This window comes from Dipodomys spectabilis, unplaced genomic scaffold (assembly GCF_019054845.1).
Source record: "Dipodomys spectabilis isolate Male_0828 unplaced genomic scaffold, ASM1905484v1 ptg000163l, whole genome shotgun sequence".
Classification (NCBI taxonomy): domain Eukaryota; kingdom Metazoa; phylum Chordata; class Mammalia; order Rodentia; family Heteromyidae; genus Dipodomys; species Dipodomys spectabilis.
The window spans coordinates 10,405,001-10,625,297 of record NW_024870840.1 but is presented as its reverse complement, the minus strand read 5'-3'; the positions used below and the strand labels follow the sequence as shown (position 1 = coordinate 10,625,297).

Here is a 220,297-nt window from a genome sequence, read left to right as displayed (position 1 = left end):
CCTGAACTCTGGGCCTGGGCGCAGTCTCTCAGCTCTTCAGCTCAAGGCTAGCACTCTACCACTTGAGCCACAGCACCATTTCCGGCTTTTTCTGCTTATGTGGTGCTGAGGAATCGAACCCAGAGCCTCATGCACGCAAGGCAAGCGCTCTACCACTGAGCCACCTTCCCAGCCCCTGGACTTCATTTTCCCAACACCTTTTGTTGAAAAACTTATCTTTTTTCCAATATATTTTTTGACTCTTTTGCCAAAACTCAGATGACTCTTCTAGTGAGTCCCATTGGCCTTCGTGTCTATTGTGTCAGAGACCAAGCTGATTTTGAGACTATGACTCAGTATTATATAGCTTGATATCTGGAATTGGGAGACAGCCAACACTGCTTGTTTTGTTTGGGTTGCTTTGGCTATTCAGGGCTGTGTGTGTGTGTGTGTGTGTGTGTTCTTGCAGAATGGCCATCATCAAGAACACAAACAAAATACTGGTGAGGATGGAGGGGGAAAAGAAATCCTAATGTACTGTTGATAAGTGCAATCACTATGGAAGTCAACATGAGAGATTTCTCAAAAAATTAAAAGCAGAACTACTCCATGATCCAGTGAAAATGGAATGAGAAAACATGATGACATTGGAATGGAAAAGAATAGGTAGGGATGGGAGAATGATGGAGGGGTTGATGCCTTGTACACATAAATGGACATGTTAAACTGAAGCCCCTTACACTGTCCAAAAAGAAACGCACTCATTACTTGGCTTATGAATGGGTAACGTCTCTCTATATCACCTTTATAATAATAAAAAAATTTTTAATTAAAAACTTGAACCAACCATCCTGTACAATTATTTGACGGTAACAATAAAAAAGCATACCTTACATACTTCCAAGATACAATGGCATACAGTAAACATTTCCATTCCAAAAGGGAAGAACAGAAACAGAAAGAACTGGATCAACGCAAGACTAAAACCCAATAGAGCAAACATTAAGCCTTCAGAAGCCCTGCCCAGCACCTGAGACGTGAGCTCCAAAGGGCTTGGGCTAGCTCTGCTCACTTCCTGAAGGCTCCCTCCACTGGCATTCCTCATTCTTGGCATCTCTAGCTTCCCAGGATTTCTACCGCAGCTCCAGGTTCACTTTGGCAGGTTCACACATCTTCCTGTAGGGGCTACCCACAGAGACTCCTACGCTGGAGTCCCAGGCTTTCCTTTGACATCTCAGTAGCAGCTCCATATTCCTGTAACTCTTACATTCTGCCTGCTTCAAAAACCAGCACTGCATGGATGATGCCAGGTCTGCTGTAAGAACAAATGGAAAAGAGCCCACTCGAACCACAATTCCCGCAGCCTCCAAGGGCCTCAAAGACTAAGCACATCATCTCAACCTCCCTGAAAATCGGATGCTTTACACCACCCAATTCACCAAAGACTGTCCTCTTCTTGTCCCAAGCCCCCAACTGCAGCAGTATAAAGAATTATCTTTGTTCTGCTAACTCCTGTATCCCCCTGATCTACACCAAGGCCAAGTCCACACCAGATCTCCATGTTTATTGAATAAACAAAAAGAATGAATGAATAAGTAAATTCTATTTTTACAGGATCTTCCCCATGCCAGCCTCAGAAGGTGGCAACCGTCACAGGCATACAATGAAACACATGAAGAATTTCAACTGATCTACATACCGCTGACAAAACCTAGACAGAACCAGGCACTGGTGGCTGATGCTTGTAATCCTTCTCAGGAGGCTGAGATCTGAGGATCTCGGATGGAAGCCAGCCCAGGCAGGAAGGTCCGTGAGACTCATCTCCAATAAGCTACTCAGAAAAGGCCAGAAGTGGCACTGTGGCTCAAGCGGCAGAGAGCTAGCCTTGAGTAAAGGGAGACTGGGAAGGTGATTTAGTGGTAAAGTGCTTGCCTAGCATGCATTGAGCCCTGGGTTCAATTCCTCAGTACCACATATCAGAAAAACCAGAAGTGGCGCTGTGGCTCAAGTGGTAGAGTGTACCCTTGAGCAAAAGAAGCTCAGGCACAGCGCTCAGGCCCTGAGTTCTAGCCCCATGACTGGAAAAAAAATAAAACAGAAACCTAGATGGAAATGTTGGTGGATTTAGCTTGAATCTTTCTCATCAGGCTTTTAAAAAACAAAAGACAAGCAAAGAGTGTGAAACAATCCAAAAATGTTGCTTACAAACATCTGGGAATTTTATTTTTATAAATTTTTTAAAATTCATGTTTTAAAATGTATTTCAAGGTAAATAAAATCATGTTACATTATAAATACAAAACTAACGATTTTCAAAACATACAAGACACATACAATGAGAAAGCATCTTTACATATACAAGGTCCAATGTAATGTCGCATACAAAAAAGAAAGTAGAGAAAATGCTTTACAAAGCTCATTGGTATCAGGTGTGATGGCACGCACATGTAATCTCCACATTTATGAGGTTGAAGCAGGAGGATCATGAGTTCAAAGCCAGCCTGGGAAACAAATCAAGACTTTGTCTCAGGAAAGAAGGGGGGGAAAAGCAGCAACGGCAGTTCCCCTGCAAGCTACAAGCAAAGCTCCCTCCATCAGTCCGGTGATATGTCTTCTTTCCTTGGGCTGCCTCATCATCATTACTTTTCTTTTAAGACAAAGCCCACCCAAGACTTTTTAAAAGATGATGTCTGTTGCTATTTTACCAGTCAGGTGGTTTTTAATTCCAAAAGTCAATGCTTTTATTCTGAGTGATCGAGTAGATGAACCCTAAACACTAAAGGAAAACAAGATTTTTGACTTGGCTAGCTGAGTGAAGCAGTTTTTACAGAAATCTGTTTGTAGGGGCTGGGAAGGTGGCTCAGTGGTAGAGTAATTGGCTTGCATGCATGAGGCCCTGGGTTCAATTCCTCAGCACCACATAAACAGAAAAAGCCGGAAGTGGCGCTGTGGCTCAAGTGGTAGAGCGTTAGCCTTGAGCTGAAGAGCTGAGGGACAGCACCCAGGCCCAGATTTCAGGCCCCACAACCAGCAACAACAACAACAACAACAACAAAAAATAGAAATATTTGTATAAAATTAAGATTTCCATGATCACATGTGCATAAATCACAGCCTGTAAATTAGTTCCTCAACCTATCAAAACAAAACCAAAACACTTTCTTAACAATATGAAAGATCTTACTCACTGCATTCCCAGTTGCTGCTACACAGGAATAGCTAAACTACTGATTCCCCACTGTATCTACTAATGTGCACCAACAACAGAAATGGGGTCACTGCTTATCTACTATTAATACTAATACTTATTTATTAGTTCTTATTGCAGAAACAAGAATCTCTGCATCTTGATTTTATATGAAAACCACATATATTATTCATTTATCTCTAGTATCCTTAACATTTCAGAAAAATATCTAAATTTAAACTTCAATTAAAGTTCCTAATCAGGAAATGAAAAAATAACTGGTGATGATACTGATGAGCTTTTTCTTTGCCGAAGCCATCTTGCCCAGCGATGTGGCAGTCTGAGACATGAGGGTCAAAGTTCAAGGCCAACATAGGTAATGCAGTAAGACCCCATTTCCAAGAAAAAAAAAAGCTATCATTCCTAATTAACCCTGAAGGGAAGAGGGAGAAGAGGAAAAAGGACAGGGAAAAAGAGGGAAGTAAACAAGACAGGGCGCAGAACAAAACAGATTGTTCAGAAGATTAAAGTTAACATCGCCCAGAGTCACAATGACTTCTGGAGCTGCACCAAAAAAAAAAAAAAAAAGAGAGAGTTCTCTTGAAATTCACTAAGAGAACAACACTGACAATAACACTTATCAAAAAGTAAATAGAATTAGAAGGGAACAATGTTTTACCATTTCACATTTCTTAGAAAGTCATTATTAAGATGTATGATTAAAATTGACCCTTCCCAATTATTCTGACTAATATTTAACTATGGAGTGACTGCTCCATTAAAAAAAAAAAAAAAAAATCACGAACAGTGACTCATGCCTGTAATCTCAGCTACTTAGGAAATGGAGACAGGAGAATTGACATTTTGAGGCCAGATAAAACTCCATCTTAAAAACAAACTAGCCGGGTGTTGGTAGCTGTAATCCTAGCTACTCAAGAGGCTAAGATCTGAGGGTTATAGTTTGAGGTCAGCCTAGCCAGAAAGTCGTCCTGAGACTCATCTTCAATTAACCACTAAAAATGGAAGTGGTACTGTGGCTCAAAGTGGTAAAGCACTAGCCTTGAGCAAAAGAGCGCAGGGACAGTGCCCAGGTCCTGGGTTCAAGCTCCATGACCAACAAAAAATAAAATAAAATACTAAAAACAGCCAGATACAGGTGGCTCACGCCTATAATACTAGCTACTCAGGAGGCTGAGGTCTGAGGATTGCTGCTCCTAGCCCAGGCAGGAAAGACTCTTTCTTACCCAATAAACTACTCAGAAAAAGCTGGAAGTGATGCTGTGGCTTGAGTGATAAGAGCACTAGCCTTGAGCACAAGAGAGGCTCAGGGATAGCGCCCACCCTAAATTCAAGCCCCAGGACCAGCAAAAAACAAAAATGAAACAAATAAACAAACAAAAAAAAGAAAAACAAAAAGGACTAAGAATGTAGCTCAAGTAGTTAAAAAAAAAAGTTAAAAAGGAAAAAGTGATGAAGAAAAATTAAAGTTCAGCTGAGTAAGAAGCAAACAATCAGCCAGGCTCCACCACACCTGTGAGCCTAGTGCTCAGTAAGCCAAGATCTGAGCATGATGGTTCAAAGCCAGCCCAAAACGGGAAAGTCTATGAGCCCCCTATCTCTAACCACCAAAAAGCAGACATGAAGCTGTGGCTCAAGTAGCAGAACACTAGTCTTGAGTGAAAAAGTTAAGGAGTAGCACCCAGGCCCTGAGTTCAAGCTCTAGTACCAGCCCAAGAAAGAGAGAGAGTAAGAAAGAAAAGGGAGGGAGGGAGAGAGGGACAAAGGGAGAGAAGAAGGGAGGGAGAGAGGAAGGAAGGAAGGAAGGAAGGAAGGAAGGAAGGAAGGAAGGAAGGAAGGAAGGAAGGAAGGAAGGAAGGAAGGAAGGAAGGAAGGAAGGAAGGAAGGAAGGAAGGATTAGAGGAGAATAGTGCCCAACTCAGGTACTGACAACTAAAATCTAGGTATGGCACAGGGCTGCCAGGAACTCCAGGGAAGCCTCTGTACACATAATTTTGGCTTCATAGAAAGAGCTGCTAAAATCCAATGTTCACTTACTGAGTTAATTAAAGGAAATGTTGAAGACTGTGTACCCAGACTTTAACAGTTTCAGAAAAATTTAAGGAGTACAAATAAGCTCCAAGATTGTATTTGGGAGAACTAGCATTATCTTACATTGGGGTAACACTGTTCCCTCGAGCACAGCCTACACAATGATATAAAATATAGATTCCCTTCGACTTATTCTAATTATGTCAACCAATTTGAATGCATCAAGAAAATTTACCAACAGTATAACAAGGCCCATATTTACATTTTCATTTGCATCTTAAGGACAAGTAGTTAATGAAGATGATGAATATAAAAACCAAGATTAAAGGTCTGTCCACTTGGGGAAAAGCTACATTAATAGTACTCACCCAACCATAAACAGTTGTAATGAATGCAATACTGGAAAACAATTCACAGTTTTTAAAAAGTTGATATACAGTTTCATTATTTTTTTCCAATTCAACATTAAGGAAGTCAACTATATTAATGCCTAATCATTTTACTCTAAAATCTGTAAAATATATAAAATTCCAAGATTATCAACAGTCACGTATGTTTTGAAGTCAGGGGACACATGTATTTTCTTAAGATTAGTTCCATTTGTGTAGAAGGTCTGAGAGGATTCTCCGGTAACAACATTCCACCACTGTTCAAGAAAAGAAAATTCTCATTAGACTAAAGATTATACTGCATGATAATTTGTAGTTTGTCCTATCACCTCCCCATTCCTAAATGCAAGGAAAGCAGGAAAAAAAATAACCTTTACATTTACTGAAGACTTTATCAATCTAATCGGTTTTTGTTGATTAACTCTCCTGAAAACTTCACAGCAAGGCTGCATCCAATGCCACCTGCAAGGCATGCTGGGAGCTACAGGCACCAGACCACATAGAGTTCACTATGGAGGGGCTTGGCTGACCTCTAGCATCTGCAAATCTCAGTGGCTGGACAGACAAGCACTTCTCTCCTCATATTGGTGCCTCTACAGACCATGAACGTTTTCTGACAGACATTTGGCATCCAGTCTGTGGGACAGCGTGCTTTACTGAACAGTCACCAGACATAATGGTAAAGTCCATGACCTGGTTTGTTTAAGCAACAGTCTACACATTTATTTATTACATAAACGCAGAACACCTCAAATGAAGCAGGTGCTCCCACCAAGTCTTCCCTTTTCCTCACCATTATGATTATAACATTTATGTCAATTTGACATTAAAAAAGCTCATATAAAGCTCACCAATGAATCTCACAGCTAAAATGAAGGCAAGAAACAATACATTAATATTTTTTAAAAGCCTCATGTTCAAAAGGAGTGCTTTGAACTGAGTGTCACTGGCCTTTACGACCATGATACAGCCTAGCGCTCTGCCTTGCTCATGTGCCTGGGTTGACTATTCCTGTTCACTCTTAGGAATATGTGAAATATCACTCAGGCAAAAGTTTAGTGATATTATTTTCTCATTTGTAAATAAGAGAAATTTTGAAAGGTTACTGGGGGGGGGGGGGCAGGGGGGGGCTGGTGGTTAGAGACCTTCCCATCCAGGCTGGCTTTGATCTCATCCTCCTGAGTGGCTTGGATTACAGGCATAATCAATTAGAACCCACCGGAAGTTAAGAACTTTTTTGGCTACTGGATACCTACTTTATCTTTCTGGCATTCAATTTATAATGCTGGACTCTAAAGTAAACAGACTCCAAAGGCCTAATTTCTTGGTCACTATAGCAGCTGTTCCTTTTTACTTCTAATTCGTTCCATGCTTTTGGATGATCTCATTAGCATGCCGGGTGAACGCAGTCTTGGCTGTAACATAATTAGCTTAACCATGCTGGTAATCAAACCAGAAGGCAAAGGCAGCCTGATTTGTCACTTAAATATACAGACTAAATATAAGGCAATAGTTTCTCCTAGCTTTCAGATACAGCCTCTACAGTACCCAGATGTAATCTGCTACTTTACTTCAAGTCACTGATCTTTATAACATCTTAGAAGTCAGACTAACAATTATGTGCCAGTGTTCTATGTAGCCCAGAGAATCAAATGACATGGTCTTGAGAAACCTGGTGTCAACGCTGAGCAGTTAAGTTTTTCAGCAGCTAATATAGCTGAAGACTCGGATTCCCACACAAACAATAATGTCAGAGCCAAGTAAGAGCTAGCATTTATCTTTACACAGTGGCACTCATGGCTCAGCAGCTCTAGACTGCATAAAAATGTGTTCAAAAGGTGTAGGTTAATGCAATATTAACATAATTGTATCTCCAATGCAACCTAAAAAGGGGCAGCCAAAAAGCAGTCTCTTTCATCATATAAGCCAGATTTTTATGCTGAATAAAATTTCAATAATGTGGGGACCAATTAACCAAAAACTTCATTCACTACACAGTTTTCAGCAAGAAATGGCAGTTTCATGACATTTTATGGATCTATTTTCTTTTATAATATTATAAATGAAGTTTAATATAGATTCTAAAGCCTTGTGGTTTATTTTAAATGAGAAAGCTTACAGGATGGCCACATGGTCAGCATAATATATAGTATCAACTTATGGCCCTCTTACAAATGAACTGCTTTTCAAAAGATACTCCTCTATGTTCCTTCCGCTCTCCTCATACACACATCTCAGACTCTCCTACAATTACATACATACATACATACAAACAAAAATATATACACACAAACACACCTACACATACATACACACACACACACACACACACACACACACACACACACACACACACACACTATACTTGGGGAAATTATTTGCCACCTGCGTCCTGTAGACAGTGCACTGCCATTGGGCAGCTATGCACACAGAAGCATCTCAGCACACAGTGGACACTAAACACAGTTTTACTAAATGGACAAATAAATGCATGCACCAAAAAAACAAAAAAGGACCTTGAAACATCAATACACTTCTTGGCCTCCGTTCTCACTAGTAAGTCTACAGAAAGCAACTTGCTAGAGAAAATTGAGAGGGAAGGGAATCTGGGTGTGAGTGCTGGCCCCTTACTAAGTTTGTCCTTTTAGCCAATTGCCAACATTCACAACTTATCAGCCTGCTCAGGGTAACCAAAGGATAATGAAATTTACAGGTCACAAAGCTGGCTAGTGAAATTATGGGAGTAAAGCATTCAATAACCAGAGCGCAATATGCTGTGGTTATTATTAATAATTGAAGGAAGAAAATTTCACAAATACTTTTTAAAGAATATTGACCAGAACATTAAAGAGAAACACGAAAAATAAAATTAAATTAGCCAAGTGCCAGTGGTTCACATCTGTACACCTAGCTACTCAGGAGGCTGAGATCTGAGGATAGCAGTCCAAAGCCACACAGGTCTGGAGATTCATCTCCAATTAACCAACAGAAAAGCAGAAGTGGTGCTGTGGCTCAAAGTGGTAGTGTTAGCCTTGAGAACTCAGGGACAGGGCCCAAGCTCCAAGTTCAAGCTGCATGACTATCCAAAAATAATGACATTAAAAAAAAATTAAATTACTAGCCATTCTGATCATGTACATTCTTATAGGTACATGAGCTCCGGGTTGAGAATAGCACAAACCCGCCAAGAGATCTGGGGAAAGTGGCTTTCACACCTGTCTCATCCTTACAAACGGGGAACAGCAACTGCCCTTTGTTCTGCTGAGTTACAGGAAGTCCTACTGAGAAACGGGAAGTGAAACCAGCTTGGAAAATATGATACAGACTGTTCTTTCTTTCCTAGGCCTTGAGTAACTCTTACCTTAATATATCCTCCAGCAGAGACAAGCATTTTGCTATCTGGAGAAAAGCAAAGGTCGGTCACCCAGCCCCCATGGGTAGCAGCTGCTTCTTCTACAGAAATCGGAGCACATAAATGAAGAAGCTCACCGTTTGAAACATTCCATATCTACATAAACATGATACAAAATTTGTTAACAGGGTTACCCAGCTTCTCTGGTTTTAATATAGAGAGATAATTCTAAGCACGTATTTTCTAAAATTATTTTACTAGACATCTAAACATCCGATGACTTGCAGATTCTATGTCAGACAAGCAAGAGATATATAAGAGAATAAGAAAAATAGAAGTACACATAGCTCCATAGTGAAACCCATCATTTGCAAATAAACGTCTCCCCACAAAAATCAAGTGAACAAACGGGAAAAACTCAGAAAGAATTCAGTAAAAAACAAGATGTAACTCATATACACAAACACAACAGCTTTCCTACATTCTGAATAACCAAATAGAAAAACAATTTTTTCTTTCAGAATATGTACCAAAAAAAAATTTTAAATAACACTCAAGATTTTGAGTGGTTTTTTTTTTTTCCTGTAGGGGCCTCTGAAAAATGAAGCACTGCCGCATGACTGCAAAGGAGCCTTCTCACTGGAAGACGGGGACTCGGCCCACCGTGGCTCGGCCACTTCAGCTAGCACTGCATTTATGTCACCAGGACGGAGACAGCTGGCTCTCAGTCCTCAAGGAGAACTTCATCTTCCTAGAATAAGACCTGAGTTCCTGCAAAATACCTACTCTCCTATTCCTCTGTGCTACATACCTAATTCCTTGAATTTTATATTCTGTTTAAAAACAAAAACAAAACAAAAAAATACCTCATGGATATTGGTCATCAAAACAGATATCTAATGTCCCAACTTTTTTCCATGTATGTCCAATTCTTATAATATCACCAAACTATCTGACTGTTTTGCCATTATTTCTGCTCTTCCGGTGTACAGTATTGTCCATACTGCACTACATTTCCACAGACACAGGTGAGAGCAGTCTCCCACACCTCCCAGAAAGACTTTTGCCAAATAAAATTGTCATGGCTTACATTATATTTAAAGCACTGCAGGATGATAAAAACTGACCTATCATGTAGACTGCAGTTTAGTGAGGAGCCTTTCCATGCTCACACAATGAGGGAAAGGGAGCTTTTGAACTACTAACAGACAATCCAAAGAGGATTTGCAATAAACTACATGTTGCCCAATGAGTGCTAAAGCTCTTTTTTTTTTTTTGGCGGGGGAGGGGGGAGGATGAAAAACAGCATAATCTGCAACTCATTTATAACCTAGACAATGATTTGCAAATTTACTTTCCTGAAATTCTGACACTAAAAACAACCTTTGTGTCGCATCCAAAAATTAAGATGAATCATTCTCAACTAAGAGCAGAGAACCAACTGCAAATAACTAGGGCACTTGTTCTTCACATACATAAGGAAATGCCTTAGTCTAACTCTAAAATGAATCCTTTCCTGCAGTGGAAGGTAGCTATGAATACAGTATGCAAAAGAAACAAAGCAAAGAACGTTTCACCTAACCAAAACCCTAGGACCAATGCTGCCCTGCCCCATTACTGTGGTCCCCAATATGATGAAGCGTGCATGAGAAACAGTGCTCATGTCAGCATACACCCTACCCTGATTTCTCCATTGTCATCACCGGTAGCCAGCAAGGTACTGTCCACAGAGAAGGTAGAGCAGCGCACACAGGCATCGTGGCCCTTCAACTCATGAAGAGGTGAGAGGTGTTCAAAACTCCAAATCTGGAAGGCAATTAGGATTGCTTAGGAATGGTCAATATACTCAAAATAAGCCTGCCAAAGTGCTATCCACCCATTCAATTCAATCACATGCAAGTTCTAGCTAACATTTGACAGCGCATAAATTTTCATGAGATGCCCAAGCTCTAACCTATGTTAAATTTCCAAGTTTCTCTTTAAAATCAGGTGAAAAACGAAAGTCACACCTTCTTGATCTTCACACTCAGGAAGAACAACACAGAATCAGTTAAAAACAATCTGAAGAAGAAAAACACACCTGAGGCTAAGTCCTGGTTCCATTCTTAGCTAGCTCCTAGTGACCTAGCATAAGGTTCTCTAGCATTTTCTTCATCTGTAAAATGAGGGCAACAGTATCCATGGTATAAAAATTAAACTAGGTTAAAGGAGGGTAAAAAAGAGCATGTGGCAAGTGCTCTTCAAAGGCTGGTCCCTATACTGCCCTGCTATTGGGATCAAAATGCTGCCCTTTTCCTTCCACTGTTCTCTCTGTGGTTCCCTAACCACTGAACAAGTACCAGTGGAAACTACCAGGCACTGTGAACCAAGAGCTTGTGAAACTAGAAACAGTATCTTTCCTTTATATTTTAATAAGAAAGATAGCTCGAGAACAGTTAGTAAACATTTACATAAATATATCTGCCAACAAATATAAATAAAATACAATGGAAACACTGAATGTAGAACAGCTAACTGCCTGATGGTCAAGAAATGCTTCACTAAAAAAAAGCAGATATCAAGCCGGACACTGGTGGCTCACACCTGTACCCTTAGCTACTCAGGAGGCTGAGATCTGAGGATCATGGTTCAAAGCCAGCCCAGCAGAAAAGGCCGTGAAACTCTTGTCTCCGATAAACCACCAGAAAACCAGAAGTGGTGCTGTGGCTCAAGTGGTAGAGTGCTCGCCTTGAGTTGAAGAGCTGAGGGACAGCACCAGACCCAGAGTTCAAACCCCATGACCAACAACAACAACAATAACAAAAAAGCATATTATCAAATGTAAATCTAAAAAGAATGGCTTATAATACTTCCAGGTAAACACACACACACACAAAAGGAAAGGTTGTGTCAAACCAGAGTTAACAATATGCACAAAAAGATGAAGACAAGGAGTAGGCAAGTACAAAGGAAACAATGCGATGAAAAGAGATGGTGGTGAACTAAGGAGTTCATCAATAAGCCAACAAGTAACAGATGATTCAACAGAGGGTTGGTCATTGGTAAGGGAAGATCCAATAGGGGAAGGGCAGATCAGAGGTAGGATATAAGGACAAGGCAACCAAGTAGGAAGAAGAGCATTGTCTTAAGGGTTGAGGACAAGGAGCTGAATATAGACACACAGAGGAATAAATATAAGAACACAAAAGACAGGAAAGTGCCTAACAAAATCTGAGTGCCATTTAGAAAGACAGGTAGGTAATGAAGCCATGAACAATGGAGAAAAAGAGAGCAAATTATTCAATGTCCTCAATGAAGTAGCATGACTCAGTGATTTTTCAAAGGCATCAACTTGTATCAATCAAATAAAACTCAAATATAGGTTTGTAATTAAATTCTTTTCAGTGAAGCCAGGTGCTGGTGACTCACGCCTATAATCCTAGTTACTCAGGAGGCTGAGATCTGAGGATTGTGATTCAAAGCCAGCCCAGGCAGTAAAGTCTGTGAGACTCTTATCACCAATTAACCACCAAAAAACTGGAAGTGATGCTGTGGCTCAAAGTGGTAGAGCACTAGCCTTGAATGAAAGGGCTCAGGAACATTGCAAAGTCCATGAGTTCAGGACCCCCTCCCCCCCCAAAAAAAATTCCTTTCAATGATTTTTATTGCAACAAAACAAAGTAGAGGGTCTGTAAGATTAGTTATAGATAAAAGGTAATCCAAAGGAAAAAATTTAAAGTCTTTAGTGTTACTCATTTAATCAATGTGACATTAAGCAAGTGCCAATGTGCAACCTCAAAAAGCTTATGTCCTAAGACAACTCATATAAACTTGTCTAGCTTCAATTTTTGCATCTGTATAATAGGGACAGTGGCAGCTATGGTGTAAAGATTAGTAAGATTATAGGGTATGAAATTCTTAGAATAAGGCAAGTACTCTTTATAGGTTAGCCACTATCCTATCCTATGAGCCCAAATATGTAAACAGAAACTTAGTTTTTTATACATAACTAGCATTCAAATATATAAGCAATACTACAGTTTTATGCATAGTTATTACAATTGAATGACTTACCTTTGCAGACTTATCGGCAGAGGTAGAAGAAAACTTGGTAGTATCAGAAGAAACATCACAAGAAAGTACTGTACCCTGGTGACACACAAAGTCCTTTTCTATTCTACCAGTGATAATATTCCATACCTTAAAAGGAAAAAAGAATGCTTAGAAGTTTATACTTTTGCTGGGTGCTGGTGGCTCACATCTATAACCTTCCTCTACTCAAGTGGCTGAGATTGAAGTGTCACAGTTCAAAGCCATCCAGGGCAGAAAAGTCCACGAAACTAGTAAGTCTAATTAACTAGTAAAGAAGTCAGGTTAGAGGCCTGGGCTCAAGTGTAGAGTGATAGCTATGAGCAGGTAAACAGAGAAAGAGTGCAAGGCCCTGAATTGATGGCTCCATGATGGCAAAGAGATTGATATATTCAGAAACATTTTGTATTAAAGCATGTGATTAACTACAAAATAGATCTATAAAAACGGTTTTATTTAGCACAGCCAAGATTGTTTGGCTCCTCTGGTCTTCTTACTTTAGTATCTCTTATATACGATTTTAGTATAAATGTTGATGAACATATAAAAAAGGCTTGACTTAAATAACTCCTCTGTGGGCTGGGAAGGTGGCTCAGTGGTAGAATGCTTGCCTTGCATGCCTGAGGCCCTGGGTTCGATTCCTCAGCACCACATAAGCAAAAAGAAAAAACCTGGAAGTGGCACTGTGGCTCAAGTGGTACAGCACTAGCCTTGAGCTGAAGAGCTGAGGGACAGCGCCCAGGCCCAGAGTTCAGGCCCCACGACCGGACCCAAAAAAAAAAAAAAAAAAAACTCCGCTGTATATCACTTTTATAATAACAAAAAATACAAATTTACAAAATATGAAAAATTTAAAAAGTTATGTGAAGATAAGGAAACACAGGCAGAATAAATTTTTTAACTTAATTACTATCTACGTGCTTGTTGCTATTTCAATATCAGACTATTTTTTCTTTCTCATTCTAGGCTTTTTTTTATTTTTTGTAAAGGTGATATACAAAGGGGTTGCAGTTACAGATCAATTTTCTTAAAAAGACAAATCTGAGATTCAAATTACCTTTACTGTTCCATCAAATGACCAAGAAAGCAATCTTGAATTTGTTAAAAGTCGGAAGTCTTTCACTGTTTCTTGGTGGGCTTGCAGAAAGACATATTCCTCTGACTGCCAATTCCAAACCTGAATACCAAAGAAATAAATCCATTACAACCTTTCCCCAACAATATCCTACTGGAAAGGGAAAGCCCACACTCTCTTGATATGAAGTCATCCTCATGGCATTTCAGAGAAGAGTAACAAAGAAAATGGTATCCACATTTTAAAATGACAAAATAAGATGGGGTTAATTAACTTGACTAGAAGCAAAATGAAATACTTTTCCTCCTAAATAAAATTTGTTTTCTTCGGTTGCTTATTGAACAATTAATTTTACCAGAAGAGAAAAGCTACAATAAGCGAGTGATCTCACCATATGATTAAATCTTCCAGAGAAAATTATCCCAAACACACAGTCACTGTTTTCTGAACCTACAAGATAGGCAAGTGTGCAGATTCTGGCTCCACTGAAGCTGGTCCAGGAGTGTAAGGCAGCCAAAGTGCTTAAAACCAGGTCACAGAATTTCCAAGCTTCACAGGCACAGGTCTTAGCTAGCTCCTAATGCAATCCTCAAAAATCACATACTAAAGCTACCAGCACAATCATGCTTATTGCAGCATAGTTTACCAACTCAGATGTCCCTCAGTAGACGAACAGATCAAGAAAATGTGGTATAGTGGGCACCAGTGGCTCATGCTTGAAATCCTAGCTATTCAGGAAGCTGAGATCTAAGGATCAAGGTTCAAAGCCAGCCTGGGCAGGAAAGTCAGTGAGACTATTATCTCCAATAAACCACTCAGAAACCCAGAAGTGGTGCTATGGCTCAAGTGGTAGAGCATTAGCCTTGAGCTGAAGAGCTGAGGTACAGAGTCCAGGCCCAGAGTTCAAGCCCCACTACCAAAAAAAAAAAAAAAGGTGGGGGGCTGGGGGTTTAGCCCAGCAGAAGGGCGCGCGCAAGGCCCTAGATTCGGTTCTCAGCCCTGGAAAAAAAAAATGGTGTACACACACACACACACACACACACACACAGAGTTCTATGCTTCCATCAAAAGAATTAAATTGTCCCATTTATAAGGACATGAAAAGACCTGGAAAAAAATTATATTAAGCAAAGCAAGCATGGCCCAAAGAAATGCAGATTGCATGGTTTCCCTCATTTGTAATAACTAGATCATGTCCATGACATTCTTAGCAGAGGATCACAATAGCCCAATCTCTAGGTGCACATGACCATAAATAATGAAGCATATCACAATGAACTTCAGTAATTGGAAACAAGAGGTTTCTATAATATACTGTTTGCAATTATTTCTTTTTTTCTTTCCTTCTCTTTTTTTTTTGTATTTGGTTTTATTGTGTGTTTCGTTTTTTTCCTTTGTTTTGTTTGCTGTACCCTTTGTCTTGTATGTAACACTCATGTGATCCGCAGAAGGAAAAGGGAACCACAAAAACACCAGGACAAAGATGAACTAATGCAACAATAATACTCAGCAGACACTAAGTTGGGATGAACTTTACAACTTGGAAGGCAGGGGAGTGGGGAGGGGAAAGCGGGAGAAAATGAAAAACAGTGTCCAAAAAGAAATGTACTCATCACCTTACTTATGTAACTGTAACCCCTCTGTCCATCACCTTTACAATAAATAAGGAAAAGAAATCACAGAATAATAGGGCATTATTTTTCACATCAAACTTCAGAAGAGATCCAGCCATAACAGGAGAAGGAAAAAGTGAAATAATGCCAGCAACTGGCACAAAATAAACACATGAGCATATCTGAGGCACAGCAGTGAACAGAAGGGACATTGTAAGCCACATCCATGTACAGAACATCTTTTCCTCACTAAATCAGTGCATCTGTATTCAGAATCTTGATAATTCCTGACTTCAAACTAACCTACTTAATAAACATTAATTATTCACCTATGCGTGAATCAAACAAGAATCTATCAGAAAGAAACCCAAGAGTCAAGCCAGATGTAGTTCATACTTGTTAATTCCAGCACTTGGGATGTGAAGGAAGAAAGATTGCAAGTTCAAACCAAGGCTCAACTACATAATGAATTCCATGCTAATTTGGTAACATAACAAGTCTCTGTCTCAAAGAAAGTAAATAAAGCAAAAACAAAAGAGAAAATCAAAAGAAATGAGGCAGCAAAAAAAGTAAATAAAAATTCTAGATAGAAAGTTCTATGGAATTGAAAAAAGCAATTCCTAGGACAGGCATAGTAGTTCAAGTCTATAATCACAGCTTCTTGGGAGGCAGAGTAGGAGGAACACAGTCCAAAGCTGGTCTTCAAAAAGCAGAAGAACCACTGGACTCTGGTGGCTCACGCCTGTAACCCTAGCTACTCAGGAGGCTGAGATCTGAGAATCACAGTTCAAAGCCAGCCCAGGCAGGAAAGTCTGTGAGACTCTTATCTCCAATAAACCACTAGAAAACTGTAAGTGGCACTGTGGCTCAAGTGGTAGAGCACTTGCCTTGAGCTGAAGAGCCCAGGACAGCGCCCAAGCCCAAAGTTCAAGCCCCATGACCAACCAAGAATAAAGCAGACAACCCTATCTGAAACAAAACAAAATATGCCCTAAATGCAAAGGACTGAGGGTGTGGTTTAAGTAACAGTACTTGCCTAGGGATCTGAGGCCCTGAGTTCAAACCTCAATACCATCAAAAAAAAAAAAAAAAGCATTCCAAGTAAAAGCATAATTCACAAACTGAGAGGCAGTTTTTTATGCTTTGCACCACAGCAGAGAAGACAGGTGCACACCACACCCAGATTTTTTTTTTTTCTGTTGAGATGAGGATTCTCACAAACTTACTTTTTCTTTTATGGCCCAGGCTGACCTAGAACCACAATCCTCCCAATTGATGGCTCATAAGTAAGTAGGATTACAGGCCTGAGCCACCAGTACCAAGCTGAAAGGGGCTTTTCAAATATGGGGTATGAAAGTACAAGAAAACATGAAAAGATTATAGGGACTTACTTATAGCTCAATCTAGCTAAAAAATAGGACAAACAGAAAAAACAGCAGAGAAAAAAAAAGACTGGAAAGGTATTAAAAGAAACAGCCTAAGAGCTGAAAAGCTTATAAACCATGTGCAAATGACCATACAAGATGATGCTAAGTGAAATGAATGCCAAGATATGGCACAAGAGGTCTGTCTTTATTGTTATTGTTTTAAATGTACCATGTGATTTTATTTTTTGTTGTTGTGGTTGTTTCCTTTGTATGTTCTTTCCCCTATGGCATATTCCCCGTTCTCAATGTACTTGATTTTGATACCCTGCATCTTATATATGTGTATGTCTAATCTGGGGAGGGGAAGGAGAATAACAAAACACTGAAAACAAGGACCCAGGGTGAACATTGCAACAAGAATACCCACAGGACAGTATGTTGAAAACAAACTTTGCAATTTTGAATGGTGGGGGGGTGGTAGGGAAAGAATAGTGGGACAACACCAAGGAAGGGCAGGGGTAACAATGATCAACAAGATGTGCTCATTGCCTTACTCATGTAACTATAACCCCTCTGTACAGCATCTTAACAATAAAATAAAATTTTAAAAAATTTCATTAGCAGGGCTGGGAAGGTGGCTCAGTGGTAGAGCGCTTGCCTTGCATGCATGAGGCCCTGGGTTCAATTCCTCAGCACTACATAAACAAAAAGAAAAAAGCCAGAAGTGGCGCTGTGGCTCAAGTGGTAGAGCGCTAGTCTTGAGCTGAAGAGCTGAGGGACAGCGCCCAGGCCCAGAGTTTAGGCCCCATGACCGGACCTGCCCCCCCCCCCCAAAAAAAAAGAAAAAAAAAATTTCATTAGCTCCACACCTGTGGCTCACGCCTATAATCCTAGCTACTCAATAGGCTGAGATCTGAGGATGACAGTTCAAAGCTAGCCCAGGCAGGAAAGTCCATGAAACTCTTATCTCCAATTAACCACTAGAAAACTGGAAGTGGCGCTGTGGCTCAAGCAGTAGAGCACTTGCCTTGAGATGAAGAGCACAGGGACAGCACCTAAGCCCAGAGTTCAAGCCCCAGGACTGACAAAAAAAAAAAAAAAAAAAATTTCACTATGCCATTTACATAATGAATAAAATACAATTGGTAAACTCAAAAAAATAAAAGAAGAAGAAAAGGAACAGCCTAGGGCTGGGAAGGTGGCTCAGTGGTAGAGCGCTTGCCTTGCATGCCTGAGGCCCTGGGTTCGATTCCTCAGCACCACATAAGCAAAAAGAAAAAAGCCGGAAGTGGCGCTGTGGCTCAAGTGCTAGAGCGCGAGCCTTGAGCTGAAGAGCTGAGGGACAGCGCCCAGGCCCAGAGTTCAGGCCCCACGACCGGACCCAAAAAAAAAAAAAAATTGAAAGGAACAGCCTGGAGGAGCCAACAAGGTGTAAATAGACAAGTCCAGAAGAATAAAAACATAAGGGAAATTCACACACACAATTAGTAATATTCAGATTAGTAATATTCTGGTATAGTTTTTTGACTGGTGAAAGTAAAATAATAAAAAGATCTTTTTGTGTATGAGGCTTGAACTCAGTGCCTAGCCCCCATCCCTGAGCCTTTTTTGCTCAAGGCTAGCATTGTACCACATGAGCCACAGCCTCACTTCTGGTTTTTTGGTGGTTAGTTGGAGCTAAGAGTCTCATGGACATTCTGGCCCAGGCTAGCTTTGAGCCTTGATCCTTAGATCACAGCTTCCTGAGTTGCTAGGATTATAGGCGTGAGTCACCAACATTTGGCCAAAAATCTTTTTTTTCAATTAACTTATTTTTTTAATTTAAAATGTTTTATTATCTTTAATCATTTTTCAAAGGAGCTTAAACTTAGTATAGAAATGTGAGTACAATGCTCCTTGATCAATGACACCCCTTCCATCATTCTCTCCAAACTACACTCATCCCTTCAAGTTACCTTGTTAAAACATTAAAAATGGATGAAGTATTCTGAGCAGAATAGAAAAAGAAGATAAAACCCAACATATTTCTAAAAATAATATTTTTCTAAAAATATTTCTAGAAATTATTCTCCTGGTAGCTGAGAATATTTTCAAGCAGGTCATAAAAATCTTATGAGTTTAACTTCATATAGTATACAATGTCTCAACAGAATTTCATCAGATGAAGTTCAGTTTTATCCATTTCAAAGACATATGGAGAAGAAAAAAATGTGACTATTCCACTGAGTTTCACAGCTAATAAAGGAGCATCATGGGAGCCTACAAAAGAAGTTGCTGTACAGAAGCCAAATTTCATTTCAGTCATATTCCTTCACAGGACTCAAAAAGATAAAAACACCTTTTTTCCAAAACAGCTTTTAAAAGCATACTTAATTACTGCCATTGTAAGAAATATATATACTAAGTAAAAGCTGAGCAAGAATCTGAGGCCCTAAATTTAAGCCCTGGATTGGGGGCAGGGGAGTGATAGCACTTTATAAGCATGCCAAATGAAGGTAAGTATCAAAAGAAACATCTGGGGCTGGGAATGTGGCTTTGTGGTGAAGTGCTTGCCTAGCAGGCATGAAGCCCTGGGTTCCATTCCTCAGTATCACATACACAGAAAAAAAGTGGTGCTGTGGCTCAAGTGGTAGAGGGTTAGCTAGCCTTGAGCAAATGAGGTTTAGGGACAGTGCCCAGGGCCTGAGTTCAAGCTCCAGGACTGGCACAAAAAGAAAAAATCTAAAAGCTAAAAGTGGTGTTTCTGAAAAAATAAGAAATGGGAGAAAGATCTGTTTTGTTTTGTTTTTAATAACAAGCTTTGTAATACTGTTTGCATTTTGAAGTGTGTATATCAGAACTTCAACAAAAAATCAAGTGAACTGGGCATAGTGGCTGATTCTGACAGCCTAACTACTTGGGAGAGGAAGAGGAGGAGGATGGTTTGAGGCCAACTGGGGCAAGAATGTCATCAGATGGCCATCAACCAATAAAAGCCAGGTATGGTGATGCATCTATCATTACAGCTAGGCAAGTAGTATAAGCTGAAGGATCACAATCCAGGCTAGGCTGGGTATACACATAAAACACCATTCCAAAAAAATGTCAAAAGTAAGAAGAGCTAGGAGAGTGGCTCAAGGGAGGGACAGTCTGCCTAGCTAGTGTTAAGACTCTGAATTTAAACCTCAGTATTGCCCCCCCCCCCAAAAAAAAAGGAAGGAGGGAAGGGGAAAAGAAAGAGAGAGGGCTGGGAAGGTGGCTCAGTGGTAGAGTGCTTGTCTTGCATGCATGAGGCCCTGGGTTCGATTCCTCAGCACCACATAAGAAAAACCGGAAGTGGTGCTGTGGCTCAAGTGGTAGAGCGCTAGCCTTGAGCTAAAGAGCTGAGGGACAGCACCCAGGCCCAGAGTTCAGGCCCCACAACCGGACCCAAAAAAAAAAAAAAGAAAAAGAAAAGAAAAAAGAAAGAGAGAAAAGGGGAGGAGCAAGAGGAGATGGAGGGGAAGGAGAAGGGGAAATGGAGGGAAGGAAGGAGAGAAGGAAGGAAGGCGGGCAGGCAGGCAGGGGCAGGGGCGGGCAGGCAGGCAATTAAATGAATTTTAAAAGACTAAGTTTACGACCTCCTTCATTATGGCAAATTATTTTTTTCTCAGATTTTATCCCTGTAATAAGTGTTACTATTAAAAGAGAATGAAATTTTTCAAATTAGATTAATGTAAAAAGAAAATACATAAATATGGCAACAAATACATTTATTAATGCAAATACAAGGAAGGCAAGAGAATTTAAATGAATCCTTGATTTTCACATTGTCTGCCATCCACCCCACCTTCCCACACACACACAAATATGCAACACGAATGTGTTTCCTCTAAGCTGGTGTACATTATCTAAATGTGTATCCAAAATAGTATATTTAAGAGGTACGTCAATTTTAGGCACAATCAGGTGTTCTATTGCAAGAGAAGTCTCCTTGCATTCCTTTCTACAATAGTACCTAGGTTAGCAATGCATCTGCCCGCTTACCTGAATTACAGAATCATCAGAACTTGAAATAAGGGCCTTCTCATCAGCTGTGAACTGGATGTGCCGTAGTGCTTTCTTGCGCTCCATTCTGGATTGGAACACTCTTCTGTTCAGAAGTTCTAAAATCTTCAAAGTAGAAAAACCACAGAAAATATTAATGCAAAGAAATTCAATAATGTCTAAGTATTAAAAGCAAACATTATCAAACAGAAACGGCATGGAATTTCCATCTCTTATTGTCTTTAATTTAAATACACACTAATATGTGTGTATACACACATAGATACATGTATACACATATGCACATATCTGAAAATCAAGCATTTTCTGGAAGGGCTAGATGGCAGAGCAGGAACCAATGATCAGTCCTTCTGAATATTCAACTACGCAATTCATCAAACAAGTGGCAATCTGGGCTTAGCCTCCTAAAAGAAAATGACATTTGTGATGGATAAGAAAGAAAAAAAGAAATAATCCTGGATGAGACAAGCAAGCTCTTCAAAAGTCAACACAGGGAAAAGCAAGATAAAGGATGATGAGGAACACAGGTGTGGGAATAAAAATATATAAGAAAGTGGGAGGACAATACGATGGCAAGATTTAGGGAGCTAAGCCGGGTACCGGTGGCTCAAGCCTGTAATCCTAGCTACTCAGGAGGCTGACATCTGAGGACTGCAGTTCAAAGCCAGCCCGGGCAGGAAAGTCCGTGAAATTCTTATCTCCAATTAACCACCAGAAAATCAGAAGTGGTGCTGTGGCTCAAGTGGTAGAGCACTTGCCTTTAGCTGAAGAGTACAGGGACAGTGCCCAGGCCCAGAGTTCAAGCCCCGTGGCCGACCAAAAAAAAAAAAAAGATTTAGGAGGGCTGAAGATGAATATGCCAAACTGAGATTGAAAAATAACACAAATTTTAAAAAAGACAATCAACAACAAGTTGGAGAGAGACTCGACAAATGGGACTAACTTAAAATAAAAAGCTTCTGCACAGCTAAATCTATCGCAACCAAGCTAGAAAGACAACCAACTAATTGGGAAAAAATATTTACCAGCAATATATCAGACAAGGGGTTAACATCCTGTATATACAGGGAACTCAAGAAACTAATCCCTCCCAAACCTAACAAACCAATTACTAAATGGGCAAGGGAACTAAAGAGGGACTTCTCAAATGAAGAAATAAAAATGGCAAAGAAACACATGAGGAAATGTTCATCATCCCTGGTGGTGAAGGAAATGCAAATAAAGACAACCCTGAGATACCACCTTACCACAGTCAGAATGTCCCACATCCACAAATCAGCCAACGACAAATGCTGGAGGGGATGTGGAGAAAGAGGAACCCTATTACACTGCTGGCGGGAATGTACACTCATACAACTACTTTGGAAAGCAGTCTGGAGGGTCCTTAGAAAGCTAAAGATTGACCTCCCTTACGACCCAGTCATACCACTTCTAGGCACCTACCATGAACAACAGGAACCAATATACAAGGACACGTGCATGTTTATTGCAGCACTGTTCACAATAGCTAGGATATGGAAACAACCCAGATGCCCCACCACAGATGAATGGATCCAAAAATTGTGGTATCTATATACAATGGAATATTATGCAGCCATTAGAAATGACAAAATAATGGCATTTGCAGGGAAATGGATGGAGCTAGAAGGAATCATGTTGAGCGAGGTAAGCCAAGAGCGAAGAGACAAACGGTACATGGTCTACCTGATAAGTGGATGCTAAATCCAAAATGTTAGGTGATACGACAAAACTAACAGGACTTAAAAAACAAAGAACTCCCACTCATCTGGTCGAACCACTACTAAATATCCCCATGCTGCTGATCGCATGTATGGTGTATAACATGTGAACACCGTTATACGTTACAGACTGTGATAGACAATTTGCTCCAGGAAAGTTAGAATGAACTTGTGACTTTAAATGAGCATCATTATTCCACAATACTGTGAAATTCCGGAAATTATGCAATCACTTAATCACAATCAAAAAAAAAAAAAAAAGAACCTCGGGGAAGGTAGGGAGGTAGGAGATGGTAGGGGGAAAACAATGGAGGGGGTAACAATGTTCAAGAGTAAGTGTACTCATTACCTCACTCATGTAACTGTAACCCTATGTATAGTATCTTTACAATATAAAAAAAAATCTTTATAAAAAAATTAAAAAAAATTCATGCAAAAAAAAAAAAAAAGACAATCAAAATGCTTTTAAATGAACTCGTACCACAAAGAGTAAACATGCTTCTTTGCCCAAATTAAAATGTATTTAAGAACACTTAAGGAAAATATAGATGATACAGTAACAAAAGATTCCAGAAGTTTAAACCTAAGCCACATGTCTGAAAAAAAGCAAAGGGGAAATTAGCAAGCAAAGGGGAAATTCTGTGAATGGGAGTATTCCTAAATGAACAGATGGACTGTTTCAATCCCTCAGGGCAAGGCAGAGTAGTATAATATTGAAAACATAGGCTTGGAGACCTGGGCTGGAATATTAGATCTGCATACCAAAAAGTTGTAGAAATTAAGAGTTTAGGTATCTGTGAAACAAGATTAATAATAGCTAATTTCCAGGATGTAGTAAGACTTCAATGAAAGCATCTGGCTCAATTACACAGCCAAGTGTATGGGTATCTTGGTTAACCCATATGAAATCTTTTTTTCTTCTTTTTTTTAATGTGTCAGTCTGGGGCTCAATCTCAAGGCCTGTGTGCTACCTTTAAGCTTTTTAGCTTAAGGCTAGAAGCTACTACTTGAGTCACAGCTCCACTTCCAGCTTTTTAGTGAAAAATTAAAGCTAAGTATCTCATACTTTCCTGCCTGAGCTGATTTCAAATGTGTGATCTTCAAATCTCAGCCTCTTGAGCAGCTAATGATGATAGGTGGGGGCAAACTAATTTCCATTTTATAGGTGAAAAATAGATTATAATTAGCTAGGCACTGGTGGCTCATGTCTGTAATCCTAGCTACTCAGGGAGCTAAGATCTTAGGGTCAAGGTTCAAAACTAGCATAGGCAAGAAAGTCTATGAGATTCTCATCTCCAATAAACTACCAGAAAGCTGGAAGTAGAGCTATGGCTCAAGTACTATAGCACCATCCTTGAGGGATAATGTTACTACTACTGGACAGTATCCAGACTCTGAGTTCAAGCCCCACTACTAGCAAATTTTAAAAAAGAAGAAAGAAAAGGGGCTGGGAAGGTGGCTCAGTGGTAGAGTACTTGCCTTGCAGGCAAGAGGCCCTGGTCCGATTCCTCAGCACCACATAAGCAGAAAAAGCCAGAAGTGGCACTGTGGCTCATGTGGTAGAGCGCTAGCCTTGAGCTGAAGAGCTGAGTAACAGTGCCCAGGCCCAGAGTTCAAGCCCCATGACCGACAAAAAAAAAAGGAAGAAAGAAAAAGGGAAAAGCACAACAAAGCAACAACAACAAAAACAATGTGGTGCTGAGTTGGTGCCAAGGTACAGGAAAAGGGAAGCAAAAACCCTTTCAAAGTAATAATGCACAACACTCTGAGAGATGAGCCTGCAAAGGAAGACAAAGGTCTACGTGTGAATGTATAATCGTCCTCACTCAACAAACAACCATAACATACCTTCTCAGAAAATCACCCATCTTGTTAATAAATTTTTCACAATAATGAAGAAAATGTAAGCTTTTTTTTTTTTTGGGGGGGGGGGGTGTCCGGTCATGGGGCCTGAACTCTGGGCCTGGGCGCTGTCCCTCAGCTCTTCAGCTCAAGGCTAGCGCTCTACCACTTGAGCCACAGCGCCACTTCTGGTTTTTTTTCTTTTTGCTTACGTGGTGCTGAGGAATCGAACCCAGGGCCTCATGCATGCAAGGCAAGCGCTCTACCACTGAGCCACCTTCCCAGTATAACCCCTGCTTTCACTGTATTTGATGTCGGTATAATTTGTGGAGGGGAAGGGGAAAAACAAATTGTTTAAATAGGGATACAGGTGGACCCATTGCAATAATGAGATGTACAAGTCGTTATGCCGAAAATGAACTTTACAACTGTGGTGTGGAGGGGGGAGTGGGGAGGATTGGGGGGGGGGGGGAGGATGGGAAAGGAAGGGAAGGGGAAACAAAGGAGGAGGCTACAATGCTTGATAAGAAATGTACTCATTATCTTGCCCATGTAATGGTAACCCCTCTGTACAGTATTTTCACAATTAAAAAAAAAAGATTCCTCAACAGCTGTAATAAATAAATAAATAAATAAATAAGAGACTAACAGTGGAACAATTTACTAGGGGATTCTTAAATTTATACAGTCTAATATAAATATAAAATGTTATGCATTGAATAAAATCTAGAACCAAATAAAATTAAATTGTTGCATTGAAAAAAAAATGTAAGCTCCTAACTCTGAATTCAAGCCACAATAATCATAGAAAAGTCATAGCAGCATTGGCATCACTTGCCTCCTTTTCTGAACGTAAGCATTTACTCTTCAGGGGGAGACTGGACTGAAGAATATCTGCATGATTCCTAATAAAAAATGAGCCACAGTAAAATAAATGTGGCTAGTGTTATGATTAATAAATATATAATGATTAATATAACACTATAAATACATGATAAATAACTTTCAAAGTCTAGATAAGAAAAAGTGAGGTGTATTAAAATGTGAGGCATTGTTCTAATAAAAAATCACCTTTTGATTTTGTAAAAAAAGAAAAAGTGAGTAAAATTAACGTTCTTTTTTTTTTTTGTCGGTCATGGGTCTTGAACTCTGGGCCTGGGCGCTGTCCCTCAGCCCTTCAGCTCAAGGCGAGCGCTCTACCACTTGAGCTACAGCGCCACTTCCAGTTTTCTGGTGGTTTACTGGAGATAGGAGTCTCACAGTCTCTCCTGCCCGGGCTGGCTTTGAACCACGATCCTCAGATCTCAGCCTCCTGAGTAGCTAGGATTACAGGCGTGAGCCACCAGCGCCCTTAAGACTCTTATCTCCAATAAACCACTCAGTAAACTGGAAGTAGTGCTATGGCTCAAGTGGTAGAGAGCTAGCCTTGAGCTAAAGAGCTGAGGGACAGCACCCAGGCCCAGAGTTCAAGCCCCACAACTGACACACACACGAAAAAACAAAACAAGAAGAAGGAAGAAAGAAAGAAATTATACAGCTGGGGGAGAAACTGCAAGAGAGCGACATTGTCCAAAAAGAAATGTACTCGTTACATGACTTATATAACTATAACTTATCCTCTCTATATTACCTTTCTAATAACAATTAAAAAAAAAAAAGAAACTATACAGCAAGGCAAAAATATGCTTTTGTTATGCATTTTGAATGTGATGAAGACAATACTTTTATCCAAAGTGAGATTTTTATCATACTATTTTTTTTAACTTTAACTTTGTTTCTCTTATTTGGGCTTTTTAGATAAGAATTTCAGGTGGTGAACAGATGTACTTTTAACACCAAAGATAGAAAAGCAAGGACTGGTGGAACAGGCAAGCAAGGGCGGCCCTACATACTCAACAAGGCTTAATGGTACCAAAATGGAAACCACTTACACTTCACACAGCTGAGCTTCTAAGGAGGTGGAAAAAAATGCTTTTGTATTTAAGTAGAAGATAAGAAAACAACTAGGTAGAACTGGACGCCAGTGGCTCATGCCTGTAATCCTAGCTATTCAGGAGGCTGAGATCTGAGGATCACGGTTCAAAGCCAGCTAGGGCAGGAAACTCTGTGAAACTCTTATCTCCAATAAACCACTAGAAAACTCGAAGTGGTGCTGTGGCTCAAGTGGTACAGCGCTCACCTTGAGCTGAAGAGTGCAGGGAAGCGCCCAGGTCCAGAGGAGTTCAAGCCCCATGACCGACAAAAAAAAAGAAAAGAAAAAAAACAACTAGGTAGAGAAGAACCAAAAAAAAAAGCATGAGAAATAGTAGTAAAGGCAATCTAAAAAATGTATAACCAGTCAGATATGATCTATAGTCTCAACGAAATAATGATGGATCATAAAAGATTTGTTTCTAATAAATGTACAATCCCACACCTATAATAAATTTTTAGTAACTACTGTACAGCTCTGAAGACTGGAAGTGAATACCTCAATGGCTCCATCTTCATCTCCGAATGCAATATACTGAAGAGTTGGACTTAAACAACAACAGCTAACTTGAGCTTCAGTCAGGTAATCAATCTGACCTGTTTTTCCATTAATGAGCTAATAAAAAAAAATAAGACACAGTCATTAGGTTTTAAGACAATTTTTTTTGTCCTTTAGAACAGAGGTTTTCCAACTGAACAAATAAAATGCAGAGAATAACCAAGAATTCCCAGGAGAACAACATAGCCCTATACTAGTTCGGCATCTGCATTTAGCACTTTATGCTTTCATTTCATTTTGTGGTTCAATTACATTTTCATAAAATAAAACAAGCTTTAAAAGGTTTAAAAAGCAGCTGCTGTACCACCACCTGAGATCCATCTGTCTGGTTGATAATCCCACAGCAAGCTCCACACCCTATTTTCCATTTCTTCACAAAGCCTATTTTTAAAAGGTTATCGTTTGTTAAAATGCACTTGTCTAATATTTTTCAAAGGTGTTGGGAAAAAGAACTAAGACAGAAATGACACAAAAACACAACTCTAAATTAAAATGAACTTTTATATTCTCCCAATCACAATAAAATTAAAATTTTTCTACTTCTGGAGAGGCATCAAAAGACCCATTAAGTGAAGTAAGCCAGACCCAAAGAAATATAGGTCCCACGGTTTCCCTCATTTGCAATAATTAGTATATGTATAGGATAATTTTATCAGATGAGCAGAAAAGCTCAAAAGCTATGTACGTATGACCACATAAGATGATGCTAAGCAAAATGAACCCTAAGATATGGACACAAGAGGTCTTTCATTGTTGCTGTTTTTAATGTACTATGTGATTTTGTTTCTTTTGTACGTTCTTACCCCTATCCCCTGTTGTCATTATACTTGATTTTGGTACCCTGCATCTTGTATATATACATTTATCTGATTTGAGGAGGGGAAGGGGAATAACAAAATGCTGAAACAAGGACACAGGATGACCCATTGCAACAATGATACCCACAAAACATTATGTTGGAAATGAGCTTTACAAGTTGGGGGTGGGGGAGTGAGGAAGGTGGAGGAGGGAAGAGATAATAGGAGAAAAAAAAAAGAATAACTAAGGACTAGGAATGTGGCTTAGTGCTTACCTAGCATGCAAGAGGCCATAGGTTTGATTCCTCAGTACCACATAAACAGAAAAGGTCAGAAGTGGTGCTGTGGCTCAAGTGGTAGAGTGCTAGTCTTGAGCAAAAGAAGCTCAGGGACAGTGCACAGGCCCTGAGTTCAAACCCCAGGACAGGCAAAAAAAAAAAGAATAAGACTAAGATTACTGAGTTCAAGCTCCACAGCTGACAAAAAAAAAAAAGTAGTTCACGGAATCATTAGCTATGACAATGTTTGTCCCTCTCAACCCTACTTCTTTCAGATAACCAGCAGGACAAGGGAGAATGTCTCACTAGCTCACATAAAAGCCACAATGACCTGCCCTTTTCCACCTTCTGTCTTTACCGTATCTCTCTGCCTCTTCTCGTCACTTAGCTCCTTATGATACCACTTCCTATATGGCTTACTACTCAGCTGCTTCTCATAGGCTGGACACCATAAAGACAGCCTCTGCATTCAGTTTCCCATAAGATTCTCCTGTTCTTCTTACAATGCTATCACCACTTCCAGGGCTTCTCTATCAGGCAGTGCCAACTACACTGGACTTCCATTCTGAAGACATTTTATTCTGCCACTAATCTAGTGATGCTGACCTGCTATTGAATGCCACTGCTCTCCGTAGGCATCTCTTGTCCCTATTACCACCACTGGGACTCCAGTCAGTAGAGATTTCCTGATGTGTCCCATTCTTTGTTTGAGGAAAGTGGGAGAGCAGACTAGATTATGGATCCTAAAACAATTTTGATATTATAACACAAACTTTTCCTTCAATAAGTATTTATAGGACAATGTGTAAGTAAATGAATGAAACATGTATCCTTCAGATATAAAGTCTAGCTCCCTCCATCTCAGTTCTGATGATTCAGACATGCCTGAATCACTACTGTGAACAAGTCTGTGGTATTCTTAAGGTTCCATATGAATCAAGGAATGAGGTCATAGATAGCAACCAGAGAGGAACAAGGCAAAGTGAGATAGCTCCCAATTTAATTCTAAATACTGGCATATTTAACCATCAGGCTTATGTCCCATCTATTTATTCAACTTTTATTCACTGAGTAGCTATTAAGACTGTATAATTATGCCTGATCCTAAGTTCAAAACTAGCAAGAAAAATTATGAGTTCAACCAAAACAATTTTCAAATTTTCTTTTTTAAATACATTTTTATTGTAAAAATACTGAACAGAGGGGTTACAGTTACATGAGTAAGGTAATGAGTACATTTCCTATCAAGCATTGTTACCTCCTCCTTTGTTTTTCCCCTACCCTCCTTTCCCTCCCACCTCCACAACTATACTTCCCCGCCCCCCCACCTCACCACTTAAATTGTAAAGTTTGTTTTTCAACATGACATCTTGTATATCTCATTGTTACAATGGGTCACCCCGTATCCCTATTTAAGAATTTTGTTTTTTCCCTTCCCCTCCCCAAGCTGGAGAAGTGTATATACAAGATGCAGGGCACCGACATCAAACCAATTATTTTCTAAAAAACAAAAACAAAAAACACTCACTTGTAGATGTTGTCTGTTGTCAACTGCAAGGATCACTGCTTCATTTTCTTGAAACAGAACATCTACTTCTTGCTTTAACACTATAGCAGAGTTCTCACATACCTTCTTTGTTTCCCAGACCTGAGTTAAAGATGAAGAAATTAAAATAACTATATAAGTCTATCCTCTGAGATAATGTAAAAACTAGTCTTAGTGTTAAAGTAAGGTAACAAACTATGATTCACAGTTAAAATGTCCATGCTACACTTTCAATTGTTAAGATTATAATTCAACAGCAAATATTTGTTAACTTCTATCAGTATAAATCAGTTAGTATTAGGAGTTATGGCCTCTATAGCTCAAATGTCGCAGCATGAATTCTAGTTCTACATAAAGCTATAACTCTGGACAGGTTACTAAACCCAACACTACTCAAAGGAAGAACCATCTGCTATTTCTCAAATTGATACCAGATAACGAACTGGCACCAGAATATAAATTAACTATTATCAACGAACAGTCTGTAACACCAGGTTTAGTGACAGAGCTCACTGTTTTCAACAAGACCTCCTTGGTCAAGGATTTATATTCTAGCTCAAGCTTGATACATTTTAGCTAGCAATGACCTTTCAGGCATTTTCCTGGCCCGTCTGTGCCTGTCTCAGCTGCACAAAGAACTATATGAAAACTAATAAATTAATACATATACAATATGCTGTACAATGTCTAATATACAATAAGCGGTAAATAAGTTTTGATCATGATTTGTACAAAACACTGTATTAGATACTACAGGCACCTGTGTTTTTGGACTCAAAGAACCATACATAATTCTAAAGTTGTGAATAAATAGGTGAACCAGTAAAGCACTGAAAGTATAGAGTAAATCAAATCAATACTTGAAGTCAGAATTTGATTAAGCACCATAAAAAATTGACATAGAATTTTATGGCATTAAGGAAAAGAGACAGTCTTGTAAATGAGGAAGGTTTGAGGGGACTGTAGGACAGTTATGTAAGGTATTCCAAACAAAAGAAGCCACTTAAGCAAAAGACTAAAAGAAGCAAGGTGTTTGAAAAAATGTAAGTGGTTCATGGAGGCTACCTGGAAAATAAGCTGAAAAACACACTGGAACCTGATAAGACCATACTATGAAGAAGCTTAGGGGCTGGGAATGTGACATAGTGGCAGAGTGCTTGCCTAGCATGCATGAAGCCCTGGGTTCAATTCCTCAGTACCACATAAACAGAAAAGGCTGAAAGTGGCATTGTGGCTCAAGGGGTAGAGGAAGCACTTTGCCTAGAGCAAAAAAAGGTCAGGGACATTGCTCAGTCCCTGAGTTCAAGCCAGAACAAAAAAAGGAGGAGGAGGAAGAAGAGGAGGAGGAGGAGGAGGAGGAGGAGGAGGAGGAGGAGGAGGAAAAGGAGGAAGAGAAGGAAGATGTGGTGGTGGTGGAGGAGAAGCAGAAGCAGCAGCAGCAGCAGCTCAGAAATATGCATTTGCTTTGGTAAACAGGAGTGGGGTAAAAAATCTGCTTAAACAAAAATGACATAATCAGGAATGTGGGTACAGCTCAATGGTAGCATGTACATGTTTAGCAGGCATAAGGCCTTGGCTTAATTTTCAGCACATATGCATGCACACAGAGACAGACATGGTGCTGGAAAAATATATTGGAAATATCACATAGGAAAACAAGAAAGGAGACCTGGCAGACCCTCATATAAAAGAAGCAACAGGTGCAAGTTGTGAGGATCTGAATCTCAGGGTGGTAGGAATAGAAGAATAGAGATAAACAATAAAAAACGCAAAGGTAGAATCTATGAAAATTAGCAAGTAATTACATGTGGGAATTTGGGATACAGGAAAGAGCCAAAAAACTACTCTCAGGTATCAAATGAAATACATGTAGATTTAATCAATGGACTTTCCATAGCACCTGGCCCACAGTAACAAATGAACATGTCTGAATCCATGAGATTGTTATAAGCCACATGATCACACTTTCCCAGAATGAATATGAATCTAGCAGTTTCCTATTTTACTTTCCCAAAGACTGTCATCAGTTTCTTAATTTGTAGAAGGTTTAAATGTTTAAAATGAAAGTCACAGTATTTCTCACCCTGATTGTTTGGTCATCAGAAGATGTCAAAAAGGAGGATCCATCAGGGGAAAACATCACACCATGAACCCAACTTAAATGCCCTCTGCAATCAGCTACCTTTAAACAGGAGTCTATATTCCACAACTGTAGAATAAACAGAATATAGGAAATTAAATCATAAGCATTTGGAAAATAGCAAGAATGACCCAGCAATACTACTTGCACAAACACAGCCCCAAAGCATACTATAAACAATACAAATCACTTGTGTAGAAAATTATTTATTGTACTATTATGTTTTAATAGCAGAAGACTGTAAAGAACACAAATGACCATGTGGGAGTAGCTCAGTGGTTGTATGTATGCTTAGCAAGTATAAGGTCTTGCATTCAATCCCCACTACTCATTTATGTATGTATCATACATAAGGAAAATACCTTGGAAGCCACAAGGGAAACAACTGAATGAGCTACAGTTGATCACACAATACAATAATATGCAAAACAAAATAGGGAAAAAAAACTTGTAACTTACCTCTTAGATATACTGTTAACAAAAAGTAAACAGATAAATATATACCCTACACCTTTTATAGAAGTTGGAAATGAAAATATGTCAATATAGAGATGGATATATATGCATAGATATTTGCTTATATATGCAAAATGAAATACTGTTACCCATGAAGTAGGAAAAATGAGTGGGTAAGAAGGGATAAGGATAACTGAGTTTCCTCTGACTAGAATTTATTATAAAACTTTGATTTGGGATCATGAAAATGGTTTATCTATTTTTTAAAAACCTAAAAAATAATGAGATAAGCATAAGCAGCTTCCACATATAAACTATTTTTCATTACTTCTATCATCTAACTTTCATTTGAACTGACTGCAAAATCCTACAATAAATGAATGCACTAATGGTAGCATGTACACACTTCTCTTGTTATTTGTGCTCATTACAAATTGTCGATGTCTCCCACCAGTCTGGCTGTATTTTGTCCTGAGTTCTGCTCTACATTACTTAAATATATTCCAGTCTATTGAAGTATCATGTGTGCCTGGGCTCCTCTCATTACACTTTGAATTACAGACCTACTTTATGACTTCAGAACGAACAGACAAAACAAGTACTTCATCACATGTCCAATAGTTTTCATTCAGTGAATGCTATGGTTACAAAATAATCATATGAAATTTCCTCTGCCATATCTCTAGAGTCCATGCTGGGATATATGGAGCTAAAGGCCAGAAATGAAAATTATTACACAACTGAAAAATCTCCCTTGAGAATTCTTCTCTATTCCATCCTTGTTTTCTGAGCCTCCAAAGCCAAGTACCTACATTTCAAGAAAGAAGACAGTTCATAGAGCTAAGGATAATAGAGGGTAAGAACCTTAAAAGGGATCAAAAAAAACTGTCAAAATTCTGACAAAACCTAGAGGGGAAACACCAATCACATCTTCCTTGAGTATCTACAGGTAAATTCAAAGTGCCCTAGCAGAGCTAAAGCTTCTGGTTCAAGCTTTCTGCCCAAGAGAACACTGCCCCCCACACCCTACTTCTTCACACTGTATTGAAGGGACTGGTGTTCTTTAACTCACTTGCCTCTGCTTACAACAGAAAGGTTCTCAGCATGGAAAGCCTTCAGCCTACTTGTACTTCTGTCCCTAAGAATTAGGAGGAAGAGCCTACAGAGTTTACTACCAACTCTCAATCTGTTACTTCCGCACTGAACAGCTACTCAAGGGTAAGGTTGGCAAACACTCTTAAAACCTGTTGGAATAGCACGTAACAATGAAGAAATGCTTGCAACAGCAAGTAGTCTTCTCCTGAAGGGAAGCCAGTGAACCAAGTCAGTTCTCTGCTCTGCAGATAAAGAACCAGACCCCTTTCCTCAGAAGGTCAATCTCAATCAGCCTCAAGCTACCTGCTGCTCAGATGGCCCTGAGGAACCAAGTGTGGGGAAATGTATCTATCTTTGAAGGAAAGATACAATCCATTGCCTTCTGTAAAGTTTAAATACCAGCTCCTTAGGTAGATTTATTTCAGGGCTAGTTAGATATAAACTCTAAATATAAAGTTGATTAGATAAGCACAAAGTTATAAACCAGAAATAAACTGGAGCCATTTAATTTTCTAGTGCTTGGTAATGACAGTACGATGTTAACCAATTTGAAATCTAACTTCCATCTTGAATCTGAACTCAACACTTAACTTTTTATTTTTTCTTGTGCCTGTCCTGGAACTTGAACTCAGGGCCTGAACTTTTTTGCCCAAGAACACCACTTGAATCACAGTTCCACTTTTGGCTTTTTTGCTTGGTTAATTGGAGATACGAGTCTCACAGACTTTCCTGCAGGTCTAGCTTTGAATCTCGATCCTCAGATCTCAGCCTCTGAGTGCCTAGGATTACAGAGGTGAACCAGCTCATCATTTCTTTTCTTTTCGTTTCTTTTTTTTTTTTAACTGTTATTAAAAAGTGTTGTACAGAGGGGTTCCAGTTACATAAGTCATGTAATGAGTACATTTCATTTTGAACAGTGCCCATACCTATACTGTTCAAGAGATGCTATATTTTAGCTTAGGAAACCTGTGGTCATCACACTGTTTTCCCAGCCCATGAACACTCTAGACATGCTTGGGTGAACAGCACTTTCATTTTCTGTCATACTGCTAAATCAAGTCTTCAATCACTGTTAAGATAATAAATATGGCTATACAGTTTAGTATCACAAGGCTACAGGTCATTAATATATGAAGAAAATACTGTATAATTTCTCAAGCAAGCATCTTATTCCCTATTATCCTTGGATATCTGGAGACCCAAACTTACTGAAGAAATTCAACTACTCACCTCCACACAGTACTGGGACAGGGCCACCACTGCTAAATGGTTCTGAGGGGAGAAGTCACAGTACTGAATGGTGCTATGATGGCCTGTATGGATTTTTGCCGATATACAACTGGTATGCATGTCGAAAACCTGTCAACATAAATAGAGATATATATAAAGGTAAAATATTTTAACACATAAGCCAAAGCCAATAAAAAGAAAATACTGAAAGCTGTGCACCCATGGCTCATATCTCTAACCTTAGCTACCCAGGAGGCTGACATTTGAGGATCGAGGTTTGAAGCCAGACCAGATAGGAAAGTTTATGGGATTCTTAGCTCCAATTAACCACCAAAAAGCCAGACGTAGAGCAGTGGCTCAAGTAATAAAGTGCTAGCCTTGAGCAGAAAAGCCTAGGGACAGCATCCAGGCCCTGAGTTCAAGCCCTACTACTGACTCACAGACACACAAAAAATAACAGTATTAGGAAAACTGAAAGCACACATTGACTGGCATAAGCATTTTTAATTTATCTGAGTCTATGCCATTCCTTGAGGGAAGAGTCTGTCCCCAATAGTAAACAAAATTAAAGAAACACTGGAAGGAGGAGATGAAAATAGTGATTGATTAAGATGCTTTGTACATATAAATTGACATATTTAAATGACAACCAGGAAGCTGGAACATGTTTGGTGGGAGAAGGGGGAAGTTCAAAGAGAGGGTAGACAGATGAATAGAGAGAGGGAAGGTGAAGAATGCTCATCCTCTCAATTTACCTGGTTTCATTTTCACACACATATTCAATGTACATATGTGACAATGCAACAAGGTACACTGAAGAGATGAGTGGAGCTGGGAGAGACGGGAAGAATGATGAAAAGGGTCCCACTGACCAAGATGCACTGTACTCACATGCTGATCAAACCCTTTCATATAATAATTACTTAAGGATAATAAAATAATTAATAAATTGAAATGTTAAGTTGAAGCCATTTTGTACAACTATTTATAAAGAAAATCATTTTTAAAGGATCAGCTAGAAGCAAATTGAATCTAAATTTATTTTTTTAATGCCTCAAATCAAAAATAAAATGTAAGTCCTACAAAACTACCATCATTAGCCAGGCATCAGTGGCTTGTGCCTGTAATCCTAGTTACTCAGGAGGCTGAGATCTGAGGATCATGGTTCAAAGCCAGCCTGGGCAGGGAAGTCCATGAGACTCTTATCTCCAATTAACCACCAGAAAACTGGAAGTGGAGCTTGTGGCTCAAGTGGTAGAGCGCTCGCCTTGAGCTGAAGAGCTGAGGGACAGTGCCCAGGCCCAGAGTTCAAGCCCCATGACCAACAACAACAACAACAAAACTACCATCATCACTCATAAATGGTAGTACATTATTGATAATCATAAATAAGATATAGTTCAATATACTTCTATAATATGACTCATTTGACACTTTTTTTTTTTTTTCCAGTCGTGGGTCTGAACTCGGCCTGGGCACTGTCCCTGAGCTCTTTAGCTCAAGGCTAGCGCTCTACCACTTGAGCCACAGTGCCACTTCTGGCTTTTTCTGCTTATGTGGTGCTGAGGAATCGAACCCAGGGCCTCATGCATGCAAGGCAAGCACTCTACCACTGAGCCAACTTCCCAGCCCCTGACACATATTTTATACAAAGGAAAATTCATCACAAATTTTCTCTCAAGCTGGCCTAAGAGAAAAAAAATCTTTGTGAATAAATGAATGGACTAGCCAAATTAATATACAGAGCAGTTCTACCAAATGCTTGTTTATTTAAAAAAGAAAATGAACCTTCATAAATGAAGAAGATCAAAATAATATAGAGTAAAAGCTTACTAAAATGAAATTAACTCAATCATTTCTATTTCTTTGCAGAGGTACCAAATTATTCCATTATGATTAATCATTTTCTCAATTTTGAGCCAATAAAAACCTAACTTTTTTTTTTAGTAATACACCTTCTTCAATATTTGAAAGGTTTTAATATGTTCTGCAGTTTTTTTTTCCCAAATGACAAAATGATTTAAACAGTGAAGTAGGGCTAGGACGGTGGCTCAGTGGTAGAGTGTTTGCCTTGCATGCATGAGGCCCTGGATTCGATTCCTCAGCACCACATAGGCAGGAAAAATTGGAGGTGGCACTGTGGCTCAAGTGGTAGAGCGCTAGCCTTGAGCTGAAGATTTGAAGGACAGAGCCCAGGCCTAGAGTTCAGGTCCCATGACCAACAAGACAAAACAAAACAAAACAGTGAAGTATGTATGTGCATACAGTATATTGATACAGTCTAGCTGTTTAGCACCGGGCACAATCCTCAAGAAGAAAATAAAGACTCCAAGTGGGAGCTACGAAGAGACAAAGTGGGTGGTAAAGGAGCACAGCAGTGCAGGTAACAACAAAGATCAGGAAATCATATTGGATTCTTATAAAGCAGGTGCTAAGAGGGAATGAAAAAAATCTGGCAATGTGGAATATGAAGTTATCCTCATCCTGAAGTAGCAAAAGAGAAAAGATGTAACAATAGGAAAAAACAAGCAATACTAAAGTGGGGAGAGAAACAAAGGTGAAGAAGGAAAAACCAGAGTAAGAAACTAGGATCTACATGAAATTATGATTACTGTAGAGCAGTTTTATTCCAGCATGAGAAATAGGGAGCTAGCTTATAGGTTTTTAAAATAATGAGGCATTTCCTACATATATAAATATATATAATTTATATTTTATAAATACATATAAAAGTTATATTCCTTTTTCACTAGAACAGATTTTTTTTTTTTTTTGGGTCCGGTCGTGGGGCCTGAACTCTGGGCCTGGGCGCTGTCCTGAGCTCTTCAGCTCAAGGCTAGCGCTCTACCACTTGAGCCACAGCGCCACTTCCGGTTTTTTTCTTTTTGCTTATGTGGTACTGAGGAATCGAACCCAGGGCCTCAGGCATGCAAGGCAAGCGTTCTACCACTGAGCCACCTTCCCAGCCCAGAACAGATTGTTTTTTAATCTTTAAAAAAAAAACATTTCTTGCTGGGTGCTGGTAGCTCAGCCTGTAATCCTAGCTATTCAGGAGGCTGAGATCTGAAGATTGCAGTTCAAAGCCAGCCCAAACAGGAAAGTCCCTGAAACTCCAATTAACCACCAGAAAATCAGAAGTGGTGTTGTGGCTCAACTGGTAGAGTACTAGTCTTGAGCTGAAGAGCTGAGGGACAGCGTTCAGGCCCAGAATTCAAACCCCTGACCGAAGGAAAAAAAAAAAAAAAAAACTTTCCTTAGCCAGATTCCAGTGTTCACACCTATCTACTCAGGAGGCTGAGATCTGAGGATCACCATTCAAAGCCAGCCCAAGCAGGAAAGTCTGTGAGACTCTTATCTCCAATTAACCACCAAAAACCCAGAAGGGGCTGTGGCTCAAGTGACAGAATGCTAGCCTTGAGCAAAAAAAGCTCAGGGACAGCACCCAAGCCTTGAGTTCAAGCCCCCAAGACCAAAAAAAGAAAAAATAAAATTCTTTCCCTCAAAAGCACAGGCACTGATTAAAAATCCCAAAACTGTAAGGAATGAGGGAAGCAAGCAACCCAGCAAGCTTTTCCTCAACATCACTGATCATTAGAAAATAATTAAACCACAATGAAATACCACTTCCTACATAGGATGGATATAATTTTGAAAATGGAAAATAACAAGTGTTATCAAAAACACAGTGGAGGGGAAGGGCAAAAACAAATTGTTTAAATAGGGATACAGGTGGACTCATTGCAACAATGAGACGTACAAGTCATTATGTCGAAAACTAACTTTACGGGGCTGGGAAGATGGCTCAGTGGTAGAGCGCTTGCCTTGCATGCCTGAGGCCCTGGGTTCAATTCCTCAGCACCACATAAGAAAAAAAGCTGGAAGTGCACTGTGGCTCAAGTGGTAGAGCCCTAGCCTTGAGCTGAAGAGCTGAGGGACAGCGCCCAGGCCCAGAGTTCAGGCCCCACAACCGGACCAAAAAAAAAGAAAACGAACTTTACAACTTTGGGGGGGGAGGGGAGGAGGGTTGGGGGTAAGGATGGGAAATGGGAAGAGGAAACAAAGGAGTAGCCTACAAGGCTTGATGAGAAATGTATACTCATTGTCTTGCCCATGTGATTGTAACCCCTCTGTACAGTATTTTCACAATTTAAAAAAAAATCACAGTGAATTTGGCCAGGTGCTGGTGACTCACACCTGTAATCCTAACTACTCAGGAGGCTGAGATCTGAGGATCACAGTTCAGAGCCAGCCCAGGCACAAAAGTCTGTGAGACTCTTATCTCCCATAAACCACTAGAAAACAGAAAGTGGCGCTGTGGCTCAAGCGGAGCTAGAGTACTCGCCTTGAACTGAAGAGCTGAGGGATAGAGCCCAAGCCCAGAGTTCAAGCCCCACGCCCGACAAAAAACCAAACAAAAAAACAAAAAAACAGTGGATTTGGAATCCTTATACATTGCTTGTAGGAATGTAAAATAGTTCAGGTACTATGGGGAAAGTCTAATAGTTCTTTAAAATGCTAAATACAGAATTACCACATGACCCATCAGTTCTACTCACAGGTATTAAAAACATTAAAAGCAGGAACTCAAACAGATATTTATATACCAATGTTCATTGCAGTATTATTCATAATAGCCAAAAGGTAGAAATAAGAATCCACACAAAAATGAATAAATAAAATCTGATACATACAAACACATGCCATGATAGGATACTATTCTATCGCAAAGAGAAATGCAGTTCAGATACATGCTACAACATGGATGGACCTTGAAAATTCTATGTGCAATGAAATGAAGACATAAATGGACCACTTGTATGAAATACCCAGTATATGCAAATTCATAAGTTATGTTATAGGTTACCAGGGGCTGAGGTACCAGCTCAAGGCCAGCCAGAGAAAAAAATGATGCTGGGTAAGACAAAAAAAATGAAAGGACTAGCTATAATTCTATAATCCTAGCTATAGAATAAGATCTGAGGACTGTGGTTTGAAGCCAACCCAGGCAGGAAGGTCTGCGAAACTCTTATCTCCAATTAACCTCCAGAAAAACAGAAGTGGCACTGTGCTGAAATGATAGAGCATTCACCTTGAATAAAAAAAGCTTAGGGATAGCTCTCAGGCCCTCAGTTCAATCCCCATGACCAACACACACACAGGAAAGAAAGGAAGAGAGAGAGAGAAAGAAAGAAGGAAGGAAGAAAGAAAGAAAGAGACAGAGAGAGGGAGGGAGGGAGGGAGGGAGGGAGGGAGGAAAGAGGAAGGAAGGGAAGAGGGAGAGAGAGAGAGAAAAATGGGGGGAGGAAGGAAGGAAGGAAGGAAGGAAGGAAGGAAGGAAGGAAGGAAGGAAGGAAGGAAGGAAGGAAGGAAGGAAGGAAGGAAGGACAGGAGAGGACGCTCCAGTAGTAAAACACTTGTCTAACAAGTATAAAATCTGAGTTCAATCCCTGGTGGGGGGGGGGGGGGGGGGGGGCGGGGGAAGGAGGAAGATATATTCTTCTTACTCACATTTTTCCCATACCTTTTTCATTCCTTTTTGAAAACATCACAATCTGGCTCAATTGTTAATGAGTATTTATCTCTATTAGAGTCATCCTACTATATAAAACCTTAGGGATTTAAAAGTACTTTGTAAAATCACTAAATGTATTTGAAATTAGTTCCAGAAAGAATAATGCAATGATGTAAGTCAAGCCCAGAAAGACAAATGACGCATGGTTTCTTTCATATGCAGAAGCTAGAGCTAAAATATACCAGGGCATGATAAATTATATTGGACTGTAGGCATTCACACACAGTAAGATATTCTTAGGGGAGAAAGACAAAGGCACAATAACTATGTGACTTTGATCATATAAAATAACATTTATCAAAATGAACTCCAGGAAATGAAAATTTTTTTCTTTGTTGTTATTTTTGTTTTTGTCTTGTTTGTTCATTTAAGGGGGGGGCATGGAAATGGAGGGTCAAAGGGTAAACAAATGTAGCAGTGGTATTTACTAGGAAATGAACTTTACAACTTATGGGTAGGGATGGGAGAAAAAACTGGGAGTGAGGGAAGGAGTGACATTGTCCAAAAAGAAATGTACTCTTAGCCAGGCACCAGTGGATCACACCTGAAATCCTAGCTACTCAGGAAGCTGAGATATGGAGGATTGTGGTTCAAAGCCAGCCCAGGCAGGAAAGTCTGTAAGAAACTTATCTCCAATAAACTACTCAGAAAAAGCCATAAATGCTGCTGTGGCTCAAGTGATACAGCACTAGCCTTGAACACAAAGAAGCTCAGAGGCAGCGCTCAGGCTCTGAGTTTAAGCCCCAGATATAGCAAAACAAAACAAAACCAAAAAAAAGTACTCTTTACCTAATTAATGTAACTTATAACCCCCCTTTCATCATCTTTATAATAGGAGTAAATAAATAAAAATAGAATAAAAAAATTAAAGAGTGATACAGAAAGTATTCACGTTTTAAGTAACTCGAGGAACGCTGACTCAACCTCATCAATTGTACTGCAGGACTACCCAGGTTGTTAAATGTGGCTCTTGCTGTGTACCTTTCATAGCAAAAGCAGAACAAGCTGCTTCCCTGATCTGTGAGACCTGAAAGTCTTTCACGAGCAGGCCTTCCACATCCCCTAGAGTATGCCTGAAGAACTGCATTCTGGGAATCCTGTCCCCCAGATCACACAGCTAGTATAGTGTCAGAAAACAGTGGAAAATGCAAACATTATTAGAAGTTTTCATTTTCTTTATATCAGACTAAATTTGCTGTAAATTCTAATACTTACAAGGATTCTGTTTTTTGCTGCAACCATTATCCTATCACCATCAGCAGACCACGAACAACATTTCACTATGACTTCTGTATCTTCTTGAGAATCTTCTGAATTTAGGAAGAATTGTTTCACATTAATGTTTTTCCTCTCATTTGCTGATCTCACATCCCACAGCTTCAAATTAAAAAAAAAAAGAATTTTTAACAAAAATTCTGTTTTACTCTTAACTCAGATTTAAATATCATACTCTACTTAATGAAGTCTTTTTAACCTATGCAAGATTATATGTCTTTTGAATTAAGTACTTCTGGTTCATTCAGCATCTTCCTAAAGTAAAAAATTAGAAGCACTACCCAAAATGTAGAAGACAGAATGTAAAATTAGATAAAAAGTTAACAGAGTCTCGTATGGTATGGAGGAGGGTAAGATTAGGTGTTGAGTGGGTAAGAAAGAGGAGATGAAGAGTCCATTTGCTGCTGCTGCCCTCTGCTGGGCCATGCACAAAGTGTGCTCCACATGAACAATACACACAGCTGGAAGAGTACACAGGGCCCCATCCAAGCCACATTATAACCCAGCAGAGCTGCTAGAGAATATAGTCCTTAAAACTGAAAGCAGGTATGCTGAAAGGAAGCAAGCTCCTTGTATGCTAAGTAGTGCTATGAAACTAACTGGTTTTTGAAAATGGGGTACAAAACACTCTAACTTCATTCTAAATAGACCTACTTGAATAATAAAAAAAAAAAAAAAAACAGGTCTTCATAAAGATACACCTGAGGCTGGAGTGTCCCAAAGAGAAAAACATCTTTATTCTCCCAGAACTCAATGAGTATAATAATGATAATGGCTACCATGGCCAAAGCAAGAGTTAGGCAAGGAGGAAAGAAGGGGGGAAAAACAACTTGCTTCTCAAGCTTTAACTCAGTTTCCAAAGCATAGCTCCCAGGTAAAATCTGACTTGCCCAGTCAGGTACATCATTCATTCATCTATTTATTGGCAGTACTTAACCCAGAGCATCAAGCATTCTACCACTTGAGCTACATATCCCTAAACTATTTGAATTCATTTTCTTTGTTTTTCTAGACTGGTCTTAAATTCAGATCCTCTATCTCTGCCTTGAAGGTAGCATGCACCATCCACCTGGCTTTTAATTCTTTAAATTGAGAGGAATTTTATATGTTCTATGAAACATGGAAGAAAAACTAAACTTTCTCCCTTGCAACAAATGTGGATAAACTGAATAAAGTAAGAGATCACAGAAAATAAAACAGCCCAAGGTCAGGGCTCATGCCTATAAGTCTTAGCTACTCAGGAGACTGAGATCTAAGGATCTAGGTTCAAAGCCAGCCCGAAGAGGAAAGCCTGTAAGATTCTTCTTTTTGGTTAGTCATGGAGCTTGAACTCCAGGCCAGAGTGCTGTCTCAGCTTTTGCACTCAAGGTTAGTGCTATACCATTTTGAACCAAAGCACCACTTCCTGTTTCTGGTGGTTAATTGGTTAACTGGAGATAAGAGTCATCATTTTATTGGGGGTTTTTTGTGGGGGGAAGTCCTGAGGCTTGAACTCAGGGCCTAGGGCTTGAACTCAAGGCCTGGACACTATCTCTTAGCTTCTTTTGCTCAAGGCTAGCACTCTATCACTTGAACCACAGCACCACTTCCAGCTTTTTCTGTTTATGTGGTACTGAGGAATGAAACCCAGGGCTCCATGGATGTTAAGCAAGCACTCTACCACTAAACCACATTCCCAGTCTGGAGATAAGAGTCTCAAGAACTTTCCTGCCCAAGCTAGCTTCTAGCCATAATCCTCAGATCTGTCTCCTGAGTAGCTAGGATTATAGCAGGCCCAATTAACTACCCCCCAAAAAAGCTAGAAGTAGACCTGTGGCAACAACAATAACAAAAAAGAACCTTCCTTGATACTAAAGAGAAAAACAAAACATAAATGCCTTATCACCCAGAATTCAATCATATCACCCAGAATATATGAGAAATCATACCTGTTTCCCTATCAATAGGAAAAATTAAACCACAGTACTTGGATTTAAGACAGGTAAAGAAAGCTAACAATCTAATTTCATTACACCAGCCTACATTGGACTGGACTGGACTTTAGCAACTAGCCAAGCAGTGATAAAATCTCTCATATTAAGTGATAGTATAAACTATGCCAACATTTCATTTTGTGCAGATCATTGTACTGTATCTAGAGTCCCTGTGCCCTTGTATACTTTAAATGACAATCTTTACATAAAACTCACATTTTATAAATAATTACCATCAAAGACAGATCCTTATCAATATGATGTCATACAAAATGCTTAGAAAATTACAGAGCTATTGGGGCAGAAACTAATTTTATAGTCCTCATCCTCTCAGATGGTAAAAGCTTTAGAAGATTTTGACCTCGAGATGCTATTATCTAACATTATTTTGTAGGACTTCTGCTTACTACGTGTCATGTGTCAGTGCAAACCAGAGATACTAGCATCATAGCACTGTGGGAAAGCCAACATAATCTAGGCTCTCAAGGATGTAGAAATGTCTGTCCCTGGGGCTGGGAAGGTGGCTCAGTGGTAGAGCGCTTACCTTGCATGCATGAGGCCCTGGGTTTGATGCCTCAGCACCACATAAGCAAAAAAAAGCTGGAAGTGGTGCTGTGGCTCAAGTGGTAGAGCACTAGCCTTGAGCTGAAGAGCTAAGGGACAGCGCCCAGGCTCAGAGTTCAGGCCCCACGACCGGACCCCAAAAAAAAAAAAAAAAAGAAATGTCTGTCCCTGCTGCTAGTGACACTCACACTTGAATATAGAAATCAAAACCTGTCCCAAACAAATGAAGACATTTTAAGGTTTCTCTCTAGGTTTATAGAGATCTTAGTTTAATTTGAAGTGACATAGCAAGAGTTTATCATCTTTAAATATGTTTAATAAAGGCTAAAATATGCATCGTGTGATAGAAAAAGATCCCATGGGGGAATGTGGCATCCAAGCAGACAGCTTGGAGAACACTTTGTGAAGGAGACAGCCACCTTACTCTATTCCTGCACAGTAGTCTACTTCATGCCGTCTTTTCATACAAAGAATCTTAACATCAAAAAGAGAGTGCTAGCCTTGAGCTGAAGAGCTGAGGGACAGCGCCCAGGCCCAGAGTTCAAGCCCCATGATCGACCAAAAAAAAAAGAGAGAGAGGAGGAATGTCCAAGGCTATAAGCTCTGGAATCAGTATAAAGTACAAAATGGAAAGGAAATTTAACAAAAGAGGAAAACAAAATCTGATTATAGCATAAGTTACCTGAGTTCCTTATCTGTAGCATCAGGTAAAAAGTCCTCATCTGCTCTCAAAACACCCTCTATGTGGCTGAGTGCAGCTGAATGCAGCTGTGGTCCCGGCCACTTGGGAGAGTACAGGAGAATCATTTGAATCAAGGAGTTTCAGGCCATCCTGGCCAATAATATAGTGAGACCCTGTCTCCTTAAAAGCAAAGCAAAAAAAAAAAAAAACTCTGTATAGAATTTTGTCATTTTATGGTTCATTTATTCACTTACCCTCTTCTCTCACTTGATTCTGAATAACTTCAAGAAGTTAGGTAGTACACTTTTATTTTTAGCACTGAAAACACAAATACTGGATGCTAGGGGGAAAACAATGGAGGGGGTAACAATGCTTAATAAGAAGTGTACTCATTACCTTACTCATGTAACTGTAACCCTCTGTATAGTATCTTTACAATAAAAAATAAAAAAAAAAAAAAAGAAAGAAAAGAAAGCACAAATACTGGACTAAAGGCATGGTCCAAACAATAGATACTAGCCATGAGCCTGAAACCTAAGGAAGTATATGAGGTCCTGAGTTCAAGCCCTGGTATCGATGCCAAAACAAATGAACAAACAACAAAAAAGAAAAACACTAAGCAGATGGAAAAACAAAAGTTATTAAATTCAGAGAAAAGTGTTTGAAAAAGGGGGGAAAGTTACTATATATTGCTATATTGATTAGTCACAGTGATAATAAAAAAAATTGTTCCATGATTTTTGTTATCAAAATCACAAAACAGCTGGGTATCAGGAGCTATAATCCTATTTTAGTACTATATAATCTATAAACTATATATATAGTTGGATGCATCATTCCCCCTATGGGATCTTTTTCTATCACACGATGCATATTTTAACCTTCATTAAACATACTTAAAGATGATAAACTCCCGGGCGCTGGTGGCTCATGCCTGTAATCCTAGCTACTCAGGAGGCTGAGATCTGAGGATCACGGTTCAAAGCCAGCCCGGGCAGGAGAGACCGTGAGACTCCGATCTCCAATAAACCACCAGAAAACCGGAAGTGGCGCTGTAGCTCAAGTGGTAGAGCGCTCGCCTTGAGCTGAAGAGCTGAGGGACAGCGCCCAGGCCCAGAGTTCAAGCCCCACAGCCGACAAAAAAAATAAAATAAAATAAAAAATAAAGATGATAAACTCTTGCTATGTCACTTCAAATTAAACTAAGATCTCTATAAACCTAAAGAGAAACCTTAAAAAGTCTTCATTTGTTTGGGACAGCTTTTGATTTCTATATTCAAGTGTAAATGTTACTAGCACTATAATATATAATTATATAATATTATAGTTATAGTTTATATATATTTATATACTATATAATTATAGTGTCTATAATCCTAGCTACTCAAGTCTGTCTGACTCTTACCTCCAATTAAGTACCAAAAAAAAGCCAGTAGAATTGTGGCTCAAGTGACAGCGTACTAGCCTTGAGTGAAAAAAAAAAGCTCAGGAAAAGCACCCATGCCCCTGACTGTCTTCAAGCCCTAGGACCAGCAGAAAGACAGACACACACACACACACACACACAATTCATTATCAAATCTTAAGACTTTCTATAAAATCATAACCCATTTTAATGATGCACAAAGGCTTACCTTTAATGTTCCATCAGCTGAACAACTAGCCAAAAGCTCATCATCTGGTGAAAATTTGCAGTGATTGACTGAATTTGTATGGCCAAACAAAGTATTTCGACATTCTTTTTGATTCAAATCCCAAAGCTATTTGAGAAAAATTAAAAGATAAAATAAAAAACCAGTACTGGAGCCAGGCATGATGCCATGTACATGTAGTCCCTACTTCTTGGAAGGATCACTTGAGTTCATGAATTCTCAACTGGTTCAATGGTCATTTCTAAGATTTCCCAAACCTTGGGACTACTAACTAGGCTAAAATCGTGTGTGTGTGTGTGTGTGTGTGCGTGTGCGTGTGCGCGTGTGCGTGTGTGCGTGCGTGCGTGCGTGCCAGTGAACTCTGGGCCTTGAGTTCATGAATTCTCAACTGGTCCTTGGGACTACTAACTAGGCTAAAATTGTGTGTGCGCGCGCACACACACGCCAGTGAACTCTGGGCCTCACACTCTCACTTGGCTTTTTCACTCACAGCTAGCACTCTACCATTTGAGCTATGCCTCCAGTTCCAACAATAAAAATCTTTTATTGCCTAAGAAAAGTTGTTTATAACTTGAGTGGATGAGTAGGGATGGGAGAACAATGGAAACGGTGACAAAGACCTATTCCAGTGTGTAGGTCTTGGAGCTGGAACTCAGGGTCTGGGCGCTGTCCCTGAGCTTTTTTTGCTCAAGGCTAGCACTCTACCACTTGAGCCACAGCTCCACTTCTGTCTTCTTGGTGGCTAAGTGGAGATAAGAATCTCACTGACATTCCTGCCTGGGCTGGCTTCAACCTGTGATCCTCAGATCCTCAGCCTCCTGAGTAACTGAGATTATGTAAGAGTCATTAGCCTCTGACACCGGGCAAGAACTATTTTTTGAATCATGCTACAGTTATGATACAAATAGAACTGACTCTACCTCTTTTTCCCTATCATTACATGGTTAAACTTGTGACCTTAAACAATCCAAGGATTCCATTCTACTGGTCACTGGGATTAGAAAGCAATGATCATAAGTCAAATGAGATGAATTAGCATCTTCTCTAATATTAGATTTATAGGATTGGGGAAAGGGCATGTTTCTCTAGTTCTGTAATAAGGAGCTACAAAACCCAAGAAAACCTGAGCTGAGGGTGATCACATTTCCAGTCACTCAGGATAGCATCACTGAACAACTGAGAGGGAAGGCGAACCTAGAAATGGAGAAGAACTTAGAGCCTAAGACCATAACTGAAGCATCTAGAATCAGTACGCACTAATATTATCTCTTTGTTGTTGCTGTTGTTTAAGTAAATATAGAAGTTTCTAATACTGTGACAAGAATAGCCGACCAAAAAAAAAAAAAAGAATAGGGGGAAAAAAGCCCCATCAAGGGGCTGGGGATATAGATCAGTACTACAGTATTTGCTTAGCATGAACAAAGTCCTAAATGCAATCCCTAAGCACAGGGCAGGGGAAACACAAACACCTAATTTTCAATATTCACACTTACTTTGAGGAAGAAGTCACTTGACCCAGTGGCTAAGAGAAGGTGAGTACTGCTGTTAGTGAAATGGCAGCAGTTGACTTGCTCTGAGTGCTCATCATAGGTATGTACTAGTTGCCCAGTCACGGAATTCCAAATCTAAAGAGAACAAAGAAAATAAAAGTTTATAATAATTCATGATTCTCAAAGGGATAACAGGAAGAAAGGCAAATATAAATCACTTTGTAGATGCTATCTATCTTGTTATAAAAGATTTTTTTCATCCAATATGATGCTAATCTCCGCTTTCTCAAAATACAGCAATATTCTGCTTCAAGTTTTATAGGTTACTGCGAAATCCGCACATATCTTCTCCTTAGCACAAATAGCAATGCATGATAATGCTCATTTCCCATTTGTAGTGAAAGACAGCAGTGAAGAAGTCCTATAAGAGAATCACATCATGGACTTCAGATCTGGTGAAGGCTAAAACACAACTCTACCACCTATAATCTGTGTATCCCCCATTGAGCCTGAGCTTTCCTGCATGCCAGTTCTCTCCTCTAAAAAATCGAAACACTGTACCTGTCCTACAAAACTCAACATATCAAATGAGATAATGAACATGGTGCACGTAGAACCCACGGTACCACATGGGTGGTAGAGTAATTGTTTACTAGACTGCACAAAGCCCATAAAAACAAAAGAAAGGAAGAAAAAAGTAAAGAAAGATAGTTCAATGAGGAAAAAAAAAGTTCAAAAGAAAACTAGTTAGCAGGGGCTGGGAAGGTGGCTCAGTGGTAGAGTACTTGCCTTGCATGCCTGAGGCCCTGGGTTCGATTCCTCAGCACCACATAAGCAAAAAGAAAAAAAAAAGCCGGAAGTGGCACTGTGGCTCAAGAGGTAAAGTGCTAGCCTTGAGCTGAAGAGCTGAGGGACAGCACCCAGGCCCAGAGTTCAGGCCCCACAACAGGACCCCCCCCCCCCAAAAAAAAGAAAACTAGTTAGCAGCCTTATTGTCATTATTTAATGTGAGCAAAATCAAGTGCCTTCATCTCTGAATTGGTTTTCCCCATCTGCAAAATGGGATCAATACTTATTTACTTTGCAAGTTGTAGTGAGAAACTGATAATATAACACAAATAAGCTGGTAGTATAAAACCTTTCAGTTAAAAATAATTATCATTCTGTTAATATGTAAGAAAAGCAAAAAGTCTGATACATATGACAAAATTATCTGATAAATCTCTACTAGAACTTGGACTTTTTATTTAAAAGTATTTTTTTGGGGCGGAGCACCAGTGGCTCATGCCCATAATTCTTGCTACTCAGGAGGCTGAGATCTGAGGATCGCAGTTCAAAGCTAGCCCTGCACAAAAATCCGTGGGACTCTTATCTCCAATAAACCACTCAGAAAACCGGAAGTGGTGCTGTGGCTCAAGTGGTAGAGTACTAGCCTTGAGCCGAAGAGCTGAGGGTCAGCGCCCAAGCCCAGAGTTGAAGCCCCACAACCGACAAAAAATATATACATATATTTTTGGGCTAAGAAGATAACTCAGTGGTAGAGTGTTTGCCTTTCATGCATGAGGCCCTGGGTTCAATTCCTCAGTACCACATAAGCAGAAAAAGCTGGAAGTGGCACTGTGGCTCAAGTGGCAGAGCACTACCCTTGAGCTAAAGAGCTGAGGGACAGTTCCCAGGCCCAGAGTTCAGGCCCCACAACCAACAAAAAAAAGAAAAAAAATATTTTTGAGTTAACATATCTTTCTAATGTAAGAGAATTGCACTGTAGAATTTCCATACATGCACACAGCACAGTTTGATCAAATTTATCCCCTCCACCACATTCATATTCCTTTGACCTTTTAGAGGTATTCATGTTTCCTCCCAGAGCATTCCCTCTGTTTTTGCTTTTGTAGTTGTTGTTTTTTTTGGGTTTTTTTTGGTCAGTTGTGAGGCCTGAATTCTGGGCCTGGGCACTGTCTACCAGCTCTTCAGCTTAAGGCTAGCGCTCTACCACTTGAGCCACAATGCCACTTCCAGCTTTTTCTGCTTATGTGGTAATGAGGAATTGAACCCAGGGCCTCATGCATGCAAGGCAAGCGCTCTACCACTGAACCACCTTCCCAGGCCCCCCATTCCTCTGTACCTTATCAAGAACTTATTAGAATCCCTCAGAGGTCCATAATTTATTTTTATTGTCTTTAGGTGGTTGTACAAAGAGGTTTCAATTCAACAGTCCATTTTTAAGTACAATGTATCCTGATCAACATAATCCCTCTTATGGCCCCTCATCTGTCCTAACTCACCAATCCTCTCAAGATGTGTACATTGAATATTATGGCTGCACAAAGAGTTTATTTTATTTTGAAGCTCTTGAATGAATTTTTAGCCTCTCATTTTATATTTTGACCTCTAAGAAACAGGAATTCAGTACTGTTATTCCACATAGCTCTAACTTTGAAAGTCCCCAGCACTTCAAGTATGACTCAGAGTAGAAGCTACAGAGTGAATTATTAACTGTTGGCTATAAAGCCACTGAGTCTAATATACTAAAAGCAGGTTTTCCCAAAGCCTCAGTTTTTTGGGTTTTTTTTGGTCAGTCGTGGGGCTTGAACTCTGGGCCTGGGCACTGTCCCTTAGTTCTTCAGCTCAAGGTGAGTGCTCTACAACTTTAGCCACAGCACCACTTCCAGTTTTCTAGTGGTTTACTGGAGATAAGAGTCTCACAGATTTTCCTGCCTGGGCTGGCTTTGAACTGAGATCCTCCGATCTCAGCCTCTTGAGTAGCTAGGATTACAGGCATGAGCCATTGACACCCAGTTCTATTTTATAGTCCTTTGCAAGCAACTGAAAAGTCAAGGAGAAGTCCCAAACCAACTATCTTGCCAGCCAGCAAAATTCAGTACTCTACAATTCCTTTGGGGGGAAAAAAAAAAGCCTAAAGTGAAGTCTTTTGCCCATACAGCAGTGATAAGACATCTCCCAAGACTCATACTTAGAGGTAAGACACAAGAAAAAGTAATTAATAAAGACAAAAATTGCTCTTCTTAGATTAAGACTAATTGGAGAGAGGTGACAGAACAAGAGAAGATAATGGAGGGAGACATAGAGTATGATCAAAGTACATTACACATATGTATTAAAATGTCATAATGAAAGCTAGTATTTTGGAGCCAGGCACAAGTGGCTCAAACCTGTAAGCCTTGCTACTCGGAGGATGAGATCTGAGGACTGCAGTTCGAAGCCAGTCCAGGCAGGAAAGTCTGTGAGACTCTTTATCTACAATTAACCACCAGGAAACCGTAAGTAGAACAGTGGTTCAAAGTGGTAGAACACTAGCCTTGAGCAAAAGAGTTCAGGGAAAGTGCCTAGGCCCTGAGTTCAAGCCCTATATCTAACAACAACAAAAAACAAAAAAAAAAAAAACAAAAAAAACTTTCATTTTGGACCATTATTATGTACTAAAAAAAAAAACAAGCCCGGTACTGGTGGCTCAACCCTAGCTTCTCAGGAGGCTGAGATCTGAGGATCGAGGTTCAAAGTCTGTGAAACTCTTATCTCCAATTAACCACAGAAGTGGTGCTGTGGCTCAAATGGTAGAGCGCTCACCTTGAGCTGAAAAACTAAGGGAAAGCACCCAGGCCCAGAGTTCAAGCCTCACAACTGACAACAACAACAACAAAAAAAACTGCTTTGATTGTTTCTTCATTTGTTTATACCAGTAAACTCATTTTTTACTGAACACATAAGCCAGTTCAGAAAGGCTAAAAAAGAAAAAAGTTGAGGGAAGTAGAGATAGGGAGGATCACAGTTTAAGGTTAGACAAAAAGTTAATGAGACTCTATCTCAGCAAACAAGCCAGGTACGATGGTTCACATCTATTGTATTAGCTACACAGAAGACTCTGTGTAGAAGAGCTCAGTCCAAGGTCAATTTGGACCAACATAGGAGACTATCTGAAAAATAACTAAAACAGTAAAAAGCTTAAGAGGAAGAACATCTGCCTAGTAAGTACAAAACACTGAGTTCAGACCCCAGAACCAGGACCAACAAAGAAAGAAAAAAAGTATATTTTATATCAGGAATCTGACCTCAGGCAATGATTTTGTGTAACTTTTAATCAGAAGTTATTCAAAGATTTCAACTGACATTTAATCCACAGACCGACCAGTCTATTCATTACTTTATAATTATTCTTATTTTTTTTTTGTGGTGCTGATGTCAAACTTGCACTTGCTAGCACTCTTCCACTGGGTAAATCCTCAACCCCCATTAATTTGTAATTAGTTTTACCCCCTGCCTCATAAATACCTCAGGTTGATCAATCTAAGCATTTTTGCTGGTGCTTAGAAAGAAAAAATTTTTCAGGAAATGTTAATTTACCATGAATCAAGTTATATCAGCAGGTAAGAGTCCTTCAGCCCTAATTATTTTCATCTTTTATGGAAAAAAAAATCAATGGTGATTTCAGCTCAAGAGGAAAATGTTTTCCTACCTTCACTTTTTTATCCACTGAACAGGTTGCTATAAATTTGTCATCTGTAGAAAATGCACAACAAAGCACTTCATCCTCATGAGCCTTGATTTCTAGAAGTTTCTCTCCTGTTTCAGCTTTGAACACCTGAAAAAGCAATAAATGTTTTACTATAAATCATATAATTATAAGTCATCATTCAATAAAAATTTCTTTAAAATATTTTACCCATGAGAACCATACTTGTTAAATGTTGGTGAATACCAATAAGAAGTGGCAGAACATAACTTTAGCTCCTGACACTATTATAGCAAATTATTAACACAATCAAATAAAAAGCATTTCATTCATTGTTTTCTTTCGGTAGATCAAAATCCAAAATAAGATTACCAATCAATGGGCTGGGAAGGCGGCTCAGTGGTAGAGTGCTTGCCTTGCATGCCTGATACCCTAGGTTCAATTCCTTAGCACCCCATAAGCAAAAAGAAAAAAGCCGGAAGTGGTGCTGTGGCTCAAGTGGTAGAGCACTTGCCTTGAGCTGAAGAGCTGAGAGACAGCGCCCAGGCCCAGAGTTCAGGCCCTACGACCAGACCCCAAAAAAACAAAAAACAAAAAAAGATTACCAATCAAGTACTATATAAATAAGGTATGTAATTATAACTTTGGAAAGACTAAAATTACTTTAAATATAAGAAGTTTTTGCTAATTCACTCCTATTTCCTTCTGGAGAACAAATGCAAAGAAAAATATTCATTCTTATTTTCTGAAAATAAATGAGAACTTAGAGGAAACTACTTAAAACATCTTTGAAAATAAGCTATTCCAATTCCTGTTAGCAGACTGAAATCTGTATCTAAGCCTTATATAAATAGTTACTTTACTTGATTACTTCTTTTCATCAGGGCCCTACTCACTATGATTAGGTCCTTGTATCTTTGAACAATTTCCATTTCCACATTAGCCTTAAGTGGCAAATATATGGCAGGTGACTGATTCTCAGGGTAACCAGCTCTTCTTTCTCACCTAAAAAGTTCAGAATTACAAAAATATGTAACCTTATCTTTAAAATCTCAAGAGCTGGGTGCCGGTGGCTCACACCTGTAATCCTAGCTACTCAGGAGGCTGAGATCTGAGGATCATAGTTCAATGCCAGCCCAGGCAGGAAAAGTCCATGAGACTCTTATCTCCAATAAACCACTAGAAAATCGGAAGTGGTGCTATGGCTCAAGTGGTAGAGTGCTAGCCTTGAAGAGCTCAGGACAGCACCTGGGACCAGAGTTCAAGCCCCACAACCGACCACAAAAAAATAAAATCTCTTGAGAAAGCTTTATGTTCAACAAATTTAGATTTTTCTATTTCTAAATTGCAATATTCTTAAATTTGAGGATTTAAATATATTAAATATGCAAAAGATTAGATGCATGCCTCTGAGTTTTTTCTTAAGAGAAATGTCATACCTGTAAGGTTTTATCAGCTCCACAAGAAGCTATTCTCTGACCATTCTCAGAAAAGCATGCATGGTAAACAGCATCTGTATGGGGGCGGACAACCAAGCGGGAGAGATTCTTGATGGTTTTTTTGTTTCTAAATACAAGGAAAAAAATGAACAGATATCCAATGAGAATGAACTGTTTTCTTTCAGTAATAAACTGTTTTTTATAGTGGTTATAGTCCCCAAAATACAAACTCATGAATAACATACAAATGACAGTATAAACTACAGCTAAAGAAAAAACACTATCTAGCACAAGTGACATTTTAGGAGAACAGGTACCCTGTATCAGCCTGCTGTGTGTTACAAAGTCACTAGTTGGAAAAAATTTATTTAGTCACATACATGCTGTCTTCTGTTCTCCTCTAATACAGTAATTAATGATAATGTGTGCAGATAAAACATTATATAAGCAACTTTTTAAAAAACATTCCATCATTTTTAAAATAAAGAACTATTGAAAACGAAGCTAATTTCCTAACTCAAGTTAACACTACACCCACCAGTATGATGATGTACTTTAAAACTGCTTTCTTCCACAATTATCTAGAAACAGTTAGAAAAAGATAAGCAATGTCATTTTCTTTGTATATTAATCTAAGGATTATCAACTATTCCAATACTATATTTATTATATTATTGCTGTAAGGGTAAAGGGTAAAGGAATGCATGCATACTTGAAACAGAAACAAGTATGAGAATAGTAATCTTAGCCACTCAGGAAGCTGAGATCTGAATATCGCAGTTCAAAGACAGACTGGGTAGAAAACAGCCAGGCAGAAAAATCTATGAGACTCTTACCTATAATTAATCACCTAAAAGCCAAAAGTAGACAATGGTTCAAGTAGTAGAGAGTTAGCCTTGAACAAAAAGGCTCAGAGTCAGCACCCGGGCCTTGAGTTCAAGCCCCAGGACTGGCCCGTGTGCAGACATACACACACACACACACACACACACACACACCACCACCACCAACAACAACAAACAAACAAACAAAAAAATGTGACAGGCCAAATAACACAGAAGTAAATCTTAGTTGGATCCTTCCTAGAACTTTACTAGAAGTAATATAAATTAATGTAAGAACTGGAAAACATAAGTTACTTACAAACTTAAAAAGAAACTGACTAAAATTAACTCTGGCCAGGTTTGATGGCACATGGCTGTAATACTAGCTACTCAAGTGGCTAAGATAAAAAAGACCATGTATTCAAACCTAGGTGACAAAACAAAACCTCATCACCCTTTACCCATCTACTTAATTTTCCAAATCTCAGGAAGTAATGTTTACAATGAAAAGCACATAGTAGAAGACCAAAAGGAATGAGTAACGAATGAGTGAATAAATGACTTTTTGGAAACTTATTACATTTAAGCTTTAAGTCTTTCTGCAATTAAAAAAAAAAAGTTCTACTACTGACATAAAGCATTCTTTGAGTATAGCTTGCTCAAAGGTAAGAAAAAATATATATACCTATAAATGAATAACTATTCTATTCTAGGACATTATAGCTTAAAATGCAGTTGATGCAATGGACAAAACAGAAATAAACAATACTTCATAGAAAACAAAAACTAAATTTCTGTCCATCTAATCCCTAACAAGCAGGAATTTATTCAAACTTCCACAGATTTCTAATGAATGCCAACTATGCAACCAGGCAACAGTGGCAGCAGTATCCCTAACTACTCAGGAGACTGAAATCTAAGGATGGTGGCTAGAAGACAGCCTGGGCAAGAAAGTCCCTGAGACTTGTATCTCTAGTAAACTACCAAAAAGCCAGAAGTGGAACTATGGCTCAAGCAAAACTAAGGGACAACACACCTAGGAACTGGGTTTAAGTACCAGCACACACACAAAAACAAAACAAACAAACAAAAAAGGTCTCCAAGTATAAACAGCCTTCTCCAAAGGGGAGGGGAGAGTCTTCTAGAACCACCACCTTCCCTAGAATGGAGGTCAGAGGGCAGTCTGGGCAGTGGCCAGGTACTGGCAAATCCAAAGCATCCTCTGATCTCTGCTGTCCCACATGGCTCCTAGCTGAACTGCTATGCTGCCTTCCACAAAGTTAGCCCTACAGGCCCTGGAGATGGAGTAAACTGACACCAGCAGTAGGCGCTCTCCTCCACCGCCCTCTCCAGGAGCAGAGAACAGCATCTGATGTTTCCTCTGAGAGCTCAATACTGACACATTTGTCATGACGTACCAAGTAAACGCACAGAACAAATAATGAGCCAAACACAAAACTGAAATGAGGCTGTTGGATCCTCCACCCTGCGGGCTGCAATGAGGAGGGCCAGGGGTTGGCTGTGGGCCTCGTCACTTAACCTCTCTGTCTCTGTTTGCATACTTGCAAAAGAGGTTATAAGAGGGAGCTGGGAATGTGGCTTGGTTGTACAATGCTTGCCTGGCATGCATGAAGCCCTGGGTTTGATTCTTCAGTACCACATAAACAGAAAAAGCCAGTAGTGATGCTGTGGCTCAAGTGGTGAAGTGTTATCCTTGAGCAAAAGAAGCTCAGGAACAGTGCCCAGGCCCTGAGTTGAAGCCCCAGGACAGGCAAAAATAAAAATAAATATGTTTATATATATACACACATACATATACACATATATACACATATATTTATATATATGACATATATATATATATATATATATATATATACACATACACAGAACTGGCACTGTGGCTCAAAGTGGTAGAGTGCTGGCCTTGAGCAAAAGAGCTCAGGGACAGCACCTAAGCCCTGAGTTCAAGCCCCACACCACCACCAACAAGAAAAAAATAAATGGGGCTGGGAAGGTAGTTTAGTGGTAGAGTGCTTGCCTACCATGCATGAAGCTCTGGGTTTGATTCTTCAGTACCACATAAACAGAAAAGGCCGGAAGTGCCGCTGTGGCTCAAAGTGGTAGAGTGCTAGCTAGCCTTAGGCAAAAGAAGTTCAGGAACAATACCTAGACCATGAGTTCAAGCCCCAGGACTGGCAAAAAAAAAAATTTTAGCTGCTTACTTTGTGTGTGTGTGTGTGTGTGTGTGTGTGTGTGTACGCACACTAGCCCTATGGCTTGAACTCAAGACCTAGGCATCCCTGAGTTTTTTTGCTCAAGGTTAGTACTCTACCACTTGAGCCACAGCTCTACTTCTAGCTTTTTGGTGGTTAACTGGAGATAAGAGTCTCATAGAGGGCTGGGAAGTTGGCTCAGTGGTAGAGCGCTTGCCTTGCATGCATGAGGCCCTGGGTTCGATTCCTCAGTACCACATAAGCAAAAAGAAAAAAAAGCCGGAAGTGACGGTGTGGCTTCAAGTGGTAGAGCGCTAGCCTTGAGCTGAAGAGCTGAGGGACAGCGCTTAGGCCCACAGTTCAGGCCCCATGACTGGACCCAAAAAAAAAAAATAAAAGATTAAAGAGTCTCATAGACTTTCCTGCTCAGGCTGGCTTCAGACCCTGATCCTCAGATCTCAATCTTCTGAGTAGCTAGAATTATCAGTATGAGCCACCTGCACGTAGTTGCTAAGCACTTTCTATCAACTGGTTGCTAAGCACTTTCTATCAACTCGGTACTGTTCAAACACTGTGTATACAGACATACATATACACAGGGAGTTCTTCAGTTCTCATAATAACGCTATAAAAAGGTACTCCTATTAGGCAAAACATGTTGAATAACTTTCATTTAATGATACACAATTAATAAGCAGCAGGCTGGAATCCAAATGTAGCCCAGGAAAAAATGAGCAAGATCCTATCTTAAAATCAAGCTTAGAATGGTCATTTATGTCTGTATTACTAGCTATTTGAATAGAAATAGAAGGATTAAGGTTCAAGGCTAGCCCTGAACAAAAAAAACTCAAGTCACTATCTGAAAAACAAACCAAAAACAAATAGGGCCACTGACATAGCTGAAGTGGTAGAGTACTTGCCTACTAAGCATAGGCTGTAAGTTCAAACACTAGTAAATACTCTCACAAGAAAGGACAAATTACTTTATACCATTATCTTATTTAAATCTTCAAAAAACAGTACTTACCTTAAAGAATAAGGATAGTTTTCCATTTTACATTTACGAGAGTGATCTACTACTTGTTCAAACTCACAAAGCTAGTCAAATCAGGTTTGTGCTTCTAAAGTCCATACTCTTTGCCACCATAAAATACAGTAAGCATTGCATATTAATATTTGGGATGATTTGTCAAAATGGCGTATTTCTGTGAACTGTGAAATATAATGGTTTTCTGCTATGCTAACTTCTATAGAAGTTTTCACTAAGAATGCTTGTTAAAAGTTCCAGCCCTGCTGGCCCCGGTGGCTCACCCCTGTAATCCTAGCTACTCAGGAGGCTGAGATCTGAGGATCGTGGTTCAAAGCTAGCCCGGCACAAAAGTCTGTAGGACTCTTATCTCCAATAAATCACTCAGAAAACCGAAAGTGGTGCTGTGGCTCAAGTGGTAGAGCACTAGCCTTGAGTTAAAGAGGTGAGGGACAGCGCCCAGGCCCAAGAGTTCAGGCCCCACGACCAACAAAAAAAAAAAAGAAAAGAAAAAGAAAGAAAGAAAAAAAAAGAAAAAAGAAAAAAGTTCCAGCCCTTTCCAAAGTAGTTAAATCTTCCTGCTTCCTGGAGTGAACTTATTCAGTACCTAAAAAATAATGACATAGTTAGCAATCCACTCCCTTTGATTTCCCTCATAACCTACTTACATCCACTCCAGGTAAAGCATTCCTTTATCAACCTCCTGCTTGGCCTGCAGCTTTGCTTGCTGATAAACTTCTGAAGTCTCTGGTTCACAAAGACCCAGTTGTACAATATTAGGAAATGGCTGTCGTCCAAGAAGGTGTCCATTTAAAGATAAAAACTCCTGAAAATTTTCGCAGACTGCACAATCCTGAAAATAAACTGAAATCTGTTAGAAATATAACCAAAGCCATGATCTGACATTTTTCTATTTCTGTGAGTCTTGTCATTTCAAAGACTTAAATGAAATATTCTCTGTATGAACCAAAATTTAATAGTCAACCATTAGGTAACAAATATACAGTGATCCTCTCCTTATTCTTCCTTTTTTTCCTGTGCCAGTCCTGAGGCTTGAACTCAGGGTGCAGGCACTGCCCCTGAGCTTTAGTGCTCACAGCTAGCACTCTACCACTTGAGGCACAGCACAATCCAGTTTTGGTGCTTAACTGGAGATAAGAATCTCAAACTTTATTGCCCAGGCTAGATTCCAACTGTGATCCTCAAATCTCAGCCTCCTGAGTGGCTAGGATCACAGGCATGAGGGCCTCTGGCATCTGGCCCTCTCGACTTTTATAAGGAAGGTAAAAACTTCATTATCTAACAGATTCTTACATCTTAAACACAAATACACATACACTGAAAACTTTACTCTGCCAACTTCAAACTTTAATCATACCTATAACTCCCAGCAGGCCAAAAGAAAATTAATTAAAATAATCAGGGCAATTGTCTCTATTCAACCATTCTATTATGCTCATTCCTACCATTAAATCTAGAACTGAATGTTAAAATTAGATGTGCTTTAAACATGAACTTTTAATACTAAGATATACCTTTTCATCCAGTATATGCCTGTATTCCACAAATTCATGAATCAGATGAGCTGGACCTAGGAGTTCTGTTTTTGCTTTAATCCAATCCAGAGAAAACATTAAGGTACAAAGTTCCTGACAGAAAAAAAAAAAGAGAGATAAATAGCACTGTTAAAAAGAATATGTATAAAGGGGCAGGGGGGGGGGGGGAAACAATGCTCAATAGGAAGTGTACTCATTACCTTACTCACGTAACTGTAACCCTCTGTATAGAATCTTTACAATAAAAAATTTTAAAAAAGGGCTGGGAAGTTGGCTCAGTGGTAGAGCGCTTGCCTTGCACATATGAGGCCCTGGGTTCGATTCCTCAGCACCACATAAGCAAAAAGAAAAAAGCCGGAAGTGGCGCTGTGGCTCAAGTGGTAGAGCGCTAGCCTTGAGCTGAAGAGCTGAGGGACAGCGCTCAGGCCCAGAGTTCAGGCCCCACCACCAGACCCAAAAAAATATATTAAAAAAAATATGTATAACATGAGAGAAACTTAGCAGATACTTAGAATTTAGGACAAAAAGTAAGCTGGTAAAAAAGGGATATTATCATCAGTCCCAAAATGGGCTTTACATCTTTACGGAAAATAAAGTACAGTTGAATTCAAGATTAAATATAAAACAGAAAACTTTAAAATACACTAGAAGGGCTAGGAAGGTGGCTCAGTGGTAGAGTGCTTGCCTTGCATGCATGAGGCCCTGGGTTTGATTACTCAGTACCACATAAGCAGAAAAAGCCAGAAGTGGCACTGTGGCTCAAGTGATAGAGCGCTAGCCTTGAGCTGAACAGATGAGGGACAGCGCCCAGGCTCACAGTTCAGACCCCACGACTGACAAAATAAATAAATAAAATAAAATAAATAAAATATACTAGAAGATGGGAAGAAGGTAAAGATCAGGAAGATCACAGTTCAAGACCAGCCCAGGCAAAACAGTTAGCAAGACTTCATCTCAATAAAACAAGTTGAGTGTGTCTACTATTCTAGCTATGGAGGAAGCATAAGCAGAAGGCCAGCCAAGCCAAAATAGGTGAGACTGTATCTGAAAAATAAGCTAATGCAAAAAAGGACTATCATACATATCAGAAACCTTAAAAAGATGGATTACACAGTGATTCCAATTCTACAAAATTTCCAAGGACATAATATGGACAAGTGAGAACCAGGAATACTCCTTGCAATGTCGTAAGAACAAAAGAAACTAAAACCAACCTAAATGTTCAATCAAAGTTTGGTTCAGTAAATTAGGGCACAAACATTTATTTAAATGTCATCATTGTGATATAGATTTATTAAGTGTAAATATATTTTACTAGGTGAAAAAAAATCAGGCTACAACAGTACATCATTTTTGTAATTAAGAAATAACATACCTGAGCATATAAAAGTTACTGAAAGCCTAGAGTTTTCTCAAATGTTTAGAGTAGTTGGCAAGCCTAACTGAAAATGTTATCTATGTATTGATTCAGTATTTCCTGTTAGATATCTTAATAGGTACATTAAGCTTAATATATTCAAAATGAATGGAAGTGGCTCTGTTCAAGTGGTAGAGTGTTAGCCTTGAGCACAAAGAAGCTTAGGGACAGCACCCAGGCCTTGAGTTCAAGCCCTAGGACCGGGGGAATAGATATAGATATAAGTACATACAGATATATATATATTCAAAATGAGTTCCTAACCTTCCCCTTCCCCTGATTGGGCATGAGGGAGATCTTGTTCTCCCTTAAACTTTACTATTCACTTAATGGTTCCATTCTTTCCACTGTACAAGCTTGCAGTCATCTTTGATTCTTCTCTTTGTCACAATGCACAGCAAATCCACCAGCATATCATAATTCTATCCTATAGCATCACTTTCTTCTCTTGTATACTTTGTCCTCCTGAGTACTTTACAACCTATGACCATACTACACAATTGTTTGCCTGTCTTCTCAAAGATTATAAGTCCGCTTGCTGCAGCTACTAATATACCTTCCTTAAATCACTGCAGGTAAAAACAGAAAGAAAAGAAAGAGAAAAAGGGAAAGTGAGAAATAAGTATAGAGGAGAAGGGATAGGAGAGGAGGAGAGAAAAGGGAGAAATGGAAGGGAGAGGAAAGAGGGAAAGTTTACATAAGCTACAATCCTTTTACTAATAAAACAAAGTTCTGTGCTGAGAAGTTGGCTCAGTGGTAGAGCGCTTGCCTTGCATGCCTGAGGCCCTGGGTTCAATTCCTCAGCACCACCCACAAAAAGAAAAAAGCTGGAAGTGGCGCTGTGGCTCAAGTGGTGGAGTGCTAGCCTTGAGCTGAAGAGCTGAGGGACAGTGCCCACAGAGTTCAGGCCCCACAACCGGACCCAAAAAAAACAAAAACAAAAAAACCAAAGTTCTAATATAGGACAACGTATGTTTACAAACACGACAACAAAGAAATGCATTTAAAGGTTAAAAAACATCTTCAGTAAATAGAAATGTAGAAAACAGAAAAATCTTTTCCAACATATATGAGAAAAAAGTCAGATAAGAGAATTTTCCAGTGAATCCTTACTTTGTGCATATTCGCACTGGCCATGTGAAATGCCAGAAAATTGTACCAATACATGCAGTCCTCCTGATCTGGAGAAAGAGTATGTGGCTGGTGATACCTCTGAAATTGAGTAATCATCTTCTTATGTAGATCCTGAAACCCAAATTAAACATTTCAGAGGACAGAAACAACTTTAGAACCTAAGCAGCACAGTACGTTAAGCTCCTGAAACTACTGGGTAAATACAGGAAGTCTACTCTATGAAATACTTCACAGTGAAGAAAACAGGCTAAGAAAGTTAACATTTATATATTATCAATAAGACATATCAAGCCCAAGTACTCCCTAATTTGATGGGCTGAAAAGACATAATGCATCTGTGGTTGTGTTTTTTTTTCCTTGGGGGGGGAGGGAGTCAGTTGTGAGACTTGAACTCAGGGACTGAGCGCTGTCCTTGAGTTCTTTCACTCAAAGCTAGCCCCACCACCACTTCTGGTTTTCTGATAGTTAAGTGGAGATAAGAGTCTCACAGACAGCCGGGCGCTGGTGGCTCACGCCTGTAATCCTAGCTACTCAGGAGGCTGAGATCTGAGGATCGCGGTTCAAAGCCAGCCCGGGCAGGAGAGACCGTGAGACTCCTATCTCCAATAAACCACCAGAAAACCGGAAGTGGCGCTGTAGCTCAAGTGGTAGAGCGCTCGCCTTGAGCTGAAGAGCTGAGGGACAGCGCCCAGGCCCAGAGTTCAAGCCCTACGACCGACAAAAAAAAAAAAAAAAAAGAGTCTCACAGACAGCCGGGCACTGGTGGCTCACGCCTGTAATCCTAGCTACTCAGGAGGCTGAGATCTGAGAATCGCAGTTCAAAGCCAGCCCGGGCAGGGAGACTCCTATCTCCAAAAAACCACCAGAAAACTGGAAGTGGCGCTGTAGCTCAAGTGGTACAGCACTCGCCATGAGCTGAAGAGCTGAGGGACAGCGCCCAGGCCCAGAGTTCAAGCCCCACGACCAACCAAAAAAAAAAAAGAGTCTCACAGACTTTTGTGCCTCGGCTGGCTGTCTCTGAACCATGATCCTCAGATCTCAGACTCCTGAGTACATAGGATTACAGGTGTGAGCCACCAGTGCCTGGCTTATCTGTGGTATTTTTTGACAATTATGTATAACCTCAATCTAGCCAGGAAAAAAAAATCAGAAAAAAACTAGATTAGTGAACACTGTACAAATTATTGGCCAAGATTCTTCAAAAGTGACCAGGTTGAGCTGGGGATAGAACCTAATGATAGAGCACATGGTGCTATGCATGCAGCTCTGGGTTCAATCTCTAATACCAGAAAGACAAATGTGACAAGGCCATGAAGACAAAGACTAGGGAGTTATCAGTTTTTCAGTTTTGAAGAGACAAAGGGAAATGACAACTGGGGAAAAAAGATTGTAGGAAAGCCATTAGTGGGAAAGGTGTAGAATGAACTCAAGAGTTTGTGGATTGGTTAATAAGTGTATCAACAGTGACTTTCTAAATTTGGTATATGTACTATCGTTATATAAAATATTAACATGAAAGGAAGCAAGGAAAAGGTTTATACATAGAAACTCTCTGTACTGGGGCTGGGAAGGTGGCTCAGTGGTAGAGCGCTTGCCTTGCATGCCTGAGGCCCTGGGTTCGATTCCTCAGCACCACATAAGCAAAAAGAAAAAACCCAGAAGTGGCGCTGTGGCTCAAGTGGTAGAGCGCTAGCTTTGAGCTGAAGAGCTGAGGGACAGCGCCCAGGCCCAGAGTTCAGGCCCACGACCGGATCCAAAAAAGAAAAAAGAAAAAAAAAAAAAAGAAAGAAATTCTCTGTACTATTTTGTAACTTTTCTACAAGTCTAAATTTTTTTTTTTTCCAAAATAATAAGTTAAAAAAGTACAGACAGGACTAGGAATATACTTGGTGGTAGAGTGCTTGCCTAGCATGTATGAAGCTCCAGGTTCAATTCCTCAGTGCTGTGGCTCAAGCTGTAGCGTGCTTGCGTTGAGCAAAAGAAGCTTAGGGACAGTGTCTAAGTCCTGAGTTCAAGCCCCAAGACTAGCAAAAAAAGTACAGACATAGCCGGGCACTGGTGGCTCACGCCTGTAATCCTAGCTACTCAGGAGAGATCTGAGGATCGTGGTTCAAAGCCAGCCCGGGCAAGAGAGACCGTGAGACTCCTATCTCCAATAAACCACCAGAAAACCAGAAGTGGAGCTGTAGCTCAAGTGGTAGAGCACTCGCCTTGAGCTGAAGAGCTGAGAGACAGCGCCCAGGCCCAGAGTTCAAGCCCCACGACCGACAAAAAAAAAAGTACAGACATGCTAGTACCTGAAGCTGACTGCGATTCTTTTCTGTAAGAAAATCTACTTGAAGATCATGTAAATAATAACGAAATGACTTCCCATTCCGATCACAGAATAAGAGAGATTTATTAACGAACTCTTGCAGTATGTCTTCAACCTCTTCAGTTTCCATGTCCCACAGAATGCATAATACCTAGGAAACATTTTTGGCATTTAATATCACAGAAGTACAATGAATAGGACTATGTATAAAATATTAATATGTACACAGCAAAAATAAATTTTAAAAAAGCCATTATGTTAAAACCCTACATGAGAACATCAACATTTCATAAAATGCTTAACTATCCCTAAAGGTTGAAAAAAGAAAGAGAAATTGGATACTTTTCTAGCTCCCCTAAAACAGATGAGAACTAGGTAACTCATGAGCTCCAAGCAAGCCTTTCATGGAGAATAAGAGTAGAGGGACTTCTGGACCTTCTTCAGCCTTTCATGGAGAATAAGAATAGAGGGACTTCTGGACCTTCTTCCTTCACTCAGTTCTATTGGTCTTACCCATGCATTATAACTTGAAACAATGTCCTCAGTACTATATCAAAGGTCATGTGTCCTAAGTACTCAATGTCAAGAATAGTTGGTCCATTTGTTACCTTTGTAGGCACCTTAACATCTTTCTGAAAGATGGAAAGATCTGTGTAATAATCTTTGATGTCTTCTCTGAGCATTTCAACACTTATAGACATGGCTTCATCCAGAGCCTCATAATCATATGATGAAGATTTCCTTATTCTCTTAAATTGCTTATTCTGAAGTTGCCTGAGGTAGTAATCCCAGCGATTAGGAAAATCACGTAAAAGTGCACCAATTAAAGACACCACAAGAGGAGAACCTTAAATTAAAAAAGAAAGAATTGTGTTAATATCATCTTACTTTTTAAACGCATTATCAAGAAACAACTTAAAGAATCGTTTCTAATGCATATTATTTTGTGTTGGTGTGCACCCACATACTCAAGCTGGAGCTTAAACTCAGGGCTTGGGTGCTGTTCCTCAGCTTTTTCTTTCAAGGCTGGTGCTCTATTGCTTGAGGCAAAGCTCTACTTCTGGCTTTTTGGTGGTTAACTGGAAATAAGAGTCTCATGGACATCCCTACCAAACCTGGCTTTAAATCTCAATCCTTAGATCTGAACCTCATGAGTAGCTAGAATTACATGTTTGAGCCATCAGCACCTGGCTTCAAAGTCGTGTGTGTGTGTGTGTGTGTGTGTGTGTGTTTGTGTGTGTGTGTGTGTGTGTGTGTCTCTGTGTTTGTGTGTCTGTGTGTGTCTGTTTGTGTGTGTGTGTGTGTCTATGTGCCAGTCTTGGAGCTTAAACTCAGGGCCTGAATGCTGTCTCTGAGCTTTTTTGCTCAAGGCTGGTGCTCTACCACTTGAACCACAGTACCACTTCCAGCCTTTTCTGAGCAGTTTATTGGAGATTATAGTCCCACAGAGTTTCCTGCCAGAACTTACTCTGTACCATGTTCATCAGATCTCAGCCTCTTGAGTAACTTGGATTACAAGCATGAGCCACCATGGGAAAATGCTCACAATATATAAAAAGGACGAGAGTCAAAACACTATATACAACAATAATCTAAATTTTAATTTCACTATAGACAAATTTTGTCAAAAAATGAAATCAAAAGACATATGAAAACATAAATATAAATATATATTTGACAAAATTATGCAAAGGGCTAATAGCTTCAATAGTTAGGAGTATTTAAAATGCAATTAAAATATTTATATTTTAAAAGAAAATAAGGTAAAGGATACCTTTTTTTTTTTTTTTGTCGGTTGTGGGGCTTGAACTCTGGGCCTGGGCGCTGTCCCTCAGCTCTTCAGCTCAAGGCGAGCGCTCTACCACTTGAGCTACAGTGCCACTTCCGATTTTCTGGTGGTTTATTGGAGATAAGAGTCTCACGGTCTCTCCTGCCCGGGCTGGCTTTGAACCGCGATCCTCAGATCTCAGCCTCCTGAATAGCTAGGATTACAGGCGTGAGCCACCAGGGCCTGGCTGGTAAAGGATATCTTAAAATGCAAACAACCAATAAACAAGTGTAATACTATGATACACGTATTCTGAATTTTTGTCCAAGGTTCCTAGCTCATAACTCCCTCCTCAAGGCAGCTAATAGAAACTACAGTTTATTGTAGGTGACCATCAGAAACTCAAATCCCCTATCTTTCTGTCTTGTAACTTGTCATAAAGAAATCTTCTGATTATGTTTTTTGTCAGATAATATATCAAGAACTCATTTCAGAAGGATCCCACCCCATACATATAAGAAAGGAACACTGCACACAGACTCCAAGAATCCAGGAAAAACTTGCTGAGTTTTCCCACTTTATTGGCATACTCTTTTTGTCCAATCACCTTTTTACATTGTTGTCAGTACTTCATTTGTTTCTATGCAATGGTTATGTCAATTAAAAACTCAAAAAGACAAGAGTTGGGAGAGGGTCCAAAGAGAACATATGGATGTTTCTGAAGGACATGAAAATACCACAACCCGGGGCTGAGAAGGTGGCTCAGTGGTAGAGCGCTTGCCTTGCATGCCTGAGGCCCTGGGTTCGATTCCTCAGCACCACATAAGCAGAAAAAAAAAAGCCGGAAGTGGCGCTGTGGCTCAAGTGGTAGAGCGCTAGCCTTGAGCTGAAGAGCTGAGGGACAGCGCCCAGGCCCAGAGTTCAGGCCCCACGACCAGACCCAAAAAAAAAAAAGAAAGAAAGAAAAAAAGAAATACCACAACCCTTCCCCGAAACATTCCTTATACATCTCTTCAACTGTATCCTATAGAGTATCCTTTATCATAAATGGGTAAATATGTTTCCCCAATTTCCTGATTTCTATGAACTGTCCGAGCAAATTAATTAAACCTGAGAAAGTGTTTGTGAGAAACTTGATTTATAGATGGTGGGGTCAGAAGCATAGGTAAAAACCTGAGACATGCAAATGGCATCTGAAGTTGGCATTGGAGACAGTCTTGGGGACTGAGCCCTCACCCAGTGAGACACTGGGTGATGAACAGCTGATCAACACTGCAGCACTGATGGTTTGCTTGGTGTGGGAGGAAAAATGACTACAAATCTGCTATTAGAAATGATCTGTGCGTCACACTATAGTAAAAGAAAAAAAAAGGCTCAAAGGACTTCAGCTATACTGGGTACCAGTGGCTCATGCCTATAATCCTAGCTACTCAAGAGGCTGAGATCTGAGGGTTGCAGTTCAAAGCCAGCCTGGAAATGTCCCTGTGAGCCTCTTATCTCAAATTAACTACTCGAAAATGGAAGTGGAGCTATGGCTTAAAGTAGTAGAGCGCCAGTTCTGAACAAAAGAGCTCAGGGACAGCATCCAGGCCCTGAGTTCAAACCCCACAACTGACAAAAAAAAAAAAAAAAAAGAGGACTAGGAAGGTGGCTTAGTGGTAGTGTGCTTGCCTTGCATCCAAGAGGCCCTGGGTTCAATTCCTCAGCACCACATAAGCAGAAAAAGCCAAAAGTGGTATTGTGGCTCATGTGGTAGAGCGCTCACCTTGAGCTGAAGAGCTGAGGGACAGCGCTCAGGCCCAGAGTTCAAGCCCCACAATCGACAAAAAAAAAAAAAAAAAAAAGAATCCTGAGTTTTATGTTTCCTTCTACATTTTCAGAACAAATAAAAATAAAATTTTACTTCATTAATAAAAATGCAAATTATGATGATAACATATCATTATCAAATTAGGACAGTATCTTTATAATATCCCAAACAAAAACATTTTAAAATTTTTCACTGTTTTTACTCATGTTTTCACTTCAGCATACACACTCACAGCATACTGGGGATGCATGCTAAATATTAATAAGTGAACAAATAATATAATATCCTGTATTCATTTATGGTATCAGAGAATAATCTAAAATACTAAATTAGAACTAAAGAGGATTTTTATATGCTAAATTAACACATTTATTAGCTTAATTCACAAAGAGAGAATGAGTATCCCTGTAACCCAGCTCATCATACCTTTGCACTCTTTTACTATACTATGAGCTTGTTCTGGCAAATCTGCTTTCTTCATATTAACAAAAAGGGCTAAAATTTCAAGTCCTTTTTCTTTTCCTAGGCCACTCTCCACAGGAACTACATATTTAGGACCTGCAACAAAATGGTAAGACACCGTAATAAGTAACTTGGTGTGGCAAATATTTGTATGCAGCTGAACTAAATACTTTAATACCTTAATTTACTGCCTAAGTTAGTAAGAGTATTAAAAAGTAATCCTTACCCATTACTGAGTCTGTAACACTCTTGTCTCTGGTTGTAAGTAGAATCTGACACTGATTGTCAAATGCTTTTAATACCCAAGGATCCCAAACATCGTCCAAGATCAACAGAGACCTAATTTGAAAAAGTTAAGAAAAATAATTTTTTTTGAGGGGGGGGTTGGGTCATGGGGCCTGAACTCTGGGCCTGGGCGCTGTCCCTCAGCTCTTCAGCTCAAGGCTAGCGCTCTACCACTTGAGCCACAGCGCCACTTCCGGCTTTTTTCTTTTTGTGGTGCTGAGGAATTGAACCCAGGGCCTCAGGCATGCAAGGCAAGCGCTCTACCACTGAGCTACCTTCCCAACCCCAAGAAAAATAATTTTTAAAAAACACACAGAGAGAGAATGAAGGGGAATGAGTATGGTCAAACTACTATAAGGACATGTGTGAGAATGGAACAGGAAAGCTTGTTTCTTTGCTTTTTTGTTTTTTTGCTTTTTTATTGTGAAAATACTGTACAGAAGGGTTACAATTACATGGGCAAAATAATGAGTACATTTCTTATCAAGCATTGTTGTCTTCTCCCTTTGTTTCCCCTTCCCTAAAGCTTGTTTTTTGTTGTTGTTGTTTTTGTTTTTGTCGGCCACGGGACTTGAACTCTGGGCCTGGGCGCTGTCCCTCAGCTCTTCAGCTAAAGACTAGCGCCCTACCACTTGAGCCACAGTGCCACTTTCTGCTTTTTTCTGCTTATGTGGTGCTGAGGAATTGAACCCAGGGCCTCATGCATGCAAAGCAAGCACTGAGCCAACTTCCCAGCCCATGAAGCTTGTTGAGATTAGTTTGAGAAGGGAAAATTGGAGCGATTGACAGAATCTAATCAAGGTACATTTTATGCATATGTGCACAAATCAAACTGAAACGCTCTTGTACAACTAATTGGTGCTAATAAAAAGTTGGAGGTAGAATTTATTATATAGCAAATCATTAATAAAATTTATTTGAAACACCCCATATGTGGAAGTTAGCTCTAAAATACAAAGACACGTGATTATATATGCTTACATACACAAATTGAATAAAGAATGGTATACTTAAGATAGGAGTCCAATGATGTAACTCCTCTGAGCAATTAAGGAATCCTTTGACAAAATGAATACCAGGAAGCTGAAACGTGTTCTGTTGGGACAGAGGAAGCACACACATGACAAACAGAGCGCAATAGAGGGAGCAAACTCAGCACTATATTCAATGTATGTTATGTAGGAGGGCTGGGAAGGTGGCTCAGTGGTAGAGTGCTTGCCTTGCTTGCATGAAGCCCTGGGTTCGATTCCTCAGCACCACATAAGCAGAAAAACCCAGAAGTGGCACTGTGGCTCAAGTACAGCACTCACCTTGAGCTGAAAAGCTGAGGGACAGCGCCCAGACCCAGAGTTCAGGCCCCACAACCAACCAAAAAAAAAAAAAAAACAAATCAATGTATATTATGTAGAAATTGAGCTATGTAACGTGAGGGCAGGGATAGGATGAGTAAAGATCGGGGAGAACGATGGAAGGGGTGACACCGATTAAGCTGCATTATACTCATAACCTGACTTGTAAATCTGAAACCCCTTTGTACAGCTACTTATAAAAAATAATAATGACAATGGTCTGGGAAGGTGGCTCAGTGGTAGAGCGCTTGCCTTGCATGCTCAAGGCCCTGGGTTCGATTCCTCAGCACCACATAAGCAAAAAGAAAAAAGCCGGAAGTGGCGCTGTGGCTCAAGTGGTAGAGCACTAGCCTTGAGCTGAAGAGCTGAGGGACAGCGCCCAGGCCCAGAGTTCAGGCCCCACGACCGGACCAAAAAATAAAAAATAAAAAATAATAATGACAAAGTTTTAAAAAGAAGTGCTAAAGGTTAAAGATGGAAGACTAGAAGTTTTCTCCATGAGACTGAAATGACAAACAGTTGGGATAGCAAAGAACAGATACTCTGGGGAGATAAAAAGTATCAGAAATCAAAGAAGAGGTAACAGAACAGCAAAAAGCATAGAGAAACTTGTAGGCACACAAACATACATAGGCAACACAAAATAGAGTAGGAAATAGTCTCCAGTTCTAATAGTGACAGGTTGTGGATTACACGTGACTGCAACCAGGCACATGCAGCCATGCAGCCATCCATCCAGGCAGACCTGGTGACAACAAACTAGCAGACCTAGCCATAGGAATAGCTAACAAATCTTAAATCCACTGCAGGGATTTAGTGTGACAGTGACTCCTTCTGCACAAGCATCTAGTATTTGGAAAAGAATGAATTACATCACTTTTCATCTCTCCAAATGCTATAGGTAGACACTATCTACAGAATGGCCTGTATTTTGAGACCAAGTTACTTGAGGGACTTGAAAACAAGAAACAATCAAAAGTCAGAAAGCCTGAAGATAAGCTGTCACTATGTCTGGGTGGGAGATGAAACAAAGAGGCAATAATGGAGAAAGGGAGGGTCAGACACGGACTCGTGAGAAGTTTAAGCAGCAGTACAAGTACTGTGCAGAGTACAGTGATCAGTGGCCCTGCCCTCTGTGGCAATGCAAAAGCCCTATCTATTACACATGATAGTCACTGTGGAGACTGATGGTCCAACTCCATGCCCATGGATTGCTCAGACTTCGGAGTTCCTCCCTGCCCATTATGGTAATGTAACTCTGGGTTTCTGCAGCCTCTTCCCTCCTGCCAGGTGGTTTACCACCAGAAGAGTCTGAAAACTCTGAGACCAGAGGCATAGCTCCTGCTCCTTTGGTCTTCCCCTTCCAGTGCAGACTCAGTGTCCCATTTGCTTCCCCACCTCTCCAATGGATTCAAGGGACATACCTTGGTTTAGACATTTGCTATACCTTGGCACATAAACTGAGAGGCCTTTGGAATAAGTGGGAATCTGTCTGGTCCATAGGCGACAAAGCTCACTGGGGCCAACAGGTGTTCCTGGTATATACCAAAATGGGAAATTTCTAAAGTGAATACAGTCCTGACACTGACAACACAGACTTGTCTAGCCATTCTCTCAGCTCACATACAGCACCAAACTGTACATTGAGAGCAAAGAGAAAATATAAGACTCCAGCTTCAAACCACTACTTACTTCCAGACATGACAGACAGCATTATTAGAGGAACTAAACAGATGTATAATGAGCAATAAGACTGACACAATAATAGAGTCTCCCAACAAAGAAAACCTCAGGACCAGATCAATTCACTGCAGAATTCTATCAGACCTTTAAAGAAGAGCTAATGCCAATGTTCCTGCAAGTATTGCATAAAACAGGACCAGAATTCTTCCAAACTCGTTCTATGAAGTTAGTGTTACCCTGGTACCAAAACTGAATAAAGATGTAATGAAAAGAAAGAGAAGCAGACCAATATCTTAGATGAACACGAACAGAAAAATCATCAATAAATTATTTCAGACCAAATTAATTAACACATTCAAGGGATACATTCACAAGCTTACTTCATTTCACCCATGGACATAGTCTAGGAAACACTACTAAAGTTTCTTTTCCCCCTGCTGTCATGTCTTAAGTCAGAGTCCCCTAACAAACCTGCAGAAACTCTTCCACAGAGGGCTGAGCTTTGAAACAATGGATGAGGGTCTGAGATGACACTTTAGGCAAAGGGGAACACTGATGGACGACTATGTGGTGACATGAGAGCCAAACATCAAGCACTCTAGGAGCTTTGCATTTGTTATTCATCCCTTTCTAGAGGAGGTGAATCCAGCTATAGTGCAAGAACACACAAAAGGGATGGAAGAGTTGTAAAACCAAAAGGAACTATCAATGCTCACTTAACTATAAAAAGGATGTTTATTAGTGGAAAAAAGGAACACATTAGGGAATACCACCTATGAGATTATGTTAACAGTAAGGGTGAAATTATGAAAACCTGAGACAGTAAAAGAGGCGGCTTTTTTTTTGTAACTGTTGTTGACTATGACACCTTGTATAAAACTGTAATTAAGAAACACCACAGTCAGGCTGGGAAGATGGCTCAATGGTAGAGTGCTTGCCTTGCATGCATGAGGCCCTGGGTTCGATTCCTCAACACCACATAAGCAGAAAAAGTCAGAAGTGGCGCTGTGGCTCAAGTGGTAGAGCACTAGCCTTGAGCTGAAGAGCTGAGGGACAGCACCCAGGCCCAGAGTTCAGCCCCACAACTGACAAAAAGAAAGGGAAGAAGGGAGGAAGGGAGAAAGGGAGGGAGAGAGGGACAGACCCCAGTAACCAATCACTGGTGGCTCATGCCTGTAATCCTAGCTACGCAGGAGACTGAGATCTGAGGATCACGGTTCGAAGCCAGCCCAGGTAGGAAAGGACCTGAGTGAGATTCTTATCTCCATAACCACCAGAAAACCAGAAGTGGCACTGTGGCTCAAAGTGGTAGAGTGCTAGCCCTGAGCAAAAAAAATTCTGGGACAGCACCCAAGCCCTGATGAGTTCAAGCCCCATGACTGAAAAAAAAATAAAATTTTGAAAATTTAAAAAAAGAAACACCATAGTGTGAAAGGCCACAACTATGAAGGAAGGTCCTGCTGAAGTAAGAGAAGGCTAGACCTTCATCTAGCCAAAGAGGAGAATGCATGTAATTCCTGTGGATATCTCAGTGACCTAAAAACTACAGGGGTTTGTGGGATCATTCTATCATTTGGGATTCAGATCTCTTAGGTGGGGCTGGAATCTCTGGACATGGTAGGTCCAGTTTTGAGTGTGGGTTAATCATCACATACCTATGGGTCATAAAGGTAGGGGGAAGTTCTGACAGACATGTGCAGGTAAAGAACAGTTGACACAGCAGCAGAAAAGGGGAACTTACTGTGGGGAGAGAAATGTTACAGCATGCCCAGGTTAGCAAGACTCGGAATGACTGGCAGCAGGGCAGAGCATCTTCCAGTGTCTGATGGAGCCATGCCACACTAGAGGGTCTACATGAGGTTCCTATCCACATTTGTGGGAGATAGGGGTGGCCTTCCTTATGTTCTCAAGAGCTCAACCTGCTCAGGGAAGGCTGTCCAGCTTCTTCATGGGGACTTAGTAACAGGGTTAGCCACTCAGGCTGCTTTGCTGCTTCTCAGAGTTGTGGGTCAAATTATATCCTTAACACAAGCAACAACTAAAGTGATGTCTCCCTTTTGGCTGAATGAAAACTGTAACTTAGTTGATAACAGTCCCTGGCATAATAATTATAGAGTATTTATTGAATTCCTTATTGAAAGAACAAATCTATACAACACACAGAAGAGTATATATATACAACTATAAAAACTAAGGCATTCCAACAACGGGTACTATTAAAAATCCTTCCTGCCAGGTATGGTAGCTTATATCTATAATCCTAGTTACATGGGAGGTAGAGATAAGGAGGACTGCAATTTCAGGCCAGCCAAGACAAAACATTAGGAAGGATATCATTCAAGAATTAAGCTAGGGGGAGCTGGGAAGGTGGCTCAGTGGTAGAGTGCTTGCCCTGCATGCATGAGGCCCTGGGTTCCATTCTTCAACACCACATAAGCAGAAAAAGCCGGAAGTGGCGCTGTGGCTCAAGTGGTAGAGGGCTAACCTTGAGCTGAAGAGCTGAGGGACAGTGCCTAGGCCCAGAGTTCAGGACCACAACCGACAAAAAAAAACAAACAACAAGAATTAAGCCAGGGGGCTGGGACAGTGGCTCAGTGGTAGAGTGCTTGCCTTGAATATATGAGGCCCTGGGTTCAATCCCTCAGCACCATATAAGCAAAAAAAGCCAGAAGTAGCACTGTGGCTCAAGTGGTAGAGTGCTTACCTTGAGCTGAAAAGCTGAAGGACAGTGCCCAGGGTAAGCTCAGGCCCCACGACCAACCAAAAAAAAAAAAAAAAAGAACTAAGCCAGTCTAGGTACTGGTGGCTCATACCTGTGATCCTAGTTACTCAGGAGGCTAAAATCTGAGGATCATGGTTCAAAAGCCATGAAGGAAAGGACCTGAGACTCATGTCCAAAAACCACCAGAAAATCAGAAGTGGAGCTGTGGCTCAAAGTGATAGAGTGCTAGATGCAAGCGAAAGAGCTCAGGGACAGCACCCAAGTCCCTTAACTCAAGTGACCTAAAGCAAAAAGGGCCCGGGGCCTGGCTCAAGTGGCAGAATGCTTGCTTAGCATGTCTGAGGAGCTCAGTTTATTCTCCAGTGTTGGGGGAAAAAAAAACAACTGTCTTAGAAATTTTAAGTACGTAATACATTATGGGACTGAAGATGTAGCTCACTGTTAAAGAGTACTTGATCACCATGTGCTAGGCCTGAGGTGCTATGTCTGACATTCAATTCCTACTATAATAAAAAATAAATAACCTTCTAACAATGTGGCTCAGTGGTAGAACACTTCCTAACACATATAAAGTTATAGGTTTGAGCCCCAGGACCATAAGAAATAAAAATCCTTCCTCAAGGATGGCCAATAGACACATGAAGAAATGCTCAACCTCCCTAGCCATAAAAGAAATGCAAATCAAAACAACATTGAGATACACCTCACTCCAATTAGAATGGCTAAAATCAAGAACCCTAGTAACAACAGATGCTGCAGGGGATGTGGACAGAAGGGAATTGTTGGTGGGAGTATAAACTTGTTCAACCACTTTGGAAAGCAGTATGGAGGTTCCTCAAAAGACTCCACATGGAGCTCCCCTATGACCCAGCAATCCCACTTTTGGGTATTTACCCAAATGATCACAAAGAAGGACACACTAAAGCTACCAGCACGACTATGTTTATTGCAGCATTATTTACCATAGCTAAGATATGGAACCAAACCAGATGCCCCTCAGTAGATGAATGGATAAAGAAAATGTAGTATATACACAATGGAATTCTATGCCTCCATCAGAAAGAATGAAATGGAGCTGGGAAGGTGGCTCAGTGGTAGAGCGCTTGCCTTGCATGCTCGAGGCCCTGGGTTTGATTCCACAGTACCACATAAGCAAAAAGAAAAAAGCCGGAAGTGGCGTTGTGGCTCAAGTGGTAGAGCACTAGCCTTGAGCTGAAGAGCTGAGGGACAGCGCCCAGGCCCAGAGTTCAGGCCCCATGACTGGACCCAAAAAAAAAAAAGAAAGAAAGAAATAATGACATTGCCCCACCTATCAAAATTCCAACCTCATTCTTCAAGGAAATAGAAGAGGCAATCCAAAAATTCATATGGAACAATAAAAGACCCTGAATAGAAAAATGATCCTCAACAGAAAGAACACTGCTGGAGGAATATTAATACCAAATTTCAAACTGTACTAGAAAGCCACAGTAATCAAAACAGCTTGGTACTGGCACAAGAACAGACCTCAGGACCAATGGAATAGAATTGAAAACCCAGAAATGAACCTACAGACCTATAGCCATCTAATCTTCAATAAGGGAGCTAAAAAAATAGAATGGAAGAAAGACAGCCTCTTCAGTAAATGGTGCTGGCAAACTTGGTTAACTACTTGTAGAAAACTAAAGCTAGATCCTTATATATCACCCTGCACCAGAATCAACTCCAAATGCATCAAAGACCTCAGAGTCAAAGCGGACACTCTGAAAACATTACAGGATGGAATAGGAGAAACCCTAGGTCTTGTTGGCACAGGCCGAAATTTTCTTCTTTTTTTTCTCCTTATGTGGTGCTGGGGAATCGAACCCAGGGCCTCATGCATGCAAGGCAAGTGCTCTACCACTGAGCTACCTTCCCAGCCCCCGAAATTTTCTTAATAGAGACCCAGAAACACAACAAATCAAAGGTTGGACAAATGGGATTGCATGAAATTGCAGAGCTTCTGCATGGCAAAGGACATAGCTAGCAAGATCAATAGAAAACCCACGGACTAGGAGAAGATCTTCACTAGCCATACAACGGACAAGGGTCTCATATCTCAGATATACCTGAAACTCAAAAAATTAAACCCCCCAACAACAAATCTTCAAAGAAACAACTGCCCAATAAATAAGTGGGCTAAAGACTTAAAGAGAAACTTCTCTGAAGAGGAAAGAAGGATGGCCAATAGACACATGAAGAAATGCTCAACCTCCCTAGCCATAAAAGAAATGCAAATCAAAACAACATTAAGACACCTCACTCCAGTTAGAATGGCTAAAATCAAGAACTCTAATAACAACAGATGCTGGAGGGGATGTGGACAGAAGGGAACCTTATTGCATTGCCGGTGGGAGTGTAAACTTGTTCAACCACTTTGGAAAGCAGTATGGAGGTTCCTCAAAAGACTCCACATAGAGCTCCCCTATGACCCAGCAATCCCACTTTTGGGCATTTACCCAAATGTTTACAAACAATACCACACTAAAGCTACCAGCACAACTATGTTTATTGCAGCATTATTTATTATAGCTAAGATATGGAACCAACCCAGATGCCCCTCAGTAGATGAATGGATCAAGAAAATGTGGTATATATACACAATGGAATTCTATGCCTCCATCAGAAAGAACGACATTGTCCCATTTGTTAGGAAATGGAAAGGCTTGGAAAAAATTATATTAAGTGAAGTAAGCCAGGCCCAAAGAAACATAGGTCCCATGGTTTCCCTTATTTGCAATAATTAGTATATGTTTGAGTCAAGCAGAAAAGGTCAGATAAGTTGATTTTAGGGAAATGAACCCTAAGATATGTATTCAAATGGTTTTTTTTTTTCTTTCATGAGATTGTTTCTAACACATTTATAAGATTATAAGATTATGTCCCTCCCCCACCGTGTAACCCCTTCTTTCACTGTATTTGATGTTGGTATAATTTGTGGAGGGGAAGGGAAAAAACAAATCGTTCAAATAGGGATACAGGTGGACCCATTGCAACAATGAGATGTACACGTCGTTATGTGGAAAAACGAACTTTACAACTTTGGTGGGGGGCAGGGGAGGAGGATTAGGTGGGGGATGGAGGGGAGGATTGGGAAGGGATGGGAAGGGGAAACAAAGGAGGAGGCTACAATGCTTGATAAGAAGTGTACTCATTATCTTGCCCATGTAATTGTAACCCCTCTGTACAGTATTTTCACAATTTAAAAAAAATCCTTCCTCATTCATTCTTTTACCAGTTGCTTACATTTGTTTCCTCTTTTGTTCTATGTTAACTCATTAAAAACAATGGATTCAAGTAAAAAGTTTGCATTTTCTAGTAAAGGCCACTCATCAATTATTCAGAAATAACTTACATTGCTAGGCACCAATGGATCATGCCTGTAAGCCTTGCTACTCAGCAGACTGAGATGTAAGGATCCTGGTTTGAAGCTAGCCTGGCAGAAAAGTCCACGAGACTCTTATCTCCAAATAATCACCAAAAATGGAGCTGTGGCAAATGGTAGAATACTAGCCTTAAGCAAAAAAGCTCAGGAATAGTGCCCAGGCCCTGAGTTCTTGCCTCAGGACTCGCAAAAAAAAAAAAAAAAAGAAGTAGTAAGTTATATTTCTCAGGAAAAAGAAGTAGTCCCGGAAATGGAAACAAGAGGCTTTTTTCCTTTGTTGCTGTTTTTGTTTTTGTTTTCGTTTCCATCTTGTTTGTTCATTTATCTGACTCTGGGAAGGAAAAGGGGAAGGGGGTACAGAAATGGAGATAAAAGGCTGGGCTCTGACAGCTCACAACTGTAATCCTAGCTACTCAGGAGGCTAAGATCTGAGGATCACGGTTCAAAGCCAACCCAGGCAGGAAAGTTCATGAGACTCTTATCTCCACTTAGCCACCAGAAAACCAGAAGTGGCACTGTGTGGCACAAGTGGTGGAGTACTAGCCTTGAGCTGAAGAGCTCAGGAACAGCACCCAGGCCCTGAATTCAAGCCCCACAACTGACCAAAAAAAAAAAAAAAAAAAAAGACATGGCGATAAAGGGTAAACAAAAATGCAGCAGCAGTACTTACTCGTGGGTGGGGACAGGAGGAAAAAACTGGGATAGAGTAAGGGAAGGGGTGTCCAAAAAGAAATATACTCTATCTGACTTAGGTAACTATGGCCCCTTTATAATAAGAACTGAATTTTTTTAAAAGAGAAATGGCAATTCCAAACTTAGTAACTACTTTTTTTTTAATACAAAATAAAGACTAGCAGAAAAGCAATGGTTCTTTATTGGTCCCTCTACAAAACAGCAGGAAAGGGCATAACATCTTGAGATGTCAGTAAAGACCTCACATACCAACTTCATTTGACCATCTGTACCTTGGATGCTTGTGCAACATTAGAATGCGAAGACGATCTTTAGCCTCTTCAATATTAAGTGGGAGCCTCTGGGAAAAAGACCCATCCTGATCCAACCGTGTGCAAAGATTCTGCAGTTTCATCAGAAGCCCAGACTTGTCTTGTTTTCCAATTGAAACCCAATGTACACCTCCTGGGAAACAACCTAATGAGGAAAAGAATCATAAACTTAAGGCCTTTGAACATGAGGTCTCTTTTGCATTGTTTTGCTCTTAAACCATCTTGAAATAAGCTGGGCTCTGGTGGCTCATGCCTATAATCCTATCTACTCTGGAGGCTGAGATCTGAGGATCACAGTTTGAAGTCAGCCCAGGCAGGAAAGTCCCTGAGACTCTTACCTCCAATTAATCACTAGAAAACCAGAAGAGGAGCTGTATGTAGCTTAAGTGGTAGAACGCTAACCTTGAACAAGAGCTCAAGGAAAGCATCCAGGGCCTGAGTTCAAGCCCACTACCAAAAAAAAAAAATCTTGAAATAATATTTTTATTGATATATGTATCAGGAGCCAAATATTTTAAGTCTTCCTAAACTATACTTACTCAGGCCTTTTTTGTGGGTTTTTTGTTTTGTTTTGCCCATCCTAGGGCTTGAACTCAGGGCCTGGATGCTGTCCCTGGGCCTCTTTGTGCTCATGGCTAGTGCTCTACAATTTCAGCCACAAAGCCACTTCTGGCTTTTTTGTGCAGTTTATTGGAGGTAAGAGTCTCATGGGTACTTTTCTGCCCGGGATGGCTTTGAACTGCCAGATCTCAGATCTCACATCTTAGCCTCTTGAATAGCTGGGATTACAGGTTTGAGTCACCAGTGCCAGCTACTTATTCGGTTAAAAAAAAATTAAAACCAGGTACCAATGACTCATTTCTGTAATCCTTACTACTTAGGAGGCTGAGACCTGGAGGACTGCTGTTTCAATCTAGTCTAGGCAGAAAACTGGAGAATATCTCCAATCAACCAGCCAAGTTCTGGACTGATTAAGTATTGGATCAAGGGGTAGAGTAACAGCCATGAGCAAACAAGCAAGCTGACTGAACCTAGGGCCCAAACACCAATACAGACACAATAAATAAATAAGCAAATAAATAAACATATTCACATACATAAACATAAACATCAGAATCACTCCAATCTTAACTTTTATTATGTCTTCACCTTCTTTTGATTCAAGTCATAATTATTCAAGTCATAATTATGATAAATTATTATTGAGTTATAAATGCTAAATCTAAGGGAAACTGAAGATCTGAAATCTGGATTAAAACTGAAGCATAGGGGGCTGGGAAGATGGCTCAGGGGTAGAGCGCTTGCCTTGCATGCTTGAGGCCCTGGGTTTGATTCCTCAGCACCACATAAGCAAAAAGAAAAAAAGCCGGAAGTGGTGCAGTGGTGCTGTGGCTCAAGTGGTAGAGTGCTAGCCTTGAGCTGAAGAGCTGAGGGTCAGCGCCCAGGCCCAGAGTTCAGGCTCCACGACTGGACCCAAAAAAAAAAAAAAAAACAAAAACTGAAGCATAGAAGAAAAATCTTCCAAAAGCAAAATTTCTCAATCTGTTCTTTGTCATTAATGATCACTGCACAGCACCATCTTTCAACCTCAGCACGCTTGACATTTTGAGGCAGAATAGTTCTTTGTTCTCAGAGATTGTCTCATGCATTACACAGAGGCCTCCCTGGCCTCTATCCTCCGGGGTGTCAGTAGAGTTCCCTCCTAAGGAGTACTGACAATCAAAAATACCTCTAAACATTGCCAAATGCTCCTGGGGACAAAATCATCCCAAATGAGAATAACTGATGCCCAGGAATATATAACTTACTCATTATGGTTCTTATTCTTAGTTAAATTCAAGTTAGATCTACAACTTACCAGCTATGTAATTTTTAGCAATATAACCTCAGTCACATTTGTTATATTGAAATAAAGACTATCTATTCCATTTTTTTCAGAGTTGCTGTGAGAAAATATAAAGCATGTGAAATTGCTATGCTAACTGTAAAAGGTTATAACAGAATTATTAGTGCTATGTGTCTGTATCCTATATTAAGCTTTGAACTTGTATACACTTATAAAACAGCCATTATCATTGTTGCTCTCAGCATTATTAATCAAACCATATATATCTTTCTTTTAATTTTTTACTGTTATTATAAAGGTCATGTACAAAAGGGTTACGGTTACATAAATCATGTAAAGAATGCATTTCTTTTTGGACAATGTCACTCCTTACTTCACTCTCTCCCAGACCACAATATATCTTACAATATGTATTTTTCATTTACATATATATCAGGTGCCAAAAATATAAATTCTTCATATACTACACCTGACAATTCCACATTGGTTTATACACTGAAATACATACACTAGAAGAGAACTCTACAATAAGTGAAGACAGGGCTGTCAAGTCTGGTTTGATCATTAGGGCTACTATTTCAGAAGATAGTACACAGAAGTTGTATCACTTTACCTAAAAGCTTCCGCAAGTTCCCTCAGATCTCCTTCAGTACATATCAACAGTTATGAAAAGGCAAGTTCTAATAGTGTCACTTAGCTGTGTTCTGTGTATACACATACAAATGCAAAGAAATAGGTTGAAAAGATAATCCAGTTTTCCATCCAAGATTATTTTTGGGGTGAATCTTAAAATTTAGGAGAAAGGGGATACTGACAAGTACAAAGAATGTTTTCCTTTTTTTTTTTTTGGTGCCAGCACTAAGGTTGAACTCAGTACCTCATCTCTTATTCAGCTGTTTCCATTTATGGCTGGCATTCTACCACTTGTGTCATGTCTCCAATTTCTTACTTTTTTTTAAACATAGGGTCTCATTACTATATTAAGGCTTATTTCAAACTCACAATCCTGCCAGCCTCAGTCCTGGGTGCTGAGATTGTAAACATGCACACCATGATTGCTAACATTTTAGTTTAAGCACCAATTACCTAGGTTAAAGGTTTTCCCTAACTTCAAAGCTAAAAGCTAAAATAAATAAATCAATCCAAAACACTAGAGTATTACAAGAAAAAAAATTACTAGCTTTCAAAAGACAGACAAACAGACCAAGTGACCAACTGATCTAAAAATCCCTGCCACCACAATAAAACATTTAGTTAAATACTGAAGTACTATTTACAATTTCAGAGAGAATCTAAACATCTTGACAATGGGCACAAGAGGGAGCAATTTAGCTTTGAATGAGGCTTGTGCTTATAATTTATTCAGAGAAGTTTATTTAGAGGAAAATCGCATTTATTTAGAAAAAGCAAACCTCATCCTGCTTTCATATGAGGTTTTTCTTGGTAACAACTAAAAGACTAATTGCATCTCAAAAAATCTTTGAAATAAACAGAAGCAAATAGGCAGCTGATAGTGAAAGCATCCAAGTTTTAAAATTCAGCATATGAAAAAACAATATAAATAGTTTCAAGGTATGGCAACAATTTCCATACTCTAAGAAAAACTATAACTTCCGAAAGAAAATTGAGTCACTGGGCGCTGGTGGCTCACGTCTGTAATCCTAGCTACTCAGGAGGCTGAGATCTGAGGATTGTGGTTCAAAGCCAGCCCGGGCAGGAGAGACTGTGAGACTCCTATCTCCAATAAACCACCAGAAAACCGGAAGTGGCGCTGTAGCTCAAGTGGTAGAGCGCTCGCCTTGAGCTGAGGGACAGCGCCCAGGCCCAGAGTTCAAGCCCCACAACCGACAAAAAAAAAAAAAAGAATCTCATAGAAAATTGAGTCACTTAAAAAGTAATCCTAGCACTTGGGCACTGAAGTAATATTGCAAGCTCAAAGCCAACCTGAGCTGTATATAGAATTTGAAGGCAACCTACAATATATGTGATCCTATCTCAAAAAAAAAACAAAAAATATAAGCAGAAGTAGCTAGAAACTTAATATTCTCTTATTTATATCAACCACCACCCTAAGATAACAAAAGATCTGACTTTAAGCAACGATTCTCAGATCTTAGCCTCTTGAGTAGCTAGGATTATAGGTGTGCATTATTCAGGAAGCTGAGATCTGATGATCATGTTTGAAGTCAATCCTGGTCAGTAAAGTCCATGAGACTTTTATCTCCAATTACCACCAAAAAGCCCAAAGTGGAACTGTGGCTCAAGTGGGTAGAGTGCTGGTCTTGAGAATAAAAGGGACAATGCCCTGGACCCTAAGGTCAATCACCAATACTAGCACAAAAAGGAAGAAAAAAAAAAGGGCACGGGGAAAGGGAAAGAAAAGAAATAATTTAAATTAATACAAGTTGCTACACAGGAGAATCACCCACTGAGAAAGTCATTAATGGAATTGAATTTCCAAGTACCTCTTTATTGCACTGTATGCTAAAACAAATACTCAGCTAACAAGATGGGTTAAGTCTATTCCTGCCTAAAAGGCAAGGATATAAAGTGGGTAACCTTTTGCAATCCTACAACCCCTTCAGTTGTTTTTAAGATGCAAGAGAATTAGCTTCACTCCAGCCATCTGATATCTTTGTGAACTTATTGGCCTGGCTGACCAAGTCTCACTATAACAAGTGAGGCAGAAAATAAATTCCAAATTTGCTATGCCTATGATAGGGAGAATAATGGCCCCAAAAGATGTTCACAACGTAATCCACCACACTGATAAAGTTACTTCACATGGTAAAAGGGACTTTGTATGTATATATTTGATTCAGGGTTTTTAAATGAGATTATGCTGGATTACAAAGTAAGTTTAATGTAATCATAAGGACCCTTAAAGCAAGAATTTCTGACCTCAAAAAGGATTCAGCTTACATGTCTAACATGTAAGATATCCTAGGCTGATCCCCAGCATTCTCTTTCCCCTTTTAAAAAAAAAAAAGTATAATAAAGGAAATGTGAGACAGAAGCAAAGGTGTGTGTGAGAGAGTGTGAGAGAGAAACATAGAGAAAGAAAACGGAGACAAGAGGTAGACAGAGAGAGGAGAGAAGGGGTAGTGGAATTAAAGATGCTAAGCATCACCACTGAGGGGATGATGAGTCAAGGGAATGTAGACTCCTCTAGGAAAGAGGGGTGGGGTGGGGCGCACAGGACAGAACGGCTCTTCCAAGCTGAGGGCATGGATTAAGTGATAGAACTCTTTATTTTTGCCACAAGGCCCTGAGTTCAATCTGTAATTCAGGTGATAGGAAGACAATCACAGGTCAGGAAGATTGAGTTTGAGGTAACCAGGGGCTACAAAGAAATTTTAAAATCAGCCTAGGCTACAAAATAAGACTGTCTCAAAAAAAAAAAAAAAAAAAATCTCCATAGAGCTTCCAAAAGAAACTACATTGATAACAGCTGTGTTTCTTTTTGTGTGGAAAGGTGGGAAGGTAGGTTCCAGGGCTTAAATTCAGGGCCTAAGCGCTGTCTCTGAACTTCATTTTGCTCAAGGCTAGACCTCTACCACTTGAACCATGGCTGCATTTCTGACTTTTTTGGCTGACTGGAGATAAGACTCTTAAGGACTTTTCCTGAACCACAGGCACCAGGCTTCAACATTTAGACCAAGTAAAAAATCTCCAGAATTGCAAGATAATAAATATTTTGGGTGTTTTTGTTTGTTTGTTTATTGTTTCTTTGGGCCAGTCCTGGGGTCTGAACTCAGGGTTAACACTGTACTTGAACTTTTGTACTCAAGACCAGTAATTTACCACTTTGAGCCACAGCCCCACTTCCAGCTTTTCGGCAGTTAATTGGAGATAAGTCTCACGAACTTTCCTGCCTAAGCTGGCTGTGAACCACGATCCTCAGATCTCAGCTTCCTGAGTAACTAGGATTACAAGCATAAGCCACCAGCAGTCAAATATGTTTTACACCAAATGCTAAATTTGTGGCAATTTATTATTAACAACAACAGGAAGTCAAGACAATTCTTAAAGAATTATCTCCTTAGCCAGCAACACACTGTGGTCAAAACTTACCTTCTAAGAGGGAATGATCTCGAACAGCCTCTGCAGCTAATACAGACTTTCCACAGCCTGCCATTCCATATATTGTGACCCATCCTGATTCACCATTCAATTTGGAGAGCTTCTGCTGAATTGCATTCACCAGCTTCTTCCTAGTAACAAAGACAACTGGCCTCTGCGGTACTCCACCTTCACATAGCACTGTTCTTACTGAAATCAAAACAAGCATAAAATGACTACTAAGTGATGTCACTAAAATCTCAAAGGGAAAGGTTGAGGCTTTAGGCTTAAAATTTCCAGGAAAAGAAAGAAAATGTGGATACGGTATTAACTTCAACCTTCTGATTTCTCGAAACACAGAGAACAAAAGCAAACACATATTTCAAGAATTCAACAAACGGGCTGGGAAGGTGGCTCAGTGGTAGAGCGCTTGCCTTGCATGCATGAAGCCCTGGGTTCGATTCCTCAGCAACACATAAGCAAAAAGAAAAAAAAGCAGAAGTGGGGCTGTGGCTCAAGTGGTAGAGTGCTAGCCTTGAGCTGAAGAACTGAGGAACAGCACCCAGGCCCAGAGTTCAGGCCCCACGACCGGACCAAAAAAAAAAAAAAAGAATTCAACAAAGGCACCGGTGGCTCAAACCTGTAATTCTAGCTACTCAGGAGGCTGAGACCTGAGGATCATGGTTGGAAGCCAGCCCAGTCAGGAAAGTCCATGAGACTCTTATCTTCAATTAGACTACTCAGAAAAAACTGGAAGTGGCACATGGCAAGTGGTAAAGCACTAACTCAGGGACAGAGTCCAGGCCCTGAGTTCAAGCCCCAAGACTGGCAAAAAAAAGAATACAGATTTCTAAAGATTCTTATTCTATACTATAAGCTGCATAAACACATGGAACCAGACCAGGAAATAAATAAAGCTTTTACAGACAATATTATGTCTGAAAGCTAGAGTGTACATGCTGTTATCTTAGCAATAAATAACCCACTAAATCAGAAGAAAATGTGTTTACTAAATATTTAACTTGAAATTATCACTATAATTTTTCAGTGAACCGATTACATTTACATTTACTTCAGAATATTAAACCTACTACAATTAGACACAGCTGCAACGATGCAACAGCCAGCATAATAGCAATGGGACAGAAGTCTCAAGGATACAAACCATACGAAGTTATTCCACCACTTGAGTCTTTGACACTGGAAGACGAAATAACAGGAATGCCACTATGGAGAAGGGCAGCGAGGTCTTTATATCCTTCATGTAGAAGCGCATTGTAAAATGATATGTAGGCGTAATTATCCTTTTTAAGTATCATTTTCATGAGAACAGCTGCTCGTTGAAGTTTGGTAGGCTAAAAAAATAATAAAGTAGTTTAGTATACAGTAGCAAATATGTTTGCAACATTTTTTTTTTTGTCGGTTGGTCAGTTATGGGACTTGAACTTTGGGCCTGGCACTGTCCCTGAGCTCCTCAGCTCAAGGCAAGTGCTCCTACCACTCACCACTTGAGCTACAGCACCGCTTTTGGTTTTCTGGGGGTTAATTGGAGATAAGAGTCTCAAGAAGACTTTCCTGCCCAGGCTGGCTTTGAACTACTACCCTCAGATCTCAACCTCCTGAGTAGCTAGGATTACAGGTGTGAACCACCAGCACCTAGCTTGCAACATTAATTAGTAGAGACCAATCCAAATTCTGAAATTCTAAAAGCGTTTAAGAAAGTAGATTGTTTTAGAGAGTTTTACCTGATTTTTCACTTCCTCCTCCTCTGATATTGCTAAAACTCCATCACTAATCATGTGATCCATGATGTAGGATGTCTTGATATCCTTCTCCAGAGCTTCTTTATGTTGAAGCAAACAATTTCGAGCTTTTGCATCCATCCTCCCTCCAATTCTCTCTCTGAGCTGTCAATCATGAGCTACAGGAAAAATACCAAGGTATTTGTCAGGACAAACTGCCAAGAAAACAAGGGTTTTTTTTTGTTTGTTTTGTTTTGCTTTTGTCTGCTAAAATAGAGAAGAAACATTCAAAGATGTAAACATGTGGGGGAGGGGGATTGGGAGGGAAAAAAAACTGGGAGAAAATGAGGGAAAAAGTGACACTGTTCAAAAAGAAATGTACTCATTATCTAATTTACAAAACTATAATCCCTCTGCACATCACCTTTACAATAACAAATAAATAAAACCCAGGGAAAAAAGGAAGGTGTGAGGAAACAGTCATTCTTAAATATTATTTTAAAGAGAGAGTACAAAATGGGTGTCACTCTTCTAGAAGGCCGTATAGATACGTTTAAAGTGTTTAACTATTTTCTTTAACCCAGAAATCCTGCTTCTAGGAATCTACCTTTAGGAAAGAATCACATATATAGAGAAAAAAAAAATCCACAAAGTAACTTAACAAAGCAGTGTCAAACCTGGGCACCAGTTAATTCACTGCTGTCATTTCTAGCTACATGGAAAAATCAAATAGGGATATTAATAGTTTCAGACCAGCACATGTAACACAAATTGCAAGACCCCATCTCAACAGAAAAAGCTATATGGCACCTGTCACCTTAGCTATGGTAGGAAGCATAAACAGAAGAATGGTATAGTCCAGACCAGCCCTTTCAGGTATTCTAATAAACCTTTGTTTTTCCTATTCTCTTGTTTCACTATTTTTTTTTTAACCCACCTTATTACAAAAAGACAAAAAATAATGAAGTCAGTCAGGTGGCTCACCCCTGTAATCCTAACTACTCAGGAGGCTGAGATCTGAGGATCGTGGTTCAAAGCTAGCCAGGCCAGGAAAGTCCATGAGACATCTCTATGATCCTACTCAGATCAAATCAGCTACAAGGAGATGAAATATTTGCCCCATTAAAACTACCACTGGTTCTGTTGTTCTGTCACAGAGCAGTGTGAAGAAGTCTTTTTTTCCCCTTTGCATTTATTTATTTATTTTTAAATTTTAATGTCAAGGTGATGTACAGAAGGGTTACAGTTACATGATTCAAGTAACAAGTACCTTTCCTTTTTTTTTTTTTTTGTTTTTTTTGGGGGGGCCCGGTCGTGGGGCCTGAACTCTGGGCCTGGGCGCTGTCCCTCAGTTCTTCAGCTCAAGGCTAGCGCTCTACCACTTGAGCCACAGCGCCACTTCCAGCTTTTATTCTTTTTGCTTATGTGGTGTTGAGGAATCGAACCCAGGGCCTCATGCATGCAAGGCAAGCACTTTACCACTGAGCCACCTTCCCAGCCCCGTACCTTTCCTTTTAAACAGTGTCATCTCCTCCCTTATTCTCTCCAGTTTTTTCCCCTCCTGACTTCCCTCCCCCAAAAACTTGTATAGTTCATTTCCAACACTGCTGAATTGGTTCACCCTTAGACCCACCATTTCTGTGCTTCCCCTTCCCCTCCCCAAATCAGATAAAACTTATATACAAGACAAAGGGTACAGAAATCTTCATTTAACGAGACTCGGTGGCTCCTGCTTATAATCCTAGCTATTCAAGAGTCTGGTATGTGAGGACTGTGGTTCAAAGCCAGCCCAGGGAAGAAAAGTCTCCTTGTGACTCCTATCTCAAAAACAGAAGAGTGGTAAAACACTAGCCTTGAGCACAAAAAGCCTCCAGGACAGCATCCAGACCCTGAGTTCAAGCTTCACAGCTGACAAAAATGGAGCTGTGGCTCAAGTGATAGAGTGCTAGCCTTGAGGAAAAAAGCCCAGAAACAGTGCCCACACACTGAGTTTAAGCTCCAGGACTGGTACAAAAAAAAAAAAAAAAAGGAGACACAGCAGATAGAGAAATACCAGCAAGGAGTGAGCTAAATGTGTGAAAAGAGCCAAACCAAACACAGCAATGAGTCAAAGGCAGGAGATAGGCCAGAAGGATTATGGATGTGAAAAATGAGCTCTCAAGATGTTACTGAGTGCAGGGCTGGGAAGGTGGCTCAGTGGTAGAACACTTGCCTCGAGGCATGAGGCCTGGGTTCAATTCCTCAGCACCATATAAACAGAAAAACCAGAAGTGGCTCAAGTGGTGGAACACTAGCCTTGAGCTGAAGAGCTGAGGGACAGCGCCCAGGCCTAGAGTTCAGGCCTTACAACTGACAAAAAAAATAGATGTTGCTGAGTGCAAAATTTAAACTATGGTCCAGAAAATAGACAACCAATCAGTATGGCCCACAAAAAGGGAGACAGCCAATCAGCAAAGCCCAACTACCCCCATAAAAGCCTGTCCTGAATCCTATACTAGCTCAACAGCAGGAAAGCAGTACGCTTCCCCTTTGCCTAGCTCCCCCTTTCTTTAATGACATCTTAATCTTTGTTTTTCCCCATTTAAAGTAAAATAAAGCTGGTCACTGGTGGCTCACACCTATAATCCTGGCTACACAAGCCGGGCACTGGTGGCTCACGCCTGTAATCCTAGTTACTCAGGAGGCTGAGATCTGAGGATCGCGGTTCAAAGCCAGCCCGGGCAGGAGAGACTGTGAGACTCCTATCTCCAATAAACCACCAGAAAACCGGAAGTGGCGCTGTAGCTCAAGTGGTAGAGTGCTTTGCCTTGAGCTAAAGAGCTGAGGGACAGCGCCCAGGCCCAGAATTCAAGCCCCACGACCGACAAAAAAAAAAAATCCTGGCTACACATAAGGTTGAGAACTGAGGATCATGGTTCAAAGCTAGCCCTAGCAAGAAGCCAGAAGTGGCACTGTGGTTCAAGTGGTAGAGCACCAGCCTTCATTGAAAAAAGCTCAAGGACAGCATCTAGGTCCTGAATTCAAGCCTCTGTACCAGCACACAAAACAATAATAGCTGGTTCTAGTGGCTCACCTCTGTAATCCAACTACTCAAGAGGCTGAGATCATGGGGCTGGGCAGGTGGCTCAGTGGATAGAGTGCTTGCCTTGCATGCATGAGGCCCTGGGTTCGATTCCTCAGCACCACATAAGCAGAAAAAGCCAGAAGTGGCGATCTGGATCAAGTGGTAGATCACTAGCCTTGAACTGAAGAGGTGAGGGACAGGGCCCCAGAATTCAGGCCCCACGACCGACAAAAAAAAGAGGCTGAGATCTGAAGATCACAGTTCAAAGCCAGCCCAGGTAGGAAAGTCCATGAGACTCATCTCATCTCCAGTTAACCACCAGAAAACTAAAAGTGGAGCTGTGGCCCAAAGAAGTAGAGCCTTAAAAAGGTAGTAAGTAGTAGTTCTAGGAATTGGGTGTAAGCTCCAAGTCTTTATCAGTAAACATATTTCTCACAAAGCAACAGGAAATACCATCTGATGTCATTTTTGGATTAAGCGGTGACAAAGGAAGAATAACATTTTCTACAGTCTACCATAAAATACTTTTTTTTGGGGGGGAGGGGGGGGTCTGGTCATGGGGCCTGAACTCTGGGCCTGGGCGCTGTCCCTCAGCTCTTTAGCTCAAGGCTAGCACTCTACCACTTGAGCCACAGCGCCACTTCCGGCATTTTTCCTTTTCTGCTTATGTGGTGTTGAGGAATCCAACCCAGGGCCTCACGCATGCAAGGCAAGCGCTCTACCAATGAGCCATCTTCCCAGCCCTACCATAAAATAGTTTTGCTTTTTTTTTTTGTCCTGGAGCTTGAACTCTGGGAATGGACACTATCCCTGAGCTTTTTGGCTCAAGTCTGGTGCTCTACCACTTTGAACCACAGCGGGTAGTTAACTGGAGATGAGTCTCATGGACTTTCCTGGCATAGAACCACAATCCTGGCTACTTTTTTTTTTAAGTAAAATACTTTTAAGTTTCTACCACCTTTATTTCAAATATATTTGTATAAAGCCCAGTTCAGAGCCGGGCACCAGTGGCTCATGCCTATAATCCTAGCTACTCAGGAGGCTGAGATCTGAGGAGGGGTGGTTTGAAGTCAGTCCAGGAAGGACTTATTTCTAATTAACTACCAAAAAGATAGAAGTGGAGCTGTGACTCAAGTGGCAGAGCATTAGCCTTGAGCTTAAAAGTTCAAGAACAGGGCTCAGGCACTGAGTTCAAGCCCCAGGACTGGCAAAAAACATATTTAAAGCTCTTCTATACAGGAAGCTGTAAAGAAGAAAAGGCATAGAAATAGAAAGTGAATGGCCTAAGTGCAAAACCGAAAATGAACATAAGTAACTCAGAGAACGTAGAAAAGCAGCAAAAATCACCAAGCTTCGAAAAAAATGACCGTATTTTTCAAAAGTTATCAAATACAGCACTTGAAAAAAATAGGAAAGTAGGGTATGCTTGTCAAGGTGCCCAGGACTATTATTAAACTATTTTTTTAATCTGCGTTCAAAATTAAAACGATCATATTTGGGGAAGGGGGTGTCTTAAAATACGCTTCTTGACAGTTTTGATATTGAATCTGTCCAAAAAAATAGGTTAGGTCCCACATATACACAAACAGACGCTCTTCGGGGGCGATCGGAAATTAAGTTCCCGTTTCCCCTGGTCCTATAAAACCTAAAGAAGACATTTTTCAACGTGTTTTTCAAACTTCACACGGGTTGACATACGAAAAATACGTTCTGTGTCCCATCTTCTGTAACCTCATGCAAATGAAAAAGCCAAAACTCTTAACCCTGGAGATGTTAAAAAAAACACAAAAGAAAATACAGAATCAAGGTACTACTTCCTCGTTAGTTCTTCCTGGTACAGCCAGAGGACCGTTGGAAAATACCCCCCTCACCCTGGGTCCTGGAGTCCCTGAAATCAGCCCCACCCACCCCACCGCACCCCCCCCCCCCAAAAGGAAAGAGAATGTGGCTCTGGGAGGGAAAACAAAGCCCAGAGGTGAACTCACCCAAACCTTGGAACTGAGGTCTCCCTGGGAAGAGAGCAGCCCCGCGGGGAGACACCAGGAGGCTCCAGGACGCCGAGGGCTTCCGACGGGGAGCGCGGGGCGCCGGGGACGCGGGCAGGCCGGGGTCTCCCGGGTGCCTCCCCCGGGCCTCCGCAGCCGCGCGCGCAGGAAGACCCCGCGGGACCTCCGAGGCCAGGCTCGCGGGGGCGTCCCCTCCCCAGGCCCAGCCAGCCCGCCGCCGCCCTCGGGGCGGGGGGGGGGGGGGAACCCCGCCCCTGAGGGCTCCACGGACGCCGCGCCTTCCGTCCAGCGGGAGCTGCAGCCCGGCGGGAGCCCAAGGCCACCCGGACCGCCGCCGCCGCCGCTTCAAATCCCTGGCAGAACGCGGACGGCGGGGAATCTTCACCCTCCGGTCCCTTCGTCTACGTGCAGATTCAAGCGTTCGCACCCACCAGCTACCACCTTCCCCACAGACACAAGACCGCCGGGAGGCCAGACCCACCCGCTCGGCCCGCCCAACCCAGACAGCGCGCGCCCGCCCGCCTGCGCGAGTGCAATACACACGGCCGGAGTTCCTAGGGGAGGCCGCGGCCGCCGCCCCGCGCACCCTCAATCGGGGTTCGCCCGAGCCAATGGGAAGTGCCCGGCCTTCCCAAAGGCGGGGTAGGGGCGTGGCCACGACCCAAGGCGGGGAGTAGGGGCGTGGCTAATTCCACAAGGGGCGAGCCATATTCTCCCGAGCCAATGGGAAGCACCCAACCTTCCCAAGGCAGCTGGGGAGCGTGGCTAGAAACCGCGGCCGGGGGGTTGGCTAAGGGACCTGGCGGGGTGGGGGTGGGGTTAAGACCCAGGGACGCTCCGCTTTCGCGGGGCCTGCGCACAACCGGGAACTCGGAGGTCCGCGCGTCTGCGTCAGTTACGCGAAGCAACGAGGAAGGTGGGGTCGTCGCCTTCCTCTGCCGGAGGAACTGGGCAGCGGAGGCTGGGACGGCCCGGAAAATGAGGGGGCTGGGTTCTGGGCGGCGCCGGCTCCGCAACGGGGCGAGGCTACCCGGGGAGGCGCCCGCCGCCACGTCCCGCCATCCTCGAGCCTGTGGGCCTCGGGGCCTCCAGACATGAACGAAGTGAAGAGCCGCCGGAAGCCCGGGCCCAAGGCAGCCTCGTCGGAGCCCGCGAAGCGGAGCGAGGGCGGGAAGAGCCCCGCGGCCCGGGGCGGCGGAGGCGGGGGCTGGGCGGACCCCCGGACGGGGCTGAGCCTGCTGTCGCTGGGGACCTGCCTGGGCCTGGCCTGGTAAGTGCCCCGGGGGCCTCGCGTCGCCGCCCCTGCCGGAGCCCCTGCGGGCGGGACTTCCCGCCGGCTGCCCACCCGCGACTTGCCCACCTCGGCTCCCGCCTGCGCGGCGTTGTCGACCGTTACCTCCACGTCCCACGCCTCGGGTGACCGGGACCCGCTTGCCCACCCCGCCCGCCCCTGCTGCAAACGTTTGCCGCCCCGAAAGAGTCCAGGCCACGAATGCTGTGAGGACAAAGTTTGGTAGTCTGCTCCTAATGTGGTATTTCTCTTTAGTATAACAGCTCTAACTGAGCCTCCCCAGTAGCTAGGATTACAAGCATGAGCCACCCAGGCCTGGCTAGCTCCGTATTATTAATTTTTTTTTTTGGTAAGTTAAAACGTTTGTTGTTTTAAAATAAAAAGGCTGGGAATGTGGCTTAGGGGTACAGTGCTTGCCCAGCATGCATGAAGCCCTGGGTTCGATTCCTCAGTACCATATAAACAGAAAAAGCCAGGCATGGCACTGTGGGTCAAGTGCTAACGGTGCTTGAGCAAAAAGCAGCTCAGGAGCAGTGTCTAGGCCTTGTCAAGCCCCAGGATTGAAAAAAAAGAAAAATCTTGTTACAATAAAGTGAAATGTGAATTCTTAAGGGTTTTCTTCAAAAAGAAAAAGAATTATTTTACTAGTGGTGGTTCTGTGTGATGAATCTTTCAATTTGACCTGAAAAGAATTTATGTACAGGGCTTGGGTACTGTTTGAAATAAGCCTCTCCTAGTTGGATACTGCTTTTACTTGATGGGATCCACAACACAGAAAATAACAAACTACTCAAAACTTAAAATGCATTATATTTTTAGGTCCATAAAAAAAAATAGCTTGAGGGCTGGGAAGATGGCTCAGTGGTAGAGCGCTTGCCTTGCATGCTTGAGGCCCTGGGTTTGATTCCTCAGCACCACATAAGCAAAAAGAAAAAAAGCAGAAGTGGCGCTGTGGCTCAAGTGGTAGAGCGCTAGCCTTGAGCTGAAGAGCTGATAGACAGTACCCAGGCCCAGAGTTCAGACCCCACGACCCAGACCCAAAGAAAAAAAATTGCTTCATAAGAAATGTACTCGTTATCTTGCCCATGTAATTGTAACTCCTCTGTACGATATTCTCACAATAAATATAAATAAATAAAACTTGGGCTTGGGAAGGTGGCTCAATGGCAGAGTGCTTTTTCTGCATGCATGAGGCCCTGGGTTCAATTCCTCAGCACCACATAAACAGAAAAAGCTGAAAGTAGCCCTGTGGCTCAAATGGTAGAGCACTAGCTGAAGAGCTGAGGGACAACATCCAGGCCCAGAGTTCAAGCCCCATGACCAATAATAAAACTTGCTGCCGGATAGTTGTGGTTCACACCTGTAATCCTAGCTACTCAGGAGGCTGAGATCAGAGGATCACAGTTAAAGCCAGTTAGGGGAGAAAAGGCCATGAGACTTTCTCCAATAAACCACCAGAAAACCAGAAGTGGCGCTGTGGCTCAAGTGGTAGAGCACTAGCCTTGAGCTGAAGAGCTGAGGGACAGCACCCACCCCAGAGTTCAAGCCCCACAACCGACAAGAAACAACTTGTTTTCTGTTGAAAATTACCTGAAATTTATAGATCAAAAGATAACGTTTCTCTCTAGAGCTTAATAGTAGTAGAAGAAAAGAAAGGATTAGGGGGGTTCCCACACAATTTACAGGAACTTGAGATTCACAGAAAAGAAAAATAACAAAAACAGTGTCTCACAAGATGAAAGTTTAACAAGTTTAACAGGATAAAATAGGAAAGGGGACAGGAAACATCTGCTTTTCCCACAGAACATGGAAGTGAAGAAGACCCCAAATACTGGTTCTTTTTTGGAGGGATTTTATTTTGATTTCTTGTCAGAAGACTTGATCTGGTCATGTAGAAATCCCTAATCACCTTACTGAGTTTTTAAGCATAAAGACTAAGGTTTAGGATGGGTATGTTACCCAAAACATGGCTAAATGGATCTATTATTCAAAATGATGGAATTTTGACTTTCCCCAAATACTGGGACTATAGATATAACTAGAGCTATCATTTGTGCAAGCTGCATTTTTATTTTCTGCCTCTATTCAACATCTGAAAGACTTTTTTCCTATTCTGGGACACTTGTAACAGCCTTGAAGGAAAGGGAGGATGAGGAAAGAAGAAATGATGCTCTGATTTTTCACAGTTCCTCCTCCGCCCCTCAGGTCTGTTTTAATTTCATTGCCTCATCTATACTGCCTCCATTTTCTTATTTGCTAAGTTTATTAATTACAGCCAAGGATTTATATTCATTGAAATAAATTATATCACAAGATGTTCAGTAATTTAGCTTCTGTCCTATGAAAAAAGCTTCAATAGGAACAAGACTTTTAAAGAGACTAAAACTTAGCCAGGCATCAGTGGCTCATGCCTGTAATTCTAACTACTCAGGAGGCTGAGATCTGAGGATCGAGGTTCAAAGCCAGCCCAGGCAGAAAAGCCCATAAGACTCTTTATCTCCAATAAACCAATAGAAAACTGGAAGTGACTGTGGCTTCAGCGGTAGAGGGCTTGCCTTGAACTGAAGAGCACAGGGACAGTGCCCAAGCCCAGAGTTCAAGCCCCATGACTGACCAAAAAAAGAGAGACTAAAACTTGCTAGACTTGGTAGTTCATCCCTATAATCCCAGATTTTAGGGAGCGGATATCAGGAGGATCTCAGTTCAAGACCAGCCCTAGCAAAAAGCTAGGAAGATCCCATCTCAATAAGCTGGACATGGAAGCATGCATTTGTGATCATAGCTATGTGAGGGACCAGTGATAAGCCGTAGCCTGACCCCAGACAAAAACTGGCCTCTTAACTGAAAAATAACTAAAGCAAAAAAGGGCTAGGGGCATAACTCAAGGGGTAGAACACCTTCCTAGCAAATGAAAGGCTGTGATTTTTAAGGTCCAGTTCCAAAGAGAGAAAAGAAGAGAGGGAGGTAAGTATTAGAAGGGAGAGAAAAGGAAGGAGGAAGGTAGAAAGGAAGGAAAAAGAGGGCTGGGAAGGTGGCTCAGTGGTAGAGCACTTGCCTTGCATGCTCTAAGGCCCTGGGTTCGATTCCTCAGCACCACATAAGCAAAAAGAAAAAAGCCGGAAGTGGCGCTGTGGCTCAAGTGGTAGAGCACTAACCTTGAGCTGAAGAGCTAAGGGACAGTGCCCAGGCCCAGAGTTCAGCCCCCACAACTGGACCAAAGAAAAGAAAAGAATCATCTCATATATTTTCTATTAGGGATTTTTTTTCTTTTTTTTTAATTGGTCATGGGGCTTGAACTCTGGGCTTTTACTTTATTATAGAAAGACAAAAACACATTATATTCACTAGAAAAATTTCATCTGAGCTATGTGAAATGATTTTTTTTTAACATTGAATTAAGATTAAGGCTAGAAGTATAGCTTAGTGAAAGAGCATTTGCCTAGTATGTGTTAGGCCCTGGGTTTGATGTTCAGCACTGCCTATAATTGATACTAAAATAGCTGACCCTATTCTTGCAAAATCTTTTACCATAAAAGTAGAAGTATATGGGAATGGAAGGGATGGATGGGGGAAAACAAAGGAGGAGGTAACAATGCTTGATAGGAAATTTACTCATTACCCTACTCCTGTAACTGTAACCACTCTGCACAGTATTTTTTTTTTTGCGGGGGGGTCCGGTCGTGGGGCCTGAACTCGGCCTGGGACTGTCCCTCAGCTCTTCAGCTCAAGGCTAGCGCTCTACCACTTGAGTAATAGCGCCACTTCTGGGGTTTTTTCTTTTTTGCTTATGTGGTGCTGAGGAATCGAACCCAAGGCCTCAAGCATGCAAGGCAAGCGCTCTACTACTGAGCCACCTTCCCAGCCCTCTGTACAGTATTTTTACAATAAAAATATATATGAAAAAATTGAAGTATATATACTTTGGTTGCTGTTTGTGTCAAGTATTCACAGTAATTTAAGGATTAGTTATCCTAGTTAAACATTTTCCAGATTTAAAAAAAGCAAATAGAATAATAAAAATAAATTAAAAAAAAAATGGCACGGGTGGCAGTTTTGTGATCGTAGTCACTCCCAAGGCTGAGATTTAATAATCACAGTTCAAAGCTAGCTTAGGGGGCTGGGAAGGAGGCTCAGTGGTAGAATGCTTGCCTTGCATGTATAAGACCCTGGGTTCCATTCCTCAGCACCACATAAGCAGAATAAGCCGGAAGTGGCGCTGTAGCTCAAGTGGTAGAGTGCTAGCCTTGAGCTGAAGAGCTGAGGGACAGTGCAAAGGCCCAGAGTTCAGGCCCCACGACTGGCAAAAAAAAAAAAAAAAAACTAGCTTAGGCAGATAGTCCATGAGACTCTTCATCTTCTAATTAATCACCAGAAAGCCAGAAGTAGAGCTGTGGCTCAAGTGGTGGTAGAGATCTAGCTTAAGCAAAAAGCTCAAGACAGCACCCAGGCCCTGAGTTTAAGCCCCAATACTGGCACACACACAATAAATACATAAATTTTAAATGGATATAAATTGAGCTGTAATCATCTTTTCTTTTTCTTTTCCAGGTTTGTATTCCAACAGTCAGAAAAGTTTGCAAAGGTGGAAAATCAATACCAGTTACTGAAAATAGAAAGCAATGAGTTCCAAGGACTTCAAAGTAAAATCAGTTTAATTTCAGAAAAGGTAATTTGTTGCTTAGTCTATTTGGGGAGATTTTCTATTTTAATATTTATCTAACTCTTTTCCGACTTAGAACTTCTTATGGGCATTGGTCTGACTACCAGGGACCAAGTGATTATTGGGAAACATACCCTTTTTGTTCATTATTTGTCATTAATCCTTTATTCATGTAATAAAATAAGGACTTGTGGTTGGCACCCATTGGATGTGATAGTTTTTCATCATTGTGACTAATACCTGAGAGAAACAGTTTAAAAGGACAAAGTATTTATTTTGACTGACAATTTCAGAGGTTTTATTCCAAGATGTACTGGATCATTGCTTTGGGCCTGAGGCAAAACAGAATATCTTGGCAGTATGAGCTTGTCATAAAGGCTGCTTACCTCTTGGTGGCCAGAAAGCAGAAGGAGAGGAAGGGACTAAAGACAGGTTTATCTTTACAGGACTTCTCTAACTAATAATAGGACATATCTTTTGAGTATCCTGTAAAGAAACTTCCTCCAGGGGAGCTGAGTAGGTGACTCAGTGGAAGAGTGAAGAGTACTTGCCATGCATGCATGAGGCCCTGGGTTCGATTCTTCAGCGCCACATAAGCCAGACATGGCACTGTAGGTCAAGTGGTAGAGCGCTAGCCTTGAGCTGAAGAACTAAGGGACAGCATCCAGGCCCAGAGTTCAGGCCCCATGACTGACAAAAAGAAAAGAAAGAGAAAGAAAGAAAGAAAGAAAGACAAACTTCCTCCCAGCTGGGCTTAGGTGGCTCACACCTGTAATCCTAGCTACTCAGGATGCTGAGATCTGAGAATCTAGGTTTAAAGCCAGCTAGGGAAGGAAAGTCTATGAGACTCTTATCTCCAACTAAATCACAGGAAAAAGCTGGAAGTGGTTCTGTGCTAGAGAGCTAACCTTGAACAAAAGGAGCTCAGATGCAGTGCCCAGGCCCAGACTTCAAGCCTCAGGATTGGCAAAAGAAAAGAAAAAATGAAAAGAAACTTCCTCCAATTAGGCCCATTTTCCAATACCATAATATTATGAATTTATCAAAGAATTAACCCATTGATTATGTCAGAGATCTCAATATTCAATCACTTCCTAAATGTCCTTAAGCTAGCAATCAACGTGTTTACACATGAACCTTTGGTGTCACACTTCAGGTCCAAATCATAACAATGAGTAAAGCTGTTGTAGAAATGGATAGAAAATGGAGGGTCTCCCACAAGATAAAATCTGTGGATGGAAATTAAACATTAAGCAATATCCATTACCTTTCCTTATCCTCCCTCCCTACCTCCAGCTGACCTCCTTTCTTATCCCAAATTAACCTGTCTACTATCATGTGTCTTTATTTTTTATCTAAATTCCATATATGAGGGAAAAAATGTAGTATTTGTCTAAGTCTGGCTTATTTCACTTAACATGAGGTTCACTAGTTCTATCCATTTTCCTGAAAATGACATAATTTTTGTCCTTGTTTGTTTGGGTTTTGTTTGGGTATTTTTTTTTTGGGGGGGGGGGGTGTTGGTTGGTGTGTTTTAGTGCTGGTCATAGGGCTGGAACTCAAGGCCTGAGTGCTGTCCCTGAGCTTTTTTCCTCAAGGCTGTCATCTTGCTCCTTGAGTCATAGCTCCACTTCTGACCTTTTGCTGGTTATTTGACGATCATAGTTTCATGCACTTTCCTGGCCTGGCTAGCCACGAATCCTCAGATCTCAGCCTCCTGAGTAGGATTATAGTTATGAGCTGACATCCAGCTCAATTTTGTTGTTCTCTATGGCTGAATAAAAATCCATTATAAAGACGGATGCTGGTGGAGCACACCTGTATTCCCACTACTCAGAAGGCTGAGATCTGAGGCTCACAGTTCAAAACTAGCCAGGGCAGGAAAGTCTGTAAGATTCTTTTTTTTTTTTTTTTTTTTTTGGTCATGGGCTTGAACTCTGGGCCTTGGCAATGTCCCTGAGCTCTTCAGCTCAAGGCTAGTGCTCTACCACTTGAGCCACAGCAACACTTCAGTTTTTGTGGTGGATAATTGGAGATAAGAGTCTCATGGACTTTCCTGCCCTGACTGGCTTTGAACCTCGATCCTCAGATCTCAGCCTCCTGAGTAGCTAGTATCACAGGTATGAGCCACCAGTGCCCAGCTTGTAAGATTCTTATCTCCAATTAATCACCAGAAAAACCTGTGGCTCAAAGTGATAGAGTGCTAGCCATGAGCTCAAGGACAGTGCCCGGGACCAGAATAAAAGCCCCACACCCATCAAAAAACAAACAAACCTCCATTGTGTATATAGACTGTATCTGTTGATAGGCACTTAGGCCACTGTGTAAATATAGGTGTGCAATTATTTCTATATTGTATACTTACTTCAATTCCTTCAGGTATTTACTTAGGTATATTATATACCTGGTATATGCTAGACATACCAGGATCATATGGGACTTGTAAAATTGTCTTAAGCATTTCAGAGTGGTCTTACTTTATGAGACACTGCTGTTGCACATTGTTCCCCCTATTACCTGGAACATCTATATATCTTCACTAATTTGGAGCCAAGAACTATGTTTTTTTTTACTATAATCAAGGTACTTGGGAAGTTGAGCTGGGGAGGATTACGATCTGATGACAACCCAGTGTAATTCTGTCTGATACGCTTGGATATTTTAGATGTCTTCAGAATTTGAAGTTGGCATGTGTGATAGTCCTGCTTATTTAATAGAAAAGTTATTAAGTAGAGTTGGAAATTGTTTTGTGTTGTAAATGCAGCTTGAGTCTACTGAAAAAACCCTGCAGGAAGCTACATCATCCATGTCTTTGATGACCCAGTTCAAACAAGATGTATCTGGCCTCCAAAGAGTCATGCATGATATTCGAAATAGTGAAGAGATGCTCACTCCAAAGATACAAAACCTTAATGAGGAATTCTACAGTATTACAGATTTCTGTAAGAGAAGCTTAGCAGAAATGAGTGACAATACAGACAATTTCAAATCAGAAGCAAAACATGTACATTCTCAAGTTACTGTCCAAATTAACTCAGCTGAGCAAGAAATAAAATTGCTCACTGAACGGCTAAAAGATTTGGAAGATAGCACATTACGAAATATTAGAACAGTGAAAAGGCAAGAAGAAGAAGATCTTATGCGAGTTGAGGAGCAGCTCAGCTCTGACAGAAAAGCAGTTGAGAAGTTACAAGGGGAACAGTTTTCCCTACTGGCTGGACAGGAAGATCTGTCGAATAAACTCTCCAGTTACAAACCCAAAGTAGAAGAATGCAAGACACATTTGCCAACAATTGAAAATGCTATTCGCTCTGTTCTCCGAGTCTCTCAGGATCTGATAGGAACAGAAAAGAAGATGGAAGACCTGACTCTGCAGATGTTCAATATGGAAGATGATATGCTAAAAGCAGTTTCTGAGATAATGGAGATGCAGAAAATTCTTGAAGGAATTCAGTATGATAATAGCCTATTAAAGATGCAAAATGAACTAGCTGTTCTAAAAGGAAAAGTTCATGATTTTATAACATATTCAAGCATAGGAGACAAGGGAACTTTAAAAGAACATAACATAAAAAATGAAGGAATAGGTGATGATTTTTAAGTTTCACTCCATCTTCTGATGAACCATATTACTATTTGTAAACCAATTACTTCTTAATTTTTTACTTATTTTGATGTGCCTCACATTGTTGAAAGATAAGTGAGATGTCCATACAAATGGATTAGCCACATAACCAAAACTTAACTTCTTTTTAGAAGTGGAGATGTGGCTCAAGTGGTAGAATGCCAGGCTTAAGTGAAAAATGCCAGGGGAAAACTTGAGGCCCTGAGTTCAGTCCCCAGTACTGTGGCACCATAATAAAAAGTTTTTGAATTTAGCTTTTAATGTCTAAAACTTACTTTAACTATTTTGAATAGAAATAGTTCTAAAACGTACATATCTCTACTTTTAAGGCAATATGCTGAATATTTTTAAATGTAATGTAACTATTATATTGGACCTAAATAAGAATGTCTACCTTTTTGCTAAATCACACTAGTTTGCTCTTTTTCAGGCCTATCTGTTTCTTCCTTTTTTTCTCTTTTTTTTTTTTTTTTTGGTCAGTCAGGGGACCTGAACTCTGGGCCTGGGCGCTGTCCCTCAGCTCTTCAGCTCAAGGCAAGCGCTCTACTGTTTGAGCCACAGTGCCACTTCCATCCTTTTCTGCTTATGTGGTGCTGAGGAATCGAACCCAGGCCCTCATGCATGTGAGGCAAGCGCACTCTACCACTGAGCCACCTTCCCAGCTCCTCTTTATTTTTTTAATCAGTCATGGAGCTTGAACTCAGGACCTAGTAATGTCCCTTAGTTCTTTTGCCCAAGGCTAGCACTCTGCCACTTAGAGCCACAGCTCTACTTGCAGTTTTTGAGTGTTTAATTGGAGATAAGTGTCGCATGGGGGCTTTTCTGGCTGGCTGGCTTGGGACCATGACCCTCAGATCTCAGCCTCTAAGGTGCTAAGATTACAGACTTGAGCCACCAGCACCCAGCTCCTGTGTATGTTTCTTATACTTGTCTGTCTGTCATTTGATCTTGCTGTCAGGATGGTCAATAACATTCCCGCCTCAGCTTGCTCTTCACTTTCCTGTGTTAACTCACTGCAACCTAAGGATTCAGGCAATCCAATTCATAGAAATTTGTTCTAAGCCAGGTGCCGGTGGCTCACACCTGTAATCCTAGCTACTCAGGAGGCTGAGATCTGAGGAGCACAGTTCAAAGCCAGCCCTGGCAAGGAAGTTCATGAGACTCTTTATCTCCAGTTAACCACCAGAATATCGGAAGTGGTGCTGTGGCTCAAGTGGTAGAGCATTAGCCTTGAGCTGAAGAGCTCAGGGACAGTGCCCAGCCCCAGAGTTGAAGGCCCATGACCAACAATAAAAAAAAAAAAAAAAAATTTGGTCTGAAACAAAAAAATCAAGTGCCCAAAGAGACTGAGGGCTTTCTGTGAATTAATATTTGCAGTTTCTGAAAACTGTGAATTCTGGGATACATTTTACTTATGGTTAAGGTTCTGTGTTACAGCTAGTTGTGAGAATTTTAAATATGAGTAAATACATACTTCATTAAATATGGTCTTGTCTGTGAATTATACATGCTTTGAAGTGTATACTTCTGGCATAATCAATTAGTGATTGGGGCTGGGAAGGTGGCTTAGTGGTAGAGCGCTTGCCTTGCATGCCTGAGGCCCTGGGTTCCATTCCTCAGCACCACATAAGCAAAAAGAAAAAAGCCGGAAGTGGCCCTGTGGCTCAAGTGGTAGAGCACTAGCCTTGAGCTGAAGAGCTGAGGGACAGCGCCCAGGTCCAGAGTTCAGGCCCCACGACCGGACCCAAAAAAAAAAAATAAATCAATTAGTGATTGATTTTTTGACATTGATGATTATGATTAACAGTATGTCATAGCCAGATAACCTGTAATCCTAGTTAATCAGGAGGCTGAAACTTTGAAGATCAAATTTGGAAACTAGCCCAGTCAGAAAAGTCCTCAAGCTAAACAAGTCTCCAGCTAAACAGCCAAAAAAAATCCTAGGAGGCCATGGTGGTAGTGCACCAGCAGTGACCAAAAAAGCTGAGGAAGAGTGCAGTGTGTGGAGTCAAGCTCTGGTAATGGCACCACCAAAAGAAAAAAAAAGTGTCATTCTGGGTAATAGGGAATAGAGTACTTGTCTAGCAAGCATGATGCCTTGGTTTTAATCCCCAGTACTACTACTCCCCCTCCAAGTTGTTTTTACTTGATTCTTTTTGACAGTAACCATCCTAGTTTTATAATGTAATTTCAGAGGAATTAAACACAAAGTACTTGAAAGCAATAAGTTACAAAAGATAGTTATGGTCAAGTAGTTTGTTGTTGATTTTTAGTGGTTTGTCTTGTTTTTGTTTTTGTTTTGCCAGTCTTGGGGCTTGTACTCAGGGCCAGAGCACTGTCCCTGAGCTTCTTTTGCTCAAGACTAGCACTCTACCACTTGAGCCATAGCACTACCTCTGGCTTTTTCTATTTATGTATTACTGAGGAATAGAACCCAGGACTTCATGCATGCTAGGGAAACACTGTACCACTAAGCTACATTCCCAGCCATGTTTTTTTGTTTTGCCGATCCTGGAGCTTGACTTAGGGACCCTGGCAATGTCTCTGAGCTTCTTTTTGCCCAAGGCTAGCATTCTACCACTTAAGCCACAGCAGCACTTCTGTCTTTCTCTATTTATGTGGTACTGAGGAATTGAACCCAGAGCTAGTGCATGCTAGGCAAGCACTCTATCACTAAGCCACATTCCCCAGTCTCTCTAGTAGTTTTACTGTACAAATTCTTAGGGTTCTGGATTAGATTTAGGAAGTAGCCTTGGTAGAAGCCATCAGTTGTTTAAAAAAAATGAAACAAAACAAAAACTGAGAAGTATGTTTCTATTAGTATCATAGCATTAATTTCTTGAATCCTAATATTAAATAGTTTGACTTCTAAATGAGTTCTTATCTGTGTATATGAACAAACTGTATTTGTTTGCTTTTGTTTAAATCACAATGAAATAGATTATAAATTAATTAGCTGGAATATTGTTTTTTCAGCCTCCATCCTGTCAAACAAATTTATCTCTAATTTTGTACTTTTTTGTGGATTTCCAGGTTTGATACACTTCATTGTAAACTTTTATATACCATAGTAATAGTAACTAAAAATAAATGGAAACCAAATGGGCATCATGGTCTATAATGATGCAAGTACTTCTGCAAATATTTCATAAGGAAACTATTGAAATTTGTGTTTCTGAGTGTTCCTTTATGAAGATTTTTCTATTTGAAAAACTAGAGGGTCAATCATAGTGACACAGCTACTCAAAAGATAGGAATAGGGCTGGTAAAGTGGCTCAGTGGTAGAGTGCTTGCCTTGCATGCTTGAAGCCCTGGGTTCCATTCCTCAGCACCACATAAACAGAAAAAGCTGTAAGTGGTGCTGTGGGTCAAGTGGTAGAGCACTTGCCTTGAGCTGAAGGGATGAGGGACAGCATCAGGCCTAGAGTTCAGGCCCCACGACCAACCAAAAAAAGAAAAGATAGGGAGAGAAGGATCTCAGAGCAAGGCCATTTAGGCTAAATGTCAAGGAGACTGTCTCTTAAAAGAAACCAGGGCAGGGCGCTGGTGGCTCGCGCCTGTAATCCTAGCTACTCAGGAGGCTGAGATCTGAGGATCACAGTTCAAAGCCAGCCCAGGCAGAAAAGTCTGTGAGACTCTTATCTCCATTTAACCACTAGAAAACCAGAAGTGGCGCTGTGGCTCAAGCAGTGGAGCACTCACCTTGAGCTGAAGAGCACAGGGACAGCGCCCAAGCCCAGAGTTAAAGCCCCATGACCGACCAAAAAAAAAAAAAAAACCAAGGTGCCACACCTGTGATCCTAGCTACTCAGGAGATTGAGACCTGGAGGATCTAGGTTTCAAGTCAACTTAAGCAAAAAAAGTCCCCAAGAGTATCTAACTGGGTGCCAGTGGCTCACACCTGTAATTCTAGCTACTCAGGAGGCTGAGATCTGAGGATTGCAGTTTAAAGCCAGCCCGGGCAGGAAAGTGTGAGACTCTTATCATCAATAAACCACCAGAAAACCGGAGGTGGTGCTGTGGCTCAAGTGGTAGAGTGCTTGCTTGGAGCTGAAGAGCTTAGGGACAGTACCTAGGCCCAGAGTTCCAGCCCCACAACCAACCAAAAACAAACAAACAAAGTGGCCGGCGCTGGTGGCTCATCCCTGTAATCCTAGCTACTCAGGAGGCTGAGATCTGAGGATCACCATTCAAAGCCAGCCTGGGCAGGAAAGACCATGAGACTCCTATCTCCAATAAACCACCAGAAAACCAGAAATGGCGATGTAGCTCAAGTGGTAGAGCACTCGCCTTGAGCTGAAGAGCTGAGGGACAGTGCCCAAGCCCAGAGTTCAAGCCCCATAACCAGCAAAAAAAAAAAAAGTATCTCTAGTTAGTAGCAAAATGCTAGTCTGGAGACATGGCTCAAGTAAAGTGCCAGTTTTGAGCAAGAGCATGAGGTCTTGAATCTGGAACAATAACAACAAAAAAAAGGTGGGTGAGGAGATGGCCGGGTATGATTCAAATACTAAAGCGTCTGCCTACCCAGGAGAGTTGCACATTTGAGAGCAGCTTGGCTGGACTACATAGCGTGAACCCATCTCAAAAAATGCTGAGTGCTTGCCTAGAATGTGTTGACTCCCTAGGTTCAAATTCCCCTTATAGACACAACATATACAAGATTGGCCTGAAGTCCTAGCTACTCAGGAGACTGCGATCTGAGGATTACAGTTTGAAGTCAGCCCAGGCAGGAGGAAACTCCATGAGGCTCTTACTTCCAATAAACTAGTCAAAAAGCAGGCTGGGAAGGTGGCTCAGTGGTAGAGCGCTTGCCTTGCATGCCTGAGGCCCTGGGTTCGATTCCTCAGCACCACATAAGCAAAAAGAAAAAACCCGGAAGTGGCGCTGTGGCTCAAGTGGTAGAGTGCTAGCCTTAAGCTGAAGAGCTAAAGGACAACACCCAGGCCCAGAGTTCAGGCACCACGACCGGACCAAAAAAAAAAAAAAAAAAACTAGTCAAAAAGCTGAAAGTGGTGCTGTGGCCCAAGTGGAAGAACTCTTTCCTTGAGCAAAAAAAGCTCAGAGATAGCGCCTAGACCCTGAGTTCAACCTCAGGACCAGCAGAAAAAAAAAAAAAAGATTGAAGGAAACTGAGAGAGCAGTAGTGGAGAACAAGCCCTGGCCTGTAATCTTCTAATCTCACTATATGTTCATGGCCACTGTACTTGAGGGCTTAATTTTTTTTTTTTTTTGGTCGGTCATGGGGCCTGAACTCTGGGCCTGGGCGCTATCCCTCAGCTCTTCAGCTAAAGGCTAACGCTCTACCACTTGAGCCACAGCACCACTTCCAGCTTTTTTCTGCTTATGGTGCTGAGGAATCGAACCCAGGGCCTCATGCATGCAAGGCAAGCACTCTACCACTGAGCTACCTTCCCAGCCCGAGGGCTTAATTTTTAAATAAAAGAATTTCATCAAATTTCTTACATTCCATTTGGCTTTATTTTAAATGGCACTGATGCAATAAAATTTCTAGATCATTTAGTAAATGTTAAGATCCTTTAGCAAAATTTTGGAAAGCAGATTGGTCCTAGACTTTTCCCTGAACCATGTTGCTGTGCTTCTTAGATAGCCAGACAATATTTAAAAGTACGGGACAACACTTAAGTTTAGTACCTTTCATGCATGATAGGTATTTTGTAAATATACTGTTGGATTTTTTTTTTTTTAGCTGCTCCTAGATTCTCCAACTCTTCTATCCATCCTAGGCAAATCATTTTTTAAATAATTCAGTTCAACAATATATAGGGATAAGATCTAGCTCAGCAGTAGAATGCCTGTCTAGCATATGCAAGACCCTAGTTTAAACCTTTAGCACTGAAAAAGAAAAAAAAAAACAGGGGCTGGGAAGATGGCTCAGTGGTAGAGCACTTGCCTTGCATGCCTGAGGCCCTGGGTTCGATTCCTCAGCACCACATAAGCAAAAAGAAAGAAAAAAGCCGGAAGTGGCGGTGTGGCTCAAGTGGTAGAGTGCTAGCCTTGAGCTGAAGAGCTGAGGGACAGCGCCCAGGCCCAGAGTTCAGGCCCCACGACCGGACCCAAAAAAACATATGGAAGGATTTTTAACATTTTCTGGACTGCTAGTGCACTGTGTTCAGTGTCTGTTTTAAAAAAATCTGTGTTAAGTTACCTTTATAAAGGTACTAGGTAAAACAAACCAGCATCTTCTTAATGATCTGATTCTTCTAAGAATAAGCTAAGCCCTTTCTGAAAAAAAAAATTTTTTTTTTTTGGTCAGTCATGGGGCTTGAACTCTGGGCCTGAGTCCTGTCCCTGAACTCTTCAACTCAAGGCTAGTGCTCTACCACTTGAGCTACAGCACCACTTCCATTTTTCTGGTGGTTTATTGGAGATAAGAGTTTCATGGATTTTCCTGCCCTGATTGGCTTTGAACCAAGATCCTCAGATCTCAGCCTCCTGAGTAGCTAGGATTACAGGCGTGAGCTACCGGCCCCAGCTTCTGAAATATCTTGAGTAATAAGATTAAGCTATATAAACTCTTACCAAAGTAGATGCATAGATGCATTAGTAAATGAGAACCTACTAATGAAATAGATGAACATAAGCCATCTACCTATTCCTTTTACCCTTGGGAGACTGTTTTAACAGATACACTGTATTACAAAACTTTCTATTTAAAAATAAAACATGGTTTTGCAACTACTTGATTTCCTTCCTGTTTGTGGCTTTCCTTTAGCATCATACTCAGCATAGCATTTTTGCAAAAACTACTAAGAAAAATCCTAACACCTATTTTTTAATACAAAAATAAATGCTGGGGCAAAGAGGGAATTATTACCTTGAACACACTTTTGAACTGTCCCATTTCCACAGTAAATTGTAATTCTTTGCAACTGTATGGGTGCTTATTTTAAAACAGGCCATAAAATAACATTGGGGGGGGAGGGGCTGGGAAGGTGGCTCAGTGGTAGAGCGCTTGCCTTGCATGCCTGAGGCCCTGGGTTCAATTCCCCAGCACCACATAAGCAAAAAGAAAAAAGCTGGAAGTGGCACTATGGCTCAAGTGGTAGAGCGCTAGCCTTGAGCTGAAGAGCTGAGGGACAGCGCCCAGGCCCGGAGTTCAGGCCCCATGACTGGACCCAAAAAATAAAATAAAATAAATAATATTCTGGGGGCTAGGAATGTGGCTTAGTGGTAGAGTGCTTGCCTAGCAATGCATGAAGCCCTGGGTTCGATTCCTCAGTACCACATAAACAGAAAAAGCCAGAAGTGGTGCTGTGGCTCAAGTGGCAGAGTGCTAGCCTTGAGCAAATGAAGCTCAGAGACAGTTCCCAGGCCCTGAGTTCAAGCCCAGGACAGGCAATAATAATATTAATATTCTGAGCTGGGTACTAGTGGCTCACACTTGTAATCCTAGCTACTCAGGAAGCTGAGATCTGGAAAATCTAGGATCCAAGCCAAGGCAGGAAAGTTCATGAAACTCTTAACTAACCAACAAAAAAGCTTGGATGTTGGTGTGATTTAAGTGGTAAGAGTGCCTGCCTAAAACGTACAAGGTCCTGAATTCAATCTCCAGAATTGGAGGAGCAGGGGAAGCAACCTAAAGACATACATAATTATTTAGAAAAGTCTTCATGTTTTTAGATCGAAGTGCACATCTTACAGTGTGAAAATGTTTTTAGCCTATTTAACTTTTTCTTCCAAAGCATTAACAATGTATTTCTAGCACTTTGTACTTCTTTACTTTTCTTTATACTTATGTCACAGGGCTTGTTAATCTTCTGATTGAAGCTAAATTACTTTATTTGACTTTTCCCATTTCTGTTTTATTTTCACCCTTGCATTGTGTTTATGAGACCTACCCATCATTTTGACCAGCACTTTAATTTTCCTTTTCCTCATTTTTATTAACTGTTGGCATAGTGCATTTTGCAAATATTCTAAGTACAGGAGAATATCCAACTTCCCCAAGTGAAAAATAGCAGAGAAACAACCCATGGAATGGGAGAAAATATTTGCCAACTTTATATCTGGGTTCCATTCCCCAGTACCACATACGCAGGAAAAAGCCAGAACAGGACTGTGGCTCAAGTGGTAGAGTGCTAGCCTTGAGCAAAAGATATTCAGGGATAGTGCCCAGGCCCTGAGTTCAAGCCCCAGGACTGGCAAAAAAAAAATGCTAGTCTGGTCAGGTGCTGTGGCTTAAGCCTGTAATCCTAGCTACTCAGGAGGCTGAGATCTGAGGATCACAGTTCAAAGCCAGCCCAGGCAGGAAAGTCTGTGAGACACTTCTAATTAACCACCAGAAAACCTGAAGTGGCACCTGTGGCTCTAAGTGGTAGAGCGCTAGCCTTGAGCAAAAAATTCAGGACAGTGCCCAGGCCCTGAGTTCAAGCCCCACAACCAACCAAAAGAAAAAAAATTAAAACAATATAAAATAAAAATGCAGCTTTGGAGATGAAGCTAAGGCAGGAGGATCACTGAGTTCAGGAGTTTATGGCCAGGGGTAGCAACAGAGCAAAACCTACGACAAAACAAAATGTGAAAGTTGGGGAGAAAGAGAGCACCGGATTCATGTGTTCTTTCAAGGAAAATAAAATACAGCAAAGCTCATCTGGAGATTTACTGTGTGTGTGTGTGTGTGTGTGTGTGTGTGTGTGTGTGTGTGTGTGTGTGTGTGTGTGTGTGTGTGTGTGTGTGTGTGTGTGCATGCTCATCTGGAGATTTTGTGTGTATGTGTGTGTGTTGGTCCTGGGGCTTGAACTCAGAGCCTGGGCAGTCAGTCCTTGAGCTTTATTGCTCAAGGCCATTACTCTACCACTTGCCACAGCTCCACTTCCAGATTTTTGGTGGTTGATGAGAGTCTCACAGACTTTTCTGTCCAGGCTGGCTTTGAACTATAGTACTCAGATCTCAGCCTCCTGAGTAGCTTGGATTTACAGGTGTGAGCCGCTAATACCCGGTGGGACTCATTCTTCCCTTCTCTAGCAACTGCGAAAACCTATCTGTGTTGCAGTGCATTTTGTTTCTTTACAAAGAATCCATATTACAGAAATAATAAGAAAATATAATTTCCATAAAACATCTTATAAAATTTCCCACGTTTTCCTTATCATTAGTAATATGCTTAAATTGTACAAAAGGCTCTGTAATTTTTTAAATTGCTTTTTGTAATGTTGGGGATCAAACTCAGGGCCTTGCACGTGCTAGGCAAGTACTGTACCACTGAGCTACATTGCTTTTCTTAGTCCTGGAGCATGAACAGAGGGCCTGGGCATTGCCCCTGAGCTTTTTTGCTCAAGGCTAGCACTCTTCCACTTGAGCCACAGCTCTACTTATGGCTTTTTGATGGTAAATTGTAGGTAAGAGTCTCATGAACTTTCCCTCCTGGGCTGGTTTCAGACGGTGATCCTCAGACCTCAGTCCTGAGTAGCTAGGATTACAGGTGTGAGCCACTGGCACCTAGCAGGCTCTTACTTTTGAACCATCTTTTGCCAAAGAACAGTGAAGTTGTAGTAATAATTTAAAATAACATAAAATTTAAGTTGAAATTTTAAGTGTTATGCTTTTAATGAATTTAATCATTGTGGTTTTTTTCCTTGTAGTATAAGAAATGTGAAGCTCTCATGGAACAACTGAAATCTTTTCAAATAATTGCTGATCTACAGCATCTACAAGAGGAAATTAATGTGGTGAAAACTTGGACTAACAGGATAACCGAAAAACAGGATATACTGAATAACAATCTGACAACTCTTTCTCAAGATATTACAAAAGTAGACCAAAGTACAAGGTCCCTGGCAAAAGAGGTTGGTGTCAAAATCACAACTGTAAAAACAGATTTAAGACGTATTTCAGGTTTAGTAACAGATGTAACAACTTTAACAGATTCTGTGAATGAACTAGAGGATAAAATAGAAAAAGTAGAAAAAAATACAGTGAAAAACATAGGTGATCTTCTTTCAAGTAGCATTGACAGAACCACAGCACTCAGAAAGACAGCATCTGAAAATTCACAAAAAATTCACTCCATCAAAAAGACACTAACTGAGCTCACAAGTGATTTCAACAAACACACAGATAGGTTTTTAAGCTTAGAAAGTGACAGAGCCAAAGTTCTAAAGACAGTGACTTTTGCAAATGATCTAAAACCAAAGATTCATAGTCTAAAGAAGGACTATTCTCGTTTGGAACCCTTGATAAATGATTTAACACTACGCATTGGAAGATTGGGCACTGACTTATTACAACGAGAAAAAGAAATTGCTTTTTTAAATGAAAAAATATCTAATTTAACCATAGTTCAAGCTGAAATTAAGGATATTAAAGATGAAATATCACATATTTCAGATATGGGTTAGCTTGACATTTAGACTTAGGTATTTTTTTCAATGAAATCTTTGTTATGAAAAGACTAATAATCAGGTATTTGGGAATGAATACCATTTTCTACTTGATTCTCTGTTGTTCAATAATAAAATTTTTCAAACAGGCTAAATATTGGATTTTATGAAGTATGCTGAATCCATCCTCCTAGTATGCATTTATCTGTATCTTAAATACATACATACACAGAATCTGCTATCACTGGGCAATCTAAATGATCTGTATCTTAAATACATACATACACAGAATCTGCTATCACTGGGCAATCTAAATGATCTGTATCTTAAATACATACATACACAGAATCTGCTATCACTGGGCAATCTACATGAGACAGAAACCAAATCCCTACGTGCTTGACTGCCAGTAAGCTACACTTGTGTTTGAGACACTGAAGAACTGAAGAACTTCCCCCCAAGAGAAGATTAGAATTCTGTACCCAATTAGAAACTAGAAAGATCACTAGCAAGGAGCTGCAGAAAAAGAATTAGGTTAGTCTTTCTGGATCCTTCATGGCTTTAGCAAACAGGGAATGATACAGAAATGTCTTAGTCTGACCTGCTATTATTATAGATACCAAAAATAGGATGGTTAATAAACAGCTGGAATTTATTTATTGTTCTAGATGGTAGGAAGTCTTTCTGGTTCACACTGTCTATGTCCTTACATGGCAGTTCTTTTATAAGGAAGGGCACGAGGTCTCCTCCTTCATGACTTACCTTCCAAATAGCCTAATATTATCACATTGATTACTAGGCTTCAACATCTAGAGATACAGATTATGACAAGTAGGTTACCTAAAAATTAGGGTTGGGAAAAGGACATCTTGAGCAGTTTTTTTTTTGTTTTGTTTTGTTTTTTTGGGGGGTCCAGTCCTGGGGCCTGAACTCTGGGCCTGGGCACTGTCCTTCAGCTCTTCAGCGCTCTACCACTTAAGCCACAGTGCCACTTCCGGCTTTTTTCTTTTTGCTTATGTGGTGCTGAGGAATCGAACCCAGGGCCTCATGTGTGCAAGGCAAGTGCTCTCCACTGAGCCACCTTCCGAGCCCATCTTGAGCAGTCTTGAGTCTGAGTCACAGACAAGATAGGTCTCAAAAAGAGGTTCTGGGAGGGGGGACCAAGATGGCGACGGGGCAGTAGGGAAACGCCACAGCTCTCTCCAACCAAAAAGAGAGTTCGAGTTCCAACCCTTAATCTCCCCAAGAGACCGACAACAACAAAAAGACGAACACTCAGAGAAAAACCAGAGGCGGAAAATAACAAAAAAAGAAAGAGAGGAAAAGAAGAATTTCAGAACAGAGAAGAGCGAAGACCCCTCCCACAACCTTTACTGGCCGCGCGGCAGTGCGCCAAGCCGCCGGCCAGCCGGCCCGGCGGGTGCTGCCGGAGCCACAGAGACACAGGGGGCTGCTTGCAGATCACCAGGTACCGGATTGCAGAACAGCGGATCGCCAGGAACAGAGAAACCTACCAGCCGGGAGTCTCCACGAGGATCCCACCCCCACCCCTCACTCTCCACCGGAGCGGAGAGGCTCCATCCCGCCAAAGCCGCCCGGCACCAGCAGCGCGACAAAGGGACCTGTCGGCAGACCACCCGCCCAATCGCGATGGCAACTACCTGGCGGGGGCCACCCAACCCAGCCTGCAACCACCCCAACTGAACTCGGACGGCAACAACAACTGACGACCTACAGGGTGAGTACCCAACAGGGGACAGTGAATCCATCAAGGGAGACCAGAGCTGGAGGGAATCCCCAGACCCTGACCTAGACTCCCTACCCCAACACCCGGACCACAGGACCCACTAAAACTGGGAACTGTTCGAGAGCTCCACCAGCCGGTGGAGCACACTCTGCTGGCCAGGCCAGAGCAAGAGCGCCCCTGGAAGGGAGCTTAAATGCCCAAGCCAGGAACAGCGCCCCTGGGTCAAGACTACCAACAGTAGAAGAAATTTGAACTGTGTCCTCCAGGCTGCATAACCTAGATGGTATACACATTAGCACAGGCCTAACGAGCGCGCTCCAGGCTGGGGCCGGAACCAGGCCCGGGGACCGGCGCCTGAACAAAGCAAAAAGGGTCAGAAGTGGGGCTGTGGCTCAAATGGTAGGGTGCCAGCCTTGAGCTGAATAGCTGAGGGACAGCACCCAAACCTAGAGTTCAAGCCCACAACCAGCCCAAAACAAACAAACAAAAACACATCAGGAGCCCATAGCAGACTCCAGTATTTGGGAGAGTGCATCCAGAGCATCTGATCTTCCCAAGAGCACCCGCAGGAGCAAACACAAGCAGTCTAGGCTGCTCAACCCTTCCAAAGGCGGGACTTGCTACAGCAGAGAGCTGAGAATCCTAAGTAAGTCAGAATAGCAGCTGGAAATAGGCTCCCAACAGAATCCAGATCAGGCACAGACTCTCTCTACCAATACAGAATCAGCAACCAAGCAAAGACAGACACACCAAAACAAGATTGAAGAGCAGTCTCCTGAACCCCCATGCGAAAATCACAGAGAAAAATCACAAGTTTACCACTACCCAGGACAGCAAGCTCACCTCAAAAGCCAGCAGCCACGCAGGGGAGAGCCCCAGTGGGAGCAAAGCAGGAATGGAAGACAAAAACTACATCCAAGGGTTGCTGGAGGCAATGACTCAAGAAATAAAGCGAGAAATGGATCAGAAATTGAAAGAGTACAAGGATGAACTATCAAAAGATATACAGGATATCAAACAAAAGTTGGATGCAAAAATAGAAGCTGCACAAACCTCAGTAAGAAGTGAGATAAACGCCAAATTAGAGGTAATGCATACTGATCTCACCTCATTGAGAGGTGAGATCAGTACTCTGAGAACCAACATTGAATCCATAAAGGGATCCATTTCCACCATGCAAACCACAATAGAAGCCACGGTCAACAGAGTGAATGAAATGGAAGGTAGAGTGTCAGATACAAAAAACAAAATACACCAACTGGACCAAAAAGTGACAGATATGGAAAAATCACTCAAATTAAACCAAAGGGAAATTCAAGAGCAAGCAGATAATGCTAAAAAATTTAACCTTCGCATAATCGGAGTGGACGAAGGTGAGGAATTCCAGAGCAAGGGAATGCAACACCTATTTAACAAGATAGTCAATGAAAATTTTCCCCACCTCAAAAACGACCATCTTAACTACATCACAAAAGCTTATCGAACACCCAACAAGCAAGATCCCAGGAGAAACACTTCTAGGCACATAATAGTAAAAATGATGGATCTGAATAATAAGGAAACAATCCTGCATGCAGCAAAAATGAAGAAGGAGCTATACTACAACGGGAAAAAAATTAGAATCACTGCAGATCTCTCCACACAAACAATGAATGCAAGAAAAGCCTGGGAAAGCACCATACGAGCCCTGAGAGCCAATAACTGCCAACCCAGACTGATATACCCGGCAAAGCTAGCATTCACATTCGATGGAGAACTGAAAACTTTTAATAGCAAAGAAAAACTAAATGAATACATAAACATTAAGCCAGCATTACAAAGAATTCTAAGAGGGGGGACACAACCTGAAGAAAGCAACCAGGAACTGGGACCTGCCCCAAACAGGCATTACTCAAAGTCTAACTGAGCAAGCACAGGAGGAAAGGAAAGAAGAAAAACTTAGGAAAACGGAATGGCAGGGACAACAATGCATCTCTCTATACTTTCTCTGAATATAAATGGGCTGAATTCGCCAATTAAAAGAAAACGAACTGAGGACTGGATCAGAAAACAAGACCCATCCATCTATTGCCTTCAGGAGACCCACCTCTCAGCCAAACATACAAACAAACTCAGAGTGAAGGGGTGGAAAAGGATCTACCAATCAAATTCCCCCAATAAGAAAGCAGGTGTAGCTATCCTGATATCTGACAAAATAAACTTTTCATTAAAATCAGTACAGAAAGACAAGGACGGACACTACATATTAATAAAGGGAACAATCCAAGAGGAGGATATAACCATCATCAACTTATATGCCCCAAATATCGGTGCACTCAGATATGTTAAACAAATGCTCTCAAACTTACAGAATAAAATAGATCCCAATACGATAATACTAGGAGACTTTAACACGCCACTCTCACCAAAGGACAGGTCTACCAACCAGAGGATTGGCAAAGAAGCTACCGAATTAAGTGAGGCCATACTTCAAGCGGAATTAACTGACATCTACCGAGTATTTCACCCTAAAACAACACAGTACACATTCTTCTCAGCAGCTCATGGAACTTTCTCCAAAATAGACCATATCATAGTTCATGCAAGGAACTTAAGCAAATACAAAGGGATCGACATAATCCCCTGTATCCTATCTGACCACAGTGGAATCAAGCTAGCTCTCAATAACAAAGCATACCGCAGAAATTTCTCTAATACATGGAAATTGAACAGCACACTCCTTAACAAGGCCTGGGTAACAGAAGAGATCAGAGAAGAAATAAAGCATTTCCTACAACTCAATGAAAATGAAAACACCTCACAAAGAAACTTGTGGGAAACAGCAAAAGCAGTCCTGAGGGGCAAATTTATTGCCCTCAGTGCCCACATCTAGAGAATGGAGACAGACCAAGTAAATAATCTCATGTTGCAACTAAAACAGCTAGAAAAACAAGAAAAAATGAGACCTAAAGCTACTAGACGAAGCCAGATAACCAAATTGAGAGCAGAGATTAACCAATTAGAAAATCAGAAAACCATAACCAAAATAAACCAAACAAAAAGCTGGTTCTTTGAAAAAATAAACAAAATTGATGGCCCGTTGGCAAGATTAATTAAAAAAAGAAGAGAGGAAACCCATATTAATAGGATTAGGGATGCCACGGGAAACATCACAACACGTACCCAAGATATCCAAACAATTCTAACAGACTACTTTCAAAAGCTATACTCTCTAAAGGAAGAAAATCTGGCGGAAATGGATGCATTTTTAGAGAAATACAAGTTACCCAAACTGAGCAAAGAAGAAGTTAACCAATTAAATAAGCCAATATCCTATAATGAGATACAGGAAGCTATCAAAAGTCTTCCAACAAAAAAAAGCCCAGGACCAGATGGATTCACAGCAGAATTCTATAAGACCTTTAAAGAAGAACTAATACCCATACTCCTCAAGCTCTTCAGAGAAACAGAGAAGGAGGGAGCTATCCCAAACTCATTCTACGAAGCCAATATCACACTCATCCCCAAACCAGGCAAAGACCCAACCAAAAAGGAGAATTACAGGCCAATCTCCTTGATGAACACAGATGCAAAGATCCTTAACAAGATTCTAGCTAACAGAATCCAGAAACACATTAAAAAAATAATACACTATGATCAGGTAGGCTTCATCCCAGAGACACGGATGGTTTAACATACGTAAGTCAATAAATGTAATCCAGCATATCAACAGAGCCAAGGTCAAGAATCACATGATTATCGCCACAGATGCAGAAAAGGCCTTTGATAAAATTCAACATTCATTCATGCTAAAAGCTCTGGAGAAAATAGGAATAGAAGGAACATTTCTAAAAACAATAAAAGCCATTTATGACAGACCAATAGCCAATATTATACTTAATGGGGAAAAGCTACAACCAATCCTCCTAAAAACAGGAACAAGGCAAGGATGTCCACTGTCTCCACTCCTCTTCAACATAGTCCTAGAACCCTTAGCCAGGGCAATAAGGCAAGAAAAAGACATTAAAGGGATCCGCATAGGGAAAGAAGAAGTTAAACTATCCCTTTTTGCAGACGACATGATACTATACCTCCACGATCCCAAAAACTCCATCCCCAAACTTTTAGAAATCATAAGTCACTTCGGCAAAATAGCAGGATACAAAATAAACCCACAAAAATCAGTTGCCTTCCTATACACTGATAACGCACAGGAAGAGAGGGAAATAAAGGGAGCAACCCCATTCACAATAACCTCCCAAAAAATAAAATATTTAGGAATTAACCTAACCAAAGATGTAAAAGAACTATTTAATAAGAACTATAAAAAGTTAAGAAAGAAATTGCAGAAGACACTAGGAAATGGAAAGACCTCCCATGCTCCTGGATAGGCCGACTTAATATAGTAAAGATGGTGATACTTCCAAAACTAATATACAAATTCAATGCAATTCCTATTAAAATCCCAATGACGTACATCACTGAACTACAGAAAACAGTCCAAAAATTTATATGGAACAACAAAAGACCTAGAATAGCCAAAACAATTCTAGGGGATAAAGACAATATGGGAGGGCTATCCATGCCGAACTTCAAACTCTACTACAGAGCTATAATCACAAAGACAGCATGGTACTGGCACAAAAACAGACCCGAAGACCAATGGAACAGAATAGAAGATCCAGATATAAATCCACAGGCCTACAGCCAGCTGATATTCGACAAGGAGCCAAAGACATACAATGGAAGAAACACAGCCTCTTCAACCGCTGGTGCTGGGAAAACTGGGCAGCCACATGCAGAAAACTAAAAGTGGACCCCAGCCTATCACCATGCACCAACATCAACTCAAAATGGATTAAAGACCTTAACATTAAACCTGAATCTCTAAAACTACTACAGGACAGAGTAGGAGAGACACTTGAACTAATAGGCACAGGAAGGAACTTCCTGAACCGAGTCCCAGGGTCACAACAAGTTGGAGAGAGACTCGACAAATGGGACTACCTTAAAATAAAAAGCTTCTGCACAGCTAAATCTATCACAACTAAGCTAGAAAGACAACCAACTAATTGGGAAAAAATATTTACCAGCAATATATCAGACAAGGGGTTAACATCCTGTATATACAGGGAACTCAAGAAACTAATCCCTCCCAAACCTAACAAACCAATTACTAAATGGGCAAGGGAACTAAAGAGGGACTTCTCAAATGAAGAAATAAAAATGGCAAAGAAACACATGAGGAAATGTTCATCATCCCTGGTGGTGAAGGAAATGCAAATAAAGACAACCCTGAGATACCACCTTACCCCAGTCAGAATGTCCCACATCCACAAATCAGCCAACGACAAATGCTGGAGGGGATGTGGAGAAAGAGGAACCCTATTACACTGCTGGTGGGAATGTACACTTATACAACCACTTTGGAAAGCAGTCTGGAGGGTCCTTAGAAAGCTAAAGATTGACCTCCCTTACGACCCAGTCATACCACTTCTAGGCACCTACCCTGAACAACAGGAACCAATATACAAGGACACGTGCACCTCCATGTTTATTGCAGCACTGTTCGCAATAGCTAGGATATGGAAACAACCTAGGTGCCCCACCACAGATGAATGGATCCAAAAATTGTGGTATCTATACACAATGGAATATTATGCAGCCATTAGAAATGACAAAATAATGGCATTTGCAGGGAAATGGATGGAGCTAGAAGGAATCATGTTGAGCGAGGTAAGCCAAGAACGAAGAGACAAACGGTACATGGTCTCCCTGATAAGTGGATGCTAAATCCAAAAGGTTAGGTGAAACGACAAAACTAACAGGACTTAAGAAACAAAGAACTCCCGCTCATCTGGTTGAACCACTACTAAATATCCCCATGCTGCTGATCACAAATATGGTATATAACATGTGAACACTGTTATATATTACAGACTGTGGTAGACAATTTGCTCCAGGGAAGTTAGAATGAACTGTGACTTTGAAATTATGTAATCATTTAATCACAATCAAAAAAAAAAAAGAACCTCGGGGAAGGGAAGGAGGGAGGGGATGATAGGGGGAAAACAATGGAGGGGGTAACAATGTTCAAGAGGAAGTGTACTCATAACCTCACTCATGTAACTGTAACCCTCTGTATAGTAGCTTTACAATAAAAAAAAAAAAAAAAAGAGGTTCTGCCACAAGGCAGATGTGTCGCTATAAACAGCCAAAGTACTGGAGGAGATTCTAACATTTAATATAGCAATTGCAGTTATAAATACAAATTAATCATCATAGAAAGTAGATCAATGGAACCGGGCACTGGTGGCTTAGGCCTGTAATCCTACTCAGGAGGATCAGATCTAAGGACTGTGGTTCAAAGCCAGCATAGGCAGAAAAATCCGTGAAACTTTTATCTCCAATAAACTACTCAGGAAAAGCTGTGGCTCAAGTGGTAAAGCACTAACCTTGAGCACAAAGAGGCTCAGGGACAGCACCCAGGCTGAGTTCAAGACTGGCCAAAAGCCGGGCACCAGTGGTTCACGCCTATAATCCTAACTACTCAGGAGGCTGAGATCTGAGGATTGCCATTCAAAGCCAGCCCAGGCAGAAAAGTCCGTGAGACTCTTATCTCCAATAAACCACTAGAAAACCGGAAGTGGCCCTGTGGCTCAAGCAGTAGAGCACTCTCTTTGAGCTGAAGAGTGCAGGGACAGCGCCCAAGCTCAGAGTACAAGCCCCACAACCAAAAAAAAAAAAAGACTGGCCAAGAAACAAAAAATAGCACAGTGCTTGCCTAGCATGCATTAAGCCCTGGGTTTGATTCCTCAGTACCACATAAACAGAAATAGCCAGAAGTGGTGCTGTGTGACTCAAGTGGTAGAGTGCTAGCCTTGAGCACAGAATGGTTCAAGGACAGTGCCCAGGCCCTGAGTTCAAGCTCCAGGACTGGCAAAAAAAAAAAAAAGTAGATCAATAGTCTATTCTCCAGAGAGATAGAACAATAACAGATCTGTGTTCAGGAATTGCTTTATATGATTATAGAGGTCAGGAACTACCACAATCCAAGTTGGAACATTAAAGTCAATTGTGTAATTCAGTCTGAATAAAACTAAAAAACTCCATGGCATGAATTCCAAACTAAGTCTGAAAGCCCAAGAACCAGAAGCACTGATGTTCCAGAGAACGGGTGTTCCACCTCAAGCAAATTTATCCTTCAAGACTTGTACTGTCAGTCCCCTCATGGATTAGGGGGTGCCTGTGAATATTGTGTGCCAATGGAAATAAATGCTAGTTTCTAGAAACATTCTCAGACACATTAGCTGTTTTACCAGGCATCTCTTAGGCTCAATCAAGTTGACACATAAAATGCCAATTAATTGCATGTTTATACCGTCCCTGGTGATAGACATGGATAGATTATACACACACATTTTGAGGTTAAGAATGATTATTGATGATGTGGTGGTTTCATGAGTATCAACTCATAAAATCATGTTAAGTATGTTCAGTAATACATACAGTATTTAAGGTGTTATCATCTAGCCTAAAATAAATAACCTACACAGAAAATAATGGCTTGAGTCAGGTGGTAGTGGCTCAGGCCTATAATCCTAGTTACTAAGGAAGCTGAGATCTAAGGATTGTGGTTCAAAGCCAGCCCAGGCAGGAAAGTCCATGAGATTCTTATTTCCAATTAACCACCAGGAAATTGGAAGTGATGCTGTGGATCAAAGTGGTGATATGCTAGTAGCCTTGAGTGAAAAAGCTCAGAGACAGCACCCAGGCATTGAGTTTAAGCCTTACAACTGACAAAAATAAAACAATGCTGTAGAATCATCTTGAATCATCTGCATATTTCTGGAATATCTGTGAAGCTGGGCACAGGAGATTCATGTCTGTAATTATAGCTATTTAAGAGGCTGAGATTTGAGGATCGAAGTTTGAAGCCAGCCCAGGCAGGAAACTCTGACTCATCTCCAATAAATTACTCAAAAAAGCCAGAAGTGGCACTGAGTCTCAAGTGGTAACAATGCTTGCCGTGAGTAAAAAATCCCCAGGAATAGTACCCAGGCCCTTAGTTCAAGCCCCAGGACTGGCAAAAAATTAAAAAAAAAAAAAAAAAAGTCAAAACTGTGCAGTGATCAGTAACAGGTCATCACCCAGTAAAAGTTGAGTTTTAACTTTTTTTGGTCGGTTGTATGGTTTATAATCTGGGCCTGGGCGCTGTCCCTGCACTCTTCAGCTCAAGGAGAGCACTCTACTGCTTGAGCCACAGCACCATTTCTAGTTTTCTAGTGGTTTATTGGAGATAAGTCTCATGGAGTTTCCTGCCTGGGCTGGCTTTGAACTGTGATCCTCATATCTCAACCTCCTGAGTAGCTAGGGTTACAGTCATGAGCCACCTGCGCCCAGCAGTTTTAACCTTTTTTAACTGTCATGGAACTTAGAATGACACTGCCTCTCACATTGTCTCCCATCTGCAAACCTTGCAATAAACTGCATCCCACAAAGAAAGCCAAACAATTTTGTACATCCAAAGAATTTTTGCCAGTCCTAGGGGCTTGAATTCAGGGCCTGGGCACTATCCCTGAGCTTCTTTTGCTCAAGGCAGGCACTCTTACCACTTGAGCCACAGCGCCACTTCTGGCCTTTTCTGGTTATGTGACGCTGAGGAATCAAACCCAGGGCTTCATGCATTCTCAGCCCTGTTCATCAAATTCTTGTTCATAGTGTATCTTGAGTAGGAGACACATTTCCAAGGCTATTTCATTCAATACAGGAAGACTACATTTAAGTGACTTTTGCATGTGTGGGACTTCAGTCTGTTAACACACAAAAAAAATCTTTGGATTAGCTTCATTCTTGGAAAGACTCAAGTTTGGTTCACTTTTGTACTTAGAACCCTTCTTTCTGGAACACAGATAAAGATGGTAATATGGAACTAAAGCCACCTGGCTTCTAATTTTTTTTTTTTTTAATCCGTTGTGGGGCTTGAACTCAGAGCCTGGGTGCTATCTCTGAGCTTTCTGCTCAAGGCTATCACTCTACCACTTTGAACCACAGCGTCACTCCTAATTTTCTAGTGGTTAACTGGAGATAAGAGTCTCATGGACTTTCCTGCTGGGGCTTGGATCTCAGCCTCCTGGGTAGCTAGGCTTACAGGTGTGAGCCACCAGCACCAAGCTGGGTTGTTTTTTTTTATTTGTGGATCATGGGGCCTGAACTCTGGACCTGGGCACTGTCCCTCAGCTCCTCAACTCACAGTGAGCGCTCTACCATTTGAGCCACAGTACCACTTCCAGCCTTTTCTGCTTATATGGTGCTGAGGAATCAAACCCAGGGCCTCATGCATGCAAGGAAAGCACTTTATCACTGAGCCACCTTCCCAGCCCTAGGTTTAATTAAAGCTAGTTTTTATAGTAACCATAAACTCAGACCAAAAAAAAAAAAAAAATCACGAACAGATTAGTTTATTTCAGCAGTAAATTTGAAACTCTTGCCTTAGCTAGCAAGGGTACTACATAATTTTATCAGGAATAGATAATTTCCTACACTGTCAATATATAAAAGTTCCTTTGCACTTTCTTGAACACTGATCAACAAGCAGATTCAGTCCGTATTGCTTTGATCTATCTACTGGGTTAGCCCAAGCTTCTTCTTCAGAGACTCTGGCATCTCAGGAGGAGGAGGGCGAGGGAGCCTGAAGTAGACCTTCACGGAGTCATAGATGAACCATTGTAGTGCAGTCAGAGTACCAATCATGATGATACGGGCGAAGAGTCCCTTCCACACACCTGATTCAGATAAAAATACGAATGAAATAAATGCAATACACTCAAGTATTCTTTCTTTAGACAGAAAAAGTCTATCTCACCTTTAAAGCCAAGTCTCTGGAGGACCTGAGTAGCACTGCTACCCTTCTCTTTATTCAGCACAGATACCACAGAATCAGCAGGGTGAGAGACAATTGCACAGAAGACTCCAGCTGAAAAAGTCAAGATTAATGATTCCAGGTGGCTAAAATATTCACATTGTAGTTAACAACCCTTTTCATGTATCTTTTTTTTTTTTGGTCTGGTCATGAGGCCTGAACTCTGGGCTTGGGTGTTGTCTCTCAGCTCTTCAACTCAAAGCTAGTGCTCTACCACTTGAGCCACAGCACCACTTCTGGCTTTTTTCTTTTTGCTTATGTGGTGCTGAGGAATGGAACCCAGAGCCTCAGGCATGCAAGGCAAGTGCTCTACCATGAGCCACCTTCCCAGCCCCCTTTACATTTTACATGTATCTTAATCAACTTTAGTTTTAAGTCAGAGATCCCATAATCCCAGCTACACAGGAAGACTGCTTGAGCCTAGGAATTTGAGGTCAGCCTGGGCAAGAGAAAAAAAACTATCTCAAAGGAAAAAAATATAGAGGCAAGACTATAGGCAAGACACAGAATACTCTGTGTAAAATTAGGCAGTTTTAGTCATTTTGTATTAAAATTTGGCCATAGCCAGACACTGATGGCTCACAACTACAATCCCAGCTATTAAAGAGGCCAAGATCAATGACAGTGTTTGGAAGGCATAAAGTCCCTGATACTTTTATCTCCAATTAACCACCATGGCATCGAGGCTCAGAAGTGGTAGAGCACTAACCTTGAGCAAAACAGCTCAGGGACAGCACCCAGACCCTGAGTTCAAGCCCAGGACCGAAGACTTTACAACCTAATTACAAAGCATTCATGAATCCAGGTCCTATGTTATGGGAAATTGTATCTCACCAGTAGAAGCCAATGTAAATATTTGTCCCAAATTCTAGACAAGTGTGTCTAAACAATTCTTACCTATGTAACCTGCCACAAATGTTACAACCAGCTGTTCGGCTTTTGTACATTCACTTCGGGGCTTAGGAACCACAAACTTGTACAATGCTTCAACAGTACGTTCAAAGCAGGCAAATTTCATCATGGTGTATGGTATCTGCCTCATCCACAGAGGAGCAACTCCCTTGTAGAACCTAGGGTATCAGATGACTTGATTACACAGTTGCAGCTATTAAACTAGCAAAGACCTATCATTAATGGAAATGTCCGCACACCAGTCGAGTCCTGAGAGTAGAGGATGACAGCATGTCATTTCTATCAGAACGTTAGACTAACATGCAGGTATATTCATCTCACATGCCAATGACTCAAGCACCTTTGACTGTACAACCAAAAAGTTGCTGGATGTTTCTTTGACTGGAACTACAAGAAACAGAAGTTCACAAGTAGAACTCAGATCAAGATTCATCCACAAAGGTGGATCTAAGGAAGCATGTTGTGGCCTAGCTACATCCCCCCTTTTTTGCCAGTACTGAGGCTTGAACTCAGGGCCTGGGCACTGTTCCTGAGCTTTTTTTGCTCAAAGCTAGCACTCTACCACTTGAGCCACAGTGCCACTTCTGGCTTTTTCTGTGTATGTGGTACTGACGAATTAAACCCAGGGCTTCATATATGCTAGCTAAGGCAAGCACTCTACTACTAAGCCACATTCCCAGCCCTACATGCAAATTTTGAACTGTGAACAGATTTGTACAAGAGTTCTAATAAGTCCTCCTTTAAAATCAACTAACAAAGGTTTAGACCAAATATCAAGTCTTTGCAAAATGACAAATACTTTACTAAGAAATAGAAGTTCCTTAGGAGATTATCTTCAGGAAAAGGTTTACTTACGCCTTTATGCCTTCTTCTTTATACATTTTTGGAGCTGCATCCCTCAAAGTGTTGGCATAACCTGGTTGGGTTTGAATTCGAACCTTAGCAGCTTCCATAGGAGCCAGAGCAATGTCAGCAAAGAATTCAGCACTGGCAGAAGAAGCCAAATAGAGTGATGTTCGCCAGAGATAGGTGTTCTCCTAAAAAGCAAAGTAAATCACTTCCAATTGTCTGTTTCAGTTTAACTTTGACAATTCCATATAACAACTACAATTCACACATTTTTTAATCTGCCTCAGTCTTCTAAGTGCTGAGATTAAGTGTACAGCACCACACTGGTTTGTTTCATATCACACAATCAATGTATAACTGATGTTTCTCTTATGCTCATAGGTCATTGAAACTATTACCTCCAATTAATTACCAGAAAACCAGATGTGGCATTGTGGCTCAAAGTGGTAGAGCATGGGCCTTGAGCACAAAACCTCAGGGACAGTGCCCAGGCCAAGTTCAAACCCCATGACCCACCAAAAAAAACACCAAAACCTTTTAGCACTTTAAATCACATACCTCACCAAGCATGTTGCTATACAAGACTTTGAAGACTTCATAAAAGCCAAACTTGCACAGCCCTTGCATAGAGTAGCCAATGAAAGTTGGAGCCCATCCTTTAGCCAAACCACGAACACCATCCTCTTTAAGTGTGACTGAGAATCCATTAAATATGCCCTTGTACTTCTGTGGGTCCACCTTTATTTGAAAGAAGGAAAAGAATTAATAAAATGCAAAGATCTAACCCCCTCCTACATATTTGATTTCATTTTTTCCTTTTGTTCCTACAATAGATTTCAGTCACTATACAAAGGTAAATACAAGTGATAGTATCAGCTTGGTATCTATGATTATTTTAAAATGGAAACATTTTGTTCCTCAAGGTCTGGCTTTGAATCAAAGAATCTAGAAAAGGTAGATGAAATGGTAAAACCCAAGAAAAAATGCAAAATAAAATTGACTCATAACTCTCAATACTTAAAAAAAAAAAAAAAACCTAGTTTTAAAACTACTGTCTAAATAATAGAGAAGTTTGGATTCTTGGTATATGAATCCATTTAGGAAATTTTATAACTTTATAAGGTATATAAAAGCAAGAAGTTATCTTTTGATTTAAGCTAAAATTGCTTTGAGAGACGAGTAAATTTTAGCAAAGATATAATTCATATTAATGAAGGGGCTTATCTATTTCTGTCAGTACTAAAAGGGCTGGTATACATACATCACCTTCCTCTCTCTTTCTCCTAATATTTCACCTTCCTTTCTCTTTTAGGTAAGGAGACTTTTAATCCTGTTTGGGACAAATAAATTTTCAATGTTTGATTATTCTTCAATAATCCTAATTAAAAGATATTCAAATAAGAAAACTCTTACATAAATATTATACAAGAGGCCATGCCTATAGTATTTTCATACAAGGACACTAAAAGCATTTTAACAAATCCACATGTAGGGCTGGGAATGTGACTGAGTAGTAGAATGCTTGCTTAGCATGCATGAAACAGGAAGCCCTGGGTTCGCTTCTTCAGTACCACAGAAACAGGAAAAGCTGGAAGTGTCGCTGTGGCTCAAGTAGTAAGAGTGCTAGCTTTGAGCAAAAAAGAGCTCAGGACAGTGCCCAGGCACCGTGTTCACGCCCCAGGACTGACCAAAAATTTTACATGCATTCTTTGCCTTGGTCTTATCAATATATAGGAACAGAATGTGACTTGACATAGCCCACAGACTGATTACACCCATGTGTAATCAAGTGAACTGCTTATAAAATGACTTTCTGGGCTTTGTAAAGAACTAGTAGGCATTCAAGGAGAAACTTTGGCCAGGACTGAACACCAGTAGCCAAAAGCCATTTTCAACCAGAGTCTGAGAGCAAATATCATTTTCTAAGAGACATTTCTAGCTGGGCACAGGTGGCTCACACCTGTAATCTTAGTTACTCAGGATGTCGAGATCTGAGAATCACAGTTCAAAAGCCAGCTCAGACAGGAAAGCCCATGAGACTCTTATCTCCAATTAACCACCAGAAAACCAGAAGTGGCACTGTGGGTCAAGTGGTAGAGGCTTGCCTTGAGCTGAAGAGCTGAGGGACAGTGCCCAGGCCCAGAGTTCAAGCACTATGCCTGACCAAAAAAAAAAACAAAAACATTTCTTAAATTTAAAACATTAGCCAAAGCACCCGTGGCTCATACCTATAATACTAGCAGGAAAGTCCTTGATTCTTTTTTGTTTTTGTTTTTTTTTTGGTGTGGTGGGGTTGGAGGGTACTTGAACTCAGTTCTGGGACTGTCCCTGAGCTTTTTTTGCTCAAGGCTAGCACTTCTGGCCTTTACTGTTTATGTGGTACTGAGGAATGGAATCCAGGGTATATGCATGCTAGGCAAACACTCTAATCACTAAGCCACATTCCCAGCCTCTTCTTGAGACTCATATCCTATCAACTAACCCAAAAAAACTAGAATTGGGGCTGGGAAGGTGGCTCAGTGGTAGAGTGCATGCCTTGCATGCCAGAGGCCCTGGGTTCGATTCCTTAGCACCACATAAGCAAAGAGAAAAAAGCCGGAAGTGGCGCTGTGGCTCAAGTGGTAGAGCACTAGCCTTGAGCTGAAGAACTGAGGGACAGCGCCCAGGCCCAGAGTTCAGGCCCCACGACCGGACCCAAAAAAAAAAACAACAAAAAACAAAAAACAAAAACTGGAATTGGAGCTGTGGCTCAAATAGTAGAATGCTAGCCTAGGCCCTGAGTTCAAGCCCCAGAGCCAGCACCAAAAAATAAAGACCACAAGTTAAAGAAATTATAGTCTAGTTTCCTAATGAAGTTTCTAGCAGTCTTCAACTTCATTTATGAAACCCATTAAGATTTAGAATTAAATCACATGAAAAATGTTCAACATTGCCATAGAATACAAACCTGCATACGGCATTTCACTAAATCCAGGGGAACCACAGCAGTGTGTGTCAGCCCACAACTTAAGACCCCACCAAAGCCACAAAGTGCATAAAACTTCATGGAGCCATATTCACAACTGTACTCTGTAATAAGACAAAGACACACCATGCATTTTAGTTCAAAACTCATGTTACTGGTCATCAACTTACCTCTTGGATAGTTAGGTTTCCACACAGCTTGTTAGTAGATGTCTACATCTTACAACAGCCATGCTTCGACAATATACTTTAATCCAGCATGCAAAACAAACCTGCATTCTGCATTTAACCAGATCTAGAGGAACCAATGCTGTATGAGTGGTGCCACAGCTAATAATTCCTCCAAGTCCACAAAGGATAAAGAATCTGCCAGATCCATATTCACAGCTATACTGCTCTGTTTGATTGAAAGAAAGAAAGCAAGTAAGTATTTCTTCAGAAATGATAAAGGCATGGGAATGAAAGAAAATTCCCTGTAAAATAGCACTACCCCAACGGAGTCATCTACAGATGAGTGGAAAGATGATTTCCCCTCTAGTAATTTGCTGTGAAAATCAGATCATTTAAAATTAGGATTCTATGTTCGTGGGATGTCTCTTATTTTGTGATGTTAAAAAAAAGTTATCTACTGTAATAGCCTCTTCAATTAAAACAAAAAACAGCTGACAGGAACATGCTTCAGAATACAAATCAGATTCAGAAGAGCATTCTACATGTAAAAACCTTGCCAAGTTCAAGTTTGCTCCTACTAACCCAATACTATCTCCACTTGAGAACTTTTGTAACATAAACCTAGATATGCACAATTCCTGCAAATTTACATTCAATAACTTAAGTGTTACGCTTTAACTTTAGTTAGAATAATAATGTGAGGACTTTTAAATCCACACTAAGGCATAACACAGCACAAGAATGGAAAAAGACAAAAACCCACCAAACTTTTAGCTTTTCCATTTTACAGGCACAATGTAGGCTAACATTCTCCCAACTGCCACAATTTCAGGTTTCTCTGAATGTATGCACCACTGGGATTTAAAACATGAAGCTGAATTAGGCCCAAACGATGTCCCATCAATTATGTCCTTTCTAGAATTTCTCTGGGCCACAAGTAGATACAAGAGATCTCGGTTCTCTCAGACGACTTAGTGGAATTTATCTTACTAACATGAGCTAATATAAAACTTGCTAACTATGAGTCAGGGAAGTTATTTGTAAGGGGGAAAAAAATTACCCTGGTAAATCGAAGGGCAGAGAACTGTGGGTGACCAATGTCTAAAAAGATTACCCAGTAGTACCGACAGACCAGCAAGGCTCTTGGTGCTGGAGACAGTAAGCTAGTTACGGCCTCTCAGCCTGCCTCCATTCCCTCGGGGACGTGGAGGTCACCGGGTGACGCCAGGCCTAGGCCTTTCCACGCCCTTGAGGGAGGTCCACCGATCGGACACCGGCTCGGGACCTAGAGGCTGACAGCCGGCCATCAACAGGAGCCGGCTCCGGGGGCAGCGGGCGGGCGCGTCCTTCCCCGTCCTCCAGGCCTCCGAGGCCGAGCGGGCACCTCGGGCCTGGACGATGGCGTGGAGGGAAGGGCGGGCACCGCAGGAGCTGGTGGCTGGTGACCCGGGCCGGGTCAGGGTCTGAGCTCACCTTCCACCGCGGCGGCCGCCAGGCTGCGGGAACGTCTGGGCGGGCCCGGGGGCCCCGCCGGGCTGCTGCGCGGGCCATCGGACACCAGCTGCAGGTGCGGCGCGTGGAAGGGGTTCGCCCGCGCCAAGTGCGCCACGGACGAGAACATCTTCCTAGGGGAGGGGAGGGGAGAGCACGGTTAAGGGCAGAGGCAGGGCGCCCGTCGGTGGCACCGGCGCCGCGAGCCCCGACAGCGGCCTTCTTTTTCCCGCCTCCGCGCGCCCTTGAGGAGGTCACGGCGCTTTCCCGAGGGAGCTCCGCACCCGACCGGGCCTACAGCCAAAGCTGCGGTCCCACAGGGGCTCCGCTGCCCACACCCACGGCGGGGAAGGCCGGGCCACACTCACTCCCTAAGATGGCGAACACCCTACCGCTCCCTCGGAAAGGCTGCGGCTCACAGAGGCCGAATGTCCTCCGGGCCCTCAGATCCGTGCCCTTCGCGCGTCGTCAGCGTGACGCGCTCCGAGCGTCACTGCGGCACGCACCGGCTATTGGTGGAGAGGAACGCGGAGGCCCCTGGCGTCATCGCGTCCTCCTAGCAACCCTGTCCCCGCCCCCTGCCCGCCTCAACTCTTCCGGTCCAGCTAGTGCGCAGGAGGGTTCGTACTGCGCAGGCGCGCATTCTCAGCCGGCTTTTCTTCTTCTTTTTGGAAGTGGTGTGGCATTTGTGATCTCGACCCGTTTCCCCGTTCCTTTCACCTTCACGAGTCTCTCTGGGGCATCCGTTCTTGACGTTTAAGTGGTTCTCCACACACAGCAGTCACTTTAACAGAAACAACAGATGAGCAACACTTGGTCTTAGGACAAGAGTTCTGCCATGATAGTACCTTTCTTAAAAGCCCACCTGATGACACTAAGTGAGCTGTCCACCAGACTTAAGGAAAATAACAGGAAGTTTACAGCAAGAGCTCTTAAAATCTACAGGGGAGGGGGGTGGCTGGGAAGGGATGTGAAGGGTAAACCAAAGGAGGAGGCTGCAATGCTTGGTAAGAAATGTATGCATTATCCTGCCCATGTAATTGTAACCCCTCTGTACAGTATGTTCTCAAATAAAATAAAATAAAATTAAAAAAAAAATCTACAGCACACACACACAGCTTTCTGACTCATCACGACACTCTACATGGTACATTAAAACGTTCAGTAAATGGCTGGGAGACCGTGGCTAGGGCCTGTAATACTAGCTACTCAGGAGGTTGAGATCTGAGGATCGCAGTTTGAAGCCAGCCCTGGCAGAAAAGGTCCATAAGACTTGGGCTGGGAAGGTGGCTCAGTGGTACAGCGCTTGCCTTGCATGCTTGAGGCCCTGGGTTCAATTCCTCAGCACGACATCAGCAAAAAGAAAAAAGCCGGAAGTGGTGCTGTGGCTCAGGTGGTAGAGAGCTAGCCTTGAGCTGAAGAGCTGAGGGACAGCTCCCAGGCCCAGGGTTCAGGCCCACTACCGGACCCAAAAAAAAAAAAAAAAGGACTCATAGCTGCTATTATAAAGTACCGCAAAAGTCAGAAGTAGAGCTGGGGCTCAAATGGTAGCGTCCTAGTCCTGAGCAAAAAAAAAAAGAAAAGCACGCGGGGCAGCGCCTGGGCCCTGAATTCAAGCCACAGGACTGGCACACAAGAAAAAAAGCAGTCAGTAAGTACTTAACACCGGTGGGCACAGAAATGCTCTAGAGTGAAAGTGAATGACAGCGGTGTGTGTGTGTGTGTGTGTGTGTGTGTGAGAGAGAGAGAGAGAGAGAGAGAGAGAGAGAGAGAGAGAGATTTAGGAAATCTCTTATAAAGGGGGCTAGTTTATTTGGAGACAGTTTAGTAGGGGCTCAAACCTATTTAACATTTTTTTTTCTCTGCCAGTCCTTGGACTTGAACTCAAGGCCTGAGCATTGTCCCTGAGCTTCTATTGTTCTACCACTCAGCCACAGCCCCACATCTGGCTGCTTGTTTTTTGTCTTTATTTGGGGGGCGAGGGGCGTAGAGGGAGGTAGTTTATTGGACAGAATAGTTTCATGGACTTTTTACTTTCCTGCCTGGGCTGGCTTTGAACTATAATCCTCAGGTCTTGGCCTCCTGAGTACCTAGATTATAGGTATTAGTCACTGGCCCCCAGCTCTGATTATAATTTTTGCTTTTTGACATTTTTCCAGCTCTTCTTTAAGTGATTTGATGCAATTTGTTTTCCCTGCTAGAGCAACTGATGCCCTTCACGTTAGTGCTACAAGTGCACCTGGTCATGACTCAGGATTTGATGGAGGAAGTTTACAGGGAGCTGGAAGAACAGATTACCCAGCTCCTACCCTGTGTCAAAAAGGTGACCTTCATAGAGTAAAAGCTTCAGCTTCACTTCTGCTTTCCCAGTGCTACACACGTGACTCTTATAGTTAACCCCAACTCAGAACCACGCAGAGAAAGAACTTCTGGGGAATGTAGTTCCAGTACAGGTACACTTGAACAATAGGAAAGCACTACAGACCATCCTTTCATACTTTGTCAACTGGGACTCAACACACACCTCTTTAAATCATACTAATTTCCAAATAAAGACAACAGTAAAAATCATATACCTAACACAAAGCAGCTATTCCTTCTACAATTGTAAATATACTAACTTTCACAAAAGAAGGATACAAATCCTTTCATCTATTTTTGGATGATGTCCATTCTAGCTGAATCACAGTCCTTTTATAGACCATAACACAGGCACCAGGGGCTCACTCCTATAATCCTACCTACTCAGGAGGTTAAGATCTGAGGATCGCTGTTCAAAGCCAGCCCAGGCAGGAAAGTCCACGAGACTCTTATCTCCAATTAGCCACCAGAAGTAGTGGTGTGGCTCAAGTGGCTTCAGCTCAAGCTGAAGAGCTGAAGGACAGTGCCCAGGCCCAGAGTTCAAGCCCCACAACCAAGCAAAAATAAATAAATAATATATATTATATATATATATATATAGAGAGAGAGAGAGAAGAGCAAATACTAGTAACATCATATGTCCAATGGTAAGAGAATAAGAAAAGTTGATGAATATATGCAAAAATGTATTCATATTGAGGAAGTATTGTGTCACTTATGAGTAGGAGGAGCTAGATAGCAACTTTATCTTCTGAAAGGGTCAAGTCAGCAGGCCTCATACCACACAGAGAGGTGACCAAAGTCCCTAGGGACTTTGGAAAGTTGATTAGCTTTGAAATGAGATGAAGTAAGAGGGCTAGTTCTACTCAGTGAAAATATACTGTTTCTGAAGGTACTTACAGCTTGTATGGAGAAACAAAGCATTCACTGCAGGATATCTGGTCCTAAGGAACATGCTGATTTTTCTAAATCCATCAATTCAAATTTTCTGGACCTGTGTGTATGTATACAATCATTCGTGTGTGGCATGCAGATACTCAGGCCAGGCCTCTCACTTGGATTTTTTTCCCCTCAAGGCTGGTGCTCTACCACTAGAGTCATATTTCTGGCTTTTTGTGGATTAATTGGAGATTAAGGTCTTTCAGACTTTCCCCCCCAAACTGGCTTGGAACCGCCATGCTCAGATCTCAGCTTCCTGAGTAGCTAGGATTATAGATGTGAGCCATTGACACCCGGCTTAATTCTTCCAGATTTATTAGTTGGTATTCTGCTCTGAGTTCCTTCCTTCCTCCCCATTCATTTAGTTCATTATTATCAGTATAATTAATAGATCTCAGTTATAATTTAATACTAACAACAACATATTTATATTATCCAAGACTTGGCAAAGGAGAACTCCTTTAATTTGATCCTTACTTTTTGGACAAGACAGTATGGTTTTTAAAGCACTTTCTTATTTTCTGGCATGGTAAAATGGTCACCTTACACTTTTTTCTACCTTGTGACTTAGAATCAGTTAGTTCTTAATGAGCTCTGATTCATTTTTGTTTGTTTCTTGTAACAATATTGAGGCTTGATATCAGGGCTTGGGTGCCATCCCTTAGATTTTTTTTTTTAACTTTTTTTTTTGGGGGGGGGTCTGGTTGTGGGGCCTGAACTCTGGGCCTAGGCACTGTCCCTCAGCTCTTTAGCTCAAGGCTAGCACTCTACCACTTGAGCCACAGCGCCATCTCCGGTTTTTTTCTTTTTTCTTATGTGGTGCTGAGGAATCGAACCCAGGGCCTCAGGCATGCAAGGCAAGCACTCTACCACTGAGCCATCTTCCCAGCCCCCATCCCTTAGATTTTTTTTTTGCTTAGGGCTGATGTTCTACCATTTGAGCCACAGCTCCATTTCTAGCTTTGTTGGCAGTTAATTGGAGATTAGAGTTTCACGGACTTTCCTGTCTGGGCTGACTTCAAACCTTGATCCTCAGATCTCAGCCTCCTAAGTAGCTAAGATTACTAGTGAGAGCCACTGGCGCCCAGCCCCTAAGCAATTTTGCTCAAGGCTCTACCACTTTGAGCCATGGCTCCACTTTTGGTTTTTGAGTAGTTAATTGGAGATAAGAGTCTCACAGTGATTTTTTTGCTGGGAATAGCTTTGAACTGTCATCCTCAGATCTCAGCCTCCTGATTAGCTAGAATTACAGATGTGAGCCACCAGGACACAGTGATTGTACTTTTCATGTTTTAGTCCTAGAACTAGTTACTTCTCCATGTGACCTTGGTAATGCTTTTCAGGGGAATAGTATTTAGAAACTAAAACCTAAGCACCCCTTAACCTTGTAAGGCAGTCCACTTGATTGAATCTAACTTCCTTTAGTCATTCTGAACCAACAGACTTAAATTAGGGCTCACTTGCTCAAGCTGAGCAGGCACTGAACGGCTCTACATTCTGTAAGATGATAGTGATGGGACTCTGTAATCTCAAAATGTGTAAGCCCACTCCCCAAATCCTCAGGTGACAAGCACCTGAGTTCCATGAAACAGGCCAAAACTGGCTGAGCCTGGGACTTGCTCAAAACCATAGGTTCCCAGATCCAGGCCTGTGTAATCAACTTCAGGCCAAGACAACAAACTTAAAAAGTGCATACCATCCAGGCACCTTCAACCCTATTTCCATCTGGGACTCACCTTAAGTCCCTCTACCCCTACCCCATTACACCTCCTGTCTCCTGACTCTCCTCAGGTCATCCTGGTGTCCCTCTTTAAAGTTTATCTAGTTTGTTGAGGTCGATGTCTTTGTCAGCCTTTGTTTTTCTCACCTTTCAAACCCTTCCTTTTCTGTAACTGGTAGATTCTACCAGGGCCAGTTTTTTTTTTTTTTTTTTTTTTTTTGTCGGCCGTGGGGCTTGAACTCTGGGCCTGGGCGCTGTCCCTCAGCTCTTCAGCTCAAGGCGAGCGCTCTACCACTTGAGCTACACCGCCACTTCCGGTTTTCTGGTGGTTTATTGGAGATAGGAGTCTCACGGTCTCTCCTGCCCGGGCTGGCTTTGAACCGCGATCCTCAGATCTCAGCCTCCTGAGTAGCTAGGATTACAGGCGTGAGCCACCAGCGCCAGGGCCAGTTTTACTTATCAATGGATTTTGGCATCTGTAGTGCAAGCCACAAATAGAAAGCATTCTATAAATACTTTCTGAATCATTTCATGCTATTAAGCACACCTTTGAGAAAGCTACTTGAGATACAGCCTCAGCTCAAAGTTCAAAGATCACTGCAGAGAAGTTCCAATCTCTTTCATTTCTTATAGTTACTTATCACAGTACAGACACAGAGCATAAAATAAATTTATTTCTCCACCCTTTCTATTTTACTGTTTACCTTTCTGTTTTATTGAGTTAAAATAGGACTAGTAGAAGCAACAACTTAGCCTGTAAAAGTTTTTAGTGTCTCCTTTTTCAAGGTGCCTTGTGTTTTAGATTTTCTAAATGGTTAGGAAATTACGTGTGTGTGTGTGTGTGTGTGTGTGTGTGTGTGTGTGTGTGTGGTGATAGTGTTGGAACTGGGAACTTTTTGAGTTTCTTTTTTTTTAAATTTTTTTATTTTTGGGTCCAGTCATGGGGCCTGAACTCTGGGCCTGGGCGCTGTCCCTCAGCTCTTCAGCTCAAGGCTAGTGCTCTACCACTTGAGCCACAGTGCCATTTCTGGCTTTTTCTTATGTGGTGCTGAGGAATCGAACACAGGGCCTCGGGCATGTAAGGCAAGCGCTCTACCATTGAGCCACCTTCCCAGCCCTTTTTTGAGTTTCTTAAACAAGTCCTCTTACCAGTTCTGCCAACCCAGGAAATGATTTAAATAAATGTGCTGCTTTTACTGAGGTGTTGACTGTAATGATTTCTATAAAGCCTAAGGTGCTAACTAAAAATGCATAGTTCAGTATGATATGGTGAAGGAAGTAAAGATGGAATATAACATTTGACTTGGATTGTGTAAAATGGATAATGAATGATTTTAAGATATAAATGTAAGTGTGCTGTGGATAAGACTTCCCTGGTAACTAGCTATTTCAGCTAGTAACTGTAATTGTAACTCCATAACCCTGTAACTCTGTAACTCTGCTTCTGCTGTTTTCTGAGCAATGCCAGCCCTAACCCAGCTGAACCATCACCACCCTTTGTTCTATTCCCCTGCTTCCTGCCAGCAGAACCTTGGCAGGAAATTTAAACTTACTCACCTTAAGTTTAAATTGGCTAAAACCAATACCCAACCTTCCCCTTTCCCCACCCTATCCCAAAACGCTTAAAAGCCGATGTGGGCTGGCAGTCCAGGGCTGTTTCCTGGGATCCTGCCTCCAGGTGTGATCCTGGCATGTCAGCACTTTTTGCTCAATAAAATCTTTTACATTTTCACTGCGGACTGAGTGGTCTCACTGCACCTCCCCACTACAAGTAGAGCATCTGAGGTGTATTTTCTTTGGGGAAAAAACTAGGATTAAAGTTATCCTATCACGGAGAAAGAAGAAAGAAAAGAAGCCACATTAGTTATTTGAACAAAATATTTCATATGGCAATCATTTAAGCAAGCACTAGAGATTAGAAAAGGCTCAAGGACAAGGTCACCCAGACAACCACAGACAGCAGAAGCACAGACAAGAATCTAGGCTGGGGAAAGAGGGTCTTACAATTCAACAGCAAGCAGAAGAGCCTTGTAGAAGTAGATCTAGACCTCCTCTGAGCAAGGTCTTACTGGTTGGTGCTGCTTCTCTGAAGGGACTCAGGGAGAGACTGAGTCTGGAAAAAGAAAAAGCTGGAGACTGAAAGCAACCACTGGTATCAGAGCAAAGGGGAGGATGGGGGGAGAGAGATGCAAAGAACTGGAAAAAGCAGCCAAGGTCCATCTTCCTCATCTGCTTCTTCTTTGGACCCTCTGATGGTTAGAATTTCATGTAGGCTTTGCATCATCACCGCCCTACAATAGGGGTGTGGAGAATGACTTTGGAGTTGGAACAGGGTGATTTGGGTTAGGAGTGTGGCTCAAGTGGTAGAGTGACTGCCTAGCAAGCACAAGGCCCTGAGTTCAAATTCTAGTAACACATGTGTGTGTTCATGCACACCCACAAAGACAATAACTTAATGACCAGCACAGCATTCAAGAGAAGCCCTGGTTCAAAACAATTTGCTAAATTGACACATTTAGGCCTGAATACAATGCTGCAGCTGGACCACCTGAATGCCAGAATCCATAGGAAGGATTTTGTGCATAAACTCAATTCTTTGTGTTTGCTTTGTTAAAGTCATCTTATGGCAAGATTTATAAGATATTTTCAGAGTAAATAATAAAATACCAAAAAGAATAATATATTATCTGTTATCTGTGCATTAATACATGCATAGATAGAACTTTGCCTTATTTTAGACAAATTAAAGACTATTAAAGACCACAATTACAAATTGAACACAAAACTAGAATTCTGATCTTCGACTGGATTGAACTTGGGTCTTGCATTTGTTCAATGAGCGCTCTACCATTTGTGCCCTACCACCTGCCCCCAGCAGGTTAGAAAAGCAACAAGCTGCATGCTGGTGGCTCACACCTGCAATCCAAGCTACTAAGGAGGCTAAGATCAGAGGATCACAGTTCCAAACCAGCCGAGACAGAAAAGTCTATGAACCTTTCATCTCCAGTTTAGCTAACACACACACACACACACACATACACACACACAAAACCTAGACGTGAACCTGTAGTTCAAATGGTAGAGAGTGCTAGCCTTGAGCACAAAAGCTCAGAGATAGTGCCCAGACCCTGATTCGAGCCCTAGGACCAGTACCAAGAGAAAAAAGAAAAAAATGCAGAAATCTAATACACATAGAAATATATTTTTTTTTAAAAAGTGTTCAAAAAGAAATGTACTCATTACCTGAATTATGTAACTGTAACCCCTCTGCACACCACCTTTACAACAAAAAAAAAAACAAAAAATATGCTTTGTTTTCTTTCTTCTTGGCATTACTAGTGTTTAAACCCAGAGCTTTGCCCTTATAAACATTTTGCTACATAAGCAACACTAGTCCTTTTGGCTTTAGCTTTTCAGATAGGGCTTCATGCTTTGACTCTGAACAGTATTGGACTGCCATCCTCCTACCTCAGCCTCCCTTCCAAGTGGCTGGGAGCAATCATGTAGCCACTACTTCCTGACTGCGATCTTGCTTTACAAAGCACTTGATAATTAGAAGATGAAAATTAGTAAGGGAAAGATGAATTGTTACAAAGTCAATTGAGAGATAAAGAAAAAAGGAACAAGATAGCAAAAGTAAGAAAGTTAAGCAAAATGAATAAAAGTGGGGCTGGGAAGGTGACTCAGTGGTAGAGTGCTTGCCTTGTATGCATGAGTTTCGATTCCTCAGCACCACATAAACAAAAAAAGCTGGAAGTGGCAATGTGGCTCAAGTGGTAGAGTGCTAGCTTTGAGCTAAAGAGCTGAGGGACAGTGCCCAGGCCCTGAGTTCAGGCCCACAACTGACAATAAATAAATAAATAAATAAAGTGGTTTTGTTCCTAATTGGGGTTCAATCTTTTTTTGTTGTTGGTCGTGGGGCTTGAATTCTGGGCTTGGGCGCTGTCCTGCGCTCTTCAGCTCAAGGTGAGCACACTACCGCTTGAGCCACAATGCCACTTCTGGTTTTCTAGTGGTTTATTGGAGATAAGAGTCTCACAGACTTTCCTGCCTGGGCTGGCTTTGAACCGTGATCCTCAGATCTCAGCCTCCTGAGTAGCTAGGATTACAGGCGAGAGCCACCGACACCCGGCAAGTTCAATCTTATGATTACAGCACATACTCAAACCTCATTAGGGAAAGGGATGGAAAAAGACAAAGGACAAGGGGCTTGTTTTTTTTTTTTTTTTTGTCGGTCATGGGGCTTGAACTCTGGGCCTGAGCGCTGTCCCTCAGCTCTTCAGCTCAAGGCGAGCGCTCTACCACTTGAGCTACAGCGCCACTTCCGGTTTTCTGGTGGTTTATTGGAGATAGGAGTCTCATGGTCTCTCCTGCCCGGGCTGGCTTTGAACCGCGATTCTCAGATCTCAGCCTCCTGAGTAGCTAGGATTACAGGCGTGAGCCACCGGCGCCCGGCTAAGGGGCTTGTTTTTTAAGACAAGTGACACTCATGCATCAAAACAGCAAATCTGAAAACACTTTTTTTTTTTTTTTTTGCCAGTCCTGGGGTTTGAACTCAGGGTCTGGGACTGTCTCTGAGCTTCTTTTGTTCAAGGCTAGCACTCTACCTCTTGAGCCATAGTGCCACTGGCTGCTTCTGTTTATATAGTACTAAGGAATTGAACCAGTGGTAGAGGCAAGCACTCTAACACTAAGCTACATTCCCAGCCCTGAATCACTTTGGTCCAGTTACTTCCTTTCTGGAGAATTTATTTTATACTCATCACATGTTCAAAATGATGTATGTATAAAATGATTCACTAGCATAAAATTCATTTCAGTATAAAATGATTCATAAGCACAACAGATAGAAAGGAAAATAAATATTATTAAATGGGTTTAACCGACCTTGCTAATCAAATTAGAATATGCAAAAAGCAAAAGTTAAGATTGCCTACTTCTTTTTTTTTTTTTGGTCCGTCGTGGGGCTTGAACTCTGGGCCTGGGCGCTGTCCCTCAGCTCTTCAGCTCAAGGCGAGCGCTCTACCACTTGAGCTACAGCGCCACTTCCAGTTATCTGGTGGTTTATTGGAGATAGGAGTCTCATGGTCTCTCTTGCTCGGGCTGGCTTTGAACCCCGATCCTCAGATCTCAGCTTCCTGAATAGCTAGGATTACAGGCGTGAGCCACCAGCGCCCGGCTAAGATTGCCTACTTCTTATTCATTATGCTTCTAACAGTCTACCTCTGTGGTCATTTTAGTGTAATTATGTAAACATAATAACATCTAATAATATTCCTTTTTATTTATTTATTTACTATTTATTTATTATTTATTTTTTGAAAGTATTTTTCGTTGTAAAACAGAGGGGTTACAGTTAATGAGTAAGGTAATGAGTATCTTTCCTATCGAGTGTTGTTAGCTTTCCTTTTTATTTTTGACAGTCTCACTTGTGAACCTCCTGCCTCCTAAATTCTGGGGTTACAAACATGCACCAGCTACCACACCTGGCTTTTAATGATCTAGCATGCACAAAGAACAAAAGTAACAGCAACTTGGCATGATTACTTTCAAATGGCACACTATTGACCAGGCTTTTACAGCAAGCAGACATATTAACAGCTAGCATTGCACAGCGACACCTAGCGTACCCTTTATGTAAAATCCCTCAAATTCCATTTCTGGGATGATCAGGTGCCATTTTTTACATTCTCAAGGAGACAGCCTAAGTAACATGTGTTATTGATTTATTTTTCGTAACTGGGATTTTAACTCAAAGCTTTGCAATGGCTAGGCAGGGCAGGTGATCTACCACTTGAGCCACACCTCCAGCCACATTGGTTTGTTTTAAAGACAATTATCACATGGTTTCATATGCAGAATCTTAAAAAAATTTTTTTAGTTATTATAAACAATGTAAAGAGGGGTTGCAGTTAGATAAGGCAAAAAGTGTATTTCTTTTTGGATAATGTCACCCCTTCCCTTTTTCTGTTTTTCCCTCCTTTCCCCACCCACAAGTTATATAGTTCATTTTCAATGTAGTGTCTACCGAGTACCACTGCTGTATTTGTTCACTCTTTGTCCCTCTCACATGTGGAGTCTTAAGAAAAAGACATGAAAGTAGGAGAGGGACTATTTGGTAACAGACCAAAAGGAGAAGAGGTGAATATGATCACAGTACAACAGATATATATGCATATGAAAATGTCAGAAAACCTGCCAGGTGCTGGTGGCTCATGCCTGTAATCCTAGCTACTCAGGAGGCTGAGATCCGAGGATCTCAGTTCAAAGCCAGCCGAAGCAGGAAAAGTCTGTGAGACTCTTATCTCCAAGAAACCACTCGAAAACCGGAAGTGGCACTGTGGCTCAAGTGGTAGAATGCTAGCCTTGAGCTGAAGAGCTCAGGGACAGCGCCCAGGCCCAGAATTCAAGCCCCACAACCGACCAAAAAAAAAAGAAAGTCACAAAACCATTACTGGTCTAATTAACATATGTTAATAAAAGCACTATAAAGTAGTCCTAAGAGGAGAAAAGTATAGGTATCTGCTGCACAACTGAATACAGCCAACACTACTATATTATACAATTAAGATGATAATACAAAATACTGCATTCTTTTCAAAGAATGTTATATTCTTTTTTAAAAAATTATTTTTTTGTTGGTTATTTTTGGGGGGCTTGAACTCTGAGCCTGCTAAGTAGCTAGGATTACAGGCATGAGCCACGGGCGCCTAACTAAGATGCTATATTCTTTCATGAAATATGTAAAATATTCAAATGCATTAACAATATCAAATAACCACTCATTTACCTATAAGATTTCAATATATCTTTTTTTTTTCACGTCAGATGGGTAGTGTGCCCACGTTGTAACAAGGTTTAGAGGGAGGCACATATCACGCAAGCTCGTGAGAACCCAATCATCACGCTTATGAACCGGAAAAGGATCGAGATTTCAATCTATCTTGGTAACAGGATGAAGCACTAATTGTAAGATACATTTATTATTGTTGTTGTTGTTTCCCAGTCCTGGTGCTTGAACTCAGGGCCTGGGCAATGTCTGAGCTTCTTTTGCTCAAGGCTAGCACTCTACCACTCAAGCCACAGCAACACTTCTGGCTTTTTCTGTTTATGTGGTACTGAGGAATCAAATTCAGGGCTTCCTAACAGACTATTTAGGGAAGCAGTCTGCCACTAAGCCACATTCCCAGCCCCATAAGATATATTTGATCTAGAGAATATGTAACTACTTGACAAAATTTCAAAATATTCATGCATAAGGATTATGAAATCTCAATATATCATAGCTTAATAACATCTTAATAAACCTTAATTATTTTAATATCTTACCAAAAGATCACATCATATGTGTGTGTGTGTGTGTGTGTGTGTCCTGGGGCTTGAACTCAGGGCCTGGGTACTGTTCCTGAGCTTCTTCGGCTTAAGGCTAGCACTCCAATCACTTGAGCCAAAGCACAACTTCTGGCCATTTTTTTTTTTTTTTTTTTTTTTGGGTCCGGTAGAGGGCCTGAACTCTGGGCCTGGGCGCTGTCCCTCAGCTCTTCAGCTCAAGGCTAATGCTCTACCACTTGAGCCACAGTGCCACTTCCGGCTTTTTTTTTTTCAGCTTATGTGGTGCTGAGGAATCGAACCCAGGGCCTCATGCATGCAAGGCAAGTGCTCTACCACTGAGCCACCTTCCCAGCCCACTTCTGGCCTTTTTTGAGTTGTTTATTGAAGATAAAAGTCTCACAGACTTTCCTGCCCAGACTGACTTCGAACCATGATCCTCAGATGTGTCTCCTGAGTAGCTCAGGATAACACACATGAACCACCAGCTCCCTGCTAAAAGATCACATCTTAATGTATGTCATTAGTTAATAAGGGCTGGATGGGGGGAAGAAAAGTGGGAGAAAAATGAGGGAAGGGTAAAAATGTTCGACAAGAAATGTACTCATTACCTTACTTATGTAATTTGTACCCCTCTGTACATCACCTTTACAATAAAATAAAATAAAAGAAGGGCTATATATTGGAAATTAAAAAACTAAAGATCAGTCATTTCTTTTTTTCTTTTTTTGGTCCGGTTGTGGGGCTGAACTCTGAGCCTGAGCTCTGTCCCTCAGCTCTTCAGCTCAAGACTAGTGCCCTACCACTTGAGCCACAACACCACTTCCAGCTTTTTTCTTTTTGCTTATGTGGTGCTGAGGAATCGAACCCAGGGCCTCAGGCATGCAAGGCAAGCGCTCTACCACTGAGCCAACTTCCCAGCCCTTTTTTCTTTTTTGATCATGGGGCTTGAACTCTGGGCCTGGGCACTGTGCCTGAGCTCTTCAGCTCAAGGTAAGCACTCTACCACTTTAGCCATAGCACCACGTCCAGCTTTTTCTGTTTATGTGGTGCTGAGGAATTGAACCCAGGGCCTCATGCATACAAGGCAAGCACTCTACCATTGAGCTACCTTCCCAGCCCCTATATTTCTATGTTCTTAAAATGTTCCTAAAATGATATCACAACGCATAGGAACATGTTAGTCAAACTAAAAAGTACATGCCATTTAGGGTTGAAATAAAACTTTAAAACTCTTCCCAGGGGACTATTTAGAAAGAGGAAGGGAACAATGTGAAGGGAGAAGGGACAGGGGAGCAAATATGAACATACCCTTTATGCATGATTGAAAATAACAGAACACCTATTGTTTAATGCAGTAATTCTAGAAACAATGCTCATGATGTGCATGTTTCCACAAGCACTCTTCTGCAAGCTGCAAGCCCTCTTCTGTACTTCTTGTACTGCTGCAAGGCTATTTTTCATCTTTCTTTCCCCTAGGGATTCTTGTCTTTGCATAAATTGTGAGCTTTCAGATTATTTGCCTGAACAGTCCTCCTAGTGTTGTGTTAATTACTATTTAAAAAACGAATACCCCAAACAAAACAAAAACAAACAACAACAACCATAAAGTAACTTCCTCTCCCCCCCACTCAAGCACGGTGGTGAGTGCTTGTAGTTGCAACTGCCAGCTTCTTGCCCAAGGCTCACTCCCAGATTCAATGTGCTCCCAGTGCCTTCTCTGTAACTGAGCTTTCACCCAAGGAAAGGCCTGGATTATGATCCTAGAGCTGACCACCTCTGGGTGAACTTCACACCTGTACCTATTGGGACTTCTTTTTCATTTGGGTCCCGGTCCTGGAGCTTGTACTCAGGACCTGGGTCACGTCCCCGCCCCATACCACCAGCACCTTCTTTTGCTCAAAGCTAGTGTTCAGTTCCACTTTCACCTTGTTAGTGGTTAACTGGAGTCTCAAGAACCTTCATGTCTGGGCTGGCTTTGAACCACAATCCTCAGACCTCAGCTTCCTCAACTAGGATTACAGGTGTGAGCCACCAGCACCCAGCCTATTGGGATTTCTGGTTATTAATGTTCAGCATTTTCCCATATGCTTTTGCTTTTTGGAAGAAATTTAAATCTCTTGATCAATGTTTCTGAGGGTCTTTACAGTGCTGACTGACTACAAACTCCAAGGCTGAAGTAATCTGGTTGCCTCAGACTCCTAAGTATCTTGGGACTTTTGGAACATACCATGAGCCCAGATCCAGCCTTTTGAGACGGGATCTCTCTGTAGTTCTGGTTGGCCTGGAACTTGCAGTGTAGCCACACTGGCCTCAAACTCATCCCCTGGCCTTCATCTCCAAGTGCTAGAGCTTCAAAGATGTGTCACCATACGGGGTTTGTTTTGTTTTGTTCTGGTATGAGGTTTTTCAGTTGCCCTTGCTGGGCGGGCATTCTACCATTTGAGCCACACCCATTTGTCACCCCTCAAGCTTTTTTTTCCGGGGTGGAGGTGGGGGTGGGGATGTGCTGTTTTGGATTCACTCTTGATTTTTCTTAGATTACAGGCTTGTACTACCACATCCTATTTGAGATGGGGGTTCACTCACATTTTGTCCAGGTTGGTGTTGAGTTGCCATCTTTTTGGTCTCTGCCCCCTGAATAGCTGAGATTACAGGCATAAGATACTGCACCTGGCAGGTCCCCTTCTTCCGCCTCCCCTCCCCCCCATTTAGCTGTGGGGCTTGAACTCAGCCTGGGCACTGTCCTTGAGTTCTACCACTTGAGCCACAGCACCACTTCCTGTTTTTGAGTGGTTAGAGGTTAAGTCTCTTGGGGACTTTTCTGCTTGGAACTGTGATCCCCATATCTCAGCCTCCTGACTAGCTAGGATTATAGGTGTGAGCCACAGGTGCCGGCTTTTTTTTTTTTCTTCCATTTTAAATCAGCCTTTTTCTTCTGGGTTGGCGGTGGGGCTTGAACTCTGTCCCTCAGCTCTTCAGCTCAAGGCTAGCGCTCTACCAATTGAGCCACAGCGCCACTTCCTGTTTTCTGGTGGTTTAGTGGAGATAAGAGTCTCACAGACTTTACTGCCTGGGCTGGCATTGAACTGCCATCCTCAAACTTCAACTTCCTGAGTAACTAGGATTACAGGTATGAGCCACCAGCACTGGGCTTTTTTGGTGCCAGTCCTGGCCTTGATCTCAGGGCCTGGGCACTGTCCTTGAGCTTCTTTTGCTCAAGGCTAGCACTCTGTCACTTGAGCCACAGCACCACTTCCTGGTTTTCCTGTTTATGTGGTACTGAGGAATCGAACCCAGGGCTTCATGCATATGAGGCAATCACTCTACCACTAAGCCACATTCCCCCCAGCCTTTTTAAGTTGTAGAATTGTGAGTCCTTCTTTTAGGAGAAGGGTTGTTACCGGGACTTGAGCTTGCACTTGTTAGGCAAGTAGTATAAAAGGTTGTACAACTATTTTCTCCAATAATAGACATTTTTTTCTATTCCAGATTGGAACAGAAGTCTTAAATTTGATGTAATTTCACTTGTCTTTTTTGCCTTGGCATTGTAGCCAACAAAACCATTGCTAAATCTGTCAGGAAGCTTCCTTCATCTTTTTCTAGTTTTATAGCTTCAGATATTAAATTTAGACCCTTAGTTCTTTTTTTTTTTTTTTTTAGGTCCGGTCGTGGGGCCTGAACTCTAGGCCTGGGCGCTGCCCCTCAGCTCTTCAGCTCAAGGCTAGCGCTCTACCACTTGAGCTACAGCGCCACTTCTGGGTTTTTTCTTTTTGCTTATGTGGTGCTGAGGAATCGAACCCAGGGCCTCAGGCATGCAAGGCAAGTGCTCTACCACTGAGCCACCTTCCCAGCCCCTAGTTCATTATTTTTTTAAGGTGAGGACCTAACTCTATTCTTCCCATGTCTATCATTTTCCACTTGTAGAAAATTAACCTCCACGACTTCCTTGGGGTCCCGGTTGAAAATCTTGACTGTGAGGGCTTATTTCCAGCCCTGGCTATTCGATTTTGACTTGGTGTACTGGAGATTTTTCCATGAGATACTTAGTCCTCCATCCTCTTCTGCCTGTGTCAGTACATTTTGACTACCATAGCTTTGAAATAAAAGTAAGACTTCCAACTGTGTTCTTTTGTTGGTGTGTGTGCATGCTCATGGACCAGGGTTTGTGCTGTACCACTCACTCAAGCCATGCCCTCAACCACCTAACTCTAAGTGTTTTGGTAATTTGGGTGAGATACTTTTTTCTTTTTTTTTGGGGGGGGGGGGGGGGGAGTCCAGCCGTGGGGCCTGAACTCCGGGCCTGGCCACTGTCCCTCAGCTCTTCAGCTCAAGGCTAGGGCTCTACCACTTGATCCACAGTGCCACTTCCGGCTTTTTTCTTTTTGCTTACGTGGTACTGAGGAATCGAGCCCGGGGCCTCATGCATGCAAGGCAAGCACTCTACCATTGAGCCACCTTCCCAGCCCTTTTTTTCCATTCTTAAAAAGAGGATTTCCTCTGTTGTCCAAGTTAGCCTCAACTTCTGATCTTCCTGCTGAACGATTAGACATGTACTATATCCAATTCCTTCTCATTCACTTGCTACATCTATCCCTCAAGCAATTTTCTTCTATTCCTGCTATAAAGCTAGGTTTCTGCTGAGTTAAACATACAAGTGAGTCACTCACAAAACATATTTTATTTACAAAGACCAGAACAAAATCAGGTTCGGCACAGGTTACTAACCCTTGATACGGGAATAGACTGGTAAAGTTTTATTACCCCCTACCCCCTCATCAGTTGTGGGGCTTGAACTCTGGATCTGGGTGCTGCCTCTGAGCTCTTCAGGTCAAAAGTGAGCGTTCTACCACTTGAGCTATAGTGCCACTTCTGGTTTTCTGGTGGTTAACTGAGGTCTCATGGACGTGCCTGAACAGGCTGGCTTCAAACCTTGATCCGTAGATCTCAACCTGCTGAGTAGCTAGGATTACAGGAATAAGCCAACGGCGCTCGGCAAGTTTTATTTTTTTATTAAGTGATTACATAAATTTCACAGTATTATGGAATAGTGATACTTAAAGTCACAAACTCATTTTAACCTTCAAGAGGCACATTGGTATTATAGTGGTCTGTAAAGCTTATGGACTCTAAAAACTGACACTATAGCTATGTTTTTAAAGTCTGGTGATATGTATAATTTTGTTTTTGAAGACAGGTTTACCTATGGAGCCCAGGCTGATACTGAACTTAGAATCATGGTACCCCAACCTGGGATTACAGGTATGTGCCACGTTTAGGTCTGGTAGTTTATTGGTCTGTGTGCTCTCATACTAGAAACAATCTAAAACCTGATATAGATGCTCAAAGCTTCAGATCTCTTTGGGAGTTGTCTACACTTCAGCATTCTGCTGTGAACAGATCATTTTCACCAAGGTCCTTTTTCAGTATTTTACTCACTGGTATCAAACAAAACTACTGACAATTCCTCTTCAAATATTCTCTCCAACTCCAACACATGCAGTGTCCAATAATATGACATTGCATTTTCCCGGTCTTTCATTGAACACTGGAACCCATTCATAGCCCTTATTCACTCTTCCCAGTTGCTGGGGGTAAATATTTAACTTTTTAAACTGTTATGGCAATCTTACAGCGCTTTGAATATACTTGATCAAGACTTCCAAGGATCTGAGAAAGGATCAGGAATTTGAAGCTGGGGCCACTGTCCTACAGGAGTGACATTGTCCAAAAAGAATTATACTTATTAGTGATGTATGGAACAGGAACCCTTTTGTATAACACTTTAATAATAAAAATTATATAAAAAATAAAAATGTCTATGGAAGATGGAAAATAAAAGGGAATATAAAAACTATATATAAGACAAGTGCCAGTGTGGGCAGAAAAGTCTGTGAGACTCTTTTATCTCCAGTTAACCACCAGAAAACTGTTAAGTAGTGCTGTGGCTCAAAGTGGCAGAGTGCTAGCTGTGAGTGAAAAAGCTTAGGTTCAGTTTCCAAGCCCAGAGTTCAAGTCCCATGACAAAAGAATAAACAAAAACAAAAAGCTATAAACGAACTGGCTCTTGGTGGCTCACACCTGTAATCCTAGCTACTCAGGAGGCTGAGATCTGAAGATCGAGGTTCAAAGCCAGCCTGGGCAGGAAAGTCCATGAGACTCTTATCTCCAATTAACTACCAGAAAACCAGAAGTGGTGTTGTGGCTCAAGCGGTAGAGTGCTAACCTTGAGCTGAAGAGTTGAGGGACAGGGCCCAGACCCAGAGTTCAAGCCAAAACAAAAACAAAAACAAAAAAACAAATAAGAAAACTTATAAATAAGGTATATAGTTCTAAAGTCCCTTCAGAGATTTTTGCAACTTGAGGCACTAGCAACATTAAAAGGAACAGAATTGCTTTAAACTATACAGAAGTGAGCCTTCTTTCTGATCATATCTACCATAGTAAATGCAACCAAATCCATAATTTCTCAGCTATAATATAAACCTTTGACCAAATTCCTCCCTGTTAATGACAGAATAAGAAAATACCTATCTTTCTTACAGGATATCACAAAGACTAATATTTGTAAAATTTATCAAGAGCATACAACATACCTAGCACATGGTTAGCACAGAATAAGCCTTGTTTCTATTGTAACTTGCTTTTAATTAACTAGTGTAAATACTACTTTGAGAATTTGCCGTATAAATAAGATCTCTCCAGGACACACAAAAGGCAGAGATCTTATAGTGCTTCCATCTTGGAATGCCACAGTGGTACCTTGGCTTAGTTTCAAAGCTAGACTAACAATCGAGGGTTACACATACGTAATAAGGACATGGAAACTGGGGTTGGGGCTGTGAAAGAAGTGGAGACTTAAGAAAAATAGTCACAGTATTATAGACAGAGACGACATGCCCTTCAAGAGTGTCCTAATGCCATTCTATAAGTACAATTGGCTATCCCCCGCTTACTTAGTAGGAACAAATGAGGACCTGCCTACAATTGGAAGTGAAACACAGAAACAGACTGAAATGATCCATAAATACCACAAGCGAAATGTTAACTAGAAACTTTTAATTTGTGTTATATGAAAAATCACTTACTGCAACAACAAAACTAGAGGTTAAAGACTCCTTTATTATTGAATTATACTGTAATGTCTACATCTACGATTAGTCAGGAAGCAATGCTTTGCATTTACATCAAGAACACATTTACTCTAATGAAATAAAACAGACACTGACAAAGGACTGAGAACATGTTTTAAAAAGTGACTACATGTTTTACCTGGTCCTATTTTGCTATTTTGGACCATACTCTTTCTATTAGAGAACTGACTTTAAATACATATTAAGTCTGATTTATCTCCTCATACTTTTAAACATTAAATGGAGTTTTTTGTTTTTTTTACAATTTCTAATTATAAACAAAAGACCGAAAACAATATGGAAGAAAAAGTTTGAACAAAGGAAGTAAGAGCAGATGGCTATGATCTAATAGCGGAGTATAACATGGCCCCTCTGTGGCTCATCTCAAAGAGACACTGTTACTCAGAGAGGTAGCACTTCAGACCAGGACTGAGCTTCCTTCCCTGTGTCTGAAGGACCAGACCCTATAAGTATTTCTTGTCTCAACTGCAAAAAATAAGTGAAAATACCTACGAAATATCTAAAAGCTAAATATCAGATGGTGCTAATTCAAATCAAATTTATATGCTGGTCTAAATATACATATTTAAGTTTTGTTTTAAAAATTATCCTCTTGTTTTGGACAATATTAAAAAATAGCTTACATTTTTAGTGTGCTGTATGGTCAGTAACTGTAAAGTTGTAACTCTAATGATTAAGTTTAAAATTTGTATGTTTTCCTTGATTCTACTGAAACTATAATTAAGACTTTACCTAATCAACATACATGAGGTAAGTTTAAGCTAAAAAAAATCACAAAGATAAAGAGTTAACCACCAGAAGACTACACAAAATCATAATGCCCACACCTCATATTCAAAGTTTACAGCTTTTAAATATCAACCACTGCTTATATGTAATTTAAAAGCAAATATTTTCTGCACCTTAAAATCAAATTATAAGAAACATGGGGAAAAATATCTTGGCAGAATTTAGTTTTGGTAACAGAAGACAATGCAACAATGAATCCAAATGGAACAAGACAGCAGTGTTTTAAGTTTCTAACTTCTAAACAAACACACCAACACACTTATTTGTCTAAAAAAATATTTTGGTAATAAATTGACAGAATAAATGTTTTGCTGTAAATAAAAAGTAAAAAATTCCAATTAGTTTATAGCTAGCCTTTTAAATCATGTACAGCCAGCTAATAGTTCTCTGAGACACCTACTGTTGCCCTAAAAGATTCCTGCTAAAATCAAACTGTTAATACGTCTTACTGAAGTAGGACTTCCATGATGCTAGAAATCATTTAGAAAGGAAGGTAGGGCTACATCACCACCATTACTATTCATAAAAGTCACAGAGGAGATTATTGCTGTGCTTTTCTTTGTCAATACCATCAAATTTTGTTGCAGTTATAAAAAGTACAACCAGGTTACCTTTTCTCTTACTGAATTTCATGTTTCACAGGTCTGTAACATTTTTTATCCAGTAGAGAATTTTAAAATAGTTTCTGTAAGCATTCCAAGAATTCAAATGTGCAGCTTCACATTGTACTATCATGTTTTGCGCCCTTGTTTTTCAAATACACCAAAGAAATGTATTTTTCCCAAAAATGAAATATGATGTCCACATTAAAAAAATAAAGCCTACAAAAAAGTTCCAGAGCTAAAAAAGATTATTCATATGGCACAATGTGATCTCCTACTAGTCCAAAGGTTTAAGTCCATTTATATATCTTGTTTACTTTTCAATGGAAAACTAAACTTATTGAGGTGAAATCACATTATTTTTAGTTCTTCAGTCAACAAGTATACACAAATGTTTTTCTATATAGTTATTAAAAATAGGAGACCAAGTTGGACGTGCCAAAGTGATACTATTCAGTTGGATGTTTTAGACTCATCACGAAGAAAATTAGAAAAGGGATTTCCTTGGTTGGTTTCCATAGCTTGATAGACCAAAAACAAAAAAACTGCCACAATAACGAACAGCAAAATTTTTATCCACATGGGAATGGAGCGTCCCTTTTTTGTCTTTTCTGATTTGACATCTGCCAAGGGAACATACTTAGGAACATATTTGGACGAGAAAGATTCTTCCATCCTGAAATCACTGAGTTCTAATGGTCGGCCTGCAGCCCCTTTTATTGGTCTGCGACAACTAGCACTGTTGAAAGTGGAAAAAAAAAGAAAAAAGAAGTTTTTAGGTAAAGTCATGATGTGATAAATAACAAAATGTCAATGCCACTACTAAGCTTCGAGTGAGAGTAGAAAACTGATTCACATAAAGCAGAGAAGTTAACCTAGTTAAAACTTCTATATATATTTTCACCTTAGAAGTAAGGTGCAGGGACTGGGAATGTGGCTTAGTGGAAGAGTGCTTGCCTAATATGCATGAAGCCCTGGGTTCAAGCTCCAGGACTGGCAGGGGAAAAAAACATTAGGTGCAGTGGTTCATGCCTATCTCAGTTAGCTGGGAGGCAGAGACGGGGAGATAAGGGTTCATTAGCCAGCTATAGCAACAAGTTAACAAGACCCTTTCTTTTTTTTTTTTGGTCAGTTGTGGGGCTTGAACTCAGGGCCTGGGAGTTGTCCCTGAGTTTTTTCACTTAAGGATAGTGTTCTACCACTGTGAGCCACTTCTGATTTTCTGGTGGTTAACTGGAGATAAGAGTCTCATGGACTTTCTTGCCCAGACTAGAAGCACCACCCTCAGATCTTAGCCTATTGTGCAACCAAGCCAGGCAGGGTTGTGCACACTAGAATTCTAGCTAAGAGATAGGAGGATCTCCAAGGTAAGAGAATCTCTTAAGCTGGAGAATTTCTATTAGAGGCTGTCTCAGGTAAAAACTAGCTAAAACAAAATAGAGCTGAGGGCTATTTTTCAAGTGGTAGAGTACTGTCTAACAAGCACCAAGGACTGAGTTCAAAACCCCAGTATCACTAAATAATAACTAATACTATTGTTTATTTTGTTGTTTTTGTTGTTCTTGCTGGTCGTGGGGCTTGAACTCAGGGCCTGGGCACTATCCCTGAGCTTTTCTGCTCAAGGCTAGTATTCTACCACTTTGAGCCACAATGCCACTTCTGGTTTTCTGATAGTTAATAGTAGATAAAGAGTCTCAGGACTTTCCTGCTCGAGCTGGCTTCGAACTGTGACCCTCAGATCTCAGCTTCCTGAATATCTAGGATTATAGGTGCCAAGTTAGTGGTGCCCAGCATTGCTAATCGTCAGAACACAAATGTTCACTAAACCTGGCTTTTAAAGATTTTTCAAAACTAATATATCTAGCTAGGCTGGGAATGTGGCTTTGTGGTAGAGTGCTTGCCTACCATGCATGAAACCCTGGCTTTGATTCCTCAGTACCATATAAATAGAAAAAGCCAGAAATGGCACTGTGGCTCAAGTGGTAGAGCGCTAGGCTTGAGCACAGAGAAGCTCAAAAACAGTGCCCAAGCCCTGAGTTCAACTCCAGGACTAGCAAAAAACAAAAACAAAAACAAAACAAAAAACAATGTATCTAGAAAGAAATAAAAATACAAGGTGCTTTTAGTTTCTCAGTTACTCAGGAGGCTGAGATCTATCTTGGTTTGAAGCCAGCCCTGGCAGAAAAGGTCCCTGCCAAGACTCTCACCTCCAATTAACCATTAAGAACAAAACCAAAAAACCAACCAACCAAACAAAAACAAACCAAAGTGGAGATGTGGCTCAAGTGTTAGTTAGCCTTGAGCACAAAGAGGCTAAGGCACAAAGAGGCTCAGGAAAGTGCCCAGGCCAAGTTCAAGCCCCACAACTGACAAAAATTTTAAAAATTAAATTTAAAAAAAAAAAAAAGGAAGGAAGGAGGGATTGTTCTTCTTACTAGATTTTTGTTTAGATTACAAAATACATGGTCTGGGTATATAACTCAGTAGTACAACACTTGTCTAGCATGAATGAGTGCCAACACTGTTCCCCTCTGCCCCACCCCCCCTGCCCCAACCACAAACCCCCAAATCTCTTATGCTTGATTCAGGTTTGAAGTACCTAATTCCTGTTGGTGTAGATGCTTCATAGGGGAACATTTCCTTAAGAATATCCCTTTCTATTCTTCTTTCTTCTGTTTTTTCTCCCACCTATTAGGAAACATACAATGTAAGTTAAAATTTAGTAAAAACATGCCACAATTAAAACAATTCTACATATAAGTTTTAGAGAACAAAATGTCATTTCAATATATCCTAGCCTTTGACTGCTGTTTCCCAAATTCATGATCATCTAAGTGTCCACATGCTACCAAAGCCCCTTTCAAATTTCTTCATTATATAGGTATCTTAATCGAGTTATTAAAGGGGAAACTGACATAAACTCAGAATCCGGTAATCTAATAAGATATGTCAGTATAGATCCTCTCCCTGACTTTCTATGTTCTTCATGACTAAAACATTGAGAATATTTCTTCCTTTTATTAATTCTGCAACAAATGCTCAAACATAGAAGGTGCTTAATTATCACAAACTTTTAAATTTTAGTATACTTTAAACTAGTCAATGCACATTGCAACTCAAAATTTTTTTCTCAAAGTTTGTTTTGCCATGTAAGTTTACGTTTATGCCAAGACCAAAGTATTTTACCTGCTTTCGTAAAGATTCACTGGAGTTATAATGTACCATGCAGTTAATAGTTTAAGGATTAGTTATACAGTTAATCAATTCAAGCACCCTACAGAGACCTGTGGAAATCCCATCATTTGACCCTTTTGAGCCTCCCTTAAAGTCCAAGTAGCACTTTCAGGCTTGGATCCATGACAAACAGACAATATTACAAGTAGCACACACATGATCACTCCCTTGAAAACTAGAACTAAAGAGACACATGACAGCAAGAGGATAGTATTATTAGTACATTATAGTATATTAGTTAATTTTCACTTTCAATAGTATCTCTAAAATATTTGTGCATATATACACAGACACACACCACCCAGGTAAAGTTAAAAGTTCTGCTCCCCTCCCACTCCAAAAAAAGTCTCTTTGAAAGATCAATGATAGCATCGATCTAAGTTTTATTCATTTACTTCAGCTCTGGTCAATGGTTTCTTTGGTGTTCTTCTGGGTATGTCTGAGAATTCACTGATTGGCAGAATAGGAGCTGCATGCTTGAAATTTCCAGTCACCCTATTGACAACCTGCCAAGATTCAAATTATTCAGACTCAGAATTTACCAAACATAACAAAGATACTTATAAAAAAGAATAATCTGCTTCTGTAATGTTTGAATTTCTCTTAAATAAAAATCTATGCAGAATTGAAACACATTCAGCGGTTCACAAATGAAACCTTGAAATTCTTCAAATATTTAGTAAAAATTAGCTTCATAATAATGAGGACATTTGTGTAATGAATTAAACTTATTTGTAAACAGTGGCTATGTTGAAAAATTCTAAAACTGAATGAAAAATTCTAAGTGCAGAACAATATAAGGAAATCTGTCTAAAATGTAATGTATAGAACATGTAAAGTTGAGATTTGCCACAATTCACCACCTCCCCATTTCCAATTATGAGATAATTTACAAAAAATACCACTTTTATAGTTTGTGAAACATATTTACTAAAGATTCGTTGCTTGAAGCCATTATAGTTTCAGCTATAGGAGTACTCTCTGAAATTACTGCACCATCTATACGAAAATGTTGTGAAGTTTCCACCTGTTAGTTTGAAAACAAAACAAAAACAATGAATGCACAATAATAACTAAGACCCTACCAATCTGAAAACCCAATTCTAAGCAATAAGCCTTGCATCACCCTTTTCCTTGGAGTTCTTCTTGACCCTCTTGTAGATTCCCTAGTTAATGCCTGCAGAGGTCCGACTTTTGAAGATCCACTTGTCCATTCAGTGTCAGTTACTCCAGCTTGAGAATAGCTCTATTCAAGCATCGACACGTTAAAAAAAAAAAAAAGTCATATTCTCACATCAAACACCTTAATGGCCACATTAGCACAGAGAAGCCAGAAAGCTGGCAAATCCCAGCAGTTACAAACAATGTTATGCCCTCAAATTATTTCTAATGTATTGATGACACTGACATGTATGCATCAGAAAACAAAGGGTGGTAAAATATACTCAAAAATCCACCAATAATAGCTCATAAATTATAATAAAAACAAGGGGAAAAGCACATTAATTATCACTGGCTCCTTTTGTGACTCACTGTTGGCTATTATGTTTTAGGACTGTAGCTGGATTTCTGTCTAAACCAAGAACAGACTGTCATGATTTATATGAAAGTCATTTGTTATCACAAGTGAGTTTCCTTAAAAAAGGAAGCAAGGTGCTGGTAATGTACAACTACAATCTTACTTATTCAAGGGGCTAAGATCAAATGACCATGATTCAAAGCCAGCCTACACAGGAAAAATCTTATCTTTAATTAATCACCAAAAGGCCAAAAGTGGAGGTATAGCTCAAGTGGTAGTATGCCAGTCTTGAGACACAAAACTAAGGGATAGTGAACAGGCCATGAATTCAAGCTATAATACCAACACTGCCCTCCTTATAAATTTTGGCTGGGGGTGTATTAGTAGTAGACCACTTGCTAAATAAGAAAAATCTGTGGATTCAATCCCCAGCACCATCTAACAAACTTATGACTTAGCATACAGTAAACACTACTCTTTTCATATGGTTAAGATTATTTTAGCAACATCAATTTAAATTTAAATTACACTCAGCTACCTGAACTAAGAATTTCCCAGGTATTAAACTCTCTTTGGAAAAAAGAATCAAGATTAGGCAATAAGAAAAACCTGGCAATTATCCTTTCATGAATACACAAGCTTAATATGTCATAATTGCAATGTTACCCTAGTCTCATTATGGAAAGAGATAGGTACAAGCAATAAACAGGGTTGTCTTATAGTCAAAAGATGTGGTAGAGCATTAGATTTGAGCAAAAGAAGCTCTGGGACAGCACCCAGGCCCAGGATTCGCACCAAAAAAATTAACTAATTAAGTATGTTTATAACAAAGGGTTGTAGATGTAACTCAATGAAAGACTGCTTGCCTAGCAAGCAGCTCTGGGTTCCATCACAAGCACCATAAAGAAAAAATTAGCACGTTTTATATTCCGGTTAAAACCCATTAGACCAATGTTTCTCAATGCCAGAGTGAGATTATGTTATCACTTTTACTTTTTATGTAATATTTTACCTAGATAATTCATGGGTTTATAGCTATTACGTTTAATGCCTTTTTAAAAAAAACTCTTTTGTTTTTTTTTTTTGGTCAGTTGTGGGGCTTCAACTCTGGGCCTAGGCGCTGTCCCTCAGCTCTTCAGCTCAAGGCAAGCACTCTACCACTGGAGCTATAGCACCACTTCCAGTTTTCTGAGTGGTTTATTGGAGATAAGACTCTGATGGATGGGGCTGAGAAGGTGGCTCAGTGGTAGAGCGCTTGCCTTGCATGCATGAGGCCCTGGGTTCCATTCCTCAGCACCACATAAGCAAAAAGAAAAAAAGCTGGAAGTGGTGCTGTGGCTCAAGTGGTAGAGCACTAGCCTTGAGCTGAAGAGCTGAGGGACAGTGCTCAGGGCCAGAGTTCAGGCCCATGACCAGACCCCCCCCCCCACCAAAAAAAAGACTCTGATGGAGGAAGTGGCGCCGTGGCTCAGGCAGTTGAGCACTTGCCTTGAGTTGAAGAGCTGAGGGACAGGGGCCCAGGCTGGCTTTGAACGTGATTCCTCAGATCTCAGCCTCCAGAGTAGCTAGGATTACAGCACCAGGCTAAAAAAACTCTTATCTAGTGACAAGATTAATCATCCAGCTAACCAGGCTTATTTGGCTAGAAGTATTACTACTAAAAAATTCCACAAAGATAGTGTCCCAAATCTGATGGTATATTTATATATACTGACATTTACTTTGACTCAGTTTAAATCTCTAGGGATTCCTTCTGCTATCAATTAGGATATAGCTGATGAATATAAAATAAATATGAAAAGACAAATTTGTAAATAAATTATACTAAATGGTCAACTTCCTGATTATATGAATGGAAGAAAATAGTTGTTTTTTTTGTTGGTTGTAGGACTTGAACTCAGGGTCTGAATGATATCTCCTGAGATTTTTTGCTCAAGGCTAGTGGTCTACCACTTTGATCCACAGCTCCACTTCAGTTTTCTGGTGGTTAACTGGACATAAAAGAGTCTTTTGGCTTTCCTGTCCCAGCTGGGTTTGAACCACGATCCTAAGATCTCAGCCTCCTAACCAGCGAGGACTACAGGCATGAGTTTACTGTTTTCAATCTGGTGGGTACAGCATCATCTAGAAGGAGCTTTAAAAAAAAGGAGCTGAATACCTGAAATCCTATCTACTCAGGAGACTGATATGTAGAGGATGAGGATTCCAGGCCAGCTGAAAGGAAGCATGTTTGTGACAGGAGTTCATGAGACCCCCATATCAAAAAAAAAAAAAAAACACAAAAAAAACGGTATGCAGTGGTGCAAACCTATAAATAGGAGCATCTTGTACAAAATGCTGGTCTAGAATACCCCAGGCAAAAATGAAAGAGTATATTAAAAAAAAAAAAAAAAACAGGAATGAGAAAAATAACCTTTTAGCAACTGAGAAATCCCAAGTTCAAATCCTTGTACCACAAAAAAGCAAGCAAGCAGCTGATGGCTCATGCCTGTTAATCCTAGCTATTCAGGAGGCTGAGATCTGAGGAGCACGGTTCAAAGACAGCCCAGGCAGGAAAGTCTGTGAGACTCTTATCACCAACTAACCACTAGAAAACCAGAAGTGGTGCTGTGGTTCAAGTGGTAGAGCGCTTGCCTTGAGCTTAAAGAGCTGAGGGATAGCACGCAGACCCAGAGTTCAAGCCCCATAACTGACAAAAAGAAAAAAATAAGTAAGGAAGAAAAAAAGAAAGAAGAGAGAGAGAAATCCTTGGATTCAAGTATCTAGAGTAGCAGAATATCACATGTGAAGCCAGCCTGGGATACAGAGAAAAACTGTCTTTTTCCAAACACAAAATAAAAAAAGAACAAGAATACTTTCGACTACTGGGCTCATGCTTGTAATCCTTGCTACTTAGGAGGCTGAGATCTGAGGATCCCAGTTCAAGCCTGCCCGGGCAGGAAAATGCGAGATTCTTACCTCCAATTCATCACCAGAATATCAGAAGTGGTGCTGTGACTCAAAGCCTCAGTAGAGGGCTAGCTTTGAGTGAAGGAGCTCAGAGATAGTGCCCAGGCCCTGAATTTAAGCCCCATAACCGGAAACAAAACAAAACAAAACAAAAAAACACAAACAAAATCATAAAACGCTAGCAGAGACAGCGGAAAAGCTTGAGGAACAGCATCCAGGCCCAGAGTTCAATCCCCATGACTAGCAAAACAAAAAGAAAAACATACCCAACACACCAAATACTCTTGGGCCAATTAAAGCAGAATCTCTTCTAAAAATAAGGCCTGAACAACACTGTGGATGCACACCAGTAGTTCAGTGTGCATTACCTACAAAGCCCTACATCCAACCTCCAGCACAAGCAAGTAAAAAACCACCTAAAATAAACAAATGAATAGGTATGAGCGTAGTTAATTTTAATTGTTTCTGAGAAAATTCTAAAGCGAGGTCTGATACATCTTGTTCAAAATAATTTAACTGCAATAGACTTATCTCAAAGCTAAGTCTAAAACAAAACCAACAGCCAGGAACCCAGTGGCACTGAGATCTGAGGTATCTTAGTTCAAAGTCAGCCCAGGCAGGAAAGTCTGAGACTCTTATTTACAATCAACCAGTAAAAAGCCAGAAGTAAAGCTATGGCTCAAGAGTGCTAGCCTTGAGTGGAAAATGACAGACAAGATCACTGTGAATACAAATACTAGTACTGGCACAAATAAAATCAAATTAAATTAAATTAATATGTGAGCTGGTGGCTCACATCTATAATCCTTGCTACTCAAGAGATTGTGAGATCTGAGGATGGTGGTTTGAAGCCAGCTTAAGCAGAAAAGTCTGAGAGGCTTGTATCTTCAATTAACTAGCAAAAACCCAGAACTAGAGGTGTAGCTCAAGTGGTACGTACTGTCAGCCTTGAGTAAAAAAAAAAATTAAGGGGGGCTGGGAAGTTGGCTCAGTGGTAGAGCACTTGCCTTGCATGCCTGAAGCCCTGGGTTCGATTCCTCAGCACCACATAAGCAAAAAGAAAAAAGCCAGAAGTGGTGCTGTGGCTCAAAGTGGTAGAGCACTAGTCTTGAGCTGAGGAGCTGAGGGACAGCGCTCAGACCCAGAGTTCAGGCCCCACGACCGGACCCAAAAAAAAAAAAAAAATTAAGGGACAGTGCCATGGCTAGCCCTGAGTTCAAAACCCAGTCTGGGGAGCTGGGAATGTGGCTCAGTCGTAGAGTGCTTGCCTTGCATGCCTCAGGCCCTGGGTTCAATTCCTCAGCACCATATACGCAGAAAAAGCTGGAAGTGGTGCTGTGGCTCAAGTGGTAGAGCACTAGCCTTGAGCTGAAGAGCTGAGGGCCAGTGCCCAGGCCCAGAGTTCAGGCCCCACGACCGGACCCCAAAAACAACAACAACAAAAAACCAGTCCTGGCACACACACACACTGCATGCGTGCACACGCACACACGCGTGCGTGCACACACACACACATGTAATACTGCAATTAAAACTTATTTAATAAGATGGACCAATTATTGAGATTAACTCACTGGCATGTAAAATAAGAATGTGATTGCTGTTTTGAGGCCAAAATAAGAGTTGTAGTATCATCTATGTTAGAGCAAGATGTCTCACAGAACCTGAGCAGGATGACACACATTTGTAAAACCAGCACTTAGTGGACTAAGGCAAAAGGATCTCAAGTTTGAGGCCAGCCTGAGCTACAAACTAAGTCCATCTTAAAAAACAAAACAAAACAAAAAACCCCTAAAGTGTTCTACAGACACCAAGGAGAAACAAACCTTTTCACAGTGCCTTCTAATTAAGTTCTTGGGTAAAAGTCATTTGGGTAGCTAGATTTCAGAATGTATATAGAAACTGGGTTAGTAAGGACTATACATTCCAACCAATAAAAATACAAAATACAAATTTAAAAAAATTAAACTAGGTCATAAAAGAAAGTCAAGCCAGGCATAGTGGTACACTACTATATCCCCAGCACTCAGGAGGATAAAGCAGAAAAACCAAGAGCTAGGTGCTGGTGGCTCACATCTGCCTATAGGAAGCTGAGATCTGAGGTGTAGTTTGAAACCAACTCAGGCAGGAAAGTTGGGAAACACTTATCTCCAATAAACTGCTCAGAAAAAGCCAGAAGTGTCACTGTGGTTCAAGTAGAGTACTAGCCTTGAGCCAAAAAAGCTCAGGGACAGAACCCAGGCCAAGACTTCAAACCCCAGGATGGCAAGAAAGAAAGAAAGAAAGAAAGAAAGAAAGGAAGGAAGGAAGGAAGGAAGGAAGGAAGGAAGGAAGGAAGGAAGGAAGGAAGGAAGGAAGGAGAAAGAAAGATAAATTTGAGGTAAATCATGACTTTTTTTATGCTAACTTAAAAAAAGTAATATATTCCCCCCATAGAGAACAGTGTTTTCATCAGTGCTGCTGGAACACAAAAACCTCCAACTCATAGTATTTGAAGAAGTGGCACTGTGGCTCACAGTAGTAGAGCACTATCCTTGAGCAACAGAGCTCTGGGACAGCGCCCAGGCCCTGAGTTCAAGCCCCAGTACTAACCGGAAAAAAAAAAAAAAAAAAAAAAAGAATAAGAGTATTTGGTGACATCTAGTAAAACTATCTAGCAACTTCACATATAGAGTTCTGTAAGACAAATTGACAAAAAAAAAAAAAAAAGTAAATGCTACCTGAAAAAGACATTTTGACATAATGCTTAACTAACACACACACAAATATATATATATATATATATATATATATATATATATATATATATATATATATATTTATCCACAAAATGGCAGACTAAACAGTAGGTCCATGAAGATGGCTATAATCTCCTTAGGAGCAATTTGTAGGATATGACAGAGAAGAATGTACAAAGTAGGGTTACTTTTATAAAAGTGTAAAAGTTAAAAAGATTTTATTTATTTATTTATTTATTTTTTATTTTTGGGTCCGGTTGTGGGGCCTGAACTCTGGGTCTGGGCGCTGTCCCTCAGCTCTTCAGCTCAAGGCTAGCACTCTACCATGAGCCACAGCGCCACTTTTGGCTTTTTTCTTTTTGCTTATGTGGTGCTGAGGAATCGAACCCAGGGCCTCAGGCATGCAAGGCATGCGCTCTACCACTGAGCCACCTTCCCAGCGTTAAAAAGATTTTTTTTGGCCAGTCCAAACAGAGGCTTAAACTCTGGGCTGAGGTGCTGTTATGGAGCTTTATTTTGCCGAAGACTAGTAGTCTACCACTTGAGCCACAACGCCACTTCTGGCCTTTTCTGAGTAGTTTATTGGAGATTAGAGTCTCACAGATTTTCCTGCAGGGCTGGCTTCAAACCACAATCCTCAGATTTCATCCTCCTGAGTAGCTATGATTACAGACATGAATCACCAGTGCATGGCTTAAAAAAAAGTTTTTTTAATATGCAAAAAATGTAACTTTTCTAAATGAAAGAAAAAAATCAGCTGTATAGGAAAAAAATATCTTAAACCCATTAAGCTATAACACAAAGAAGAAATTCTATCTAGCATGATCTTATACCTAATGTTTTAAACATATCCTAATGAAGTATATCTTAAATGGAGGGGAGACCTCAAATTGCACTTAGTAACATTATCAGTAGTAATACTGTACTATTTTGAAACAAACATCATGTGATAGTTATATAAAGTATCACTGGAAGAATCAAGATACTCAGCATAAGAAAAAAAGATACCAATTCTAATACCCAAAGTTATATATCACATTTATAATTTGAAATACCATGTTTTCACAATATGCTTTTCTTTTTCCAGAGAGAAGGAAGAAAAAAAGAGAGAGAAGGGAAAGGGCAGGAGAGAACGGGAGTCAACAAGGGGGGGAGGGAGAGGACAGACTCAAGAGGGGAAGAAAGGAAGAAATCAAAAACTGAGATAATCTCAGGCTGGGGATATAGCTCAGTGGTGAGTGCTTATCTAGCATGTGTACAAAATACAACAAAAAAGTCCTGCAATGCATCATAAATCAAATATATAAAAATCAAGTATTTGAAAAAATACTTGCCAGATACTAGTGGTTCACACCTGTAATCCTAACTACTCAGGAAGCTGAGCTCTGAGATTACAATTTAGAGCAAGTCTGAGAAGGTCAGTCTCTCCAATTAACTAGCAAAAGGCCAGACTGGCTCAAGTAATAGAGTGCAAATAAGTGAGCAGAAAAAGTGACAGTACAAAGGAGGCCCTGAGTTGGAGGCCCAGTACTAGCAACACAATAAATTAATTTATTTTTCTTTTTAATAACATGGGCAATTAGTAATTAATCTATGTAGGCCACATAGTAAATTCTGGCCTAGAATTTACTATGTAGTCCAGGCTATGTTTAAACTCAAGGTTCTCTTGCCTTGGTCTATCTAATGCTGGGCTTATAGGTGTGACTATACATCATGCTTGGCTCAGGTTTAATGTTTTAATTGTAAATTTTTTTTTTTCCTTTTGGTTGTGGGGCTTGGCCTGGGTGCTGTACCTCAGCTCTTCACCTCAAGGCTAGCACTCTACCACTTGAGCCACAGCGTCACTTCTGGCTTTTTCTGTTTATGTGGTGCTGAAGAATCAAACCCAGGGCATCATGCATGCAAGGCAAGCACTCTGCCACTAAGCTACCTTCCCAGCCCCAGGCTTATTGTTTTAAAAAAATAGGTAAAACATATAATGATATGTAGGTATTACTACAATCTTGATTTTAACAATGTAATTGTAAATCAGACATTTCAGAGAGTGGAAGAATTTGAATGTTGATTAGAAAAGAATTACTTTTACTAGGAGGCATAGTGGACATAGTAAATATCTTTTAGTGCATGAAATGACATGTCAGAAGTCTGTTTGAATATAATCCAGCAAAAACAAAACAAAACAAAAAACAATTTAAAAAACAGTATAACTAGTGTGATCATCTGTTAACTACAATTTAAATCTTCCCTCTACTTTTCTTATTTTTTTGTAATTAGGCCATTATTGAATTCTGCCTATCACCTTTTAAATCTAAACTTTTCTTTTGACTACCATGCTCTTCAGCTGGGATTCTCCAATTCAAAATCCTGTTAAACCATCTTAATTCTCTCCTTTTAATCTTGTTATCTGAAGACTCTCTTCTTGGCACTAAACTATCTTGCATCCTAATCACATTCTAACCAGTTTTCTATGCTTGTCTATTTCAATATCTTACAAGATTTTCTAGTTGCTCTTCTGTAATTTCCTTACTTTTTAGCATGCTTTTATAGGTCTTTGCTAGCAATATCAAAGGCAAAAAAAAAAATCTTATAGCTCTATGTTCTCCAATCACCAAACATTTTTAATAAAATACTTCTATGCCAAGTGAAAAGTACATGCTAAAAGAAAAAAATCAAGAACATCTCCAAAATGAGATTTTAAAATGACCGAGGACTGTGAACATACCTTAGTGGTAGAACCTGGCTAGCATGCATAAGGCTCTGTTTTACCACCAAGTAACCCTTACCAAAAACAAAAACAAGAAAATGGGATAGAAAATAATTTGACAAAATTTCCAGCTAATCAGCAAAGGTAAGGAAAAAGATTTTAGGGTTGTCTGTATTATCAGCCAAACTGCTAAATTAAGACTGTTCTCAGAAAACTAGTTCATTCACACCTGTTTATTTTCCTCTTAGTTTCCTACATTTTTCTTTTGTAAAAACTACCTTATTGTATCTTCCACAACAACAACAAAAAAGGCAAATTTCCATCATAAGAAAGAAACAATTATGTAGTCTTAGGACCAAAATAGCTTCAGAGTTTTGGAAAAAACTACAGGCAAAAGTAAACAAAGGAGGTGGCTGGGAAGGTGGCTCAGTGGTAGAGTGCTTGCCTTGCATGCATGAGGCCCTGGGTTCGATTCCCCAGCACCACATAAGCAAAAAGAAAAAAAAGCCCAAGTGGTGCTGTGGCTCAAGTGGCAGAGCGCTAGCCTTGCGCTGAAGAGCTGAGGGACAGTGCCCAGGCCCAGAGTTCAGACCCCACGACCAAACCCAAAAAGAAAAAAAAAAAAGTAAACAAAGGAGCCAGATGCCAGTGGCTCACGCCTGTAATCCTAGCTACTCCGGAGGCTGAGATCTGAGGATCATGGTTCAAAGCTAGCCCAGGCAAGGAAGTCCATGAGACTCATATTTCCAATAAACTACTCAGAAAAAGCCAAAAGTGGCACTGTGGCTCAAGTGGTTAGCCTTGAGCAAAAGAAGCTCAGGGATAGTGCCCAGGACCAGACTTCAGACCCAAGCCTGGGGGAGGGGGTGGAGGGAGGAGGGAGGGAAGAATTTCTTTCACAAAGCAGCATGACCATAGCCTGGGAGAGATCCTGGGTTCAATCCTTAGCCTATATGCGTATGTCTAAGGTAGAAACGTAAATGACTAGTTTTGAACCATGCTTGGCATAGAAACACAAATGAGATATTCATGCAACACAATTTTGCAATAAATACAGGATATGCTATGGACAAATTCCATACAATTTAACAAAGAAACTAAGTTTACTGGGTAAGTTGGAAATGTGGTGTCAACTATTATTAATCAAAGGCCAAAACACAAGACATGGTGAATGTTGGTCAGATTATACCTGTACAGAGTTATAAAACTAAAGATACCTGATTATGCTCAATTCTTCTTTGCTTGAGTGTTACTGGTGTCTTCGCTCTGCCCTTTAGTGGTTCTCTCTTCTCAAGTTTGAGTTCTATTTTGGAGTCTGGAAATAACATTAGAGAAATCATTACTCTCTGAAACACTCAATTATGTTTTCCTGGTATTAATTTGGAATCCTGCTTTTAGGCACTTTAATACATAGAAGCTTGTATACTGATAATACCAAAATTATTTCTTAGCTGGGCATTGGTGGCTCATGCCTGTAATCCTAGCTACTTAGAAGGCTGAAATCTGAGGATCCTGGCTCAAAGCCAGCCCAGGCAAGAAAATCTGATACTCTTATCTCCAATTAACCACCAGGAAACCGGAAGTGGTGCTGTAGCTCAAGTGGTAGAGTGCTAGCCTTGAGCTGAAGAGTACAGGGACAGTGCCCAGGCCCAGAGTTCAAGCCCCATGACTGACACACACACACAAAAAAAAATTCTTAAAACTGTCTTACAGAAAGCCTTTTGCTATTTCATTCCATTTTCATGTGATACTAATTTTTCCTATTCCCTCCTTTTATTTAACCTAACAGCTTTAAATATAAAAGTGAATTCAGACTGCTCAAGAAGGCTTTTCATTAAATCCAATTTCTAGTTACCACTCTGGGGGAGGGAGGAGTCCATGTAATACATCTATCTCATTAAAATCTGGGTTAGGTGCTGGTTGCTCACACCTGTAATCCTAGCTGTGCAGGAGGCTGAAATCTGAGTACTGAGGTTCAAAGCCAGATTGGGAAGATAAAAATTCCAGACTTTTAATTCTCCAATAAAATAACAAAAAGCTGGAACTGGAAGTATAAAGTACTAGCAAAGTAAAGCTAAGCTAGAGTATAAGGCCGTGAGTTCAAAATATTGGCACACAAATTAAAATTTGGTATATGGGCTGGGTGACAATGGTTCAAGTCTGTAATCCTAGCTACTTAGTAAGCTGAGGTATAAGAATCATGGCCCCAGTACAAAGCCAGCCCAGGCAGGAAAGTCCTGAGACCCTTTATCTCTAATTTAACTATCAAAAAGCTGGAGGGCTGAAAGGTGGCTTAGTGGTAGAGTGTCTGCTTAGCATGCCTGAAGCCCTGGGTTTGATTCCTCAGTACCACATAAACAGAAAAAGCTGGAGAAGTGGCACTGACTCAAGTGATAGAGTGCTAGCCTTAAGCAAAAACAAACTCAGGGATAGTACCTAGGCTCTGAGTTCAAGCCTCAGGATTGGCAAAAAAAGAAAAAAAAAAGTATAGGGAAAGAGAGAAGTTTAAGAGTCAAAAAGGCCTGCGTGGCATCACGCTTTCAATAACAATGAATGGTAACTGCCAATAAGGTTAACATATAGTGATTTTCAACCAGAGCTGTAGCTCATGCTTCATGTAAGGCTTTGAGTTCAATCCCAAACACCAAAACATGAAAAAAGAGAAATAAGACCTTTTGCTATAGATACATAAGACTTGAATACAACAGAGGTAAAAAGAATTTTGTTCTCAAATACAACCAAAGGTTGTTTCTCTTCCCTTTTTTTCCATGATAAAATGTATCTGAAAATAAAAGTCATTAACCCAACAATACAAAGGTACATTTTAACATCTCCACTCTTCCTTCACCATTTAAAGATGTACAAAGATTAAAATAGTAAATTCCTGCTAATTGGAGTAGTAAACTTCTAATCCCAGCACCGGGAGGCTGAAGCAGGAGGATCCTGAGTTCAAGACCAGCCTGGAATACATACATAGTGGATTCTGTGGTAAATAAATAAAGACAGATAAATAATAAGTACATTTCTCCATTTTTTTATGGCCACTTATCATAGTGTAGGGCTAGGTGGGCTCTGGTGGTACAGTACTAGTCTAACAAGTGAGAGGCTCTAAGAAGTTCAAACTCCAGTACAACACTTAAAAAAAGAAAAAGAAAAAAGGGTCAAATCTATATAAACAAAGCTTCATTTTACATGAAGTTAATGATATGCTAAAAGGTAATTATGGTATGTTTTGATCAACTTTCCAGTCTGACAATCTACTTGCAAGTTTCCCCCCGAAAAGAAACTGAATTTTACCAGATTAATTCAAACAGTTCAATTTTCATTTAAGACTAACTTATCAACTTCATTCCCATCTCCTATCAGCCAATCAATACATCTGTTTTGTACAATTATCGTTATAAAACCTACTTTATGCTTTAACTCAGAATCTACAAATTACAAAACAAAAATTTAAATCTATTAGTCAATCAGAACTCATTAGACAAAAGAATCTGGTTACAAATTCCTCTCATAAATTTATATTCCAACAGCCAACTAAAACATGGAACAAACCACACAACAATAATTACAGCACTTTCCATAACTTCACTGGAGATGGGTGCTGGTGGCTCATGCCTTTAGTCCTAGCTACTCAGGAGGCTGAGATCTGAGGATCTTAACTTAAAACTGGCCTAGGCAGTAAAGTCTGAGACTCTTATCTCTAATTAATCACAAAAGCTCAAAGACAGCCTTCAGGCCCTGAGTTCAAGCCTCAGGGACTCCCCCACCCCCCAATAAACCCCAACACTGTAAGTTAGGTGAGTTTTAATGGTGAAGGGAAAAAGGACGCTCATTTACAAATATTAAACTTGTTTTAACTCCATAATAAAACAGACATACAACATGTTTCTGGAGACCACACAGAACTGTTCAAATTTAACCAACTTTATTGAATTTGCAGAAGCATTCTACAGGAATACATTTTTTTAAGTCACACAGAACTTAGGCACATGGACACATGTACATTTTGGAAAACACACAACAAAATTACTCCAGAAAACTGCAAAGATGGAATGTGTAGTCTAAGAACAAGGTAATGGCTAGATGAGTATCCATGGCACCATATTTGTTATGTTACTTTTCACATGCCTCTAGATAAACACCCTTACCTTACAATCAGAGAAATGAAAACAGAATATACACATTGCTTTATACAGACACTGGAAGAAAGTACGATTTCTCAGGACTTTTTTTTTAAAGAAGGTCCTTTTTACCATACAGATTGGTAAGCCATAATAATCCACAAAATACAACATACATGAAAGAAATTATATATATTAAAAGAAATCCCATCTTTCTAGTGTTTCATTTATCTGACAAAATAATGATGATGAATGAGCATGCACAATGGCAGAAGCAGAGTTCCTCAAAGTGTGGTCCAGACTAGTATGACCCATGCATGAACTGATAGCTACCCGTGCAGGAAGAGATGAGACACCTATTTGAGAAGGTACACTGAATACTGCTTTCTTATCAGTAAAAGCTTACTGCAAAAATACATCCTATCTTTGGCTTAAAACACCTCAACGTTCTTTTATTTCTTTAATTTCATTTTCTTAAAAGAATTTCTTTTGGTGCTGGGAAATGAACCCAGAGCCTCCTACATGTTAAGCATATGCTCTTACTACTGAACTACACCCATAGCTACTTAAACTCAAACAGTCTCATGCTTATCTGTATAAGAGTTATGGACTCATACTTTTGAGCTGAACTGATCTAGAATATTACAAACAATGCTGCAGACAAAAAGAACAAAAGTGTGAAAATTGCTAGAAAGTGAAAGATATTCAGAAAAAAAAAAACATTGTTTGGAATGTGCAAGTGTTTAATTCTATCCTAGGTATCAAGGGTTATTACTGTTAAAAACAGTGGAGACGTGTATTTGTTACAGGAGTTTTCTTAGTTTTAAAAAGTTAGGAGTATAGTAACAGTGAATGATTTGAGACAAATACATGATCTCTAAAGCTTAAAAGTGTTTTTCTGAGCTCTCTGCAAACCTTAAAAATAAAAAGCAATTCTATGAAATTATTTTTATATATTACTAGCTCAATCCCAAATCCAGAAAGAAAGTTTTGGCATAAAAGAGCCTAGAAAAGCTCTAAGTTCTCTAAATCAAAGGTAAGATAGATGTGTTTGTTTTTGACTATTAGTGTTTATTGCCACGCTTTTTAATTACTTTGTGTACTTCTCCTCCAAATAATGTTCCACCTTTAAAGGGGGCAACCGTCAGCTTGTTCTTAGATGCTGAATTAATTTTGCAATCCTTCAACCAAAGGTGACGGCGACCAGCAGTGGAACATCCCATGGTACAGGCAGCCATCTTCACTTCATCAAATGAAGCTTCACAAAGAAACGAGGCTGCATCGTATGTTTTGCTTAGAATGTTGAGTGCCTGGTGTGCACAACTAGGATCTGAACTAAGAATTTGTGCAGCTTGACTGATGTCTGCCTGTATAGCCTTAGCTACAAAAGCAGTGTGGGTTGCAATCCGTAATGCTGATGCTGCAGCTTCGTAAGTTTTACAGAGTGTTAGGTCCAAGTGTTTATTACAAGACTCAGTGGAGGCTGCCTGATTACCTGCTGGTGGGGTGGCTGCAGAAACAAACTCTAGGATTTCATCATCTACTTTTGGAACTGATAGTATCTGTGTTGCCTCTCTGGAAGAAATTGGATACTTGCATGCCAATGAAGGCAGCTGCTTGTCAATTTGTTGCCACTCCTCTTCAATTACTTTTAAAATAGACTCATGGAAGGGAAAGGATAGTTCTGAGGACAGTTCTATTTTATCACTCTGTGATTGCTTAGACATATCTATGCCTAAGGTAGTAAGTGAATGAGACACAACGGTTTTAGCCAAAGAAGACATCTGTTCTGATTCAGGTACGTTCTGAGATGCCATAGAGGAACCTGAATCCCCTTTCCCTACTGACTTCTCACTGAGTCTAGACAACTTTTGTGGAGGAGACATAGTTTCAGTTTCTTGAAGATCAGACTGGCCAATTTTCTTGCATATGCTTTCTATATCCAAGGTGGGTACAGAGTTAGAGGTTCCTGGCAAACTACCGACTCCACTCTGGACTAGCAGAGAATTGACATAATCTCTGATTGCCTGAGCAAGTGGTGGAGATATTACCTGTGACCTCTTTGACTCTTGTAGTACTTCTCTTTCACTGGAGAGAACTGAATGACCTGAATTATCAGACCTCTCAGGATGCAACGGCTGAATTCTACCTTTCCCTCCATGGCAAATATTTTCTACTATGTCTTTAGAGTAAGTAGTAGTGGTTTCTCGAATCACTGAAGGAGAAGCTGTAGCTGAAACCAACATGGCAGCAAGGTCAGGCTGAGAAGATGATGGAGAACTTTTTTCTAAGCATCTACCATGGCTAGATTTGGAAGAAATAACTGATCTCTCTCCAGAGGCTAATTTCTGCACCTGTCTCTTGTCAGGCAAGGTTGTGGCAACAAGAGACTCTCTAGGTGTATCTCCCTTTGAAGTATGTACTTTCTTAGCTGCCTGTGGTTCAGTCCTGCCCAAAGGAGGACGGGTGGAGATTTCAGGAAAAGAGATACCCTGAAAAAATCCACCAGAGGGAGTAGTTGGAAGTTCAGAAAAAGGAACAAAACCCCTAGTGGACTTCACTTTCTTGTGTTCTTTCTTCTTTCCTGTAGAGGCAAAAGAGGCAGGAAGTATTACTTGTGTTTGAGCTGATCTTATTCTGTGCCTCCTTGCTAAAAAAATAGTGCTGTTGAAGGAAGAGACTACATTTTACCTTCTAAGTAACCAATTCAGTAGACTGTGCCTTGAAAGGCATTGCTTACAGAGATAAAAGCAACTTGGACAAAATTAAATAGTCACTAGAATAAGTCATAAATTAAAAGTTTACAAGTAAAATAAACTTAAGGATTTTTTTTTTTTTTGTCAGTCTTGGGGCCTGAACTCTGGGCTTGGGCACTATCCCTGCGCTCTTTAGCTCAAGGTGAGCGCTCTACCGCTTGAGCCACAGCAGCACTTCCGGTTTTCTAGTGGTTTTACTGGAGATAAGAGTCTCACGGACTTTTCTGCCCAAGCTGGCTTTGAACCGTGATCCTCCGATCTCAGCCTCCTGAGTAGCTAGGATTACAGGCGTGAGCCACCAGCGCCCGGCTAAACTTACGGTTTTTAAAATGATATTTATCTTGTGTACTACTCTCAAAAATATCTAAAAACTCGTTGAAATTTTCTTACATTATAAAATATGGTCAAAATACTGTTTTAAAGTTTCTGTGAAATCAGATTTACCAAAAACATCCAACAATTTAATTGTCTATCAACAGAGCTGAAAATATCATACTACTACCATAAATTAGATTAGATATGTAACAGTAAGAACACATATTAAAAATATGAAAGTTAAATACTAATTGTGACTTATACTACTTACAGAATTTTTAAAAGCACAAAACAATAACATGTAATAATAGATGAGGAAGTACCAAAAATTAAATTGGAAAGAAAAACATCAAATTAATGACAGTAGTGGTAATGGCAAAGGACAAGAGAAGGAAACTGTTTTTACGAAAAATGAATTTGAAAAGGATTAACTGACAATTTTAGATAACAGACAATTACACATTTGTATTTTTGTTGTTTCTGAGAATTCTGAACAAAAAAACTATTTAAATTACTCGAGAGAATTAAACTAATGATATGAACAAAATTTTCATTATATCTTACTAATATTGTTGTAAACTTTACTTTGTGGCCATTGTATTTTATGAGTCTGAAAAAAAATTAGACATATTTGAGGAAGGAGATTAAATTTTACCTTCTTCATTGTCACTGTATCTGTCAGAGTCATTACTTCCATTCTGTCTTGTATTTTCTGCTGAAGAAGAGATTGTTGGAAGAGGAGTAGAAGATCTTGATTCTGGTCCTTGTTCCCTCAGTTTTAACAGCTTTTTCTCATAGAGCTTTCTGGTTGTTCCTGTTTTAAGGCAAAATTTATTTGACCATTTACATAGCTCTAGCTTAGGAAACATTACATGCTTAGTTTCATTCTATCTTTACTAAACTTAAGTGCTTTAAATATATAATGTACTCTTTTCTAAGACAGATTTTTGGGATGGGGATGTTAATGATATAATGTTCCCTTCAATATCATGTAATACACTGTAGAATGGTAAAAGTATTACTGGAAATAACCTACTGAAGAACCACATGCCATTGTTTTTTACCTTTTCTTTTTGAGGCAGGGTCTTGCTAACTTTGCCTGGGCTGGCCCTGAACTTGTAATCCTTCCAAGTAGCAGTATGTGCCACCACGCCAAGCCTATATGACTATTTTTCACACCAAGTCTTGGATTTTATATATTCTCTCAAGATACAAAGAATTATTTACCAATGTGTACACACGTGTGCGCACACACATATAATAAAATATATATAAGAAACAGATGGTACACCTGAAAAATATGATTACATCTCATGACACTAAGATTAATATTTGAGTAGCCATTTAATTATAAATAGCTCTCTTTTTTTTTTGGTCCGGTTGTGGGCCTGAACTCTGGGCCTAGGCACTGTCCCTCAGCTCTTCAGCTCAAGGCTAGCGCTCTACCACTTGAGCCACAGCGCCACTTCCGCTTTTTTTTCTTTTTGCTTATGTGGTGCTGAGGATCGAACCCAGGGCCTCAGGCATGCAAGGCAAGCGCTCTACCAGCAATACCACTGAGCCAACTTCCCAGCCCATAAATAGCTTTCTTATAGCTGCGCAACATTCTTTAGTGTCTATAAGGAGAGTAAAATCAAGAGTGGGTACTTGTCGTCACAAAAAACACATATCTAGTAGCACTATCTAAGCAGCTTTAAGATGAACGGTAGGTGATTTATTTATGTTGACATCATGTACATTTTCAAGTCTTTTTTGAATTCAGGATCTCACATGTACTAGACATGTGTCTTAGCCACATCTCCAGCCATTTTAGAATTTAAAAAAAATCAAAGATGGTATCAAATGTCCACTGGCAATGTTAATAAACTTATTTATCTGGAAGTAGTATATAAATTATAACACTATAAATCCTTGTTTGCAACTATACTTAAAACAAAACCTAGTGTATATTTAGTCTAAGTTCACTCTTTAGTTTGTTCAGGACTTCTTCAAAGCTATTATTTTACTTATTAATTTGTATGAACTGGCCAAGTATTTTAGTTCACACTTTCTTCAACTTGTCATATAAGACCCATATCCGGTCTCACCAGATAGTGGTACAATAATCATATTAAAAAGTCTCAACACAGGTAATTTTAGAGATTATCTAGTTCAATTCTCTCATTTTGATCTCCTTCAATATTAAGGAACCTCAAGTCTTTTTTTTTTGGGGGGGGTCTGGTCGTGGGTCTGAACTCTGGGCCTGGGCGCTGTCCCTCAGCTCTTCAGCTCAAGGCTAGCGCTCTACCACTTGAGCCACAGTGCCACTTCCGGCTTTTTTCTTTTTGCTTATGTAGTGCTGGGGAATTGAACCCAGGGCCTCAGGCATGCAAGGCAAGCACTCTACCACTGAGCTACCCACCTTCCCAGCCCCGGAACCTCAAGTCTTAACTGATCCTATAAACAATTCATGAAACTGGCTCTCAGGACCCAAATTCCTTTTTATTTTTTTGTCTTATCAATTGTGGGACTTGAACTCAGGGCCTGGGTTGTCCCTGAGCCTCTTCATACTCAAGGGTGGTAGTGTTCTACCACTTGAGCCACAGCTCCACTTCCGGTTTTTGAGGGGTTAATGGTTTTCTGCCTGGGTTGACTTGGAAAAGTGATTCTCAGGTCTCAGCCTCCTGAGTAGCTAGGATTACATGTGTGAGTCATCACTAGCATCCAAATTCTATGCATGGGTTGGATTTATGGCAGGCCCATCCCCCTGGGCTTCTCAAAGTGTCCCATACCAGAGCAAACTATAGCTCGTTAAACTATTACCTGTGGGCTACTGGCACCCAAATTCTAACTACTAGGCAAGAGTGGCCCCCCACCCCCAAAAAAGATTGATATTCTAACAACTTACCCACAATAGGACCAGGATTTACTCCATATTTTACAAGCTGATCCAGAAGATCTTCATTAGAGAGCTCAGTTACATCAACGTCATCTTTATCTTCTACTCTGGATTTATCAGTTTTCTTTGTGGCTTTCTGTAAATAGAGTCAGGTTATTATCTCCTCGTGAATCAAAGTGTTCATTTACTAAACACACTGTATACTCTGTATACACAATATAAGGCACAAATACACCTACAACTACATAAGTAATTTGTTTAATTTCAAGTATTGAGGGGCTTGAATTCAAGGCCTGTTAAAATTTGAACATATCTAAAGAGGTAATAAAATTCAAAAATTCAAAATCAAGCTGGACACTAGAGGATCATGCATGTATTCCTAGTTACTCAAAGAAGCTGGGACTGAAACCTGCCCATGCAGACAAATCCAAGAAACTAGAATGTCCAATTAATCCCTGGAAATGGAGTTAAAGCACCAGCCATGAGAGCAAGGCCTCCAGTTTAACCCTTAGTACTGATATAACAAACAAAATTCAAGATCATATGAAACAAAGCATAACTAATTGATTTTGGGTGGTATTACTTATTTGAGTCTCATGAGGACTTTTCTGACTAGGCTGGCTTTAAACCACAATCCTCAGCTTCCTAAGTAGCTAGGATTACAGATGTGAGCCAGCAATGCTCAGCTTAAATCTTAAGCATACTAATTCTTGAAAGAAAAGGAAATTTTGCAAACTGAAGTCAAACCTGGTTTACACATTCTCATCCCAGCCATCATAAACGCAATGTACCCTGGCATACTCTTGAAATTTGAATTAATCCAGGAAAATTTTAAACTCAGCTGGACGCTGGTGGCTCACGCCTATAATCCTAGCTACTCAGAAGGCTGAGGATAACAGTTCAAAGCCAGCTTGGACAGGAAAGTTGGAGAGACTCTTATCTCCAATTAACCACCAGAAAACCAGAAGTGGTGCTATGGCTCAAGTCTGAGAGATTTCATAGTTACTTATCACCTCAGACACAGCTTTATGTGTCAAAGAAAAATTCCAACTTAAGCGATGACAGCATTCATCAGAAAAACTATACATATTCTCTAAGTTAAATATGTGAACTCAACAAAAATGTGGGTGCTTTTTAAAGACTGGGGCAAATAACCTTACAAAGGTCTCAGTAATCCCTGAGAGAAGAGTACAGAACAAACACTAGTTGTTTAAATTAGAAAGTTGTATAAGAATAGTTTACTTTCTTTTTTGGTCGGTTGTGGGGCTTGAACTCTGGGCTTGAGTACTGTCCCTGCGCTCTTCAGCTCAAGGCGAGTGCTCTACTGCCTGAGCCACAGCACCACTTCCAGTTTTCTAGTGGTTTATTGGAAATAAAGAGTCTCATGAACTTTCCTGCCTGGGCTGGCTTTGAACCCTGATCCTCAGATCTCAGCCTCCTGAGTAACTAGGATTACAGGCATAAGCCACTAGCGCCAGGCTAATAGTTGACTTTCTAATTAATACTGGGGTAATGAAACTGGGCATTGTCTGACAATGAACTTTTTTTTTTTTGGTCATGGGGCTTGAACTCTGGGCCTGGGTGCTGTCCCTCAGCTATTCAGCTCAAGGTGAGTACTCTACCACTTGAGCCACAGTGCTACTTCCAGGCTTCTGATGGTTAACTGGAGATAAGAGTCTCACAGACATTCCTGCCTGGGCTGGCTTTGAACCACATTCCTCAGATCTCAGTCTCCTGAGTAGCTAGAATTACAGGCATGAGCCACCAGTACCTGGCACTAGTTTGTTTTTAACAAATAAAAATTTGAAACAAGGCCATGCGCCGGTGGCTCATGCCTTTAATGCTAGCCATAAAACCGTGAGCAAAAAAGTTCAGGGACAGCACCCCAGGATTCAAATTCAAGCCACAGGACAGCACAGGCACATACAAGCATACACATCTTGCTCTATTCTGATTATGAATCAGAGAGCCTGAGAATCTCCATTTTAATGTGCTGTCCAACTAATTTGAAGGCATCAATTAAGAGGGCATCAGAAAGTAAAAGCATCTTCATATTTTTATCCCAATGTATAACAGAACCTAGAATAAGAACAAGCACTTGATATTTTGTCAAATAAATGAAAATGCAATCTGGGTGGGAAAAATTAATCACTTAAAATTTTTTTCTTATTAGATATGATCTAGTCTATAGCATAACAAAAAGTGCAGTGTTTTTCTAGCATGTGTGAAGCCCTGGTTCAATTCAATCCTCCTCCATAATTAAGAACTCAGTTCTGGTGGTTCACTCACACCTGTAATCCTAGCTACTCCGGAGGCTGAGATCTGAGGATTGCAGTTCAAACAAAGCCAGCCTGGTTAGGAGTTTGTGAAACTCTTATCTTCAGTTAACCACCAAAAAGCCAGAAGTGGAGCTGTGGCTCAAGTGGTAGAGTAGTAATAAACTCAGGGACAGCACATAGGCTGAGTTCAAGCCCCAGGATGGTTATAAAAAAGCAAATAAAATTCAGCTGATCCATAGAATAAGTGGGCAAAAGAAAACCCCAAAAAGCCTCACGTAAGGTAAATCAGTTAGAATCAAAGTTCATTTACACTGGGTTGGCGCATGTGTGTTGGTCTTAGGACTTAAAACTCAGGACGTGGATGCTGTCCCTGAATCCTGGAGCTTTTGTACTCAAGAGTAGTGCTCTACCATTTTAGCCACAGCTCCACTGCTAGATTATTAGAGTCTCATGGACTTTCCTGCCCGTGCTGGCTTCAAATCACTATCCTCAGGTCTCAGCCTCTTAAGTACCTAGGGTTACAGGCATAAGCCACTGGCACCAGTTCTGATTTCTTTTATTTCTCCCATTTGTAGCACAGATGATTATCATGCATTTTTTAATCAATTAATTTTGGGACAGGACTTCTGTGTGTAACCCGGGCTGGCACAAGGTTCACAAAACACATGCCTCTGAGGGGCTGGGAAGGTGGCTCAGTGGTAGAGCGCTTGCCTTGCATGTATGAGGCCTTGGGTTCCATACCTCAGCACCATATAAACAGAAAAGGCTGTAAGTGGCTCAAATGGTAGAGCACTAGCCTTGAGCTGAAGAGCTGAGGGACAGCACCTAAGCCCAGAGTTCAAGCCCCACGACCAACCAAAAAAAGAAAAAGAAAAACCCACGTGCCTGTGAGATACTAACACCTGCATACTACAAAGTGAGGAAACTGAAGTCTAAGGCGAACTCCATAAATATGCACACTATGCTATACAGAAACATATGAACAGACATATCACTTTCACATATTTGTCCTTTCTGAAAGCTATAATACAGTAACTGCACAGTGCTACCTTGGAACTAAGTAAAGACAAAAATTTTATAAACAGGGCTGGGAAGGTGGCTCAGTGGTAGAGTGCTAGCCTTGAGCTGAAGAGCTGAGGGACAGCGCCCAGCCCCAGAGTTCAGGTCCCATGACCAGAACCCCCCCCAAAAAAAACAGTATGTGGATTAGGTGTTACTGAGCAATGGCACTTTCCATATGTAACCTAATTAAATCTTCTTTCTTTTTTTTTTTTTTTGTGCCAATCCTGGGGCTTGAACTCAGGGCCTGGGCACTGTCCCTGTGCTTCTTTTGCTCAAGGCTAGCACTCTACCACTTGAGCCACAGCGCCACTTCTGGTCTTTTGTTTATGTGGTTGGCACTCAACCACTAAGGCACATTCCCAGCCATCTTTTTCTTTTTTCTTTGGTCCGGTCGTGGGGCCTGAACTCTGGGCCTGAGCACTCTCCCTCAGCTCTTCAGCTCAAGGCTAGTGCTCTACCACTTGAGCCACAGTGCCACTTCCGGCTTTTTTTCTTTTTGCTTTTGTGGTGCTGAGGAATCAAACCCAGGGCCTCAGGCATGCAAGGCAAGCGCTCTACCACTGAGCCAACTTCCAAGCCCCTCTTTTTCTTTTTTCTTTTGCAGTTGTGGGACTTCAACTCAGGCCTGGGCGCCGTCCCTGAGCTCTTTTGCTCAAGGCTAGCACTCCACTCCTTTTGAGCTACACCTCTACCTCTGGTTTTTGGTTGGTTAGATGGAGATAAGAGTCTCACAGGGACTTTTCTGCCTTGACTGGCTTTGAATGGTGATCCTCATATCTCAGCCTCTTGAGTAGCTAGCTAGGATTACAAGCAAGAGCTACCAGCACCCAGCTCAATCCTCTATCATACCATTGGCTATTAGATTAACATTACTAACATTTCCCATCACTGTTCTGTTTCAAGTCAGTCTAAACACTTCCAATAGTTGATAATAAGGGTGGGGGATATAGCTAAGTGGTAAAATACTCAGTTCACATAGCTTGCACAGGCCTCTAGGTTTAATCTACAAGAATTCATAATGTGGGGCTGGGAAGGTGGCTCAGTGGTAGAGTACTTGCCTTGCATGCATGAGGCCCTGGATTCAATTCCTCAGCACCACATAAGCAAAAAGAAAAAAGCCAGAAGTGGCGCTGAGGCTCAAGTGGTAGAGCGCGCTAGCCTTGAGCTGAAGAGCTGAGGGACAGCACGCAGGCCCAGAGTTCAGGCCCCATGACCGGACCCAAAAAAAAAAAAGAATTCATAATGTGTCCCACAGGATGACTAATAGCTATACCTTTATGCTTTGCCACTTGCACCAAAAAGGCAGATTGCCTAACTCTGTAAATGTTTAAACTTGTGTCGGCAATGTAGATAATTTCAACCTTAAACATGGGTGGGGCTGGGAATGTGGTGGTAGAGGGCTTGCCTAGCATGTATGAAACCCTGGGGGGTTTGATTCCTTAGTACCATATAAACAGAAAAAACTAGAAGTGACACTGTAGCTCAAATGATAGAATGCTAGCCTTGAGCAAAAGAAGCTCAGGGGCAGTGCCTAGGCCCTAAGAGTTCAGGCCCCCAGAACTGGCCAAAAAAAAAAAAGGATATCAAGATACGTGAAACAAAAAGCATAAAAATAAAGCCATAAAATTAAAAAAAATTAACATGCAATTTTCCCCCATGACAGGACAGTAGAGGCAGCAGATATAGTTTTTCTCCTTTAAGATGAATATAGGGTTCATGCCTATAATACTAGCTACTCAAAGAGGCTGGGGTTCAAAGTCAGCCTAAGCAGAAATGTCCATAAGACTGGAGGTATGGGTCAAGTGGCAGAGCCCTAGATATGAGTGAAAAGGCTGAGCCAGGACACTCTACAAAGAGCTGAGTTCAAGCCCAGGTAATAGCATACACACACAAAGAAGTTCTTAACACTGGGGATGATGGCTCATTACTGTATTGCCAGCACTGGGAAAGACTGATTTGAGTTGGAGGTTAGCCCCGGCTACATAGGCAACATAGTTACAATGAAGGCCTGGGTTGTATACAGCAAGACAGTCTCAAACAAACAACAGAAAAACCCTCAAAAGCTCATTTAAATGGAACGTACACAGTATATAAACACCGATTCTTGATTCTTGGCCAAATCCATATAACATTTGTCTAAAAAGTGTTAAAAATTCACCACTTAAAAATCTTCCAGAAGCAAGCATGGTGGTAGTGGTTCACACCTGCAATAGCTGCTTGGGAGGCTGGGGTCTGAAGATCCTGGGGCAGTAAAATCCACGAGTCTCTTACCTCCAATAAACTAAAAAAAAAAAAAGCCGAAGCCGTCCAGTGGCTCACGCCTGTAATCCTAGCTACTCAGGAGGCTGAGATCTGAAGATCGAGGTTCAAGGCTAGCCTGGGCAGGAAAAGTCCATGAGACTCTTATCTCCAATTAATCACCAGAAAAGGTGCTGTGACTCAAGTGGTAGAGCACTAGCCTTGAGCTGAAGAGATTGGGGACAGTGCCCAGGCCCAGAGTTCAAGCTCCAAGTCCAACAACAAGCCAAAAGTGGAGCTGTGGCTTAAATGGTAGAACGCTAGCCTTGAGCACAAAAAGGCTCAGGGACTGCACCCAAGCCCTGAGTTCAAGGAGGGGAGGGCATTTCTGCCAAATCCCAGCACTGTTTAAAAAAAAAAAAAAAAAAAAGTGTATCTGGCATCTGCACTCTCAAACATAATTTGCTGTCTCCCAGACTGTAAAATATTGTCTTAAGAATTGTGACCATGAGAGCGCTAGCCTTGAGCTGAAGAGCTGAGGGACAGTATCCAGGCCCAGAGTTCACGCCCCACGACTGGACCAAAAAAAAATAAAAAATAAAAAAATTAAAAAAGCTAAAAAAAAAAAAGAAAAAAGAATTGTGACCATGTATTGTTTCATATCGGACTAAATGACTAAAAACATACAGTATGTAATAAAAGAACATGCAACATGCCACGCAGAACTTTATATACCAATTATGATAACTTCTTTGCAGTACTTTTCTTATGAATCAAGACATGTTTTCCTATTCCTGACTGAAATAATGAAGTGTACTCAAAGGCAGGTGCCAGGCTCAAACCATTAATCCTAGCTACTCAGGAGGCTGTGAGCTCAGTGGGAATCTTATCTCCAACTAAGAAAAAAAAAATCCTAAGCAGAGCTTTGGCTCAAGTAGTACAGCACTAGTAAATAAACTCAGGGAGTGTCCAGGCCTGAAGTTCAAGTTCCATAACCAGGACAAAAATAAAGTTTACTAAGGCTCAAGCCTAGGTACTCAGCTATTCTGAGTAGCTCTACTCAGGAGGTGAAGATCTGAGGATTTCCATTCAAAGCCAGTCCAGGCAGGAAAGTATCTGAAACTCATCTCCAATTAACACCTAGAAAATCGGAAGTGGCACTGTGGCTCAAAGTGGTAGAGTACCAACCTCGAGCAAAAGAGCTCAGTGACAGCACCCAGGGGCCTGCACCCATTGCCCCACATCAAGCCCTGCAACTGACACACACAAAAAAGTTTAGCAGACTCTTAAGTGAACATTCAAGTCATTGTATTCACACCATTTACACATTATTTAGTGTTCTACAACACTCCAGGTGAATATGACAAAGTAAAACAAGGTAACAAGAAAAAAAATGGAAGCCAGATGCCTGCAGTCTGAACTAAAAGGGAGGGGATAAAGTAGTGATCAAGAAATTGAGGGCTGGATTTGCATGCCACTGGACACCTTAGATACTACAATTGCTGGTGACTAACTAGGACCTGAAGCACATAAAGCAGCGCTCTACCATTGAGTTATACACTGAAGCCCAAAGTAGGAGCTTAAAAATGTTCATTTCTTTCAACCCCAAACTGATCTATGAGTAATAACAGATTTTTTTAAATCTTAAGAAATGAAACTATTATGGAATGAGGGCTTCAGAAATCGATCTTCAGTAAAAAGCACACATTCAGGACTCAAAATTAAGGGATAACAATCCTGAGATTTAATTTTTACATACAACCAAAAACTTTATGGTTTGGTACATTTATACTAAAGACCAATGCAGAGTTGAAAGTGTGCTGACTGAAATGGAAAATATCTCATTTTCAACCAAATCTGTACTGAAATAGGTGGAATACCTTAATCTATGGGGGAGAATAGATATGAATATGCTTTACTTTAAAAGTTTTTACTTAAGATGGCTTTTTTTTTTTTAAGATACAAAAAGGCATCAGAACAGTAAGATATGGCTGGCCTTTTATTTGTCGAACAGGTACTTATCATCCACTATTATACTCTAAACAGTTAAGATATTTAAGATTTCAGTTTCTCCATAGGGTTGTAGATTGGTGACTGAGGGCACTCTGAGCATAAATCCTCAGCACCAAAAAGAAAGGCAGCAATAATTTTGAATTATGCTAGCTGTCAGTAGCACCAACTCCAATGGCCCCACACCACACACCATCAAGTTTTAACTGTATGATCTGAATTGTGCTAATTCAACAAGCCAACAACATTGCATGTAAAATGTACGAAAAAGGGGGGAGTGGGGATAAAATAAAAATAATTCTTCGCTGGAGCCATCTGCCATTCAACTGAGATCAGACATTTCAAATTATGATTAGCGATACATCAGAATGTCAGAGACATTTTCGACTCGGAATCTTTCAAGGAAAATCAACAACAACAACAACAAAAGTGTGTGTGGGGGGAAACAAATCAAAACAAAACCTTCACCAACCCAAACGAACTGACTCGGTTTCCAGCTCTAGCTATAAGCACTACGCTGAGAACAAAGCTACCCTTCTTCAAAGACGCCTGTGGTTCGAACGGCTAGAAACCTACAACAGCAATGACGAAAAGAAAGAAACCGGAAAGATCAACGGCTCCGAACGCCCTCGGTATGCAAAACGGAGAGAGAAAGGCGGGAATTTCTTTATTTCAAATGCTGCTGATCCATCTGCCGGTCGGCCGCTGGCCTCCAGGGGGCGCGCGAGGCCCGGCAGCCGGGCTGTTTCAGTTACTAAAGCGGGAAAACGCTACAACTTAACCTATAGCGCTCGAGAGCTGATCGTGGCCCCCGCACGGAAGTCCGGGTCTGAACACCGCACCCCGGGCCGGGCGGGGGCGGGGGGGATGGGACCAGGACCGGGACGGAGAGGGTGGGGGGGGGGGGTTGAGAGGGAAAACGTTCCCCATCGGGCTCCAAAACACATCGCCCACCGTTCCCGCAAACGCACGCACCGACACCCCGCGCACCGGGACGCGGGTCTGCAGCTCCCCTCCCCGGCCGGTATCCCGGACCTCCGCGGCGGCGGCGGCGGTGGCGGCGAGCGAGTGCGCGCGCGCGCGCGCGGCCCCCAAACGCCCACCTTTTGTGGCCCGGGCCCCGGGGCCGTCCAGCCTCTTACCCTGCCGACGGTGGCGCGGCCGCGGCCCGCGGCGGCGCCGGCGCCGAGGACCGGGGTGGGCTCGCGCTCCTCGTCGCTGGAGAAGTCGGGCGGCCCCTTGCTGTTGGCGCCGCCGGCGGCCAGCGGCGGCGGCCGGTTGCGCGTCGTGAGGTGCTGCAGGTAGAGCTGCACGTACACGTCTTTGCGCTGCTCCCCGGCCGGCAGCGTCACGTTGTTGGCGACCAACTCACTCTTCAACTTGTCCTTCGTCAGGACCGACGGGTCTTCCAGGAATTCGGGCATCTCCGCGTCTGCGCGGCTCCCCGGCCCGTGCCGCCGCCGCCGCCGCGCTCACTCGCCCGCCCGCTCGCTTCCTCCGGCTCGCTCCCGGCCCGGGGCCGCACCGTCGCGTCCGGGCGTCCGCCCAGGAGGAGTTGGCGGTGAAGCCGAGCGGAAAAGTCCGTTACACACAAAAGCCGAGGCCGGGGTTCCGGCACAAAAGCCCGCCGCCGCACAACTACGGAGCAAGTGCAGCCGCAACCCGGGAGCCCGCGGGGAGCCTGGCCCACACGCGCGCACGCACACACATACACACACATACACACATACACACGGGCTCGGGCAGCGCCGCGGCGCCCGCGCTCCAACAACGCGCGCCGCCATTGGCTGACGGTGGCAGGAAGCGCGCCTGTGATTGGCGGGTCGGCTCGCGCGGGGTCCATTAGCCGTGGCGCCCAAGCCAAAGGTGATAGAACACGCAGTTTCAAAGCCGCTCAGGCGGGAGCCTGGGTGTCGGGCTCCGGGGTTGTGTCCGTCTCCTCCACCCTTCCCGGGCGACGCTGAGAAGAGGCAGGTCCGGCCGCTCTCGTGCGTCGTCTCCATTCCCCTGTGTAGTGATGCGTTCCACCCGAGACGGGGGTGGGGCTGGGGGTCCCTCCTTGTCTGCGCATCCCAGGCTGGGCCTTGCTCCCTCCCTGGACACCGGGTCGGGTAACGTGGGCGCCGCCCGGCCTCCGCCCTGTTCACCGGGGATCGGGACACGCTTCGGGCGCTCACTTTCCCCGGTTTGATTGACCTGGGGAGTGCAGGACGCCAGATTACCACCCCCTTCCCATTTCAGGTCTCCCCCCTCCCTACCCCTCCCGCATCTGCTCGTCAGTGCTTCTTTTGTTCTTAAGATTCAGGAAAAGCCAGAGTTCTGCTACTTGGGCACTTGAAAATACTCTTGACTGTGACAACATTTCGTTCTTCTATTCCCCCCCCCCATTCGCGTCTTACCCTAAAGGTGGGGTGGGGGGCACTTCTGATTGCTTCTGGACAGTTTTACTTGGGCTTCAGATCAATGCGGGCATCGCATTTTTGTAGAATGCTGTTTTTTTTTTTTTATCGATTAGATCTACTCCAAAGTACCTTCCCAAACTTGATCGAACCCAATCCTTGATAATTAAAGTGAAAAGCAATTATTGAGGGCTCGCTTCACATCTGTGAAGTGGTGCATGCAGGGTTTTTCGTTTTAGAGGAAGTGTAGTGGCATGTAATTAGATCGGGAGTTCAAATCAAGCTCGTATTACTGACGCAAAACTTGGTGGAATCTTAGAAATCTACAACAATTACCATGTCTCCCTGAAGAAGCTGCTGATGAAAAACGTCATCGGTACAAATACATGCTTCAGGAACCTAAGAAAAAAGTATGTTACTTGCGTGTATGAAAATGTCAAATGTCACAATGGAAAGCATGCTTTTGTACCGGTAATTTGTGCTAATAAACATATGTATACACGTGTATATACATCTCAAGGATGCTTTTTCTAGAAAAGGAAGAAACAGACTTGAATTTAGGGTACTAATCACTTCCCTAGATTTTTGAGTTCCAAATTATTTTTCTGGACATCTTTATATTTAAAAAAAACGTTAACTTAGTTTCTACATTACTAAGTTGAAATCAGTTTAAAACTTTTACTAAAATTTTCCTAAGAGCTTGGGAAAATATTCGAGGCAATTGTATTATTTTTTTTTTTACAAAATTTCTGTTCACATGTATTTAAGCAACAATAAGCCCAGCCATGAAAATTTGCAAATTTAAAATTGTATTTTAGTTAGCAAGTTGTTTTGCAGATTTTTATGATGGCTGGTAACTTCCCCGTTCTACAGCTTTCCAGATAAGTGTTGTTCTCTTCAGAATGGGGGAAAAGAGCTGAAAGTCCAAAGAACTATGATTTTGCAAGTGATTGGGAATCTCTGGATGTTATTCATATCTCAATTCTTTTCCAGTTATTTTTTTTCAATATAGTCTCAAATTATAGTGGACAGAGCAACAAAAGCCTTGAGATTTATCTCTGCAAAGCCATAATCTGCCTATGTTGCTCTCTTTGAATTAGCAAATTATCTTGTTACATTGTTACCTTTCTGGTTGAAGAATCTGGCAGCAGCTTGACTCTTTCAGTGTGTAAATGTTAACTGTTGCTATTCTGACAGAAGTGGTTTACAGTTCTGAGGACTATATTTTAGGAGAGGTAGGGTGTCTAGGCATTGACAGCTCCCTACTGTATGAGGACTTGTGGGCCACTAGACTCCTGGAGTGCAACTTCAGAGGAGGATGTTTCACTTGGAGAATAATATTTGACCTAGGTTTAGTGTGAGACCAATACAATACTGGAGCCTTCTTTCATCCTTGAGAGCTTCCCGAAGATATGATTTGAAATTCTGTTTTGTTTTTCCCATGGGTTTTTTTCGTACCAGAAAATTTAATCCTTAGAGACATAACTGTCTTGCATAGGATTGACTATGAACTTAAGTGTGTGTCACTTCAAACAGAGCAAAATGAATTGTAAAATTGTAAATTATGATGTCAAAACGTATGCAAACACTAATATGACCACAATAAAGTTAATACACATATCCATTGTCTCCAAAAAATGATATCAAAAGACTGAGAAGCCAAAATCTTGAAAAAAAATAGTTTTCTTTCCTTTAAACTAGTTCTGGGAATTGCAAAGAAGTCATCAAATGTGGAGGTTTTTTGTTTTTGTTTTGTCAATCATGGGGCCTGAACTCGGCCTGGGTGCTGTTCCTCAGCTCTTCAGCTCAAGGTGAGCACTCTACCACTTGAGCCACAGTGCCACTTCTAGCTTTTTCTGCTTCTGTGGTGCTGAGGAATCAAACCCAAGGCCTCATGTATGCAAGGCAAGCACTCTACCACTGAGCCACCTTCCCAGATCAAATGTAGAGTTTTTAAAATAAAGATGTTTATTATATCATCATTTATAATGGATAAAAATTAGAGAGCTAAAAATCTAACAATAAGGAACAGGTTAAGTAACTTAGGATATCTCCATATGATGCAATACTGCGTGGTCACTAAAATCATGTACTTAACATTTATTTGGGGAAATGAGACAGAGTATGGTGGTCCATGACTATAATTCCAGCACTTGAAAGTTAGAGACGGGGAACATGAATTCCATGCCATCATGGGCAAAGGTAGCAAAACTGCCCTCCCCCTCATCAAGGAAAAAAAAAAGTATGGGAAGAAGGATGGGTGCATAACTCAAGTCTTGCATGCAAGAACAAAGTGCTAGGTTCAATTTCCAGCTGAGAGAGAGGGAGAGAGGAGAAAGAAATGGGGGAAAGGGGTTGGTTCCTTTGGCTCAAACCTAGCTACTCTAGAGGCTGAGATCTGGGCACTGCAGTTCAAAACTACCTGGGGGAGAAAAATCCCTGGGAGATTCTAATCTCCAATTAACCACTCAAGAATGGGAAATGGTGCTGTGGCTAAAAGTGGTACAGCACTAGCCTTGAGCAGGAAAGTCCAGGGACAGTGCCAGGACCCTGAGTTCAAACCGTACTGAACAACAACAACACAAAGCAGGCCCTGAGTTCAAGCCCCAGACTGGCAAGAAAAAAGAAGAGGAGGGTGCATTTTAGTTCACAATTTCAGTCAATGGTTGGTCTAGCTTTATTGCCCGTGACAAGAAACATCATGGCAGAAAGTAACCAGGAAGTAGAGAGAAAGGAAAGGTTTTGGAACAAGATATACCCCTCAGAGGCATAGTATTTACTCCAACCAGGCCCTACTTCCCAATACCCCATCTAGTATGCCCTCATGAATATATTAATTCATTGATAAAGTTAGCACCCTTATGACCCAATCACCCCTCAGCAACTCTACCAGTGTTGCACCTATGAACCTTTTTATAGGAGCACTTCATGAGGAAACAATACCAAATTACTACAGGGAAAAATGTTTCTAATAGCTCCCACTGGGTAGTGGAGCATAGGTGATTCTTAGTTTTTTTTTTTTGTGTATTTTCTTTAAAAAAAATTTTAAATAGAGATTATGATATACAGAGGGATTACAATTACATGAGTCAGGTAATGAGTACATTTCCTTTCATAGTGTCTTCTATTCCCTCACTCTTCCCCAGTTCCTCCTCCCATCTCCATTTATGAGTTGTATAATTCTCATTCATCAGTGTATTTATTTTTTATTTATTTTATTTTTTTTTGTTGGTCATGAGGCTTGAACTCTGGGCCTGGGCTCTGTCCCTCAGCTCTTCAGCTCAAGGCGAGCACTCTACCACTTGTGTCACAGTGCCACTTCCAGTTTTGAGTGGTTTATTGGAGCTATGAGTCTCACGGACTTTCTTGCCTGGGCTGGCTTTGAACCATGATCCTCAGATCTTAGCCTCCTGAGTAGCTAGGATTACACAGGCATGAGCCACCAGTGCCCGGCATTTTTCTGACTTCTGTAATGAATATAAATGAATTGCCAATCAAATATTTTTCTTTCAAAATTAAGGTAAGAGCTGGCTGTGGCGGCACATACCTGTAATCCTCACTACACTGAAGGCTGGGGCAAGAGGACTGTGTATTTGTGTTGATGGCAGCCTGAACTATATAATGAGATTGTCTGAAAAAAAAAAAGTGAGAAATTGAGGAATCAGTCTTTTTTAGCTTTGCATGTTCAAAAGTTCCATTTTAGACTTTCTTTAAATTGCTTTTCATTTTTCTCATGATTCTGTATTCCCTACATATACATATATATGTATATACATATATACATATACATATACAGTGTACTCACATGTATATCTGCAGGAGGGCTGGGGGGAGGGCACAAAACTTGAGGAAAGAGGATGAAAAAGTGCAACAATGAAAAAAAAAGTGCAACAATGGAGCACAGTGGACATTGAAAGTGAACTATACAACTAAAAGGTGAAGATGAGAGGGACAGAATGAGGAAACAAAAGACACTGTAGGAAGGGAAATGTACTCCTTACCTGACTCATGTAATTGTAATCCCTCAGTACTTCACCTCTATAACAACAATAAAGTAAATCTTAAAGAAAAGTTTCCTTTTATTTGCTTGACTACATCTGTTTTAGGTAATTTATTTTTAAAATAACCTGAGATTGCAGTTCACAGCTAGCCCAGGCAGGAAAGTCTGTGAAACCTCAGGTAATCACCCAAAAGCCAGAAATGGAGCTGTGGTTCAAGTGCTAGAGCACTAGCCTTGAGCATAAAAGCTCATGGACAGTACCTAAACCCTGCGTTCAAGCCCTGGAACACACTCTCTCTCTGTCACACACACACACACACACACACACACACACACACACACACACACACACAATAAATATTAAAATAATCTCAGAAGAGAAAGATTAATCAGGAGAAATACATCCTCAAGTGTGTGTACTGTACTGATGGATAAACTCCATTGTATGAATCAATGAGCCAAGTCTTGTAGCACATTGCAATCCTGGCACTTGGAAGGTAGAGGCAGGAGGATCTTTGGTTGAGGCTAGCCTGGGTTATATAGGGAGATGTCTCAACAATAACACAAATATAAAAAAATATTGGATTTTTTTATTCTTAGTTTTTTAGTGAAATACAGCAAAACCACAGAACTATTCGGTATAAGAGTGTGAAGATCAAAGATGGATCTCTGTAGAGTCTCCATACTATGAGATGATGTAGATTAGATTAAAATGGGGTGTTAGATTTGGGGTCACTTCAAAGTTCTACTATCTGTGAGGCCCTAAATTCAAACTCTAGTATTGAAAAAAAAAAAAAGTTCTCCCAAATAAGCAAATCAGTGAGACTTTCTGAGGAACTACAAAGGCCCCAGCCTTGAGAAAGAAGTTGCAGCCTAAGAAGTGCAAGTTTATAACAGTAATAATGATAAATACACATATATATGTATGTATATGATGCACACAAGCATACACACACACATAGTGCTCTGCAGCTTAGACAATGTTTTGATATAGTTATTTGATTATCTTAACCTTTGAGGCAAGAGGTTATAAACAATCTTGTATTCAAATCAACTAGAAAGTTTGTGGCTGAGCACCACCCTAGAGGTTGCTGAAGTCTGTAGATCTGGGGTGGTGCCTGAAGTTTTGAATTTCTAACTTGTTCTCAGGATGCAGTCCAGGAAAAACTCTAGGCCAACTAGATCTGATCTGAAGCCAGATCAGATCTTGTCACAATCATAAATAACAGCTCTACGTCACCCCCTCTATTAGTTAGAATGGCACAAAGTCCTGTGTGGTTGGCTTGTTTATACCTCCAATTTTCCCTTTTCCTCTCCATCCACACCAGAGAACTAAGCAGCATTGCTGACTTCTTGTTCTGTCCTCACATGGCCTTTCTATGTACCCATATCCTTGCTGAATATATGTGTGCAAATTTCCTCTTCTAAGTGTGACACTGCAATAGCATCATTTTTTTACTTAATTATCTCTTTAAAGGTCCTGTCTCCAAATTACAATCACATTCCATGTTATTCAACCTAAGACCTTAGCTTGGACCAAGCCATGTCACCTCATTGACCTTTATTTTTATGATTTAGACAGAGCATATTGTGACACCTTAGAATGAGTTCATGATCCAAGGTAGAGTTAATGACCCTCCTTTTATCATTCCACATCACTGTTTATGCTATTTTCTTTTCTTTTCTTTTCTTTTTTTTTTATCATTCCACATCACTGTTTATGCTATTTTCTTTTTTTTTTTGGTTCGGTCGTGGGGCCTGAACTCTGGGCTTGGGCGCTGTCCCTCAGCTCTTCAGCTCAAGGCTAGCTCAAGGCTAGCTCAAGAAAAAAGCCAGCTCTTTTCTTTTTGCTTATGTGGTGCTGAAGAATTGAACCCAGGGCATGCAAGGCAAGCGCTCTACCACTGAGCCACCTTCCCAGACCCTGTTTATGCTATTTTCATAGCATTCATTCCAACATGTGTTATCCAGGGGCTTAAAATATACCTGTTTTCACTCTATGTGTCCTCATCCTCATTGTTTACAGCACAGTTACCAGGAACAACGTAGTTGGAGGGACCATAAACATCCTTCAACATGCACCATCTAATTCCAATCCACTCAAACAGAAGGGGAAGAACAAACTAAACCAAGTGTAAATACGATGTCTAGCTATATTGCTATATTAGTGTAAATCACTCGAAATTGGTACTTGATGTTTTCAAAATACCAGTAAAACTCGAGACTTTACAGAACATGTCCAATAAAAATCTGAAAATATTTCTCCAAGCCTTTGTTTTTTTCTTTTCCTTTTGCAACCAATATTTGACTCACACCTGTAAGTCTTTATTCAATATTGGGAGTGCTGGAGCTCTCACAGGTGAATGAATGAGTAAGAGATAAATGGAGGTTGTGCTTGGCACTGCTTGCACAAGTTGGTGAAACTATACAACTCCAACGGCTCCTAGGATATTCCTTTTTTGTGTGTTTATTGAACATTGAAATGGGGGGGATGTGCACTTGGTTTGAAGCTGGTGATCTCTGGTATTTCCTAATTTTCAGATATAGCGCCTACTTGCATGGAAGACTACGGTGGGCTGATAGGCCCGAATGCACAACAGTAACTATGCACATTAATGCCACAAAACGACTAACTTCACAAGGTGAACAGCACAGACATCAGCCTCTGGCGCTTTTGTATGTTTATATGTGCAAGCGCCATCTTTGTGAAAAGTAAGTCTTGCTACGATAACTGTTGAGAGAAAAAGCTGTTTCTTATTTTCGAGAAATGGCGGGAACATAACACAGCTGATACTCCGTGCTCATCTTCAAGAGAAAACAGCTATGACCCCGACGTGATTCGAACACGCAGCCTTCTGATCTGGAGTCAGACGCGCTACCGTTGCGCCACGAGGTCCTGCTGGGCTATGGCTCGCGCGGTTTCTTAGAACTGCGCTCACGCGGCGTATCTCGCCGGCGAACCCCGCCTTTCCCTCCATCCCCTCCCCACCCTCGACTCCAAGGCCGCCAGAGCCGAGGACGGACTCCCTCAGGGGCCGACTGCTCCTGACAGCTGGCTCTCTACGGGGACGGAGACGCCACGCAACCAGGGGCGGCTGGAAAGCACGGTTTCCCGTGTACCCAGGTCCCCGGGGTCAAAGGAAACCGGTCCTTCCTCTTCTTGACCAACCCACTTCCGCTCTCGTCCGCCCCGCCCCCCCTCGCCCGTTAGGGGCGGAGACGCTGGCTCCCCTCCCCCACGGAGCGCGCGCGCGGGCCCAGTTCGCGACCTCGCCTGGTAATCTGGCGGTGCGCCACTGCGCACGCGCAGACCTGTGCCAGAAGGCGGCTGGGAGCCGCCACCCAGGCCTCCCGGGGCGCTTGCTCTTAAGCCTCCTCGTTCCGGGCAGCTCACCGAGAAGCGTTTTCTCGCAGAAGGCTTTCTGAGCAAGCATTATGCTTACAGTTGTGCACTTAGCAAAAAGGCATTTCCGCGTCTTATATCTGAAGGGAGCATCGGCAAATGAAGTCACAAAGAGCGTTGTGTTCGAGAAAATTACAACCTCCCCGTCGGGGAATTGAACCCCGGTCTCCCGCGTGACAGGCGGGGATACTAACCACTATACTAACGAGGAGCTGTGAGCTTGCCCCTTTCCAGGTGCTACTTAAAGCTTGTCGTATTACTTCCAGTTTGGGTTGTCAAATGTGAATTTAATTACAAACAAAACAAAACACTTTCTTTTCTTTTCTTTTTTTTTGCGGCAAGAACAAACGATTTCGAACAAACGAAAGGAAAGAGCCCTAACATTTTTTAGCAGCGGTGAGTTATGAGACGTTAACAGAGGCTTCCCTGGGGCTTCTTCATGCTTTCCAAATGACCTCGGGTGCTGCGGGGCACTGCTGTTGCTTAATACCACCGCGATCGAGGGTGTCCGAGCTGAAGCCGAGATGGCTGAGGCGGATTTCTACTTTGATGTGGAAGTTGAAGTTCAAGGCTGTCAGGTTGCCTCAAGTCTTGTGAAATCCGCCTGCAGTCTGCAAGACATTGCCCAGGGTTTCAGGACACAGAAAGGCTGATGTGTCCTGGCAGCTACCGTCGCCCAGTGAACACTTATCTCCGAATTTCCCCTGTATTATTGTCTTTCTTGAGCTGTGTACAGTTTACTTGAAAAGTGACAGAAATAACTATGAAATTAGTTAACAATACATTGAAATAATTCCAAGTAAAGATGTGCCGTCTATGAGCACGGTGTTCCCAGAGCACGCTGTGGGATCACTGGTGTCATCCTGGAGCAGGTTTCCCAGCAGGAGCAGGAGGAACTGATTCACAAGCAAACTTCAGACTTGTATTTACAGAGCCACAGGTAAACCCTCCTGCTGACGGGATTGAACAGGGTTCATTGTAGAACTTACACTCATGGGTCTCAGTTTGCTGAGAATTCTGGTATATTTTAAAAATACATCTTACATTACATAATATGATTCATCTGATGAAAGGGCTTATTTAATGTGGAAATGAAGACATGATGATTTCTGAGCTGTGCTTTGGCACGTTCTTTACATCCTTAAATGTACCAGAAGCTCCCCCTAAACAAAACCCTCCTGTGCCCTGGAGCCCACTTTTACTCCTCACCCTCCTATCATTTTGTGGTGTATAACTAGGATGATGTCCTTTTCTAGGGAAGACTTCAAGGACTTGGCCCTGGTCTCTTAGTTGGTAGAGAGACAGAGCAAGGGAAACCAGATCTCCTGAATCATGTTTGCCCCCTGCTCCGTATAGGACACAAGAGGCTTAACCTTTCCTCCTCCAGAAGAGAGCCGGTTCTTTTCACTGAGGCTCTGGCCAGGCTGTGCCAGTGTTCAGACCTCATTGGTGACTCTCTACCTCCCTGGGAGAAACTAAGAAGCAGCCTGAGTCAGCATAGATCAAGCAGCAGGGCCATGAGCACCTGCTGTCCATCTTCCTAAAATGGAAAGGAAAAGGGAGAGTAAGGAATCCGGAGGGTAAGTGAGCTCAGAGATTCCTTACTGTCAGCATTGGGACAAAGTAAAGGTTGGGAATGTGACCGGCAGCTCAGACTCACTGCACTCTGCAGGAAAGTAGCATGATGGCAATAGGTATTTCATTGAAGGCTTCCAATCTTGCTCTGCAGAAGTAACTGTTTGCTAGCTCATCACAGCTTGCAAAATCAAGCATTTCATCCTCTCAGCCATAGGAGGGGCAAAAGGGCAAAGTGTTTTGATTTTATAGTTTCTTTATGGCCTAGAGAGAATCTTGAGCCAGATGACACTGGTAGGAAATTATGAGAGGCTGGGAATCCTTCATGCTTTGACAGTAAATCCTCAGTAGTTTCCTGCATGGGCTGGCTTCGAACTGTGATTCTTAGATCTCAGCCTCCTGAGTAGCTAGGCTTATAGGCGTGAGCCACTAGTGCCCAGCTCATATATCTTTATTGTGTGTATGCCAGTACTGGGGCTTGAACTCAGGGCCTGGGCAATGCCCCTTAGCTATTTTCCTCAAGACTGGTGTCCTCCTATTGCATCCACAGATCCACTTCTGGCGTTTTGCTGGTTAATTTGCTAGTAAGAGTCTCAAGGACTTTTCTGCTCCAGCTGGTTTTAAACCTTGATCAACAGATTCTCAGCTTCCTGAGTAGCAAGGATTACAGGTGTGAGCCACTGGCGCCTGGCTTGGACTAGGATGTTTGAAGACCTACTTTTCAGGTGGGTCTGTGATGGTTGATGAAGACCATCTTTTTAAAAAAGTGATTGTTATTGTAAAGGTGATGCAGAGGAGTTACAATTACATAAGTCAGGTAAATAGTACATTTCTTTTTGGACAATGTCAGCCTTTGATGAACTTTGAACAAAAAAGGAGGAAAGTTTTCTAGTGCTCAAGGAGAAGGGAATCACTCACATTCCTTGTGTCCTGCAACAGAAGAATGTAGACAAGATGTGAATATAGGGAGCGACAGGAAAGTTTATTAGCTAAGACATTTGGCAGAGAGGAAGAGTCCATGGCATGATGCCAACATCTCTAGCCATGTTCACGGTATGCACTGAGCATTATGTTTAAGAAGTGGAAGAATTAGGGGCAGGGGACAAAGGTCCCCGATGACTAGTCATCATCTCAGTTCTGGTTCTCCTGGATTCCAGAGACGCGGTTATCCTTGGGAGAATTAATCTGGTTCCCATGAGATGACTTCTCCAGCTTCAGGGTACACAGCCTGCTCATTATAGGTAATTATCCTTATCTGGAGGCGATCTGTTCAGTAAGCATCTGCTGTTTCTTAGAGGTGGTACTAGTGTAATGTCATAAATACTTCTTGATCAGTCTAGTCTTTTCTGGAATCCATTTTGGTGGCAGAATGATTGTGGAAAGAACAGCTAAGAACAATGACAAACCCAAAATGGCAGCAGTGATGCCAGGCAAAACAGACAACCTGTTACAAACACACTTTCGGTAGGCTGAAGGAGGGTTGTCGCTATGGTGAGAACGCAGCCCTAGCTTTTGAGAGTTGAGTACTTACTGAGATTACCTGTGTGAAATTCTTATCCCTAGGTCCTGTTCAGGGAATTGAGGTCACCTGTGAGGAAGTCTTATTTATAACCTACTCAGAGATATGGGGATATCATTCTCCATTTTAGGTCCCCTTTGCAGTTCCCTGTCCCGCATCCATCAGCATCTAAAACATCACCCTTTTACATCTATGCTGGGCTAAATTTCCTGTCCTTTGAGGAACTACAGGTTTGTCATTGTCTCAAGGTTGGTAACCTCCCTGTTTTGGTTTTCTGGTTTGCCCCTATTGCCTGGTAGCTGTGCTGGTCTGTCCCTCCTTATAGCAAGTACTGACAAAACTCATACCCCAGAGAACCAGAGGGCCCTAGGAACCCATACTTTCCTCTGGTTCTTTGGTGGTCAGTCTTCATGGAAGGACGATTCATTCTTCCTTTTTTGAATTGGGATGTAATCATTTCTATGTCTTTGGGCTTAAACTGTTTTGTCTTCTAAAGGCAAAATGAGAGGGGGAAAATCCTACTTTTATTCCTGTTTCAAATGTCTGACTCAGGGTATTCAGGTTGCTGCTGCTGTGTTAGGGGGAAAAACTGCTTGCAGCACTTTTGAAAAAAAAATTTTTTTTTGTGCCTCTGTCAGTGATGAACTTAGGTGATTAGCAAAGTTTTGCTATTAGAATTTATTGACAAGATGAAGTTGATGTCTAATAAGTGAGAAAAATACCCCAGCACAAAAGAATCCTACTTTCTAAAAAGTCGAGGAAGAAAGGTGAAAATAAAAACAATCATGTCTGTGTTAGAATGTATTGCTCTCTGTTCTTTTTTACTTTTCCGTACTTTCTAGATTTTCTTACTACGTGCATATTTTATTTTTCAACTCTGAAAAGCCAAAATAAAAGGGTAATTTTAAAAGTTACTATTACTAGGCAAAGCAAACAGCTCAAATGCGCACCTGCGATGCTCTTTTCTGTGTTGATTAATCTGTTCTGCTCTGGGTTTTCTTGTGAGCCCAAGGCTTCATTATTTTGCAGCTTTAGTTGTTTATGTCTAGTTCCCCAAGCAGGCAGGAGTGGTGAGGAATTCAATTCAGCTCCCATAACACGGGGTGTGCAGCCTGGTTCGCTGTCCCTTTGTCTCAAAGCTGTTGTGTTCCCGGTCTTTTGTTGTTCTCTGCAAGGACTTGGAGTTGAGATTTAAAGAAAAACAAAAGCTGGCCCTCCTTGCGCCCTCTGGTGTCCTAAAGAGAAATAACCAAAAAGAAGAAGAAGAAAAAAAAAACCCAACAAAGATCACAGCCATTTTCCTCCACAATGCTCCCCCAGGAAGGTAATGCCTGAAAGGAAAATGTCAGGAATTTTGGGGAAAGGAATGGAGCACCAACAGGCGAGGCAGGCTTAGCTTTTGAAGCTTTACAACATGCAATAAATACTAATTAAAAGCATGTGTGCTGTATTTTTAAAAACCCAGGGGTTGGGGGTTAGAGCTCAGTCTAGTGCTGGCCTAGTATATATAGAAGGCCCTGAGTTTGGTTTCTACCATCTGGAAAAAATAATCGGGTAATTAAATCAATTCTCAATTGGTTACTGGGTTCTAAAAGTATTAAAGTCAAGTTTTGTTCTAGAAGTAATGGCATAAGTCAATACTTAAGATTATTTGCAAATGAACTGGGTAAAAGGGAATCAAGCTAGCTTGATTTGCTGACTTCAAGCTTTGTCAGTTATAATGTGAGAGTTAATGCTCTCATGTTACCTATTTTACCCATAATATCCTTTGTCTTGTGTTTTTCATCACACTAAAAGAAAAAAAAAAAGCTCAGGGACAGTACCCTGGCTCCAAGTTTAAGCCAGGATAGTCCAATCAAAGTTCTATTCCCCTGAAAGTTTCATTAGAGAAAACAATGTTGGTTTAAGTATTTGATTGGTAGGGTTTTAGCTATATAGTTTTATTTGAATAAACCATTCCTGAACATTGACTGAAATTCAGTTTCAGAAGGTATATAAGGCTCATACTCTCTCCCATTCCCATCAGTCACAATCCTCTCAAGTGATGTCAGGATTGGCCAGGATGCTCAGAAAGGTCATGGAAAACTCTAGGTTCTTTTTCTTCTGGGTCTTTCTCTTCTTTGGAGCCTTTATCCTTGTCTTTTTCACAAATTGTCACTTCATGGTCTTGAGACTGATGCTTGCTGCTGACATCATGGCCACTTCCAAGGCTGGAGCACGAGGCAAGCGTTGCCTTAGGATTTATTCCTTTAACAGGAATGAAGCCTTCCAGAAGAATGCTGGCAGGTATTTCCCTTTTTCATCAGAGAAACATTGGGTCACAAGAAGGCTGAAATATTGATAATCCAAAGTTGTCCATCTACAATTCTAGGCTGTTTATGATCTTTTTTTTGTTGTTGTTGGTCATGAGGCCTGAACTCTGGGCCTGGGCACTGTCCCTCAGCTCTTCAGCTCAAGGCTAGTGCTCTACCACTTGAGCCACATCACTACCTCCTCTAGGCTATGTTAAGAACTGTATAATACTAGGCCAGAAAATATGTAGCCTTTACAATTTCAAATTGGAGTTGCAAGTGTTTAGAAAGTGTTTTTGACCACATCTTCCTTCTCTTTCAAATCCTTCAGAGGCATTAAAAAAATTGACTTATCTCCAATTTTCCTCACTATCTGGCATATGTATTTTCTCCAGAGCTAGCTTGGGTCCTGATTTTTTTTTTTCTGTAGTTTCCTGATGGAGTTGTTTAAGAATGGAAGGGCGGGGCTGGGAAGGTGGCTCAGTGGTAGAGCACTTGCCTTGCATGCTCGAGGCCCTGGGTTGGATTCCTCAGCACCACATAAGAAAAAAAACGGAAGTGGCGCTGTGACTCAAGTGGTAGAGCGCTAGCCTTGGGCTGAAGAGCTGAGGGACAGTGCCCAGGCCCAGAGTTCAGACCCCACGACCGGACCCCAAAAAAAAAAAGAATGGAAGGGCATTGTTTAGAAGGGCAAATGAGATGGTGGTGTGTCATCATTATTTGAAGGTCTGTTTTCCTGGTATAATTGTGTCTGTGGAGTGGATATATGATACTAGTATTCCATTTAGTACCCAGAGTGTGTCTCAATTTGGTTAAGAAATTAGGGGGTTAGGGGATGGGAAGGTGGCTCAGTGGTAGAGTGCTGGCCTTGCATGCATGAGGCCCTGGGTTCGATTGCTTAGCACCACATAAGCAGAAAAAGCTGGAAGTGGCACTTTGGCTCAAGTGGTAGAGTGCTAGCTTTGAGCTGAAGAGTTGAGGGATAGCACCCAGGCCCAGAGTTCAGGCCCCACGACCGACAAAAAAAAAAAAAGGTGGGGGGTCATTTACTGCTTCAAACATACATAAACAATACTACCTTTCACTCTGCTATGTTACTTACCCAGTAGGTGCCAGACTATCATGAAGGCAAGGGTTTGGCTTCTTTCACTCGTGTATTCTCAGAGCCCGGCTCCGAGCACACAATATGCACTTAATCAATATAAATAAATCAACACATAAATGTATTGCTTGGGATTTGGCACATTGCCACTTGAGCAACTGAATTCTGTTAGCCAGGAATATGGAGAAATGATTTTTGGGGTATACAAGTTCTGGTGCCTGCCAACACAGGCATTTTCAATTTTGAAAGACACTGTCAAGTCGTTCTCCCCAGGGGGTGAGCCAGTTTCTACTCCCACCAGCAATATGTGCAAGCATCTGTTTCTCTAACCTTCATCCGCATGGTGTTATCAAAATTTTCGTCTGTGCCAATCTGGTAGTTTAATTTGTGTTTCCTTTACTATGGAGAAGATGGAGCATATTTTCATGTTTAAAAAGCCGTATGAAATTTCTTTTCTTCAGAACTGTCTTCTTACATCCTTTGCCCATTTTTTTTTTTTTTTTGGAAAGAATTATTGGTCTTTTTCCTACCAATTTGTAGGACTGTAGATAGTTGTTTTCAATTTTTTAATTCCTTTTGGGTTTGTTGATGGTGTGGTTACTAAGCAGAACTACATAAATACATGCATACATACATATATATTTATTTATTTAGCTTGTTTTCCTTTTATAGCTTCCATGTTATGCAACATGCTTTCCCTAATCTCAGATTTCAAAATAGTTCTTCCATATTTTCCTCTTTTACTTTCAGTTTTTCAGTTTCCTCATTATAAATCTTGATTCATCTGGGCACTGTCTCTGAGCTCTTTTGCTTAAAGCTAGTAGTCTACCACTTTGAGCCACAGTACAGCTTCTGGTTTTCTGGTGGTTAATTGGAGATAAGAGTCTCACAGATTTTCCTGCCTTAGCTGGCTTTGAACCTCCATTCTCAGATCTCAGCCTCCTGAGGCTAGGATTACAGGTGGGAACTGCCAGTGCCTGGCGAGGTAGAGACTCTTAATTTGCAAATTTCAAATAACTATTTCCTATAGCATTGTCTTTATGCTTTACTTTGGGGAGAAGTATACAGATTTATCTTCTACCTTTTATTTTGAATTCTGAATTCTGTGAGCATAATTTAAACTTTCACATGCTCATTCTTACACTCAGATTATATTTGTAAAATCATTTGGTTCTTGTTTTAAGGAAACAAAACAGTCTCTTTTCTTGCTGAGAACATTATAGAATTTTTTTTTTAAGTTTTATTCTCCCTTCACGGTTTATGTTTCTTTCTGATCACTTCACTTTTCTGCCTTTGTTTATTTGGATCCCAGTGTGCATGCTAGGGTCTTCTCTTAGATGACTTGGAAATCATTGCTTGTCTGCTTCTGATTAAGACAGAGGACCCAAAACACAGTTTGCAGTTCTGAGTGTGGGTAAAGCTTGTTTATTATGGGAGCTTTGCAATAAGTACCCCTTGATTCCCTCTACTCTTACCCCTATGTCTGTATCTTCAGGTCTTCCCTCTTGAGCCAGTTAGCCCTTGGAAAGTGCTCATATTTCTTGCATGGAGACTAAAGTCTAGTATCCAGTATTTTATTTTATTTATTTTTTTGTTGGTCGTGGGGCCTGAACTCTGGGCCTGGGTCCTGTCCCTCAGCTCTTCAGCTCAAGGCTAATGCTCTATCACTTGAGCCACAGCACCATTTCTGGCTTTTTCTGCTTATGTGGTGCTGAGGAATCGAACCCAGGGACTCATGCATGCGAGGCAAGCACTCTACCACTAAGCCACCTTCCCAGCTCTAGTATCCAATAATTTAGAACCAGGTGAGGAAAGAGGGCTGAGGTCTCAGCTTTCCGTGAATATGCAGTTATTTAATACTTTGCATTTCAGCACAGTATCTACGATCTCAAGTGTTCTCCAGTTGAGGTCCAATCCAGAGCTACAGTCAAAGTCAGGAAGGTCTAGTTTACCTTCTGTAGCAAATAATCCATTGACAGCACGTCTGTGTTGAGAGAGGAACACTGGTCGATCTGCATGGAACTGAGGAAGGGGATCTTGGGGATTAACTGCTTTTTCTTTAGATATATCATCTACTTCCACCTCAAGTATTTACTTATTTATTTATTTTGGCCGGTCCTAGGGCTTGAATTCTGGGCCTGGGCAGTGCCCCTGCACTTTTGTGCTCAAGGCTAGTGCTCTACCACTTGAGCCACAGCTCCACATCTGGCTTTTTGTGGTGAATTTTTTTGTGGAGAAAAGAGTCTCTTGGATTTTTCTGCCCAGGCTGGCTTTGAACTGAGATCTCTAGATCTCAGGCATGAGCCACCAGCACCTGGCCCACTATTACCTCAAGAGGTTCATAGAGCTCTCAATTCTGAGGACCTTTGAGGATTTCAAAGTATTAATCCAATTGTCTTCAGCTTTCCTCACTGCCACTTTAGAACTGAGTTTTTGGCATCTGACATTAGTTATTCCTATATGCTTCCTAGATATAAACAGAAGAGAGACGGTTACTGAGTAGACCTCCAGCACTGCTTGCCATGTTTCTTGTATGAGCCGACCTCAAGTATCCTTACAGATTGTTGACTAGTTGACAGCCAGTAGACCAAAATCAGACAGTGTTCGGAATGCCTCACGATCGTGGAATGTCATTTAAGGGGAAGTAGTCATTGTTCAGAAGAACAGAGGTAGGGAAAGAGGATGTACTTTGTAAGAGCAAAGTATCTGATGTATCTAAACTTCTGAATTTGCCTAAGTTTCCATTTGGCTTTAGGAATAAAGTTAAGACAATAAATAAGAATTCGATTAAATTTACATTAAAGCCAGATACAGTACATTAATATTAATATTACAAAGAGCGAGGAAAGAAAATACTTCCAAAGGAAAGATTATATATTTGAAGGTTGATAGGATTTCTACTCATAAAAGAAATGGTTCTCAGCCGGTTAAAAAAAAAGTCAGTGAACCTCTCTGTAAAGTTGAGGATAGCTTATCCTAATGCTTTTGATGAATTATTAAAAGACTCAGAAAAAGCTGTATTCATTTAAAATAAATCATTAATAATAACATCAAGTGTAACTAGGGAGAAAGAACAAACAGGTATTTGTAGTTCTGTTTGAAATGTTGGTTTCTCAGATCTGTAGGGAGTGTGTCATTCAAGTTTCTAGTCCTACATGACAAAACTTTAGCTGGTTTAAGCAGCAGCAAAATTTATTACTGTCTGACTGATAGCTCAGAGAAACTCTTTGGAAGGACAGAATGAGGCTTGGTGACTTGAGACCTGGAAACATTAGCATGACTTTATAGTGTAGATTCCATCACAGTGTCAGCTGATGGTGACCCCATTGAAGTCCCCTGTACCTTCTCCCGCTGTTAGGATCCCAGTTAGACAGTACTGCCTATTTTCTGTGTCTTCTGCAGATAGAATTTCCCCATGGTTAGGGGAGCCTATATCACATGCTGGCACCCTAGTTGAAAGAAAAGCTGAGAAAGCCAGATTGGGATGCTAACCTTTGAGGGCAAGGCTCATAATGTGGAGAGTATGATAACCATAGATACAAAGCTGTTGGGGTTCCTGGTAGGAAACATACAACAGACCAAAAAGAGACAGATAGGGTTAAACGCAGGGAATCAGATGCTCTTAGTCAGATGGCCCTCATAGTCAGCTACTCAACTGGCTCCTGCTTTGTAAAATATAGATGATTTCAGTGACTACCTCACAGAGGTACCATGATGGTTAGGTGAGACAGAGGAGAAGGCAGTTAGCCTAGAGCTTAGTGCATGGTGATACACATATGCATCAGGAAGAGAGTCATGCACATTCTGGATGATGTGAAAAATTGTGGAATTTCCCCCCTCCACATTTTATTTTAAATATATATTTTCTGACTTTAATACTATAAAGAGACACATGTTCTAGTTATAGGTACTTCTATATTATATGCTATTGATGTGCTACTTCAGGGTTGAGTTTTTCACCTATGTAATCTAAATGCAGAAAAATCAAGATTTTTAAAATACCAAATAAGCCAGGCACAGATGGCTCACATCTGTAATCCTGGCTACTCAGGAGGCTGAGATCTGAGGGTGGCAGTTTCAAGGCAGCCCTGGCAGCCAAGATTGTGAGATTCTTTTTTTTTTTTTTTTTTGGTTGTGGAGCTTGAACTCAGGGTCTGGAAGCTGTCCCTGAGCTTTTTCACTCAAGGCTAGTAGTGTTCTAGCACTTTGAGCCACAGCACCACTCATGAGATTCTTATCTCCAATTAATCACAGCAAAAACAAGCTATGGCTCAACTGGTAGAGTACTAGCCTTGAGAAAAGGAGCCCAGGGTCAGGGTCCAAACCCAGAGTTCAAGCCCCAGGACCAGCAAAGAAACAAAACAAAACAAAACAAAATCCTCCCAAAACAAAAAACAAATAATATCAAGATCCAATTCATTTATTTATTTAATTATACTGGGAATTAAACCCCGGCTTCCATGTACACCAGACAAGATATCAGTCACTGAATGACTTATAATTACTATATATAATAGTACTTAATTAAGCACAGATGCATATTTAAGAGGAGCATATTTAAGAATAGGCTTATATGTCAGATAACCCCCTTTACTTAATTTGACCAACAGCGACTGAATTCATCAGAAGAAGAGGAAATGTTAGTTTTCTTAGAGGATGATCAAAGCTAGTGAGTTTTTTGTTTTCTTCCTAATCCTGGGGCTTGAACGCCCCTGAGCTTCTTTTGCACTGTGCCTGAGCTTCTTTTTTTGCTAGTACTCTGCCACTTGAGCCACAGCACCGCTTCTGGCCTTTTCTGTATATGTGGTACTGGGGAATCAAACTCAGGGCTTCATGCATGCTAGGCAAGCACTCTACCACTGAGCCACATTCACAGCCCAAGGCTAGTGAGTTTTCACTCTCCTAGCAGGTCATTCCTAGGTCAGAAGACTTCTAGGTGTTTTGTCTGGAGTGATTGGGATGCTGTGTGATAGAAAGATGGATGCTGGGCAGGGCTACGGATCTGGTTCTGCACCCACAGTCTCTGAGGGAGGGGAGAGGCACTGTTTTTCTTGGCAGCCTCTTGGAAGTTGCCTCAGCCTTAGCCTGGACTGCTGCCAGGAGAGTGTCCCTGTCTCATGTGATCTACGAGGCAGAGCTTGGCTTCTCTGGAAAGTAAAGTCTGGGGGGAAAAGAAAAGTTCTCTAGGAGGTGCCAGTCTCCCTGAAATAAATCAGACTTTTGGGAAAGCCCCGAGAAAGGGAGTGAAAGAGAGATTGGAGAGAGAGGGAATGGGGGAGGGATGGAAGAAGAAAAGAGGAAGAAAGAAAGACAGAGAGAAAAAGAGGGAGAGAGGACAGGAAATACTACTTGTGATCTACTATCTCTCTTGGCTAGCTGCGATTGTAATTATGGGCCACCTTCTCCAGGCTCTTATTTTTTATTTATTTATTTGTGTTAGTCATGGGGCTTGAACTCTGGGCCAGGGCGCTGTCTCTGAGCTCTTCAGCTCAAGGCAAGCGCTTTACCACTCGAGCCACAGTACCACTTCTGGTTTTCTGGTGGTTTATTGGAGATAAGAGTTTCAGGGACTTTCCTGCCCGGGCTGGCTTTGAATGGTGATCCTCAGATATCAGCCTCCTGAGTAACTAGGATTACAGGTGTGAGCCATCAGCGCCTGGCCTCTTAATGTTTTAATAATAAATCTACTGAATTTATATAGAGATTTATAGCTTCAATAGTGAAAAGTGAAATGGTCTAAGGTAGAAATAACTGAAATATTTTTAATATTTATGCACTTAATTTTTCAGTATCAGGGATTGAACACAGGGTCTCATTCATTTTAGGCAAATATTCTACCCTTGAGTGACAGTACTAGACCCCAAGGCTCAGACTTTGGGAAGAAAGTAAATAACGTGGTAGGGACAGCATAAAAAGAAGTTCATAAACCACCTATATTATTTCAAAAATTAAATACTACTGATTAGAGGTCAGCTCACAAACAGTGGTTAGATGTCAACTCAGAGCTTACCAGATGAATCCTATGTTTCAAAAGGTTGTAAAAGATGGGTACCTGAAGCCAGGTGCCAGTGGCTCATGCCTGTAATCCTAGCTGCTCAGGAGACTGAGATCTGAGGATCTCAGTGAATAGAGCAGGAAAGTCCATGAGACTCTTATCTCTAATAAACTACTCAGAAAAACCTGGAAGTGGCCTTGTGGCTAGCCTTGAGCACAGAAGCTCAGGGACAGTGCCCAGGCCCAGAGTTTAAGTACCAGGACCAGCAAATAATAATAATAAAATAATAATAATAATACAGACACCTGAACATGATGGATGAGGAATGTGGCCTTAGACCATCAAAACACAACACACACACTGTTTCACAGGAAAAGAATTTTACCAGTTATTTGCAGATCACTAATGATTTTTCTGTGTTTAAACTCTATAATATAAACTCTGAAGAGAGAGAGAGAGAGAGCGAGCACATTTGGATTGGTAACTGTGTCTGTTGGGCTATTCTTTATCTTCTTTATCTCTGACCAGTTGCTAAAATAGTTTGGCACTCAGTATTGCAGGGTCTGACAGCCTTTTGGGGAAGCCCAACCAGGAGAAAATGTCTCAAGATTTTGGGCATTTGGGTTCCTTACAACTTTTCCCCTACAACTTAGTTTTCTCACTGATAAAGCAGAGATAAGAAAGTGATTGCAGGAAGATTAAGTGAAGACTACTGGGAAAATCACTGTGAAAGAGACTACTCTCTGTGCTGCCTGAATAATTTCCTCTTTCCTGGGCATATGCGTGGTAGTTTGGCATGGTCATATGACCAATTCTTCCCAGCTGAGTATAAGTGGAAGTAAGGAGTATCATTTTCAGGCCCATCTGTAAAAACGTTCCCTGGCAGCTAGGAGCTGGTACCTCACTCTTGTAATCATAACTGTGCAGGAAGTTGAGATCTGAGGATTATGGTTTGAAGCCAGCCAGCCAAACACTAGCAGCAGCTAGCATTTAGCTTAACTAACCCTAGGGCCTAGGTAACTTGCAGGAGAGTAAATAAGCAATCCAAAGGGGGAAAAACGATGGGAGAGCCTCTCTCCCTGTGTCTCACATCACACTACATGCTTAACCTCCTGTGTAGTTGAAGACAATATTTTTAAATATATTTTTGAGCACATATCAGTTGGATAAGTAGGTTTTAGTGTCATTCCATCCATCCATCTGTCCATCTGTCCATCCATCCCTCCCTCCATGTACATACGTAAGAATATATCCTGATCAAATTCACCCCTTCATTTCTTTCTTCTTTTTGTCGGTTGTGGGGCCTGAACTCTGGGACTGGGTGCTGTCCCTCAGCTCGTCAGCTCAAAGCTAGCATTCTACCACTTGAGCCACAGCGCCACTTCTGGCTTTTTCTGCTTATGTGGTGCTAAGGAATCGAACCCAGGGCTTCATGCTTGCACTCTACCACTGAGCCACCTTACCAGCCCCTCACCCCCTTCATTTCTTCCTCCTTCTCTCTCATTCCTCCTCCTCCTCCTCCTCCTCCTCCTCTTCCTTTTGTTACTCATGTGGCTTTAACTCAGGGCCTGGGCACTGTCCCCGAGCTCTTTTGCTCAAAGCTAGCGCTCCACTACTTTGAGCCATCGTGCCACTTCCAATTTTCTGGTGGTTAATTGGAGATAAGAGTCTTATAGACATTCCTCTGGAATTTGAACCTTGATTCTCAGATTTCAACTTCCTGAGTAGCATGAGGCAGTGACATCTGGCTCTCATTCCTTCTTTTTTTTTTTTTTTGGTCTGGTCGTGGGGCCTGAACTCTGGGCCTGGGCGCTGTCCCTCAGCTCTTCAGCTCAAGGCTAGTGCTTACCACTTGAGCCACAGCGCCACTTCCGGCTTTTTTCTTTTTTGCTTATGTGGTGCTGAGGAATCGAACCCAGGGCCTCATGCATGCAAGGCAAGCGCTCTACCACTGAGCCACCTTCTCAGCCCCTCATTCCCCTTCTTAAAACAGTTTCAACAAGTTTTATCATTTTATTTTCATACCATATATATATATATATGTATATATATGATAGTTTGACCAAATTCACTTTTATTTACCCTCTCCATTTTTCTTTCCCTTTCCCTTTTCCTTTTCTCCCCTTTCTACCTTTCCCCTTCCCTCCCCTCTCCTCTTCTCTTTTTCCCTCTTTTGTTTAGGGTTTTACTCTATTGACCTGGCTGGTCTTGAATTTATGCATTCAAACGATTCTCCTACCTCAGCCTTCCAAGTAGCTGGTACTGCAGGTGTGTGCCATCAAGGCCTGGCCAAGCCACAGTATATATATATATATATATATATATATATATATATATATATATATATATATATATATATTTTTTTTTTTTTTTTTTGGTCGTGGGGCTCTGGGCCTGAGCGCTGTCCCTGAGTTCTTCAGCTCAAAGTGAGCACTCTACCCACTTGAGCCACAGTACTGCTTCCGGTTTTCTGGTGGCTTATTGGAGAAAAGAGTCTCATGGACTTTTCTGCCCAGGCTGGCTTTGAACCTCAATCCTTAGATCTCAGCTTCCTGAATAGCTGAGATTACAAGCATGAGCTACCAGCACCAGGCAAGCCACAGTATTTTTGATCATGATGCTCATCCTTGCTATAAGTTCATGAATGTGTGTTATTGTCATATACCCAGGTTAGATTTATGGACCTGGGTTATAGCCATTAATCCACAGGTCAGCTTTGTCAAAGGCTGTGTTATAAGCGAAATGGAGCACGTCTGAAGGGGTGTCAATGCAGGGCAATGGAAAGTTCACTGGAAGGACACATGAGGCCTGCCCTTCACTGGGTCTCTGGGTTCTCAGGAAAACATAATGACCCTCTTTGTCTTTCTATGACATCAGCCATCTTCTCCCCCATCCTCAAGTTTTGCCTTTATCTCATAAGCCGGAAAATCCCACAAAACTCTTAACTTCCCTTTTGCTCAGTAATTCATAGTAGCCTCTGTCTGTTTCCAGTATTTAAACTTGAGAGGAAATTAAGCAGACATTACTTTTGTTTGAGAATCACCCACACTTTAAATACAGTAGATCCAATGTGGGTGTTATTTTCAATTTTACATTTTAATTTGATGTATAAGTTATGCAAAGGAGTTTCATTGGGATGCGTGTCGTTGTGATGCACCTATCATGCCTATAATGTACTTGATAACATTCATCCTATTACTCATTCTTTTCATCCACCCCTTTAAACATGTATTTATTTAGTTAGTTAGTGCCTGTCTCAGGGCTTAAACTCAGTGCTTCATACTTTTACTTGGCTTTTTTTCACTTACTGTTGGTACTCTACCACTTGAGCCATACCTCCAATCCATCTATTCTGCTGGTGAATAGGAAATGAAGACTCAAGTATTTTTCTACCTGGGCTGGCTTTGAACCACAATTTAAGATCTCAGTTGTCAGCATAGGCTAAGATGAAAGTTGTGAGGCGTCAGTGCCTGAGTATCTTTTAAATATTTTTAATAAATTTCATTATTCTATTTTTGTCTATGTGTATGAAATGCTCTGATATTCCCCCTGCCTTCATCCTCTTCTTTTGCTCTCAACTCTCCCTCTGTTTTATAATCATGTCATTTATTTTAATTTCTTTTTTTAGGTCTAGATTTATAGGAGGCCATTTTCAACGCAGTCCAAATTACAAAACATTTTATGCTGCTAAGCTATATAATGTTAAATACATTTATCAACTTTGGGGCTCTGTCAACTTTTTTTTTTTTTTGAGTCCGGTCATGGGGCCTGAACTCTGGGCCTGGGCGCTGTCCCTCAGCTCTACAGCTCAAGGCTAGCACTCTACCACTTGAGCCAAAGGGCCACTCCCGGCTTTTTTTTTTTTTTTTCCTGCTTATGTGGTGCTGAGGAATCGAACCCAAGGCCTCAGTCATGCAAGGCAAGCACTCTACCACTGAGCCACCTTCCCAGCCCATAGCTCTGTCAACTTTTTAAAAACCAGTAGACTTACGCCTATTGAGATAGCAAGACTAGAAGACAGAAATAACAGCAACAACAACAAAACCTTTCTAAAGTAAAAACCTTTTTGCATAGACTCTAGCATGTAGCACTTGCAAATTAAATTTGTCTATCATATCTTTGGGTTATTCATACCTGTTAAGTTAGAAAATTGAGCTGAAAATTATATTGTTAGCTTTAGTTTACTGGCATACATGGCTGCAAATATTTAGAATTAGAGTGTTGTTCAGGTTGGCTTTGATCAAGGTGGTCAGTAATACTACCCAATACTTAGCTCATTTTTATTTTCAACTCTGCCTTCCATGCTGCCAGCATTATCCAAAGGCTACTTGCCCTCCGTGGTGCAATATAGCTGCTAAGAGTTCCTGAGTTTATATGCATCTTCTCTATTGGAGGAGATAGCGACTTTCTCTCCTAACTGTCAGAGGAAAGTGCTGGACTTCACTTTGCGAAGTCATGTGCTCACCTGTTGTAGTGACTAGAGAAGAACGTGTGTTGTAGTTTGGCTCAGGTACTTAGAGCCTGGAGCTATAGAAATTTCAATTTTGCCTATAGCTAATCCTAGAGGAGGGACAGCTCCTTCAAAGGAACAGTACTTTTAGAAAAGAGAGAGAGTAGCCAGTGCCAATGGCTCATGCCTGTAATCCTAGCTACTCAGGAGGCTGAGATCTGAGGATCCTGGATTGAAGCTAGCCGCCAGGGCAGGAAAGTCCTCCAAAAACTCTTACCTTCAATTCACTACTCATAAACAGGAAGTGGCACTGTAGCTCAAAGTGGTAGAGTGCTAGCCTTGAGCTGAAGAGCTCAGGGACAGTGCCCAGGCCCAGAGTTCAAGCCCCATGAATGACAAAAAAAAGGTGGTGGGGGGGGGGGAGAGAGCAAGGATGACCTCTAAGTGGATAACTCAACAACTGCCCACTACCCTGCTTCTTCTGGGTCTGCCGCTAATCATGATTTCTCAGCTCTTCTTCCAGTTGGCAGTTCCTGAATTCAGTTTGCTCTGTCCCAGTTCCCTTCTACTCTTCCATGATTGTATCCATTCACAGAGTCTGCTTCTCTTAGGAGGATGACTCTAGAGGATGGTGGAACTTTCCATAAAACCCATTCTTTCCTGTTAAAAGCAGCAAGGCTATGGCAAAGGATTAGAGGGATAATAAGAGGGGCAGAGCCTTCAAGAAACAGAGGATTAATGATCCTGAGCATGGTGGGACCTTGTGTGCTATGTGTTGAGGTTTGATTCGCTTGTATACAAAAGATGAGTAACCCCCATGGTTGACAGAACAGGGAAAATGGAGGCCAGGGCCCATGAGGGCGAGGGAGAGAGGGAGAATATATATCTCAGGATTTTTCTATTTGGGTTGGAAGAAGGGCATCCCCCTTTCAGTGAGAGTACAGTGAGCTGTAGTCATGCATCAGGTATTTAATGAGTTCTACTTAGGAACTGTGCTGGCCTTAGAGACACAACACTGAACAAGTTGTCCCTGCTCACACAGAAAGGACAATAGGTGGGGATATGTATTAACTCGTTCCTTCTTTTCCTTCCTCCTTCCCTTCCCTTTTCCTCCCCTCCCCTCCCTTTCCCTCCTCCCTCCCCTTTCCTTCCCTCCCTTCCTTCCCATTGTCTCTGTCTTTTTCTTTTCTCTGTGCTGGTACTGAGATTAGAACTCAGTGCCTGGGTGCTGAACCTTAGTTTTTTTGTTCAAGGCTGGTGCCTTATCACTTGGGTTACAGTTCTACTTCTGGCCTTTTGGTGGGTAATCGGAGATAAGAATCTCAAGGACGGGCTGGGAAGGTAGCTCAGCGGTAGAGTGCATGCCTTGCAAGCATGAGGCCATGGGTTCGATTCCTCAGTACCACATAAACAGAAAAAGCCGGAAGTGGCGGCTGTGGCTCCAGTGGTAGAGCGCTAGCCTTGAGCTGAAGAGCTGAGGGACAGCGCCCAGACCCAGAGTTCAGGCCCCATGACTGGCAAAATAAAAAAAAAAAAGAATCTCATGGACTTCCTGTCTGGGCTGGCTTCGAACCACAACCCTCCATCTCAGCCTCTTGAGTAACTGGGATTACAAGTGTAGGGTATAGGTATCTGGCTACAAATATAGTCACCATCTTTTTTTTTTGCTCTCAAAGATGATCAGGATGCTGCCTTTCTTCAGTTACAAATGCAGGTCTCTGCCAAAGCAACAGGTTTGCATTTAGCATTGGTCAGTCTGGGCCCTCCAAAGCAGTCCCATTGATTTGGGAAATGCGTATCATGAAAATCTAACCAGAGGGGCTGGGAAGGTGGCTCAGTGGTAGAGCACTTGACTTGCATGCTCGAGGCCCTGGGTTCGATTCCTCAGCACCACATAAGCAAAAAGAAAAAAGCCGGAAGTGGTGCTGTGGCTCCAGTGGTAGAGCGCTAGCCTTGAGCTGAAGAGCTGAGGGACAGCGCTCAGGCCCAGAATTCAGGCCCCATGACCGGACCCAAAAAAAAAAAAAGAAAGAAAATCTAACCAGGGTTTAAAAAGAAGGAACACATTTTCCTTCTCAGGTGTGTATACAGGTCTGTAAGAGGAGTTTTACAGAGCAATGGTGTTGGGTGATGAGTCGCACAGTGACACATGCTGGTTGAAGACTGGCTGTATTGCATGAATGTTAGGGCTGCTTCTTTACCACATATTTATGCACGGACACACAACGCACAGGTGCAAGTTAGTAGCATCTTGTTCTTTGAAATTTTGCCAACAAATACCAAGTTTTCCAGTTTGGGGACATTTTCAGTGTTAATTTTTTTTTTTTTTTTGTGTGTGTGTGTTATTACTGTTTACATTATTTTCATGGCAGAAACCCAGTTTATTTGAGGAGTTTTTATTACATTTCTGTGAGCTGCTTGCACAGTCTTTTTTTTTTTTTTTTTTGGTTGGTTGTAGGGCTTGAACTCTGGGCCTGGGCACTGTTGCTGAGCGCTTCAGCTCAAGGCAAGCATTCTACCACTTGAGCCATAGCACCACTTCTGGTTTTCTGGTGGTTAATTGGATTTAAGAGTCTCATGGACTCTCCTGCCTGGGCTGGCTTTGGACCATGATCATCATATTTCAGTCTCCTGATTACAGGCATGAGCCAATGGTGCCCAGCTTTGCACAGTCTTAAATTATGTAGCTCCATGGAAATACTGATGTGGTATATCTATGAAAGATCTTTCACCCAATGTGTTTATGGAAATGTGCTTATTGACAAGTCCTTTCCAAGAACAGCATCTGCTCCTTTTTTGGGGGGAGGAGGGAGTCATGGGGCTTGAACTCAAGGCCTGGGAGCTGTCTTTGAGCTTTTCTGCTCAAGGCTAGTGTTCTACCACTTTGAGCCACAGCTTCACTTCTAGTTTTCATGTCATTATTGGAGATAAGAGTCTCACAGACTTTCCTACCTGGGCTGGCTTTGAACCACAATCCTCAGATCTCAGCCTTCTGAGTAGTTAGGATTTCAGACATGAGCCACCAGTGCCTGGTTAGCATCTGCTCTCATGCATCTTTTATAATATATATATATATATATATATATATATGTATATATATATATATATACATACATACATATATATATATATATATATATTTTTTTTTTTTTTTTGGTCGGTCGTCGGTGCTGAACTCTAGGCCTGGGCACTGTTCCTCAGCTCTTCAGCTCAAGGCTAACGCCCTACTACTTAAGCCACAGCACTACTTCTGGCTTTTTTCTGCTTATGTGGTGCTGAGGAATCAATCCTAGGGCCTCCTGCATCTGAGGCAATCACTCTAACACTGAGCCAATGTCCCAGCCCATATATAATATTTTGTGTCTGTCCTATCTAATAATTTGTCTCCAGCATTTGATAATTTATTTTTTCCCATTTAAAGTAATTCATTCTCTTTTGTTTTGACAAATGATTTGTGTGTGTGTGTGAGATTCCTAAGGCTTGAACTCAGAGCCTGCACTGTCCCTGACCTTTTTTTTTTCTTTCCTCTCAAGGCTAGTACTCTAACACTTGAGCCACAGCTCCATTTCTACTTTTTTTTTTTGGGTCCGGTTGTGGGGCCTGAACTCTGGGCCTGGGCTCTGTCCTTCAACTCTTCAGCTCAAGGCTAGTGCTCTACCACTTGAGCTACAGCGCCACTTCCGGCTTTTTTTCTTTTTGCTATGTGGTGCTGGGGAATTGAACCCAGGGCCTCAGGCGTGCAAAGCAAGCTCTCTACCACTGAGCCACCTTCCCAGCCCCTCTATTTCTACTTTTTGATAGTGAATTTGAAATAAGAGTCTCACAAACTTTCTTGTATGGGCTGGCTTAGAACCAAGATCCTTAGATCTCAGCCTCCTGAATATCTGGGATTCCAGGTGTGAGCCACTAGCACCTAACAAAGTGATAATTTTTAATGTTGGGGAGCAAAAATAAGAAAGATCACTAAAATCTATGAATGAGTGAAAATATCATCCCTGGGTTTTTTTTTTTTTTTTTTTTTATTGTAAAGCTACTATACAGAGGGTTACAGTTACATGAGTGAGGTTATGAGTACACTTCCTCTTGAACATTGTTACCCCCTCCATTGTTTTCCCCCTACCATCCCCTTCCTCCCTCCCTTCCCTGAGGTTCTTTTTTTTTTTTTTTTTGATTGTGATTAAATGATTACATAATTTCAAAGTCACAAGTTCATTCTAACTTCCCTGGAGCAAATTGTCTACCACAGTCTGTAATATATAACAGTGTTCACATGTTATATACCATATTTGTGATCAGCAGTATGGGGATATTTAGTAGTGGTTCAACCAGATGAGCGGGAGTTCTTTGTTTCTTAAGTCCTGTTAGTTTTGTCGTATCACCTAACCTTTTGGATTTAGCATCCACTTATCAGGGAGACCATGTACCGTTTGTCTCTTCGTTCTTGGCTTACCTCGCTCAACATGATTCCTTCTAGCTCCATCCATTTCCCTGCAAATGCCATTATTTTGTCATTTCTAATGGCTGCATAATATTCCATTGTGTATAGATACCACAATTTTTGGATCCATTCATCTGTGGTGGGGCACCTAGGTTGTTTCCATATCCTAGCTATTGCGAACAGTGCTGCAATAAACATGGAGGTGCACGTGTCCTTGTATATTGGTTCCTGTTGTTCAGGGTAGATGCCTAGAAGTGGGATCCCTGGGTTCTTTAATTCTATCATCATGGCATACTTTTCAAAAGGCTGGAGTGGGTATAGAAAACTTGTCTAGCAAGTTAAAGAAAGCCCTGAGTCTGAATCTTACCCTAGCACTGTGGGGAGGGGGGAAAGCATTAGTGGGTGCTTGCAGAGTAGATAGGCCTGTTAGATATTATCTCAAATGGAAGAATTACATATGTTCAACCAGTGATTTACACAGGGGGCTAGGGTTCATAAAAACTGCTAAGAATTAAAAATCTGTCTCTGTTCTTTTTTGGACTGAAGATGTGAGCTTCCAGCAGATGTGCATTGGGTTCCTTGTTTGATCATGACCTCACCCCTTTCCTGTACAAAATGGAGTTTCATCATTTCCAGTGTTACCAAATGTCTCCTTTTGAATTGCAAATTCACCTTACCTTCTCCTTTGGTTGTCTCCATGGAGAGAAAACCTAATAAATCCCTGAATACCACTCCACAGAGACCTGTATGAACAGAGCTCCTGATTTCAGAAAACAATGAGTCATGCAATAAGCTAGTGTTCTTCTTTTTTCTTAAAATAGCATTTGAAACAATCTTATTAATAACATTTCCTGAGTTCTTAGAACCAGAGAATTGGGTCAAATTAGGGGACCTAAGTAGAAATACCTACTTGTTGATTTATGAAAATATACACATTTGTTCAAATGCTGCAAAAGTGAAACCACCTTACCAGTAAAATTGGCTTTTAAAAACTAGGTGAGGGACCCATGTATCTCCGAAATGTGTATATAGACACCTGTCTTACCAGTGTGGTGTGCATACCATTGGCTAGCAGGATACAAGATGGCTTTTGGTAGCATGTGGGAAAACTTGTAAGAACAAAATTTGGTTTGGTGCTAGGCATCGAACCAAGAGCATTGTGAATTGCTAAACTGGTGTTTCTAACACCAAACCAGGCACCTTGGCCAACTTTGAAAAGATGTAATCGTTATTTACTTATTGTATGGGGGAAGATAGACTAATGCTCAAAACTCATAGCAACCTACAATTTCAAAGTGCAACCTTACTTGGAAATAGGATCTTTGAAGTTATAATTAAATAAGAATCTCTAGGTAAATATTGGATTTAGGGTGGCCTCTAAATCCAGTGGCTGTTTTCTTTATAAAAGAAAGGAAAAGAGCCAGCTCATGCCTGTAATCCCAACTACTCAGGAGTCCGAGGATCATGGTTCAAAGCCAGCCCAAGATAGGAAAGTCCATGAGAATTTTATCTGCAATTAAGCACTCAAAGCTAGAAGTGAAGCTGTGACTCAGTGGTACAGCCCTGCTAGCCTTGAACACAAAGAGGCTCAAGGACAACACCTGGCCCTGAGTTCAAGCCCTAGAATAGGCCAAAAAATAAAAAATAAAATGAAATAAAAAATTAAAAAACAGTGATGCATGAGTGAGATGAGTTTTTGGTTTCCGGCAGTGTAGAAATAAATCCAGGAATAGGAGTACAATAAATAGTAAGGCACTGAAGAGTTTAACAAAGAGAAAGTAAAGGCTACCCAGGAGAGTGAGCAGCAAGACCCTAAAACCAGTTGTCCATCTTGGGGGTCTTTGGGCTGTTGTTTTATATTATCTCTACCCACCCTCTTTCTTTCTCCTCCCTTTAAGCAGTTGGTCAGATTGTGATCACCTTGTCTAAAACAGGCAAGAACTCCTGGGTGGTGGTAGCAACAGGATGGTAGGCTAGCCTGAGACAGGCGATAGTTTCCCTTTTCCTCTTCCCTCAGCAGGTAGGAGTTTAAGGTAGAGTAAGTTTATTTGACAGTGAAAGAAAAGCTGTAAAAGAAACCCCTGCTCCTGGAGAGGGGTCTAAAGAGGAGTCCAGTGGAGTTCTCTTAGAGGGCAGGGGATTTTATAACTTCTCCTCTAGGTTTGTGCTGGTTTCTTAATGGTGTGTGTGTGTGTGTGTGTGTGTGTGTGTGTGTGTGTGTGTGTGTGTGTGTGTGTGTGTGTGTGTGTGTGTGTGTGTGTGTGTGTGTGTGTGTGTGTGTGTGTGTGTGTGTGTGTGTGTGTGTGTGTGTGTGTGTGTGCGCGTGCGCAGGCACATGCAGCCAGGCTGCCCTGGCTCTCTAGGTTTGTGCTGAGTTCTTAATGGTGTGTGTGTGTGTGTGTGTGTGTGTGTGTGTGTGTGTGCAGGCACATGCAGCCAGGCTGCCCTGGCTCTCTAGGTTTGTGCTGAGTTCTTAATGGTGTGTGTGTGTGTGTGTGTGTGTGTGTGTGTGTGTGCAGGCACATGCAGCCAGGCTGCCCTGGCTCTCTTTATTAGTTAAGTGAGCACCTGAGCATAACATTTGAGCAGGAAGAAGATGATTTCAGCAGGAGCCCACAGCATGACCGCAGCAAGAAACAGCACGATGGGACACATGTGACTAGCCATGTGTTAATAAGTTCACCATTTTTTTTTATCCCCACCTGCCTAACAATTCCTTCTTTTCTTTTATTGGGTTTTAGGGTAGGGTACTTCTGGTAGCTAGGTTGATGTACAGAACATTTTGTAATCGGTGCCCTCAAATGTGAGTTGTGAGGACTTAATATATGGACTGAGCATTAAGGGAAGTGAGTTGTAAGCAGTAGGAAGCGAAGCAGTCTTTGGTGAACCACAGCTTCAGTTACCTGCCTATTGTTTCAGAATATCCTATGCATCTTATAAGCTATGATGACTTTTATTTCTCTCCCCCCTCCCTCCTTCCCTCTCCCCCTCTGTCAGTCGTGGGACTTAAACTCAGGGCCTGGGCACTGTCCCAGAGCTCTTTTGCTCAAGGCTAGCACTCTACCACTTTGAGTGACAGCTCCACTTCCAGTTTTCTGGTGGTTGAAAATTAGTGTCTCAAAGATTTCCTTACCTAGGCTGGCTTTGAACTTTGATCCTCAGATTTCAGTCTCTTGAGTAGCTTGGATTACAGGCGTGAGCCAGCACCTGGCTCTCCTTTTTTAGTGCTGTCATCTCAGAATTAATAAAAGGAAAAGAACTCTAAATGTAATAATCAATCATTACTTCCTAGAGCTGTTGCATATATTTTCTATCATAATTTAGTTACTTTTTAACTGTGTACCCAATGCCATGTATCTGGGTTTTATATTATGATTAAGATATTTTCCCTTCAATATTTTAACTATATTTTTCTCTTTTATATGTTTGAAAAAAGTTACATTTTCAATGCAACTGGGTTTTTTTTTTTTTTTTTTGGTATGGTATGAGAAAAAGACTTTGCTTTTTTCTTTTCAAATGAATAGCCTCTCGTTCCAATACTATTAGTCTGTCATTTCCTTAGTGATTTTAAATGTTTCCTTTTCATAGTCTAAGATTTAATCTATTTATCTGTGTATCCACATGCATTTAATCTATCTGTATACCATGCATTTACACATGTGTACGAGTACGTATACATTTTCTAAGCTTTTTATTCTGTTTTAATGATCTATTATTGTGACTTTTTATTTAACACCTATTAAAATGAGTACTTTTTCTTAAAGGCAATCTTGCCTTTTTTGGGCTACTTTTCATAGCTGGGCTTCAGACTTAGCTTATTTCTATTAAATACATTGCTGGAATTTTGATAAGTAATCATATCACATTTCTTAATTAGCAGAGTACTAATATTTGCATGATATCAGAAAAACTATGTTTTTTTTTTTTTTTTGCCGGTCATGGGGCCTGAACTCTGGGTCTGGGCACTGTCCCTCAGCTCTTCAGCTCAAGGCTAGCACTCTACCACTGGAGCCACAGCGCCACTTCCAGCTTTTTCTGTTTATGTGGTGCTGAGGAATCGAACCCAGGGCCTCATGCTTGCAAGGCATGCACTCTACCGCTGAGCCACCTTCCCAGCCCCCAGAAAAACTATGTTTTATAATGTTTATTAAAACCATATGTTTAGGTCGGGCCGTGGTGGTTCACGCCTGTAATCCTAGCTACTCAGGAGACTGAGATCTGAGGAACGTGGTTCAAAGCCAGCCCGGTCAGGAAAGTCCGTGAAACTCTTATCTCCAATAAACCACCAGAAAACCGGAAGTGGCGTTGTAGCTCAAGTGGTAGAGCACTAGCCTTGAACTGAAGAGCTGAGGGACAGTGCCCAAGCCCAGAGTTCAAACCCCACGACCACCAAAACAACAACAACAACAACAAAACAAAAAAAAACCCCATATGGTTGTTTTCAGTAATTTTCATATGTCAAGTATTTCCTAGGTAATTCAAGATTTCATTGAGCTGGGCGCCAGTGGCTCATGCCTGTAATCTTAGCTACTCAGGAGGCAGAGATCTGAGAATCATGGTTCAAAGGCAGCCCAGGCAGGAAAGTCTGTGAGACTCTTCCTCTAATTAACCACTGGAAAACTAGAAGTGGAGCTATGGCTCAAGTGGTAGAGCACTTACCATAAGCTGAAAAGCTCAGGGACAGCACCCAGGCCCAGAGTTCAAGCCCCATGACCTTCCCCCTGCCAAAAAAAAAAAAAAAAAATCATTAAAATTGAATATAGTGTTCTTTTTAAAAATTATATCTTAATTTTGATTTTTGTTGATATTAGAAATTCTGTTGATCTTCTTAAATCTTGCTTCTACATCACTAAAATTTTAATTAGTCCATGTATACTTTACATGATTGCTTTGGACTTCCAAGTTTGTATATTGCCAGTATCCATATTTATTTTTTCTGGTCATTTTGCATCATTAGCAGTAACTATTGGACAGTGTTGACTATTGGTGATGCAAGTAGGCACATTTTTAGCCAGCTGATGGTGGCTTACACCTATAATCCTAGCTACCTCAGGTGGTTGAGTTGTAAGGATCGTGGTTCACAGTGAGCTCAGGCAGGAAAGTCCATGAAACTCCTATCTCCAATTAACCACCCAAAAGCTGGAAATGGAGCTATGTGGCTCAGCTAGTAAAGGGCTAGCCTTGAGTACAAAAGCTCAGGGACAGCACCCAGGAGATGAATTCAAGCCCAGAACTGTCATAAAAAAAAAAAAAAAAAAGTAGGCATACTTTTATCTTGTTCCTGAATTTTATGAACATGTGGTCTAATATTTTACTGTTCAGAAAATTGGAAGATTAAAAAAGTATTGGTAGTAGCTGATGACTGATAGATACCCACAGTTCATTAATTTACTTTATGTGTATATTTGAGAATTTTCATTGTAAAGATTTAGATGAAGAAATAGCATCAAATAACAAAGGACAAGAGTTCTCTGAGGTTTTTAGTAGAGTTATCTTTTCAAATTAGCCAATTATTTTTCCTTTCCCAGTGTATAATTTCTTAGGAATGAGTTTAGAATTAAACATAATTCAGTATTACTTACTTTTTAAAAGAAAAGGTATAACAAGTTCTATTAATATCAAAAGATCATGGAAAAAGAGTATGCGAATCTCAAAAAAATAAAAAGGAGGAAACTTACCTATTATTTATACTTGCTTATTTTTCTTTCTTTTTATCAACTGACAGCTTATGATAAGAACAGAAGTGCCTTTAGGGCCTACCACATTGCAGAAAATTTAGGAGGGGATAAATAATTTATGTGTCACTGTTACAGATGTGTGGGGGTGGTGACATAGTTTGGAATGGAAACTGTGTGGTACTACCCACATCCCCTCCAGCAACAAGGAACTTACCCTTCCAGCTGCTGGGATTAGGTAACAGTTGGCTGCCAACCCTTTCCAGATATTGCATATGATTGAAGTTCCAGGACCACCTTGCTCAAAGTTGAATGCTCTTCTCAGGGACAGCGATACTCAACAATTGGCCTATGTGGAGATGTAAGAAGGCTCATTACCCTAACTCAGGGCAGGTCTCTGCTCCAGAGCTTCCTGTGAGTCACAGGCTGAGTGTGAGACATAGGCATGTCTGAGGCTACATGACTCACGTCGATCAGTGAAATGTGAATTGGAAAGGTTAGGTGTCACTTCCTGGTGGAAACGTTATGAGGCAGTGTCCGCTTTGCTATGTCCTCTACTTCTGTCCTGAGACACCTGGAAGTATTGGGTTGAGATGATCTCTCAGATGGGGCTCAATTTAATATGATAAGCTGGATCTCTCTGTTGATCTACAACAGGCATGTACTGTAGGACAAGAAACAAATTATTGCTATTGTCCGGCACCAAAACAGCTTTGACACTGGTGGCTCATGCCTGAAATCCTAAGGAGATGGGAGGCTGGGATCTGAGGCTGGCAGTTCAAAGCCAGCCTGGACAGGAAAGACCATGAGACTTATCTCCAATTAACCGCTTGTTAGACTTTGCCAGACAATGACGCAGACATCCAGGCACAAAGAACAGAGAAAAGTTTATTGTCAGCAAAGGGACCAGCAAGACCCTTGTTCACAAGAGAGAAGTGCTGGCTATTATCTGAGGTGACCTATATAATCTACAAAGATAGGAGGCGGAGACCCAGGTGTGGATGTGTGGACCAGATTTCATCATGGTGGGCTAGGGTTTATGGCTACTGCCCAAGTGGCAGATAAGGGGTCTTGCAGCTGCCCAGACCTGAAGGTCACTCTAAGGGGATTTTGCTGCCTAATATGGTGGTAGCTGCCCCAAAGGAGTACCATCTTAAGGTGAAAAGGGGTGGAGGCCGATTACTTACTGCCTTTACTAAATGAGCCTAAGGATGCCTAGGAAAAGAGGATGCTAAGCTAAAATCTTCCAACAGCCCTACATTTTGAGTCTAAAGTATTAATAAGTTGCATAAAATAAAATTATCAACCAAAAAATTGAAAACACAGTCAAATCCCTTTCTTTCTGATAGTTGACTACAGCCATGATGATCTTCCTAGAACTTTGAACTTGATGGGTTCCTGACTATAGACAATGGAACTTGAAGGAAGGAAAGAGTGGAAACTTAAGTACAAAGAAAGTGTTAGATATGGCTTGGAATGCTGCATAGGAACAATAGGAACACAACTCCAAAGGAACTTAGCAAGGCAAAGTTTATTCTCTCTCTTTCTCTCTCTCTCCTCTCTCTCTCTCTCCTCTCTCTCTCTCTCTCTCTCATCAGTCATGGGGCTGGAACTCTGGGTCTGGGCACTGTCCCTGAGCTTTTCAGCTCAAGGTAAGCACTCTACCACTTGAGCCACAGCGCCACTTCCGGTTTTCTGGTGGTTCATTGGAGAGAAGCCTCTGACAGACTATCCTGCTCCGGCTGGCTTTGAACTGCGATTCTCAGTTCTCAGCCTCCGGAGTGGCTAGGATTACAGGCGTGGCGATTCTCAGTTCTCAGCCTCCGGAGTGGCTAGGATTACAGGCATGAACCACTGGTGCCCAGCAGGCTGCTCTCATTTTATCTCTAACCCAGCAGGCGCTGCCCCTCTGCTCAGTTTGGCTTAGCTGAGGTTCACAATCCGCAAAAGGATGTGGCTTAGTTAACAGGAGCAGAATGGACCTAATATTCAATGAGCATGTAATAGTATATCTTAATTAAAGTGTAGCAGGAAGAGGATATAAACTAAAATGTAATCAACAAGGTGCCCCCTCTCTCCCCACTCAATCTGGCCAAAGCAGGGACTTAAAAAAAAAAATAGTGCTCACAAGATTCACTGAAAGGAAGCAGTCCACTTTAATTTTTTTTTTAAAAGACCTCTTTTCTCATGAAAGTTACAACCTTCTCTTTACTAGGACATCTACAAAAT

The 220,297-nt window shown here is 41.3% G+C and overlaps 5 protein-coding genes and 4 non-coding genes across 15 annotated transcripts; 2 read left to right on the top strand and 7 right to left on the bottom strand.

Annotated features, from left to right (window-relative positions):
* Positions 1 to 5,029: 5,029 nt before the first annotated feature.
* Positions 5,030 to 91,739, bottom strand: Apaf1 (apoptotic peptidase activating factor 1). Its single transcript, XM_042693265.1, has 27 exons — positions 91,550 to 91,739; positions 86,504 to 86,679; positions 85,924 to 86,113; positions 84,771 to 84,968; positions 78,812 to 78,995; positions 68,631 to 68,743; positions 68,369 to 68,500; positions 64,973 to 65,211; positions 64,348 to 64,515; positions 62,030 to 62,161; positions 59,479 to 59,592; positions 58,612 to 58,796; positions 53,877 to 54,003; positions 52,441 to 52,566; positions 47,970 to 48,101; positions 46,459 to 46,584; positions 41,546 to 41,707; positions 34,759 to 34,887; positions 31,921 to 32,046; positions 29,820 to 29,939; positions 27,157 to 27,273; positions 21,085 to 21,210; positions 14,082 to 14,201; positions 13,010 to 13,135; positions 10,637 to 10,762; positions 8,966 to 9,112; positions 5,030 to 5,861 (listed from the first exon to the last, which is right to left on the bottom strand). The coding sequence occupies exons 2-27, from the start codon at positions 86,639 to 86,641 to the stop codon at positions 5,715 to 5,717; spliced, it is 3,750 nt and encodes a 1,249-aa protein (XP_042549199.1). The 5' UTR covers positions 86,642 to 86,679; positions 91,550 to 91,739; the 3' UTR covers positions 5,030 to 5,714.
* On the top strand, positions 91,299 to 92,216 carry LOC122119097 (proline-rich protein 2-like). Its single transcript, XM_042693038.1, has one exon. It carries the CDS (start codon positions 91,299 to 91,301, stop codon positions 92,214 to 92,216), a length of 918 nt encoding a protein of 305 aa, XP_042548972.1.
* A 222-nt stretch (positions 92,217 to 92,438) lies between these two features.
* On the top strand, positions 92,439 to 111,653 carry LOC122119241 (IKBKB interacting protein). 3 transcript variants are annotated; one of them, XM_042693267.1, is made up of 4 exons: positions 92,439 to 92,840; positions 97,410 to 97,527; positions 100,286 to 101,108; positions 110,749 to 110,833. In XM_042693267.1, the coding sequence occupies exons 1-4, from the start codon at positions 92,665 to 92,667 to the stop codon at positions 110,751 to 110,753; spliced, it is 1,122 nt and encodes a 373-aa protein (XP_042549201.1). In that variant the 5' UTR covers positions 92,439 to 92,664; the 3' UTR covers positions 110,754 to 110,833. The 3 variants fall into 3 exon arrangements, with proteins under 3 accessions (XP_042549201.1, XP_042549200.1, XP_042549202.1); XM_042693266.1 differs by lacking the exon at positions 110,749 to 110,833 and having other exon boundaries at positions 100,286 to 101,399; XM_042693268.1 differs by lacking the exon at positions 100,286 to 101,108 and having other exon boundaries at positions 92,447 to 92,840; positions 110,749 to 111,653.
* An 11,004-nt stretch (positions 111,654 to 122,657) lies between these two features.
* Positions 122,658 to 130,000, bottom strand: Slc25a3 (solute carrier family 25 member 3). The gene is made up of 8 exons (XM_042693269.1): positions 129,890 to 130,000; positions 129,504 to 129,655; positions 127,843 to 127,964; positions 125,454 to 125,633; positions 124,902 to 125,083; positions 124,032 to 124,204; positions 123,078 to 123,188; positions 122,658 to 122,997 (listed from the first exon to the last, which is right to left on the bottom strand). The coding sequence occupies exons 2-8, from the start codon at positions 129,649 to 129,651 to the stop codon at positions 122,837 to 122,839; spliced, it is 1,077 nt and encodes a 358-aa protein (XP_042549203.1). The 5' UTR covers positions 129,652 to 129,655; positions 129,890 to 130,000; the 3' UTR covers positions 122,658 to 122,836.
* On the bottom strand, positions 124,273 to 124,508 carry LOC122119333. The gene has a single exon (XR_006149540.1). It is a non-coding gene; the product is annotated as a small nucleolar RNA SNORA53 (small nucleolar RNA).
* An 11,363-nt stretch (positions 130,001 to 141,363) lies between the features above and the next one.
* On the bottom strand, positions 141,364 to 141,468 carry LOC122119337. Its single transcript, XR_006149543.1, has one exon. It is a non-coding gene; the product is annotated as a small nucleolar RNA U13 (small nucleolar RNA).
* Positions 141,469 to 148,972: 7,504 nt separating this feature from the next.
* Tmpo (thymopoietin) lies at positions 148,973 to 182,733 on the bottom strand. 5 transcript variants are annotated; one of them, XM_042693369.1, is made up of 9 exons: positions 182,364 to 182,728; positions 173,642 to 173,768; positions 171,410 to 171,568; positions 164,777 to 164,874; positions 154,776 to 154,895; positions 154,581 to 154,676; positions 154,045 to 154,155; positions 153,015 to 153,103; positions 148,973 to 151,154 (listed from the first exon to the last, which is right to left on the bottom strand). In XM_042693369.1, exons 1-9 carry the CDS (start codon positions 182,643 to 182,645, stop codon positions 150,869 to 150,871), a joined length of 1,368 nt encoding a protein of 455 aa, XP_042549303.1. In that variant the 5' UTR covers positions 182,646 to 182,728; the 3' UTR covers positions 148,973 to 150,868. The 5 variants fall into 5 exon arrangements, with proteins under 5 accessions (XP_042549303.1, XP_042549305.1, XP_042549306.1 ...); XM_042693371.1 differs by lacking the exon at positions 154,045 to 154,155 and having other exon boundaries at positions 182,364 to 182,729; XM_042693372.1 differs by lacking the exons at positions 154,581 to 154,676; positions 154,776 to 154,895 and having other exon boundaries at positions 182,364 to 182,730.
* A 7,711-nt stretch (positions 182,734 to 190,444) lies between these two features.
* Trnaw-cca lies at positions 190,445 to 190,516 on the bottom strand. The gene has a single exon. It is a non-coding gene; the product is annotated as a tRNA-Trp (tRNA).
* Positions 190,517 to 191,162: 646 nt separating this feature from the next.
* Trnad-guc lies at positions 191,163 to 191,234 on the bottom strand. The gene has a single exon. It is a non-coding gene; the product is annotated as a tRNA-Asp (tRNA).
* Between the last annotated feature and the right edge of the window lie 29,063 nt (positions 191,235 to 220,297).

Coding starts and splice junctions, on each gene's coding strand:
- Apaf1 (XM_042693265.1), bottom strand. CDS start 86,641: ATGGATGCAAAAGCTCGAAATTGTTTGCTTCAACATAAAGAAGCTCTG. Junction 64,516..64,972: donor ATGTTAAGGTGCCTACAAAG/GTAACAAATGGA, acceptor AATGTTTCCTAG/GTATTATGCATTCTGTGGGA. Junction 13,136..14,081: donor CATTTGATGGAACAGTAAAG/GTAATTTGAATC, acceptor TTTCCTTTTAAG/GTATGGAATATTATCACTGG.
- LOC122119097 (XM_042693038.1), top strand. CDS start 91,299: ATGCAAATGAAAAAGCCAAAACTCTTAACCCTGGAGATGTTAAAAAAA.
- LOC122119241 (XM_042693266.1), top strand. CDS start 92,665: ATGAACGAAGTGAAGAGCCGCCGGAAGCCCGGGCCCAAGGCAGCCTCG. Junction 92,841..97,409: donor ACCTGCCTGGGCCTGGCCTG/GTAAGTGCCCCG, acceptor TTTCTTTTCCAG/GTTTGTATTCCAACAGTCAG. Junction 97,528..100,285: donor TCAGTTTAATTTCAGAAAAG/GTAATTTGTTGC, acceptor TTGTAAATGCAG/CTTGAGTCTACTGAAAAAAC.
- Slc25a3 (XM_042693269.1), bottom strand. CDS start 129,651: ATGTTCTCGTCCGTGGCGCACTTGGCGCGGGCGAACCCCTTCCACGCG. Junction 127,965..129,503: donor GGCGGCCGCCGCGGTGGAAG/GTGAGCTCAGAC, acceptor GTCTTATTACAG/AGTACAGTTGTGAATATGGC. Junction 125,634..127,842: donor TAGTGAAATGCCGTATGCAG/GTTTGTATTCTA, acceptor TTTCAAATAAAG/GTGGACCCACAGAAGTACAA.
- Tmpo (XM_042693368.1), bottom strand. CDS start 182,645: ATGCCCGAATTCCTGGAAGACCCGTCGGTCCTGACGAAGGACAAGTTG. Junction 173,769..182,363: donor GCCGCGCCACCGTCGGCAGG/GTAAGAGGCTGG, acceptor CTCTATTTACAG/AAAGCCACAAAGAAAACTGA. Junction 170,268..171,409: donor ATACAGTGACAATGAAGAAG/GTAAAATTTAAT, acceptor TTGCCTCTACAG/GAAAGAAGAAAGAACACAAG.